This window comes from Cygnus olor, chromosome Z, assembly GCF_009769625.2.
Source record: "Cygnus olor isolate bCygOlo1 chromosome Z, bCygOlo1.pri.v2, whole genome shotgun sequence".
Classification (NCBI taxonomy): domain Eukaryota; kingdom Metazoa; phylum Chordata; class Aves; order Anseriformes; family Anatidae; genus Cygnus; species Cygnus olor.
Window position 1 is genome coordinate 73685285 of NC_049198.1, and position 283214 is coordinate 73968498.

The 283214-nt window shown below is 39.5% G+C and overlaps 3 protein-coding genes across 8 annotated transcripts; 1 reads left to right on the top strand and 2 right to left on the bottom strand.

The window, feature by feature from the left end:
- The first annotated feature begins 1704 nt into the window (after positions 1 to 1704).
- On the top strand, positions 1705 to 9253 carry ZCCHC9 (zinc finger CCHC-type containing 9). Of its 2 annotated transcripts, XM_040542036.1 has the most exons (6): positions 1705 to 2360; positions 3023 to 3173; positions 3450 to 3542; positions 4870 to 4938; positions 5065 to 5150; positions 7240 to 9253. In XM_040542036.1, the coding sequence occupies exons 1-6, from the start codon at positions 2040 to 2042 to the stop codon at positions 7273 to 7275; spliced, it is 756 nt and encodes a 251-aa protein (XP_040397970.1). In that variant the 5' UTR covers positions 1705 to 2039; the 3' UTR covers positions 7276 to 9253. The 2 variants fall into 2 exon arrangements, with proteins under 2 accessions (XP_040397970.1, XP_040397971.1); XM_040542037.1 differs by lacking the exon at positions 5065 to 5150 and having other exon boundaries at positions 1839 to 2360.
- Positions 9254 to 9398: 145 nt separating this feature from the next.
- On the bottom strand, positions 9399 to 45058 carry ACOT12 (acyl-CoA thioesterase 12). 3 transcript variants are annotated; one of them, XM_040542032.1, is made up of 15 exons: positions 44747 to 45055; positions 42133 to 42202; positions 37797 to 37857; positions 36709 to 36810; positions 34159 to 34291; positions 32110 to 32260; positions 27447 to 27566; positions 25865 to 26015; positions 24029 to 24084; positions 23551 to 23611; positions 22007 to 22090; positions 16731 to 16864; positions 14699 to 14827; positions 13344 to 13470; positions 9399 to 12419 (listed from the first exon to the last, which is right to left on the bottom strand). In XM_040542032.1, exons 1-15 carry the CDS (start codon positions 44880 to 44882, stop codon positions 12285 to 12287), a joined length of 1650 nt encoding a protein of 549 aa, XP_040397966.1. In that variant the 5' UTR covers positions 44883 to 45055; the 3' UTR covers positions 9399 to 12284. The 3 variants fall into 3 exon arrangements, with proteins under 3 accessions (XP_040397966.1, XP_040397969.1, XP_040397968.1); XM_040542035.1 differs by lacking the exon at positions 44747 to 45055 and adding an exon at positions 39949 to 40012 and having other exon boundaries at positions 42133 to 42191; XM_040542034.1 differs by lacking the exon at positions 36709 to 36810 and having other exon boundaries at positions 44747 to 45058.
- A 16886-nt stretch (positions 45059 to 61944) lies between these two features.
- SSBP2 (single stranded DNA binding protein 2) lies at positions 61945 to 242318 on the bottom strand. Of its 3 annotated transcripts, XM_040542038.1 has the most exons (17): positions 242076 to 242316; positions 201489 to 201561; positions 196342 to 196403; positions 194572 to 194656; positions 117749 to 117838; positions 99450 to 99509; positions 96264 to 96330; positions 96007 to 96077; positions 92027 to 92094; positions 85531 to 85579; positions 83506 to 83541; positions 78719 to 78773; positions 75471 to 75541; positions 74171 to 74249; positions 71108 to 71136; positions 65380 to 65478; positions 61945 to 62542 (listed from the first exon to the last, which is right to left on the bottom strand). In XM_040542038.1, exons 1-17 carry the CDS (start codon positions 242132 to 242134, stop codon positions 62513 to 62515), a joined length of 1083 nt encoding a protein of 360 aa, XP_040397972.1. In that variant the 5' UTR covers positions 242135 to 242316; the 3' UTR covers positions 61945 to 62512. The 3 variants fall into 3 exon arrangements, with proteins under 3 accessions (XP_040397972.1, XP_040397973.1, XP_040397974.1); XM_040542039.1 differs by lacking the exon at positions 117749 to 117838 and having other exon boundaries at positions 242076 to 242317; XM_040542040.1 differs by lacking the exons at positions 74171 to 74249; positions 75471 to 75541 and having other exon boundaries at positions 242076 to 242318.
- Positions 242319 to 283214: the final 40896 nt, after the last annotated feature.

Sequence of the window (283214 nt, forward strand, 5' to 3'; positions counted from 1 at the left end):
CTGCCTGTTTCTACTAGTAGCCTTTCATGCCTGTAGGAATTACCTTTGGCCATTTCTAATCTACAGGGTTATCAGCAGCTGGAAAAAACAGGACCTCATTTTGTGGTTGAATGGTAACTTCATTGGAAATTTGATATTTTTAGTTGTAAAATGAAATCCCAAGTCTCTCATATTTTATTTCCCATCTTATTAAAAGTGGCTTGTAAATGGCATTATTTGATTACTTTTACCTGCAGAAAATGCACTGTAGTTATTCCTAAATCTGTGCTGGTTCTTACCAGCAGCAACACAGTTTCAAAGCAAAGACCAGCAAAATCACTGCACTCCTTGTGCACATCTCCCTCTAGTGGAAGCAAAATACATCAAGCCCATTTCTGTAGGGAGACACAGATATCAAAGGTAACTAATAAAGAGGGAACGATGCCCAGCTGTTCTGTCCACTCTCCATCAGCTCTATCCACTCAAGAACAGTAATGGTGATCTAGGGAAATGCTAGAATAGTTTTTGTATTTTAAATGTTTCTTTGATTGCTCTGCAGGGACTTATAACAATACAGTCTTGGAGGTTTAGTTTGTGAATTTTAATGGTGCCATTAAGAGAGTCAGAAAGGTGTCATATATTATGTCTCAAAAAGCTATGCCCTCAGAGAAAGACCAATGGAAATTTTTCAGGTGCAGGTTTTGAATCAGTTCCACTGCTACACGATGGAAGTAAGGACCACGTTAGCATCCCAGGCATCACTGTTGATGAAAGATGAAGTCAACATGAAGTCAACATGAACTGGACTGGTTTTACTGAAGGCTGAGAGATTTTACAGTGGCATAACTGCACCAGCACAGCTCTCCATCTGCAGAGTCTGGTATAAAACTGTGAAGACTGCTAGCATCAGAAAGGTGGGGTAGTGCTAAGTCCAGTGCAGACTCGCTGGAGGAATCTGCAAAGGCCACAGCCCCGGGACTGGGACTGTCTGGCGCACGCTTGGCCCAGCAGTGGCTGTGTCCAGGTCTCTGTGATGTCCACTTTCCCAACAGCCCTGCGGCACCCTGGTGGTGCTGCCCTGAGCTGTGGCTGGGGCATGGACTGCTGCTGCTTGTGGGGGAGCGCTCCGCGCCATGCTGCAGTACGTGAATTTGTCTGGCACGAGCTGCTGTGCCCAACTGGCCACTCTACCTGGTGAAGCTGATGGGCTGTTAGTAGTGGGAAGTAAGAAGTATTTGCACACAGACAGCTGCTTCCCCCAGTCCTCATGGTCCTCTTTTTGCCTCTGGCTGCTCTCCAGGAGGCAACAGAGCCTGCAATGGAATATACCCCTTGGTCATGCTACGCAGAAATTTCATTTCTCTATAACAAGACAGCAGGGCAGGGGCATAAGGAGCACCTTCGCCAGCCACAGGTGTGCAGTACACACAGCAGCACGTTGTCTCTGTGAAGATGCGCAGAAAACTGCAGATGACACCAAGCTGAGCGGTGCCGTTGATACCAAAGAAGGAGGGATGCCATCCAAAAGGACATAGACAGGCTGGAGAAGCGAGCCCACGTGAACTGAATGAGGTTCAACAAGTCCTAGTGCAAGGTGCTGTACCTGGGTTGGGGCAATTGCAGACCTGAGCACAGACTGGGAGAAGAACTCATTGAGGGCAGTACTGTGGAGAAGGATTTGGGGGTTCTGGTGGATGAAAAGCTCGACGTGAGCCAGCAGTGCGTGCTTGCAGCCCACAAGGCCGGCTGCATCAACAGAGGGGTGGCCAGCAGGGCGAGGGAGGCGACTGTGCCCCTCTGTGCCCCATACGCCCCTTAGTTACAATCACGGAACTGCCCCTGTCGATCACCGCGTGTTTGCCCCCCTCTCCCCCCCCAACATGGCGGCGAGCCCTCAGCATCTCGCGCTGCCGGCGGGCGGACGTGACATTACGCCCCGCCCCGCCGGGACGGCACACCACTTCCGTCCGGCCGCGTGGAGGGAGGGGGTTGTGCACCAACGGCTGTAACGGCTGTAACGTCCCAACCGTAACGGTAACAGCCCCCGCGCGCCGCCTGCCATGACGCGCTGGGCCCGCAAGGCCGTCGCCGCCGAGGGGGGCAAGGCGCTGCCGGCCACCCCCTGGGAGGAGATGGCGGCGGCGCCCCGCGGCGCAGTGGTGGCGGTGCCGGCGAGGAAGAGGAGGAGGAAGGAGTACGCGGACCGCGACGTCAACGGGTTCGCTGCCCACCTCAGGAAGGCGGCGGGCGGCGGGGCGGCGGAGGGTGAGGAGCAGCAGCAGCAGCAGGAGGACGAGGAGGAGGCGGCCGCGGCTGTGAGGAAGGCTCTGCGGCGGGAGGGCCGGCGGCTGAGGCGGCAGGAGGCGAGGAGGAACGCCATGGTGAGGCTGGGGGGGGACGGAGCTCTGCTGTGGCTGTCTGTGTGCGGTGGTGCCCCGTAAAGCATCACTCATTAGGGAGCTCGGTGGTCAGTGAGTGAATACACGTGGCCCAGAATTTCCCTGTGCGTTTCTGGTGAAGGAAAAAATAATAATTGATAATAATCACCAATAAATAATAATACATTAATAAATAAATAAAAATAATAATAATAAACAATCACCAATAGAATAATAATCAACAATCACCAATAAAAATAATAATCAATAATAATAACCAATACTAATACTGCTTAGTGACAGGCATCTGCTAGTTATTTTGTGACATGCTGCAGCATTTCTCACATCTTAACAATGTTTCTGCAGTGAGATGATCTGTTGATACACTTGCCTTCTAAAAAGCCTAGAAGCCTCATTAGGCTGGGATTCTCTGAGCCCTCTGACAAACTTCTTCATATTAGAGTAACCTCAAATGTCAGCACTGGAGAATTGCATTCAATAGTACTAAGAAAGTTTCAGCCAAGAGAAATTGTGGCCTAGAGAAAATCTGGTGGATATAAGCGATAATCAGATATTAACACCAAGTGGTCTCTTTCACAAAGCTACTTATAAGTGCTGTTTTGCTCTGTGACATGTTTACAGAAATGCAATTTTTATTTTCAAAGGTATGTTTCCACTGTAGGGAACCTGGCCACGGTGTTGCTGATTGCCCAGCGGTGCTTGAAAGTCAAGATATGGGTACAGGGATCTGTTACCGGTGTGGATCCACAGAACATGACATCAGCAAATGCAAGGCAAAGATAGATCCAGCTGCTGGTATGGTTCAGAAATTTATGTTTCTCAGAGTACTTTGGTGTGAGTTTTCTGACCACTGTAATACAAGGTTTCTGTTTTAGCAACTTAACTGTTCTGAAGACATAGGTTAATATGTTTAAAGGAATACAACATTAAAATAATGCTACTTAACAGTGTAGTGTTTATACTGTAGTATAATATTATGTTACGGTATAATATTGTAATTGTGATGTTTTCAGAGTTGACTGTGACTCTACAAAGTTTTTAACTTGTATCATAAACTTTGGAATTTTGCAGGGGCATTTCCGTATGCAAAATGTTTCATCTGTGGTGAGATGGGACATCTGTCAAGGTCATGTCCAGATAATCCTAAAGGATTGTATGCTGAAGGTGAGTGCAGAAATTTACTGCAAACAAAATGCATTTTTCCTTCTTACCTGACACAGAGTAAAGTAACGTTCAAATTAATGAGGATATTACTGAAAGGAATTTCCAAATGTCTTTTACTCTTGGTGAGAGCAGATCAATTCTGGGGAATTCAGTGTTAATATTCATTATCTAGGGATTTCTATTTTGGTCGAAAGCTCCTTGTTAAACAAGGAGGTGAAGTGCAAAGTATGAGAACTTGCTTGTGGTTGCAGTTTCAAGAGAAACAAAGAAACCGTAGTATCCTGTGTGTATGTAGTCAATGAGTATTTAAATGAAAATACACTTAAGTATGTAGTAAAAACATGCTGTTGGTCTGAAAAGGGACTTTATAACCTTTACAGCTTAACGCTGTAAAAACAGGTGTTCACACAAAGCAAGATCTGTTGTAGTTACACCTGGGAGTCATTTGTTTCATGTATGTAGAAGGTGACATGGTAAAAGATTAAAGAAAAATTAAGAGTTTAAAAAGGGGTCATGGCTTCAAGATAGTCTTAGAAATGTATGTCGTGTGTATGCTGCTTGACCACCCAGCAGCCTGGTGTCCTAACAGCTGAGGCTTGTTCATAGCAAAGGGCTCTCACATCATCATTTTACGTGTCTTTAATGAGAAACATCATCTAGGTTTGAAGATTCATTTAGATTCTGCTCTGCCTGTTGTTTTTTTTGTTGGCACTAGCAAATAACACTCTGTTTGCTGGAATCTCCCAGTACAGATTTGAAGTCTTGCAGACTCTTAAGGGTGATTTTACAATACAGTTGGATTGGAAGAAAAGCATCTTTGAAGGCATTACACTTCTCATAATACAGGCGTTAAAAGTAACTTACATATTTTATAGCTCAGTATCTGCAGTTGGGTTAGGTACTGCTCTGGAGCTCCTGTTACTTTCAGAAGTTCCTTGGAATAATTGAATTTCAGCAGCATTATGTTGTTCTGTCTAAAAAAGAGCTAAAAAGGTAATCAGAAGTATTCCAAGCGTGGTGCGTGGAATTGGTAGTATCTGGTGATTCACAGAGCAGTGCTATTACAGATGGATGTGTCTCTCTGTCAGAGACCGACAGTCTGAGGAAGCTGTGCGAGCAGGCTCCTAAAGCTGTTTGCTCATCAGCTCCACAGTGCCACGTTATTGTGTGTAGGAGTGCTGACCTGTCTGTAGGGATGTATCTTTGTCTTATTTATAGGTTGTCACTATGGAAAAGCAAAGCAAGATTTTTCAATAGACATGTAAGAGTGGGTTTTTTAATTATATTTTTTTCCAGATGGGTAACAACTTTCTCTCTCTTGTAACAGGTGGCTGCTGCAAACTCTGTGGTTCTGTGGAGCACTTTAGAAAAGACTGTCCAGAGAACAAGAACTTAGGTGAGATGCAGGGGGCTGTATAGAATTGTACACGACAGGGTAGTCAGACGAGACTGGAGGTCTGTCCTGCTGGATTCACTAGCTGATTAGCGGCTTCTTTACATGTTCTTTGATTTACCTATGTGGGTGGAAAAATGCTTCATAAATCTGCCTGGCTGATGAGCTCAGCTCTTTTAATAAAATATATGGTTTTATCTGAGCCCTCCCTTCAGGTAAGGCCATTAATAGAAGTACTGTGAGTGAACCACTTCCCTTTTTCACTGATAATTATTTTTTTTACCTCCTGGCAAATCAGCTTGCACTGAGTTCATCAATACCTGTTTCATAACGTAATACTTTTATTAATGATTATATTAAAAGGGAAGTACAATTTGCTGATCAGGTTATGGACTAATAGCATATCTTTTTCCTAAATTGTCAGAGGTAGGAAGAGTCTGCTCGCATACTGCCATACATATGTATACTTACTTTAGGTATCTGTTATTCCAAAAAAAAACTGTGCTAAGGAAGGCAAAACCGACAAACAAGGATTTGAAGAATGACGCTGTTGTTGGAGTGATGAAACATTTTTTTTCTGCTTTGTTTGAACGGCTTACAGAATTTTTGGTTTAATAATGTATCATGAACTTTTGTGTATTTTGTGAGAAGTATTTATGGAGATGACAGATACCTTCAGGATCAGATACAAAAGACCAGCTAAAGTATATGTGGTAGTGTAGGTGTTGTATGAGAGAGCGTATGTTGCATTATAGATGCGTGCTGGTATAATAGTTCAGAAGAAGTGAGATTGAGTCTTAACTGGTCACAGAAGTTTCTGATACAAAAATTAAATTTTTCACCAAACTTACCAGCCATAGCAGATTGTTTGTTTTTTTAATTCCCATTCAGACAAATGCTGAAAGACTATAATGTCACCCTTGCTGGGGTTCTGCACACAGCAAACTATTTTTGTGTTCATAGTACTTTCCGTAAACTGAAAACCTGTACGGGTGCAGTAGGAGGAAAAGAAACATTTGTGGGAAGTGGCACTGCACAAAGCTGAGCCAGCTGTTAGCACTGCATGGCAGCCTTGCGCTGGCAGCGCTGATCAGCTGAAAGGGCACAGAGCTGGTACGCAGGGAGGCAGGAAAACAACCTGCAGGAGCTTCTCTTCACTTGGGAGGTGTGGTCACTAAACCTGCTTGGTCCAACCCCTCCACTGCAAAAGATGTAACAGGCCTGTCAGGTGAGGTTAGCGTGTCGAGGCCTGAATGTATATGTGAGACAGTTAATGGGAACTAGCAAGTGCTAATTTGTAAAGCCACTGTCTTTTTCCAGACAAGGTAAAAAAAAAAAAAAAAAAAGCTGCAATTCTTTTTGCTCTCTGGCACTGGAGTTACATGTGAAAGAGAACTGTTGGTGGTTTTTTTTTTTTTTTGGAGAAGCTTTATGTCCGTAATGAAGACCAACAGATGCTGTTTAATTTCCATGGGGACCTATTAGGCTTTCCACTGATGTTTCTAAACTGGTATTGCTGGTTTAAAATGGTTGAATTAATTTGAACTGGCACATCATGGGTAAGAATTGTAGTATTCTTTAATAGCAGTTTGTGCCATGCAGAGTACTTTCAGATAAATTACAGAAAGGTAACCAATAGCTGGCAAAGAAGCTGAGGCACCAAAGTGTATTGTTTATTCAAGTGGAATTATTTGAGCTACTCTAATATACAGAAGTTAATCCAAGTAAACATTGATTTAACCACGTGATATTCTTGGTGTGATTTGGTTTGTAGCTCTCAGGTAGTCATGCAGAAAAGAAACGGGTTGGTTACCAGCGCTTTCTCTAGGACAGGGAACTTAACTGCTCAAAATACCATTTAAATGGCAAAAGGATGGTGTTTATTATGTGCAGGGATGTAAGACGAGTAAATTCTCTTCTATTGTGCCTCTTCAAGCATGGTTTCTTCAAGATCTTTCCTTTTTATCCAGGGGTGCCTGACATATCCTGAAATCTTTGTTGCATGAGTAATTAGGACTTAGAGGAGAGTTAATGTATCTTCTGCATACTCTCTGAATGTTTCTTTGGACAGTCAAATAGTAAAAAATGCTTTCTGATGATTTCTGAATGTGGAAAATTGGTGCAGGTGAAGAAATGGAGTTTACAAAACACAAATTTAAAACAAGAAGAGTTGTGTAAAGGAGTTAGCTTCATACCCAGAAGTAAACTGACAGGCCCTTGTGGGCCAAATCTTCCTCAAATGTGAAATTTTGATCTGATGATATTGTTTAGCCTTTCTGTAACCTCTTGTCTCTTACTTTACAGATCAGATTACGGTTGGGCGATGGGCCACTGGAATGAGTGCTGATTATGAAGAAGTTACAGAAACACCAAAGCTGCAAAAACCCAAAGTGAAACTACCTAAGGTTGTTAATTTCTAAAGGCCTGTGTTGGATGCTAAGCCACAGATCCAGCGCACTGCTGCACTTCAGAGTAGCGACTGTGTAGAGTGGACTGAACTGCAAGTTCCAGAAAATCGAGCGGACTGTTGTTGCTACAGTTGTGTCCCTGATTTTTTCAGTTTGCCTCCCAGACTCATCTAGCTTACTGAAAAGCTGGGGACATCAGAAATGCAGCAAGCGGGTATTTCATTTTTATATATTTTTGCAGAAATACAGCTTTCTGTCTGATTCACATTCCCTCCCATGGCTAGCTCTCCGAAGAGGGAAATCTGAGGAGAGAAATTGGTTTCCTCTCATAGCATAAATCTGGTGTAATAACCGCACAGGGTATGTGGACTGTATCACGCAGGTTTATGACCAGTGGATCCACCTGGTCAGTAGGGTTAACTCAAGAGTGTTGCTGTTGTTGGGTATGAGTACAGTTCTGCTGATCTTGAGAGTTTCTGCACCAGCATGCGAAAGAACTTCTTCACGGTGAGGGTGACGGAGCACTGGAACAGGCTGTCCAGGGAGGTTGTGGAGTCTCCTTCTCTGGAGATATTCAAGGCCCGTCTGGACGCCTACCTGGGCAGCCTGCTCTAGGGAACCTGCTTTGGCAGGGGGGTTGGACCCGATGATCTCCCGAGGTCCCTTCCAACCCCTTCAATTCTGTGATTCTGGGATTTTTCTGAAAGCGATTGTGGGTATTTTCTAAACACTCTTGTTGGTTTCTAGCTTGGTTTGCCTTCTAGAAAGAGTGATTTTGTGCTCTGAATGTATACACCTGACCTGTCTTACAGCAGAGTTATCGGGAAAGCCCTACAGAGCTGTGTGAGTCCTGCCTTCTGACTGGAGAGCTTAGGGGTGCAATTCCTTTTGTGCGTGGTAGATCAGCTCAGGGTGTATGTGCATGAATCTGATGGTTCATGCATGTTTAATTATTTGAGCACTTCTGCACTAACAAGCTGAATTATGCCCTTCCTCTGATACCCATCATGAAATACACCTGAAAATAGTTGGAGAGCAAATGAGCAGCTTCCTTAGTTTGTGTACTTTTTTAGAGAAAGTGCTCAGAAATCTTGTTCTTCAGTATTTCTGTCCCTTTGGGTTTTATTCTTTGTTTTATTTAAACATGCCTGCTTAATGGCAGACTTATTTATTTTTAAATGGAGGCTGCAGCCTGCACTTGGAAAACTGGTATGTGTTACAAAAGTCACTCAAGCCAATTGAGAATGGAGTGCCTGCAGCAGCTCTCAAAATACTCTCCAGATTCATCCTGTGCAGTCAAGAGTGATAGACTTTTACTTGTGTCAAATTATCTCATCTAAGATGAGAAATTAACCCCAAGCTCATCTCACCATGCTGCTTTTCATTGTGAAGCAGTGTCCTGTCGCAGCATTGGCAGGTGCCGTTTGGGATCTCTGTGCAGTGCTCCTTCCCTGTGTAGGTGTGGGCTCAAGCGCCTGCACCATTGGGCTTCCTCATGCTGCACTTCTGCAGTGCTGCCCCAGGACAAATGCGGCACTTCGGTGCTCCACAAGTCTTACAAGTGCCTTCTAACAACTTCAGCTTGCATTATATCGTGATCAGCAACAGTCTTTGAGGGAAAGCTAGATGATGATAAAGCTGTTGCTTCTAAAGAATTAATTTAACCTTTAAATAAATGTCCTAACAGCCCATACACTGCCCTGTCGAGAATGTGAAGGTAACAACAAACCTGAGTTCAGATTTGGGTTTCGAGATGCTTAGCACCAGGCACTGAAGCTATGGATTTGGAATTTACGTTTATTAAAGCAAAAACAAATAACAACAACAACAACAAAATAAAACAGGAATTTAATTGTCTCAATACATGTTTTGTATACGCACTGTTTTTTTTAAATAAAATGCTGGTAAAGGATACCATAGGTAGAGGTCATATTCTAGGTTTCCCAGTTCTGCTTTGGATTGAATGGCAGATAACAGTGTAAGCATACTCAATTTATAATAATCAGCACCCACTTAAATGGACAAGAGGGGTGGACTTTGATGAAATGAAGGATTAATTACCGAGTTTTAATTAACTTTGATTGAAGCTCAAAGCTGCAACAGACATTCCAGCTTAAAAGGTGTTTTCCTTTCTAGTATATGAATACATAAATATTTTTTAAAACCTCACCATTTTAGATTATTTTCTGTGTTTCAAATCTCCTTAATGTTGTAGCATGACTTGATGATCCTGAAGGTCTTTTCCAACCTGGATGATTCGGATTGTGTGTTCTTCCACCACCACACACTTGAAGCCATGCACTTTGACAGTCCTACTGCTGTAGACAATGCCTGTGGTGTGTGAGTTGGGGTTTCAGAGTGCAGCCTTTCCTCCCGAGGCAGTGGCTGCTCCAGGTCTGTGGTTCCAAGTAAGACGTGGTCACCTGGCTGCTCTACTGCAGGCTGAGGCAGAAGCGTCCCTTTGAGGGGCTGCAAGGTTGTATCAGGTACTGCATGGATCCTGGGCGAGGAAAAGAGAATTCCCACAACTGATCAGTGACTTCTGCTTGGCTAGAGGGACTGCTAACACCAGGAAGGCAAAAGGGACAGTTGTGGCATAGAATACCATGCACGAAGTTGTGGATTAACCTTTGAATTCTTGAATTCGTAGATGGAGCACAAAATGAGGTGCTGAAATTCTTGTGCTCTGCTGTAAAACTGCTGCACAGGTTAGCAATCTTCAGTAACTGCTGGACAACACAAGTTGTTAAACACACCTACAAATCTCTTCATTTCATTTCACAAAAGCTTGTGTAGCTAGACGGCAGCTAGCTATGTGAGCAGTTACTTTTAAAGCACTTGTGTATAAAGATGTATTGTTCTACTAAATTTTAAAGTTAGGCAAACAGTTTAAGGAAAACTTGTTCTGCTAGAAACCTGGATCTCATCTCAGTTGCACAGAAGCTGGTACATAATCCTTCGGCTATGTGACCAGACACTAGCCCCACACACACCTAAAGAAAGATGTGTGGCTGCATCCAGAAAGAAGCCTGAGTTTGCAGTGCTCAGCACTACAGTGGCTAAGGTCTCAGTGTCAGATGAGCAGGCATGAGGCTGGAATGATCTCAGCAAAACACTTACTTCCAAAATGCCAAATAATGTTCTCCAGACAGCCCTTGTGGTGGCCCAACAGCTGAGTTCAGTGTGTAGTCGTCTCTAAAGGCAGGTTATGAGCTGCTGCACAGGTCACTCAGTGCTGGGCATGGGCTGAGGTTGGGCTCTCCCCAGAAGCTTTATTCAGGGAATATATTCCCTGCACATACGCAGAGCTGAACGTTAGGTGTCTCTGTTTGCTAAAAATTGGAACCACAAAGACTTACCTGCCCGCTCGAGGGCTTCTGTCTGCTGCTGTCTGCACACAGCAAACATCTGAGAGAGCACAGAGCTGCGCAGCTTGCACAGGTGACGACCCTCCCCTTACCAGCCACCCCAGGAGGAGGAAGGAAGCCTGCCCTGCTCAGGCCTCGACACGGTTCGTGCTGTGGAAGGGGCTGCCCTGAGCCTGCAGTCCTCACTTGCTAGATGCATCTTACCCATGTGGTAAAAATCATGATCCAAAATAAGGATCTGTATCCAAAGGGTCATCTTCAGAGCCAAAGATCATGCCCCAGTTTGATTTTTCTATTACTAGTGCAAACATTTCTCTGTGTTGTAGGGTGTATAGTGGCTGGCATCACAAGATACAGAAGACGTCCTAATTTCGCTCGATCATTGTTTCAGTGCAACGCCGTACCCATGTGAAATGCCCCAATGAGAGGCCAGCTGACTGCTAATACACATAAGGGCTTCCAGGGCAAGAGCAGGTGCCTCCTGTGGTGCATGTGGTCGATGTCATGCACAATTTGCAGGTATATTGTAACCCACAGATCACCAAAAAAAGCTTTGATTTGGTTATAGGTTAAACTGAAGATGTAATTTACTTAAGTGGGACCTGGATGAGATGCTTAGAGCTCTCATTCTACCAATTACGAGACTTCAGAGAGAGGAATGGCACAGCTACAGTTCACACGCTTTGATCCTCTTAACCCACGTCTCCATTCATGTTACAATTTAACTGCAGGTGATCTTATATGCTTTTTGAACAAGGGCCTTTTGAGAGGGAAAAAAAACAACAGAAAACAACAGACACACCACAATAAAACCTCTGAAACTTCTCCCTTTTTATGTATGAGGGAATGTATTCAAGACTCTTCCTGCTCTACATGAATTTGCTGCCAGCAGAACAGTCTGGTGTAGAACTGGGGGTCACAGCACTTGCGTAGAAGACCAACAGCCCCCCATCATCACCACAAACCAGTCTGTCTGGAATCAGGTCTGAAGCCCTTCCAGAGATAGTGTAATAAAAATTATGATGATCGACGTGTAACCTGAAAAGCAATAATTTACTGAAAATCACAGATAAGCTACAAGCATTGACACATAAACATTAGCAAACACTAACTTCATTTAGGGTATAATAGATTTACATACAATGCATGTGCAAGAACCTAGACAAAGAGGCCAGAGCACTGGATAAGGTACTTAGTAGTACCAGTTCTCTGCAAATTAGACAGATTAGAGTTTACTGATTTAAAACTGACTGAGTGCCACTAGGTTCAATACAACAGTATAATAATGAAAATGAAATGGTCTAAGTTCTGTTGGGTCAATCAAAATTCATTAATGCATTCAAGTGCAGACTCTGTGCCTTAATCTCTTTTAGATTAAAAGAGAATTTAGAGCATAAGGCCTAATCTTAATTTCATACAAAATCCTCATGCTAGATATCCTCTGGTTCAAGCCCAGTATCAGCTGCATGACCCAAAGTAATTAAGATGTAGAAGGATGATCAACACACATGCAAGAATTTTAACCGGTATTGCTTGATAATCTTTAGCACTGTCCGGAAATTTGCTTTTAACTTCAGCACTTGCTGCCTTTCTGCTTCAAGAACTTTATACACTCCAAAGCAGTGTCTTCAATGGAGTTTGATGAACCAGTAAGATTCGCAGCTAAGTAGGGCATAACACCTGATGTCATTTGATTGAAGTAACACACCTGTTTAAATAAAAAATTAAATAAAAAAATAAAAACCCTATGGACTGCAATAGTTAGTCATTTTTTTTGAGACCCTAGATGAGTATCCAAGTTTTTATGGAAGAGAACAGAAGTGCATAGTGCTTTTAGGCAGTAGAAACTGAAGGCACAAATTAGCAAAAACAACATGTCTTTTTTATAATCCTTTGAGGATCTTAATGTCTGTCCTCACTACTGGCAGGGCCTCAAGCATATAGGTGAATGTACACAGCAATGCAGCAAGAAACATTGCCTAACTTGTAAACTGCATCACAAAATTGTAGAATCATCCAATGTTCCAAGTTGGAAGGGCCCCACAAGTATCACTGGGTCCGACTCCTATAGATGTGCTTTATGAACAAAACTCTTGTCTGAAAAAAAGAATCCCCGCCACTGACAGATGCTGTTTTCAGACACCCATTTTCTTAAATTAAAACGTTGTATCTTTCCCATGGAAAAGTATAGAAGAGAGGGACACTGCCATTCGTCCAGGAACGGGGTTCAGATTGCATAATTTCTGATATATAAAACCAAGCATTTAATCTGAACTAGTTCCTTGGGATTCCTCTGAAGGCAGACAGGCACCAACAGACACCATGCCTTCTAGAAGCTTATTTTAGGACTGATTGAACTACCCTCCAAAAGTCCCAGTCCTTCTTCAGTGCTGAGTTTAACTTCATTCCTAATTTTCAGATTGGCCAAAGGTGAGCAAAACAAATTCCACTTTGTGGAATAAAGAACATCTTTGATAACCAAACTGAAGTCTGGGGAAACCAACTCATTTCTTTTGTTGTGTTTCTGCTGTTCTAGACTGCCAGCGCAAATGAGATTATATGCACATGTAGGAGATTATATGCACATATCCACAGGAAGGAAGGCACGGCCAAGGTCTGAAGAGCTACTCACCGTACAGGAGCTGTCACTGTCACTGTAGATCTGGAATCCTGCACAAAGGATTTCACTTCTGCAGTATTCTGGAGAAGGCGGCTTAGACGTGAGGGTAACTGACTTTACAGCTACTACATAGGGTTCACTGCAGTGCAAGGGGAGGAATCAAACTTTTTTTTCAACAAGATAATAAAAAATGCATGTAAAGGGCTAAAAATATAGAGTATGAATTTTTTCTTTGAGAAGCATAAATAGCTATACCAAAGATGTCATTTTTATACAAAGGCAAACAAGCTCCTGTATTTTAAAGGCTTATTAAAAGGCTCAGTTCTCTTGTGTCTCATTAAGGCTTTGTCACAGACTCCAATCAAGAAGACTTCTGTGGAAAGCCACAGAACCACCACCCACATACACCACCCCCTTTCTTTTTCTTTTTCTTTTTCTTTTTCTTTTTCTTTTTCTTTTTCTTTTTCTTTTTCTTTTTCTTTTTCTTTTGCTTTTTCTTTTGCTTTTCGTTTTTTTCTTTTTTTTTCTTCATTTATTCTGCTCTCCAGGAACCAAGTTCACAGGAACAGGGCCTAGGAGCAATCCTTACTAAGGGCATGTGGAGTATGGCCCCAGCAAAGGTAAACACGATCCAACTCCCAGATGTAGGGGGGGAAAAAAGCACAGTACAGAACACTATTTACAAGCAATGTTCTGTTAACATAAAGAATTACTAAATATAAGAAAATAAAGTGGGAATAAAGAATGATAAGCACAAAATAGACCAAATGCTCCCATTTATCCATGTTTCATTATGCAAGAACAAAAGGAAATCTAATGAAAAAGAAAAATCAATGTACGTTAAACCAATCACCTGAATTTTTAAACCATGTTCAGCAGCAATGTTTACTGATAAAATAAATGCATCACACTGAGGTTTCAAGAAAGGCCAAACATTTCATTGAGAAAAAATTCTCCAGGATTACATTAAATAGGAACAAAGTCTCTTAAAGAAACTCCTAATCATGGGCTTTAGCACATTGACAGAGCCTCCAGGATATGTTTTTTTCCAAATTGCCTGATTGGAATTCTGACCTGTTTTCTCTCAGGATGGACCGTTCCTGAAGAGTCACTATCAAAGAAGCAACACTGGACTACGCTCTAAGTCTATGATGCTCTCCATTCACTTCATTGCTTCTTCCCTTTGCAAAATAAATCTGGTTGTGCAGACTAGGGCATCAATAGATATTTTAAATCAGCTACTAATCCAATGTCTTAAAAAAATAAATGACATTTTTGTCACCAAACAACAGGCATGATAGAGGTCAGCAGTAATCAAAACCGTGGCTCCAAAGCACTCACAGTTCAGCTTGAAATTGTATGCTCACCTGGGCTTACAAGGTTGCCTTTGAGACACAAGAATCACGAAGTCCCGGGGTTTATGGCCAGTCATGGGTGGAGACGTAACATAATATATCTTCTCATCTTCGTTCACAGCCTGTAGGACCTCACAAGTTCTGCAAGTACATTTAATACACACACATGCTGGACCTTTCATATGCAAGAGCATCTCTTATAAAAAGCACAGTACCAACATATATTCCTGCCTGAAATTCAGGATATGGTCTTCCTGCAGAGGCAGTGTCCTGGTTGTGTCAGCAGACATACAGTTAATTTTCTTTCAGGACTTTTCAGCTCCTCAGACTGCACTGCCAACAAGGAGTCTGGGGGTGCCCAAGGAGCTGGGAGGGGATGCAGCCAGGACAGCTGGCCCCAACTAGCCAAAGGGATGTCCCATATCATGTGCCATCATGTGGGACAATAACACTGGGGAAGAGTTGGCCAGGGGTGGTGGGAGGACACTGCCCAGGCTCTGGCTGGGCATTGTTCAGTGAGTAGTGAGCAAATGCACTGTGCATCACTTTCTTTGTATGTTCTTTTATCGTTATTATTATTTTCCCTTCCTTCTCTGTCCTATTAAACTGTCTTTATCTCAACCCACGAGTTTTACCTTTGTTCTTTTTTCCAGTTCTCTCCCCCATCCCACTGTGGAGGGAGGGGAGGGGAGCGAGCAAACGGCTGTGTGGTGCAGAGCTGCCTGCCCAGTTAAACCGCAACAGGCAGCAAACTTAAGAGAGGAATAAGGAGTGAAAACCTGAGTTTTTCTGCAATGCCTCATCTGACACCACATCTATATCCCACAAAATTGTTCAGAAGTGCTGCAGGGTGTTGGAACAAAGTCTAAAAAGCTTCTCATCTACTACCCATTTCTACTTGGAATGACATTAGCTTGCATGACATAATACCCGCTGTTTGACCAAACATTGTCCATCTGACATACCAAAGGTGCAATAGTCAGAAAATATTAGCAAAATTTTATTCAAGGTTGTGTTTTGCTGTGTTCAGAAGATGCCACCCGGTAGGACACACTCTTTCACTCTCTTGGAAGTACTGATCACTCTCTCTTAGTTTTCAATACTGAAAAAAACCTCAGTGTTATCCTTTGCACTGGCAGTAACTAATTTCACTTCAGCTTCTACTGCCTTAGTAATAAACACTGCTGAATTTGTATTCCATTTTGACTAGTAAATTGGGCTTCATGGTAGTCATAAGAAATCTGAGGTTTTGGCTTTAGATATGGAAAAGCAACATAACATTTCTTCAGATTTCATTTTTTTAAGCCATAAATGCAGAAGATGATGTTGATTCTTAAATATTCTTAGGTCTCCACTTACTTTCTAATAAAAATCTTTCAAGACAGAATAACTAGTTGAAAAAGCTTCTACGTCAGGAAAATATTCACCTAATCAAACTGGTATCATATCAATGCCCTTGTCTCTAGTCATTATTCTACACCATGTAAGGTAGATTAAAAACGCCTTTTACAGCTAGTCTGAAACCCATTCCAATTTAGACACACTTTATAAGATGTAAATTTTCTTAAAAAGTGAATTTTGAAGATCCCCATTTCTTGATTTCTCACTTTGACTGTATGGTGAAGCTGAGCATCAGCATCCTAAACAGCATAAACATGAATAGGTCCACAGCTTTGCCTTACTTCTTACAGACAGTGTTCACCATTTTTCCACCTCAAGTTATACACAACCTACTCAAGTTAACCCTTTTAAGAAACATAGGTTTAGGCATGGAATTTTGTTTGTTTTAGTAAAGGGTAACCCCTGTCCCACCTCTTTTGACAGTCCAGGGCAACCCTATTGAGAAATTATTTTATTTTATTTTATTTTATTTTTGAGGGAAAAAAACAATCTATACTCTGACTAATGAACCTTTAATGTCAGCTCCATACAGCAATTTCTTCTTAATTAGGTGGAAAAGTGTCAACATCTCAAAAAATATTTGTCTCGGAAAAGGTTAGTTGTCAGTGGATTAGAATAGTCTTAAATAAAGGTAAGTTCTTACAAGAAATGTTTGTCCCATTGTTGACGGCGTGTGAAGTCAGACAAAAGGGAGAAAGCTACATGTGATGGTATCTTCACTTGCATTTCTACTTTGAGTGACAAGACATCACCCTCCTCATGAGTCCATATTTTTATCTGGAAAAGTGAACAACATATTAAAAACAAAGGGTGACTGCTATAAATATTTTAGCACTTTTAAATGTTACACATTTAGGACTTAAGCAGATTTTCTCAACTACATATGAAACTGTATCTGACAGATGTAAGGCAGATAAGTATTCAAGATTAGTTTTACATTAAAATACAGCACAACACAAAATCAAATATACTGGTAGCATAGTGAGATCACACAGTTTTAATTGCATCAGGTTAGGGCTAACTGAATTACCTTCTAAGTGGGAATGACTGATCAAAAGGCCATATCTAAACCCCTTTTTCACACTTTTTGGATATAGTCTATAAATATCTTAAGTACTGCAGGTGCCTTAGAAAAAATAGAGTTATTTCAGTGCATTTTTCTTTTGTCAGGACCATGTAAGATGGCATCGCTTTCATACACAACAGCAGATACACTTAGGAATGAAGGAAAAAGCTTCTTCTTGGCCTTGCTGTATATAGAAAGTCTCCTCACAGAGGTGAATTTTGGACTCCTTACAGACCAAAAGCTAAGGGGACAACCTTGGGACCTCATGCAACACTTCTGTGAATTTGGCATCATGACCCATAACGGGTGATTAGACTTTTTAAACGTAGGCAAGTACTGGTCCAGAATTCTACCATTTTCTAGCTTGTCCCTTGAGTCAGGCTGAGTTACAAAAATAAGGCATAAATACAGGACAGTAAGAGAAGGTAACATACAATTTTTAGGAAGGAATGGAAGAAACTTCTTTTAGGTAGGTTGTTCTGGTGGAGTGGTGATGGTTACTTAAAGCTTTTCAGAAATTGTAAACTTCAGAATAGAATTCACTGGATGGGGCACTGGTGAGCAGCAGCAAGCTGGAGTGGTTTTTTGACATGGTTCCATACGACATCCTAATCTCTAATTTGGAGAAATATGGATTTGAAGGGTGGACCATCCAGTGGATAAGGAATTGGCTCAACAGCTGCACCCAGAGAGTGGTGGTCGATGGTTCTATGTCCAAGTGGAGGCCAGTGATGAGCAGTGTCTCTCAGGGGTCTGTCTTGGGACTGGTGCTTTTCAGTATCTTCATCAATTACATAGACTATGGAATTCAGTGCACACTCAGCAAGTCTGTGGATGACACCAAGCTGAGCGGTGCCGTTGATACCAAAGAAGGAGGGATGCCATCCAAAAGGACATAGACAGGCTGGAGAAGTGGGCCCATGTAAATCGAATGAGGTTCAACAAGTCCTAGTGCAAGGTGCTGTACCTGGGTCAGGGCAATCCCAGACATGAGCACAGACTGGGAGAAGAACTCATTGAGAGCAGCCCTGCAGAGAAGGACGAAGAAGGAAGGGTTCTGGTGGATGAAAAGCTCGACATGAGCCAGCAGTGAGCACTTGCAGCCCAGAAGGCCAACTGTGTCCTGGGCTGCATCAACAGAGGAGTGTGGACCTCTTAGACTGAGTCCAAAAGAGGGCTACAAAGATGATCAGAGGGCTGAAGCACCTCTCCTGTGCAGGAAGTCTGAGAGATCTGGGGATGTTCGGCTTGGAGAAGAGAAGGCTCTGGCAGACCTCATTGCAGCCTTTCAGTACTTAAAGGGGTCTTATAACAAGGATGGAGAAGGACTCTTTACCCAGGTAGATAATGACAGGACAAGGGGGAATTGTCTTTAACTAAAAGAGGATAGATTTAGATTAGACATTAGGAAATTCTTCACTGTAAGGGTAGTGAAGCACTGGAGCAGGTTGCCCAGAGAAGCTGTGGATGCCCCATCCCTGGAGGTGTTCAAGGCCAGGCTGGATGGGGCCTTGACCAACCTGATCTAGTGGGTGGCATCCCTGCCTATGGCAGGGGGTTGTAGTTAGATATATTTCAGGTCACTTCCAGCCCAAGCCATTCTATGATTCTGTGCTTCCCAAAGTTGAACCTGATGTGTTAATTTTCTTCTCAAATACTAGAAAGTTTTAACAGATTTTCATTTCTAAGTAATAAAAAATTCATAAGCTTCTTTATCTCTGCTGCTCTTTTTTTGTTATACCAAAAAAAAAAAAAAACAGTCTTTTGGTTTACCGAACATTTATAAAACAACACAGATTTTGTATGTTTATGTATTTTCATGTTTTGGGACAGGGAAAAAAAAAACAACATAATATAATCCAGCAACCATCTTCCTGAATTAAAGTTTTGGTGGAAAAGAAAAGGCCAAGCTCTCCAGAAACCAGCTACAGGAAACATAGATCAATAATCCTATAAGGCATAGAAGAGAAATCATGCTCTCTTCGGAGTCTTCTGGACTTCAAAATCACAAAATAAAGTAGGAGGTGCAGCTCTTAAAACACCTTTCCATACAGTGAACACTGGCAAAGCTAGGTTTTTATACAGGCCTAGAAGTCTTGTAGCTATGTGTCAAAGGGCTCACAGTACCTCCTCCTACTTTCAAAACCTTTCAATCAACTTGGGATCACTCCAGGGAAAACGGCACAAATCCTCATCCTACAGAGAAGCACATGCTGCTTTGCACAATCTACCTACTAGAATACTTCAACCCAAAATATAGTTCAGTCTTTGACAATCCTGTTTTGGATAGTATGACTGTCTTCATGTAGAGCACTGATCAGCAATACTACTGATTTTTACTGTTTGTTTTTTATCCTCTTCCCCAGAGAATATTTTGTGGACACCGAAGACTTTGTCTGACTGGAGACACTGCTATGCTTTTTTATCAGAGAAACCTAAAAAATTGTTCTATGCCTATGCCACTGAATACCCTAAGCAAAAGGATCAAGACACATGACCTAGTTTGCAATGCATCAGCAGTGCAGAGAACAGAAGACAGGTATGACTGATGTGCCTGAGGAGGCCTGCAGTGCTTAAAGAAACATGACGAAATGTTCTAAGCAAGATTTGGTTTCTTAAGAGATATTTGCTAGTGTTACGGGTTACAAAAGTGACAGAATTGAGCATGGAACTGTGACAAGTGACCAAGCCAACATTTGATAAGACAATAAATTTCATTACCTGAAGCTGCAAGAAGCCATTCTTGGAGCTGCCTCTCTATCACTATTTAGTGACTCGAACACACATCTAAACTTGACTGGAGGAGCTGTGAAGTCCCAGATTGGTTTCGCTCACATTTCCTTCTCCAAAGGAGAAATCTCATCCACCTAGTGGGTTAACTTGAAGGTAATCACAAATACATATGGGGACAAGAATAACCTCTGCCTGCTGCTGACATCCACACTGTGTCAGCAGGTTACATTTCGCCTGCAAGTAGATGCTAAGTAAGAGGAAAGATAAGGCTTATTATGGAATCAGTGGTATGCCACAAAGTGGCCTACATCCAGAATTAGGATTTGCTATCACCGGTCACTGCATACATCCTTACAGAAAAAGAAATGGTACTGTGCTACCCTGGATGCTTGCCACTTCTCTAAGGCCTATGTAATTATTGGCAATATCAGGTTATGCAGAAAGGTCCAGCAGAATGGGAATGGATGGCTGCTCTCTGTCCACTAACAGCATCAGTGCGAGTTGCATCTCACATCCTGCCTAAGCCAAGATTTTGTTGGCTTTAAGGTACCTACTTCAATTAGATTAACAAACAGCTAGAAAAAGCTGCTCAAGATCTTCCATCAGAAAAGAGCTGACTTAGAGAAATATCTTACCATCAGGACTATTTCAAGGTATCGATAATGGAGAAGGTTGCAAATTGAAACAGTATTACTAATACTGGAAGTTACCTGATGGCTTGCTGAGAGAGAGAAATCGCATCATCACACCATGCTCTTTCAAATGTCATCCAAAATGTGCATGGGTGTGGTTTTTCGTATGAAGCAATTTTGTCACAACATTTCTTGTCATTCCTATTACACGTTTCAAGCATTTAGAATTAAGAAAGATATCAAGATTTAGGCAGTTCCAGTGGAGGCAGAAAGAAAGTTTCACATGCATAACAATAATGCTTTGCCAGAGGTTTGAAAATAATGTTAAATGTTTCAATCTGACTGTTTAAGCTTGCTTACTCAACCATGAGTGCTGTCTGTCATTTATTTGGCACAGCTACTGAAAGTTTTTAACCACTGGAACAACCTACACATGGAACTAGCAGATTTGCCATAGCTGAAATTCATTTCTTCCATATATATATGCTCTTACATAAGTTGTCTATTGACCAGATGCAAGAAGCAGTAGGTGAAGATTCATAGCCTGCGATGTGCAGGGGGTCAGACTAAAAGATCCTAACAGTCTCTTCTTGTAGTCTTGAGCTGAGAAAATAAGGAAACATTAAAGAAAACAGGGTGACTGGTAGCTTTGAGCTAGCAGAAGCAAGGAAGATAAGGGATGAAAGGTAAAAGGTAAAAAACAAGGAGAAAAACAGCTGTGGGCAGATTACAGACAGACTTTGCTCATTAATGGTCATTAACATACTAAAAAGACACCCATCAAAATGCTAATGTATGCGAACGTGAGATTTGGTGCCCCTTCCTCTCTGGTCCTCTGTAATGCACAAACTCAGTAGAGGTAAGTTATATCACCTGTCAACTGGCAGTAGCCACTTAGAACAATCTCAAGATACTGCCTGCTGCTTAGAAATACCTCCCATGATGTAAAGCTGATAAAGGCAGTATATTACAGACTGCTACACACATTTTGCTGATCATATTGCTTATGAGAAGCCCAACAGATCCTCAATAACATTGCCTAAGCAGAGATATCCAAGCTTGGTGTTTCACTAGAATCAAAGAATTTGGCAAAACCACAAAGGCAGTTCAATTGTGTCAAAAAAAATGCTTCACAAAAGTAAGATGTAGTTTTGTTTTTGTTTTTACATTCTACTTTATGGTTGCTCAACAAGCCCAATGAGTTGCTGTCAAACCTGCCCTTTTGGGATCTCAAGTCTAAGGTTTACCAGCCATGCAGACTGTCTCAGGAGAGAAGCTTCCAGGTTGAACACTGCTCTGGACAAACAGCTTTGCAACCTGTTGGGGTAACTACAGGAGTTTTGTTTTTATATACTAGCCACAGTAAAACCAAACACTGCCAAGCCAACGTATTTATTTACAAATGCAAAACGTTGCTTTTCTCCACCCACCTCTTATGCTATAATATAACTAAGTGGCTGTGCAGCTGTTCCACAGCTACGTACTTACATGCTCTAGCATACTGGTTATTTCCCATCCTCGTTTTGCTGCCAGGTGTGTCAGTGTGGCTACATTGCTGTAACTCACATATGCCTGAAATGTAAGATACATTTCTGAAAATCAAGGGATAAAGGTAGATTTCACTAAATGCTCCAGGAATGAGACGCTTTTTTTCTATCATTACCCCTGAATCGCAAACAAATGTGTATTTTCCCATAAGTGTTTTCCTTCCAGAAAACATGGTCCAGTAGTTTCTGAATTAAATACTTTCAATAGCTAGATTATGTGCTCACATGGCTGATGGCAAAACAACCCTAATTAAACAACAAAATACCACTTCAGGCTTCTCCAATTATATAGCATCACAGAAAAACTGTGACCACTGGAGAGATAATACAGGTAACCCCTGAGACCACTAAATTAATGGTTTTGTCCATTTTCCTCCTAAGTAATTAAAATCTACTGGAAATTTAACCTCTTCATTGCTATCAACCTGTGGTCTATCATGGCAGCTGCTTTACAAATCAGGCTCAGGGCAGAGAAAGTGCAAACATATCTATTATATATGCTTGACTACACTGGATGGAGTTCTCTTTTAAGCACTGTACAAAGAGAACAGAGCTTTAGAGTCTTTAATGACAAGTTTTAATGTAATACCAAATAAATCTAAGTAACCCATTTTTAACATTGCGTGCATAGTTATATTTATTGTCTTGCAGAAAAGAAATGCTGCATTTGCAGGATTCAAACTCCATTCATGGAGATGCCACTGATAACAACAAATCCCTCCCTGTAATATAATTCTCAATTATTTATTTAGTTTCATATAAAGACCTGGTAAAATTTCTGGGAGCCACTGGGAACTTGTATACAAAGAAAATTTAACCACAGAAACTCCATGCTGGTTTCTGCAACATTTAGGGTGTGTACAAATCCACCTAAGTTCAGATTCATCACTGTTTACTTTATGGCACAAGCACATTCTATGCCTTATCATGTCCAAGACAGAAATGTACCACATATTTTCACTTCTGTTTCCCGCAAGAATGAAGTTTACATTATTTCACTGTTTATATGTCTCTTGGTATTGCCTTGTCTCTTTCCCCGCTTTTAGCATTCATTACTAGTGATAATAAAACCCCACAAGTTTTGAGAAATTCAGTGGGAAAAAGCAAACATGTTCCTCTACAGTAGTATTAAACTTTCTAAAAGCTGGGCACACTGGAATATAAATCTTCAGGAGACCTGTCTTCATTATAGCTCTGCTGCTTAAGGGACAACTTGTTAAAAGATTCTATCTTAGAGACACATTTTATGTTCCGAATGAAACTCACTCTTAAATCAGCAGTTAGGCATCGACACTTTTTTCAGAAGGACAAAATATGTTCATCTTATCACACGCTGCTCCATTCTTCCATGACTACCATGACACTTAAGTACAGCAAGTCCAGTTTGGAAACTGACACAATCTGTACAACTGTTTTACATACCCCAAAAGTTTACAATTACACCATTTTATGCAGGTAGACAACAGGACACAATTTAAAGATTACCTGGTTGCTTGTCTCCCAGGGGTCAGATGGTTTGTCTTCTTTAGCAGAGAGCATACACTTTCTAAAACAAAGTTCAAAAGCAAAATAATAGAATGGTTATTTACACTTTCTTCTGTGTGTGCTAAAATCAAACGCTTCTACAGGTTTAAATGTCTTCTAAATGCTTTACAAATATTTTATCAATTTTCACTTGCAATGCGGAATTGTGAATTGCAACATGAATTTTTCCCTTGCAATAACTCCTTTTTCTTCACAAGAGCGACTGGGAAACAAAAAAGCATAAAGAACAAACTGTTTATGGGATGAGTTGCCCCTAATAATTTCAATGCAACTCAAGCAAAGTGGTCTAGAAAAATAAGTAACGTAACAGTTATGTTTGAGCAGACACTGACTTCTTAACAAATGATCACTTTTTCTGGACATATTAAAAAAAAATGTAAGTTTTCAAAATCAAGTTTTCTTTGTAGCCCAACTGTACCTGGCTAGTCGAATTCTCCTTCGGGCAATGGCTCCATGGTACCGCCTCACACTGTCCTTTATCAAAAGTAAGCCAGAGACAGTGACACATCTGATTATTTTAGGGCACACACAAAAACAAACTGACTAAAAATATTACAGATGGACAAATGCCAGGGATACATTACAAATAAATAAGGAACTGTACTCTGTATTTTGGACTTTCCCCATCTTAACCTGACTCAGTGTTTTACTTTTGACTTGACAATATACCCTTAAATTTGCAAAAACAAACCAATAAAAAAAACGTTGCATCACAGTAGCATACTCCTAGCACTTCGGTCCTGAAGCAAGGGCAGCCAGACAGGGCATCACAACATATTCCACTCCTTCTTGTGTGTGCCACCTAACAAATCCAATTCACTCTTATCTAGTGTTCAAAGCATGCGAGAGGTATGGAAGAATTCTGATTTAAATGCACACTCATCTTGTGCACAAAGCAAGCGCGTTGCAAACAGATGTGGCCTGCCCTTCAAGGTAGCAGGTCTTTCCCTTCCCTTACTCTGACAGAGTTGATTTTTTCTGAAGTATGGAAATGACCAAGAGCATGCACTGCATCAAACTGTATCAAAGGTGAATAAGACTTCTTATTCTGAATGATATAGGACTTTGGAAAGTACTTTTTCTTTGCTTTTAGGAGCTGACACACAGATTCTCCTGCAATAATCTGTACAGATACTAATATGTATGTCCAGATTAATATATTTTAACCTTCTTTAAAACACAGACTATCTAATACTTTCAGATGCCACTTTCAGTCAAACGACCACCGTTTAAACTATCTTCAGCCAAGTTCAAACCAACAAATTTAACCCATTTGGAGCATATACTCTTGTTTCTCCCAGACTGGCCTACTTGACTGTGGAGGAATTGGAATGTTCCTATTCTGACAGTTTGTGGATGCCCCTTTAGTCAGGTCTTGAAGGGAAGCACTGCTTTTCTGGCACAAGTTAAGCTGTTGTGGTTTCTTGTGTGGTTGTTTTTTTTTTTCCCTCTATTTTAAAAGAGGAAGAGTCAGTCTATCCTCTGGAAACAGTCTATAATAGGCAGTGATGAACCTTACAGCTTCACCTGGTACATAGGATATCTTGATTTATTTGCCCACCTGGCATCCTACAAAATGTAAAGACAATGATGTTGAATAATTATTTCATTTCTGCCTTTGCTGGCTTTCTAAAAATCTACTTCATTGGAGCATTAAGTTAATGACAGGTGATATCACAGCAAATAATTCAGCAAGAGTATTCACACTGTTCTGATTGCTTAGTGAACTTCTTTCAGGTTCACTTGCTTCTATCTCCATGCCAAAGGAACTGGAAAGCCTGCCTATGTCATGGGATTTGTTTCACATGGACTTCTCACTAACTCTATCCCTCATCTTCCTTAAGGGTTTCTAAAAATAACTGTTCATTTAACACTTCAGAATTTTGTCAGTTTCTTGCTGCCTGGGCATCTTCTAGAGTCAGTGGAGACTATACAAGACAGATGGAGAATCTGCAACTGGTAGATTCTTCCTCCCTCTCCATCCACTAACTACAGAAGTTCAAATGATGACTACCCTCCACACTCCTCAGTTGTGGACATCTCAAGTTAATAATCATGAATTTCTCACTCAAAGACAAATATTTCATTTACAGGCTTTCTCTTCTGCAAGAAGATGCATTTCAGTGAACAGCCTCAGTTAGCCTTTGCTTTTCCAGCAAGGCTATAGTAGCCAGCTGTGGGACAGGCAGTGTGCTGGGTTGGACCACACTGTTGCATGTATGCATTCATCCTCATCCTGAGGATAAAAGCTGACCTTTGTAGTAGGTTTAACTCCAGGGAAGATGAGCAGTTCTCCTTTGTCATTCACAGCATTAAAAATGAGAAACGCACTGTTAATATGCCGTGCTTGGTCCTTGATCCATTCTTCACAGTTATAAGCCTCAACGCGGACACCAACCTCTACACTGAAATATGAGTTGAGATTAATTACTGAACTACCACAAGTGATGCAGAAGCAGCCCTGAGACAAACTAAAAAGGACTGTTATGTAGCTTCCTGTGTGCAGGAAGCCTTACTCAAATACTTTCTGCAGCATACAAAATAAATTACTCGGTCTGGACAGACACATTTTAGAAATAAAACAAATGACAAATGGCATGAGTAAAAACAGAAGAAAGTGAGCTAAGTAGCAAAATATGGACACTAGTGTGCACAATGTGTGAGCACATAGCGAAAGTGAACAATACAGCATTGATGTGACGTTCAGCAGAAGCACACCATGAAGGGGCTATCCTGGCTATACATACAGACTAGGGGATGAGAGGCTGAAGAGCAGCCCCATAGAAAGGGATCTGGGGGTTCTGGTCAACAGCAAGTTGAATGTGAGCCAGTGGTGTGCCCTGGCAGCCAAGAGGGCCAACCTTACCCTGAGGGGCATCAGGCACAGCATTGCTAGCTGGTTGAAGGGAGGGTCCTGCTCTCTTCTGTGCTGGTACAGCCTCACTTCCAGTACTGTGTGCAGTCTTGGACACCACAATATGAGGACATAAAACTATTAAGGCTGTCTAAAGGAAGGCAACTGAGATGGAGAAGGTCTGGAAAGCAAGATGTATGAGGAGCAGCTGAGGTCCTTTGGTTTGTTCAGCCCAGAGCAGAGCAGGCTGAGGGGAGGCCTCGAGGCGGCCTGCAGCCCCCTCACGAGGGGAGCGGAGGGGCAGGCGCTGGGCTGTGCTCTCTGGAGACAGCGACAGGACCCAAGGGAATGGCATGGAGCTGGGACAGGGGAGGGTCAGGCTGGGGGTTAGGGAAAGGTTCTGCACCCAGAGGGTGGTCGGGCACTGGGACAGGCTTCCCAGGGCAGTGGTCACAGCACTGAGCTGCTGGAGTTCAAGAAGCATTTGGACAGTGCTGTCAGATGTAGGGTCTGTTTTTTGGGTGGTCCTGTGTGGAGGCAGGAGGTGGACTTGACGATCTTCATGGGTCCTTTGAAACTTCTTATATTCTATGATTCTATAATCCCCTGCAAATCACTGTATTTCAGAGTGAATTTTACAGTCAGAGTTGGCAGGATTGCAATTTGGCTATGAATGATCTTTAAATTATGAAAATCAGAGAATAAATTAAACAAAAAAATAAACCAAGAGAAGCTAAAAAACAAAAACAAAACAAACAAAAAAAAAAAAAAACAAGGACAAACAGACAGATTGACAGATCAATTGATATACATACACATATATAGAGATATATCCTCCAAAGCCCAGCTGCAAAATAATTCATTTAGTAAGACATATCCTACTAATAGCTAAAAAATGCAGTTAGGCTGGTGCTGGAGAAGTCAAGGAAGACAAGTATATGTGGAGCTTTACCTAGAAAGATAAGCATACAAGGAGTTTTACCTATTCTGAAATGTGTTGTTCACAATTGCATTGAAGACAAGGCGGTCACCCACGACGGACGGTCCCCAGAATTTAAACATATTGACTGATTTCAAGATGGGATATGAACGACAAAGGCGGCTGAAAAAGAAACCTCATGAGACAGAGAGCAAAACATACAGTCACGTGAAAGAACCTCCTTTGTTAGGTTTGAAAGGGGTAATGATTAGAGCAACAAGGTTTCCACAACCTAGAAGATCACTCACTATATTACACTAATTTATTCCATAACCCACTGAAATATAGTTAACATGTTCAGCTCCAAGAGCATATAATTCAAGCTTCTAACATAATAACACCATTTATGTCATGCTGCTTCATTTTCAACACACTTTACAAACACTGACTAATTGATTCTCACTGCTTGTTATTGCCTTCTTTTGGTGCCAGACCATGAATCCCTTACCAACAGAGTAACCACCTGCTTCACGAAGACTTTCATTAACTTCTATATTATTGTACAGGGAGTAGGATATTGCTCAGTATGTAAAAATGCCTGATCATAAACCCTTTACACAATTAAAGAAACCTGAGCAGAAAGGTTCAGCACCAGAAACAGTGTTCAAGCAAAGCAATGAGAATCTCTTCTTTTGAATATTGATACTTTTTTGCTTTTTTTGTCAGTGTTTTCTACTACTGTTAATATGAAGTAAGAATAAAAAAAACTACTCATAAAATTATCAAATGCATATATATGTATTTAATTAGGTCTGAGCTTGGAAACTTATTTTTGCACATACAATGGGAGAGCAAGATTTTGAATTGACCCCTTATCAATTCAGAAAACCTGTTTGCTACATTTCAAAAGATGAGGGTAGTGCAGTATATAAACACATATTTACTAATTACTAATAACTTACTAATGTTTTCTTTGTCCAATTGCATAGAATATCCACTTACATTTCTTTTCTTATTTCAGACCTGATCCAATAATGTATTCAATTACATGCAGTCAGGTTTAGCTGAGTTGTCCTACTGGGTCTCTTCAAAGTGCTTGTGAAATAGGCTGTAGCTACTCTGATAAAACTTTACTGGTGTAGTGCCAGGAGACTACCCCTTCCATAAGTATATGAGCAAAGCTGTTCTTTGGACTACTGCAGTGGAGAAATAGAGTAGAAAGAATATTTCTGCAATATTGTGTCATCTATGGAAGGGAACTGCAACAACCTACTGCTTCTCTGACCTTCGCAGGCATGCCAGAAAAAAAAGCCTGCAGCACAGATACTGCAGGGCGCAACTGGAATACTGTGTCCAGTTCTGGTTCCCGTGATTCAAAAAAGAGGCAGACAGACAGGAAAGGGTTCAAAAGAGCACCATGAAGATGATCAAAGGGCTGGAGAACCTGCCCTTTGAGGAAAGGCTGGAGGAGCTGGTTTTTTTCACCCTGGAGAAGAGAAGGCTCAGGGAGGATTTAATGAGAGTATTCCACTATTTAAAGTCCAACTATAAAGAAGACAGAGGTTCTCTCTTCACAACGAGCCACATGGAGAAAACAAAGGAAATGGGTACAAGTTGCACTCAGAGAGGTTTTGTCTTGATAAATTAAACATTTTTTTTACAGTGAGAACAACCAATCACTGGAACAACATCCCCAAGGATGTGGTGGAATCCCCATCACTGGAGGCTTTGAAGGTGTAGTTGGACAGAATCACAGAATCATCTAGGTTGGAAGAGTCCTCCAAGATCACCCAGTCCAACCTCTGACCTAACACTAACAAGTCCTCCACTAAACCATGTCACTAAGCTCTACATCTAAACGTCTCTTAAAGACCTCCAGGGATGGTGACTCAACCACTTCCCTGGCCAGTCCATTCCAATGCCTAACAACCCTTTCAGTAAAGAAGTTCTTCCTAATATCCAACCTAAACCTCCCCTGGCGCAACTTTAGCCCATTCCCCTTCATCCTACCACCAGGCACGTGGGAGAATAGATCTCCACCTTGCTACAGCCTCCTTTAAGGTACCTGTAGAGAGCAATAAGGTCGCCCCTGAGCCTCCTCTTCTCCAGGCTGAACAATCCCAGCTCCCCCAGCCGCTCCTCGTAAGACTTGTTCTCCAGACCCCTCACCAGCTTTGTTGCCCTTCTCTGGACACGCTGCAGCACCTCCATGTCCTTCTTGTAGCGAGGGGCCCAAAGCCAAACACAGTACTCAAGGTGCGGCCTCACCAGAGCCATGTACAGGGGAACAATCACTTCCCTAGCCCTGCTGGCCACACTGTTTCTTATACAAGCCAGGATGCTGTTGGCCTTCTTGGCCACCTGAGCACACTGCTGGCTCATATTCAGCCGACTGTCAACCAATACTCCCAGGTCTTCTCTGCCAGGCAGCTTTCCAACCACTCATCTCCTAGCCCGTAGCGCTGCTTGGGGTTGTTGTGCCCCAGGTGCAGGACCCAGCACTAGACAATCTCATCTAGACTCCCTTTTCCCAGAAAAGGTTGGATCTGATGACCTTTGAGGTCCCTTCCAACCTGGGCTGCTCTGTGATTCAATACAACTTCAGGATTTGTGGAAGTGGGGGGGTATAGTTTGCAATGTCTCTAGAGTGGGCAAAATTTTGGTTTCTTCAGCAGTTCTAAGTGTAATAAAGGTCCCACAGACATCTTTGTGCACCACATGAATAGAGAAAAATATGTAATCATGTCATTCATTTTTAAACTTGGAGAAAACATGCTCTATCCTCATGCACGTTTGTGTAACTCCTCAGTAAGAATTACATATGCACATCTGAGAATAGATTTTCACTGTGCAGTTTTTATACTTGAAAATACAGTTATGTAGCATTCTTGGCTTTTAGCTCAATTGCACTCTGCAAACTAATGTACCAGTATTGTTAAATGCACACAATTATCTGTTGCTAATTAATTGACTGGTACATCTTTTTAATAGACTCAGACATTCAAATGACGTTGTAGTTTCATTAAGAATAATTTGCTCTTCTGATTTAAAACACTAAATGGTTATCTCATTTACAAAGTTCACAATAAAGATGCAAATACAGTATTACTGAAAATAAAGAGAAGAACTGCACAGAAATTTGCCCTAATTACTCTGTTCTTCCTGGAAAACTGTGTTCTGAATACTTTTACTGGAAGTTTAAGACATAAGAAACAACCAATCCAGTTCAAACTAATATTCAGATAGCTTTACTACTATCTGTAAGATTTTCATCTATTTTCCAGACAAAAAGGTGGGGGGAAAGAGGGTGAGTAACCTTTAAAATGACCTTACAAATTTACTTTTCAAGGGTTGGCCCTTCTCCTCCATTTCTGTCAGAATCTGTGGCCATAGCAACTCTTAACTGGCATCTCCAAAGGTCAGATCTAATTATGAGTGGCCTCACAAAAGGTTTGAAGTGAGACTAGCTGTTTCACAAACAAACTACAGAATCTCTGTTTTCAACATTCTTCTGTCATCAACTGTTATTCTTGATTTTTTTTACACAACAAATCATGTTAGACATTCATTATTCCAAAGAAAATATTTTCCCTACTTGCTTTGCTGGTGATTCCCTTCACTTTTTAAACATAAATGTGACTCTGTAAGTCACATTTATTAAATGAAAACAGGCAAATATTTTGGGTCAGATTATGGCACAAATTTGAAACAACCCCTTTGAAGCCAATGAAATTACACAATGGGGTAATGTCAGTGCATTCTTACATTAATAAAGCAAGTTTTTTATCCAAACACTAAAGAAAATCTGTTGCTACCAGTTCAGCTACTGCCTACAAGTCAAAACTACATGAATAATGAGTGGGAAAGTCATTTAATTATTAAAGTTAAAAAAACGAAAACTAATCTAACATTCCTGCAGTGAAATAGGTTACTTGGTATGCAAGGAGAATTCAAACTGAAATTCAAGTGTTGCTTACAAAGAAGCTTTGTGTACCGTCCAAGAATAAGGAGGGAGCAAAACAACTGTTCAATTTCAGAGGAAGAGAAATTAAATGACAATAAGCCCAGGCCTTACTTAGAAGCAATACTAGGCAGTTTCACAAAAATATTTTGTACTTATTACCTGAAGATGTCAGAGCACATTGAACTACTAACAGTATTAGAATTCACAGGATGTGGGACACAGGGGGTCTGAAAGGCTAAGTGACTTGCAGAAGGTTAAGTATACCTTCAGCGTAAGCACCAATAAAACAGAACTTGTTTCTTCTGATTCTTACTCTGGCATGAGGATCTGAACAATAACATTTAGAAGGCTCCCTGTTTCGATTGATCAATTAATACAGGGCTTGTGTCACTTTTATCCTGACGTAATGACTGCCTTTGTTTTTAAAACACCACACCAACCACAAGGAGGCTGAGTTTCTATTCCTATTTCTAATGCTGACTTTCTGCAGGGAGTTTCAGACAAATAATATGGACTCTTTTGCCTTAGGCTCTGCATATATAACAGAGAAAACAAAACATGACTCCCACAGTGGTGTGGCATGCTGTGTGAAATGTACCACATAAATCGTTTAAAGGCCTCCTGCAATCGTAAGAAGGAAAGTCAAAAGGATTTGGGTCTGCTTTTTTCATACAATAAATCCCATTGACACCTTTAGTATTAAAATGGAAGTATACACATCTGTTTAGAAACACATACAAAGACTTTGATGTATAAAAGTACCTTGCTGAAATACTTGCCACTGTCTCCATCCAAGCCATGATCTGGCCACCAAAAGTGTTTCCATGATGGTTTGCATGAGGAGGCTGGACAAGCTCAATACTCTGCACGTGAGTAAGGTCAGTTGAAACTGCATCTTCCTCTTTGAAAGTATCTGAAATATGGAAGCAATATATAATGAATTATTTCAGCTGGTAACTCTGATAACCAAGAAGAAAATACTCCCAGTTACCAAAGTGTGCCATATGCTTTAGACACACTGAAAAGAAAAAAATGGAAAAAAAGGAAGATACAGGAAGGTCTCTGATCTTTTCAAGGGCAGCAAGATGATGATGATTTCCTCTGTTCTTCCACAAGACCTGAGAGGTGGGTGGTGGTGCACCCCTCAGTGCTATGACAGCACAGAGATACTTCCTTTAAAGGATCCTTCAAAAATGCTGCATCAGAAGCAGTAACTGTGAAACTCAGCTGAGAAAACAGGCAGCCAACTTCCTCAGCTTGTGCTTCTGGTTATCCATGGTTGCTATGCATGACCTCTAACAGATGTTGTTACAACAGTTTATCATTTATTCAAATGCCTCTCATAGACTTTGACCATAAGGTATGATGGGCACCTGTGCAAATCTGTCTAATTAAGGTTATAGTATGACGTGATCATTTCATAGCCTTTTACTTAAAAATTTTGTGATTACTAGAAAGAGTGTAGAATGCATACGCTAAGGAGAGACCATTGATCTGAAATAGTAACCACTTTCTGTTATTTGAGTGTTTCCAATTCCACTTCCAAATGCTTAGCCAAACATCTTTACTGTAATCTTTGCTTTTTCAGTTATATTTTCCAAGACTCCCTTTAGGCATGAGATGGTGTCAGTTATTTACAAAGAGCACATTCATGCTACATGCTACTTGACCTGAATTGTACTTTAGATTTTTGCCCTAATTAACTGCCTTTATGATTATGTAAATGTGTGGACACATCTGACTAACTTGCACTTTGGACCTACTTAAGTTGTTGCATAAGATCTACTCAGAAGACAAACTTCACTTTCTGAACATGCTACCTAGCAGCCTCTAATGCAATATTTTCTCCTCTCTTTCCCCTGTTTTGCTTGCTCTATCCCCTAAAACTGGTGAATCTCTGTTTACAGTGATCAGATCCCTCTAGGAAGTTTCCAGGCAAGGCAGTGGAAACCAAATTCATCAACCTTTGATTTGTCTTTCATGGTATTAAACCACTTCCTATAAGGCAGTTACCATGAGGACAAATAAGCTAAACAAGCTGTTTGCTTGCAATAGCCTCTACACAATCTTATTAAATTGTTAAGACTAATTTATATTTACAAGAGGTTTCATCCTTCCTCACTGAAGACATGTAATAATGACTGTTGTTCAGATACAGTTACAGCTCAGATTTTCCAGGTATCAGCAGATTTCTTAACTGTTTGTTAATAGCTTCTTATGCAGTGGAATACAGCAACTTTGGAGCACAGTGGTCTTTACGAACAGAGATTTCTACCAGAAATTAAGATGAACCAGTGCCTTGGATCAGCTTTTCTAATTTGGACCCGAGGAGTTTATTTTTTTTCTTTACTTGTTTTAACCACCATCTAATGAAGTTTCACCTGCTTGTTGGGAATGTTCTCACATCATGAACATAGTTCTTAGTGCTTTCTTGCAAAGACAGCCATAATCCCGAATGAATTTCATCCTTCTGTCTACATTATAACTGATGTTATAGGACTTCATTACTGTATTGCAAAGATCTGCATTAACTGTTAAATCTCAGATGTATAAGCAACAAGAAGATCTGCATTTCACATCTATTTAACATGTGCTTAGCATTCAATCCTGCATTTTAGATTTAGAATTTGTCAAAGACAAATAAATGCTACTCTATTAGTACAACTGTCCTACGCAGACTCACAAAATCTGGTACACCCTTTTCTACCTGACACCACCACCTCATGGAACTACACTCAGCTGTTTGTACTGTTTTTTTTCTCCCTTCCTTATGTTATTTGTTCCATCTTCTGTAATGACCACAGTAATCACCTTCCTTATTACTCTCCTGCATTAGGTTCTGAAAGACCTGTTCATAGCCCAGTCGTATTCTTCTTCTCTCAGTAGCCAGGGTGTGCTCCAGATGGTCTTCTGTAGACAGAAGCTGTACAGATTCTAATTCAATCTATGAAAATGGCAAGAAAAAAAAAAAAAGTTCTTAATTCCACAGTCATACCATGCACTTTGAACTTAAAACGGCATCAGCATTTTCTATAATCTTTTGCTATCAACTGTCCAAGAAGACAAGCGTCATTAATACAAACAAGCGCAGAGTTCAAGAGATTCTGCATTATCCTTTCAGAGTCATTCGTTAAAACTCATAGACAACAGGCTTTTAGCTTTTTAATACAAAGATTCATGAGAGCACATACAGTTTAAGACAGTCCTCATTTAAAAAACAACAGCAACAACAAAGAAAACAACAACAAAAAATGTATACTCAAACAAGAACATTTGAGTACAGAATTTTCTTTTTAGAAAAACAATCCAGTTGCACTGAGCAGTGGTGCAATACTTTTTTTTCTTATATTACTTTTTTTCTTAATACATGAAAGTGTACCCCAGAGCCCATTCTCATTCACTAATTCTCCTTCAAATAGCCTGCACTCTTACAATTCACTCCTACTCACATGGCCTATTCTATCTATCCCCAACTATCTGAAGACCTCTTTTCAAAGGACTACTGGTTTTCTGAGGTGGAGGAGAAATGCATGAACACATAGCACTTGTTGCTTCAGCCTATATACATTTCGTAGAATCACAGAACCATAGGATGGTTTGGGTTGGAAGGGACCTTAAAGATCGTCTAGTCAACCCCCCTGCCATGGGCAGGGACACCTCCCACCAGCCCAGGTTGCCCAAAACCCCATCCAGCTTGGCCCTGAACACCTCCAGGGATGGGGCATCCACAGCTTCTCTGGGCAACCTGCTCCAGTGCCTCACCACACTCAGAGTTAAGAATTTCTTTTATTATTAAATAGTTTATGCCCTAAATGCTACTTGTGCTTAAATGCAAATTCTCATGTACGTCAGCTCAGGGAAAAAAATGAATCCAGTCCCATACTGGCTTCTGAAAAGTCTTACATTTAGATAAATACTGAGAGGTGCCACTGAACAGTCACTTGTGTGATTTACTTACAAGATCTAATTTCAGAAACCTTAAAATAATGCACAAGCACTGTAACACAGAAAAAATCAACATTTTACATCCTGCTGCTATTATTTCTCAGTCTTTGAGTCTTCACTGAACACTCTTCCGGTTTACTGGCCTTATCTCTAACCCTACTCAAGAACTTCCCAGCTTTTTCCAAATGGCTTAGCTAGAAGATTAAGATGGTGAATTTACACTGTTGGTCTCTGCACAGCGTTAGCAACAATTGTTCCAAAAACTGGGTTTGAAAAAATGTTCTTAACTTCTCCAAAACTCTAATTTCCAATGGAATTAGAACTGAAACCTTAAACTCCCTCTGGGCAGTCCTGTCTTAAGCTTAGTTAATCATCACAAATTTAATCGGTAAACAATCTCCCTGGAAATTTGGGCATAAGGTGCCATGGATATGATATCAAATCAGTAATAAACAATCCTTACTTTTTATTTTAGTGCTCTCAGGCTAACCAATTTAGCCATTAACCCTTCAGAGATGAGCTGAACTTTAGTTTTGGTAAAACTGACTAATTTGTTTCTGCAGCAAACTGCAATCTATCATTGCAGAAAAGGAAAGAAATGGCTGGATATATTAAATTGCTCATGTGATGACAACTCTCTGCCCATCTGCAGTGGATATTAATAAGGCAGATGCACTTTTATAATATGTTAAAAGAAACTGGAAAGTCAGATATGATTATCATACTAATAACTTGTGTTAGAAAGTAGACTGGACACAAAGGGAGTTTATTAAGAATATCTGAGGAATATATGGCCTTTCCCACACAACAATTTAGAAGAACTGTGCCTGCACTGTGAAGGCCAAACAGCGCTGTGACTGGTTTCTAAACACCTCCAAGGAGCCAAACACTGGGGAGAAGAGACAACAGAGGCATGCAAACTATTTAACATAAATGCTGAAGAATTAATTCAGGTTGGAAGCTAGCTTAAAAATGTTTTCTACCTGAGTAGTGATAACTTTGGACCACCTCCTCAAAAGGGGGAGTGAAGGATGAAAAAAAAAAAGGGACCCCATCCTCCCCCAAACCCTTGTATGTATATAGATCAGCTTCTGAAAAGGAGAGAGGTGGTGCAAACTCACAGGAATCTCTCTTCCAGTGCTTGCCTACTGCAATACTGCAGCCCTTATAACAGCACCAGTTCTACTACTAGTAAATATGCAAGACAAAATGGAAACAATAAAAAAGACTAAAAAATTCCTATCAGTTGTGGACAAAAATATCTCCTTATTTTCTGGAGTTCATGCTATTTTTCTGTCATTGATCAGAATAAACAGGTATCATCATTTTCCTGTGTTTCACAATCAGAAGAGTTGTGCTATTTCACAGAAACAAAGTCCCAGTAACTTCAAGCATAGAACAAAATAGAAAGAATACCTTTTTAGCACCAACTGGTTTGGCTACATATGTTGCATACGCCACACTCACAATTTTTTCAACATTTGTCAAAACATCCTGTACTGTAACCTTGATGCCAACCTACAACGAAGGAGGTAGTGGGAGAAGGGGACAAAAAAGTAATTACATCATTGTCCACTGAGTTCAGATAAAGCAGTGCCCTGCTTATCAAATTAATCATGTCCTGTCTCTTAAACCTAAGGTAAAAGGTAAAAAGCCTAAAAAAGGTAAAAAGCCTGATCTGCTATCACTGATAGAGCTCTGAACATATAAGAACATCACAATATTCTTTGGCCTCTGAAAAGCCAATCATCTGTAAGGGTAAAATAAAAAACAGGAAAGACACTTAGATTTACTTTTATGGGTATCCATTTCCATTTACTTATGTGTGATTTGGAGTCTATGCCTGAATTTAAGATCTGTATGAACAGTGAAGTCTTTATAAACACACAGAATACAATGAAACACTTGAAGGTGAAGCACTTCATTTGACCCTCTGATGTGCACCAAATGTTTTGATTTTTGTGAACTTTAGAGCCTTCTGGAATACATTCTCTAGGATATGCACCTTTTCCATTAATACTAATATAAATACCCATAAGGTTCCATTCTTATTTCAAGTAATTGAACAATACATTATTACAATATGAAGAGTAATAACATGTGCACAACTAGCTGAGAGAAATATTTTTTTTTATCAAAAGTTTCAAAAATACTTAGAAGTCCACCTATTCAGTAGACCCTGGCTCTGATCTGAAGATTACTTAGAGGTTAACGGCTTTGGACTGGACCAACACCAACTACGCCAACCTGTCCTGTATACCTGCCAAGTATTTTAAGTCTTCAGGGTCCAGTTGCTATTTTGACACAGATTATTTAACAGGCAATATGCAATTAAAATAGTCATTATGAAACCAGAGTTTCATTAGGCAGCGCTGTTGTTTAGATTTCTGCACTACCTCCTTCTGAAACTAGTAAGACTGGATCCTTGTTTCATTTCTCTTCTCCTCCCATCTCTCTCCTCTGTTCATTAAGCATCATTAGAAATAACAGTGATGATCTCTTACCTCCATGCTGGTTTTGAATGCTCTGTTCACCTTTGCTTTGATGGTAATAACTTGTCCAACCCTGTTAAGAAGAGTAAAATCTTCTTATGGTACGTAATCATGCAGCTTAATAAGTGTTTGGATCACCCTCTCTAGGTATTCATAATAGCAGTGAAGAAAATCTCTGGAAGAAACTCTCATTAAGCTGTGATCAGTCTGTATCTTCCACAGTGTACCGAAAATGCACTGAAAAAGGTTTAGCACAGTCAGACTACACTCATGCTCAATAATGATTTTAGTCTCTCAGAAAACTATGTAAGCTTAATTCTAGGCATTCCTTTTCCTTGCTATCTCTATGACATCAAGTATACTCCAGGATCCTAGTCCTCCAAGAAATTATGGCCTAGATTCTGCTTTTGCTCAAACGCACATCATGTGCATTCTCTAGTATACACATACATACACATTAAGGAATACTCCCAGTTTCTGCTCTATTCACCAGTGTTCTCTGAAGTTTTTGTAGGATGGGAAAAGAGTTTACTTCCCACATTCTGGCCAAGAGCAGGGATGTAACATGCCCCTTCTGTCCGAGCAGCATACTGCTGAACAGCTACTACTCTTTCCCATTTACTTACACAGAATACCTAAACAGAATATTATATTAATTTATATATAAATAATACATGTATTATATTTATATGTATTTATATATTTATTTACTTATATTTATTTATATACATAAAATTAACTGACTGTGAAAATACTTTCCTTATAGAATTTCAAAAACGCTTCTTAAATGCTGATAACAAGTATATTTTTTTATCAGGCAATGCTAAAATAGTGGAAAGAAGGCAGTTTCCTCCAGAGTTGTCTTATTGAGCAAAACAGCAAAAGGACATGAGGCAAAGATATGGTAAGTGAGAACCATAGCCAGAGTAACTGGGCATGAGACTACTGACTTCAGGGAAATTAGGCTGACTTAAAACTGCTAAGGATCAGTCCCAGAGCAGGCAAAGTACAGTAAGCTACATCCATGACTATCAGACATAACTTGGACTACTTGACTATCTATGAAACAGACATCTACAGCTAAGCATTGGGCACAGCATGACCCCCGTTTATTAAGAAAAAAAAATCTTTATCATTTCTTCCTAATTTAATGGATAGGGTTTTTATGTACAGAGGTAAGGCTTTTGTTAAACTGCTCCTCTCACTGCCAGATTTTCAAATGAGTTGTTATCAAGCAATATAATGTAAAATAGGAAAACTGTTTCTTTACAATACCAGACAAGAAGAACGAATTGCAAAGAGTTTTTTCTTTCTTATTCACATTCAAGAACGCAAGCAGAAACCTTAATATGGGGAAAAAAATGGTTCGAGGAATGAACCATTCCTTCTTCTGCAGGTCCTTCTGCAGAGACACACCTTTTGAAGATACTCATAAATTTTTCTATTACTCACTGCAAACATGCAAACATAGTAACATAATAGTTCCAAACTGCACAGCAAAGGGAACCACCAGTGCATTTAAAAAATGAGAGGGTATTCAGAACAATAGCATAGTATTTGTGTTCAGGCTTGGCAAAGAAGTTATAGATACAGTCTTGTAAAAAGCCTTTAGAAAGCTTAGAAAGAGAACTCACTCAAGTATCCTGAAAAACCTCTGAAGATTCTGAATCTGCCACAAAACTCCCAAGAGGATTACAGTAACACAGCAATAGAAGAAATGAGAAGTACAAGGTGAAAAAAGGGAAGTTTATGGCACACACTGACAGTGAGCATGAGGCTTTCCTATAACGAGGGAGAGTTCAGAGTCTGTGGATGCTTGCTGAAGATGTCACAGTTGCTGTGAAGGACATCACGATGGCAGATTGTCCATGAGGTTCCCTGCACAGCAGGGAATGCAGCAGTCTCTACCCCATTCTTCCACACAAGATTGTTTATTTGACCTTTGCCAGCAATAGGTCCCTGGCGACCTCTCTTCCTCTTTGTGAGAACATTGCATAAAAGAGGTTGAGAGAGGTAAGGTTGCATCTGTTAATGCTTCAGTGAACTGCAGAGTTTGAGGGAACAGCAGGACAAAGCTGATGTGATCTCACTCAACCTGAGGAGCCAGTCCTGCAATAAGATGGGTTTGGATTTCAAGAGACATTGAACTCCCTGACTGACTTACATCTCCTTTGGTGTTCCAGTCTACATAGCTGAATTCACATTTCATTGCAGAAAAGTGTAGTCCTCTGGGGTCCATGACCATAACAGAAAATAAAGATGTCAGAACTGAGATTATAAGACAGTACGATAGGAAAATGTCTTTATTTCATATACTTTCCAGAGCTGTTTCAAAATGAAATGTTTTACGTTGTATCATGTATTCTGTCTTTGGACAAACAGATTTATTTAAGCCAAGACAGCTGATCAGCTTGGGCATTTAAATAGGTATTTAAGGGCAGAAGTCACAGAACATCACACTTTCACTTGTAACTGGCAGAAGGATTCTGAAATACATTAGAATGGTTAACATACGGAGCATTAACAAAATTTAAATGTAATTTAAAGTTAGATGTTCTTACTACTACTGATCTGCTGCATATTAAAAGATGAGGAAGATGAGGAAGATGAACATATTTCTTATGGCATAAAACTGAGTGTTGCAATATATAGATATATTATGAAAAAATGTATTTCCATGTCAATTGAAGAGAAATAAGCACAGAAGAGTTAATCCTTACAGAGCATACTAAGCTGAGTTACGTAAACGAAGCCTTACAGCAGGTAACTTACAAAACATTTTTTTTTTACCTTTTAAGAGATAGAAGAGTTCTTATTAATGCCAGACATTTGTATAATTTGGCAAAGTTTAGGAAATGACACAGTGAACTATGAACAGGATGTTAGGGATGACTGAAGCTGAAGAATAATTACTGAAACCACTTCACAGGTACTAGACTTATACCTCAAATTCTTAATAATAATGAAACATTCACCCTACAAATGGAAGTAGAGCTAGAGACATATTTAGAAACAAATTTGAAAGGATAGTGTTTTTATTCTATTTTAGAAGCTCAGGTCTGCTCTCAGAAACAAGTGAGGAAAATGCTCTGAGGCTACTGAAGTCCGAAATACTATGCCTGAAACAAAAACTCGGACTTCATTTGTAGATCTGTGATCTACAGATGTGTAGATCTGTGACCTGTTCATCTGTGATCTCTGTTTTTGCAGAGAGGATTATTTCCTAAGGAAAAATTTAAAAACACAGAACAATTACAGGCAAGACAAATATTTTAAATCACATTTTGTAGAACAGGCCAAGACCTTGTGATTTCTAGACTCAGCATAACCATATTCACTTGCTTTGCTGTTGGTTCTAGTTCTCATCTTAGTAGCCACTGGTCTAAAAACTTGCTGACCAGAAGTGCAAGCAAGTATTTATTTACATCAGCTGCACATCTGACAACCAACATTGATTGGCTTACAGTTATGATCACTGCATGTGCATTGGTCTGTAACCAGGTCCACCTCACCTGTGCCATCATTTATGCACTCATTAATTTCTAGTTTGCAAGATGCAAAAACACACAAAAAGTTTGTAGGATATTTTGCTTCTTTTGTTTGCATCTTGCTGCTTCAGCAGCTCAGGTTCTGTAACATGACGAACTTCCACACACAGTTTTGCTTATTTATTTAAATGTAAGCAAACCATGGCTTTTACATAAGCACTTAAACACAGCATTAACTACAAAGTAATGACTTCACGTTTTCAGCAAGATATCATTTAGAAAAAAAATGTGCGATTTCCTCCTACAGTGTTTTTTATCCCTTACAAAATCATGGAGAATGGTTAAAACAAAAATTTTTGGCTTTTAAGCTTTGTATTACCTTGTACACTTACTAAATACTCAATAATCACAAATGTAAAACATTTGTTTCGTTACATGAAGATACTCTTTTAAAAGAGCTGAAAGAAAGAGACAGTAAGAAATAAACTGAAACAGCACCTACAACAAAAATTGTACAGCAACCTTTATGAGTTTTATAAGTGTATTCCTTATTTAGCACAGATAAGTAATGGCCTGTGGCATTCACTTCAACTAGAGCCAAAGATCACTGGGACATCGGTTTCTCACCTGGCATCTACGTTGCCAGGTCAAAGTAACTACAGTTTATTTTAGATCTGTGAAATTTATCTCTGTTTTCTACGTGGATCAGACTATCGCCGACAGGAAAGAGCAATTTGGAGACTTAACCCCATGGCTCTGGGGAGTTTGCTGGCCCAGTATTTTATAATGCCTCAGTTTATCTCTGCCAAATAAGAATCTCTAAAATGAAAACATTTCATCATTGCTAGCTGGTTTTGTACCTGGCAGCCTCTTCGAACTGTATGTCATCCATAGACGCTGTCACACAAGACACACCAGCGTGTTTCTCAGCTTCAAAAGAGACACAAGGATAGACAATTACTACATTGCACTTGCAGCAAGCCATTCACCTATATACTTGCAAGTCTGAAGTGGAGCCTTTAGAATAAAGGAAGCTAAAATAAGATTAATACTTACCATGAAATAAAGGGAATATCAGGAAATGAGACTAGATGATTATAATGGTTCTCCTGAGTTTGAAAAGCTCTAACTATTTAAGGTCTTCCTCTAAAAAAGAGTATTCTGAATGAGAGCTATCAAGCATGTTCCAGGGGAAAAGAGTATTAACAGGTCTACAGAAATCCCAGTAACCAACCTCAAAATGAGAATGCTGTGAATGTCAGCTATGTTAAACCTGTCTAGAAGGTTATGTCACTTGAGAATTCTCAGACACAGGAGAAAGACTTACTGGCTTGGTAGTATGGTCACAGCTGTGGAAAGCAGGTTAAGTACATGCCCCCGCTATTATATTAACAACCCAGGAATATAAAAAATACAATCAAGATTTACACATTGGAAAAGAGTATTTACTTTTTGTAACAATTTGAAAATATCGTTATCAAAATTTGTAGTGTTCTTCATCTCCCTAGATTATGAAAAATAATATATCCTATTTTTATTAATTGGGAAAAATAATCTTGAAAAGGTAAATATCTCTGCTGTTAATATTTGGTAGTCCAATAGTCATCTTTTTATTCCAAGTTATTGTGATTTACTGTTTATTTGACCATAGCGCCTAGAGTTTCACATCACAGGCTAAATTCCTCATCCCCTAGGGTCTGTGGAACAGGCTCCCCAGGGACGTAGTCACGGCAGTGTCTATCAGAGTTTAAGAAGCATTTGGACTGTGTACCTAGTCATATGGCTTGAATTTTTGGGTAGACCTTTATGGTGCCAGGAGTTGGTCTCGATGACCCTTATGGGTCCCTCCCAACTCAGAATATTCTGATTCTGTGACTCTATGATTCCATGTAAGCACAGGGAACCCCAGCTCCAGAAAGTTTCCTGGGTGACATAGGCAAAAAAAAGAGGAGTCCTAGGAAACCTGGACAACGGTACTCTGTCCAACAGACAGAGTTCTTACTCCCATGGAGCCCAACAATATTTTTGTGACCATTTGAAGAAAAGGCTTGGAGGAACTGGAGAGAGGATGGTGCATAAATTGTATAATTACCTGAGGAATTCCTTTTTAAAATATGAGGGTAAAACACATGAAGGCACTTATCAGAAACACAACAAACTGTGCTGAAGGGAAGAGGTCACTAAAGACTAAGAGGCTAGAGCTCCCACAGCGTAATGCAAGATGATGAGTAAGACTGTGATTGATAAAAAACAGCCTCAAAGTGAAGCAAGGAGACAGGTGGATCAACCCTGAAGCTGCAGGACATGGAACAAAGGAGGTGCAAAATCCAGGCACTTGCAACTGCAGCAGCTGGCACCAGCACAGGGGAAAGGTGCTAAAGCCAAACAAATCCTGCCTGGCATGCTGAGTTTGCTGGGACACAAGAGCCAAGCTAGCGAAAGCATTAAAAAACTTCTATGTGCAACGGTACTAGCTGTGTGGCACAAGGCAAATCAAGTAAAAGCAATTACTAAAGGTGGACTAGAAAGCAAGCTCCCCTGTCAGGTTTGCAGCTGATGAGGATCAGATTCGCTGAAGTGCAGGGAGCAGGCACCAACCATTGCAGCAGCAGGGGCTCTGCCACATCAGGGCAGGGACTCGAGTTACGGGCTTTCTACCATCAGTTAGCAGCCTCTCCATGAAGAGCGCTTTTAAGAGAGAAATCGCCAAAGGGCTGAAGCCAAGCAGTTCTCTAGTGCCACCATAAACCTCTAACAAACGTGCGGTCACCCTGGGAAGGTGAAGCCTGCCAGGCGGTTGCTGCATAGGACAGGTCCTCCAGCATCCCACAATTTGTGGGAAAAGTGGGTTATGTACTGCTGCAAGCCACCAAGCCTGACACATGCCTACATAGCCAGCACACCACGCTGCGTGGCAAAACCATCCATCTGGGCAGGAGCTCCCCCATAACAGCCGCTATTCCCTACAAGTCTTCCTATGGACCGCAAGCCTATGTGATACACTTGGGAGCTCGCCGGCAGCAGAGCCTGGGGTTTTCCAAGAGGCAGCGTTCACTTCTAGAAGCTAGCTGAGGGGTGTTAGGAGTTTTTTAAGCTGGTGTTTCTTGCGTTTTTTCTCTGAATATGCTTAAATTAGGGCTTTTCTTTCCTTTTCTCGAGCACCTGTCATTGCTCCATCCCCGATCTCCCTGTTAGCTCTCGCCGCTCCCTCTCACCCCACAGCCCCTTTGTAGCCCGCTCCTCACCCCAATCGTGTGCCCACGACCCCTCGGGGGCACAAAGCCGCGCCCTTCCCCTCCTGCCACCAGCAAAAGCCGGGAGGGAGCCGCCGATTTCGGGGCGAGGAGAGGAGGCAGCGCCCGCACGGGCGGCCCGAGGAACTTGGGGGCTCCGGGCGGCAAATGGCGGCAGGGGCGCCTCAACCCGCCGCCCCCTGAGGCGTCGTCGCCCCCCGGGGCGCCGCCGCCCGTCTACCTGCCAGGCAGGCGGTGGCGTCCATCCACTTGAGGAGCTGCCCGGCGCTCAGCTCCCCGCGGTGGTTGGCGTGAGCCGGGAAGACGGTCTGGCACATGCGGACATCGCCGCCCGCCGCCGCCCCGCACCGCTCCATGGCACGGCGGGTGAAAAGGGCAGCGGCGGCCGAGGCTGCCCCGGCCACCGGGAGGCAGCGCCGGGACGAGCCGGGCCGGGCCGCCCTTCCCGCTCCCTGCCGGGACGGTCCCGCCCCACGACGGCCGTGGCCGAGGTGGACTCGCCCCCCTCTGGACGGGGCCGGGCTGCGGTGGGGCGGGAGGGTGCCTGCGGGCCGGGGCGAGGCCGGCGTCGACGTGCCCGGCCTCGAGCCGGCAGCCAGGGGCTCCCGGAGGCTGCCTGCCTGACCTGGTCTCGGAGGGGAGAACACGACGCCTAGATTTGACGGGGAGCTTTTTTTTTTTTTTTTTTTTTATCCCTGGATATTCGATCAGCCTCTCCTTTCTGTCATCTAGCAGTGGTTCTTTACCCGCTGTTCCAACTGCAGGCTTCCCGTGTTTATTGAAAACATACTGAAATAATTTTGTGCCATGAATGTTCATCTAAACATTGTTAAAGATCCAGCTTTAACCCATAAGAGCAGGGAAAATTTGAATGTTAACCAACCTGCCATGCCAAGATAAGAGTTTCTCAGTACAGTAGGGATTTTCTTCCAACATGGTCTGTTACTATCCTTACACCATAGCAAGATCTCCGTTTCTTTGTCACATACGCTTTTTAGCAAGCAACAGGATGGCTGTACCACCACACTAGATTCGTTCCAAAGGATACTGGCGCTGAAAGTCAGCACGCAGTGCCATTCCCTGAATTTATCTCTGTTCTCTTGCTTGAGAGCAGTTTGTTGTGAAATCTCTTTTCCCTCTTTGACTGGGTTCTGTGGAGGACAGAAACGTGGCAGTGTCATAGCTCAGCCTTACGATCAGAATGGGGCTTGGGAACGGTGTGCAGCCAGTATTTTCTCGTTCCTCATCTGCTCAGTCCAGATGAGAAAAATTCAGGCTTCAGTATCAGCTTCTCACACCACAGATGCTGGATCTCAGAAGGTAAGTAAGTAACTAAGTATTTTGCTATTAAAAAAAAAAAATAATAAAAAATTGTCCTCTGCCTGCATAGGCCAATAATATGTACATTTGTTTTCAAGAATATCTTGTCATGCCCATTGACTGGGCTTTCCTGAAGATAATCCTTATTTGTTGTTCTCTTCCAGGTAGCTTTCACATCTGTTTAACATGTAACTCTGATCAGGCAATTGGCCCATAATATTTATCTGTCATCTGCTATGAGATTAGGAGCTACAAAGCTGTTGCTATCACAGACAGGTAAAGAGAAATATAAAACTGCACATCTAAAATTTTCTGAAGCATGTGGAGGAATGCATGCTTGGGTGAGTGGTCAGCAAACCTCTCCTTTTAGAGAAACAGAAAACCTAACTTCTCTCATTTCTGTTGGGGTGAGGGAAGCTGGTATTTGGTACTTCTCACACTGTATGTACCTCATGACTTATAAAGAAAGTGTGTCACACAACATAAGGAGAAGGGAGCTGCCCTTCAAGAACACGAATGGCCACCCAGGATTCAAATGAGGTCTCCACATGGCTGCCATGGGTTTGAACACTTGGCAGACATGGAGAGTGAGGTGAAAGACCTCACAGCCTAAAATGTAATTTTCCCCAAATAGCCTCTACTTCCATAAGCCACCTTTCTTTTCTGCTTCCAGTCCCTCTCCTCTGACTGTCTGCTGAAGTAACTGAGTCAAATGTCTCTCATACAGCTGGCTTCAGCATCTCCTTTCTCTGCAACCCCTTGTATTCCTTTAGCTTCTTACATGGTCTCCATTGGAGTAACTGAGTGTTTTGCAGTTTTCAGTGTATTTGTCCTCATAAAACATCTGAAAGGTCAGTATTGTTCTCTTTTCACAGCTGAAAAATTAGAGAAATGAAGTTACTGGCCCAAGTTCACAGAGGAGATCAGTGTAGCATATAAAGTTTCCCAGTAGAAAAGTGCCTTATGCGGCACAACTGCCTGTACCAGTCTGGTGGTCACTGCTGGAAAAAGTTGGCCAGACCAACACTACCTTAAGGCAGACTCTGGGAAGCATCTTTGTAAACTGTCAGATTTCTCTTTACTGATGCCCATTGTGGTGAGAGGAACAAGTGGTTAAAGACAGATAGAAGAAGCCTTACATCCAAACCCATACATCACTGAGTTAGACCCTTTGGAGAAACTGCTCTTTTCTTTTTAAATGAGAACTGGTGGTGACTTAGAGTGAGCTCAACTTTAAAGGTTTGGTTAACTGACTAAAAAATTGGCTTTCCTTCAGAAGTTGCTTGCTAATGTAGTTTTTTAGTTTTTGTCAATAAATGATTCTCACTTAATGGCTTGAGACTTCTTATGCTAAACTGAAATAGTAAAAACAAAACCAACAGAAACAGGTGCAGTACTGTTTTAAATACTTTTACAAAGGAAAAAAGATTATCCTCTCCTATTAACATATACTTGTAATTGAAGCAACATAATTTTGAAGGCTTTGTGCAGCACAATAGCACATCTCACGAGTGGTGTGATGAACAAGACACAGAACAGTACCTGTAGAGAAATTGTGCCAGAAGAGGTAAGGCACTTTATTACTAAAAGATGAGTTCAGTATTAGATGTGGATAAATCTTCTGGAAAATATAGCCATTTTATGTAGCAAGTACTAAATCATATGGTATATAGGCAGCTAGCAGCCAGTTCAACTGATTTAACTGTACCAGACTTGACCTTCAGCCAAGCTAGACCTTTGTCCTGGTTTCAGCTAGGACAGAGTTAAGTTTCCTCCTGGTAGCTGGTATGGTGCTGTGTTTTGGGTTTAGGATGAGAATAATGCTGATAACACACCGATGTTTAGTTGTTGCCGAGCAGTGCTTACACAAAGCCAAAAACATTTCAGCTTCTCACACTGCCCTGCCAGCCAGGAGGCTGAGGGTGCGCAAGGAGCTGGGAGGGGAGAGAACCGGGGCAGCTGACCCCAACTGGCCAAAGGGATGTCCCGTACCATGTGGAGTCATGCTGAGCAATTAATATGGGGTAGCTGGCCAGGGTAGGGGGATCACTCACTGCCTGGGGACGGGCTGGGCATCAGTCAGTGGATGGTGAGCAATTGCATTGTGCGTCACTTCCTTTCTACGTTCTATTACTATTAATTATTACTGTTATTATTACTGTTGTTATTACTGTTATTACTGTTATTATTTTCGTTGTTATTGTCATCATAATTATTATTTCTCTTCTTTTTGTGTCCTATTAAACTGTCTTTATCTCAACCCATGGGATTTAACTTTTTTTCCTCCCGATTCTCTCCCCCATTCCACTGGGAGGTGGAGGTGAGCAAGCGGCTGTGTGGTGCCTGCTGGTTAAACCACAACATCCTTATTCTAAGAAATGTTACAGAACAAGGGGGTAGTAAGGGAGTTCTGATTTAGAACCAAAATTTCACAGAAGCCCATAATCTAGAATTGTTTATTAGTTGTCTACCAAAATTCTGTCAATGTTTAAACAGATGCGTGCAAGACCAGAGAGTTTCAGGGTCCTTTGAGAAACTACAGACTAATGTGATAATCGTGACATCACGTTCAAAATCTTTTCTTACCAGTTTTCTTATCTTACCAGTTTTCTTATCTTTTCTTTCAGCAGGCGTGGGACGTGCCTCCAGAGTGGCTTTTTTGGGTAACGTTTTAAATACAGATGTCAGTTACTTCAGTAAATTGACCAGAATATGTAGCTATGCATCTTTATAGACTATATGTTTCTATTTTCTTGCAACGAATATATCACTCCCTGAAGTTATAAATGTTTTGGAGAGTCATATGTTCCTTTCATAACCCTAGTTATTCCTGCAGAAAAGTTTTGTGGTTTTTTTTTGACACAGCTTTTGAAAATACAACTACTTCTTGTAAAATGAAACTTTATTCTAAAATGTATCCAAAATTGCAAGACACAAGCACCATTAAACAGATAAATAGACATATATTTATGTACAGAGAGCATCAAAACACAAAACAATTGTTAATATAATTCTTATACCATTTTAATGAGTATCCATCAATAAAACTTTACAATTTAAAGAAGACTTTTCAGTTGCAAAACAGTTGTAAAATCATATGTATAAATTATGTTTACTACAATTCCAATAACAGAGGCAAAGTAAAATACAAAAATAATAATCAATACTGCAAATTCAAATACAAAACCCAAAGTAATGCTGCACAGGTACATACGTACACTGGATGAATTCATGCAGCTAGGCAGTGCAACAAATTAACTGCTTAGTTTAACTTATCACAAAATGGAACAACCATGTCGGCAAACAGAAGAAAATATATTTTTGTAATAAATCATAGTGCATTTTGAAGTTAGACTTTATAAAATGATTGTTGAGTGATATACTTCTAAAATCCCCCATGTGATCTGAGATTCCCCAGCTCCTCTCCTGCAAAATAAAATACAAATGACAAAAGCTAAAAAACCCACTGTAGTACAGAGTCTGATGTACTGGTACCATCTTGAATTTTTATTCTTGGTATCAGACTAGTTTGCAAGTGTCCATGTCCATAAGGACATACATTACTCCTTGCTATGAAAAGTAAATCTTATATGTTCAAATGTTATCCCCATAAATTGAATCTCACATGATGCGTAGACTGTGCTGGTTTAGAGAGGCACAGCTGAGCCTTGAGAAAATAACTCTTAAATCCCTACGAATTACAGAGAGAGAGTAAAACGGAGGATAGAGAGACCTCTTTATTCGTGAAGCTCCCATCCCTAATTGCTTTGATTACACAAACACAGAATAACATAAAAGGCTTTTATGGCTTGGATGAAATTTTCTGCTAATTTGCTGGGCAAGCGCAAAGCCCATGTTTCTCCACAGAGCTTGCCTTTCACAGTGTAGAAGGCTACGGACTGTTTTGGTTGGTGAAAGGAAGCCTCAGGTAACTGTATGGAAAAATACTTCTGCGGTGAAAATGCTTTAGAGATAAGGAAACAAAATCAGAACAGAACCTCATGAAAACTGTGATTTCTTGTGTAGCTGTGATACTAAAACATGGCTGTTCACCTTTCAGTTCTGCATTGGTTGGTACATCATGATCAAACGTAGTTAAAAGTGAGGCTCATACCTCATCAAATGTTACTGGTTAGGTGTCGAAGTTAGATGAGATACAATTACACAGTCTGACGCTTTTTCCTAAAATCTTAAGTGATAAGCACGCTCAGTGTTTTCACTAGGAAGTCACTGCTAATGCTACATTTCTTTGCTGAGAAGACATTAATGTACAGCAGCCTGTAAACTACCGAAGAGTTGCTCCCTGCATCCTTTGTGCATCCACAACTCCCTTTCAAGCCAATGATAACTTTCGAGTTAATGGGAGTTTCAAGCAAACAAGGGATGCAGAAAAACACCTGTATTGGATAAACAAGGTAGCAATTTATACAGCAGCATTTCTAAATTTTCAACATGCAAGCACATGTAGAGAGAAGCTAAGAGACGGCATGCATTGCAGTGATATGTCATTGTGCTTATGTCTGGTGGAGAACACTATGGCGTTTTCACCTGGGAAAACATAAACATTAGACCCAGAAGACTCAAATAGCCAGTATTAATGAAGCCATCAGCTACTATGTAGTAAAGAATACCCCAAAGGTTTGTCCGCTCATAGCTTATAGATACTGAAGCTGAAGAGAATTACAAAGGCACAATACAAGCCTATATTTCTTGTAAATTATATATATTCATATATTTTTGCTCAAACCACCTCAAGATACTGAATGATAAAATATAACTGAAAATATAAACGTTACTTGAAAGTTAAGCACTAAAAATAAATGCTTGCTGGAGAAGATAGCTCATTACTTGCTACATTTCTACACTTTCTGGGTGCTAAGCTTGTCCACATCTCCTCCATGGCTGACAAAACCCATCAAGATGTTCAAGAATATGGCGATCCATGAGAAAATTGGAAGATTATCAGGCGACAGACAGAATGGTATGCATCTGAAAAGTTGTCTGTAAGTGGCTACCACAGTAACCTTTCCCGCTGCCACTGCTTTACTCTTGGTCCAGAATTCACTGAAGACCCAGAAGCAGTAACAGGAAATTCATATCCATTTTCATGCAGGGATGAGGGTAGGGTAATTCTTGAAAATAATATTTTGGTTTAGTTCAGCACTTAAAATATTGAACAGCAGAGCAGGGATTGTACTAGCATATCATAAAAAGCATTTCTCAATTTTTCTACTCATAGCTACACAAGATGCATATCATTTTCAACACTGAATGACACACAACTCAGAAAATATAGCAAACATACTAATACCGCTGCTGTTAGACTCATTAAAATATAAAAAATAAATTACACCTACTTTTGTGTGATGAATTTATACGGCAGCTTTGGAGGGAGCCACTCTTTGGAGGCCCAGCGGAGAGAATGTGGACACTTTATGAAGGTGAAAAGGTGCAAGTTCAACATTTGTATTTTTAAACCTCAGCTCTTCCTCAGCTTGCAACAAGAATTGGTACAATTGTTATGATTTGGTATGCATGGTTAATGAAGAAAGATACTGAGTTGGGTGAGAATAAAGTAGGTGTATGGTACAAGCCTGAGGTGGAACCTAGATGGGCTTTGCTAACCCAGACAGTAATGCTGTCTTCAAAGACCTGGCCTATCTGAAACTGGGTACTTTCCTTATCTCCAAACCAGCATGTGAAATTATATACATTTACAGAAAGCTTACAAAAAATCCCCATAAACTGCCATTACTACCTGAATTTTCACAATCCTAAATTAGGAGCTTCTAGATTCATTCCTGAAAGCTCTTAGGAAAGGAACCTAGTCATTCCTAGAAAGTATATACATTAATATCTTAGTTACAACCTCACAGCTGAATTTAAAAGCAGCATATGCTATTGCTGGTGTTGATTCATCTATGCAATGGTTTCTTCATATGTTGCTTTAAATGAATGAATCAGTGCAGACAAAGAATGAGAGAGCCCATTTAACAAATAAAGGCGAGAATCTCTAGGCAGGGGTAAAACTTCCAGAAATGTTCAAACAACTTAATTCAAGTTACAACTGTTTATATTAAAAAAAAAAAAAAAAAAAAAGAAGTACAGAAGGAGAGAATACCAAACTGTAGGGCAAAAATCTCATGTTTGAGACTGAAGGATTTAGAAACTCATCTGGAAGCCACATGGATTCAGATTCTCAGGAGCTTGTTTTTCCTGCTCATTGGAGCCTTGTCCAAGGATGGGAAGCTAAGTATAAAAACCCTGAAATCATTCCACCTAATGGTATGCTCTTAAAAGCATGCAGGATATATTAATGGAGAAGGTGATGGATGCCATCATACAATCTTCTGAAGGCATTTCTGCTTCTGCCCCTCCTGTAACTTTGAGAGAAAACCCAATTTGCTGAGCCTGATAATTTTTAGGCAGCTGGTCAGGATAGGATGAATCAGGCCACAGCGTGGAACAGAAACAAGTATGGTATAGAGGTATAAATTTACCCTTACCAAACAGTCTGCAATAGCATTGTCTGAGGCTCCAACCCAGATAATACTTTGTGGTCAGAGACCCATACAATCCATTTCTTTGCAGCTCCCCAGTCTTGCCAGGAACTTTTTAAAGATAAAACAAAGAAGCTTGATTTTATCACCTCGTTTCCGTGTTTGGTCCTTAGACATGGAGGCTTCTCCAGACACCAGAGATTCCGGGCGCTAGACTGGCTGTCAGCGGCACCTCCTGGGGGGAGGCTTTCTGCATACACAAGGGCACACAGAGTTTTTTCTTGGTACAACAGAACTAATCCCACCAAACCTCTCAGCAGCTTAACAGCTGTGGAAAACAGCTGGACATTTCAAAAACGATTTTTTAAAGAAGGGAGGCCTTCGGGTGCAGGTCTGTTTTCTGACACAAAAAGGCTTCAGGTTAAGATGTATGTGTGGTACAACTGCTCCTAAGGGCTGCAACTGGAATTGTTATGATCCCTCAAAGCAAGACCCTATACCCTTTGGAAAGGGACCATTGTCAGGCAGCTTTTTGGACCTCTCTCAGCACAGCCTGCTGCTCTTCTGAAACAATCCAAGAAGCTGCTTTTAAAAGTCATGAGAAGGGTCTAAAGAAGTTTGTGGCTGGGGTGATTACTTGCCCTAACGTAACACACACATCTGCATATTTATAATACTGTGGGAATTTTGTGTTGCCATGCTTTTGAACTGTTCTGGTATGGCATGGATTAGCTCTTTGCACTGTCAATAAGGGAGATGAAGCACTCGCTAAGGAGGAATACAGATATGCTGAAATATACAGAATTTGTGAGACCCCAAATACTATCAGTATTAATGCTTTAGGTCAGAGGCAGCATCCTGTTTCATATTTATTTTCTACATCAGTATTTAGATTGGCAAATTTAATTCCTGTTTATTTGGAAAATTTCTGAGGTTCCCTTTACTCCTAAAGACTGGAGTTTGAATATTAGTTTCACTTATGATATGGCAAGTCCACCTCTGTCTAAAACATACCTGCCTAGTTGTTTGTACGTGACCAGAAAATACTTCTCTTTAATTGGGATTATGTCCTGTTCTCTGTTTATTGACCTTAAGCATTTATTTTTGGCATTAGATATATTCAGACTTTATATACAGATTGGCCTGGAGGTGTTAGCAACACTTATTTCAAGTACTGAGTTTTACGTGAATGGGTTAAGGTGCAAAGTCGCTAACAAAGACTGCCTTTATTCAAAAGGTTAGACTAGTTATTTAAACTATCGATAAAAACAAATAAGACACAGAGTTTAAAATGATCCAAAAATCCCCTTCAACTTTCTCAGATTGTGTTGCCAGTTTTTCATTCTTTTTCCCATCATCTCAAAGCCTTTCAGTCTAGACAGGATTTGAATTTCCGATGTCAGGAACCAGCAAAGAACACATACATATTTTCAGGTCTTTGATGTGCATCATAAAATACCAATAGAAAACAATTCAGAGTTGGGTTATTTTTCTTTCTCAGTAAGCAGACAAAGAATTAAATTTTCCTTAAAACACTGCCTCACATAAAGCCTGTGGCAACTGGGGACAGGGACACAGTGCAGAGAGCGTATTCCTTATCGCTGCACGTGCCAGGGCTGGGTTTCTGTCCCGGCACCAAAGCAGAAGCTTTAAAAAGAGACACTGGATGAAAAGCTAGGCTGTCCCTGCCTGCTGGGTCTGACTTTCCCATCCGCAGCTTGCAAGCACAGCCCACGGCCTGCTTGGCCTCACGAGACGTGCCCAGCTGCAGCCGCCTGTGGCCTGTTCACGTCTGACAGGCTACGGACTGGGCCCAGTTCTCTCATCGCGCATTAGATTTAATAATCCTGCTAACAGCTTGTGTATATGCTGTTTGAATTATGTTCTGAAACCACTAAGCGTGCTTAACAGAGCTTTAACTGGATGTGAACAGCAAGTTTTGATGACAGAACAGGTGCTGTTTGTTGTGGTATACAATACACACGGCAGCACAACCCACCACCTCTTGTTTCAGAACACGAATTTATAGTATTAAGCAATGGTGACGAGGTTTCCTACACAGAACATACAGTGACATGGGTCACTGAGGTTCTAATGTCAGCAGTGGCCCACAGAGATGTACGTGTGTAATGTGAACAAAGTTGACAGCAGTTTACCAATGCTTTAAGTAATTCACATAAACATGTTAACACATCAGCTATCCAATTTTCCTCCTCTCTTCACCAGAAATAAGTGTTTTGCAATTGCATGTAATGCAACCCATAAATAACTGTTCTGTTTTTATGGTTTTAGGCAAACATGCACAAAATAGATGCAGTTCAACATTTCTGCAAGGGGATACTTGCCACAAAAAATGCCCTCACAATTTATCTTTAAGCATACAGGGCATGTTGGTATACACTTCTCAAACAACCACTGCAAGACTAAAAGGATTTCTTGTATGGATTCTTTTTGTCCTGAAAAAAAAAATATTTAAAGTTACTTGACTCTTAACTAGCAGAAAGCTCCAGCTTACACTGTGCTGATGCCACCCTTCCATCTCTGGTATTTCAGGGCTCATTTAGGAATTTGTATTCTCTTCCTTAACTCTTAATGTGAATGTAAATGAAAACAAAACTGGAAGTTAATTAGCAACATGAGAATAGATCTGGGAACAGCTTATACCCGCTTCTGAATATCTTGTTTCCAGACGGCAATGCGGCGAACACCTCTCATCTTTCCTGCTAAGCTGTTGGACATTCTCTGTTTGGATGGTCTTTGCCACCCACTGGTGGGCACTGTGCCCACCCATAACATGGGTCCCTTGCCTGCAGCCTGTTCAGACCAAGCATCCACCCTGTGGAGCAGCCATGAGAACAACTACGGCCTCCTTGCCACCCGTTTTGTTGCTGTTTGCTGCTGGCAAGCTTATTGCCAGTTAACACACTTTTCAAATCCTCCTAGTAAATTATAGCCTTAGTAATCTCCTACTTCAATTACATAGGCTCTATTTGGATTTTATTTTCCTCTACTCTGCATGGCAAACATCAACTTCTGTTTCAAGCTATTTTATGTCATTGCTGGAAATCATCTTGTCTAATGCATAATAAGCCTGTGAGATGCTAACTTTCCTAATGTCTAGTGCTAAGAGCTCTCAGGATCTTGCGCAGCCACAATGTCTATAATGAAATAAATGCTCTGTAGTAGGACTCTTGTTACAGATGCAACTTCCTGTATGTTTATTGGGCAAATTGTTCTTGTTTTTGTGCAAACATCTGGCATGGTACATTTAATGGAAAAATCCAAATGAGAGGGGAGAAGACATGAAGATTAAACAACAGAAATAAAGCTTGCAAATATCCCACTCATCCAGCGGATGATTTAGCCCCTCGTGGCTTGGAGCAGGGTTCTGTGGTAACAGTTCTTTGCATTAAAAGGGACTACCGATGGTCTCACTCTACAGGGACAAATGTGGGTTTGGCCATGTAGTAATTTCCTCCTACTCTGATGAGCTGTGCATACCTCTGTAACAAACTAGACTTCCAAATCCTATTGTCTGGTTCCTAGCATGCCCAGGCTACTGAGGAAATGTGCCATCTAGCAAACAAAACCAGTTCTGCACTGATTCCTTCCAAAAACTGGTGCTAAGCGTCCAGAATTCTCTCTTAGGAAAACCAAGACTCTTGTTCCAGCACTAAAATCCTAAGGGAGCCCCCAGGCCTAACTGCCAGACAATCTGCAGCAAGTTGCATACAAACACCATGTGCTGTCCACACCCTGCACAAGCTTGCTTGTCTGCTTGCTCGGTTGCTCTTCTGCAAAATGCCAACCCCGAGCATCCCGACCGGTCAACGGGCCCACCAGGCCAACCCACGGGATGCTGAGCATGGAAGATAAGAGCGGGGCAACTATTTGGGAATCAGGCTGTTACTAAACTGTACATACCAAATGTTAGGCAATCCACTTTTGGGGACATGGAAGGAGCTTTCAACACGAAGGCCAGCTGTATTATTCATAGCAGCTAGGTGGTAAATCTTGTTTTTATCTGATTTCCCCAAAATCATGCCTTTCAGCTATTACTTATGATGAATTCAAATTGATTAAGAAAAAAGAAGGGGCAATTTGTTTTCTCAATTTATTTTGCACATAGATATTAAATAGTAGCTAGAAAGTGACCATTTCAAATTATAACTGAAAAACATTTTTTTTATTAAATGTGAAATCATGTACCCAAGAAAACCCTTTTTATTTTTATGGCAAGTTTTCCCATTACATAAGAGGTTTTCTTACATATTTTAAGCTTAGATGAAGAACAGTGACCAAACGGAAGTTTGGACTAAAATTGCAAAGCTGTTAGCTATATATTGAGGGATATTATGGCTGCACAACTGAAAACAAAATGAAAGGACAAGTTCACAAAAATATTTAATATTTAGTAGTGAACAATGCTGTAATAAAATAAGAAACAGAAGAAAGCCAAATCTGTTCCACATATCAGTACTATCAGTACATAAACATGTTCCTGCACTGGTGAAATCCATAAAATAAGATAAAATGTTTGCTCAGGGAAGACTTAATTTGAGCTTCTAGACTGTCCACACTCAAGCATAGTTTTAGCGTATTAGCAGTCCCACTCTTCTGAAGGATATTACTCGTATTGTTAAATCTGCTTAAAATTAAGCATGTGTAGGCTTTATTTCAAACAAATGTGAATGCGTTTGCAGGATCAGAATTTTAACTGCTGAGTAGATAGTCTGTTTATCTTCTCTGAATTGTTACTGTAATTTGTTTTCAGGATGACAGCTCTGGCAGACAACTTCTATGCAGGCACTCACATAGCTAATTTAGATACGGACTTTTTCCTCTGTGCTTTGTGTTGAAACAACATTTTGGTAATTTCAGCAGATCCTTTTTATTTTTCTATATAGTTTATAGATCTGCAAAATAATGTCACATCTCAGACAAATTGTACATTTCACACCGACTATGGTGAAATCCTACAAGAAAAATGACATTATGTGAGTGGTTTCATCAAAGTTTCAGTAGAACAACTGGCATGAACAGCAGTTTGTAGCACGAAGCCAATAATGTCTGGAAAGTAAAGGAAGCTGCACAAACTAAAATTTAAATTTAACACATTTATATTTGAGCGTACTGAATTTTTATTCTTGTTGCGTATCATTACATCCTGTATTAGATCCTTAGTGTGATCAGTTTGAATAGAAATGAGCTGTCACTGTTGAAAGAGGTTTGGGGGTTTTTATTTAACATATATGCTTTGCCAGGGTTCCCATCCTGAGGGCCCAACCAAACCCAAGCACATTTGGGACAGAAGCTGTGTTATATCATCACTAAAATTGAATTAAAGAAAAATAAATTTACCTGTCCTTTTACTGTTCTTTTAAATATACGTATATATGTATTGTTAAACCCTATTTTACACTGTCCAAATGCAAATGTATACAGTCAAGTCCTGAAGAATTCAGTCCATATTTAGCAACAACAGAAACAAAGGATCAGAGCTGACTAGAACAGGAGATAACACTCAATAATATTTAGCTGATCTGAGAAGTAGAAATCAGTGCAACATTTATCAGCTGAAAATTCATTTTAACTAGGAAAGTAAAACGTTCAACACTGAATATTGTAACAGCTGGTCCCTCATTAAATTACCCATCTAATTCCAAATCCTCTTTATATGTAGTATTTCATTTGCTAACCACAGAACAGGGGAAAATTCAAATGATTTTTGGCCAGTTCATGAAGCAGCCCTTATGCAGTGATTCTGAATTGCTCTCCATAAAGAAGCAAGGCTCTATTCACTTCTTCCTAAGTAGAATTATTTAAAATAAATGATTAGCCTACATCTCTCTCCTTGCATTTTAAAAGGAGAGCGAAGGCCAGATGTTTCCAGAGGACTGGTGGTGGGACACGGGACATTTAACCTCATGCTTGTGAATTCAGGAGCGGAGCAGGCTGGTAAGTCTGGAGGTTGGTATTCTCCCTGACAAGGTGACATGCAGGTCTGGCTTCTGGGGACTCCCATGGGGACTTGGCTGTCACTTGTTGATGCCAGTCACCCCAAGGCAAGCTGGGGCATATTTGGGCAACCTACAGCACACCAAAGACGTGGCTCACTGTTGTTGCCATGTCTTTTCCATGCACCAACTCACCGAGCATTGAGTGTAGCTGCACTTCTTCCTCGTGCTCAGACAAATAAGAAAATAATGCAATCCATACATTCAAATACCAGGTATTTCTTTAATGCATGCCAGGCCACATGCTTTAGCAGTGATTCATACAGCTTCTTGCTTATCCTAAACCCTATTCTTGTCTGCACAAGACTTAGACATGGAGGCAAAAACTGTGTATGAATGCACCTTTCTCATGGGTGAGAGATACCAGCTAAAATACCAGCTTCACTGTGAAATGCACAAGTGAATCCCAACTTCATCTGCCAAGGCCAGAATTTTTGCCAGAGTTCTGATGGTAAGAGAAACCCATTATTCCCCTATTTCTGCAATTCTAAGATTTCATCACTTGTTTTTAAAAAAGCCTTACTTTAACTTTGCCTGAAAGACACGTGCAAAATCATGATCTATTTATTTCTATATGAAAGTGAGAAATCTCTATTAAAAAATGGTGTAGGAAAACTAGCTGGTACCACTTACAGTAATATTCCTCCCAGAGCTGGACAGGTTCTGCCATTATCAATAATGCTGTTGCATAATGACAGGTATAAACAGCAGTTATATTACACATTGACATCTAGTGCATTAGAAACATAAGTGGAAATATAAAGTCAGTGCCTGGAAATAATCTTTCTTTCCATATTAATACTCCTGTATATGATGAAAATCCTGGAAGGATTTATAAGCAAAAGAAAGAAAACAAATGAACAAGCAAAAAGCTCTATGAAAATTTAAAAAAGAATGGGATATTTGTAATTTATAAGTTGAGCATTTAGAATGTACAATTGTTTTCTAATGGTTCAGTTGCAGAACCTATGTATGGTTATAATTACCTGATCTTATCAATTTGCATGTAAATAACTTTCCCCATGTATGCAAGCGCAGGAACGCAAGTGTTCCCTACAAAAAGCAAGATGATTAGGTTTCCTTGTATCTGATTAAAATTCTAAAAATAAGATGTGCAGTGAATATTAAATCAGATCTCCCAAATCTGAAATTTTGCAAGCTTGCACATCTGTTATCCCACCAATCTGTGGGGCTCTGTAGGTATGAAAAGTGCTGGACATACCTTGTAACTTGCAATATCAGGGCATGGAGTTATAGGCTACAAGAAGCAGGGACCAATCCTGTTCCTTCTGACACCAGCAATGTATGTGCTGATATTAATGCTGCAGGATCAATGCAACAAGGTTTAATTTAATATAAATGTTTGGGAAAGAAATGACAAGGGTAAACAATGATATGCTGGCAAAAAGAAAAATTGCATAGAATTCAAAAGAACTGCATAAGAAAAAACATGTGCCTGAAAGGATATATATCTTATATATAAGATTAGGATAAATTGGGATAACATATGTTGATAATAATATTCAATGTGCTGGCAGTTCCCTTTAAAGGGTACTGCTTTATGCATAGGTTTAATTTAATGGTCAGACTTATTCTCAACAGATGCCCATACACTAAACTATTGAAGCTAATGCCAAATTTAGGAAAAATAAATAAATAAATAAATAGAATGTTTGATTAAGCCCTAGTTCTTTTTAATTTTGCCACATCAAGAAGCTCCAGTCTTGCAATGTCGGTGATGCTGCCCAGGTCAGCTCTCAGTGGCCACTGGACACACTGCTCTCCTGCAGAAGCCCCAGGGGCTCCCCTCGAGGCACCCAGCAGGGCCCAGATGTACCCAGCAGGTCACGAGCTCACTCGAGGGCACACTTACCTTGTGCACGACTGGCTTTGGCACTGGATGTCCAGACATATCCATCTACCTTAGTCCAGGAGCAGTGACATCGTGTGACTGAAACTGGGCAGAAAAGCGTCCTAGAATACTCCTTAGAGACTACCAACAAGGACAATACAGATGTCAAATGAAGGCTACAAAGATGCCTGGACTTTGCTCTATTTATGGGACATGCTGGGCTGCATGGGGCACATAACCACGGAAATCAGTGATATTAGTGACAACCATGAAGGATCTCAGGAAACTAGATCTCATTTTATGTTTTTATAATTCAAATTAACGTTAGGGGCTCCTGGCATCTTTTGAGACAGCAACAAAATGTTTTCCAAAGATAAGCAAATGAATTCAATCTCCATAATCACTGGGAATAAAGTCTACAAAACCATATAATGACTCTCTAGCTCATGATATTATTACTAAATAGTAATGCTACCAAAATTTTTGATATTTTAACGTAATTTTAAGCCTCCAAGAGTTTCACCTTTGAACAGCACTAACAAGAGAATAAAAACTGTTAAATGATTTTATTTTCATATATATATAAATTACATATATAAAAATAAAAATGAGTTCAGAGATTCTGGTACTACTTATGCATCCAGTTATGTGCATCTACCATCACAATGAGCTCTCTACATACACTTGTTCTGCACAAATTCATGAAAAATATCCCCTTAAAAGTCTGCATGGACATACTCTGTTCAGAACTGCTCTTCCTATATAAGTGTCTCTTCTATAGGCAAAGTCCAAGGTGGGGACTTTGCTTTCGTCTATGGCATCAATTGTAGAGCAGCCCTTGTTTCTGATCAGCATTTTGACCAGTACACAACTGAAAGCTTTCATTCTCGTGGGGGAACTGGAAGTCACTAGGAACTAAATTTACTGTAATCTTGGTTTTAGAGCTTTGTCTGGAGACATGGGACCATTTCCAGAAGCTCTTCCTTAAAGACCATTTGCCTTTTCTCCATTCTGTCCCCAGCTTTCATGTCTAATATGCTGATCTTATAAAATGGCCTAGACCTTTTTGCCTCTTCTGTTCATGGTGAAAGGTAATACCCTCACAAGGCATAGTAGTCATAAAAAAGTTTACTCCCTCATTTTGGTGCACAAAAATGACTGCTTACTGAAAGGTTTGGGGGGTAAATTCGTGTACCAGTGTGATCTGATGTTCTGAATAGGCTTGGGAGATACTGTTTGTCATCAGGACCACGGATTGTTAGGATTTAGTTGAGAATTACTGAAAAGGGGAAACGTAAACATAAATTGTTAGAATAGGTTTTGGTAATAAGGACTCTACTGTATTTCCTCTAGCTACCACCCCTACGGAAGATCATGCTAAATAGAAAATTCATTTCCAAGGGCAGAAGAAGCCCTGACACTTTATTGCTAGATTCTATAGCAATTGGAGCTCGCATACAGTAACCTTATAGTACTCTATATAAACTGAGAAGCTTGTATCAAATTCAGGCTTCCATTTAAAATAGATATTGCAGATATTAGGCTTCAATTAAAGAAGAAATATAACCTTCAGTGCTTCTTTTTTTTAAAGGCAAAGTATAAAAAAAAAATCACCAAACTAGGTGAAAATTATTAAACTTCTCCAAAAAAATTAAGATGAGCTTTCTTCTATTTCTTGAGACAGTACAGTTTATGATTCACAGGGTAACTGGTATCAAACACAAGTTAATGAAAGCTCTTATAAGCAGTTTTATTCCTATCCATAATGGCAGACATTTACAAAATCAGAAGAATTTATCATTTGAGTTCACTTTAAAAAATAACTTATAAAGCAGTGATATATGCAACATAAAACAATTCAGGAGGGGAGAGGGAAAGCAAAGTTTAAAAATTAGAATGTAAACGTGAAAAAAAAAAGATGGAATAGAAGTCCCTACTTCTCATTTCTACTTAAGATGACGTGATAATGTTTTAAAATGTCCTGCAGGTCTATATATGTATGTGTGTATTTCTGTGTCACACACACATACATACATTAACCCACACATGTACATACACAGATAATTGCAGTTCCATCTTGGGCAGATCTGTTATGCCACTCTTTATGGTTATCTCAATCATGTTTGGGACCCACTTTCTTGACAAAACAGGGGAGATGGTAGAAAAAAAAATGTGGGTCTGATTGTGTTTGAGATCCTTTTGTTAAACTGTACACTGGGACGAATAATTTTCTTCTGCAGTAACTCTCTGAAGAGGGCCAACTCACTGTGGTCTTCATGACGAGACTTGTTAACGGATCACACACTCATTGTCATGCTAGGGGAGTACTGAAAAAAGAGGAATCCACATTTTAACAATCTTTTTTTTTTTCTTTTTTTTTCTTTTTTCCCCAGATAACTAAAACCACTACTGGACCAGAGCAATGAGTTCAAATGCCAACCTTCTCTTTGAATTTTCTCCTAAATTTGTACTATAACCTGTGCTAAGGCTGTAGTCCAATTTGTGGTATCACAAATTCTGTTAACATTCTCTCATTACATAAAAATACAGCTCTTGCTGATCAAGTCAACTCACCCAAAGACTGTTTCAGTGTTACCTCGGTGGTGTGATGAGCCAGTATTTCACTGATGCTTTCCAGACCTTCTCCTGATCAATGTTGGCTACTGGGGGGATTTACCTAGGCAGATAGCTAGCCTCGAGTAGACCAGCTGCATTTGTGGTGAGCTGAATTAGATGAATGTTTTGGAGAGTTTTTTATTGCTGGGTGGGAAGAAGAGTGTGCAGATACGTCTGACTGGAATTCAGCTATTCTTTTGGTATCTATTATTCAGTATTATCGATTTCAGGAGGGAAGCTGAACCAGTGATCATTCTCCTTCAAGAAAACCAAAAACTCAGTCACCACTTCACCTTATTATTGTGAAACAAATTGAACTGCAGCCTTTACACAAGCTATAGTTGCCCTCAAGTTAGCAGTACTTCATTACAAATAATCAACAGGACAGCATGAGGACTACAAGAAGTGCATATGCTGAATTTTTGTTTAAAGTGAAAACTTGCAGAAACACTTAATTGGCCTAAAATCTTCTAAGTTGATGAAAATGTTCAAATGCAAGAAGTATTAGTGTAATGAAAACTGATACAAGAAATTGAGAGATTAATTTGCCTTCGCAAAAACAGCTACATAATAAAAAAAACTGCCCTAGCTAGAGCTTTGAGCTGGCCATTTCCAGCTGTCCAAGAATACTCAAAAAACCATTTTGTGTGGGTCTTCTCTGTCATGAAAACTGGATAGAATGGACTGCTTGGGTACAACCTATTTTGTCCCATGTCATGTCTCTGATGTTTTTTTCTGCTTTAGGGCTTACTCCCACCCTGTGCTGAGCACTCTCATGGTAGGTCAGCAAAGATAGTGAGAACATGCTTATCTTTAGCCAATGAATAAGACCAACTCAAATGCTTTATGTAAAGCCTGTATTCAAATGATTTCCTGTATCACAGTGTACCTGGGTAATCACTTTGGACAAGGAATCTGAAGACAAAGCAGTGTTTATTTGTCATATTTAGCTTATTATTAGTCAAGATTTTTTCCCCCTTCCCAAGCAAAACTCCTGATGAACAGCAAATTTGCCTGAGAAAGGAATTTATAATATACACCTACTCTAAATAGCCAAGTAACCAAATATGAGTAAGAAAGCAAGACAGTTCCCAAGGACTAAAATGTGACATCTTACAGAAGATGTGATACCTAGAAGTACACAGAAAACATAGGAAAACCTTGAATAAACTAGGTCACAGATTCATTCGGGTAGGAAAATGACACCTAGGCGCACCTAGAATCCAATAAGTATCTGAGAAAACTGATTTTCTTTTGGGTACAACTAAAGTCCTTCTTTCCGGCCTTTCGTTTGCTTAACTGGCCTGCCTGCTGAATTAGACTGTCTGCCCTCAGTACAAGCAAAGCATGCCAAATTGAGTGTCAAGGATTACCATGACCAAGGATCACATTTAATGGATGTTTTGTGGTTAGTGCCTTTTTGGCAGATTTTGAAACGTCAATCTCTTTAGGTGGTACAAACCAATTTTCTCCAATACTCCAAACAATTTGACCATGTGCCTTTACAAAAACAGCTAACATGCAGAAACTGCTTCCTCTTCCTTTTCATTAGTTAAAGAAGTAAACCAAAACCAAACAAACAAACAAAAAGCAGACAAACAAACAAATAATAATAAAAAAATCTGATTCCCATTTAACTTGCCATGCAATTCGGCTTTTTGTGATCTAACAGGAACTGTTTACTCATGGTTTCTAAGCTAAAATTCACCACTGGCATAGTTAATGAAGTTGCACTCACTTCTGGCAGCAGTGATTTCCAAAAAGAATAGAAGTGTTGAAGTCACTCAGCACTTCTGAAAAATCAGGCCACTTCTATTTAGGAACCTAAATGTGGATTTAGAAACCCAGCTTCAGGCACATGAGTATGAAAATACTGGTCTTGCTTTGTAATTTATTGCACACCATGTTTTGCTGCCTCAAGCATACTCCATTTTAAAGAACATCATTTGTCCCAGAATGAACACTAGAGGGCACCTTTGCCTTTTCTGTCTCTAATAGCTCCAATAATTCTGTCTCTACCTCTCCACAACATGAGATCTGGTGCTCTAATTATACACTTCAGTGTGAATCCTGTCCTAAAACACATTCCTGCAGTGCAATACACATTGTTTAGGAGTCAAAGGTTGGGCAACCACAAATTGAAACACTCAGATGTAAAGATCTGTCAACTCTGTGTATTTTGGCTGCTCAGATATCGCCTGACAAATGCCCAACTGTGCATTACTGAATACATAGGGCATAATTATTACTGCTTGACAGATCTAACTTTCATTGACAATGCACCTCTTTATCTAGAAAAAGAGTTTCTGCAGTAGATCTACACCTCCCACATTTACCCGTTTCAGCTCAACTTCCAGTAGCGTTTTGCAAAAATTTTTGGTAAATTAATAATCTAATTTTAGAAGCTATTAAAAAAAAACACCTAAGGCATAGACATTGCAAGTACACTGCAAAACTGTTTGTTCTTGCCAGATTTTTTTCTTCTTTAAAACAAAATAGCAGGGACAAAGGTTCCCAAAGTAAAACAACTCTATAAAGAAATACTTACACTCTCACTCTGAAAAGGGTTTAGGAAGTTTCCACCCATCTCACCATCATCTCTGGGAGTGCCAGGCTGATTACTCATGCTCATATTACTGGGAGAGTTCTGTTAAATAAGATTTTAAAACACAGATTAAGTGTTGAAGACACCAGCTCATTTCTACAATGTAGAGCAACAGTAGAATGTACTGTGCAACGCACTGGGATTTACAAAGACAAAAGATAAGCCTCTGCTGAGTTCTGTGTGCTTCAGTCACTAATTTTAGTAACAACTGTTATCTGTAATGCTTGTTTTCAAAGTTACAGCCAGCATCTTCTGTTGAAGTCAAGGAAAACTATAAATGACTTCAGCAGGTCTAAGAGTAAACTCTGTCACTACATTAAATCACACAGTCAAGTTCAGTGAAGTCTATGAGCACGTCTTGACATAATGGGACTTCTGTCTTTGCTCACAGTGTCTAGTCGGTGGAAATACAATTTCACAAGCAGTTCACAAGTGGGGTTCAAACTTTGAGGTGCTAAGCCACTTCACTGAAAGCAGTTAATGCAGAGTTTACAGGCACAGCAGAGTTAAGATTAAATGCTCCTGAGTAACAGCTAGCCCCTGGACTGGGCTTGCAAACACTTTTCAAGAGCAGTTGTACTCTTGCCATTTGCTTGCAGAGCTTATGCAATAAACTCTAAATCTACCTTCTTAGTGCCTAGGTGTAACTGAAATGCTAATAAGTAATAACAATACAAAGGCTTCTGAAGAAAAATGTCTTTCCTTTTTTTCTTTATAGAAATACTACACAATCACTTCTACAATGTTCAGAAAATGCTTTCAAGGTTCAGTTACTTACACAAAGGGTGAATCTAGATAATTGTCACAGAAATTATTCCAAGTCAACAGCTAATACATGATTACAGTAGACACTACAATTCGTTAGGTATTTTTACAAAGTTGATTTGTGGCACCCTGCCATGCCTGGAGCATGGATGCTTCTCCTTCCATCACTGTGAAGACTTCTATTAACAGAGGCACTGCTAAGACTCCTATTAACAGAGGTTTTGTGATGAAAAAGGAATAGCCAGGGAAATGGGGGAGAGAAGCCAAGAACTTCATTATGAAATGTTTATGACGTCTATCACAGTTCTTCCCTTGATCTTTTTGATCCAGAAAGACTGAATGCTATATTGTTGTTGAATTTTACATATACAAATGCAAGTCTGGTGTATCATAAAAACTTAGCACAAACCCAGTGCAGTCAATGGGCAAGATAACAACATGTAACTGCAAATAGAGATTTTAATCAAAGTGATCAAACAACAATGGCTGTAAGAATCTTGAGTGGAATTGTCCCTTTCTTCGTATTTCTAACAATCCTAACATAGTATGTCTGTTAGCAGAGATTTATGAGGCTTCTTTAAAAAAAAAGAAATGTATTGCACTTTGAAACACCTGCAGACAGTCTTCATTTAGTATAACTGAGTCTGCAGTAGGACAAATTTTGAATGAAAAATAGGAGAGATGAAATTAAAGGGAAGTTCACTTAATTCCTTGGTACTTTCCTCACAACTATGTAGACTGTATACAACCTGCACTTGCACTTCAGAGATCACAAGAATCACAGAATGGCCAAGGTAGGAAGGGACCTCTGGAGGCCATCTGGTCCCAGCAGTGCCACCCAGAGCAGGGTGCCCAGGCCCGTGTCCAGGAGGGTTTTGGAGATCCCCAGGGAGGAGCCCCCCTAGCCTCTCTGGGCTGCCTGTGCCAGTGCTCAGCCACCTGCACAGCACAAAAGTGTCGCATGGTGCTCAGGGGGAATCTCCTGTGCCCCAGTTTGTGCCCAGTGCCTCTGGTCCTGGCACTGGGCACCACTGAGAAGAGCCTGGCTCCATTCAGTGGCGCCCAGTCACAGGATGTACGTACTCTGGAGAGTTCATTGAACAGAAAATGTGACAGCTATGACTTCTTGCCCTTCATACCCTATTTCTGCATGATCCTACTGGCAATCAAAAAGCTCCATTTTGACCACTTCCCATAGTTTAAATATTGTAACACATTCCAGAGTTTGACAGGATTTACTTCTACCTCCAAGGAGGAAAAAAAAAAAGCATTTTATATCCAGCTTCTCCAAATACCAAGGCTTAAATCAGTTACTTTTTTGCTACCACATAAGCAGACTGATAGAGCTGATTGTAATACACACCATCTGCTTTGAGATGTATTTTGCGTGGCTAGTGAAGAGATGACACTAATTTTTTACCATCCTCCTGAGGGAAGATCAACATTTTCAGTCTGAATGGGCAAATATGTTTATGAGTTCAGCTTTGTGCATTTATTTTCAACTATAGATTAAATACGAAATTAATTATACAGCCCACATGCAGGCATAACTGTTTTTAACATCTGAAATGCTAATTAAAAAAACATTTACAAAAGTCAAGACTCTGGCCTTTATTTTTCCTTCACCAGCTAGTTCACTGTAGTTCTAACAGATCCCCAGGAATCAATAAACAACAGGTCCATCAAAGACAACTGAAAACTCAACTAGTTAATTAACATCAGACAATTGAGTGTGCTTTTCAGTGGAGTTATTGTAGCAAGTATTTAGGGATCTACAACTTGAAAAAGGTTGAAAACTATTGCCTCAGTTCAACAACCACAGCTGTTGTACCTGAAGCAGGAATTAATTCATGGAAATTCCTGTTGCCTATGTTATGTAGGAGGTCATACTACACAATCATATGAGTCCCTTCTGACCTTAAAATCTATGAATATAAAGTTTAAAATCCACTAAGGTCTTGTCACATTTATTTTATATGATGCTCCCGTACTTTTGTTCATTCCTTGGGGATTTACCCCTATTTTATCTTGCTCTGCATAGTACAAAGCTTTGAAATTCTGCAATCGCTACAGTATGCTGGCCCCAAAGGTTCAAATTCCTGACATAAATACTTTTATAGCAACTCCCCTGGGCTGCTTTTATGGCCAGTATGGGGTTTCACATTGTAGCACTAGCTCAGTTTTTCCAAAGCTATTCTTTCTTTGATGATTGCACAAACTCCATGGGCACTGCAAGAAACACTGATTATTAATGTTTATTTAATATGCATAATTTCAGTTCATTTACTTCCCCCATCTCAATCTACTTCGTAAAAACTTCATGTTTTGCCACTCAGCCAATTAAAGTAAAATGTTCTATGGAAAATGTAGCTCTGAATTCCGTGAGTTGTACTGATACTACCAAGACTGGATTAATTTCCTGCATCTCATGGGAAAAGACAATCAGCTCCTCTAACGTGCATTTTATTTTACTCCACTGAAGTCCTGTGCCTGTAACTGAGCATCCAATAACATCACGTCCAAATTCTGTTAACTCCAGTGGACAATTCCTGTCACATTAATCAGAAATCTGGAAATCTACTTGTGAAAAAGCCAACTGCAAGACTACCTGGTGAGGTATAAAGGGAGACTATTACCTTAACTAGAACAATCCTGGTTATTGGTACAAAACTGCAAGGCAGCCATATAATTATTTTCCATGCATCAACCCTGACATTGTCTATTCCTTGCAGACAGAATTTTTCCAATCAAAAGTATTACATACTGTTACCTGCATGAAATTATAAATGCAATACACAAGGCTCTGCCCACACATTTTTATTAGTAGTAATAAAGGCTGCATATTGGACAGTACTACCCAGAAAAAGGTATTTAAAAGCCATTATATGGAATAGTGTAACAGTATAACCCTGCTATTTCCAAAACTCCTTTTTTTCAGTTATTTGAACAAGACATGCATCAAATGTGACTTGCATGATGCATTTATTAAGGTTAACAAATTACAAGACTTCCAGGTAAATGTCTGGATCCGGGTTTTTAGAATACCTGATACTTCTATTAACACACATGCTGATGCTTAATACCTTTGGTTCGAATATGGTCCCTTAAAAATAATCCTGTGGCAAGCTAACATTTTTTTCTGTTTTGTTTTTCATTTTTTCTTTAAAATGCTGCAGTTTGCAAAACAAAATATAATGAAAAAATAGGGTCATTAATTTTTAAAGTGCTGTACGCTTGTTATCATTGAATGCATCACTGCACGTATTAGCACAGCTAAGGCAACATGGTCATTTAGATGCCTTGTTTTACTCTTTGCGGGGTCTGAACACATTACAGACCTTGAAGACTTACAAACATGTAGCACTGCTATAGATGCTACTCCCTCACAGGAGCAGCAATGGCCTTGGAGACATACTGCTGAGATCCTGCTCTCCACCAAAGGCCAGGGAGGGCTGACGTAAAGCCATAACCACCTGTGGAACTTTGAAAGGATGGTGTTTGCCCGTGGTGAATTTCTTCCGATGCAAGGTTACGTCTGCTATATTGGCAGTGACTGCAAAGCCATTATAGACAGCACAGAACGCTAAGATACACACCTAAGTACACTTTACAAGCTACACGTCTCCCATAGCCTCATCTGAAGACCAAAACTTGGGGAACTGTTCAGAGTCCTCGTCCTCCACTTGGGATATACGAATAGGTACCACCAGCTGAAGAATGACTCCAGTCTTTTGAACATAGAGAGTGTATTCTCAGCCAATTCACACCACAAACTTCTATCTCAACCCACGTGAATTTAGGCAAACATTTTGTTCCTTTTTGGCATATATGTTTGCGTCTCATCATAGCTCAGGGCCATCCCGAGGGTGCACCTAAACTGACACCCTCAGCATGCCCAGAGCATGTGCAGATAGGTGCAAAGTGGCAAAGTCTGCACTGGGAGGGATCTTGCAACAGCGCTGTGGTACTTAGTCCTCAGACAAAATGCACAGGCAGTTCATATACTCACTGCAAACTCATGTTCATTTTTGGGAAGATTGTTAAGAATTTTGCAACAAAAGAAGGAGTTACAGAATTTTATCTGAAACAATCTATTCATCCTTTTCTGTATTTGTAGATCAAAAGCGCAAGAGTGCAGGGAGACTGTTTCAGTGATATATTTATTAGTTTGAGTCAGTTACGCCTGAAAATGCTGAGTACAAAACGTAGTATGTTGCAGGGACGGATTTATGCCACTTTATCAATACCAAATATGCTCATTAATTCCTTATTTGAATAAGTTCCTAAATTAATAATGATCACATAGGTAGTAGTTTTATTTTTATGGAAGAAGTGGCACATTAAAGCACAATATTATTTTTGTAAATGCAAAACCCCTGCAGGTTAAACTCACATTCATTTTGAGCATACTATTTAATGGCTGTGAAATCAAAACAGTGCTGCTTCTGAAACTACTTTTTAATTTAGCTTTTAGGGACTTAGAATAATGATTAAGATATTAACCATGCCTTACAGAGGTAACGAAAGCAAGCATGCAGTGCTTAAAAGTAACATCCTAAAGACATTTTCCCAAACTTACACTTAACTAGAATTGATTATCAGAACCATATTCATTTGTCTTAACAGTATGGAAGATAATAACACGATCAATCAGATTATGAACTGGATATGTATTAATCACACAAATTAATACACATTATTATGCAGTAGGAAATAATTCTACTTATACTCCCTATTGATCATAAACATTGCGTTTAAATTTTCAGCTAATACTGTCTGCATAGCTTCCAAAGAGTTGACAAGCAGAAAATGTAGACACATAATAAAAAGATTCATAACAAAAACAAAGAAAATATGTTTAGAATGAAATATTCCAAAAATTCCAAATACTTCATTAGGTACTCACTTTGGAAATACTGTCCATGTCTCCTGAGCCTTAAATTAAAATAGATAATTATTCAATTAGTTTTGAGCTGAAATTAATTTAAGAGCTTTTTTTCCACACTAAATATATAATGTGACAGCAATTAAAACATAACAGTGCATTATCGCCTTCCCTTCCCAATGTCTCTCTTTGTAAAAGTTTACAGTCCGTACAGAATAATGTTAGTCCTGTGTACAAACCTCATGTAAAAAGGAAGAAAAGAATGAAGGACATATTTCTGCTTTGTGTTGGTTATTTGAGTGGCATCCTACTAGGGTGAGACAGCCTGGCACAACTCAAAAAAGAGCACGTTGAACCTCCCTGTCCTCTTAGCCAGGGCAGGGTACAAATAGTGAAATTAATTTGGGGTACATACTCCTATAGGAAATGTTGCTGCAGACTAAGGGAAAAAATATGGATGACTAGCAGAAGTTAATGTTCCTGAAAAAAAAGACCATTATTTTACTTAACTTCAGCTATTCAAAACTCCCTTCTAGGCAGTGCTCTAGTGGAATATCTTCTAGCGTTAGCTGGGAGGATTTCATGAATGTCTTTGTTCCCAGAGCAGAAATCTACTGGTTTCTGAAACTGGATGAAATGACACTAACTTCTAATTATAAATACTGATGACACTATCTTTTAGAAGCAGATGATCTTGAGGGCTGGAATAACAGAAATCAAATAAATTTAAATACAATGAATGCAAGAGTATTGAAAAGATTTTTTTTTTCCACATGCTGTAACTCCCACTTGGGTAAACCCAAGAATAAGGGAAATATTTTACGAGAGATGTATCACTACAGGCATTTTTAGCAGCAATAGACAGTAAACAATTCTGGCCACCTATTTGCAAGAAAGACATTCAAACTAGAAGAGCAAGAAAGACATTCAAACTAGAAGAGCATCAGAGAAAAACAATGGGAAGAGACTGGAACGGCTTACTACATGTAGACACAAAAAATAAGGGTTGATAAGGATTATGTTGTCTCGCTATAAACACATCATATTCATAAACGTTCGGAAGAGGAAGAGCTATTTGTCAAAGCCAAAAGAAAATATTTTGGTGGAAATCAGCAAAAGTTTGCTTTCTAACAATGAGAGCTATGTACAGACATCCAGTAGAACAGTTGTGGTGAAAGAAATTGAAGTTCGAGATGAAGCTCATCCAATGTATACCTCTGAGCATGAGACAAAGCTGCCTACTGCTGCACAGAAACAAAAGCAGAAGATCTTTCTCAGCCCTCCTCTCTGAAAAGAACTGTTTCATTTCAGATACAAAATTAACCTTGGGAAGAAGTCATAGTTAATTTGACTAAATACGTCATCATTTTCACTGGAGAAAGTAACTAAGTGAATGCTAGGTACACACAAAATCCTTCCATAACTGTTTCAATTTTAATTTTTCTTTTAGCTAAGAAATAATTCTCAGGCTATGGAAAGTGACAGAAAAAGATGTGGTTACCTTTTACACAGATTCTCATTTATTTGAACATAATGCGCATCATTATTAATTAAAGCAACAATCCGTTTTAGGATTGTAATATGTAAAGAAAGGTTGTAAAATCACAAGGTGTCCTTATGCAAAGTAATCTAGGAATTTCAGGGACCTGCCTTCCCACCAAAAGAAAAAAAGAAAGACAGCTCTGTTAGGAGTTAGATGTGTACTGCTGAATTTCAATCATTCAGAATATGTCTGCTAAATGAGTTTCGATAATAGTTTTTCTTATCTTGTTGTACACTTTTTGAATTTCTTCCTTCGCTTTACTTGTTTATATTTCTGTCTCAAAATCTCCAGCTTTGGGGCTATGAACAACAGATCTTCATCCGCCATGGTAGTATGGAATTAAATGTTATTAACTGCAGTATGGAGCTGAGGTTGGTCTGTGTCCATGCTGGGAAGATGATAGAGCTTTTCTTCAGGGACAGAAGCAAACGGAACAGTAGCAGCTTGGCTTCTGCCCACCTAGCGTATTTAGCTTGGTGGGGTTCTTCCCCATAAAGGAAAATGCTGTTCAGCAGAAAGTTGCTGGTGCCCTGTGTGGGCATCAGGACAGGTCCCAGGTGTAAAAGAGAGCCTTGCTGGTAGGTAACAGGTATAGAAGAGGAAAGAGATCCAAAGTCCTCCCTCTGCTGTTGCCTGTATCACTGACACTGCTTGGTGCAGTCAGAAGTGAAGAATAAGACACACAAATGCATTCAGCTACTGCCCTAGTGTTACAGTATAAGCAGAAATAAATACCTTGTCTTTATTTATCTTGTGGGTATGGAGGAGTAAGGCAGAAATGCAATTTATTTACCTTTGCCCTCTTTCTTAAATCCCTTTCAAGAGCTGATCATCCTTCCAGCAAAGAGCAAAGGCAGAAGACTTTGCTAGGACAGTCAACAGATAAAGCAATGGAAATTTTGTAGAGTTGTGCAAGGCTTCTCCCTTAGATATGAGTCCTTCAAAAATCATAGTCTCAAAAGTCAAACAGTAACCTGCTTCTCCTGCCTCTGCATGCTCTTTGCACCCTTCTGAAGCTGCTTGTGGGGATGGAATAATAATACTAATATTTAACAGACAGAAGGCTAATTATAGACAAACGAGGATATCCAAATGTTGGGATAAAAACACCTTAACGAATACATCAATATATGTAATAACTTACTTCCAGGTAATTGATAAGAACTTGCACCAGCATGTCACAGTAACACCTTCTCAAGTTTTTGAAAGAGGAGGAGAGATAAGTAAAAATGGGTCTTAAGCCATCATCAGAGTGTCTTTAATAACTGGATTAAAACTATATCTGTTATATAAATAAAATACATTATTTTTCCTCCAGAGGTGCATTATGTATGCCAATTCAAATGCATTAAAACTATCTTAATACTTCTTACTGATATATACACATTTTTTGTTTTTAAAAGTTTTTGTTGTTGGTGGTGGTTTTGTTTGTTTGTTTGTTTGTTTGTTTTTTACGTACAGTCTTCCACATCACTCAGAGAACATAGAAAATGGCACTGGTCATTGAAAATTCACAATGCTTGTAATATTACTATTATTACCTAATGATCCATTCATATGATGTGAATCCATTCCACCCAGTCCACTCATAGGTCCATCTGACCCTGGCCCCATTGGAAACTATAAAAGGATCAGACGTTAAAAACTGGTATTACTGTACAAATTTTTGTAGGTAATCTAATAAAAAGAAAAGATTCCCCAGGAAAAAAAATAGTAAAGGAAAAGTGCACAGTTCCAGCTCTGAATGTGAAAGTCAAGTGAAAGTCATATGTGAAGATGACAAAAGCATCATTGCTTTTGTTCACTTTTTCTGATTGCTGCCTTCCTGATTTTTTGAGAATTTCACCTCTGTAGGCTGGCATAAAATTTACAGACAATTTATAATTTATTTCAGTGCTTTGTGTATGATTTTCAAACCTGCTAGTGCTGATCTAGCTCTGTTCACACTGAAGTTACAGTGAAGTTTACTATTTTCTTCAACAAGTAGGTGATTAATTAACAGCTTTCAAATCCCACCCTATCTACACTGACAGTCAGACTACTCTGTTTTCTTTGCAATATGAGCCATTTCTGTGCAATCTCAGGTATTAACCTTAAATTTAGTTTTTCAAAAACTAAAAGGCATTAACATTATAAATATTTTTTAAAAATCAGTGAATAGTTATCTAGAAATATATATGTATCTGTTTTTTGAAGTTTTAGTGGCCTTTGCTTTTCAAAAGGCCCATAATATAAACTGTAATTAAGTGAAATATGGTTGTCATCAGAAAATACAATAAAACTGAAGTCATAGACAGAGATCAGAAAAGAAACAAGTTCTACCTAAGAAAACAGATTTTTGTCAGTACTAGAACTGCTAAAGTTTGGCCTAAAACAGAAATTTATTTCTTCTTAAAGATACTAATTTTATCCTTTTTTACAGAATAGCACAGTAGCATAATGTTGAGTCACTTTAAACATTTCTGTTAGGGGTGGAGACTTTTTTTATTATGAAAGTTTTAATCCTGAAGAAACTAATGCTTAGTGGCAGCTCCAAGGATGATGACATATCACAAATAATTCTATTGCACAGCAATGTGACAAACTAAGTCATCCCAAAGATCCACATGCACAAGTTTTTAAGATCTTTTCTGTATAGAAAAAGTGTCCCCACTCATTATTTTGTATGCATTTGCATGATTGATTTGAGAAACATTAAAAAGGACATGGTGGGAGGAAACAGCTAAAATGTCATCCATAAAAATGGAAAACTTAGTATTAAACATAGGTGATGGAAATGTAGTGGTTTGGATAAAACAAGGCTATATAATTCAAAAAGTATGTAACTCGATTCATATTTACATTAGGTCTGTTGGGTCCAGGTGGTACTGCATTCATTAAAGTGTACATGTTGTCTCCAGAGTTGGTTGAATCTGTAATAAGAGATTATTTTAAGTGCTAATATATATCTTTCAATAAAGCTACTCACCTAAGACAGTTCTTGCCATTCTATTCATATTATTTCTGTGCCTGAATCACTGATACACAGTGGCAATATAAAGGAAGACTTCATTCTTTTTCTATCTATTTCTACCACACAACACAGCTATGAAAAGAAATAATTGCAGTGGTCCCTGAGTGACTATTTCTAGACTGTAGTTCTACGTATGAATGTTAAAAGGTTTATAAATCACGAAGTATATGTAACTATTTAATTTCATAAACCCTTTTTCCTTGAGTTCCAAATTATTTCACTTGTCTTCAATATTCTCTGTAAGATAAAACAGGAGTTTCTTACTTATCAATACTTTCTGTAATTTGTTTTCTATCTGTAATAAATGATAAATAGCTTCTCATTATACAGACTTCAAGTTAGTATAGCAAATAGAATTTTTTATTTTCATCCATGTCAGTCTGTTAGATTTTGGACATATCTAGAGCATTGTGCACACTGAGTATATATCTAGGCATACTCAGTAAAGCATTATGCAAAGATCCTCACTAAGAACAGCTTTAACTGATGTAACTTCATGGTACAGTGTGGTGCAATGCTTCAAAATAAACCTGAGTCCAAAAATAAAACCATGCTGGCACAGTGTAGCGCCTAAGCTATTAATTCTGCCAAGAGTTCCACTGGGCACTGCTGTTGACACAGCTATATTGCCTCTCAGTCCTTGCCTTCCAGTCAGTGTACATGAGCTTTCAGGAGCAGCACCTCCAGAGTGAAAAGCAAGATGTAGTGAACAAGACATACAGAAGTTGTCTGGCTGAAATTAAGAAACCAGTAACTGAGAACTACTAGTAGATACAAATTATTTATTCTCATCTCCAACTTATCTGCTAACACATACAATCCTGAAACCCTTCATCAATATTTCTAAAAAAGAGAAGGGAAAAACACAGCAGATAGCAGACAAATTAGCAAAAACCTTTCTGGAGTGAACTTGACAAGAGATGGGCCATGTAATGAAAAAGCTTACTGAGAGGAGAATGACCTAAGAAAAGTTTAAATACATCCCTAAGCGGACAGCATAACTTAAAAATATATTGGTAATTCTGGAAAATCAGTACATCCACCGTATGTGCAAAAAGATTGAAGAATAACTAAGTACTCTGTACCTAGTTCCTCCAAAAGACCATTCCATCTCTTTGAACCAGAGTTTTGAACTCAAGCACACACAAAAGTCAATGCTGAGCTGTAAATCTTTTTCCAAGACAAGGCGATGGTGGGCTTTTGAGTCTGAAGTAGTGGAAGTGAGAAAGCCTGTATCTGACTGAAATGTGTTGGAACTGGGAACGTGGCCTGACCTCATGCAAGAATATGTTTGTACATGTGCAGTTAAAATCAAGTCTTTGTCTATTCTTTAACCTTTCTGATGCAGCTTTTTAGGTATTAATCAACCTTTGTGAGTAAGTAATTCCATTAGATACAGCCCACTATGTATGACTACGACATTAAATATACTGTTTGAAAAAGAGGGGAAACTCAAGCTTTTAACCTAAAATTATCAAAGTACCATTAGCACATAACAAATTATTTTAATGTTCGATGAGGTAGACAAGTTCTTCAACCACCAGGTCCTTCTGAAACATACACTCCTGCCTCTCCCCATGTTGTGCTGCCTCATGTACAAATACATACAGGGTGGCTGGGCCACAGGAACACTTGGAACTGTTTTTTCTCAGAGGCAAGTCAGTACCTTTTCAAAATTCTCAGGTAGCCAGTTCCCAAGTGTTTCCATATTTTGGAAAATAGAGTCTTAAAACATCTTGGAGTTTCCTTAATTGAAAACAGGGACAATTCCTCAACAGAAGCTTTATGTGAAATGAACTTGGACAGCCTAACAGGTGCTATAACTGCAGGGCTGACTATATTCAAATGCGCGGGCTGTCTTTAAGTTTTATGTTAAAGGAAATTCTAACCTTTAAATACCAGTTTGCAATAACTATCTTTTTCACTAATTATATGAACAAGGAAGCCCTATTCTTTATCTCAGGTTGCATTTTAAAGCCCTGGGATTGTAGTTAATGAAAGTATTATACTGGTGCAAGAAGTTTCCATAGCAAGTAAGAAAATTCCCTATCCTCTTGTGCTGCAGAGGACAGCAAGAACATGTCAGACATAAGGCCTGAGGATGCTATAACATCACTGAGGTGAATAGGTCCCTCTTGAAAGTGAGTTGCAAAGACAGATTTTGGCTAAAAGGAGTCTGAGTAGCTCCTGAATACTGTGTTACACAAGACATATTTGTTTCATCTTGGCAGGCTTCTGATATCGTCCATGGGGGAGGACAGCATCTTCCACATCTTGCAGTTCTTCCTTCATATCAGAATCTTTGCAGAACATCAGTGTAGTGAAATACATACATCTAGCTAACCATCTTTAAGCCTTGAGAAGCTAGCTGGCTGTCCTGAGTCTTCCCATCCTCTTTGGTTCTTCAAACCTTAGTCATAACGTGGACAATCTTTTGTGACCAGGTAGTCAAAATTGCAAGATACAAACCATTTACCTTGGGGAAACAATGGGACGGTGAAGTTCTGGGAACAGATCACTGCTAGGACACAACAGTGGCTCCTCTGGGACCTTACTCCTTCACTGTAGGACAGAGGAGGGCAATCTGTCCAGCGTGACCCTGCTGTCAGTCAGCTGAAATAGCCATGGGATGTAGCCATGCCTTTGAGTCACACATCGCCCAAGAACCACATTTGGTCAGGTCTATCCCACAGGATACTGTGGGGGTTTTTCACCAGATTCAGAAATCTGCTGATTTCCAACCTGGCAGGATCATTCCAAAGAACATCAGCAAAAACTAACAAAGATTGTGTTTTTTGTCTTTTTTTTTCCTTGCTACTGCTGAAATCATACAATAAAAGATCACTCAAAAGTCAGAGAAATTAATTGTTTTGAACTGCATGGATACAATGATTTGTGTCTGCAACAGCAGGGATAGAAAAACAGTGAAAGAGCAGGAAACAAGCTGATACAGAAAGTACAAAGCTAATAATTTCTCATTAACTGATTCATTATGAAAATCAAAGTCTGAAAAAATAATGTACTTCCTAAAATCTCTTCTAATTTTCCTTTATTATTTCTGAGAATATTTCAATACCTGCTGGACTAGGCATGATAGGTGTTCCTGGTGGCCCTCCACCACCTGGGGGACCCTAGAGAGTATAGAAAATGTCAGTTAGCAAGAGAGGAAAAAACACCACAGAAAATATGAACACGGTAGAAATGAAAACAAAGTGTCATGAATGTCCTGAGTCACTCTGATAAAACATACACATTTTCTGATAAATTAGCAAAACAACTCATAACAGATTAAGACAATGTAATTGCTCAGCAAGCTCTGACATAGACTTATGTATACTGACCCAAGAATATTCATTAGTCAGTAAGTATGCATCATGCTGTAAGTCAGGCAAAAGAAATATTTGGACTAGGGCTTGAGACTACTATACTTAATAACCTCAACTGATTTTTGTTACCACTGTTTTTTAACCAGCATTTATGTTTTGTTGTACTTGGCACAACAGTAGCCGGTGTTTGCTAAGCACAAAGTGAGGTGGTGTCTTATGGGAAGAGAAGAGGCTAGTCACCGTAAGAAAGGTTTTGCTTTGAGGCATACTTGGTATCTCCATGTCCCAGACAATTTAATTCAGTTTGTATAATATTCTGCATTTTTAAAAATAACATCCATATACGCAATTCCTTCTCAAACTAATGACAAATGGATTAAAAAAAAAAAAGTCAATTTAATGCTGGCTGTATAAATTTGGGTACAGTCATGTGACTTGTCAAGACTGCTAAATCACACATTAAAAACAAAACAAAACAAAACAAACAAACAAACAAAAAACACAAAGGAGTATTATTTTCCTAGTTTCAGGCATTTCTGCGTTACAAATCTGTTTATGCATAAACACTGTACACAGATGGCTCTGGTTGTTAAACAAGCTTATTAAGGTTCTTTAAAAATGTCTCCAGTATTTTTACTCTGAACGTCAGAGCAAACTATTAGTTTAGTAAGAATAGAATCATAACTTCTTGCTTTCTATGTTTGCAGATCCACTAATACTTTTAAGTAACATGAAAAACTACCAAATCAGTTTGATAAAAATGTCTAGGCCAAAAACCATCAGTAAGCCAATAAATACAAACTCCCCCTCCTTTCCATATTAAAAAATACACAGATTGGTAACAACGGGTAATTATTTCCATTGCTACACAGGTGATTATTCCCATTGCTACATGATTGTTATTATATTTTATCCCTTTTGTTGTATTTTAAAATAGCAGGCATACTGCTCTAAACAGTACCAGTTTTTTTTTCAGTGGTACTGAAAATAAAGGTTTGGTTATTCCTGTCTGCTTACAAGGACTTTACTGGTATTTGTTATAATTCACTAAGATATTTTGGAAGAAGACAGACAAGTTGTGGATTTAAAACAAAAGATACTGTTTACTGTAAATAGTGATTTACTAAAAATAACATTTCTTACAAAACATGCAGCAATAATACTCTAGCATACACTATTTTCAGAAAATCAAAGTCTGTAATGTAGCAGCCTTCTGACTGATACCACTCCTCCCCAGATTCGTTCAAGCAAAATACTTAACACTTCAAAGGTAAGCATCTCTGTTCGCCAGTAAGCGATTAACTCACAGTTAATTGTAAATGAAACAGAAGTATTTCACCCAGAAGCAGCAGCATTCTTGCAGTCAGTCAACATATGTACACCTCTCTGCCCTTACATGTAACACCACCTACTAGTTCTTTATCTTGTGCTCTCCCATTTTTTGTGAACTAAGAAAGATCACTGAGAATTTTTCATAAAGTGTGCTAGAAAAATGGCTTGCTCCACCATAAAATACACAGATCAGCTTACAAAAATCAAGGCATAATCACAACTTAACTTCATACTTCCAGTAGCTACAAAGCTTTTTCCCTCCAAATTACAATTGAATCAGTAACAGCAGTGTTAGAACTGGGCATGCCAAAAGCGTCTGAAAGGTTTATTCAGCCACCAGCAAAAAAAATCCCCCGTTTCTTTTGTAGAGCTACAGATTCGAACAGCTACAGAATTCAAAGGAACCTTTGGATCAATTATGTGACTATCTGGCTAGCACAGTCTGTGACTCTTCATCCATGTACTTGTGCACTAAGCTCCCTAACATGATATTTTTAGGTTTATATATATTTTTCAGCATGATATAAAGAAACCACTAACTGGTCACTTATTAGAAAAGTTACTTATCTTCACTATTACTACTAGCATCTAATTTAAAATTTGTGTTTACTCTCATTGTTTGTATATCTTCCCATCTTAGAAAGCCTACTTGTACCAAGTATTTCCTCCCTGAGAATGTATTTGTATATAATGAAATTATTTCTCAAAAAGCTGTCTGATAAAATAATCAGAATAAATGTCCAAAAGCACGTCACTCCAGAACACGAGCCCCTTTGCTAAAAAGATGCTTTGAGAGCTCTCCAGCCCATACCAGCACCTAGATGCTTGCTCCTGGGTCTTGCTCTTGAAAGCTCCTTCCCCTTGGTCTTGCTTATTTGGTTGTCTGTTTGGCTGGCCCTCATGTGTTCCATTTTCTAAAGCTCAGAGAGCCTCTCTGAAGCAAGGCCACTTCTCTCAGTGTAAGGCAAGACATGCACAGTCCAAGCGCTCATGCTGGCAAAGGACTTGGCCCACCTCAACTGCTCCAACACTGCCCTCTGTGACAGGCAGCCTCAGCTCTGCATGGAGCTCCACAGGTGAGTGAGTGTCCCTTAATCTGTTTTGGGCCAACCACACCGATTTAGCAAAGACCTGTTTTTTTTTTTTTAAATGCTTACATCAACTTGCATTGTTTTGAATGAAGAGGGTCACTCATCCAAGGAACTTCAGTGGCAGATCTGAAGGAGTAGCAAACTACAGAAGAGTGGGGACAAAGAATCAGGCAGCAACCTTTCCCATTGGAACCGCTGGAGTTCACAGAGCACATCTGCTCAGAAGCTCAGGATTTTTTCCAGTACTTCAGACTTTTCTGTGTCTCTTCCTTGCATCTTTGCATATATTTTAATTTTCCTTCAGTGTTGCATATCAGATGTTTCAATGAATTCTATGTTGCACATTCCAGCTTTGGTCTCATCATTGTCAGTGAATGAAGCAAAATCAACTTGTTACTCTTATTCCTTCCCTTCTCTCTATGCATTGAAATGTGGTGATGTCCTTTTGTGTCAAAGTAATTTATCCCAGCTAACCTTTGGCTTGACGTGAGTACACCAACAGAGTCCTATAGTACATCATGCATTTTACTTAGTTTTGCTTCTTTAAAATTAATTTCTATAGTAAGTCCTTTTCTAATTTTTCAGGACTTCATACCTTTCCAAAACTAGAATACGAAGTCCAATGTTCCATATTAAAAATCTGCAACAGTAACTGATCACTAATACCTAGGGCAAAACTAGCAAAAACACTCTTCCCAACAGAAAGAACTTTCTGAAGATCTTCATTAGAAGAACCTGTTTGGAGATCAGCAGATTTAGATTGTTCCCACTACAGATGTGGCAAATGAACCCTAGAATTATGGACACTTAACAGGAACATAACCTTTTTAGCAGCTAATTGTTTAAATAAAAGACAAAAGAAATATCTTTTATCTAAACTAAACAAGCTCATCCTTGAACTCGTCCTTCAGCATTTGCTATGCAGGATCATCTTTCTCATGAAGAAATTAAGAGAAACCTATAACTAGCACAAACAGATTAAAAAAAAAATACACTTCTATATTGTCCTCATGGTGAAAGACTTGCTATTTCCATCTTACAAAATAGCTTCACATTTTATGTTGACTTAAGCCAATATGCAGCAGTTGTCTAACCTTCAGATGATAAAACATGAAAAATCAAAAGAGAAGTCTACGGAAGCCTTACTGGCCAACAAAGATTGGAATCCAACGGACTTGCAAACAAGAACGACGTACGACAAATGGCTTCAGAAGGGAGATAACATTCTCTGCCCCTTATACTCTGACTTCAGTACTGAACGTGACAAAAATATATGAAGCACTATGACTTACAAAAGTACACTAGAACTACAAATATTCCAAGTCCAACAATAACAATAACAATAAAAAGCCTAAACAAAAAGCATAAACAAAGCTAATCTCTCAAGAAATGGACAGAAAACAGCAGTACATACTCCAACAAAGACTTTCGTTGTTAGGTAAAATGTTTTTGTGGAATTCCAGAGAGACAATTGGCATTTTTTGGTCTTTTGAATGACTGTCTGATGCTGGACACTTACAAAGTTTTAACTATTTCATTCTAAAGTATAGACTAGGAAAAAGCCAAAAGACCGACTAATCCGTGATAAATTAAGACAATGTCTGTGAAATAAAGACATAACAGACCATGGAGAAAAAAGATTTTTCAAGTCTCCAGAAGGTAATTATAAGAGTAAAAATTTACCTAAAATGTTAGCTATTAGGACTCATTTATATATCCTCGGGGAGACAAAAGCTTGTTCTAATTCTTCAAATTAATTTTTTCCCAGAGAAGTACAGAAACGCATACACAATACTGTGTTTCCAAGAAAGCTGTTGGTTTTTTTTGTTTGTTTGTTCATTACTTATTATTCAAGACAATATATTGTATTGGTTATTATAAACATATGTTGAAATAAAACAGCACTCAGGGCAATTTTGACCAGACTGATAATGATTCTAGCAATAAACATCAACATATGCACCATAGATGGTAGACAAAATACTAAGTGCAGATCAGCTGTTCAGTTCTCAACCAATACACAAGGGTTCTTCTTAACATCTGGACTACCATTTCTTTGCCTAAATAAAATGTAGCATCTATTCTAATAAGCAAACACATACAAGTGTACTTACTACATAGTTCCCAGGAGATGCTGAAGAATAAGGTATCTGAAACATCAACAGAAACAAAACTGTAATTTCTTTTGCAGTGAAATGGAGTCCAAATCTACATTTATGGACAGTTGTAGCTTAATGTGCATTTGTTTAATTTATTTCAAATATATTGTTAAAGATGATGGAAACATACTATTGTCGTCAAATACAAACCCCTTTTCTTTTCAACAACTTGTCATTATAAGTATGCTCAAGTCTAAAATTTGCAATTTAGACATAAACTGAATTTAACACCAAATACTTAAAAATATTTATATTTAAGAATACTGTGCTCTGGTAGCCACTCTAATGAAGTCAATATGAATAACATAATTCATACATTAAAATGTATGCAGGCTGAGGTCTGGTATCTGTTCCTATTCTTTTGTAATTAGTAAGACATGCATTTTGAACAACAAACATCACTCTTAAGATACCAAATCACAAATTCCAGTACCAATTTCATTCCTTGTGTCTATTACAAAATGTTATTATTATTGTGGGAGGCAGAATAAGCTCTGTAAAGATCTGCAAGCTAGAGTGAATGGCTAAGCTGTAAGATTATTAATGTAATATGCTTTATAAGGTGGAAACTTAAGGAGCACATACGTGTATGTAAGTCAATGGGACTGTAGTATCATCCTGTACGTGGACTGAATTTGTATGTTCTCACGTACACTTAATCTTGATTAGTATCTGGACCATAAAAGGAAAGCAAACCTTGTTTCTTTCACCCTAGATGATACTGATTTTATTTCTTTGCATTACTCTTTCTTTTTTTTTTTCTTTCCTTCTTTTATTTTTTATTTTTTTTTATTTAAAGAACAGTGTTCTAATTTCATGTCAAATTCAATTATTGTATTTGTTACAAAGGACATTGGGAGAAATTGAATTGCCTATGAATAACCCAGTTTTATTCTTTATGCAACAGTCTTTTCAATGATTCTCTCCAAAGAAACACAGAGCACAGCTATTATAGAAGGATGGGGTAAGAAGTAACTGAATTGACCAAATGCAAAATTATTTTGTAGAATAAGCATCTTACATATTTGTAGATAACTTATCAGCCAATTCATTTTCACATGTATCTATTACTAGACTTCTCAATAATTTTGTAGAGAATATTTCAACTGTCAGTTAAAAAATATCCTAACAACCATCTTATTTCAGTACACACAAAAGAAAACTGAGAAAGATTTTCAGCTCTTTTTTTTCCTAATTGTCATTCAGTATAATTAAAAATTCAAAATTGAGAACAGAAAGAACCAGTCCAGTCTGTTAAATCAGACCTACCTTATCCTGCTGCAAAGTGCTAAAAAGGGAGACGTTTTTACACTAATGATATATGACCAATGAATGAAAATTGAAACTTTACCTTTGTATTTTCTGAAGAAATACCAGGTACCGTTTTTCACATGGGATACCTTACCGACCATCTCTTCCTTCAAGCTGCTATTAGACTACCTCATTTTTCATTTGTTCCAACAAAATTCAATAAAGTGCACTGCTTGTTACAAAAAGCGTATTAAAATGGTTATGTCTACAATTCCACCTTCCCTAGTTAACAGGAGCAAATGTGCTTTTATTATATGAAATATGTGAGCACACATTAAGCTGATCGTCCCACGTTGTCATTTCTGTAGAGCTTGCAAGACAGACAGTTTTGTCCTAACTCTTCCTACTTGCACTGAAGGAAGCTAGAAGGTATAGAAGGTATTTTAAATATCCCCCAGGGTAGCCTTTGTGTTAGCGAAGGTCTGTAACTTATGTGGAGATGCAGTGTGGCTGCATGATTATGAATAGAGCTGGATATTTGCAGGTCAGTGAGTTCTCTGTTAAGACATGCTCCTCACTGTTCCTACTCTGCATTAGGATTAGTGGAGGTCAAAAACAAAAACCATGCAGTATTTTTATTTGTTGAATTTATTTTTTTTTCCTGGTATGTTGATGAGAAATAATTCTCTGAATATATGATGATTTTAGTATGTTTAAATATTTACTTACAGAATTGGCATTGGTTGGGTTTGGCCAAGGTCTACCACCCCCAGGGCCCCTGTAAGAGAAGACGAAAGATGAGATACAGAACAATCCCCGGGCTTCTGACCTGTTCTAAGGAAGCAAATGTTTCAAAGCAGTCTGTTTCCAGAGCAAGATAAGAGATGGCTTTTTTCAAATGACATTAAAGAGTGATTATCAACGATAACTTCACCAAGCTACAGTGCTACAGAAAAGTTCCCATTGTTGCACTACTTTCTTTGCTTAATCAGTATATGAGCTGATGAAAGGTGATTTATTTATGACTACAGCCCTGCCATTTACCTTGCAGACATCTCGTGTCCTAACTCATTCTGTGTGCGTGTGTGCTTTTCAGGACACCACCGCCAGAACAAGCCCTTTGCCAGCAAATACCCTGCCAGTGGCCAGCCTGGAAGCGGCCAAGCTCTGCATTGGTTCCAGGCACCAACAAATTTAGGAAGCATCAGACATCCCCCTTTCATATCCTCAATGGAATGATTGGAAAAACATTGCAAATTTGTGTCTCTTGAAATGTTTTCCTAGTGTTTGGGGAGAGTTTAACTCTGTTTACAACATTTTAGTGTGCTAAAAAAGTCTTGAAAAGAGTGAAATACATGTTCCAAAATTCTTTGAGTTCTCAGGAAGAGTGTTTTTCTTTCAACTTTATTAACATTTTTATAATATTTGGAGGAAGTATCACATGTTCCACAAAAAATCTCATTATAGTACAGACCAAAGCAGAAATTTACAAAAATATAGGTTTAATTTCAGTCATGAAACTGTATTCTTGCTTAAGTAATGAAGTACCTTCCTGAAGAATTGTGGATGCATGCATGTATTGAGTATGGGTCTAGAATACTGCAAGTATAGCAAGGTTTCATTTGTGGAAAGAGCGCTTTCCTTACAAACATTTTGGTAACAATTATTCTTTAGAATAACAAGCCACAAAAAATATGTTGCTCTAATATGTGTCTGAGAAGCACAGCAATAGGGTGTATATATATATTTAATATATTTATTTATAAAAAATTGAAAGCATGACACTTTAAGCCTACATTTTAAACACATCTAGATAGGTATATAAAAATAGATTCCTACTTGATGAAGGATATGTTATCTCCAGAGAAGTCCCAGAAACATGAAATTTATCATAAACCAGGCAAAATGGAAATTTCAGACTTCTCAGACATTCTTGTTATGCTTGGCTCAAAGAGTGTATTTATGATTAAGTAGCAGTTTCCTAGCAGGAGGGACAAGAGTGCAACAGGCCAAAGAAGTCTTTGATAAAGCTTGCTCAGACTAAACATCAGACGAATGCTAACAGCAGAATAGAATGGGGAACGGAAAAAGGAAAAACTCTCCAGACAGAGCACCTATTTTTTTCTCACAGCTCTGGCTGTTCTTTTGAGTTTCTCTTTCTTAGCTGAGATCAGAAATATGGTTTGGCGGTTAGATGTTGTCTTGATGGTACTAGGCAGTCTTGAGGGAACTAAACTATATATGGGAAGAAAAATCTCCATGTTTTATAGTCGTAACATGTGAATAACCATAATTATTCCTGGTAGCATTACAAACTCCTAGTTATGTATAAATAAGACAAATTCATGTTTTGAGAGCCCTGTCAACTGAAAGGCTGAGCAGATGACAAAGCCTTTGCATTTAAAATGGCATTTTGGCCTCATTAGCTTTAGAAAAGGGACATTAGCCACAATAGCTTAGCAGACTTGGAAGAGTGATTTAAATACAGAGATAAAAGTAGATTTTATTAATGAGTTCAGGAAGTATTCTATTTTAAAGTTTTGCAAAAGTAAAACAATACGTATTGTTGCCTGAGGGATATAATATTGAATCTCTCTTATTTTTTTATTGCATTGTTGGCGAAACTATTACAAAGAAATTATCTCGAACAATGAACTGAAATAAATCAAGTGAATCATTCCATTTTATGATGCTCACATTTATGGGAGGTTGGAAAACAGAAATGTAGGAGGGGGTCTTTTTGCTGAAACACTTCCCCACTAGACGAGGAAGATATTTTTGAGTGCATTTTTCTCAGCTTCAGTGGTCCTTCCATGAAGGTTAAAAATCCATCGCCCTAGCAGCTCTCCACAGGTTACTTCACGCAGCATGTTTGCCGGAAGATACCTCCATGAAGGCTTTTAGCAATGGCCAGTGGCTGCCTTACTCTAGCCAGGAAAGGGACTCATGGCATCATGCAAGCAGTGCCTGGCACAAGTGGATTTTGCAGATGCAATACTCAGCAATTTCTCCTCTGCTAATAACATGGGAAATATTAGGTGATCTTTTTTTTTCTTTTCTGTCACATGCCGTATGTGGTTTGTTGGATCCTCTTTTTCTGAGAAACCAGCAGTGTTTCTAACAATACTCAAGTTGGTTTTCACCACAAAACCCAGCAACTGTTTGTGTGACATTAAATGACACAAAGATATCTACTGAAAAACATCATATGGAAAATGGCCATGACTACACTGCAGATTACTGTGAAGCATGGATAAATTAAAAAGCTGACTCAGATACATGACTGGGTTAACCACAGCAACATGGAAATTTAGGTGGGTTTTATGAGAAGACTGGGAAACAAATTCCTCTCAATCACGGTACCTCTGGCGAGCATGCAAGTTTTTTTAGAGCTAAGCTCACAGAATCACAGAATCACAGAATCGTCTAGGTTGGAAGAGACCTCCAAGATCATCTAGTCCAACCTCTCTCCTAACACTAACAAGACCTCCACTAAACCATGTCACTAAGGACTACATCTAAACGTCTTTTAAAGACCTCCAGGGATGGCGACTCAACCACTTCCCTGGGCAGCCCATTCCAACGCCTAACAACCCTTTCAGTAAAGAAGTTCTTCCTAATATCCAACCTAAACTACATAAAGCCTGCGTTATCCTGCAGGCTGCACTGCTGCTGTTTCCAGTGAGGAAACTCACCTTTCATCTAAAAAGCTGTCGGAATTTGCAAATTTACTGGAAGTCATGGACAGCTCTAAGTATAGACTCAGAAAACTCTAGCAGATTGCTTGAAAGCCATATGGTTTATATAGAGCATAATGTTGTTAGCTTATAAAACACATGAAAAAGCTACCTGCAATTTTTTTCTAATTCAATGCACGCTATTTTTTTTTTTAATAAAAATATTTATTTTGGAAGTATGAATAGTCATAAAAGATTATTATGATTGCTCTGCTTCTAAAATATGAGTAATTTACAAAATATCTACCACTACGACTAATTGCAAATGCAATCTGTCCTTAAGGTTAGTCCTGTACCCTTGACTACAGTACTTGGAAAAAAAAAGTCCAGCATTTCAGTTTCCTAATGGACAAATATATTCCATCAGAAATTAAACCTCTAGATACAAGTTTGTGAACTGCAGTTAAAAAAATAAAATCACATCTTTTTCCTTTCAGGCATGACTGAGATATTCTTAGTGCTTGATACAGCACCACTGCAGGCCATTAAAAAGTGCCTGAGAAATGCAACAATGCTCCCTGAAATTTGCTGTTTTGTTCCTAAAGAGGCCAGCTTACCATGAAGAAATAATATCTTACTAAAAATGGCTACACCAAGTTTCAGCTTAAAATCTTATAGGTAAAATAAAGTTATTTTTTAAAAGATATAGCATATGTATCTGCTGTTTAAAGCAGTAATCTGATCTGCATTACCTGGGATGGAGCAAGGAATTATTTATCAATACTACATTTGTGGAGTATATGTTCATGAACTGAAATACAGTCTATGAACTCTCAGGCTAGTTGCTACAATTTTTAACAATAAAGAACAGTTTCTCATCCAGAAAAATGTAAAATTGTATTTGGCTGATATTCTGCTCTTAGCCAGAACAGCTTCCTTTGAAGCTTTCCCAGGAGAAAAAGCTGGATGTAAAATGGCATCTGCTTTTTGTAGAGTCCATGCTTTTATATTTTAACATTGCCAGAAAGCCAAAAACATTGAATACAACAGTGCAAAATCTTAATGTATGATATATGGCTATGTGAAGACAAACATAAGTTAACATAAGGCAATAATTTTATGTATAGTTATCTTCTTTTCCTAGAAATGTAAGTACACTAAATGATGTACAGCTTTCTCAGAGCTGTGCATTTGGTGAGTTGTAAGGGGTAATACAGAGAATGAGCTGAATGAACATGGGTGCATCTGTTGCTACTGCCCACAGGTCATTTGCAGATGCGCTCTGCCCTGATTCTGTATGCAGAACAGGCCAGAAGACGAGTCTTTACTATGGCTGCAGGGTAACAACAAGCCTGACAGCAGAAACTTTACAAGGAATGAATGTGATGTCCAGAAATAAAATTAAAGGAAGCCTGGTCCACATCAACGCCTTTGTTCTTCTTTGGATCTGTGTATGTCCCTCCATTTGACAGAAGAAAAATAAATGTTTGGTTTCATTAAAAAAAAAAATCATGTAAGCAAGGCATGCAATAATCTAACTCCAAAGGTCTGTGTTTCAGCATGTAGCATGGGTCAGCATATGCTATAGCATAATATTGCAGGATGAGCACTTTGGACTCCCTTATGCCTCCAGCATGCACTGTAATATGCCAAGGGGCAGCAGGAAGTCTTTTCAAAACCAAGCAACTGTACTCCAGCTGAGCTGGAGGAAAGATGAGGTTTGTAAAAAATGTACACAAGGGCAGCACATGCCTGATGAAACAAGGAGACTGCTACGGTTACCTGCTTCCTAACTGCTGTTCTACCTGGTGTTCTTCTCGGAAGACCAAACACTCTATCAAAGCTCATGAATTCCCTAAGCAAAGGTCTCCAGTTCATAGCATCCCCTTTAACATACAAGTTCAAAGGAAAATGTGCTTTTCCGTCACTGATTTAAAAGAACACCATCCATGGATGCTTACTGACTCAACATAAGATGAAACCTGCTTATTAAATGCTGCAATAGGGAAAATGTTAGTATTTCAACCCATAACCATCTTCTTTCTTTATGGCAAACAAGGAGTTCTTTTTGTCAGAAAACATGTTTGTTTGTTCTTTTTATGTGAAGAATAAACACGTTCTTCCTATCTCTCATTTATGTGGATAAGTATCCTCAAAATACCTTATCTATCCTCAGTTTTAATTCCAGAACATTTTATTTTAGGAAGCTACATTTTCTTTTCTTAAAACTAAATCTCCTCTTGGGGACAATCTGTGTAGTGCTTATATTATACTCACACTGAATTTCAATATCTTAATATTTTTTCTACATCAGTTTTATTTAAAAGAAGAAATGCCTACCCTTGGGAAGGTTCCTAAAATTGTCTGGAGTCCAATATATGATGCATATGATAGAGTTATGCCAAACTTTAGATTTTATTTGCTTCAAAAAATCAAAGTCTGTCCAGAAATCAGAAGAAATGAAGGACATGCTGGATTAGACTTTTTTTAATGGTGTTATCTATCTCAATACTTCATTTTCAGGTAATAACCTCTGGTCTGTGTTACACTAACAGTAATTATAGCAGCCCCTTAAAATTTCAGATTCTCTTATGAGAGAAATCTATATAATACAAGGATCTTTCTTTTTTTTTTTTTTTTTTTTAATAATTATAAAAAAAACTCCAGGCAAGCAAAGATTTATGGCAAGTGCAGAAGATTGCTCATCTTGAGCCAGTTGCTACGCTAAAATCCATAATTTAAATCTGGACTAGTAGTCCAGTAGATTAGTAGATTAGTCTAATTAGTAATTAGTAGATTAGTCTAGATACAGTAATTTTATATCTAAACTTTTTCTACATGCCTAAAAAGGGGGGTTGTCTACCTGTGTAAATGGAATAATATGATCCAATAACTAAATGCATGTCTGGAATATATCAATATAGCTTAACTGAACTCAGTTGATATCACTTGTTACCAGATGGTAATCCAGCCCCAGAAAAACTGGAAAACTTACACTCCTATCTGGAGTACCGTTCTATATGTTTAGAGTGGAAATAAACATAATCATGGAAATAAAGGCAGTAACAAAGAGAGAATCATCCACACTTTTTCATTCAAATATGCTTGTTTTTTTTTACAAAGAGCTCTAGACAATAGTTTTATTTTGCTAAAATTGTTTCTTCATTTTGCAGAAAAGAACCATACCTGTACCATTCTTTACAAAAAAGTAAAGTAAAACTGTAAATGATTATAATGTCACTTGTAAAAAAATGCATACATGGAAATATCAGTAACTGTACTGACAAAATATTCCCAGAATTTTAACTTTGACCTGTGAAAAAACTCAGTGATTGTACAGACTTGGAGGAACAGCAAAGGAGCCTGGAACAGATGCATGCAGAAGAAGGATGCTGCTGCAGGTTCACTTTTTTTCAGTTGCAGTTATTAGTCATCACAGCACATTACTTACCAAAACATGTTCTCCCTTGACTTATGTAACCCAAATGTTACTTCCACAATGAAATAATGATTTTCTAAATATTATAAGATTTTATTATTGTGCTTACATGTTCATTCCAGGCATCCCCGGGCCACCTAAAGCATTCAGTGGGGGTCTCATTGCACCTCCATAGTTCTGCAATGATAACCAAGGGTCAGACTACCACAAAACAAAAAAACAAAACCAAAGAGGAGGGGGAAAGAAAGGACAGCAGGTTAATGATATCCCTATACAACTGCTGACTGGATAGGCCAATGTAATTCATTCTTTCAGGAGTTTCCATTGTTGACTTTAAAAAATAATACTGTTAACCCCAAGGAGAAAGAATTACATTTACTACTCAAACAATAGGAATACACTAAGAATACTTAAAATGTAAATCCTTGCAGGAGGAATTATTTACATGTATAGAGATCAAGTCAATGGCCAGAGGGACAGCTTTTATAACGTATTCAACTTTTATAACAAGGAAGCTCATTCAAAATCAGAAACCTGGACTTGGGTTCTGAGATTTCTACATAATGGAATTTAAATAGAATCATTTTATTAGATTTTGTTAGGGTATCAATAAATGCTTATTTGAAATTCCACCATATGATATCACTTTTATAACATACAGCATAACCATTACATTTCTCTTCTAATCGGTCAATTCTAATGTCCAATGTGACTAATACAAAAATTACTTAATATGATAATGAATGTCATAGCATTGCCAACAAATGGATTGCCCATTGCCTATGAAATCAGAGTTTACGGTCTGATAACATTATGACAAAAGTTTAACTGTACTGTTTACATGAAAAACTGTAACTATTTTAATTCAGATGAATACAAGCAGAACAGCCTATCTCAGCTCACAATCTTAATGAACTCTGTATTCTGCATTTATTTTTCTTACTTTTTTTCTATGTTTTTCTGATATCCCAAAGAAATGATTAATAGTATATTTTCTAAAATGAACTTTGTTGACTTAAACATGTTAGCTGTGCATTTTGGAAAGCAAGGGGACAAGCCAATGATTTACTTAAAATATTTATGTCATTGTTTCCAATAATAAAAATGAATACACTCTAATTGTTATCCTTTACGACTATACTATAAAATACAAAATCTATATGACTTAGGCTTATGGGTATTCTCTACAATGGTCCCATTCACAAAGCCATGTAAACATGGCATTATGAATACATAGAAGAAATCCTACAGAGGTATTCAAATTATTGATCTGGTGCCGTTTGTAAGTAGAGTGATTACAGATAAACTAGTTATCTAGAACTGAAATGGAACTAGGAGATTGCTAACAACAGAAACCCAAAATATAAAATTTTCTTCATTGTTAAACAGTCCTGAAAGTGTACCATACAGAATTGGTTTGCAAGAACACATCCAGAGGTTGTAAATAGAGGTCCTCTTCCACAGCCAGAATTCTCTGATTCTATGATCCAACAGTGCCATCTGAAGCTAGTATTATCCATAGCTGCTGGACATAAATCACTACTCATTCATGAACTTTTGTGAGCAGCAGGCAGATTGATTGGTGTGCATGCTCAAGCAAAAGTCAGCTAGATTAAATCAAATCTCCTGTTTAACCTAAGTTATCCTAGAGAATTTTGCCTGAGCAACTCCTCTCTGTTGGAGGAGTAGGGCAGTAACTGGCACTCTCTGTAGGGCAATAACTGGTGGGTAGTCAAAGCATTTGGGTGCAGTAACATCTTCAGTTGGCAGTACTGGATCTGGAAGAGAACACAGGCCAACTATAACAAAACAGTAGTTCCAGATCTATTTTATTTAATTTTCCCATCTTGATTTGGAGTACTGAGCCATTCTCCCTATTTGGCCTGTCAGGTATCTCCCCTCCTTATTTTAGTTTAGGAATGATTAGTGTAGACCAGGGTTAAAGATCTTTATGGAATCCTGCACAACTGGAAGACTCCTAATCAAATGTACTTCCAACTCTAATTACTGCTAATTCTAATCAAATGTACTCTTTCATCCTAAAATAAGAGCACTTTCATTAAGGCTACTGATACACATGTTCTTTTAGCTGCAGCTATGCTCTCTGCCCTAATTTGTTCCTTGCAGATTTTACTTAAAGTCCCCACGACCGCTGTTTTTCTGGTAGTTTACTTGTTCATAAAAGGGCTCCCTAACATCAGATGGTCAAAACGAGACAGATTAGCCAAGACTTTATTTTTAAATATTTAAGATAACCCAATTATTTTTGACTTGAATGCATTAGGAAGCACATGAGAAGCTCACCAGCAAGTATGAGGGACTGGGTGTAAGTAGCCCATCACAACGTGCAGGGTGTACCTTGTTCAGGTGGTGTACCTGTGGCTTGAAAAAACCTGAACCTAATTCTTTGGAGCTTTTCACACATTCAAGCATTTACAACAGTACTCAGCTTTCAGCTTCATGTTTTTTAGTTTGGAAAGGTGTGGAATCATAAAACACAAAATGCTGAGACAAGCATTTCTGTATCACTACATTAAGTGCTTCCCAAGTTTACTGCCTGTGCAGCCAGGTAGCAGAGCCTCACATTCTGGGCACACCTAGGTCAACTTTACAGCACTGTAGCAAGAGGACCTTAAAGTAGGTGTGAAAGATCCATCAAATTTGTTTTTAGAACTGCATTCTGAGAACATCCTAAAAGCAACACATAAAGATAGATGATAATCCATTTATAGAAAAGTTTGAGTTGCAAGCTGAAATTTGTGTAGCTAAGTTACATTTTCCCCATTTTAAGAGGATATTTTGTAAAGAAAGAAAGATGAACTTTACAAAAATAGTGGATTTTAAGAGATAGTAAAAATGAAAAAAATCATCCTTATAAGAACTGGCATGAGATTTGCCTGCTGTGTGACTAATGGTGCTGCATAAAGTATCAGCTCAATCTCATATGGCAGCACTGCAAAGCTTCTCTTTCTACCTCCAAAACGTAAGTTGTAAATAAACTTCAATGCTACAGAAAAAACAACAAATGTTTAATAACAGTTTGTTGGTCACACAGCAGACGTTGTGTTAAACTGAACAACTGGTTTCTACCAAGAAGGCACAAAAGTGTAAAGGCAGTTATGAACAGATTTGAAAGGCAATGCTATTTAATCATTTAAAATTCACTTTCTATTCCAAGGAACAAAGAATCCACTAGAGAGATTATCTAAAATGGAAAGCAAAAATGCAAAGTGTGGGCACAACAAGCACACTATAAACAAAATACTGGCAACACTGCTATAAAACACCACTACCTAAATTTTCTCTCACTGAGAGAGCTGACAAAATATAAAATAATATTTTGGTTCATGTTTCAGGTATACATCGGAATAAATTTATATTCTACCTCAGTTTATTATTAAAATGCAACACTGACAAATATCCCCTAATATTGTTGCACTTTTGCGGAGAGTGCCAATATACAATTACAAACATGTCAGCACCATGGAGAAGGCAGGTTCTTGCAATCCCTGATTGCCTCACTCCTTGAAATTAAAGCTGGAGGAATGTTTGTGATTGATACAGGGCAAAAATAGCAGCATGAACTTCTAATTTTACATTAAAATCTCTCTGGCACTCACCAAAACTCTAGCTCAAGAGTAGATGAAGAAAAAACTTTACAATTTTTTGTTGTTGTTACAGTTTGCCTAAGCTGGTAGTATTGTGAGATGAACTCTCCTCTCCTTAACAGCATAATCAAACAGGATGGGAGGAAGAGGAAACACCTGCTCAATACTTGGGCTTCTTTGCAAACCCTAGCCTTTCATTACAAGATACACTAGCTGTAGGAAAAAACATAACTTTCCTGAAATAAGCAAGCTAAGGGACTCCTTCTAATTTCATATCTGAATTAAAATTACTAATTCTTGAAATTTAGACTTTGTAAAGCTGCTATTAGAAATTAATTTTTAACAGAGATAAAATTTATTTTTAAATAGATTTAGAAGAACAAGTTCTGGCACATTCTATCTTCAAGCTATGCAAAACCAGAGTAATACAGTATAACTATAGATCTCTCAATAAAAATTGATATTTATTTGTGAAAGGTACCTGTGGTCCTAGAGGAACCATTCCTCTTGGAGGAGTCATTCTCTGCATTGGCCCACCCATGTTTGGATGCCCTGCAAATAAAATTATGTAATTTTAAAAACCGTGCAAAATACAAGCATCTTCTAAACCTACTCTGATGAATCATTCTTTCCTAATTTACAAAAAGCTTAAAAAGCTGCAGTACGCTTTGAAACACAGGAAAAAAGACACAGGTTTAAGAAGATAGCACTTCTGTATGCTCCAAATATTTCATTTACCTTGCTGCCGTGTTGGGTCCATCCCGCTAGGCAATAATGGCTGACTTCCTGGGACACCTCCGAGTGCCTGCAGGCATAGAAACTGTATTACAAGGACATAATACAGTAAAAATTGCATTAAATAGAAAATACAGATGTTTTGGTTTTAATTCCCAGATGTTTCTTTGCGGTCAAGAGTCATGCATAAGAGTTAACATTCCTAAACGTCCTAATTAGATGTCCTAAATGTCCAACAACCCCAGCTACGGATTGCATAAACAAACTCTTGGACTTCCTTGAAATTATGTATAAATAATCTTCAAAATATAATCCCACTAATTTTGCCCTTTTTCTCCAATTATTTCTTTGCTTTAGCTTACCTATCATTTAACCTCAAATTATTGCCTGTTTCTTGGCTACAGGGCAATTTATCCTAAGTTTATATTCCTACAGTTTTCCTTTTTAACCATTATTTTAACATCTTCCCTTAAGAGGCCAGAATGTGGGCACCATGATGTCCTCTGAGAGCCAGACTTATCAGTGTGTCAGCCACACAGAGCACTCAAAGGGGTAAGGCGAAGCAGCACTGTGATGTGCAGAACATTTTATCATCCACTCTCCGCCTCCTTTGAAGGGTATCAGTGCTAAGATAAGATTTTAATTCATCTACAGGAGAAAACAACAATCACAGCACTTGCTCCTATAGCTTGCCTTCAAGCATGAAGTTACACTGAGTTGTTATTTCACCTCTGGTCCAAATCAAATGCATTTTTATGTCCCCACATTTTTACCTGCCCTCTGGGTTTTTAGCAACTGATTTTGGTTTAAGGCTAATTTCTACAGCCTCTTACAGTCTAGTCAACCAGAATAATGTTTTTATGAATGATCTTTGCAGCTGACCCACAAAGTACTATTTAAAATTTCAAAACAATAATATGTTCTCAGTAAAAATGTGTCTGGAATGAGTAAATCTTGTATTATGAAAGTAATCTACTCGTGTAGCACAGGTAATTGCTTACTGAGGGAATGGATAAGTTACTGGTGACCTGGAAACACCATAGTATTTATGGATACATACAAAGGGGAACTTATCTGCAAATACCCTACGGTTTACTTCCACAAGAGTTGGGGACTTCAAAATTAAGATGTGCATTATTACATCACTTTAACACCAAGTCAAAAGGTATTCTACTGTAAGATTATGGAATAAACACAGTCTGAGACAACATCATTTAAATCTGAGTTTTACATTTACTTCAGTGGCTCGGAGTCAGGATGATGCGTAAGAACAACACATAAAATACACAGAGATGTGGCTACTCACACATACTCAATACTATTGCAGGACTCGATCTTGCAGGGCACGATGGAGCCCTGGAGGCAGCCCTGGGACACTCGGTGTGGCACTCAATATTTAGTAATGCTCCTTGCTGTGGAGCCCAGGTCCAGCTTAGATACCCCTACACAGCACTGGATGAGCTGGGTATGCCCTGCATCACACCTGCTTGCCCAAAATACAATCCCTACGGCTATGTGTTGAGGGATGGAGTTATAGTTAGGGTGGGAGTTTGATGTTTACTTGCTTCCTTGTAACCAAAACGTCAGTGTTAAAGCTGCATTACAGTAGTTCATTATTTCCACACGCTGTTCATCCATGCTATAACTCAAATAAGGGTAGTGTTGCTCAGAGCAGTAACTCACAAATGCAGCAGGATGCAAATGAATTGCAAGAGCTGCAATCCACAAACATTATGTTACATCTCTACACTGAAAATGTCAGAATGTGCAGACAAAAATGCTTCTGAAACTAAAGCTGGAGGCTGGCAGCAGTTTTACAGCATTTGCCACATCCAGCTTCTACCCGTCAGTATTTGCACAGCTCAGAAACACAGAAACAGAAACAAAAGAATAAGCAACACCCAAACTCTAGTGTACCTTTGGCTAAGATGAAAATGGCTTACTGAAAGGTGCAAAAATCAGGAAGATGCCTTGGACTGAATTACAGTACACTGTAACAAACATTTAACTAGGCACTCTGGATGGATGACATTGCACTTGTATTGTCCCCTGATGACTATTTCCACAATGTTAATTTTAAGTCACCCATTTCTCTCCTGACAAAGAAGCTATGCTACAGTTAACTTAACCTCCTCTCAAACATCACTAAGTGGAACATCTGAAGAAGTGTTGCAACCTGAAATGTCCATCTCACTGAAATCTGAAGTTCAACTTCCTGGCAATATTGTGCCAGTGCTCAAGCCAAGCACTCATTGTGACACACAGATATAAAAAACAGACAGAAACTAGAGGGGAATAGAATGGCCTCCTCATCGATATGTCAAAGGCAGTCCTGGAAGTCTAGGTTTCACAAAAAAGATATTACAGCCTTCCTATCAACCTTTCCCAAACTTGCAAATGACCCAGTTTTTCTTTCAGAGTTCCACTGATATTTTTCTGTCTGCTTATCACTAACATTTCAACTGCTGACATCCATTTTCTCCTCTTCTGTCTGCACTACGAAGAACTTAAAATACAAATGCTATCTGTTTCCAGAACCATCTTTTCACAGATGGGCCAATAAAGGTCTCTGCCGACAAACAGCAGCTCATTACTCATTCTTGTTACACTAGCATGCATACCCTTTGGTGGAGACGAGAGAAAAGTGGGAATTTGATGCTTTTATAAAGTCCTCAGAGTGCCTGTAAGAGGCATAACGCACTTGGTAACTGATTCTTGCTGATCATCCCCATGTTTACTGTGAAGTAAATATACTTTACGCATCCCACAAAGAATAGGAGGGAGTGATGTATTTTATGTAGGATTAAGTAAAGCAATTCTCAGAGGTAAATGCATAATGTTGGTAGGAAAGTTTAGAGAACGTAACAGCTATGGAGATGCTTTGCCTTCACCTCAGCAGGCAGCAAAGCCTGGCTGAGGTTAATGCAGCTCTCTGCAAGGCAACTACACTCTCCCTCTGCAGACAGGCTGAAGGCATGATAAATTTTGAGGTGTGTGCACTCATTCAGCACAGAAAAGTGAGCTTGCAGTGGCACAGTGTGTCTACTAATGGTCAGACAAAATGGAGTGGAGAGGGACATTGAGACATGTGCCAGGGACATTGGTGGCCAATGGGACAATGCTCCTTGCTCCCAGCACTGCACCATGACTGGGGCCACAAGTGTGCATCAGTGATAAATTCTTTCTTACCTGATTGGGTATTCTTAAAGGTGGTCTTGGACCTCCAGGGTACCGAGGGGACATGAAAGGCTACATAAAAAAAAAAAAAAAAAAAAAAAAAAAAAAAGATAAATAATTCAACATAGCTGGTAAATACTACATTGAGTCATTAGGTATGTGGCCTGTGCCATGCTCAAACCTCAAACATCCAGCTTAAATACTTCCACAGAGCCTGCAGTAGATTATTCCATCTTTAGCACAGCTTAATAAATTTAGAGATTCTTACTGAATGCATGTAGCAAGACACATTACTTAAAGTTCTGTTGCAGCTACTGTGAATGCAGAATATAAACAATTTAATGCATTAACTGTAAAGAATAATAAACCATTTAGCTCATGTTATCACACATCTAATCCTCTCATTACAGAAGGGGGAGAGGTAAGAACCCTGGAATACAAAAGCAAAATGTTCTTGAAAGACTCAAGAGCTAAGCACCAGCATAATAATTCACAAATAATTTCCCTTCACTTTTTCATAATAATACAGTAAAGTATCATACAAGACTCAACCTGTGAGGGCACAGATTTCAAGTTTATGTCACTAATATCTAGAACTTCAGCGGTTTATATGAACCACATTGACTCAATTTATCCACTCCTCCCATCCCTCCATACACAACTCCACACTCAGTACAACTTTTCCTCTACCAAAACCACATATGCACTAATTCTGTCCTCTAAGCTTCTACTGGTTCTTGGCTTCTACTATACTACCTTGTAGCCCAGAAACAAGGGCAGTCTCTTAAACTAAGACCATAAATAAATGATATACAAATGGCACTACAGGCAAATACATTTAACATCTACTTATTCCATCTCAAAGTGTGACAGTAATCTAGAAATCTAAAAAGCAGGGAGATTAGCAGGAAGAAAGCACAAACATCTGACTAAACAGATGATGAAGAGGATCATTTTGGCAAGCAAACATACCTATAACTTCAGAAGAAAATAAAGAGCTAGAAGTATGCTTTGACTGTGAAAATAGGGACAAAAAAGACTGGTTCCTTCAAGAGCTGGAGAAAAAAAAAACAAAACTTTTACTAATATGTTATCTTATTGTCTTCTATGCCTAAATTGTTAGGCACTGGGAAAGCAAAAATGATGTGCCACTGCTTATCATGAAACAAGAGCTTGTTCCTGTTCGTAACACTGCCTAGCAGTCATCAGAGAAAGGAGGGATGTGAAAGAAATGCATGGCACATTCCAGGAGAAATGTCTTATGACAAATAACCTACTGCACAATCCCACTCTTAGCCTCTTGGAAAAGAAACAAATGCATGTAGACAGGAATCATGTAGCCAGTTGTAGTTAAGGTCCATGAGCGGGTCACCAAAGTCTGTGCTTAGTATCACCATTTCATGAATGACTGGCGTATTTGAGCTGTGTCAGCTGCACTGTGCTATAAAATACAATGCTAGTGATCATCAGTATAAGTAATGCATGTAATAATAATAGACATAACCAGCAGCATAATTATAATTGTTACTAATAATTAGCAACAGTATTTTCCAATGATCTGCGGAAGAAAAATCAACTGAAGCTTTCACATGTCAGAATAAGATGAAAGTTGTAATAATCTTCTATATAAACATGTTTGAAATAGATAGTAGGAAGCAATTTAAAATGCAGATGGTTTACAAATTGGAGAAGAAAAGTTAAATGACAATTGGGAAAAGATTACATTAATAAAAAGGGCATTTGAAACGTGCTATAGAAGAGGGAGGTTTCTTCATGCCCTCTATTTGATGGTGAGATTCTATGATGAGAAAGAAACAAAAAAAACATTTGTGCATGTGGTGAAGGCTGTAAACATAAGGATCTTTGTAAAGCAGTAGAAGTGTGAGGCAATTAGAATTTCAACAATTTCTTTAAAGGTCAACCAATTGCATTCTATGGAGTGCAGCAGCTCTAGTGAGTGCATTTGGCTCATTATATTCATCGAATGATACCTTATTTACAGTTTATTTACAGTTGTACACCTTGTAAAAGGGAAATCAGTAATGTCTTGCAAATCAACCATACTTCAATGTAGAATAGCACTACCAATATTAGTGCATAATGAGCGCATTATTCGCAGAACATCTTCTCTTTCACCTTTCAGATTTCCAGTCAAGTAGGATGGAAGCCTACTTGTCCCTTCATTTCCCAACAGGTTACCTTCATATTCATTTTGTACAAATATCTAAAAAATATTCTCTGTATAGGAAGCTAAATTTTATTAAAAGTGCTGAAACAGCAGTCATACGAAGTCACAATTTTATTTTCACATTGTGACTCACATTGTCTTCAATGTGTGACAATTTGGGACCGGCACTGTTTAACATAACATCTTTGTCAGTGACATGGGCAGTGGGACCGAGTGCGTCCTCAGCACGTTTGCCAATGACACCGAGCTGTGTGCTGCGGTCGACACACCAGAGGGAAGGGATGCCATCCAGAGGGACCTGGGCAGGCCTGAGAGGACTTTCGTCAGGGAGTGCAGTCCCTGTTGTCCTATGAACAAGGAATAATGTTTTAAAACTAAAAAAGGGTAGATTTAGATTAGATATAAGGAAGAAATTATTCACTCAGAGGGTGGTGAGGCACTGGACCAGGTGATTTAGAGAAGCTGTGGATGCCCGATCCCTGGAGGTGTTCAAGGCCAGGCTGGATGGGGCCTTGGGCAACCTGGTCTGGTGGGAGGTGTCCCAGGGGGGTTGGAACTAGATGGTCTGTAAGGTCCCTTCCAACCCAAACCATTCTATGATTCTATGAATCATAATCCTTTTTTTTTCTCAGTTTGCTGCATTCCTGAGGTCAGTAGCTACTTCAGATAATTGAGTAGATTTGCATTTGTAGATTTGCATTGAGTAGATTTGTAAGGTCTCAAGTCTATGTAATAACTATTTAATACAAACCTAACAGATTAAATACAAGATTCTTCTCTGAAATAATATAGTAAGTCACCTTTTTTCTCGATGCACGGTTATGCAGGCATCAAATCAAACGTTTACTTGAGAGCCAGTGCATCTGTTCTTAAATGATTTGTTAGTTCATTGCATAATAATGACTAACTATAGGAGCCTCTTCAATATAACTCTATCTTAAAAGAAATTTTACTTACTGTAAATATATCTATACATTTCTCTTAAGTATATTTGTGGAAATGTTTAAACCTTCTCCCATTCTTTAAGCAACTGAACCCAAGTAGAAGAGCAATGAATGACTTAATTTCAGAGAGCTCTTGTAGTTCTTGATTATCCTTGGATATAAATACTGTACTTGAAGATGGTACTCTATGGGCAGGAAAATATATAAACAACTAACAAGCCCACAACAAGTAATATTTCGGTGAGTATGTGTCAATAACGTGTTATGTAGCATTGCAGAAAGTGGTGAGATACTCATGTTCAAAGACAATTCTAAAAAATTTTACTCTGTTTTGGATCAGCATTTAATACCTAAGGTTACCACAAAAAATTCTACTACCAAAAGAAAAAAATAAATACTTTAATTTTTGTGTTATTAACTTTCTCCCTCTCCATCATTATTATCATGTTTGCCCATAAAAAGCTCTACCAAGACACAACAGAAATTCTGTCAAATATTTTAATGAAAATATGTTAAATATGAACAACTTTTCATTACATTAGGAAAAATTTATTTTTTTCAAGTATGACACACACGAGGCATTAAGGCATTCTAAAAGACTAGAATTGAAGCAGCTGGCTTTTTTTTTTTTTGTCATATGTGATGTTTCACTACATCCTTTGTAATTAGGAATCAGTCTCTTAACTGGTTCTACTTCATTGTTGAGTGTTGCTTGAAATGACAGCAGGTTATGGAGGAATGATGCTAGACTTTATTTCTGACAGTTAGTAGCATTCCTTCCTTGACTTCCCGCAACTCTTTCATCCCCTTCTCTTAGAGATATTGCAGCATATATATCCATATATATAAATAATGGGTTCAAAGTACATGCACTAAGTTAAAAAGAGTGACCATCAATTTTAAATTGGTGCATGTGGTGCTTGATTTGTGAACACAAAAAATAAATTCTTTGTGCGCTGAAGACAGGCAGGCATTTCTGCCTGCTAACCCAGACTTGTGTCAACTCACAATTCAGCATCTTGATAGTCTAAAACCTTTTGTGGTCCTCTGTGCTAAATTCACTGCAAGACAGACTCCTGATTTGTCACAAGAGTTCAGCAAAAGAGATTGGTTAGGAATCACATCAATGAATCAAACTCTTCCTTGCTTATCCCAGCTCACAAGGAGTAAGACGGCTGTCAACAATACACAGATTACAAGAGGATTTCCTCCGTCTCTCTGGTAAAAAAGGATTATAGACACATGACTATTAAAAAATAAGAAAGGCAAAAATATAAATAATTAAATCCAAAGAGTTATGATTTAATAATGCTATACCAACTTTTGCTGTCAGGTAGGAAGAAGACAGAGGGCCAAAAGACATACCTCCTAGAACCCTCTCTGTGCAGAAGGGTGCAGTAACATATATGTCATCTCATAGCCAGATCTTGCTTAGTATATGGGCAAGCTTGAGCAGTGTATCTGAATATATATAAGCTCTCAAGAACCTGATCTGCCGAAGGAAAAATAATTTTACTGGAGTGGCTCCTTTCAACAATAATTTCCAGATTCAGGAATGGCTCTCAAGGGTTTACAGTAACTAATGCAACCTTCAAGTTGCTGGAATTCACAACAGGGACATTAGACTGAGTATGAGAAGATATAAACAATGCCTTCACACACTACCCTTAGCTACAATTAACTTCTCAAATGGGGTTCAGGAACTGGTACATAACTTCAGTGATGTATTAAGAAAAGGAACAAAAAGCCCAAAATAAACCAAAGCAAAATGAAAGAACGTGAAGAAAACAAAACAAACAAACAAACAAAAAAAAAAAAAACACAAAAAATAAGGCAAGAGTGTCTTACCTAAGCCACAACTGAGAAGACAGCCCTAGGTGGAGGTGTCACCAGCATTTGGAAATGGGTCACACAAGTTACGGAAATACCCAAAGAGTATGGCAAACATGTTTGGAAATCAGCTTACTGAACACATCTGTGAACTCCAGTATATTGTATTTACTGCTTTCAGTTATAAAATTCAATAATTTGGTATGAAAAATTGCATGCTGAAGACTGTTGTCAAGCAGCTGAGACCAAAGGCATATAAGCAGAAACTTTCTAAACTGAGTGAAAAAGAAGTGTGGTATAGAAAAAACCTCCTGTGCAGTCACAACAGAACATATGTATGTATCAACTCAATGTAAATGGAATGCTGAAGAAGGAGGGATACTACACAAAATAAAATCAAGATTTGAAATGTTAAATTTAGAAAATTCTTTGCTCTTACTCATGTCAAATTATTTAAAACATTTAAAAAGAAGTTTGAGAATTTTAATGATGGTGGCACAAATTCTAGTATTTTATCTTTCTGCTAAACAAAAAAATCCATTGGTGTACAGCAAGAGTAAAGGATAGCTTATAAACTGCATATTTAATAACATTTTGCTAGTTGTGTGTGCATGTGTATATGTGTGTGAGTGTGAGTATACAACATAAAAATTTTGTAAAATACTATTTTTCTTAATCTCTGGGAAATCAAGGGGACAAGCAGATAATAAGTTTCTAGTAGGGAAGTCAAATGATGTTGAAGCATCAGACACCAGTCTCACAGCCCACATTCTGGTTCTGATATTCAGGAAAAATGATTTCAGAAAAAAATATCCACAGGGAAGTTGATGACATAAATGCATAGAAGCAAGCATGTTTCCATGCCAATTGTATAATACTTACTTGTGTCTTCCTTTCGTTGTTTATGTGACTCTACAATATGATGCATTTTAGTTTTCACGTACTTAAAACTAGTGGAATACATGATCTTAAAAGATGGTACCACAGGTTTCAAGAAATCTGCTTGTTTAAATTTACTTCCCTTCCAAAAATTGGGAATATAATTTGCTTCCAAATATAGCTAAGCTGTGGTGTTGTTTTTTTTTTTGCATTGACATTTGTTATCCTTTTTACTCAGTTATATTTATCGACCACATATTGTTCCACATAAATTGCAAATTTTTCAATAATCCACATTCAAATAACTAATCCTCAATATTGCTCACATTTCAATTCTTATTCCTAGCTTAATGAGGTTGAATTTACCATAAATATCTGTATCTGTTCCAATATATGCATATTATATGATATCCTATGCTTTGTTATACTGCATAGTACAATTTCACATAACAAACAAACACACATCAGGAAAACAAGTAAACGTAGTTCAAAAGGAATTACTGCAGTTACTGGGCATGAGTGATGGTGGGGTTGCACACATCTGCTAACAGTAAAAATACCAAGAGACAAAATGACAGCAAACAAAGCAAGGGCTGTTTCTCTGAGGGGCATAAAATGGAATGAATAATGCTTGAACAGGAGAACCTTGTCTACATGGCATGAAAAAAAATAAAAATCTTTTTCAGTTAGGGTGGCTTAAAATAACAACACTCCTCTAGAGTCACATTAACATCTTCCCAGCTCAGTGTATTAAAAGGTTTGTTCCAACCTGAGAGAATATGCAGATCTCTGGTCAAAGCAGGATGAAAGGTATATTTTTAAAGCACATCACCATTCTGTTTTAAATAAATGCATTTAAGCCAACTGGAGAAAGAGAAGCAGTAGTTTAATCTGTCTCAGCTGGCCCAAATACCCCCTCTGGGGCTGACTGGTTTGTGGTGGGGCTACTTGCTGAGTGTGACACATGCCAACCTCAGCAACGGGATGCGCTGGAGGCACCTGGTTGAGGCCTTCCCTCCCAGTGTCATCACCATGTCTCCACGGGTGAGCGCTCGTACAAGAGGGCTCTTGTGTGTTTACACAAACACAGCTGTGTTTACTCCTCTTGGGTGCCTCAGCATGGCGCCAGCCAAGCCTGACCAGCCACCAGTGCATGGTGTCCACGTGGACACCAGGCTGGGCCTGCCAGGGGAGTTGGGCGCAAGGCCCTTCCTCTTCCACCATCAGGTTGCTGGTGGACAGTGGAGAGGGAGAGGACATGTCTCTAGCCACAACTCCATCCAGATCTGGAAGAGGATGCCAGTGCCGTGCTCCTACTGCAGTTGATAAGATGTAGGAAAGCAGAGGAACATGTGCTTGCACCAGGACCTGCACACAGAGCTCTGCTGGGCTTCCCAAAGCCACCTCTACATGCACGCTTCCAAAAGAAAACCAGAACAGCAACAACAAAAACCACACACGCCAAAAACAAACAAGCAAACAAACAAAAAAAACTGGAATCTTCTTGTTAGAACACTATTTCTTTACCTGCACCATCACATTTAGAAAAATCTCCTTAGATTGTGTGTCTCAGCACAATGATTGGCTGATAGTATTTATTCCTAACTGGAGAAGTCCTCTTAAAAAGATAAAAAGAGCCCATCACAAATTAAAAAATACAAGGTGAAAAACACAGTTTTAAGCACTTGGTATAGAAAAGGACTGAAATGGTTCTAATTGGTTTGCATTATTCAGTCACCATAATCAGCACAAACTTGAAATTCTACTCATCACTAGAAACTACAAATGGAATCACAACTGTTATTTGTGCCTATGCTATGATAAACTATTTTAATTTAATTGTGCTGTTACTTGATGAGCAGATATAATAAAAGGGTCCATGTTACTAGCATCACAATCAGAAACCAGATGTAAATTCTCTTAGAGGTCAAATCCCTTAATATATTAATTAAAAGTTCAAATGCATGGCATACAGTTTCGGTAAAATGGAAAAAGTGAAACAAAACAAAAATCTTTGTTCTCCCCTCCTGTTAAAAAAATAATTCAATTGCCAAGTTTTGTATTATGTCTCTGAAACTATGATTCATATTCACTTTTTTGGTTTTCAAATTCTATTCTTGGTTAAAACAACTAACATTATTTAACTATTTATAGTATGAAAATAAGACTACTTGATGATTTTATTTAATTTCCTTATTATGGTATCAGTATTGAAAAAATATTAGGAAGTAATGTTTTAATATATCTCCTTAAGACTCCTGCATTTTATAGAATGATTTAGAGGTAATTTACAACTACCACTGGTGTGAGTGTTTCCATTATAAAATATATGGTTTTGTCCTCTTAAAAAGGACAGTAATGAACCATAAAATATGTGTGAAGAATTTATCCAAGTTAGTTTACAATTCATATATTTCATTTATTTAGTTTTCTCTGCATTTTTTGTGGACATCTTCATTGGCAATGACAGTCACCACAGTGTTTAAGATGTTCCTGATTAACACATTTTAATTCCAACCAGGACCATACTAAATTAGCTCTCAAAATGACACACTTGTGCTGGCACAGTCTGCTGATAAGCATAAACATGTAACTTATCCTCTATGAAGCTCAGACAGGCTATCATCAATTCTTAACAGAAATTATTTTCCTATTCAATTGCATTTTACTGTTAATTATACAAAACCTCTTGTCCTCTTTTGCTCTGCAAAAGGCTGATACAGTGTTAGAGGTCTTTGTTTTGTATTTTGCTAAAGTATTCTGGAGCTGAAACTGGGGTTACACACTGCATATCTTGTAATCTACAAGTATAAATCAAAAGAATTGTTTTCATCTACACTGTTTCAGATAAAATCATGTAAGCTTCTCAGCATAAAGACAGGATGTCTCCTTATGCTAGTCTTTTTTGATGACCATATCCATTTTCATGAGCAGGTTCTTCTCTGTACTTCAGATGAAGATCCCCCATAAAAATGGTTTCTGCGTTTTTTATTTTGTAAGAGCAGCCTAACATGGTCTGGCAACGTATAAATTGCAATATTAACAGCTTTGATTTAATTCAGAGTATAGACTAATATTGAAAAAATAATAATAAAAATAAAAAATAAAAATTAAAAGCCTTCCATGGACCTCTGTTTTTCCACATATAAGGTTCCAAAAGTTATAACCAGAACAATACTAGCATTGCAAACAAAAAGAATGCCTTATCCCTAGCCAATAAATACAGGACTCGTTCTACTATATAAAAGAATACCACAAAACTTTGAATATATAACTTGCACACTCTGCACAGAAAAATGAGAGAAAAAAAAATCCTCTTAAAAATATGTTCCTTTTGTCCCCAGCTAAACACCTCTCTGTGATCTGAGCAGCAGGATCTGCCTCCTGGCCAAGCTACTTCTCCAGAAATTTAAGAAAGTAAATAACACTGATTCTGATGATGGATGATCTTTAGGAATGGTACTGTCATTACATCTATCTGACTTTGTGGGAAGCACCATTATCTTGTGCTCACAAAGACTTAGCAAGCGGAAGAGAAAGGCTAAATTATGCACATGGTATATAATGGCAGTTTTGAAAGAAACACATTTTAAAATAGGCTACTAACTATACATTTTAAATCAGGTTAATAGTTTTGACTTCAGTTCTTATTAAATTACAAAAAATAAAATATTTCAAACATGATTTAAGCTAAAACTGAAAGATCAAGTATCACCCTTCTAAAACAGATAAGCAAACCATGCTTTTTTAATTCAGACATGCACACAGCTCACTGAGCTGGAGCCTTCCCTTAGATTCAGTGAACCTTCTAGTCACCCCTGACTACGATACACAACTGATTTTTTGGAACTTTGAAAATGACAAGCTGGAGTTTGTTATTCCTGCTGTTATTTTTAATAAACATAGTATTTTGAAGCTAAATGCATTATCTTCTTCCAAGGGTTTAAAACAGAGGCACTTGTGGCTCATGTAAAGACTACACCAACCAGACTACGACAGGAGCTGAATTAACCTCAGCAGAAGGAAGCACTGCATACAAGTAACAATCCCTCCCCTACCTTTAAGTACACTTCAGCAGCAACTAGATGACCAGTTTGGGTGGATGGTCAGCCCCCTTAAATTCGTGACATTTACCCCATGAACAGAGAACTGGCATTAAGGGCAAGATGCTAAAAGTTCAGAGCAGACCCCCAAGGTAAATAACTTACGCCTAATTCCCTCCCTTCCCTCCCTACTCCACAGCTAGCTGTGGGTCTGCGGCTACTTGAAATTGTGCATGTGGACGGGGAGGTGGGGAAGTGTGGACTCAAAGCTTATTTAGCTACTCAAGCTGAGCAGTTTTAATTTGTTCTAGCAGTTACGAGCAGCAAAACCATTAGCACAACTGCAGGATGGCATTATCAAAGCCAGCAGATGTCAGACACCTCTATCTTTTTAGAAGTTGACTTTCTTTCTGGCATTTAGAGAAAACGAACGAACAAGAAGGAAAAAACACAAACTACATGGAGATCGTTTTAGATGTTATACCACACCCACATAGTCTAAGAAATCAAATTAATTTTTTAAATATTTTAAGATGCAATGTGATACTGAGAAGGGCAAAAAGGCACATATCTGAATTCTGCAAAGAGGTAGAGACATATGCATAATTTCATGCACTGGGGTGGGTGGATACATTTACAAGCATCAGAGATTGCAAAGATACAAGAACTTTTTTTTTTTTTTACTAACATCAATTGTATAGACCCATATGAAAAAAAAATCCCCTTTAAAATGCACTTTCATATTTTCAAAGCTTTGCAAGGCCTAGCAGAGCTGCTAGCTTCACTCACAACCTATATTTGCAGCCCTGATGATGAGTCATTTGCTTACAGTAACGTATTGCAGTCTGTGACATTTTCCATGCTTCTTCACTCTATCTGCTCTACTCGGGGTCCAATGCTTCAACTTTTCACTTTTTCACCTGCAATTATCTCACTTGTTTCACTGGAGTTTAGGATGGGTGTGAACATGTAGCAAAACTAGCTAATTTTAGTCATGCTCCAGTTCGTTGTTAATGATTTGTATGTTTTAGTTTAAAAAAAAAAAAAGAAAAAGAAAAGGTACAGCACATTTTGATTTTGCAAGAGAAACTTGAGGCTTTCTTTGTGCAATCCTAGTAATAAATAGCTACTTGCTTTCCCAAGTAAAAATAAAGGCCTGCATGTGTCACTTACAGTTTCATTTGTGCCATGGATTTACCAGGAGCTTGAGAATCCATGGTTCAAAATTGAAAAATACGAAACAGCTGGTTTGTTCAATCTTTCACCACAAGCCAAGAGAGGGCAGGCTGTAGATTTTGCATCAAGGAGAACATGGATTTCCCAACTACCACCCATAGGTTGTTTCATGTGAACAAGTTTATAGTTGTTCTCAGGAAGGGCAAGCAGACAGGCAGTGCCATGAAAGTGAGGAAAACACAAACACCAGCAATTAAAGACAACTATGTTAACTATGTGTGGCTGGCTGTTTGAAGGAAAATTCAGAGGGGCAATAAAACATGGTAATGCCCTGGAAAACCAGGAGACTACATGAGGACTGTGGTAGGACGATAGTTGAAACAGTTCAGTGGGATTTGAAGAGAAACAAGACATTTTTTAATCTGTGTAGAAACACATAATGGTCCTGCAAAGATCAGTCTGAGCAGTGTCTGTGTCTTTTAGTTCTAGTCACGTAATTTAGCAGCTGGAATTGGGAATCTTCATTCCTTGCACAAACAACGACCCCTTGGTGGACAATTCACAGCAACAACAGAGCCACTCCAATGCCACTCTGAAGGCATGCCGGAGGATTTCTCCCTCCTCATATTCTTGCTGCTGGATGCTTGCTCAAACGAGCAGTTTGGGAGGATGCTCTGTGCGTGTGGAAGGGCTGACATGGAGGACTGGGTACCCAGCAGACCCCAGGCCCACAGTGCTGTTTGCAGGAGACTGGTACCACCCGGGCAGGGTGCCTGCAAGGGCTGTAGGTGGGCTCGCTGGGCGTCCACATGCCTTCCAGTCCGAGGGATGTAAAGGTGCCATCAGCATTTATTTGGAGAACTCACTGGACACTGACCTCTGAAAAGCTACAGACGTTTCATAGCCTTACTCAGAGGCTTTAAAAAGTACAATTTATTTTTACACAAATTATTTCCTACTCACATTCTGAAAAGCAAAGGGCTGTGCGTTACTCATTTTTAATTCACCAGCTTACTTTGGTTATTTTTACTACTTAAATATTATTTAAAATCATTTTTTAATGGCAAATAGTAATGCTAGGCAGGAAGAGAAATGAGTTACTTTGCTCATGTACCTTACTGTAATAAAGCTCTCCTAAAGCATTAGGTCAGCTCTACTAAAGCACAACAAGGCTAAAAATAATATTTTAGAATAATATTTATTAAGCTCAGATGAGAATGAACAACTGCCACTAGATGGCACAACAGCCTTACATTATTTGGTGGGTTGGGTTTGTGGTTTTTTTTTTTTTTTTCCTTTATATAAGAGCAATATGTAACATTTGTTTTTCAAACATGGTGTCACATTTTTCCTATGCCTATCCAAGTATATCTGCTTATCACAAATTGGTGAATGAGCAAACTACATGACAATTCCTTTAGAATATATGCACAGTGGAAATAAGGTTTAATGGTAAGCTCAACTAGAACAAATATTTACTAGTTGGATGCAAAAAAAGTAATGTTTTTTAATATATATGTACATATGAAAAAGTTACAGTCAGTGGTAGATTATTTTTTTAATTTACCAAATTAAAAAAGTGAACTTTGAATTATCAAACAACCTGTTTCCTCCACATCTCAGTTAGCACTTGATGAGTTAACTATTCAGCCGTGTCTCTCAGGCGGGTGAAGTACAAAGTCAATATTGTTTTCTGGCTGAGTGCCGTTAAAACAAAAGAAAGATTCTTTACACAGATGCAGACATAGCAAACTTTTGATCAACCATGTAATAAAAGAGGTGAAGATAACTGGTATTTAATTAAATATGCATTTAACCGTTTTTCATAATTGTACTGCAAGAGTAAGTAACCTGGTTCAGATCTTCAGCAGTGCTAGTTGACACTAACTTGGAGAAATACAGTGAATTTGACTGGATTAGAACCTAGAACTCTATATTTAGCTGTGTTAAAACCTGGAAAAGTAACTAAAAGGTGAATAAAATCCTACACAATCAATACTTTTCGTGCTGTTTAAAAATTGAAACACCATGCTTAGCACAATCTCAAAAACTTTCCTCTGGCTTCTGTTTATCTGGTTAGTAAAACTGATTACTAACAACAAAGATCAAATAAGTATTTTGTGAAAACACAAATGTAATATATCTCAAATATTTTAGCTGATTTAACGATCAATGAAGAGAGAGATGGAAATGGGCCAGCACTTTACTGCATGAGGAGTACTGGTATGCACTTGAATGCAGCTCTCACACTTCAAATGGGTACACAGGCATGTGGCATAGAAGGGAAGTGTACCTGGACTTCAAAATTTCCACAACACTTCTAAATGTTCATGCCGTTATTTTTTAATGCATACCATACCATGAAACGGAAGTATAAACATGCATTTTTTCTTATCTCTTTGTCCTCAGGATGAGTGGAGCAAGGCTAGCACTGAATACTTTAAAGGTTGTGCTAAGCCTGTATCCAACACAACTTCCAAAAACAACACTTCTGTGCTGCACGGAACTTTAGTGGGAAATGTGGTCCTCAGACCAGGCACTGGAAATGTGATTGCATGTTAAAATCTCTGAATGCTATGACCTAATCCTTTTTGATCACAAGTGGATTAATTTCCTCACCTTACACGATAACCCACGTAAAACTTTGCTGACATTATGTGAATTCTCCAGTATCTGTATCTGAAGATAAATAATTACTATATTATTATTTCAGTCCTCCATAAATCCTAGTGTTTCAGTATCAGGCAGGACTACGAAAACAAGGATGAAGACAAGACTAGGTTGCATTGATATCTGTGGATAGCCACAAGAAGAAACTCAAAGATGACTAAATTTGGTGCTTAAAAATGGCACGGAAAATGTCCTGAATGATTTGATTTTATTTTATTAACATAGTAGCTAACTGCTTTCTTCACACCTTGGCTCCCCGCAGGTGGTGGTGTAGAAAGGAACACTGGCAAATTTATTATATATTTCCGAGACTTGGATTGGAGTTTGATGAGAATTTCAGACACATATACAGTCATCTTATCCTTCTGGAACCTAAGACAGCTTTATGACTTCTATTGCCCAAGCAATTCATAATCTTTTAAAAGGATTTTCCCTTATGATATTCCTTTTTATAGGTGGAGACACATGAAAAAAAATAATTGAAATGACATATCCTAGGTTACCCAGTGAAAATGTGGGTACCCGAGAAATGAATTGCACACTTAGTTTAACATAACATCCAGTCCAGCACTCTAACTCCCAACCCTCAACCTTCTCTGAAGCTCCATATTTAAGAAAGCGACTTATCAGAAGTGCTGACCCTTCAGACATCCCACTCACAGAACTGCACTTGACCCTAAGTCCCATTATTTCAGCCTGATACAAAGTCAGCTCTAAAACTTCCTTAGATTCTCCTATTTGGGATTTAAGAATCTTGTATGACATCACTATTTTCCTTGTTCCTTCTGTAGTCCCACATATTCAGTTTTGCTGCTCATGAAGCAGGAAGAAATTCAGTTACTGTATAACCCCAATTTATTTCCAGAGTATTAGCTACTCTAAGTACTGAAGGAAGATGAGGCCCTGCAGACAAAAAAAAAAACACATACCCATGACATTAAAAATTATATTTAAATGCATGCACACCAGTAGGTTAAATTGAAACACATCCTAAATCACATAAACCTGTTTACTTCACAGATTTATTTTTGACATTTTAAACCACTTTATTAAAAAAAAAAAAAAAAGGAAGTACAGCTGATGGTAACAGCTGTACACAACTCTACCACTCTCCTTCCGCTGTATCACCTCAAGGTATTCAGCACTGTAGTGCTCATCTCTAATCCTAACCTGAATAGAAATATAAAAATGCAAGCGTAAGGTACAATGCAGATTCAGCTGCTGTCTTCAGAACTCCGCCTCATATGACCAGGCATAAAATTACAGAGACTGCTGAGTAATGTTAGCAGTAGTGGCCTACATGCACTCAAAAACTTCACTTTACAAAGAGCAGAGTAGTGATGTTAGCTTTCTCCTTGAGAATCGCACTGCTCCCATATTGATCTGCCAGCATGTGCCATGCCATTGTACTGGATTATTATTACAGGCACTGGCCGTCAACAGCTTTAGCTTAGGCCAAACCAAACCAAACATTTCCACAAAAGCAACGAAAGGCAGCTTTATCATCCCAGGACGGTCTTCCAGATAAATTTTAGGTTGCAGAAAAGTTGTTATAATGTTTTTGTAGTGCAAAGTTTTAGTGAACTAAATACTGATGTTAAGTACCATTCTCCCACTATTTCTATAATCTTCCAGCTCTCATAACAAAAACAAAATTGTTCACTTTCATGGTCTAGAAGCGAGTTGCAGGTCTGGGTGCAAATTCAGTCCCTCCTTTACAAAAGACCGTAGAAAAGAGAAGTTCATAGAAAAGAGGCTGCAGTTTGCCAGTATTCAAAGACAGATTTAACATTAACATGTATTCTGTAATTTGGTTTATTCTTGTGATCTGCCATGATCAGTGAAATTGCAGAAGACCATACAGAAACTGATTTTCTGGTTAAAGACGTACTAGGATGCAAGCATCTATGAAGGAAGTAAGTTTGGACGAGCAGTTAGTTTCTCTTTCTTGCTTGTCTTTTCACCTGCTTTTTACAGCAACAGATGATGGTGCTCTTCAATTTTTTCAAGGTTCACATACACGGCTGTGTCTGCCAATATATTTTCTTGTCCTCATATAAGTTGACATTGGTAAGATTCAGCTCTGAAGGTATTACAACCAGATACTAGCTGCTTCTCGACAACACACCCTCCAACCCCACAACACCTTGTCATGGACTGTCTGTACATATTTGCTTTATACACACCTCAGCGTTTCCGCACACTCTTATGTAACTGACTTCATTTTGGCTTAGCTCCCTTTGTTGGGATTGCTCCCAACCGCATCAATGTATCTGCCATTAAACTTATAGTTGTTTTTGTTACTGACATGCAATTTCATTATATACATTCATAAGCAGATGACTACAGTGAAAACTAATAAACTCTTGAAAAATGCTTGTTTTGTTAACTAAGACATCCAGCCAAGGAAAGTACATCTCTAACCTTTAAGGGACTTGTTTCAAGTGTTGCATATTACAGAGACACACAATGGCACAGAGTCAACAAGAGGTGTAATGGTGAAGCCTGGAGGAGCCTAAACTGGACTGTGCATATCAGCTCTCGGAACCTGCCTTGCAGAAGGTTCTCCAGATGTCCTGCTGAGTTATTACAGCTCTGATTAATGTCACAAACTATTACATTGAAAATGGATTTTCCTCAGTTTATTTTCAAACCCAGGCCTTGGAAAAAGACAAGGCTGTCAGTGGGGCCTCAAATAAGTTGAAAAAGACCCATCTAAGTTGAAAAAGACCAAAATAGGTTGGAAAAGACCTTCAAATCATCAAGTCCCACCATTGACGTGACCTACCGAGTCCCATCTCTAAAACATGTCCTTTAGTGCCATGTCCAACCAAATTCAGATACTGACAGAGAAGAAAAGTTTACTCATGTTAACCTTAACTTTCTATCACCATGTCTCTCTTACATCTTTAAAGACCTAGAATGGATAGAAGTTTTTTCATGAGTTTATAGGTTGAAACAAACAAACAAAAACCCACACCCTTCTCCTGCAAAACCTTTAAAATTATTATTCTCTCCTCTCTTCTTCATATAATTGTCCTATCTGTGCCCCTTTCCCTTCCTAATTGTCCTAAAAGACAACAACAACAAAAAAATAGCATTAAGATTTAATTATTTTTACATTGTGGCTGGAATGGGTGGCTGAAATAAGAAAAAGAGAAATATTTGCACAATAAGAAAATAAATAAATAAATAAAAGTTTAAAAAACTCTACCTAACCACCTGCTCAAAACAGGAAAAGCAGAAATAAAACAATTAATCACTTCTGCCAACTCCTGAGGATTTTGTCACTGGCAACAGTAAGATATTTTATACTTCACTTACAAACATCATTCATGCACTAAAAATCACACCTCATTTTTTGCGCTGATCAAGGGAATAACATGCTCATGCCAGATTTAGGATCTCTTTAGGTGGGTATCAATATCGCATAAAGCGTTTTTTTTCCCCTGTGACTATGGAAAAGGAACACCATACAAATAGTGTTGCCACTCATGAACAGGTCAAAAACACAAAGTAAAGACTGCTGATACCCTACTAATTTTGTATAGTCACCATTTGGTTAAAAGAATATAGAGCTGTGAAGTAAAACTAGAGCTGTGAAGTAAAACATTTCTCTCCTTTTTTTTTTTTTTTTTTTTTTCCCCTAGATGAAATATGCTTTTGACTATGAGACACTTAACTCTACCTGGATCTCAACACCTACTTTTTATGGAACAGAAGATTCCTATCATGATTTTCTTGCCACACCACAATCCTGGAAATTTGAATAGTTTCCTCCTCATTGTGAGATCAAGTCAGGAAGGTGCAAAACTCTGCTCTTTAGTTATTTAAGAGTGGGAGACTTGTTTGCTGCTACTACTGCACAGCCACAGTCTGACAGAGAGAAGCAACAGAGCTTTGGTGAGGTGGAGGTGCGAGCTCACTCACAGGAGTGGTCCAGCCTCAGACTACAGTTTTTAGGTTGGCCTTCCAGCAAGCTGCCACTTTGTCCATCATCAGATTCCACACTGTTAGTGTCCAAAGTGCTAACTGGTTATTTCAATTCACTTATGACAAAACTTACTAGAAACAACGCACAGTCTAAATCCTTGGCTTGTTTTATAGGGATTAGTGTTGAGATCTTCAATGCAGAAGGATGCTCAGTGCAATATTCTTAACTGTCTGGGTATAATTCCCATTGAAACTTGAACATCTTCAAAATTTGGCTTGTGGCTTTACCACAGAGCTAGACATGACCAATAATGTTCTTAAGTTCCACTGAAATTGTAATACTTTATCATAAGAAATTGTCATAAAATAATATTCAAGCATTTTCAGTCTCCACTCATATGTTGCTACCATCTCTTATCCTGGAAATTCTGAAATCAGCTGTGCTGTAGTATTTCAGAAATGGAACAATTGTCAGTCAAAGAAAGCCCTTCCTTTCTACCTACTTACTTTTGTTAAAAAATAACTCTCAAGTAATGCACCATATAGTGAGACATATTTTAGAAACAGGACCTTTTCTACAGACTTTTAAACAGTATTACTGAGGATTTTCTATCCTAAAAATCCTGTAATCATAATTGTTCTGAATACCTGAAAAAAACCCGGTGGTACAGGACCTACTGGCATGCCATCTCCTGGGGGAATGTTTCCTAGCACTGGACTGGGAGCTGCTGCAGCACTCTGAAAAGAACAAAGGGAAAATAAACCTTTGTCATTGCATGGTAGGCATTAAACCAAAAAAAACAAAACAAAAAAAAAAAAAAAAAAGAAAGAAAGAAAGAAAGAAAGAAAGAAAGAAAGAAAGAAAGAAAGAAAGAAAGAAAAAAAGCCCCAAAACCTGCTGTAACCAAAATGCAGAAAGTATGTCTCTGGATATGCCATAATGTCATTGTTTCATCTGAAGGTAAATTAAAATTGTTTAGTGTCTAGTCTTCTTTTATACAAGCATAGTAATTTGTTAATATGGCAGGTCTATGTTGAGGGGAGGAATGCTAGAGTTTGCACAGACATATACATATATGTATTGATGAGATAGGTCTTGACTAGATTTTAAGAAATATTTCATCTGAATTTATCCGCATGTATATGAATGTAAATGTAACTTGCACACTTTTTCTTGTATTATGTGTATTAACGTCTTCATGCATGCACAAAGACATATGTGTAGCACAAAGAAACTATTCTATACATTTTATAAGCAATTTCCAAGCACTTTAAAGATAATTTCAGCAGACTGTAATACTCTTTTAGAATTATATCAAGCTTCAAAACAGGATTCTGTTCAGTACAAGAAGGAAGGAATGTTCACAATTCTGCTGGAAATGTTCATGATTTTACCAACCCCCAAAATAACCACCATGACAAATTAGAAGAATTCCGGTTACATTTTTGGAAGGGAAAAGAAAAAACGCGTTCTAAGAAGTGAAGCAGAGGATGAAATTAGTTACCTTTTCAAATCCTTCAGTTGGAATAAGTAAGTAAAGAATGTTGCCTCTGGCAATTTACAAGCAGGAGATCGTCACAAAAAGGGAAGCCAAACTGTTATTGTTGTCATGTATTGGAACTTCAATTACTTTTAATTTCTAGCAGTCTCCTTCCTGCAATACGTTTCTGTTATGGCATAAGTCTGAATCACCTATAAAGGCTTACAATCTTTTGGGAAAGTATTCATGCGCGCACAGTGCAATGAGAGCCACTCTCAGTTTACTAATGGCCTGCCAATATCTGCCCTACAGAACATGAATGACTTATGTTTATTAACTTATCACTCCACTGTACACTCATGCTTGATATCCAAAAGATGCGATCTGGAAATTGATTTCATTTCCAGGTGTTTGGCACACTGTCTAGGAAATTAAAGAATAATGCTGGAAAGATCTGAAAATTGGCACAAAGGCGGGCTGACCTTTTTAAACCAAGCAGAAAGGAAATATTCAGTTAATTACCACAGATATTTCAGTGGTTTAAACTGTGCTTTAGAATCAATGTTTTAACAACTACCAATAACATACCTAGCATCTAAGCTGCATGTTCTTTTCAAACAAAAGTCTAGGACTCATCAGTAAAATGTTTACATTTTAAAAAACTTTGGAGATGACTGAAAGCCTAGTTTGATTGACCAGAAAACCCTGTGATAGAGGTTTTTATCTTGTCTGCAGGACCCGTGCTGAAATATTGTGTAAGCATGATTGACAGAGAAAGTTGGCCGGGTGAGCTGGCAGTAGCAAAGACATTTGGAGCATAACACCTTTTTGTGAGAGGCTGTCATAAACCAACCAAACCAGCTGATAAAGCTGCAGCAAATGAAGAAGGCTATCTTCTAACAATTGCCCTCCTTTGGCCACCATCTGACGTTTGTAGGACTGAAGCAAGGTGTTGCTTATGTGCACGGAAAATCACACTACTCCCTGCAACATCTCCTCTACTTCTCTTGTGTCTGTTGCACTCTCTGGCACCCCAGCCAGGGGAAGGTAAGCAGGTGGCCTGAATAACTCCCAAAAACAGAAGAGAAAGCTCTGTTTGCGTTTGCTGTTTTGGTTTGTTCTGTTTCCTAAGCGAAAATTGACTTGTTTGACCTATGCAGCAGAAAACAATGTCAAGTAAAATCTTGAATAGGTGCAGAAACAGTTTGAGTGAAGTATGGTAGAACTTACTTCCACATTTCTAGATGAGGAATGACAACAGTAGCATCACTGATGGAGAAAATCAATGATGTTAAAAGCCTGAGCATCTTAAAATGTCCAAAATAGCCTGCACTGCAGTCTTTGACTAAGAAGTAGTAGTAGCCCATTGAAAGGACACAAATAATGATGAACTTTATTATAATATCATTCCTCGTTGCATTCCTTAACAGTTAAAAAAGAAAAAGAAAATGAAATAAGGATTTTCCAAAACCAGGGGGAGAAAACAATTAACATTGTAATTGTTAGGGTTTTGTATGCCATTAAACCTTCGAACAAGGCTTTACCTAAAATATGCCTGAAGATAACATCTTGCAGGTTGTCTCAGTAGTTATTTTTTAATATAATTTGAATTCTACTTTTTTAATGTGACTTAGCAATGAGACCAGAGGAATCCAGACTCATTCCTCAGTGAACATGGGGGGACAGCGCACAGCTCTCCAGCCCTGGTACAACAGGCACGGAGCAACTCCTCATCCGCTGAGCTACAGACATAGCAATGAATGCACCTAAACGTTTCTTATATGTTTACAGATGTAAAGGAAGATACTACGTTCCGAGATGCTGCTGATTCCTGTGGAGTAGTTCCAAAGTAACCACTTTTTTAGGAGGAGTGATTTTTGTACAACTTTGCTAATGAAGAGAAGTAGAAAGGAGCCTGATGAAGCACAGTCTGAGTCTGTGTCACAGGAATTCCTGTGTCACAGGAACGAGTCTGGAGATCTTCTGCAGCCTCCAAAGTCCCATTCCAGAGAGCTGCTCACAGGGTGGCCAGAAGATCTGAACAGTGCTACCACGCGATAATGTAACAGAGGCTGGCAAAAGGCAATTATTTGTGATGATGGAGGGGCAAGAAAAACAAGGTCGTGTGGAGGCAGTAACGAAAGCGATCCAGAGTGATTTACTTAATTAATCTCAGTTCTAATGGTTTCTGGAGAAAAAGGTCTAAACCAGAAGAGAGCCAGCTCTTTCTTTCATGCTAGTTACTAAAGATTAATTTAATTTACTAATGTTGGACATTTTTTGGTTGTGGACCGTGATGTTTCAGGGAGGTACTCAAAGCATTGGTCTTAATTGGCGTGAACTGTTTGAGACTTGATTATACTGTGTAGTTTACAGCCATCTGTGTAAAACCATCTCTCCAGTATATTTCTTAGTAGGAAGGAGTACAGAATGAGGCAATGTTTGAGTGGTCATAACACTAGGGCAGTTTTACTGACATTTACAGTACTGTTGATTATTTGTAAGATTTTTACAGTTATAAGCATGCCATACTAGTCCAGTCTTCAGTGTTAGAAAAATTACAATTTCTATTTTTCATTACATAATCCTGAGGTTTGTTTTTGTTTTCATGTTTGTCTTTTTGGGATTTTTTTCCCTGGTGCACAATTAAGTCCCAAAACCAGAAATAAGGCATGTTCAGTGCTTTAGCTATATTACATTTTCTAGCTTACACTATGTGATGAACATTTTAGGACCTTATGCCAGGTAGATCAATAAACAAACCTGCAACAGCTGCACTGAGATATTCTTATTTATTCTATCCTAATGAATTATTCAGTTTTTCTTCCACAGTCCCACAGCAAACCGTGGCTTCCTTTTGCATGCATTACAAGTTGCTCATCATTTATACTTCCATTAGTTTGACATTGTAAATATTTGCAGTTTGCTTTCTCCACGTTTCATAAAAAGATGAAATAGGAAAATATAAATGGTCTAATATTTTTCTATGATAGTTCACCTCCTTAAAAATAGAAAAGTTTATTTGCTTTTGTATCTAATATACTGAATTTATGTTATCTCTTTAGAAATATTAATTAAAATAGTATACTTGAATGAAAATTATTGTGGACATTCACTGCTTTATTCCTACAACCCTGGACAACGTAATAATAGATTATTACATTTAAAAAGTTAAAACTAGTGTCTGATAAGTAGCTTGTAATGGTTTAGGATTGTGTTTACCAACAAATAAATCACAAAATAAATAAAAAATAAAAAGATGTCAGTTATTACATATAAAAATTCAGAGAGCAATTTGTAATGCAGAGGTCATTTTCTGAGGCTACCAGAAGTGGTTTGTGGCAGAAGCTCACAGAAGAATTCTAGTTTTGATCAAAGTATTTGACAAAGAAAAGGCTTTATCCACTAAAATCCTGATCTGGCTCATTCACTAATCTGGGCATTTGATTTCAGGTATTTTGCTTAGAGAAAGACCTCCTTATTTTTAAAAAGTAAGAAGTTTAACATGCATGACAAAATTTTTCCACAAAAAGGCAATTTAAAATTTGTTATACGTCGATATGAAGCAGATCTGTGGCTGCTGTTAGCTGCTCAGTTCCCTCATCATCCAAGCCTCCTTCATACACCTCCTCCACACCAGCCCTAAATCTGCCCAGTTAGCCCCAAACCGTGCTGAATTACTGGAGGTAGTTGGTGCCCACTTCTTCAGGTGGGTCAAGCATCAAGCAAGTCTCTATGGTGACCACATTATTCAGAGGCAGTGCTCTGGTCTTCTGTGGCAAAGCATGAGTACGTTACACCTGAGTTGTGCGGTGTAGGCCATGCAGGTAGGAGCCCCTGGTGGAACAGCATCCCTGCAAGTGCCAAGGCCAGGCTGGATGGGGCTTCGGGCAACCTGGCCTGGTGGGAGGTGTCCTTGCCTGTGACGGGGGGATGGAACTAGATGGTCTTTAAGGTCCATTCCAACCCATACCATTCTGTGCTTCTATGACTCCAGTCAGGCCCCAGCCAGTGCCTACAGGATTACTACAAAATACTGCCAGCACCAGTGTCCTGCAATGCAAGCAAGTTTGAACCACAGACTTAGCATTCAGTGATGAACTGGCATCAAAGAGCAAGGGGGAGCAGCAGTTTGTGGAAAAGAGAGCAATACTGCAAGGGTGATGAAGGAGCATCAATAACTCTGGTTTGGATGGAGGCATGGAGCTGGACCTAGTAACACACAGATGATTGGCATTGTTGTCATGTGAGTTAGATTTAGTCTCTCCTCCAAAAAAGAATATGAATTCTCTCTACAGAAGAAGCCTGAAAATTTAATGAGGCAATTTTCACTTTTAAAGACATTTTGTCAAACCATTTGTGCACCCAGGCACAATGGTGCTCCACCATACCTCCTGTCACACAGCACACATGAATGAAATGTGACTGAGGATGCCCTGCTGTCCCCCTGGGGTTGTGATTCCTCTGCATATTGCTGGCAACAACCACTTGCTGACACCTCCCTCCATGTGCAGTCTTACCCCTAGTTTTAGGGTAAAAGTAGGTGTTCTCTGGAGGGGCACTACAGTGCCTACCTAGAGCACAGGATTTTGCTGTACAGCTTCATGCACGGTAGTTGTGACGCTCCATGAATGTAGAAGTGAAGGCAGGGTGGGTTACACACATTAAAGTGAATTAGCAGCATCGGTATGAATACATAAAACCTGGTAAAATACTGATGAATCTCAGTACATCTCAGAACTCTGAAGTCTAAGCAGCATTTGCTGAAAATAAAGCATGGGAACTGCTGCTTTTCAAATTCATTTGCTGAAACTCTAATCACTTTAATGATAAACCTGAAAGCTTTCCTTTGATTATTTCAAAATTTCATATCTGATTTTGAATGAGAGTCAGAAAAGACTGCTGATGTACCATGAACTATTGCAAGTAATGCCAGACGTATTATAGCTTTATTTCCTCTCTCTGGATCCTGCTTCAGAGAGAAGTTAGGACATGGGAATTTTGGCAAGATCTTCAGAAATAACAACACTTATATCAGTTTCTCTGGAATTCAGAGTTTGCATCAAGAGTGATATTTTCATAAGAAATCTATTGCAGACAAATCCAGAGAACTAGCTGCATTATATATGCAGTATCATTTTACATTTCATGTAAACCTTAACGTGAGAAAGACGTAATTCGCTCCTCAAGATAAGTACTCAAATGTAGATAGAAGTGATGCTTAACCTGATGCTAAGGACCATTTTGATACTGTAACAAATAAAATGATTACTGTTTTATTTTAAAATGACTCAACTTTCTAACCAAAATGAATTTAGATAAATTATAAGGATATTAATCTTATTTTCTCATACCTGCATATATGCAACCAAAATACGCAGTAACCAGACACAAATATTCTGTCGTGGAGAATATTAATACAACTGGTTCCATCAAAATAGCAGCAGAAGCATTCAGCATTTCAGGTTAGTTTTGTTCCACCCGTGTGATGTTAACACAGAGGTATCTTACACAAACCAACAGTGAACAACAACTCCTTTTAAGACTAGTGCTGCAGCTTCGAAACGTGACCTGCCATCTATTTTACATGTTGCTGCTGTGACCGTAAAGACCAGTGCAAACCCCAGAGGCAGACCGGGACTCCCCAGCTGCTGCGGTGATGATTCTCAGTGAGGGCACCCCGGCGAGCACAGGGCAGCAGCTCTGCACCCCCAGCAGCTTCACAGCTTGACCTCAGGCCGCACACAAACACCGCCAGACCGTGCAAGGGCTGATGTGAAGGACAACACAGGGAAACAACAACTGCTGCTGGTATGAGGTTTCAGGCATAATATTGGCAGAGAAAGCAAAAAATGTTTCATTTTCGGCAGAAATCTCCTTGAAGCCTATGCTGAAAACCCACATTGCTACTAAGCGTAAATAAGACTCTGCGAGTCAGTTGATAGCTCTGAGATGAGCATACAAGCAAGTGCATATGAAAGTCAAATGTCTTCCCAAATCAGTATGGCTTAATTCATCATATCCAGTGATGCCAATTAAGAGAACTGTAAATAAACACAGGAACAGAAGACATTGGGGCCATCATGTTTAGCTGTGACCAGCCCCTGACGCATCAAAAGAGCAATATGAGTAGCAAAATAATCCAAAAGCCAACTTTCTATTTTTGTCACTCTCTGATATCCTCCTTTTCCCAACATTTTTTGCAAGCAGGGCATTCTGGCTGCTGTCTCAGGAAAGCTTGGATATGAATAATACACCAAAAATCTAACTACTTATTACCTACTTACAAGTTACAATCTTAAAGAATACCTTCTAATTCACAGAATTTCACACATTCTCCAGCTTGATGTAAACAACAACAACAAAAAAAACCTGAACAGAAGCAGACAAGCAGAAAGTACGTATGATGTTTTATTACATTTTGCTAAGTATTTTTGATGCAAATATGTTATCTTCTTTAGGAGAACACTTAGAAAATGTTTTATTTTGTTTTATCCTGAGGACAAAGGATAAGTATTTAATACTACTTATTCAAGTTCATGAATTTAGGGAATGGTAAGAACCACTTTCCTCCCCCCCCCCCCCCTCCCGGAAAGACAAATGATTGATAGAAGCAACTTATTTGAAAGATCTGAATCACAAGATCGAATTAATTCTTCATGTAGTTTCACTGATACATTTTTCTCTAAAATGCTTAATTCCTGTTCTCTGATAGGAAGGTATTCACATGACAGTAGTAGTCTAAAAAGTGTAACCGTAAGGGTCATAATGCCACTCCTCATAACTTCTCTCTTTTCTTTTGGAATTGCAGCTCCTTACAGTTTGATTCAGACTCTGGAACTGTATTTCTGTTCATTCCACTTTACTCAGTTATGGTGATAAAGAACAGATAATGTACTATAGTGATAATTCTATTAATAGCCAAGTTACATAACTGTTGTCAAAATTTTAAAAAATCACATATATCACGTATGATCTTTTTTGGGGAAAAAAAGTATTGTGTTTGTCTCAGTTTACTTCAGCAGACCTATTCAGATGGGGGCACACCCGTCTGTCTAAAAGATAATTTTTCTCTCCCCACAGGGTAACCCTACCTGCCCTAATCACCTCAATGTGAGCAAGGCTTCCCTATATCTTAAGTACGATTATAGTTTGTTTTACTATATACCAGTGTCAAATCTGGTGTTTCCACTCTACTTAGCTACGATACTGAAATTCTATTACAGAACTAAAAACTGTTTATTCATTTGGAACTAGAACTATACTGTTAACAGAAATGATTTTGAATGAAATCTTTGCTATCAATGAATAAAAGGGTTTCAAACTCTTGTCCAAAGACAACATGCCAATTCTGCCTCTTAGCTACATCTTCTTGGGTTATATATAACACAATTTCCAGGCACCAATTTTTCTAAATTATGGTTATGAAGAAAAGATATTTTAAAATAATAAAATAACAACATTATTTACTGGAAGTTACTAAAATCCATATTACATGTAGGTCTCTACAGAATGTTTATTTTTTTTAATAATAATGTGTATTTTAAATATTGAAATAGACTAAGGACTATCATGCTTTTGTCTACCTTTTTTCAAAAATTAACAGAACTAAAGTTAAAAGTTGGATACTTGCCTCTTCCTACGTATTTATGAAGATACAAAACAATTAGAGTAATATTTCAAGTACCATTTTCAGACAATTTTCCACTCAAGTAAGGGCGTGTATCTCAGCTTAATCCCAAGCACTGCATTATTTAGTGATGCCTACCCAGGCACAAAACCAAAAACCAGTACACTGGGTAGGTGTGGATAACCAGGCGACACTGGATAATACACAGCGTGACTACTGCAGCTATCAGAGGCAGACGCGTTACAAATGGGCTGAAGGCATGCAAGGAAGTGATGCTCTGCTGCTGCAGCTTGGAGCCGGGATGCAGCGGCCTTTCAGCAAAAGGGCTCCTTTCCAGAGGTGATGCTTGCAGCCCTCCCACAGGCTCCCTGCAGACCAAGCCTGCTACCATCTGCTGGCTTAGCCACCAACCTCTGGACACACCACTGCTCTGCTCCATGCTGCACAGGCTCCACTGAATCCATCCGCTGTACACAATCGGAGCGTTACCCTCCCATTTAAAGTTGCTGAAATACAAAACTGCATCTATTGTCTTTTCTCAGTATTTTCTTAGTGAGTTTTGGGGTCGTGATGATACGACCTGAGAGGAGAGAAACATTGCTGCATGTCTTCAGAATACACAATTCAACCTGGTTAGCTCCCAATGCCATTATTACAAATAATTTTACATGGTGACCAGTCATATGGCATCCTCTCCAACATCAACAATGGGTACCAAAAGCTAACTTTCAGAAATACCAAGCTTAGTCCTTCTATCAGTTTGAGTAATACCCAAACTAACTATCCCTGTGCTTGAGCCATAACATACTACACAAAAGCTGGCTTAGCGCCGCTAATTTTTTTACTTCCTGCTTCAAACTTGCTCCATTGTATTCTCTGTTGATGCTCTACAGAAAATTCACAGTTGGAACAATTGTGCGAACAATTGTGCTAGTTAAGCTAGTGTGGCAGGCCTGTCTTACACCCTTCCTTTCTCTAGTAATTAAGCTATTTGGCACTGTGCCTTTAAATCGCTTAATTAATCCAATTCTTAAACCCATTTTGTTTTGCAATGATTTTAGGGTTGCTGTACTTTTGTATTCCTGTCCTTGTGCCACTGCCCACCACCCAAGTGCTTTCCCATTTTAAGAATATAATCATTAATAATGATTAAAGTTTCTCTGCCTGTCTCTTTTTCACAAGTAATGAAACACGAACAAACATGCTATGAGTTATTATGTGTTAAAGTACGTTGAAGGACTGACTTTTGAATATGCATTGCAAAGTAGACAGGTTTGGGGTTATCTTTAGGTCACCTGCAAGTGATTCAGCAACCCTGGCAGTAAGTGCCAACTTCAGCAGAAAAGCAACAAATTCAGTAACTCCCTGTCTATCCAAACTGGACTTTTGCCCAGGCGCAAAGGAAAGCATGAAGACTGAAAACAAGCTGCTACTTCAGAAGAAGATGAACTGCAGAGTTTACATCATAAACAAACTACTCTTTATATCATTTCTCGAGCACTGCTTTGCTCTAGAAATAGTATATTCAGGTGTTCTTGTCTAGGCCTTCATGTCATGAAACTACTCTTCAACAACCATTACTAAAGTACTACCCACAGATAGTCTTTTTCAACAGCCCACTGTCTTTTTCAAGACCATGTTGTAAATGTTATTACTCTGTCCTAAAATATGAAAGTGCATGACTTTACAGATATTTTGACAGAAAAATTTCACAGACTGAACATATTAAAGATCACAGACTGAACATACTAAAGAAGCCACTTGGGTTTTTTTTGAACATCAGCTCCACTGTTGATAGAGTTAGTGGTATGTAACACAGAACATACTTTTCTTCAGTCTCTAGCCTGAATTTTGTGACTTTGTGAATCACTGGTATTTCTTGGATGCTGAAAAATAAATGCTTTAATTCCATGACAAGCACAGTAATTTTAAGACACTGAGAGTCTGGAATTAAAAAAACAAACAAAAAACATGCAATATGATTTCTCTTTTACAGAGATTTTGCTGTTTTTCTTGGGTAAGACAGTTCCCTAAACTTCCTGAAGTTAATTTCAAAAGCAGAAATGTCCGCACAAGGCCAGCATTTTCAGGACAATAAAAGGGATCTGAAAATTAAAGATATATGCTGGAATATCTCAATTTACATGTAACACTGATTAAGGATTTTACAAGTATTTCCCTGCCATGCAAGGCTAACTAGCCCAGCGAGGCTCCCTCTGCAACCAGCACAACAAGAAAGCTGCTCTAAGTCATCCTCTGGAGGAGTGGATTTTTTACCAGCAACTAACGAGGATGTGCAGGGACTGCAGCCCTACTGAGACTGAAGTACACCTTTCTGAAAATGCTCTATGTATTCAAGCATTTTTGTGTAACTGAAGCATTGGCATGCAATGTACAGTGTGCAACATTTAAAAGAGTCCACTAGGTAAGATTTTTGAGACACCTGTCTGTAACTTGGGTTTTCAAGCATAGTTAGAATGGTTAATTTTCAGTTTTCAAGTCTGAAAAAAGCCTTGTGAATTTGAAGAAAAATATGAAAAAGTTACAACTTATTCAAAGCTAGCCTATAAAATATCTGATTTCTATCATGTTATGTGAAAGTCTATCTTTGGATAAATGTAACTTTTTGAGCACTGAGTTTTAACACCTCTGAATGTTAAAGCAGAATTAAGTACTATGCCTATGAAGATTTAACATTTTTATGCTGAAAGTTGCTTGCTTAAATAATTACCCTGAATAGTTTAACAGTCAGAGGAGTCCAACATGCTACCTACCCCATGGAGTACCAGAATTCGAGAAAGAAGTACCAGACCTGTGCTCAAAGGACAACAGAGGGAGAGGGCTCAGTCCTCAGTGGACCTGGCTCTGCGAGGCTTTAGATGTTCTTCTGAATGCTTTAGTATCTCAAATATTTGGTCTGCAACTCAAACACTTTCCATCTGGAACAAGTCTGATGCATGTCTGAGACATTTTTACATTTAGGATATTAAAAACAAACAAATGAACAAACAAACAAACAAAAGACTGAAAAAATCCCTTCTGAAATTGAAACCCAGTAAGTAGCATTTGGAACTCAAATTAGCAAAGAAAAATAACATTGTCAATCCATTTTTATCTACTATCCTCCAAAAAGCCTCATCCTACTACATGCAAAATGTAAAAATGGCTCAGCATCACAAGCAACTTGTATTCTCAGCAGGTTCATCCCCTCAGTGGGTTTGCATCCCGGTCGTTCTTCCACTGCCCTACCAAAAAAGCCAGGAAAAATTACACTGTCCTTAAAGTTAAACACAAATGGGTTGCTAAAGATAAACGGGACTGAAACCTCTCCTGTCTTTGGGAAATGAGTATGGTGCTAACATGAGAAAATGAGCTGTCAGTGCCCAGCAAATCCGAGCCAGGAATAAGGGGCTGCAGCCCTGACTTCAGCCACGTGTGAGCACGCCAGGTGCCCTTGCAACACTGCAGAGCCTCTGAAGCCCAAGTGGTTCAACCAGGTTACTTCTTGTCAGGGAACCAATTATTTTACACCCTATGGTGACTGAAAATCCATAGCTGGGACAACAAGCACTGGAGTCTTTTAACTAGCTACTAAAGCTCTGAAATGTACTTTTAAAAAACCTTAATTTTTATGCAGATTTTTAGATCATCTTTAATGATTAATCTAAGATTAATCTTTATGTAGACTCTTAGAATCATAGAATCATTCAGGCTGCAATCATTTAGATTGGAAAAGACCCATAAGATCATCAAGTCCAACCATCACCTAACATCAGAATTCCACCACTAATCCTTGTCCCTAAGTGCCACCTCCACATGTCTCTTAAAGACCTCCAGGATGGTGTCTCCACCCTCTTTCATGGGGTGGAAGTGGTGTTTGGTTTGTTATTGCTTGGTTTATTAATATTTTTAAGTGACATCCACACAAGCATTGGTGTGGCCCTTTCTCCACACCACCACAATGATCCAAAACAAAAATGAGAGAATTCCTCCTGAGCTCCCTAAGGAAGTGTGTGAATACAAACCTAACTGTCAGCTTCGGTTCAGGACAGCATCTCAGCTAATCTGAAAGACTAGTGATAAATGTGATTACTGGTTAGAATAATCTGTCTTTCACTCCGTATGAGAAGCTGGCTTCCTCCTCTCACCCAACAGAGAGAAGTCTGAAGGAAGGATTGTACGGACAGGTCCAGTTCTCTGCTCCTTGAAAAAAATTGGTCTAAAGCGGAGGAGAGCAGCTGGTCACCCACGTGTCGCCTTGACCTCCCATTCCACAACACTGTTAAAAGCTGGTTTGAGCCCAGGTGAAACCACAGCAGCCTCAGAGCCACGCAGTGTCCACAGTGACAACAGCGACAGCGTCCATCATGCACTGCCCACCTGAACGTGCGGCTGCGGGCCTTCCTCCCCAGCTGAGAAAGCTCACCGCTGCAGGATCAGGCCTCTTCTGGGGCAGCCACGTACCTCACCCTAAAACGCAGGCACCCTGCCTGCCCCTCTCCTCAACAACAACAACAAAAACACCACACAAAACTGAAGCCTGCTCCCCATCCTAAACCACCCGAACAACGACGCTCAGAGGCATTATTTTCCCTCCCATCCTCCTGACTACAGCATTTCCTCCTATACCATTTTTCCTCATTCTGATATAGCAAACCTAACAATTTACCAGCCGTGTTGGTTAATTGTAGAGAGCTGGCTGATCCCAAAGTGCTGTGCTACAGGGACATAATACAAGCTGCAAATTGCTAAAGCAAACCAGCACTCTCGCTGTGCCCCCTACTATCAGGTAAATAGCCTGTATTATGCTGGGGAAGCTGGCAGTGGTGATACAGGCTTTTGATGGGAAATTATACAGCTCTCGCTATCTGCTGATAAGATTCGCATCAATAAAGTACTGGAGAGCTGACATTCTTCTTTGAATCTTAAACTGGGGAAGCTCAACAAAATAAGACCCACTTGTAGAAGACGGCAGCTGAGCGGCTAGATATCAGGTTTACATCGGAGCAGTATTTTGTTAACAGAATGAGGGAAATGCAACATTTATTGGGATTTCCTCTGAGCCACAGCCAAGAACACAGAACTTTAAAGCTCATTTATCCTATCACTTCTTCTTTGCTCCCAGCCCTAAACCTTCAAATCCCTGGAGACAGCTCCAGGCTTCCTGCTGCCCAGGGAGATGGGCTCTTTGCTCACAAACCTCTGTGGGCAGGGGTCTCCCCCGGCACCACTCGGCTCCCATGGGGGGATATTCATGTTTGGTAACAAGGCTGACGAAACAGAGCTGTGTCAGGTAACAGGGGATAATAAAGTCCCACAGAAGAACTTAATTTAACTGTTTAATACACCCATATTTATGCAGCAAGAGGGGACGGAAGGTAAAAGACAAAGATATCTGGGATTTCTTTTCGTCAGTTCTTTCATAAATTATTTTAGAAAAGATAAATCTGCCACCCTGCATGCCAGAAGTCCTTCATTCTCCTTAGCTCATGAAAAATGAAAAGCTACTGTGCCTAGTTGTCCTCGTGAAGAGCTCTCCCCGGTGACACAAGGCACCAATGTATGATTCTTCCATGAAGTTAGTTCGGGAACTCATGCTGCGAGCAGTTGGGTCTGCAGTAAGACTCTAGTGACTTTTCAGAGTCTGTTTTCTCATGCTCTGTGATTACTGTTCTTATTCATATTTTGCTAACCAAAATTACATGCAATAAAGGCTGTTTTCCTTAATTCCTAACTACACAATTCACTACTTTCTTTTTTTAAAAAAAGGACAACAAGAACAACACCTTCACTATCAAAACTGCCCATATTCTATAGAACAGGAGGAAAATGCAGCACAGTTTGTAAGCACAAATATTGTCTTATTGCTAGCATTCTTCTTATTTCCATTGTGCTATTGGCAGTTTCATATCAGCACTCAACTATGAATAAGGATGACATCATAAATATGAAGGGGCAACAAAAACTGTCAGAACAGTTGAGCTGGACAACGAAAAGAATCGATAATCAAGCAATTTTAAGATACTAGAGAGTAAAGTTTCAAGTGTCAGGAATATGTAATTCCTACTCCAGTATATTGGTTCTGCCACCTAATTAAAATCTCACTGTCACCAACCTTGAAATTCAAGAGCAAAAGTGCCAGGTTTGCATAGCAGAAGGACAACCAGAAGTTTCATTCTTTCTCTCTGTGGCCCCAGCTTGGTGTTAGTCATGTACTGACCTGTGCTTGTGGCACACTGAACACTAGTGCCTAATTCACTTAACATTGCAAAATTCACATTTAACACAACAATTTCAAGTCAGTGAATGCCTAGCTATAGACAGACAACAAAACAACAAAACTTGAAATTTCCAGAGTGAAAAGAAGCTCAAATATAGTAGTAATTGTGTGAAGAGGTGACAAAAATCTGGGTTTAAATATATACAAGATGAGCCTTGGACAAAATGGTTCACTTCTTAGGCTGAGGTAACATTGCCACAATTTTTATCAGCCACAGCAATGAACTGATACAGCCTTCCAATTATTTTTTAAAATCCTCCTTTTCGCACAGAACAGAGCGCAATTTTAGCATGACAATGATATACATTCACTTGATAAGGCACCATAAAAAAAACAGTTTGCATTTTATTACTTGACTCAGTGTACCCATTTTTAAAAACCTCTCATCCTCAGCCATCCTCAACACTACCGCTGCCTGTTTCCTGTAATATTTGTCACACACTCCAGGTTATTTTCAGGAAAAGAAGGGCTTTATAATCTGAAAAAGAAAGTGTTTTTGCCATGACATAGTGCCGAGACAAAATTACAAGCCACATGGGGTAGGCTGCTCCACATTTCCAGAATCACCTTGTGCCTCAGCACACCCTGAAGAGGATGTGTGCTGGCTGGGAGCCTGTCTGAAACTCTCACCCTGAGTGAGGTCCTGCCCGTTGCCCGCGGCCTAGTCGCCCGTGGCCGCAGTGGATGGACTCAGAAAGGGGCACGAGGCAGTGCCAGCAGTGCCCCTCTGCCTGCTGGAGCTGAGGTGCTGCAGCCAGAGGCTGGAGGCTGGATGGAGGCTCGTGCGTGATGGCTGCCTTCGGAGGCCAGCCCAGGGCAGTGGAAGGTGTCGAAGCCTTCTCGGACGGTATTGGAGAGGAAGGGAAAGGCAAACGGACTGCTCAGTACAGTTCCGATTCACCCCCAGTCCTCCTAATTAAAGGGGGAAAAAAATTGCGATGAGGGGCATAAAGTTCAAAATTCCCTTTGAGTATTGTGCTAAAAGGACACAGTAAAACTGCTTGTTTGTCTCAAAATTTTCCTGTAACCAACATCTTGCTTCAGACAGGAAAATGCTTTGCACAGGCAACCCTTCCCCCCTACTTTTACATTGTTGGTTTTGGCTGAGGCCACTGTTACAACAGGAAATAAAAATTATATTGCTCAGGAAGGAAGCTAATGAGTTTCCCCTCCCCCAAATGCCATTAGACACTTCCTGAATAAAGGAGAAGCACACTAATATAAAGAACGACGATATGCAAGTAACCAGGAGCACAGCCTGCTGTACTATTAAAACTACGTACAGCTTCTGGATGGAGAAGGAATACCGGGTCAGCTACTCTAATGCAACACCATTACACTGCCTCATAATGTGCTCCTGAGCGCGTTGTCCGCTCTGCTCATGAGTGACTCCAAAGCAATGATGCTCACATCACTTCCTCTGGGAGAATATTCCTAGCTATGAACCAGCTCCTTGTAAGGCGTGTTTTCCATGCGATTGCTTACGAGTTACCCTACCCACTTGTTTTATTACTTTGACTTTAGGCCTGCTTAATAGAAATGCGTATCTGAGCTTTTATTGTTTGGTTTATTTTGTACATGTCAGATGTTCTTTAAGCTGAGGGATTTCTCAGTTGGGGAAATACCGGAAGTCTGACAAATAAAATACCTAAAGTGCCAAATTTATGGAGGTCCAGTGATCATCCCTGTTGTGTCCTTAACATTCATCATTATTCAGCTTTAAAAAATGCAGCTAACTTTTCTTTGAGCAGAATGTAAATATTTGTTTAGGTTAAAGAGATTATATTAACGCTTACCTCAAAATTATCAAGTATTCCATATAGTTGAACCATGCAACATATTTTGGACTGCAGTTACTTTAACTCATTCTTACTGTATTTGTATTTAAGTTTTTAAAATCAAATTAAGTAATTTAAGGTGTGTGTCTGCAAAATTGTAAGCAAATTCCTTCTGAGATGAATAAAATGCAATACAGTCTCCCATGTGTTTAAATTCTTACAGGATCAGTCCTCAAACCTCTGTAGAGGAATAGACTTTCCTTTACAGTTTGACCACAGACACACAAAATATGTCAGCATCTAGCTATTCACAGGTGGTTTTTTTGACTGCTTCAGGACAACCACTCGTGAAGGTGACGTGCTTCCAGGATAAGGGCCCCATGCCATATTGCATGTCATGTCATGTAAAATGATCTCTTGGGTAGGATCAATAGCACAACTACACCTGTTCCTTTCCTTGTTTTCCCCTTCAAGATTTTCAAGACACCACTTGCAAAATCTACTTTTTCTGCTTTTGCTTATTCAGTTTTTTCCTTTTCTTTTCTCTTCAGTAAATTCGATGTTTCGCTGCATTGTTCACGTTCTTCTCTATTTCTTGACCCACTACACCCTTTTACATCTTCTGATTTAGTTTAGTTTCTGAGATTTAATATGATACTAAAAAAAAAAATCAAATTTTTTTAAATTTAACTCTTACTGGAAAAAAGAATGGAGAAGAAAATTGTCTCTAGTGGTACACTGTCTGGGACATACATACAGCAGCACTCAGTCCTCAAGAAGAAAAAAAGAAAATTAATAAAGAGACGTCAACTTCTTGATATAGCTTCTCCTAGTATTTTATGACTTCTTCTGTATCTAAACACTGATTCAGAATTACTTTACATGTCATTTAGTTTAATTTCAAACAGCACCTACAATCTAGAAAACAAAATAATTAAGAGCTTAGCTTACATCATTTTAATTTTCCACATCCTTTTCATGGTGTTATAATACATGTATTCTTTTATTGTACTTATATTATAAAATAGGGCCATTTCATAATCACACTAAGACATTTTAGAGTGTGTCTCATGCTGGGATCTTAACATTTCACCAGTAGCTGAGACACTTGGCTTTTAGTCTTCCAAGGAAATTAAGACACGGCAATATGCCAACATGACACAGTGCCTGTTGAATCTAAAGATTTAATTACAGGATCTTATTTTTTAAAGAGAAATCACATGAGTCCCCACACCATGTTTAAAACAACAAAAACCTGTCATTTAATCTGTATTGATTAAATTTCTTTGCTACACATTCCAGAGAAACATTGTGTTAGTGATGCTAATGTAAAATACTCAAAAGGCAAGATAAATAAAATCTTCATTTCCAATTTGTTTACCTTCCCAAAAAGTACAGCTGTTATTCTGAGCCAAAACTAGCAGCCTTTGGCTACAACAATTCTGACATACCTCAACAGTGCCTTGAACAACAAAACAAGTTTACATTACTGAGGAGAATCCCTCCACTAAGTAGAAAGCGAAGACGGACAGAGGCCAACACCACCAGTCAGTTTTGAGCAGATTTTGCTCTTGATGGCCCTACCTAAACTGGAGCCTTTCAGACTAGATCACCTTCAGACAACTGCAGTGTGAACACAAAAGATCAATAAATCACTCCCAGCAAAATAAAAGCATACACGTGTCTAGAACCTCTCATGTCTTTTACTCTCCACGAATTAAATGTAATTGAACTGTTACATTTCAGCACCTGTTAATTACACACACACACACAAAACAGCTTACCTCCTCAAGTAATTAATGCTAAATTAACCTTAAGAGTATAAACATTTTTTTTTCCTAAACTGCTTAGTATTTGTGTTCGCAGCACTCAAAATATTATATGCTCTAACTTTGTGCATAAGTGTATCTACTCAAGCATGTTTTTTCACACTCTTCAGAAAGCTTGTCATTAATCACTTGCCATACACCTATCTAACAGTTTAGAAGTTCTTATAAAGCAGTCTCTACATCTGTGGTTTATGATACCAGCGTATCGTCTTTACATTAGTGTAAACTGTAAATACAGATAATATTTTGCCATAATTTTTCTTTATCACTCATACGTAAAGAAAACAATATCTAAACTTCACACAAACCACCCCATTGCTACCCCACTATCTAACTACTGATTTTTTCTTCACTCAATAGTCAATAGATATCCCATTAAAACATGAAGGTACAGAAACAATTTCTGCGTGGTTTTGCTAATAATATGTTGTAAAGTCAGCAAAAAGGACTAGAGGTCATCCCAAGTTAAGAAAGGTAATTAGTTAGCACTGGCATTTTTAAACTACATCTTCTCCAGAGGACACATCGCCACCTTTCTGAGTCTGCTAACTCCAGCTCATGCCAGAGGAGTGGTGCAGGAGCTCCAAAATGGTATGCATTTTCCAAGAGTTTAAACAGTTGCTATCAAAGAAAAGGTAGCCAAGTGGAGCTGCACAGAGACCAAGAGGTGCATCACAGTGGAGATGAAGAGGACCAGAAAGCCCACCGCTGGTACCCCTGCAAAGGGCAGCAGGACTGCCATGACCAGGGATGGTGATCCATGGAAATACAGGTCTAAAGGAAACTGAGAGAGAACTACATGAAATTGTCAGGCTGGTTTACTTGTTTACCCATTTATTTATTTGGGGTTTTTCTCACAGGATAATGAATTAAAAATCAGAACTGGGAAAGCTATGTGAACTTTCCCTACAGAGATAACGTGAGGAAGACTGAAGGATACTTCATCAGCAAATGGTGGCAGCAGACATCTGGAAATGGGTTAGATTGAGATGATACTTTACATAGTGAAGTACATAGCTCTTCCAAAATATTGTATACTTACTTCTCTGCTAGAGCTCTCAAAGTCAGCTCGAACATAAGGTCCAGGCTCTAGATGCAAAGAAACTGTATTTTAAAGATGACAACCAAAGATGGTGAGAAACTTGCAATGGGAGAAGAGGAGGCTGAGGGGAGACCTCATCGCAGTCTACAACTTCCTCACGAGGGGGAGTGGAGGGGCAGGTGACCTATTCTCTGTAAACACCAGTGATAGGACCCGCGGGAACGGTATTAAGCTGAGGCAGGGGAAGTTTAGGCTGGACATCAGGAAGAGGTTCTTCACCGAGAGGGTGGTCACACACTGGAACAGGCTCCCCAGTGAAGTAGTCACTGCACCAAGCCCGTCTGAATTTAAGAAGCGATTGGACTGTGCACTTAGTCACATGACCTAAACTTTTGGGCAGACCTGTGCGGTGCCAGGAGTTGGACTTGATGATCCTTATGGGTCCCTTCCAACTCGGGATATTCTATGATTCTATGAAAATTTTATTCTGTAAACTTTTTTTTCTTTTCCCCTGTGAAGAAAGAACTTCATAATAATGAAGTAATGAAGCAGTAATTATTCTCACACCCTTATACTATCACTCACTTCACATGCCCTGTCATGGTTTTTATTGAGAAAATTGTTCCAATAAGCTGAAAAAAATCAGAACAACTTCAAAATCCTTTTGAATTCAGTAATATCTTTTCTTTTTTGGCCTATTTTACTGACAGTATCACTTAATATCCATATGAAGAGCAACTTTCTTTTCACCTACAGATCTCAAAAGTGCTGGGCATAGAAATCTGTTTATCTTTAAGGTATTCAACATCTTTGAAATTAAGATGCAAATATTCAAAGAATGCCTCCCACATCAAGCCTAAAGATAGTAATGTTTCATTCCCATTGTATATTTTGAACTCCGGAGCTGGCAGTTTTGGATTTCTGAATTTCTGAGTGCAATGTTGTACTTCAGAAGATAGAAAAGACTGCACAATGATTTCATCAAAGCTCAGAAAATATTTTTAACCCTTATTTAAAATGATTTTCAGGTTACCCTCATACATCTTGATCCATCTCAAGGGCAGAACCCACATCGTCTATAGCACTTTAATGTTTTAAAAGCATAAACAGAGTATTTATGTACCACTAAATAACTGCTTCAGATTCATATGATTCAGCAAAAACCTTCTGAACTAAATTTCTAAACCTAAGAGACCTAACAGTCCTAAAAAATGGAGTCAAATTGAGCTTAACTACTGCAGTCAAGACTTGCAATAACACTACTGAAACAGAAAATCCTAACATTTAAATCTAATACAGTCTATTTTTACAGGCTTTCAAAGCTAAATACATTACAGTGCTATCAGGCAGTGGCACATAGTAGTAACGACTATTATAGCTTTATAACAATGGCTATCCAAGATTTTTTAAAACAAAACAAAACAAAACAAAACAAAACACTATCATCAAAGTGAATTTCAAGCCTTTCTTGACACATATTTTCAAAAAAAGCAAACCAAGCTTCCCTGAGAAATCACCCTGTAGTTATGTGTTTCTAACAACTACAACCTTACACACCTATTATGTATTCAAATAAATAACGGTTTCTTTGGCGTAGTAATAACAATGAGAAGTATCTTAATATAAATCAGGAGTCTGTGCTTGCAAAAAAGCCAGACCAAGCAGGATATGACTTCTCTAGGGACTAAGGAGGCCTTGTGTGTAAACTGTCAACTCCTTCCTCTTCCCCTAGCAGCAGGAAAGGAAGCATTCAGGGTGGGACATTACTTAAACGTCCTACAAAAAATGTTAAGGATCATAGATATGACAAAACACAATGTATACCACAGACAGAAATAAATTTATTTTATTCACCAGAGAGAAAAATAAAGCCCTTGTAATTATTGTATTGCTAACTGACAGAGTCAGATAGAGGTAAAGTAAATGCATACACTGTACAAACCTAAATACTTAAGGATGGACTTGTACTGCTTACTAACTAAGAAAAGGAAAAACAAAACCAACCAACCAACCAAACAAAATCAAACAAACAAAAAACAGCCTTCAGACAAAGTTCTTCCTAAGAAACGTAGCAACTTGAAAAGTCAAAACCCTCCCAGCATGAGCAAACAGGATGCATTTATGGACACCCATAGGACTAGCCAGCCAAATTTTACCTAACATGATTTAAGTCAATTTCATTAAAAATTAAGTTATATTGGAAAAAGAACTTCCTAAATTATTTAATTTATGACTTACGAGTCACTTAGTTTCTGGGGTCCCAGGTTCTGTGCAGACAAAACTGACAACAGAGAACAACCGATCCTTGGTCAGCCTAAGTTATTTTATTTTCACTGGTCAGTCTATGAAACTAGAGTCTATGAGGTACTTTTAGAAAGGTTCAAAGAGTGATTCAGTGTTGTCTTAGAGAAACATTTTCTGTTCAGCAAGTTTGTATCTTGGTTTGACTTTTCTTCTACTTCTAACAACTGTTAATCTATGACTGACCTTCACAGTCCTCTAAACAGCAGTCCTTGCCCGTGTGGTTTGACAACAAGTTCAGAGAGATTTTCTCTAACAACAGGTTCCCAAGTTTCAAGAAAGCTTTAAAGATCATATTTTTTTCAAAGACATTTACTTAACGTCTTTGTTCATGGGTAGGATAAAATCACTGAGCAATATATCTTTACACCATAAAATGTACCTTCAGTTGGACATCTATGGCCATTCCTTGCCTTAAGATCCACCAACTCTTAAAGGTTCTCTCTGAAGGATCAATGAGAACGTAAAGGTCTCCATGAGTACTAAAAGACACTGCACATCCCACAGAGGTCTCTCCAGATTTTTGACCAAGAAGCCTGAAGTTGAGAGGATTAAGGGATAAACTTCAAGGATCATGGAGAAAAGACAGAAAGATGACTGACTGGTTGGTCACCACAACAGGTGGACTTTCTCATCTTCTCGCAGAATCAGTCAGCCAACATGCAATTCAACTCAGACTCACAGAAGAATAAACAAAAATGTGTTACTCAGACTACTGGAAGCAGACAGCTCTTAAGACATGCTTAATTTTTACTGGTTTCCATAAAAGTAAGGATGAAAAAAGCATAAAAGCAGATAATTTGCAAGGCAAGGAAATTCAAGGCAGTTGTTGCTGCCTCAAAAAGAAGGCAGAAAAAACTATCAGAGACCAGAATATGGTCAGCGCATTGAGTACAATAATCCAGTGAACCTCTACAACACTCTTAAAACGCGGGTTTTCTTCTTAATTCTAATCCAACCCCCTTCATAATGGCAGAACTGACCACAGCAGGACTGCATCCAAACAGATTCTCAGTATTTCTAAGAATGAAGGCTCCACAGTCTCTCTGGGGAACCTGTCCCAGTGTTTCACAACAGTCTGAGTAATTTTTTTTTTCCTAACGTTTAAATGGAACCTCCTTTACTTCACTTTGTGCCCATGTATATTAACTCACCTCAACTAGGACAATACGGTATTAGTTTGTGCTCAGGATTCAAGTTAAAATAAATGTGCTTCAAAATGAAGTAAGCACTGTGCAATGACTCCTGCTCATATCAAAAGGTATATCAAGTCCACTATGTGGCATCTCTTAAAAAAATAAGTCAGGCTGCTATATTCTACATGAATGGCTGTCTTCTTACACAAAGTACTATAGTGTTTTCAATGCCAGTGAAAGAAACAGGGTACTTGTGAGTATACTTGGCTAATAGGTACAGTTCAAGTAGATCTTGGAAAATAGATCATTTTTCACCAGACTTTGAACAGAAATACATAAAACAGACCAATGAATAGAATGTATGCTTGTTGGCCTCAGAAAATAATTGAGAACTGAGGCTGTTTGGTAAGGCTATTTTTATGTTACTTCCTAAAACGTCTGTTACTTTTGTATTTCTTTTTCAAAGGAATTCACTGAAACTCCACTGATTTCTAAGTTTGGAGACTACCAAGGTGAACAGGCCTCAGAATGTAAAAAGCTGCATATTTCACTGATTATGAAGGATCTTTCATCAGATAAAGACATTATTTTTTCCTGTACACTTTTGTTTAAGGCAAAGAAAGAAGACAGTATGGAACGTGTTTTAAGTAGCCTCTCATTTTAGAAGTCATGCATATCTGAACACTATGGCCGTAAAGCCACAACACCTACATTATTACATGGCAGAAGGGTAAAGGGTTGAGTAAATCTCTAGAAAATACGCATACTATACAAGCTCATAGTCCAAATTTTTTCAATGTCTGCAGATATTCTGCACTAAATTATCTCAGTGACAGCAATCCTTATCAGATTGATATAGCTATGAAGTGACCAGGGCTAGTTATATAAAACCAACCTGTTTTAGGTCTGCCTGTCAATTCTAACACCATAACTAGGACAGTACTGAATGTAACCCAGAAACTTCACATCCACTGCCAGGATATGCCTACTGCTAAACCAGCAGGTTACTAGCTAATGATCACTGTGTTCATATTACTTCCAAAAAAAAGAAAAAGTAGAAAAACATCCACTGAAGGAAGAACAAGGGCTCAAGTTGAAAAAACAAAAAAGCAAATAAATAATATAACATCAATTTATAATAAGAATCATAAGTGGAGTCCCATTTCAGCAACATTATGAAATGTTGTGAGGACCTAAACACAAAATAAAGAAACCGGCTGGTGAAAAAAAAAAAAAAAAAAAGAAAAACCAACATTTTCTGGAGAAGTACTGTGAAGGTATAGAGTTTATGTAAGCTTGAAGGTAAGATGAAAGGGAAAATTCTTTACCAATTTCAAAGAAAGGAAGGTAGAAAAAAGTCCCTAGAGGTATAAATCACAAACTACAAAGCAAAGTATAAGCCTGCCCAAGATTATTACATCATCAATAGTATCTTTTCTTCAGAACTAAGCGTTATTTAGTAGTTTAACTTGAATATGTGTTTAAGTCCTTAACTGAGCAGGGATGCATATAAAGAAATGCATAAGAAGTACTAAAATAGAATTTAAAAAGATCATTTTTTGAGTATTTAAAAAGTGGGCTTTCTAGTATTACCTATTACCTTGATTCCTCAAAGCCTACACAGAAGGATGCAGAAGCATATGACTCCCAGATAAACAACTAAAATGAAGGTCTTATCTGATTCTAAAACATTAGCTATAACAAACATTGCATAGCTCAGGTGCTGTGCTAATGGCTGTATGGGAACAAGTACAAAAATCAATGATAGAATCTATTAAATCTGAAAGGTACCTTTTTCACTTGAACAAGCATATTTAAAACCATGTCTACAATTCACATCTTCCATGATCGAATAAAAAAAAAAAAAAAAAAAAAAAAAAGAGGAAGAAACTAAAATCTTACAACCACTGACAACATCTGAAGAGCCCTCATAATGCTAAAGAGTACACAAGAAAAGATTGCTTTTTACATGAAGGAATCTTGTACAATGACACTCTGCAGAGTCACTCTTCTAGATGCAGTGTGTAGTTTCTGCAGCTGCAGGAATTATGGATCTGCAACAAAACTGAAGTAGATGGAAGTCTTTCTCTGATACATGGCAAAGCAGCTCTCCACCTCTTAACTGATATATAAAATTGCCATCTTGTACCCATTACGTAAGGTCATTTGCACCATTATATTGAATGCATTTTACAGACATATATGAAAATACTTAATTTTCTTATCTTTCTTCCTATATATGTATGGAAAACCCATTAACAACAATGTGAATTTCACATTCCTAGGGAAAAATGTATCAATCAAGTAGCAAGGATTTGGGACAATTTCCTGTGTTAGCTATTTTTTGCAGTATCTGTGTATGCTCCCTGTGAAAGGATGTGGAAACAATTCACAGGTCTCAGCAGATGAACAAACATTAAAAAGAAATATGGATCATTAAGATTTTTGAAATTAAAAGCCCAGGCTCACACTGCTTTAAGGCAGCTGGAGCACCTGAAGCTGCTTGACCTTCACTATTGTTTCAAAAAGATGGATTAAAGGAGCATGGAACTGGACAGAGAAAGATCATCAGTTTGTTTCCAAGCTAAATGGTAACCAGTGCAAAAGATGTGCCAATAATTAATCAATTCCCTATAGGACCAGGCCCTCCTTTACTGCAACCAGCCAAAATGGAAGCTACAAGAAAAACTGTTAGTTTTCTGTTTTTCATGTAAAATTCCATGTTTTTTTGCTTTGGTTTGACTTGTTTTTTGAGGAGATGGGTAACAAGTTATTCTTAAATTTTCTTCATTAGTGGAAGTTTAAGAATTGCCTTCCTTGTTTCACAACTCATTTACTGTTTTAACTAAATGACAGGAAACTAGTCCCAGCCCTTTTAAACAGGCATTTCCATACAATGAAGAAGAGACCTACCAGAAGAGTAGGTAAATAAAATCTTACTTACCAGAAGAGTAGGTAAATGAAAAGATGCACAGAAAACAAGCTTAAAGAACTAAATTAATGTTTTCATCCTTAGCCTACTTCCCTCTCTACCCTGCAACTAAAACACATCTTGAGCTGCATTTGCAAAGTAGTTTGGTCCTTCAACATTATTTTTCTTCTCAGCAGAGGGTCACTGGATTTTAGAAAGGGTCTCTCCTAAAAGAAACAGTCTCCCATAGCCAGCCAGCTCCTGCTTTTCAATTTTCAACCTCAGAGATAATGCAGAGATTTAACCTTTAGATGCGAGATAAGCATTTCCCTTAGATTGGCTGTAGTACTGGCTAAAAACAAAGACTATTATGGTGATGATTCTCATCATCAGATTTTCTCACAGAAGACACTACATTTCTAATCAAGCAACATCCTCCAGGGTAACTTACAAGACTAAAACCTGTGGTTTTCCAGCACAGATAGCATTCCTAGAAGAGCTTGAAAGAAAGGCTGGGCACAGAAGCAGGTCCACGTGGATATTTTGTAAACTGAACATTTTCCAGAGTGTGCTTATTTCATCAAAATATAACACAATTTTAAAATATTTTGAGCATTCTAGTGTCTATAATGTATGAGCATGACTTTTTATAAAATTCAAATAATACTGCTTTTTAAAAAGCTCTTCATTCCATTTCCTAAGAAATCAAAATATTTCTGCTTCTACTCAGGTATTAACAGTAATGCAGTAGATGTAAGGCTGCTAGGTGCATTCAGACAGAAAGGGTTAACATTTATTTTGCCATTCACACGTGCTTGCATTCTTTTTTTCCTTCACCAAAACCAAAGACTGACCTAATCACTGCTGAATAAAACAGCTTCTGCCCATCATTTCTAGCCTCAAAAATACAAAAGAAAATGTTGTCATGGAAACCAGTCTATCCCAATGGTATACTGCATTTTGCTAGATCCAAATTATACTAGTATCCATGTTTCCCTTAATAGTAGAGACAACGTAAATTCTTTGCCACATGTCACACATCATATTGAGTGCAGCTGCCATTCAACACACCTAAGAACAACTTAATGTTTTAAAACAAATTACTAAGTAATGTTAAGGAATCTTATATTTAAGCTACAAGCTTTGCTAATGTGCTAAATTGTAAAATCTTGAAACAAATATGAAGATGAATGGCAAATAGTGGAAGAAGACAGAGAACATTTTAAAAAGAATCTGAGTTTTTGTGCTAGCCTGTGGCTTATTTTCCTGTGCTTTCAAACAGTTACGTTGTTCTGATCTGTTTCTGGACCCAAAATGACGTAGATTTACCATAGAGCATTATGCATTTGCTGCACTAAGAAGTTCAAAATGATTAGGTATTAAAAAAAAAGCTGAAGAGCTTTAATGGTGATTGTATTTCTACAGAGGAAGTTCTCTATGAGGAGATGTTTGCTTTAATGCCATGTTAGGGCACATGATGCTTACTAGATATATTTTATTAAGACCTTATTGAACTGGCATGAAAACAGATACCATGTCTTTGTGCTGGGGGCGTAAAGAGAGTGACAAAGAAGAGCAGGACATGAAGCGAAGAGAAACAGCAGTCGCACCAACTCTGCTTTGCCATCAACAGCCCCACCATCAGCCACAGGCCTGCGAGATGCTTTTGGGCCTGCTGTGGACGTCGGGTGCTACCCGCGCCCTTGCACAGTCTCCATAGCCGATATGAGCAGAGGCGGCCGTGGTGCTGGCACAGCTCCATCCCACAGCCCCGGGGACCGGCAGCCACCCTTCCTGTGGCAGCAGCCAGCGGCACGCAGGCACGTCTGGTGTCTGCTCAAAGGGACACTGGGGACAGCGGGGCCTGTGGCCCCTCCCGTCTGAGTGTTTACGCGTGTCCACGCACTTGCGCAGGGCAACACCCTGGATTAAAATAACGTCCAGTTGCATGGGAACATCATGATGACTGAGATGTTTTAGACGCTGAAGGTTTCTCACACGTGAAGATGGGATTTGTTTCGACTGCACCTGTGGCCTAAGTGAGGCATGAGGGAGTAAGCGGCTTTTCCCAAAATGAGTGAGGAGCTGAACCTAGGAATGTAGCGCAGAAGCACACGAGTTTGTCTGTCTGATCATGTGACAAAGATCCCTCTGGACCCTACAATCACAAAAATAATTAGGCCGTCTAATTCTATTTCCGTAAAGCTTGAGATGAACTGTCTTTCTGTTCACCACAGGATCTGCAGTGGAAATAATTCAGTACTCTTACAGTGTCCTTAGGTTCCTTCAAACACCACTGAAGATGAATGAATTCAAAACTGCATCGAGCTGCTTCAATCTTGCAATTTTAAGTCAAAAAGAAAGTTTTCAATGTGCTTCTTTAAGAAGGACTATGCAAAAGAGTAATGCTTGTAGTGCAGGCTGTGATTGCATAAACCCAGAGCAATATAATCAACTATCTACAAGTGCAGTCTCAGCAGGAGGCTACTACTACCTGCCAACTAAAATGAAACAGCTATGCCAAAATTCTAATTTTTAATAATTTTCTGCATTATATGAAAAAGTGCCTCATGGGCAGCACACGACACCCTACTTCAGATTTATCCTGGCTCAGGTATCTGACTCCAAATGCACCGTTGCAGCACAGAAAGAAAAGTCAGAAAGCAGTCTGAATTCAGGTGAAATATGGTGAAGGAGGAATACAGGCTCATGGGAAGTAATTCAGACCTGACTATTGAATAGATAAAAAGAAGCTTCTCAAAGATTTTAATTACAGACTGTCTCAAGAATTTCATGCACCAATGCATTTGTTAAGAACTTGGTGAAAATGTAAATATAATGCCTGCTTATTTGACTTCCAACTCAAGTAGACACAACCTCAAAAAATATTTCTCCAGAGGACCAGTACTTTCAGCCTCCACAAAGGAGGACAAGAGCTATAAAAACTGCTGCTAAACAACTAAGAAGGCAAAATAGGAACAGAGGCATAAAACTCTGAGGTGCAATAAAAGAAAATCAGCATAGAACATCAAGCAAAGAATATTTGCTGTTCTGTGAAAAAGAAATGAACATATATTGCTCTGAACTACACCAGCTCTGGTCTGAAATATGCAGACGAAGGAAACAGACCCACAGTCTCAGTTCTTTCTGACTTGCCAATGACCATGTTAGCTAATGACACAAGAAGGGGCAAAAAATACACCTGGATTTAGCAAAACTTTGCATAGCATGACCCAGTGTAAACACCTTGCAAAAGACCAGCCAAAATCCAAGAGAAAGTTAGAACTTTTGGTGGCAATGAAGGGCTGGTGGGGGGACAGGACAGCAGCTTTGTTAGGCTGCCTTGCATGTCTGTGAACTGCTAGGTGGTGAGTAATGTTTTCTTACATACTATTTTAGATGGCCAATGAGAACATGAACAGAAATGTAATATTCACTACATTTGATGATGAAAACTTGACGCAGTTCATTTTCAATAGCTTTTGTCAGACTAATAAAAATTTTAAACTCTAGGATGTATCATATCCAAATAACCTACATATTCTATGTAATAGTCTTGTCTACGATGCTTAAAAGTTCACAAAATTAAAATCTGATCATATGGTGTACAATTTCACAAGCTATCTTTGAAGAACTCAGAACTTAAGAAAATATTACTCAAAATTACTGCCAAGGTCTCCGAAGTCTGTAAAGATTCACTAATGAGAACTTCCATTCCAAGAGTTGAGATATGCTCACTGATACTAAAACTAAGTATTAGACATAGCTAATAGACCAAACTGAGTGTTCTTTAAGAAATATTTAACAAATGACATCTTTTTTCTTTTTTTTTTTTTTTTTGCCACAGTTCTTCATCTATTTCTATTTAATGACTATGAAAAAAAAATAATTAGATAATCCACACTTTAAAGTTCTTAGTATTATGGAAATCACTACTCTAACCCCGGATTTCCCAGTAGTTATAAATTACTATCACCCTTTTTTTTTAAAGGAAGAGATAGATAACCTTGTTTATTTTTTTCTGAATTTAGGTAGCTACAATCTGAGAAATGTAAAGTCATTAATCACGTATGAAAAATCTATTCCTTTTTTAAAAACAGGGCTTGAACACAGTCAGTGCACAGAACTAAAGATATGGATTAGAATCTACAGCTTGCTGATACTGAATCTCCTATGTACATAGTACAGGCCTAGCTGTCCTATGGTCTTGGGGAGTAAAATATTCTAGAAGTTATATATTACTGCCAAGAATCACAGAATCCCAGAACAGCCAAGGCTGGTAGGGACCTCTGAGGATCATCTAGTCCAACACCCCTGCCGAGCAGGATCACCTAGAGCATGTTGTGCAGGATGGCATCCAGGCGGGTGTTGAGTATCTCCAGAGAAGGAGACTCCACAACCTCTCTGGGCAACCTGTCCCAGTGCTCTGTCACCCTCACAGTAAAGAAGTGCCCCCTCATATTCAGCTGGAACCTCCTGGGCTTCAGTTTGTGACCGATGCCTCTCATTCTGTTGCTGGGCACCACTGAAGAGACCAGCTCTATCCTCGTGACACCCTCCCCTCAGATATTTATATACATCAGTGAGGTCTCTCCTCAGTCTTCTCTTTTCCAGGGTAAACAGGCCCAGTTCTCTCAGCCTGGCCTCATACAACAGGTGCTCCAGTCCTCTGTTTGCTTAGCTTTATCATCCTTCACAACTATATATGAAGCACTGCAAAGTAACTAACACCTGTACAAAGAGTTAACGCTGATTAACAGTAACTAAAAAATTGTGCCACTTCCCCAAAAATTCAGTGAAAGAAGTGTATAAAAGAGAATTAGAGTGAGAAAAGCAACAAATTATCTGGAGCAAAGGGAGTACTGATAGTAATTAGATGCATAAAGCTTCCTCTGACACCATTCTTAGTTTTATTTAAATGCTTGACACTTTTGTCTCGCATTTATTTTACCGTCTTCTGCTTTTGACTCCATCTTCTTTCTCAGGGTTCTTCCTAGCTTGTTTGTGTCGCACTATTTTTTCCCAAGCTAAACTGTGTTTCCATACAACCCCATGGCTAGCAAACTGGAATAATACAGAAAGTCCCTTCACCACTTTGCAGAAGTGGAACAGGAAATGTTCAAGTGTCACTGATAAATACTACCTGATTGCACAGAATACCAAGTCATATTTCTTTAAACTACTGAAAGAACTTCAAAATTGACAGTACTATTTAGACAGACAAATGCATGGGCAATTCACTGCCATCTAAACTAAGGCAGAATTACAGTTACTCAGAATTTTCCAGAATTTAGTTTGGAAGGGACATCTGGAAATAACCCAGTTCAACCCTAGGACTCATAGTAGAGTCAACCAGAGAAGGCTGCTCAGGTCTATGTCCAGTTGGGTTTGGGATATCTTCAGGGATGGACTCTACATCCTCTCTGGGAAACCTTTTCCACTGCATTACCCTTATAGTTAGGTTTTTATAGATTTAAATGGAGTCACCTGTGCTTCTGTTTGTGCCCTTTGCCTCTTGTCCTGTCACAGGGCACCACTGAGAAGTCTGGCCCTGTCACCTTTACTCAGGTCAGATATTTGTTTATACACATGAGCCTTCTCTCCTCCAGGCTGGACAGTCCCAGAGTTCCCAGCCATTCCCCCTATGCCAGAGATGCTCCTTAACCATCTTTGTTGCCCATTGCTAAGCTTACTGCAGTAAATACTCTTCTTGTACTGGGGAACCCAAAACTGTACCCTAGATTTTTCTCACCAGCTGGTGGGAGAGAATGGATCACCTGATCCCTCAGCCTTCTGGCTGCACTAGAATCACAGAATCATCGAATCATAGAATATCCCAAGTTGGAAGGGACCCATAAGGATCATCAAGTCCAACTCCTGGCACCGCACAGGTCTGCCCAAAAGTTTAGGCCATGTGACTAAGTGCACAGTCCAATCGCTTCTTAAATTCAGACAGGCTTCATGCAGTGACTACTTCACTGGGGAGCCTGTTCCAGTGTGTGACCACCCTCTCGGCGAAGAACCTCTTCCTGATGTCCAGCCTAAACTTCCCCTGCCTCAGCTTAATACCGTTCCCGCGGGTCCTGTCACTGGTGATAACGGAGAATAGGTCACCTGCCTTTCCACTCCCCCTCGCGAGGAAGTTGTAGACTGCGATGAGGTCCCCCCTCAGCCTCCTCTTCTCCAGGCTGAACAGGCCCAGTGACCTCAGCCACACTATACCTAATGTAGCCCAGGCTACTGTTGGTTCCCTCTGCTGCCAGGGTTACATTGCTGGCTCATGGTCAGCGTGGTGTCCACCAGGACCCCAGGTCCCTTTCTGCCAAGCTGCCTCCCAGCTGGTTGATCCCCAGCCAGTAGTGGTGCCTGATGTCCTGATCTCCAGGCAACAGGACTTTGCATTTCTCTTGGCTGATCTTCATATGGTTCCCCCTCAGCCCACTTCTGCAGACTGTCAAAGTTCCTCTGAATGGCAACACAACCTTCTGTTGTATCAATCACTCCTACCACTTTTGTATAACGTACATATTTGCTGTAGGTGTACACCATCCCATCACCCAGGTGATTAACAAAGGTGTATACACAACTGTCTCCAGCTGGATTTTGTGCCACTGAACACAACACTTCCATCTTGGTAGTTCAGCCAGTTTTCAGTCCACCTCACTGTCCATTTATCCAGTATGTACTTCATCAATTTGTCAATAACGACATCATGTGAGCTCGTCTGTGCAAGAACCTTGCTAAAGTCAACATAAACAACTTTCACAGGTATCTCCTCACCCACCAAGTCAGTCACTTCATTATAGAGGTCTACCAGTTCAGTGAAGAATTATTTCCCCCACATAAATCCACACCTTTCCAGACATACTGTACTTCCAGAATGTCTGGAAATGGTCTCCAGTAATATTTGTTCCACCAGCTTCCCAGAAATGGAGGTGAGGCTGAGTGGCCTGCAGTTCCTTGGATCCTCCTTACTGCTCTCAAAGATAGGAGAAGCGTTTTCTTTTTTTTTCTAGGAACCTGCCCTGATCACCGTGACCTTTCAAAGATAATCAAGAGTGGCTTGCAGTGAGACTGGCTTTGTACTTGTGGGTGCATGCCCTCAGGTCACACAAACGTGCAGATACCTAGTTTCTCTCAATGTTCACTAACCTGATCCTCCTCCATCAAGGACAAGTGAAATTTTGTTACTCCAGACTGCCCCATTGGTGTCAGGGGCCTGAGGCTCCTGAAGGCAAGCTGCAGCAGTGAGGGCCAAGGTGAAGAAGGTATTGAGTACCATGGCTATTTCCATCAACTTTGTCACCAGAGTCCCTGTTCAGTTCAGCAGTGGGGCCACATTTTCTCGTCTTACTTTTGTTGCTCTTGAAGCCTTAGCTGTTTCTCTTCATTCCTCAGTTTTCGTTTCAGCTCCCCAAAATGAAGTATTTAATTTAGAAGCATCTACATGAAATTTGCTCCATCACAGTTTGGAAGTAACTAAGAAGCAACTGTTTTCCCCTGAACACAGTAGGCATTCATGGTGACAAAGAAAGTCATCAGAAGACTCCAAGGGGAAACACTTTTATCAGTGTAGTACAAACTTACATATTTATCAGCTTGAGGTTTTATCCAAGCTGAATCAGAACTCGAATTCTCCAAATGTTAAAAGCAGCTTACTGTCAAAATGTCTAAGAGACAACCAAACTAAACAGGAGACTGAAATATGGGTGGGAGACCTAAAATAACAGCAGTTGTCTGGTGTTAATGATTCTTATAGCATTAATCACCTTCCCAGCATATTGCTATTGTCAATATTCAAAAAAAGGTTAGTTCAGAAGAATCTGAGAGGGTGTATGTTGGCGTTACAGACCTGTATTGTAAGCTACTTGGGTCTGTAAGAAAAGCAAAGATTTTGGACAAGTAGAGAACTGGGCTGTGCAGAACAGCCATGAAAGCACACAAGTTACAACTGGAGGGGTTGGGTGAGAATGGATAAGAAGTATAAGTATGATAAAATGGAAGAAGGGAAACAGCTGAGAGACCAACAGCTGGGCCTAAAGATGTGTTTCCTAATAGTAATTTGCAAAACATTTTCTTTTTGATTGGTCTCATTGAAGTGAGAATTTAAAAGCTAACCTAGCAGAGACAGTATCCAAAGCCAGAAAAATCTAGGGAAGAAATTAAGTTATATTAATTTATACTGCTCCTAGACAACTTCTTTTCTTTGACTCTGATAGTGGCTAAATACATTCAAAACCACTTTATATCATGAAGTTAAAATCTCATTATTTTACACAAATTTTGAAATTAAGCCTTGTGCCTTCATCCAGCAAATAAAAGAACAAGTTTAACAACAAAACCCAGCATCTAAACCTCTTCTTGCCAGGAGCTCTGTGTTGTTAGGTTTTTTTTGGGTTTTTTTTTTTGTGTTTTTTTTTGTCCCCATGCAGGCAGAACAACAGATATTGCTGAACAGTTTTAAACACAGGAGGATTTCTTTCAGGACTGATGGACAACATGGACAAAATTTAAAGTGACAACAAATTAAAGCTTGCTATTAAAATAATAATGGTTGTATAATATGTTTCAGTGGCATTTAAGAGTCTATGTTTCCTGGAGTAGAAATTAATTACACCTGTGCTGCCTATAGCCAGTTTTATTTGAAAGTTACAATGCCTGATGAAACTCAAAAAAAATTTGCAAGTTTCATCTCATCTGTAAACTTCATATTTTTAAAAGAATGACATATTTAGAAAGAAAATAGGATGAAAGCAAAAGATTACAAAAAATAATAAAACATGGAATTGCAAGTGACTTTTCCCCAGCACATAATATTACAGCAATTATCTTTACAACTGCTGTTCTCAATGGATTAGGTTTATTTCTGTAATAAATGATTACTTGGAAGATATATAATTACGTTCCAAAACAAATAGGGTAGGAATAGTTTCCTTCAAGCAGAACTATAGGACCACATCAGCAAGCCAGCCCCTGCTGATATTCGTAACCACTTAGGGCTTGATGTTCTGAAATCCACAATGACTTCGTATCGGGCTCAGCAACTCAGCTCAACACAATGGTGTGCTGTATCTGGCATTCTTTTCATTCTGCTTCAAAATCATATTAGCCAGGATTATAAGGAAACTGGACACTCACAGAAAATACCCTCTTCTGATGTGACCTCAGAGTGAACCTTGCCGGTCTTCGATTCCACTAGCGGAATAGGGGAATCAAGCAGCATCTAAGGCAATCTTAATTATGATTTCTCATTCTGACATGAAACATTACGTTATGAATTGTGTGTACATATTTTCATTTAATCTGTCTCTAATTTATGATGTATTTCTATATGCTTATACAGACCAAGCTAATTCATTTTATAATTTAGACCTAAGAACAATCAAATGTATATGTAACACTTGCACATATAAATAATATGACTTTACACTTTATTTCTATTAACACATACTATATTGAAAACTGGTAATAACTGGCTGTGAAGTCTTCAGACCTAAGATTTTCCTTTTGTAGTTGTTTTTCATGTATAAAATAAACTGCAAAAAATCAAAAATGAAGGAGTGGTTCCAAGCAAATGGAGTCGCCATCCCTGGATGTATTTAGGAGACATGGATGCAGCACTTAGGGACATCTCTTAGTGGTGGACTTGATAGTGTTAAGTTGGACTTGATTATCTAAATGGTCTTTTCCAAAACTAAATGATTCTATGATTTTAAATTTCAAACATAAAGACAGGAGAAAGCTGAGATACTTGTTCCCTAAACTTCTTCTTTACTAAGTTCTTCAAAAGCAAGAAGAATTACAAATCCGTGTGGAAGCAAAGAATGATGCCCTGCAGCAATACCATTTATTATTCCTTTGCTAAATCACTTCCCTGCGTAGGCAATCCCAAAGCTGGGGCCAGGGGTCCACTTTGGGATCTACTGCTCCAAACTCTTGCATTGCCCAACAGCTCTTGGGGTTTTTCTGGCAAACTCATTATGTGAAATCCTGCAGAATCAGACAGGTTAGCACAGATCACTTTCATCAGCTGCATAAACCAAGCCGGTGATCTCTTCTGCCAGGCGGGCTGTGGGGCCGTCACCTCCAGAGCCCTGCTGTCATGCTTCCAGCAGCTCTGGGAACAGCTCTGAGACAGCAGGAAAGGAGTGGGACACAGGAGCTGGTGCAAGGACCTCCAGGGTTCTCTCAGTGTAATTCCTCCTCAAAGGATCTGGGTCATGGATCTTCACATATTGCACAGAAATACTGATTAATGAGAACAGAGCCATGAATCTGATATACTGGTTCCCTTCCTTAAGTGTGCTTTTCTTTATACTACATGTAGCAACAAAGGTAGCATTTAATTTGACTTAAGTATTATCAAAATTGCAGAAAAACATCCTTACACTTTATCTGTGTTGTATCTATCCAGAAATATATTGACATAATTACTCACACTTGCTTTATAAGCAGGCCACCTTTGTTTTCTTGTAGACGAAACACAGTAAAATAAATAATTGCAATACCCAGTTGTATCTTCTCCTATGCTAAACTGTTACTGAGTCCCATGTATATAATGTGGATTTCCCACTTTTAAGTTTTTAATGGGCAATATGCATATCATAACAGCTTCCTTTTGCTTGTATGGCTTGAATCCAAATCACCAGTTTCTTTCAATTAGTTTTCTTCTCACCTTGAAAATTTGTACAATTTTGATTCCAAGAAATGCTTGCTATGCTACTAGTGTTATTGGGAGCGAGATGAAATATCCCCAGTTTAAGATCATTAGAGGATCAAGGAATAATTTAGTTTGAAAGAGATCTTTGGGGGTCCTCTGGTTCAACCTTCTGCTCAAAGCCATTTTTAGCAGATTAGGGACTTGTCCAGAGAAGCCCCGAATATCTCAAAAAATGAAAATCCACAACTTCTCTGGGTGACCTGTTCCGTGTTATTTTCCATCTGTTTATTTAATATCATTCAGTATTTCAGAAAAAGCAGCTCATCTCCACTGCTAGACTAAAGAAGCTATGACAGAAAGTATAGTCTTTATTTTTATTTTTATTTTTTTATTTGCTGCCTATTATTTGCACTGCCCACCTCTGTGAGATTTCCAACACTGTAACTAAAACATCTGAAAACCTGACATGAAAACAAGACCTGAAAAAGGAAAGTTTACCAGCGCTGCTACACACCGAATTAAAATCAAAGTGAGAGAGGCACTGGAACCACCCTGGTGCCTTCAGCAGGAGCAGAAGATGCTGGAGGACGGTGACCTGACACGCTGCCGCTGCTCCTGAGTAGGCAGGAGACACCACAGCCCAGACGGACAACCTGTGCTTTGGAGGGATGTGTCCTCTGCAAGTGTGACGTGTGACATGCTCCGTGAATCTGACTCCCACATTCACCACAGAAGACGCAGCAGAATTACATGGAAGGTCATTTTGATATTTTTTTTTTTGATTCCCTAACTTCCATTTGAATAAAATTTATTATCGGAGAAAGTACTGTAGGAGAGGGACAGTTTCAGACTGCAAAATATAAAAAACCTGTTCATACATTTCAAGTTTTTCATGAAGCTAAATAGAAGGCTTCAACTGTAATGATTATTTTGAGGGGTGGGATGTTAAATTTAAAATCCTGTTCAACTGGGAAAAAAATAGCATGATAAAAACGTCTATTTAGATTTATAGCTCCAAATTAAGTAATTAAGAAATAAGACTTGTTAAGGAAATTTACTGTTGAACTAAGGTATCTTATGCTCTTTTACAAAACTTCAAGAAAATTACTGACGATTACACGCAGAGGAAAAACATTCAAACTACATAAAAGTTATGAAAGTTAAAAAGGAACGAAAGAAAACTCCAAACAGCAAGCACACAGAAAAACCTCCAATGGTTACGCTCCTGAGAAGCTGTAATCCCCTGTAATGACTCCTCTCATCATACCATATGTCGGTTTTGGCAGCCGTTCCAGACAGCCATTGTCACTGCAGCTGATCTGACATGGGGGCTCGCTAGCCTTTACACCCCCCGCAGTCTGCAACCATTAAGAGGAATTTTCTTTTTATCATCTTCAAAGACATGTTTATGGGTTTTTAGTTTTTACATGGCTATATGAAAGGAAGTGATTAAATGGCTCCAATGTGAAAATTTATCATAAAGGAACATCTTCAAAACCGCATTTTACGAGATGTAAGGACTTTATTACATACGAACAGGACAGTAAGAATTCAGCACAAAATCCTTGCAAATTCTGTCCTCACAGAATTAAGTGGAAGTTTTGATGTCAGCCTGGCCAAGATTTCATCTCTTGACTTTGCGCTAAAATCTACCATGAGGGAAAATCCTGTAGATGGGCATTACACACCAAATCACAGACAAGTTCAATACAAACATCTGGTCTGATGGACAGAAATACACGTCAGAATCTGCAAATGTTGCAATCTTAGAAGACTAAGAAATTAATGAACTTCATATGACACTTTTATTTTGTTCTTATATTTAAATATTATGCCAAACTGGATTAAAAAATAATATCACAAGTAATAACTTTTTTTTTCCAGCAACAAATCTAAATACATAGATTATGTATTTGTGTGTATGATGTCACACTGTTCAGATTCCCCTAATATATACAATGAATTATTTTATGAATAAAATTAATGACTCATTCTGAAGTGTATCTATTGAGAAAATAAGAAGTAAGCCAGTATTGCAGTTAAGACTTTTAAAGGAGGTGTGAGCAATTTTAGAGAAAGAAAATTTATATTCTAACAGGAGTTTCACTGCAATAACCCATCAAAGATCTTTCACCACGTTTTTGTCTTTGTCACACAGGAGAGTGATTCCCCTTTCCCCAAAGCAAAAAAGAGTCGTACGTCACCATGAAAAATCTCTACTGATTCAGTGAACCTCTACAGACAAAGCTCTACGCTGCCTTAGTCAGAATTATATTCTCCTATTATACCCCCTATATCTTTCAGCTTTAGAAAACACTAAATATTTTACCTACCCACAAAAATTAGTTATAACCCAAAGAGTGTTTTTCCAAGAAACTAAAAAAATAAGTTAAATGCAATTGTCACAACTCTCTCTGTCCAAGCCTCTCTGTGAACTAAGGAGACTGAACCCATGTTAGCTCTGAGAAGAGGACCTGTGCAAACCCTTTATTGAACACTTGAAAATACGGGGATGTTGGAAGTCTGAAGTGGCAGCACAGAAGTAGGAAGTATGTGTGTACGATGTATATGTATGTATGACATGTATGTATATATGTACCATTTCCCAGTATGAAAAGCAGTGTCTGCATATGAAGAAATAAAAACAAGAAAATCAGAAGAACTTTTGCATTGTGGCTTACAGTGGTCTAAAGCTCATCTCTGTGAACACAGACTTATACTGTGTTTATGGAAATCTTGTTGTAGTAGAACTGTACCAATAAAGCTTGGCAATGACATGAAGATGAAAGGTCTCAGTAGTGAGGATCAGAATGTCATTGGTAAGGAAACAGATGAAAAGGATGACCTCCAAAGGTACTAAATTTAAGAAGAGTAAGCTACATGGTGAATAGCACACTTACAATAGGATCTATTTGTAAAAAAAATCAAAGTTATTCATCCACAAAATAAATATATAATAATAAAGAATGATCATGAGATCTTGAAAGCCAATGTAAATCTAAAATTTTACAAAATTTCAGTAAGAATAGGAAAATACTAATGACAAGAAAAAACGCACTGGCTAGATCTCACTTGAGCACTGTGAAAACTCCTATCATTCAGTCTAAAAACATTAATCTGAGCTGGAACAGAATTAGAGAAACACTAGTTTGACAGCAGCAACAGTGGGAAGAGGTCTGACCATGAAGCAGTGGTAGAGATCTAATTAGGCTTATATGGCCATTTAGTAACCAAGACTCTTTCCCTGATGTGAATTAGGAATACTACAGGAACTGATTTTAAGATAGAGTATTTTCAGATGGAATGTATTCTTTTTTCATTAACATCTTTTACATTTACATTGAAGTTACATAACAAAACATCTGCATAAAATTAAAACAAGAATTAATATGACTGTCTTTCACATGCAGCCTCTTTTTTGTTTTTGACAGTATGCTCACCAACAAATTAAAAAATCAGCAATTTAAATGAAATATAATAAAATATAATTTATAATAATTTATAAATTATAATTTAAATATACTAACAGAAGTATTTGTTCCAGCTCCTAGCGAAGTGTAAAATGATACATTCCATCTCCTTCAGATCTGCCATGTACCTGAAATGCTGGAAAAAATGTTCAAGATGCTCATGCTTGTGTTCTCAAACTACACTATTTCATAACAGTCTTGTGCAACACAGTCATAGACTTTTATGACCAAAATAACTTCAAATAAATTCCTAGCAAACAGAACTGTAAATATTGTTGTATTTCTTTTGACTTTGATCAAGCCACACTGAGCTATCACAGCTGAAAAGCTGCCCCAAAACATCAGCGTCAAAACCTGGTTCCAGTAGTGCACAATGGGCAAAAGGAAACAAAAGTCTAAGACAACTAAGATAAAGTGTTTTTTGGAATATTAAACCCAATCACTTTTTCTTTCAAGGCAGTACTGAAATGAGATTGTTTCCTTTATGTATACCCTTTAATGCTAAACATCAGTAAAAAATACCAAGTACCTTTAGAGGTGCTAATTTTCACACAATTTACAGGATCACAAAAAAAAAACAAAAAAACAAAACAAAAAAAAAAAAACAGAGCATATTTGGGAAGTAAAGTTCACATCGCAAAACAACAGCAACACAAAGAGCAGACATAGAATTAAAGAACTGCCAACCCAACAGCCAGCCCTTTCTACCACATCAGCTCTTTCTGAAACCATACGTTGAGTGCACAATGCAAGTATTATTTAATCTTCAGAACTGCAAGATGCCAGTCGCCTGGCTTTATTGTTTAACCAAGCATTGCTGCAGCTTTGTACTTGTGTAACACACGTAAATCTGTTCCTGCCTAATTCTGAACACCTGCAGTGTTATGCACAGTAGTTTTCAAATCCATGCCACGCACCTGAAGGTGATGAGGCCGGGTCACAAGACCACTGTGTGAAAGCGCTGTACGGAGGTGTGGGCCATGCAACATGCCTCCTGCTTTGACACAAGCCACTGAAAACAAATGTGCAAAAGCTGGCCGAAACCGCCTTAAGGAGCATATAGCTGAATATAAAAAGACACTTGAGTGACCAAACTCACTTGAAGCTTAACTAGACCAAAGCTACTTGCTTGTTGTCATGGCCAAATACAACTGCAGGAGAGATGCAAGTAGGAGAAAAAGTCCCTGAAAAGCTCTGCTCGGTTCCAAGGACCCACAAGAGCAAATTGGACCTAAATGGTTGACCCCCGTGGTTGACCTGAGGGTAGTTGGGGAGCGCTTGAGTGGGCTCAACGCACACAAATCCATGGGTCCCGATGGGATGCATCCACGTGTGCTAAGGGAGTTGGCAGAGGTGATCACCGAACCACTCTCTATCATCTTTGAAAGGTCCTGGAGAACAGGAGAGGTGCCTGAAGATTGGAGGATAGCCAGTGTCACTCCGGTCTTCAAGAAGGCCAAGAAGGAGGATCCGGGAAACTACAGGCCAGTCAGTCTCACCTCTGTCCCTGGAAAGGTGTTGGAACAGCTCGTTCTGGATGTCATCTCCAAGCAATTGGAAGAGAAGAATGTTAGGAGGAGTAGTCAGCATGGATTCACCAAGAGGAAGTCGTGCTCTACCAACCTCGTTACCTTCTATGATGACATCACCAGCTGGGTAGATGGGGGCAGATCAGTGGATGTCATCTACCTTGACTTTAGCAAGGCTTTTGATACTGTCTCCCACGACATCCTCCTAACAAAGCTGAGAAAGTGTGGGATAGCGGAGTGGACAGTTAGGTGGGTTGAGAACTGGCTGACTGGCCGAGCTCAGAGGGTGGTGATCGGCGGCGCATAGTCTGGCTGGAGACCTGTGACTAGCGGCGTTTCCCAGGGCTTGGTGCTGGGTCCAGTTTTGTTCAACATCTTCATCGACGACCTTGATGAGGGAATAGTGTCTGTCCTCAGCAAGTACGCTGATGACACGAAGCTGGGAGGAGTGGCTGACACGCCAGCAGGTTGTGCCGCCATTCAGCGAGACCTGGACTGGCTGGAGAGATGGGCAGGAATAAACCAAATGAGGTTTAATAAGAGCAAGTGTAGAGTACTACACCTGGGAAGGAACAACCGGACGTATCAGTACAGGCTGGGGGACGACCTGCTGGAGAGGAGCTCTGAGGAGAAAGACCTGGGGGTCCTGGTGGATGACAGGTTGACCATGAGCCAGCAGTGTGCCCTCGTGGCCAAGAGGGCCAGTGGGATCCTGGCATGCATTAAAAGGAGCGTGGCCAGCAGGTCAAGGGAGGTGATCCTCCCCCTCTACTCTGCCCTAGTCAGGCCTCACCTGGAGTACTGTGCCCAGTTCTGGGATCCCCAGTACAAAAAAGACAGGGAACTCCTGGAAAGAGTCCAGCGGAGGGCCACAAAGATGATACAGGGCCTGGAGCATCTTCCCTATGGGGAAAGGCTGAGAGACCTGGGTCTGTTCAGCCTGGAGAAGAGAAAACTGAGAGGGGATCTTATCAATCTTATCAATGTGTATAAATACCTGAGGTGTGGGAGACAGAGGGATTTGGCCAACCTCTTCTCAGTGGTTTGTGGGGACAGGACAAGGGGTAATGGCCACAAGATGGAGCACAGGAAGTTCCGCACCAACATGCGAAAGAACTTCTTCACGGTGAGGGTGACAGAGCACTGGAATAGGCTGCCTAGGGAGGTCATGGAGTCTCCCTCTCTGGAGATATTCAAGGCCCGTCTGGACACCTACCTCGGCAGCCTGCTCTAAGGAGCCTGCTTTGGCAGGGGGGTTGGACCCGATGATCTTTTGAGGTCCCTTCCAACCCCTTCGATTCTGTGATTCTGTAAATGAAACTGGAAAAAAGTAAAAAGCTTTCATGTTCAACAGCAGAGAAGCATCAACTTTGACGTCACATTTCATCTACGATGCTGTCAGATGAAATCTCATCATTTTAGGACAACTTGTGCAGGCCAGTGGAAGGTCTTACAGAACAAAAAGTTTTCTAGGCATGTATTAACTTCACGTATAGAAGACGAAAAATAAATTTCAGAGAAACGGAATAGCTTGAAAAGAGTCGAGTTCCATAATCCTGAGGCTGTCCTTGTAATTTCAGTATAACTCTACAATATTTTCTGAAGTAATTATGGCAAAAATTACGCCTATGCTTGAAAACCCAATAAAACATTAATTCTGCTTCAAAAATGAGTATTTTACTATATGATGGGTAAGTAATTAGGAGCAACAGCAAAAGTCCTTGCCATAAAATCATGGTGAACTAATGTACTTGAACTTGTACTAGAGTAAAATTCTTATAAATGATCCAAACTACCATAATCGAGTATGTTTTCGTTCTCTCCTTCACTCACGTTGCCCCACTTCACTCCTTTTCTGGAAAACATTTACTCTTGAAGACACTGTCAACAGTAATGGTAAACACTACCTTATAACTATGCAAAGGGCCTGTGGATGAAATGCCTTAAAGGAAAATAAAATAAATTCTTTCACTGACTAGAAATTTCACTATTTCTTTTCCATAAAAGCAAGCTGCAAGTATCAAACGTAAAATAGTAAAGTATCTTAAAAAAAAAAAAAAAAAGAACACCGTCATATAAAAAACAAAATGATCAGACACTTCTTTGGGCAGTTATGAAAAATCTGGTGCACTCCTGCTTAGAAGTATACCAAGGAATGATTTTGATTAGAAAATACTATCATATTCTATCTTTACAAAAGATAAATTAGAAGAGATACTAAATGTCATGTACAACTCATCAGTGAAGGGGTTAAATGAAAAATTGTGTCACAGTAAAACTAGGAAGTTTATTTTTCTGCAGTGGGCATTAAAAATGAATCTTATACTAAAATTAGATGACCGTACTCTGGTAGCAGAAGCTGGCCACATCTCCTCTTAGGTTAGGTTCTCCATGGAAGAACATCCAGCAGTGTGTACACCAGCAGACTTGAGCTCTGAGCATTCTCAGGCCCTCTAACTGTTAATAATTTAATAAGCTAAGCCACCACCACCATCAAGCACTGCTAGTACAGTTTCTGGAAAATTAACCTCTTCCTTCACCACTCAAAATCCAGGCAGTTACTCCCCAGCCTATAAACATCAAAATTACTCTCATTTTTCAGAAACTCCCTTATTAACGTCTAATACAGTGAAATCCATCTCACTGTATTTTTTCATATAGGTGCATATGAACTACACTCCCAGAAAGTATACTTTCTAGGGAAAAAAAAAATCCAAGTCAAATTTGGTTTTGTATTAAACACGAATGATCCAAAATACACTTGATGTTCTCAATAAGGGTATGCATAAGAAAGCTGGAAGGAAGAAAATTTTTAATAGCTGTATCAGAGATCTTGGTTTTGAAACAACAGGAAACGTGCTTCCAGTGTTACATACAATATTAAATAGGGCTAGGTCTCAGTCTAACATTTCCATTTGTACTTTTTCTGGAACTCAGTATACCAGGTACTGGGTTTCTCTTCATTTGAAGAAGAAAGCAAATGAAAACTGCAGAGAGCACACTGCTGCCACTGACAAGGACTTCGTGAAAATCTTTTGTTCCACAGGAAAAAAAAAAAAGAAATGGCAATGTGTATCTTAAAATTGAAAAAGGCATATTCTTCCATCACAGTGTTTTTTGGAATTAAGTATTTTTCCATTTTTAAAAACAATTTCCATAGTAAAACTAATCTAAATTGACAGCAATATTCGGGAACAGTATCATGTAATTGAACAATGTTTTCCTTTAAAATTTGCTTCAATAAAACTGTACCAATAATTATTATAAACACAAAGTGTATTTTACTATTAAATAATAGGCCTCACATGTCTGGATTAAGATGCTAATAACAGAAATATTCTCAAACAACCCTAATACATTATTTGAATCTGATGTTAAAATCCATATTTACTACTTGATACAATTTTTTCTGTTAAATTATTTTGCTGGTTTTTAATGAAAAAAAATGTAGTTTTAGTGTGATCTCACTTTATTATCAAAATCCTGTGGTAATTCAAACTTATAATAACTAAAGTTTGTAAACAGTAGTTTTCCACAAATACAAATAAACTGCAATAAGAACCCAACAAACTTAACTGTTATAACACTAGTGGAGTTATATTACATCTTGAAGTGGTATAAGTAGAGTCCTTTATGCCTCCACAGTACACAAGCTAATGTACAACCACATTTAGATAATATTAACAGAATTCCTGTTGACTTGATTCAACTCTTTGGAAATTTTTAAGTTTAATACTGGATCTACAAACCACGTGTGCTCCCCAGTGCATCTGTTAATTTTTTTAAGCGCTTTTAAAACAAAAAAGAACTCTACTACTCAAAAATTAATCAAACAGCAAAGTACTTATGACATTGTCTTAGGCCATGTGGTAGAAAAACTTTAGACAAAGATCCTGTGGGGTATCAGGTGCCTGGTACACATCTGATACCTCTCCTGGAGGAGGGTAGAGGGAGAAGGGAAGGGAGAGGGAGAGGGAGAGGCTATTTCTATAGAAGTACAGTAAGAAAAACTTGGAGACAGAAGAGCTGAAAGCAGAGGTGCAGTAATTTGATCATGGCATTGTACCTCATCCTGTTTTTCTAGTGCCCTATGTTTACTTTATCTCTGAAATACCCAATTTAAAGATACTTTCTAATAGTTTGGTACCAATAATTCTGGATGTTGCCATTGCTCACAGAAATGTTGAATTTCTTTTGACATCTGAGTAGCTCTTTTGCCTAAAAATATACAGTGAGACTTTTTTGCCTTTAATCAGTTCTGTCTTTACCATTTTTAATTTTATTTGCTACCTCTTTTTGTGTGAACAGCCTTGAAAAATCATCTATTTTACTCACTGAACACTGTTTCTCGCATTGCTCCTCTCCTATAAAACAGCAGCTTCTCTTGTCCAAATCCACTGATCACAATTTATGACCAACTTCAGGCTTGTGCCACCTCTGCTCACATAAATTTATACCCTTTGAACTCAAATACCTGATTCTCTTTTCTACCATTCACTACCGAATAGGTGAAAACACTGGTAACCAAAAAATAAATCTTCATTTTATACACTTTCATTTTATACACTTTCACTTTACTTTTTCAAAAAAGTTTAATCAGTATGTAAAATAATAAAAAAAAAAAGTATAATTCTAGTTACAAAACAAAGATCAGTGTTTTATACAGTTATTACTGCTCTTGTTTCTCTAAACCAAAACACAGGAATAGGACAGTTTTGGAGAAAGCACAGGAATTACACTGTTCGTGGAATTTACCTCTATCTTCAGTACCATTTATTTAAAGTTTGTGTGTCCTTTACCACTCTCACCATCCTTCTTGCTTGTCATGCAGTAGTAACCTTTTTTCAAAGCTGAGGTGAGCATTATCGCACACAGAAGCCGGATGACACCATAACACTCATTTTTCATAATGAGGTTACTAAATATTCCATGCTGTTTTCCACCCTGTTTATTATGCACATCTTACACAAGCTTATCTTCCTGTGCTATCATATATAATTTCAAACTAAGTATTTTTTCAAAGCTAAGGAATAAACTTCCTTCAATCACAGATTCACAAATACTGAAAACCAAATAAGCTGAAACTAAAATAAGCCATCAAAAGCTGGCACTGCAAACAGGAGACAGTTAAATACAAAGCGCTTGTGTCAGAAAAGCTGGTTAGTTTGAGCTCTGGATTTACACATCATGTGAACATCTAAATTGTGTTTCTCGTAGATGGCGTGTTCTGTCAAGGAAAACTATTTTTTCTAATTTGTGTATATATTAACTTTTGCATTAGTTATATTACTACAGATTTGTTTATATATTAAGAAGGATTACAACTTTTAGCAATAAATTTGCAAACTGTACTGTGACATGCTCACAATTAGAGCACTGCATTCAGTTCTGGAAATACTGGAATTTCCCAAGGATCATTATAAAAAGTAACTGAGCCACTGAACTACACGGGTTATGAATCAAGTGTTGATGATACTAAACATCCACCTGATGACACAGAATGTTTAAAATGACTCCGCCTGTGGATACAGGCACAGGGAGATCTTTGATCACATAGGACTTATAGTCTTACTGACAAATGCATAACAAGATCCAGTTGCTGGAGGTTAAAATTATATCATTAGCATTAAAAGGTATTCAACACTAAATGCTGCTTTCTAGCCAGTTTGTGTGCACTGGAGCTTGACTTCCTCTGCTTCCTTCACTTGGCCCTCGGGAAGTCTGGATTGCTTGCACTGCCCTCAACATGCTTTTAACACTTGCAACCCTGCATTATAGCACCAATCATAATAAATTATCACCCCTAATGGCTTTTCTTGGTCCCCTTTCAGAGCCCAGGAGCAATTAGGAACAAATTTTGGCTTATGCATTTGTGCCTTCCTTTTCTACTGAAGCAGGCGAGGCTGGCACGTGATGTGGTCCTGAGGATGAGTGCTCCAAGTCACGCATGGATGCCTCTTCAGAAGCTTGCTAGGGCAGCTTCTTTATGAGTTCAAGTCACACAACTGTACGTTAAGGGCTGGAAAGGAATTTTTCAGGACAGATGGCACAGACCAAGGGTATTTCTCATTATCTTCTGGAACTCACAACAGGATTTGTCTGCTGAAGTACTGTGAGAATGTCTTACCTAGCCAATGCCCTTCAGCACTGGAAGTACCTTGGTCTCCTCTGTGCCCCATATTTTTACGTAACAGACAAGTCATGTAGTCTAGCTGATTTTTTTTTTTAGCTTGACAGAAATCTTAGGTTAAACTTCATGGTCTGAGATAGCCAGGAAGCCACATTAATCCTTTAATCTTCATTTCTGCTTTTAATTCTATCTCGACCAGTTTTCTGGATCACAGTTATGCATTAACATATCACACAGAAGTCTCCACTGACCTACCAAACCATAACCACTTTTCCACTGTTATAGGTTGCTATGTGACAGTTAAGAATTTTCTGGATTAGTCCTAATATATAAACAATGAAATATTTCATGGTTCAGGTTTCCTAACCCTCCTAATTCTATTGCAGTGTTCCGGTTTTTAATAAAGAATTGATTTAGTTTTCTACTTTTGCCCACATAATCTTGAAAAAACACTTTCACTCATCCAATTTCCCCTTGAACCTAGCTTGCTGAAATTTATGTTTCTTTATGTCTTACTCTTCAACAAAATTTTCCAAATTTTCACAGATTTTTGTCTGAAGACCCTTTTACACTACACTGGTTAACCACCCTGGCTTACCTTTCCTTTCTGTTCAATGGCACACTGACTTCTAGGGAACTGTTAGTGTTCTCTTAAGTAACACCCAGACCACGTTTCCAGTTTTCCCTTCCCTTCCCTTCCCTTCCCTTCCCTTCCCTTCCCTTCCCTTCCCTTCCCTTCCCTTCCCTTCCCTTCCCTTCCCTTCCCTTCCCTTCCCTTCCCTTCCCTTCCCTTCCCTTCCCTTCCCTTCCCTTCCCTTCCCTTCCCTTCCCTTCCCTTCCCCTCCCTCTTCCCTTTTTGCTTCCCTAGCTTTTAACCTCAGGACCTCTCTGACTAACCAACTCATTTTATTGAAATCACTTCCTCTAAAGTTTAGTCTCCTTCTTTGCTGCTTCTTGGTTCTGTATCTCCCCCAAGGATACTGAATTTAATTATATTGCAATTATTATTAACTTGGCAGCTCAGCTATATTGTCTTAAATTAACTTTAGTTTGCTATTTAATATCAAATTGAGAATGCGGGCTCTCCAACTACCTGAGAACTGAAAAAAGTTCTTTAATGTGCTAAAAAACATACCTCAAGTTTTGTGCTATCCAACCACTGTAGTTCTTACTAGCTGAAGTCCCTTGTTACTATAGTTTAGACTGATTTTACAGACTCTTCAGCTCTTGTTGTAAACTCAGTATCCTTTTCTTGACTGATGTTTGATTATGCAGTGTACTTAACCTCTTGCAGTAAGGGAAGAAAACCTGAAAACTGGCTTTAAATCCACCAGCTAACAATACCTGTGTAAAGGAATCAGTGAAGCTTAAATAAAATAAGCACTGCTAGAGGTTTTCTAGTGACTGCCACACCTCACTTTTCTCTTCTACACGCCATATCATAAAAAATGGCTAAAAACCTGCATACTCTAGCAATCTGCCTCTGGGGACTGATAAATTTCAGCCTTAAGGCTTTTTTAATTCGCAATGAGATCCTATGCCTATTATTACTTATCATATGCACTTCAACAAAAAAGACTTGGCCAACTTGACTATGGCAGACATTATAAACAAAAAGCAAGAGATAATTCTTACCAGAAATAGTTTACAGTTTAAATAGGGGTAAGGGATCTAAGAAAAGGACAATTATGTCCAGTTTACAGATGAGGAACTGAGGCAGAGAAATTAAGTGATCCTCACATAGGAAGACTGCCTCAAAGCTGGGCATTTTTCTCAGTCCTCCTCAGTTTATACCGATGTAGGTGTTCATATATTTAACTACAAAATTATCCTTTATTTCTGGATTTGATGGGAGGCGATAAAAGGAAATTGCTGAAAGCCATCCTTCGATCTCAGTCCTTTGTGCACTGAGTGGCTTAATGTTCTATGATAATCTCATATTAAACTGGAGTCAAACTGGATTTCCTACATGTGCAAAGTTAGACATGTTTACAGGCTTTGTTAAACAACTGATAATGGTCTGTGGTGGTTTTACAATGTTTTGCTAATATGCTGGGCCTATTATGTAGAATAAATGAATCATAGAATCACAGAATCATTCATGTCAGAAAAGACCTCTGAGATCATCTGGTCCAACCCTTAACCTAGTACTGCCAAGTCCACCATTCAACCATGTCACTAAGCACCACATCTACATGTTTCTTGAAGACCTCCAGGGATGGTGACTCAGCCATTTCCCTGGGCAGCCCATTCCAATGCCACACAACCCTTTCAGTAAAGAAATTTCTCCTAATATCCAACCTAGACCTCCCCTCATGCAATTTGAAGCCACTTCCCCTTGTTTTATCACTTGGTCCTTGGGAGAAGAGCCTGATCCTCATCTCACTACAGCCTCCTTTCAGGTAGTTGCAGAGAGCAATAAGGTCTCCCCTGAGCCTCCTCTTCTCCAGACTAAACAACCCCAGTGCCCTCAGCTGCTCCTCACAGGACTTGTGTTACAGGCCCTTCACCAGCTTCGTAGCCCTTCTCTGGACACGCTCCAGGGCCTCGATGTCTTTCTTATTCTGAGGGGCTCAAAACTGAACACAGCACTCAAGGTGCAGCCTCACCAGAGCTGAGTACAAGGGGATGATCACCCCCCTGGTCCTGCTGGCTGCACTATCCCTGACACAAGCCAGGATGCTGTTGGCCTTCTTGGCCACCTGAGCACACTGCTGGCTCATGTTCAGCTGACTATCAACCAACATCAGCCAACGAAATGCCAGAAAAACAATATAGAGTCATCAAGCAGAATGCAGGTATGCACGTGATACCTTAATGCAGGTGGTCAGTTTGTCATTCACCAGCAGTTCACAGTGAAAAGGAAAGGAGTTCATTAGCTTACATCAGAATTTAAAACAACACACAGTAACAGTTCGGTACCTTCCTTTATGGCTTTCAACATTAACGGTTTTGCCACAAGAAGAACTTAATGAAATTCTGATGCTCTGACTGCTTAAAAAGACCAGTGGCAATTTTCATTTTCTTTATTTTCTGCCTGGATTTATTTCCCCTGTCCTTTGACTAAATATATCTTAAGTGTGCAATAACACTTGGTGGGTTTTATTTTGTATGCTGCCTGACAAATACACATTTCTTAAAATATTAAATACCCTGTTTTTGATACTTAAAAGCCTAATCATTTATTACAACATGGAATATCAGTCACACACATGAACATATCAAAGGCACTGATTTTGAAAACTGAAAATTACTGTATGGCTGTCTGTGCCAGCAATACTTTCACAGAGGGCTTCATTATAAATTTCTGTGCAGCCCAGGTATCCCAGAAGGGATGTGAATCAGCAGTTATGCAACACAAGTGTACATCCACAGGAAGAAGCTATTGTAAAATAAACAGCAATATGACTTCACTTGTATTTTCAGATTTTAGAGTTCTGCTTCACGCTTGTAAATCTGGTACTATCAAACTATGCAATGCATTTAATTTACACCTGTATATTTATAACTAATCTATTTGATATCTTCATCTCTTTGCTGTAAAAACATTCATAAATATCAGCTTTTACAGGCATATAAATACCAACGTAGAGAGATTTTAATTTGCATCCTACAGTCAGGTTAACTGTTTCTTCATTTAATGGCTGAAAAGTGTACTTCAGCCACACCAACATAACTGAAATGTTGTTTTGCCACTGCTTTTTTCTGCTGTGCAGCAATAATTAGAGGAGTAACTAGAAGTTTATTTCTCTCTTCTGTGTAGTGAAAAGTTAAGAGTTTTGTTATTATTCATTTAGGTCTTGCCTTGGCAAAGAGGAAAGAGACTAAAAAAGGCCATACTGATGGAGGTTCATAAGGGACCAAAGAAAAATCCTACTCATTGTTTACATCCCCCTTAACAATGTGCCAACTTCTAAAGCTGAATGGAAAGCACAAAATCTGTTGTCTATCTTCGCTGTATTTATTAGAAAAAGAACTTATTTCTCTACTTCTTCACAGCCTTAGAAAAAACAAACAAACAAAACCCCAAAGCTCAATTTGCATGTAATACTTTGTTCATATCTTTCCAACTGAGTATTTAGAAACTGCACACAGCAGTTCTGCTTGGGATTCTCCTGCTGGCCTCAACATGTCAGGCTTGGCACTACTTAAAACAGCATCACTTTCTAAATATTGAGGTTCCTTTGACCTCCAGGATACAGAACTGATGGCAACTGCAAACAACGAATAATAAGAAAAAATACAAGAATACAAAAACACGTTCAAGTCTCTGTTCTTGAATATTGTTTTGCTCAGCCTCTTACGGTTTTGTAAAATCACTATTAAATAAGATAAAGAAACTGTTGCTTCAATTTAGTTATTCTTTAGGCACAGCTAACTTCTAGTTGAATCTCTGGGTGAGAATTTACCTTCAGATTGCACTCATGATTAACTGAAGAGGTTAAAGCTACATTCAAACACTTTTTTTTTTTGATGACATAAAAGTTTGGATTTGTCTGTTATTACTGTGTTCCTGTTCTACTCAGACGAAATCTTCTAAATCTGCATAGAGATGTATGAAAGATTTTTTTAATGCTGCCGAGTGGAAAATATTTTCTCGTTTGTTTATTCTTTTTTTCCTGTACTGTACACGAGGATGAATATCCAGGGTATTAAAATAACTCAATCATTGTTTTAAAAAACAAACATGTACACCCTAGGGGAATAATCCTTCCTGAATTTCTTCCTTAGATCTATCTAGATCCAATTCTGAGAACTTTTTTTCTCCTACAGATGAGGGAGGAAGAGATGTACACGCTCCTGCTTCTTTATGTTTAGAGTTTTCTTTTTTATTATTCCTTGATCTTTGGACTTGCTCGAGGGGAAGTTTCAAATATAAATTAAAAAAAAAATACTCTTATCAATATCCTTGCTAGAAGATAAGGACAAATCACACTAATGTTGTGCTGTCTGTCACCTCCTCTTACTGTGACACAGTGAAATTTTGGACACTGAATTTTCATTTGAAGGGAGACAATACAGTCTGATTGGGTGGTTTTTGGTATTCTCAGGAGGTAAGGGATCACCATGCTTCCTCTGCAGCACTGGTATCTATTCAAAAGGGGAAGAGTCAGAAGAGAAGGAGAAAAAAGGCAGTGCCTTCCGCAGGAGTGCCTTCCGCTGGAGTAATACTGGCTGTGCTGCTTTCTGATAAGGACATTGGATACTGAGAAGAATAAACTGAAAGAGTGTCAACATGGCTAAGCACTGGGTCCTGCACTTGGGGCACAACAACTCCATGCAACACTGCAGGGACCTGGGGGAAGACTGGCTGGAAAGATGCCTGGTGGAAAAGGACGTGGGGGTATAAGTCAATAGTTGGCTGAACATGTGTGCTCAGGGGGCAAGGTTGCTCATGTGGGCAGGTTGGCAAGAAGGCCAACAGCATCCTGGCCAGCAGGACTTGGGAAGTGATCGTCCCTCTGTACTTGGCTCTGGTGAGGCCACACCTCGAGTACTGCATTCAGTTTTGGGCCTCTCACTACAAGAAGGACATCAAGGCCCTGGAACACATCCAGAGAAGGGCTACGAAGCTAGTGAAGGGCCTGGAGCACAAGTCCTGTGAGGAGCAGCTGAGGGAACTTGGGTTGTTTAGTCTGGGGAAGAGGAGGCTCAGGGCAGGACTCACTGCTCTTTACAACTACCTGAGAGGAAGGTGTGGGGAGCTCGGGGTCAGCCTCTTCTCGCGGATAACCAGCAATAGGACTAGTGGGAATGGCCTCAAGTTGCACCAGGGGATGTTTAGGTTGGATATGAGGAGAAATGGCTTCACGGAAAGGGTTGTGTGGCATTGGAATGGGCTGCCATGAGAAGTGGTTGAATCACCATCCCTGGAGGTCTTCAAGAAACATATAGATGTGGTGCTTAGTGACATGGTTGAATGGTGGACTTGGCAGTACTAGGTTAAAGGTTGGACCAGATGATCTTAGATGTTTTTTCCAACCTAAATGATTCTGTGATTTAAAAGCAATAAATTTCAGAAAGACAGCAAGTATATTTAATAGTAATCTTTTCTATTCTACAATAGCACTGTTTATGACAACTATCAAGGTTTTCTTTGACAGGTAAGAAATATCTGACATTTTATTAGCAAAGGAGACATAAAGTTGTTAAGCCATCAACAGAAATTAATCTACAATTCCAAAATAATTTTGCTACCATATCTAAACCACATACCAAACAGCAGTAAATTGTTAAGCACTATCTCATCATAAACAGCAAACAGAGTAACAGCTAAAACTCAAGGGTGTTAAGAACAGCAATACTCAAAATGATCTTTATTTGGGTTTGTAACATTCTTTTCCCATATCTGTATCAAGTCTATCCCTACAATTTATACTTGTTTGATTTGTACCTCATTTTTAAAAATATTATTCACACATTTTAAGACACTACTGATCACACTTCTACATCTGAAGCTTTGTTTCTGAAGCTTTGTTATTTGAGAATCCACAGTTTTTCAGATAATATACTAATATAACTATTGACTACAATGATTTGTTTTAAACCAGTTTACTGGTTCAGAGAACTGTGCTTTCATCTCCCATTTACCATCTTTATTCATCAGGCCTTTCTCATTCTCCAGTCTAAGGAACTACAATATTAAATCATAAAAATCTCCCTCAGGATTACCAGCTACTTTTTTTTTCCCCCATCTACTACCTTTAACATTCTCATGTACAAGCCCTGAATATGTGTAAGTAGCATTGTTGTGTATATCTGGAAAAATACCTATTTTCCTTCCTAAGTGGAAAACAACATGTACTGTTCTGGTTTAAATATGAAGACTGATTTTATTACCTATAATTACAACCAAAAGTTTTGGCCTTGCTATTACTGTCTGACCATACCCAAACAATCATCATTCTTTCCTTAATCAGTTTTTCTCAGTTGTTCATACATCTCTCCAAACCACATCCGACATATTTTAATATTTAGGGAAGGAATTTGGGGGCAGAGAATAGCTCAGATGTGAAAAATGAATAATTAAAACAGAATTTTGCCTACCCATTTTTACAAAATGGTCTTGAGGCTGCTATAACAGTTCTGGCAAATAAGTCTGACCTTGCTAGCCCTGTAATCAGTAGATACCAAGATATCATAGATATGTTCACAAGTCATCGTGTATCTAATAAATGCTGGAATTGATTCTGGTATCAAATTTCTCAAATGAAATTCAATTTTTTTCAGCTTGTGAAGAAAAGAGGAAAATTACATTTAATAAATTAAACCAGATATACTTTTAAAATATTTTTTTCTTTGCCAATTTATAAGCATGAAGAAAAGAGAGCAAAAGTAACATTTTTGTAGATTTTTCTATTATGCCTAGCCCCGTCACTGTGAACGGTGAAACAAGCAACATTTTCCTATTTACTCTGCTTTGGGACATCATGTATCCTAAGACTCCTTGTCTTTCAAGCCCTGACCCTCTCCACAGCATTTTAAAGTGTCTGACAGCAGGGAACATCAAGGTATCTCTGTAAGGCACATCCTAGGGGCCAGCACAGCAGCAGCCCAAAAGCATATGCAGAACAGAGCCTACTTATACTAGAAATTACCGAAGAAGAGTTTGTTAAGCATTTCATGTTAGTCCTCCTCTATAATGTGCAAGTTACGACTAGCATTTTTTCTTGCAATGGCAAATATAAAAAGAACTATAGAGCCTTCTGTTTGAACATGTTCTTCCTATATAACCAAGCATTACTGTCTCTGAAGAAGGCCAAAATTAGTCTTCCCAATGTAAGGCAAAGATAATTACAAGGTCAGATAAATAATATCAATATTAGTTTTCCAGTTATTGTAACAGCTAGGACTACAGACAGACATAGAGAACCAGGAGAACTTGAGTTAAAAATGAGACAACACTGATCACCACCTATGCAGTAGAAACACCAGCAGTATATTTGCCTGATATATATATATATATATATAAAATACTTCTCATTAAAGTAAAGTTTTATTGATGAATCTGAAGGATAGTATCAAGGTATGTCTGAGCATATTCAGACATATTCTCTTCAATGCATTGGAAATGCACTAGAGTACTTGATGGAAAATCTATACAGGAATGGCAAAAAACAGTATTATGGCAAGTGATGAACTCTTGATAAATCAGAGGTAAACAACAGAAATGGAAAGGAATATAGAACAGAAAAGAAAGTGATCAGTAAGTTAGAAAAAGTATCTTTACGGAAGTGTTCTGGATGAACGCTGGTACAGGAAAACCAAATTTGTCATGGCCAGAAAAAAAGCACAATTCAGCAATCAAGATACTGGTTAAGCAGAGAGACAATAGTTTTAGTTGTATAAAAAATAATAATGAGCATATATACAGTACCTGGAAAATATTTGCAGTTCTTAGAACAAACCTGTCTAAGGTTAGATGAGTTTTGAACAAAATAGGCTTGAAAAGGTACAAGAGAAAAGCTAGGATTTTGATTTGGGTTTTAAAAAGACTTTTAGAAGTAAACAAATAGCTAGAATTGTACTCACAAACAGTATAGCTGAGTTTGTGTTTGGAAATGAAGTAACAAGTGAATAAACAGAGAGGAACAAGGGCAGCAAGATGGTGGAAAGGAAAATGAGGCAGCCAAAAGATGAGAAAAAACACCATAAAAAACATGGAAATAATATCTCGAGTGACAGGAGGTAAATTATGTGAGTATTTCGCTAAGGGAATTAATGGCACTGAAGGTGAGACAGGTTGAACTGAATCAAGAGTGGGTCAAGAGTTCTACTTCATTTTAATGTCATTTTAATGTGACAGGCCAAGTCTGGATCAGGGAAGGTCTCTCGTACCTTTGGAGGAGAGGTGGTACCTCACATGCAAAGAGTGTGGTCAGCCAGTCAAGAGATGAAAAGCTGGTGAGAGGCAGCACGTGACTCAAGCAAAATGGAATCAAAAGGGGTTTTGTGTTTTTAAAGATGAGAGAGACTGAAAAAAAATAAGTTAGACATCAAATGGGAATGACAATTAAGAACAAGAGAAAGGGAAATTATGCAAAGGATGCAAGAGAAGAAGACTGAAACACTGGAGCAAGTGGAAGAATTAGAGAAGGAGAGCTAGAACTCCTTCCTGAACATGAGATAGAAGGAGACGACTGAGCAAGAAAAAGAGGGAAAGAAAGGCAAACCAAAGAAGGGTAATTACACTATGCGTGATTCTATTGTTTTCTTCTTTTTAAGAAGTCAGTGTAATCACACATGGAGAAGGATGTGAAGGAGCAGTCAACTTCAGCAGGGATTCCAAGCAAGCAGAGAAGAGCCAACTGAGATGGCAAGCATGGGAGACTTGATCATGTCTGAGCATAAAGTTGTTCAGTTACAAAGGTGGCAGAGCTGAAAAAAAGGAGATAAATCTGTAGCAAAAGGAAGTCGGGCTGGTCACAGGATTTCCGCTGGAGATACCGTGCTACATGAGAGCAAGACTGGAGGAAGCGGATGCTGGGAGACCGCCAGGGCCAGCAATTGGTAGGGAAAAAAGAGGCCAGAGTAGTTTGCCTAAAAGCTCTGTTCAAACATATGGTTAAAGCAGGACAAGCTCAGAAGTCAGAACAAACAGAGGTCAGGACCTGCAAGTGTTTGCTCCGGTGGAACAGAATTTGCAGAGGCTGCACAAAAGCCTCAGAGGTTACTTGACAGGTTTGGTCCTGCACTCAGGCTGAAGAAAATGGAAATGATTGGTGAGCACACAGAAAACTGAAATGTTAATTACCTTAAAATATTAATTATCTCCAGGAAATCTCCCTTTGATTTGGGGAATCCCAGCTTCCCAATGGCATACAGCATGTATGTGCAGAACTGGAGGTTTCTGAGGTATTACCGCATGTCTAAGTTAGTGGTCCCTTGGTCTAGAAGTGGTTTTGTTCCAGTACGCAATATAACAAGTTCTCAGAGCAACCAGTGATTTCTCAGTCTGTTTTACATACCAGCATGTCAACGTTCCAGTGGTTCCTGCTCACATAAACCACAGTTGCAGGCTTAAATATATGCCTCCTTTTCACTGACAGGAGCAGTAGTGCAATACAAACTCTGCAACATGCAATTGTTTTTAACACAAATACCAGTGCTGAAAGATATATGTATGACATTACTTCACCAATTAAGTACTGAAATTAGAGATGGCTCCATTTTGAAACATGGATTATAAAGCTTCCATCCATCTGATATATTTACATGCAATTATGCATCTTACAAATCTACTACCAATTGCACCATAGTGCAATGCAGCAGTTAATCTTAAATATAATAATAATTTTTAAAAAGTACTAGAGAACTACCTACAAAAATTACTTTTTCAGTAATCATCTTGAAAATTCAACTTTGGATGTAGCAATCCCAATGCTTTTGAAAAAGGCTATACAATATTGCTACTCATCCCGTGGAAAAGATTACTAAAGATTTTCATTAATTGTACTAGGAGTCTAAACTGCAGTCTTTCCTGAAACCTCCCAATCCTCAACCAATGTTGCAGTAGAACTCTCAGTACCACTGTCATGGGAGTTTGAAGTTAGCAAATACAAAATTTAATCAAATCCTGACAACTTGGTCTGTATTTACTCCCTAATCCTCCTAAAATTCCCAGGAATTTTACCCACATACAGGAAATCAGATTTTACTGGAGAGAATTGATTTAAAAATTTTTACACATTAGATTTCATGTTAGGAGCCATTTCATTACTATGTACATATGCAGCACAACTTAACAAGCAAAAAGCAGTTTTATACTAAACAGCAGATGAAAAGTTGGATCTATAACTCAGTACTAAAGCAATGCAGCATCTGAATTATTGAACACAAATCATTTTTCTACTGTGTATCTAAACCAAACATATTGTAGAGTTGCTGACTGCGTATCTTCAGAAATAAAAGAAAAAAAGACACTGGAAGGACAACATACAAATATAGAAAAAAACATCAGCTACTTTAAGTAGGAGATGCAGCTTTCTGGATTTAATGGTGAATTGCGAAATTTTTGGCTTTTTGTTCAATTAAAAAGCTACCATAATGTCCACAGATAAAGACAAGCTATAAACAATATGGTTTTACCTAATCTATACCTAACATAGAAATGAGAAGAAAAATGTTTTCCATAGTCCATAGATGAGTCCCGTACTACGTATGGGACTCATCTCTAAATTTCTTCCATTGCATAACAAGGTTTAACTTAGGCAGCTGCTGCAATACAAAAGCCCCTCGACAACATTAAACTGCAAACTGCTGAGCAACTGGAACAAAGAATATTGACAACACTGTCTAGGTCCCAAAAGAGTACATTTAGAAACCAAGTAACTGGAAAAAAGACTTGCACCAATTCTATGGTTCATCAAACATATGCAATAATATGTTGATTCTAGGGCAGTTACAGGCAGCGAATCTGAATGCCTGTCAGGTCAGAATTAAAAATTAAAGCAGAGGTCTTGGCGTGTGAGGAACTGATGATTTTTGAAACAGTCAGTAATGCTAAAAGAGGTTCAGAGGGAAGGCGTAATGCCTCACAAAGTTTCTCATGAAGAAATATGCAGAGTCGCATCTTTGTCTATAGCAGTTGTGAACCAAAAGGGAATGTAAGAGAACTTCCAATTAAAAAAAAAAAAGAAGAAAAAAAAAGGGGAGGGGGGGGGGTATCCGCATAATCACTTAGCAGTGGGGTTTGCCAGAACAATGGCGACAGAGGGTTTAGAAAAGGAGAAGAGACTAAAAAGAAAATTTGCATCTTTCATCAAGGCTGATAGCCAGTTTTGAGAAAGACATTTGAGAATGCTTAAGAGAGCGGTATTTCAGTCTTGTTTCTACCATTACCTGTACAGAAAGTGAAAATATAATGTTAAAAACAGAATCCAAGAGTTCAAGGGACTCACTCTGTTGTGCACGGCCTCGAGAACATAGATGTGATTTTGGTAATGCTAGTTGTGCTGGCCAGCTTGTTATCATCTGGCTGATACTAACTACTACATAACTACTGGTTACATCACACTACAGCATGATGAGACATCTGTCCGCACAAGGAAAAGCTGATATGATGTATTAATTGACTTACCTTTCAATATGTTTCAGAGGTCAAAAGTGACCTCAAGATTACCTTGAGTAAAGGTTAAGTAAATGCAGAGATCTCACACTACTAAATATGCAATGAAAATATCATTAAAGGAAGATTCTGTGCCTTGGATGACTTGTTATGTACATACATACAAAGAAGAATATTCGGAGTGGTCACTCAGTCTGCAAAAACATTTCTTAAAATTAGTTTTTAACTGGACTAATACACAGAGAAAATCATTATGTTTCGGTATTTCACTACACTCTGATGGGGGGAAAAAAAAGTCCTCATACAAGTTGTGCTTGTCAGTGAAATTAGAACAACTAGCTTAATTCCTGAGATGTACTGAACACTTTTCCTGTATAAACTTTAGCTGTAGGGCTAGTAACATTAGTTACAATAACAGTAATATTAAGCAAGTGTAACTTTGGGTGTCATCACTTTCTAAGTACTTTTAAAATTGATAAAATATAAAAGGAAAGCATACTGGTTTTGTGTGATTATGGAGCCTTTTGTCTTCCTTCACAATTCATTTGAAAAGACATGTGAGTGAAAATGAATCTTTTAAAAGAAGATGGACCTGAAGCGGGACTGCTAAAGCAAATGTTTTGAACTACTTGTGTATTAACACACTTGAAAATTTTTGCTCAGTACATCATTCCTCAACTTCTTTTAATAAGATGATGCATTTGCAGGCTTACATTTATGTAATTTCTCATACAACTGCTTTTTTCCTAAAGACAGAGTGATGCAGTAAAAAGCTAAAACAAGCTGAAGTTGGTAGTTGATGGGAAAACTGTGCTAATGGATGGGCACTTCCAAATTTTTCCTCTGCGCATCTGGAGGTCAGAAGTTGGCAAGTGCTAGGTTATTGAAAATGGTGTATTTTATAAACCTAAAAAGGGATCCATGAAGTCTACCACCTCTTGCTACATGGTCCAAAACCAAGCACAAAAATAACTGCTCTAGAGACAGGCATGTGAACAATTTCCCCTGAAGCAGCCATATGCCAGGGTGCCAGCAGCTGGCAAGAGGAGACCAGGAACCCCCCTCTGTCACAGCATGCAGCTCCAGCAGCCGAAGCATTGCCCTGGCAGGGAGAGGCTCAGGTACCAAGTAACCAGGCCATGTTCTCGCTAATTCACATTAGATAATGAAACACCTCTAGGTCTACATTGACAGGTAATACCCGAAGAACAAATTCAGTATGAAATGTTTAAACTGCATTCTGCAGAGGCTTTCTTCTTGAGCTTTTTTATCAGAATGATGACGTGGGCATTTAAGAAAGCTACGAGTAGAAAAAGACTGACAGAGAACATTAAGATGGGATGAATTGCTGTGGCCACCCCAAGCCCTCATCCTCTCTACCCAGACCTCCTGGTGCTGATCAGAGGCTCAGCACCTTCTCCAAGGATGTCTTCGGTGCTCCATCTGAGCATGGAGCTGGTCACTCCTGGGAGATTCTGGCAAAGTCGTCCTTAAATACTGTCAATATATAGAATACTTAAAAATTGGAACACCAAGTTTAGATACTCAATGGCTACGTGTTGCTCCATTTTACTCTGGCAATTCATGAGATACCTGTTAAGTAGCATGGAAATACATTTTTACGGAGTGACAAATGCTTCCCAGAGCTGTTGTGAAGCACAGGGCTAAAAGTACAAGGTTTAGAACTTCCTACTCTTTCATACTCAGGAAATACTTCCAAATATCAGAAGCACTGAAAACTGCAGACGAAATTATGGGCAAAACTTGAGGAGGCTTTAGAACAAATCTGCTGTGACAGGAGAAAAATCTTTTAAGAAAATCTAGCATTTTTTCTTCTCTGGAAATAAATACATTTGGCAGATTTTCAAGTCAATCATTTATTTAGTGCATGTTGTTGACTTTGAAACAAGATAAATCATAAATGATCATAAATGGCACTTTTAAAACATAGCCTTGTAACTATTTTTCCTTTGACCCTCACTCTATTTCACCACAGTTTAATGACCAGGTCTGTTAACCATATTAATTTTACAAGGAGTCTAGAATATTAAGAATTTCAGCACAACTCCTAATCATTTGAGCAACTGTCCAGGGCATGGAACATATCTTCTGAACCAGCACAAGTAAAGGTTTGCCAAGCTTTTTAAAGTCACACTTGGGGAAACAACAAAGACAAAATGGTATTTTGTCTCTTTGGGGACAAGAATTTCCACTGAAGGCAAACAGAGAGATTAAATGTCACCGCTAGGGTCTCAAAAAACTAAGCAGACAATAACATCAGGCATAGGAATCTAAGTGTGAAAGGGACTGAAACTGAATGATTCAAGAAACTTGACAAAGAAGAACCAGAGGTAAGCTTCTGTAGCAAAGCCATGCAGGCTGAGAATGGGAACAAATTGAGAAGTCCCGTGTGTGTCCCCAAATCCCTGAAGACATGAACTGTAAAACAGAAAAAAGGCTTCTGACAATGAAAACAAAGTTTTAGCATAAGAGCAAAAGGAACCTGGATGATCAGGACTTACATCTGTGAAGGAGTTGATAGTATCAGGTAACAACCTCTTTGGACAAGGAAGGAGTTAGAGCTCATCCTACAGAAAGGATCAACAGATTCAGTGGCACTGGAAATAAAACTAAAAAATGGTTTGAAGAATTACACCATGGTTGTGTAACTGCACAATGTTTTAAAAAGTTCAAATAAGATGTTTTATCCACAATACAAAAAGGAATGCATCTTGCAGTTTTGCAGCTTCGATAAATAGCTGCATGGTTTGCTTGTTCAGCGAAAACATAATACAGAAATGACTATAAAAAAGCAGTTTCCACTGACATAATTCTTCATCCAGGAGAACACATAATGTGCACGTTTAGGTAATGATTGTGTATGATTGCTTACAATACATGCAGAAATAATAATTCAATTTCTGCTATTATCAAGGCAGTATCTCAACAACTGCAACATTTGTCAGGCTCCATTTAATAAAGTTAGAACACATTTTCTGACATGGATTCCAGTCAGCAGTAAATAGGAAATCCAATATGCAAATGCTTTACGATCTTTTTCTTGAAATGTTTCCTTCGATCTTACCCCAAAATTCTGAAAATTGTGAATGATCTGAAAACAGAATGGAACAGGTAGTCAAATACTATGTTTTACTACTTTGTTGCTTTTTTCTTAAACCAGAAGTTCCTGACAGAACCAGGGTATACAAAGTCTTTTGTGGGAACAGCTTATGGAATCACTTCCATTCGTCCAGTGTTACTCCTGCATCAAAAAATGCTTATTTTTTAAAAACAAAGATATTACTACATGTATGAACTGAGCGATAGTTTGAAACAGTAAATAATCCCACAATTTACATGGATAAATATCCTAGCGCCTGCACGTGCACCCAGCCTCTTAAATAGGTATCCAGATTTATGACACCTCTGAATTCACCAGCACCTCTGGAATTCATCTGACTTCAATAAAACCTACTGCATACTCATGACACTTTGAAGTGAAAAAACAACCAAATAACAACAACAACAACAAAAAAAAAAGTCTACATATATTAACAAGACCTTTGTAGCCAACCTTTAGGGGCCCACAGCTGAAATTAATTCACAGTTTCAAAAACATCAGAGCACAGATTACCAGTTCTTTCATCTCCTGCTATCTTTAAATGTATTTTTAAAGCACATAACAAAAGCAAAATTTTTAACTATCTTTCAAATCTAGGCTTAATGGTAATAATCTTAACGTTAACTGGGCCATTTTCAGTTAACATTATTAACAAATCTTCTTCTGCTCTTTCTGCCAGCCTTGTTTTTGAACCAGCGGGGGACTGAGTTACACTAAATCCTATTCTCCAAGTGCTGGAGAACAGGAATCTCATTAATAACGATTCCCTGCTGGTTCACAAGAACAGCTAGGACAGCTGAACTACACTGCAATGCACATAGTATCATTCAACTTTTTTTTAAAGATTTATTTTACATTTTAGGCAGCTGACAAAATAAGAATGAAGAGCAAAATAAACATATCAAGACTATCATTTTTTCCTCTTCCATTTATTTTGAAGTTTTTAATTTATAGGCCTGTCAACAACAACTACACCACTTGTTAGGGTTCTCTAATCCCAGGAAACATGGACGAGCCCAAATTGTCATTGAAGAACAGTATAAAGGCTTCTGTAGAGTCTAAGAGGGTCTTGTGGCAAGATTTGAAGTTTCTCTCCAAAAGAATTTGCATGTCTGGCATGGGATTGGAATGGGACAAAGTGATTTAATAAAAAATACCATCTATAAAAAGCCAGCTCTGCTACCATATAGCTTTGGAGATCTCCAGCTGTTATTACAGCCCCTTTTTATAAGACCAAGTTCCTAGTTAATTAACTTTCCTTCTTCTTTCCAAGAGCATTGTTTTTTAGAGAATATGCAGTTAAGAAGTGCTTAAACTGCACTTTCTACCACTACAGCTCCCAAAATCAGACATTCACAGCACAGCTCCACTGGACAAACATTTGTACTCCAGATTGAGCTCCATGGAAAGTGCAGTGGTTACCATCACCTTGTCCAACTACTGATGATGATGTTGCATCCCTGCTCTCCCCAACACCTTTTAAAAGGAACAAAATCGAGTCATTTTGCAGGATGACACCCACTGAAGAACCAAAGCATGCACACTCGCTAACTCACAAACCTGGGGCTATCAAGTTCACATCACCCACTTTAAAGACAATTTGCCCTGACTTCTGCAACTTTAATTCTAGCCCCTTGCCTGTAAGCATGGAGAAATACTCTCTCACTACATGGTCAGGCTTTTTTTTTTTTTTTTTTTTGTCTGTGGGACCCTTGCTTCACATGACAGAAGATTCCACAGGCCCTCAAGGGATGTCCATCACACAGCAAGAGAAGGAACAGTTGGTAGGAGGCTGTTTAATTTTGTTTATCTTTCAAGGGAGGAGGGCAGTTACTGGAAATACAGAACGTAAACTGCTCTAAATGAGCCAAGACAGCAGCTGTATCTGACTTAGGAGTGGTAGGAGCTATAATCTTGTCATTCATCAGCCCCCAATCCACCAAATGTTCTCCGTGTAACAATGGGGAAGAAGCCACTGGAGCAGGAAAAAGAAAGCAATTGGCAATACGAGTCAGAAAAAGCAATGCTGGTGTACACAAAGTAGAATAATGTTAAAACCATAGAATTAATAGGAAAATAAACACAATATTATAATTGAACTGTTAGGACTGAATAAAAAGCTTTCTGCAGTGACACATGAGAAGCTGTTCAGAGGAGCCCTCTTTAACAATTTTGCCCTTATAAACAGAAATTTATAAATGTTTTTCCCCAACAGATAGAATCAGAAGAAGGTGTTTCCACAAAAACATTTGGGGGAAAAAAAAAAAGACTAAATAAATGAAAAGCTGGCTTCTATATTAAGAAATAACTAAAACCGGAGAGCAAACTAGAATGGGTCATTCTGTTTCTCCTGTTTCCTATGATCCTAATAATGCAAACATATATATGAGTTTAATGAGACTATTCACACACACACAGTGCTACTCGACCATGAAATTGTTTGCCAGATTAGGGCCAGAGTTCCTGATCCTGCCATCAGATCTGTACAGGCAGATCACAACATCCCTGTAGATCTGTGATAAAGTCAATGAAGTCATGCTCCAGAGGGATTCAAGTGTCTATCTTTACGTATCTCTCCGCAAATCTTATTCCTGTGGAACTGATTTACGAAGTATAACATCATACTCCACTATAGGCACATTCACTATCTGTATACTTCCCTCCCTCTCCCTTAGAGCAGGGAAGATACTAAAACTCACTTCATGGAATGTATCCAACTATTATACAGTTATGAACCTTGTAGATCTCATAAGCTAAAATTTCAGCTTTGCAATACATTTATGGAAATCAGATTTGAAAGCAGACCTGGAAAGTGTTTTCAAGATTCTCAATGGCTCAGAACATAGTGTATATATCATATATCTTATAATGAGCTTTGTCTTCCTCTTCCTATGTCAGAGTAAATTAGACAGGTCATGCACCTCTTTTGGTGTGAATTATGCAGAATACTACCTTCTCGGCAGGGCATATTAGCCTCTGATGGGTTACAGGCTGCTGCATCTGAGTTTTGTTATAGGTCTCCTTGCTAACTGGCATAAATCTGGTTCATGCACATTAGTGCGACAGCACTATAGAGATGCCCATTTAAGTTAAGGAGGGGCCATATTTAAACAGCCTACAATGAGAAAGTGGAAAGCAGAACTTCACTTTAAGACAAGTTTAATTTTGATTTTCCTTGACTACTCCAGTCACCATTTTTCTTGAAGTACACAGGTATGCGTGTTGTGTTTTTTTTCCTGCAATACTATACATGTGAAATGAAAGGCTCTATTTGTACACATTGAAGTTTTACATATTTGCAGTGAATAAATTAACAAAGTTTGCATTGTTTGAAATGTTGTTAACATGAGGATTAAAACCCCCCAAGATTTCAAAACCTCATTTGTTAAACAGATACTCCAATATGGAGATCCGCCACATTTCTGCTAAAATGAAACATTCTGTGGAAGCTCAAGAACCCATGTTACCACAATTGCTTGTAATAGTAAGGCATTAATTTGGCAGAATATTCAAGAAGGCTATTATCTGTTCACTGTGACTTCTGTTATATAACGTGCATTTCATATTTAGTATAAGGTTTGGATGTGACAGTTCTAGTCAGCCATGGATATTCACGTTCCCTCAAGAGGCTTGCCTGCCTTTCCTCCTCATTACTTCGTTTTTCACCACCTCTCACAAGGCATTTGTTGTTCAGCTGTTCTTATTAAGAGCTGCATGTCTCCCACAATTTGTGATCTTCAGGATTCATCTTTCATCATATTAGAGAGCAGATGGAAGTTATAAGTCTTTGGTTTTTCCAGGCATGTGTTAAGCAAGTCTGAAATGAGTCACTTAGAGGTATTAACAGATCAGTCGAGCTTATTACAAAATCTATGTTTGGCATATTGTGCAGAAATAAGACTCTCACTTTCACTTTTACATTTTATGAGTCTAAAGAAGGCAAAGTGCCTCAAATCTAGCCAAATAATTCTATCAGAAAAATAAAAACGCTTTACATCAGTGTAGTACTGGCTTTTACCTTATTATTTGGTAGATAGGAACGTCTCACTACGTACAGATGCACACATGGACATACACACAAGCAGAGTTCTCAGAACACCCTCTTGTAATTACCTCCAAGAGAAATTTTACCAGCTAAATTGGAACCTCTAAATGCAAACACTTATTAGAAGGCTACCCTAAATCTGTACTCTCATTTAGCATAATAAACATCAAATCAAATGCTGATATAGAAAACAAAGCATCGGAAGAAAGAATACTGAGAGGGGACAAGGAGTGGAAGAGGAAGAGCACACACAGGAAGCAGGTTACTGCAAGGCTGTAATCCTGTGTTTGCTCTCTATTGATCAAATGATCAATACTTTATTGATGTAGAGCATTATGTACAATCAGTGTTAAATATTAATGTCAAGAGATCTTTAACTCTAAATTCAGAGCATTTGTTAGTCAATTTAATATTCCCAGTGTTACTAAGCTACAACTTAACCCCCTAGAGTGCTGTAAAAACATATGGCTTACACTGTGCAACAAATTAGAATGATTTGTACGTCAACAGAGGTGAAGATATTTTTAAAATACAACTAATAGAAATAACAAAAGTTTAGAAACAGGATGTTTTTCAATGCATGCTATGTAAACTCACGGTTGCATGTATATTGTCATTCTTAAAAGCAAAATACATTAAAAACCTTGGTTAAAAAGATTTTGAGTTCACTCCAAATTAAGTTTAAAACCTAAACTGTAAAACAGCTTTTGCTTTAGTAGCATAAAAAATTCATTATAGCATACCAAAAATTAAAATTTTAATTTGAGCAAATGGAGTTCTAAACCAAATACATGAGGGGTATTGCATGAAATTTTGCAGTGATATCATCACTCTAAGAAACGGTTAAAGTTAACAACTCTTCATCAGGACTACCAAGCAATGAACAAACTGTAATGTCCTGGGACTTCCATCAAACAGGTCAAAAACCACAAGTGGATCCTTCTTCCTGGCACTAATATATGCCATAACTTCAAAAATACCTTGGATTTATGTTACTTATAAAGTAAATGCCAGTCTTCAGAAGATGGAAAAATAAGCCCATGCAGAAATCTGTAATGGAATAAAGCATCTAATAATGTAAGTGTTTATATCAACTTTTTTAAGCAGATCACCTTTCAAACAAATTTTACCTGTATATCACAGACACACAGAATCGAAGGGGTTGGAAGGGACCTCGAAAGATCATCGGGTCCAACCCCCCTGCCAAAGCAGGCTCCTTAGAGCAGGCTGCCCAGGTAGGCGTCCAGACGGGCCTTGAATATCTCCAGAGAGGGAGACTCCACAACTTCCCTGGACAGCCTGTTCCAGTGCTCCGTCACCCTCACTGTGAAGAAGTTCTTTCGCATGTTGGTGTGGAACTTCCTGTGCTCCATCTTGTGGCCATTACCCCTTGTCCTGTCCCCACAAACCACTGAGAAGAGGTTGGCCAAATCCCTCTGTCTCCCACACCTCAGGTATTTATACACATTGATGAGATCCCCTCTCAGTCTTCTCTTCTCCAGGCTGAACAGACCCAGGTCTCTCAGCCTTTCCCCATAGGGAAGATGCTCCAGGCCCTGTATCATCTTTGTGGCCCTCCGCTGGACTCTTTCCAGGAGATCCCTGTCTTTTTTGTACCGGGGATCCCAGAACTGGACACAGTTATATTGTAGCAATTAAGTTACTCTGGAAGGCTGCAAGGCAGCCTGAGCATTCCAGCCACTACCTTTCATCATTTGTCCTCTACTTTATCCTGTACACTCCACGATATCTAGTAGACCACTCACTTCTCTCTTAACCTGTTAATTCATATTTCTTCTTACCTCCAAGCAAAAGAAAACAACAAGTTTTGCTCTATTTCATAAATTTGGCATGGTTTTAAATATAGTGTATATAAGTCTTTTTAGTGTTCCATTATGACTAAATCCTATTTTTTCCCACAGATCATTCCCTGAAAGTCTCCCCTCATTAGAAAGGCTGTTATCTTCTATTGTTCTCAATGAAAATGAAGCGTAAAACATTCTTAGAAAAGAGGCACTCTTTCAACATGTCCACTGCCTCCCTCTGGGAACAATGAAAAAGGAGCTAAACTGCCTTCAGGGGAGATGGTGGTTCCTTATACTGTCAGAGGCTTCCACTTAACTCAAACTAATTAACCATTTTACTTCTAAACTCTGAGAAAATTAAATCTCCACTCAAAGGATAAGTGTTGGAATTTTGGGAAGGATATACTGTTTTTTCTATCTGAAACAAATAGTTCAGTACTCACATTAAACATGAAACACAGCACAAATTTACCTATGAAAATAACCTTTACTAAGAAAAAAAAATAAGTGGACTGTAAAAAAAAAATTCATTTCTGTATGAGAGCTTACGGTTAACATTTATGATTTGGAGTAGTTCAAATCTGAGTAACTACATTACCCAATACTGTATGCAAAGGAATGATGAAGGAGGAGGGCAGGGGCAGAATGGGAACATTATTTGCCTTCATAGAAATGTGAGAAAGTAAATTCTTTTGGGGGTTTTCTTAGCATGAAACAAAATGGGGAAAAAAAAAATCCTTATTTTCCCACAAAAGGGGTCTGTGTAATCCAATGAAACCAACTTCTCAGCTTGGCAAATTTCTGAGCAGCAAAGAAGTCTTGGAGGTAACAGTGAAATATTATTTTGCGGTACTTGAGATACATCCGAAAGTACGTGGATCAAATCCTGACACAAGTAAATGCTGTTTTCCTGAAGAAAGTGATGCCTACTTTGATGGCAGGCTGAAACATTCTTTTAACCATTCCTTTCTGAAAAATTGCATTAAAGAACATCTACTAAGCAATAAAACTGAGAAGCTGAAGAAAGTGGAAAAGTTAAGCTTGACTGTGCGTAATTCTGCCAATACCATTGTACAAGATCAGTCTCAGATCCTGAGTACCAACTGCACTCCCCAAACCTTCCAGTAAATACTATCCTTCCAAAAAGACATCCACCTTATTTTATAATAGTGTCCCTTTACAATTGATAACTGGAAGGAAGGTAAGAATTTTTCACTTTTTCCAGATCTTTTAGATTTACAGACTTTTGGTTGCACATATGAGGAAGTCAAGGATTTACGCCCTTGTAAGACATCTTAACAAAAGTATTTTGTACTGAATATGATTTCTTAATTGTTCATTTGATTTTTCTAACAGACCAGAGTAATCTTCAACCATACAGATTTATACAATGGATTTGGAGAGGAAATTTCTGTGTAATCACCTGACTTCCTTAGTCTTCTTCTAGCTTTCATATCCAAAAGTATTTTACTATAACCATACCTAAACACCAGGAAACAAGATGTATCTCTGTGGAATGAAAGAGCAGTAGGGAAATGCATTTCATTCATACATAAAAATGAACACCATTTACATAAAATGTAAAGCGTATTGTTCTAACAACAACTGTATGGAAAGAGATGCTTTTCACTTCCATATTGGTTATGAAAAGAATGTTATGACCACTTAAAAAAAAATCTAGTTTTAAAAAAGAATCTAATCTCCAGGTACACAGGGGTAGCTATCTACAAGGTATTAAGAAGTGTATGTCTGAAGAAGGTATTCTAAAGGTGAAATTACAGGTACAGTGATGAACAGCAAACATATAATGGGCCTTCCTGCACAAACTTGCAGAACTCCTGCAAGGAATTATCAAGCAACTCAGACCAGAAGCATTGCTTTAATAGAACAGTCCTTAACCATTACTGGGCAAACCAGGCCAAACACAGACTACACAGGGTATCCCACACACCCCTCAGTCAAGGGAAATCACACTTAACCATAGACCTGTGCTTGGGAATCTCTGCTTTTAATCTCTGCCCATGGAAACATGAAGAACCTCAGAAACAAAAAATATACTGGAGAGTTCACAGGAAGGCCATCGATTGCTTAGAGATCTGAAATACATTCTTTTCCACTCATTCATGAATCTGTATTTCATGATTGTATGGCAATATAATATGGCGTTTGTCCCAAGAATAACACAGAATTCAGCATTTTGTAAATTACCTCTGATCCTCCCTCCTTCACTCTCTGCCTGTACTTACCATCTCTTGCTCTCCACAGCTGGGAAGGATAGAAAGGGGTTTTTGTTTTTTCTTTTAAGCAGGAGTTACCATGCATTCTCCATGCCCTGCTCCATGCAAACAGACAGCTGGAAGCCAGATCTAGAATCCTATTTTCAGCAAGAAGCCAGGGAGGACGGAGGACCCAAAAGCACAAGCTGCCTAGCTAGGCTGCCTGCAGAAGATCACAATAGCAAGAGCTGGGGAAGGCAAGAAAATCAACAGCTAAAACAAATTCCTCCATCCCTGATACACATGAGAGGCAGAGGAGGAGTTCCTTGATAGACTGGGAAGAGATTGCGACTGCTGTTAAGCATGAACTGAGACCTCCTGGAAAACACGACAAGCAAATCCATTTTCAAAAATTATCCTGAAAGAGAAAAGGCTTCCATGTGTTTTGGTCAACAAAAAAACTTCACCTAGAAGATAGTTTTATGTGGGTTTCAGAAGTGTGTTTTTTTTTTGTCGTTGTTGCTGTTGTTGTTTTTTAAGTAGTTTCATGAAAATAGAAACTATTCTGCCACTGTGCTGTGGGAAAAAAAGGCTTGAGATTCATGGTCACTTCCAACAAACTTCCAGTGATGCCTTCATACAATGTTTCATCATAAACCTCTCATGGTAACCTTCAGTCCTCAAATTCTGAGTACTACTAAGGATACATTAGGGTTTAGAAGACATTTAAGGTCAAGCAAGTTCTCCTGAAGAAAGATGGGCACAGAGAAGAGGGAAGAAAGAGGTAACTGTTTCCCCCTAAAACAGATCAATAAATGCAGAGACCTAACTTATTCCTATGTAAGACTAACAAAGAGATTGATCAGCTATCTTGTGTCCAAACACTATTCCCATTAATCCCTAGAAAAAAAAAAAATTGATTTATATCACTATGATCTTTAAAAGGAATCATCTGTACAGAACTCATTATAGCAGAGTCTTTAATATATCCTACAACTTTCAAGTAAAGCTAAGCTCCCTGTCAAACAGTTTACTATAAAAACATGCTAACAAATCAGATGGAATATGATACTAGCTTATGAGACTGTACAGTCTCTGAGGCAATGAACATGTCTTTTTCTTATCCTGTAAACTACTTAGCCGTCTTTTGGGAGCCACAAAAACAAACAAGAGACCCTTACTTACACCAAAAGTGATCTTTCAAACAGCCATGGAGAAGACACTAATAGAAACTCACCTGGAAAATAATCGAGATTTTACTACAGCTGCTTGTGAGAATTAATAGATCCCTCCTAGCATCAATACCACATGGAAAGACTTCCAGTACAATATGCAAAGGAGGCATAAAAACTTCTGGACTGTAATAAGATTTTAAGCACTAGGTAAGGAAATCATCTGTCAAGAAAGAACTTTACAGATATCACCCCTCCAAACCCAGAGTCCAGAGATGTGAATGAATGGCCGTGCCAGTAGAATTGGAGAATGACCAATTTTAAAAGTCAGATTCACTCCTACCAAGGAGCTTCTAAAAGTCTGTTTTTCTTTTTCTTTTTTTTTTTTTTTCCTCAGGAATCACAGGATTTCCATTTTATTTTCCCTTTTGACCCAGTAAGTTTTCAGCTTATAAAGAGATGGAAAGAAGGCAGGAACAACATGCACATGGGAATCTGCTTCTCACAACAGAATATCTCAGTTCCAACCCAGAGAAACGAGATCTGTTAAGAGACTTGAAGAGATCTCCTTAGGACACTGTGAAGAAAAAAACATTCTACAGTGAAGACCAAATTTTGGCTAAAAGTAACCATGTAAGTGATTTTTCACAGGACTTCGAAGCACATAGAAGTTTTCTTCCAGCAAAAGTGATAGTTGAATGGAAAATTAATCTGTTTGGGTTTTTGTTGTTGTTGTTGTTGTTTTTTCTTCTTGAAATGCTCTGTTCCTACTGGAATGACTGTAATAATAATAATAGCCTAGGCAAGCACCATTTTTCCTTCCTGAATTACCTGAAATATAAACAAAGTATTTCTAAGAAATTTTCATTAAATTTCAAGGCAAGCACGCACCTGCCTGAACCAGCACATGCACTTTCATGACATAGATCTCTCTTCTCAAACCCAAAATGTGAACTTAATGAGTTCAGAGCCTTATTCACTTAGACAAAAAATACATAAATAAAAATCCAACTGCAAATTTCAATAGAAAATAAAAATAGAATCCCTTGTAGACCATATGGATGAGTTGTAAGTGTTTAACCTCAGGGTGAGGAGACAAAAACTTCTTTTTAAAGCCAGAATAGCCCTTCACCTTTCTATTTATTGTGTTTTTACTAAGATGAGCATTGTTAGTACTGCAAGCAGTTATAGCCTCCACTCTGAGTCACTTCATGTTCTTGCTGTCAGACATGAAAGATCCTTCTCTTCTGACTAGCTTGATAAAAATCCAAGGTGTATTAGTACAATCTGAATACACGGAAATAGTACTTCCATACCTCATCTCTGCAGAACAGGGATGATACTGTACAGAGAAACATGTATGCACATATACGTGTAACAGAAAATTTAAATAACAGTTGTGTAAAAGAGTATGTTTTTCCTGTTATTTTACACAAATGGTCAAGAAGAGATTCTGTGGCACAGACTGATAGGCACACACAGGCTGAGACTGCTTGCTTGATTAAAGAGCATTGATAGCAGAGGAAAGTTCACATGCACTTTTCTTCAACACAGTGCTCCAGATGGGTTCTAATGAGGGTAATGCTAGTGTTTTTCCCCAAGTATACTGCAGATGTACAAAGCCCAGCTGCAGATATTCAGTTGTATTAAATGACAAGCAAAGCAGAGGCTGAAATGTTACAGCAAACTAAATAATGAAATAAAACTTATCATTCAAAAAACTTTTGTAGAAGAATTAAGGGTGCGGGGGAATCAAGCAGCATCATCTTTTGCAACTGCAGTTGAGATACTGTGGAACTTGAAAAGTAATCAAATCTTCCTGTATATATTCATTTTATGAGTCAAGCTCTGTGTGCTGCAGACTGACTAGCAACTGTGTTGTTTGAGGCAGCAGTATTTCACAAATCATTAAATCATCCTCAGACACCTTCCACCTCCATCAAACGTTCTTAAATCTTTCTTCCTTCACAAAAAGCAAAGACAGAAAAGATACTGGGTCAGCTCATTCAGCCTAATTAGTGTTAAACATGACATGTGTGGTGTAACCAGACCACTCACACCTTCGGCAAGAATGCTCTCCTTAGGTCAAGTAGAACACACACCTAATAAAAAATTCTGAATCGCTAGTATGAATTAATAAGCAAGCCTTCTGTGCTTTTTGTACTTGGCAATTACAGTTTTGAGATATGACAGTGCAACTACAAATGCTCTGCTCCTTGACCTGCAGTCTCACAGTAGGACTGAGTTATCAGTGCCTCAGCCCAGTGCCTGGCTCTCTGATGGTCTGCGCTGGTCGTAGAATTTCGACCCCTCTGGAGTCGGTGGCAACACTCCACATGGGTCAGCATTTCACAAAGCATTTAATAAATGTTTACCTTCAACAGCTGTGAAATATGCTTGGCTGTATTTTATAACAATTTGTTACGTGCATTAATATAAATGTACAATAGACTCATGAAATATTAAATATATGCAAGATTTCAACAGTGTGCACTTATCATGATGCAGACTGCCTTCCTAAACAAAAAGCACGTGACACTGAGGAACAGCATGAGTCCTGCTAGATATTAGACAAGTTTATCTCAACTGTGAGGAAAAATAATGCAATGGATAGGTTTTCTTGTCACTTTAAATGATTACGGTTTTAGAAATGCCTGGAGAATTAACTGATAAAATAAGCCAATGTATTTCTGATATAAATATTCATCTGTCTTTATGCAGATTTATATGCATATAGAAGAATATCATGGTTTTATTTTTCCTTTATCAAACACCACTTTATAGAGTACCTTAAACACCACACAGTTGTACATCACAAACAGAACTCATTTGACTATTTTCTCAGGTTTTTAAATTACCGTTAACACACACCATAATGCAGACGGAAGTGAGCAATAAGATCGAGTAATATCCTAAAACCTGTGGAAGTTAGAAACACTAAAAAGGAAATGCTAAGACAAAAAAAAGTTTGATAATTTTGATTCAGCTACTCAAATTCTTAGATTAGAATTATATAGATTAAAACAGTGAACTTACTGATCAATGAAACTCTCATGAGCTTACAGAACTGTGGACTCTGTTCCTTTTCAGACTTCCTAGTACTTTTTTATTTAAGTTTTCCTCTAACTGGTGATTTCATTTGAAAATTATTTCTTAACAGCTTTTACAGGTTGCAGATTTTTGGCTTTTGTCATATACCTTACACTGCGAGTGCACAGTGCCCCCACTGAAGTCAACGGTCATACCTTGGATTCTGACCTCCACAAATTTGATTCACTACTGTCACTCCCTGCAGCCAGAAACTATTTCTGTAAAGCTATCTCTCCTTCAGTGTGGAATTAAACCTCGCTCTCATAACAAGGATTGAAAACAACAACAAAGCTGTTGAAATGTTTTATTATTCCAACAACTGTGTATTCAAAACAGAACCCGTAAAGGAGCGCAGAAACTGTGCTTCCACCAGTGACATTGTTCTTAATTTTAGGAATGTGCTTTACAAAGTTGGTTGACTTTAACACTTTTCTGTGTGGAAAATTTCCTCAGAATTTTGTTCCTTTCTCCAACGCTGCTTTTTTCTCATTGATTATGAAGAGCGATCACCGTAGCATGGACATGATAGTGCAAAATTATCCAAGCTCCTTTACCAGTCAGCCTCAGAATCTAACCACTAAGGAGAAGGTATTAAAGGATTATTGGTCTGTAAGTAAAATACGCCGAACAGTTCTAACTGTGTTGATGGTGCATTTGTAACATAGTCCAAAAAAGGCAAGATCATCAGTCATTCACACACTATGGGAACCTGAGCTGTTATCAGATGATGACAATAGATAACAGAAAATAGTCTCTTTGAAGGTTCATTTAAGTTCTTCCAGGTTTGTGTTTGTAAGAGATTGGGCTATTGAAGTCTAATTTTAATTTTATACACAAAAATATTTTTTTGCAGCAACTACAAAATATTTTTAAGACAGACCTGGAATACAGCGAAGGAAAGAGGTTTCAGAACAGTATCATAAGGGAGATTTACTCCCTTTTTACACCGTACGAATGGCCCAAAGGAATGAGAGTGTGACTTTAGCTCAGTCAGCCTGCAGAGGGTTTCCTTAGTTAAAATGAAATCACCGAGTGGAGAAGAACTGGCACAGGGGATAGAACCCAAATTCCAACCAGAGTTTGGAACGCATTTCCAGATTTCTAGAGTACTCCATTTATGCGATGAGAACAGAGAAAAAGGAATGAAACTGTTTCAATGTTATGGACCCAAAAAATTTAATTTTTATTTTTTTGGTCCTCTCAGGTGAAATTGCACTGAACTCCCTGATGTGTTCCAAACTGGGTCTCAAATGTATTGAAACTGGCATAATACTTTTTACTGTTATTCCTCCTGTTCTCCTGAACTGTCTGACTTTACATTTATCTTGTTCTGTGATACTTAAGTACAGTAGTCATGCTTGAAGTCTGTATGGTCCCGACAGAAGCCAGGGGGTGGAAGTGACAATTACATCTGTTGAGCAGCCTCCTCTGTAGCACAGACAGAGTATGGATATGTGGACAGGACATATCTGTGCTTCGATTTGGCCCACGTGCTAGTGACCAGCCCGATGTCTCCACAGGGGAAAGACAGAGGGACATTCATTGTTCTGAGTTAATGCACAGGACAGCGTTTTGATCTCTAAGATGAGTAACAGTTTTCCGTATGGCAATAGGTAATCACAGAATTAGGAAGTCCTAATTCTGAGGCATCCCCAAAAAACACATTAGAGTTACTTATGTGTGACAGACACCTGCATTTAAGATACTGTCATGCAGAGATACTTCTCTATCACATTCCATACAGTACTGAAAGCACAGTAGATATACACAAAACTTACATAGTCATGAAAGGCTTTTGCTTCGCTTGAATGTTCACAGGTTTCTCGTCTTTCTGGAGCTGCACAGTAGAGATCCCAAAATACACTGCAAATTAAGAAGTTAGAGATACGGTGAGAAAATCATTGTAATACTCACATAGATTTTATGGTGCACACCGCACATGCATGTTTATATATAGAAACAGACGCATCACTTCCTTGCCAAGAGCTGAAAGCACTTACCTCTATGAAAGAGTTTAGCTTTGTAAAACATCTAGGAGGAATCGAGTCCTGTTATCTGATTCTCTGAGGCGAGCAGTGCCGTACTCGTTTAAAACCACTGTAGTATAAACCAAGAAACTAATCTAATATACAAGGTTTAAGGGTATAAAGCTCTACACCTAACCTCATACCTCTGGCAACTGCTGCTATTTATGTCCACAAAACCCTGGAAGGGACAGATACATACAGTAATAACATGAAAAGGCATGGTACGGAAGAGAAAACTGAGGAGTTCTTCCAAGGTCCAATACTGTGCTTTAAACAAAAGTTCCTAGAGAAACAGGTGTATGAGTAAGAGTAGGAAATAGATGGATATCTTCTTTTATAGCTCTTGGGTTATACGGAGCGAAAGGAAATTACAATACTCTGTCTTTCCACTCTCGCCCCTGTTCAAACGGAGTTATACATGAATGAGTCCTAACACAAAATTTCTAGAAATAAATTATGTGTACACTAGAACAATCCCGAGAATAAAGTTTGTTTAATATTGTTTCTTTATTGTTTAGTCCAGCATCGCAATACAGAATTGTGGAAAATGTGAACGCTCTGCTGCAGAAAATCAAAATTAAGGTTAATGCAGACATCACAGGAACAAGAAACATGTTCTCTTTTTCAGGCTTCCATCAAGTAGCTAAAAGCATAAAGGTGAATGAAGAATATGCCACCTTCCACACAGCTGCACAAATCACTTGGGATTTTGTGTTCAAATGGAACCACTTTTAAATTTGTAAATTCTTGTACTCCTGACAGCTGGACATATTCTCCATAATGTTTTATTCTTGCAAACACAGACATACCAGATACATTCAAGGCATGTGACAGTTAATAAATACCATGGCTAAACAGCAGTGACTATGAGCACTCTTTTCTCCTTGGGAATTTTACACAAACAAATGTGTCTCTGCATACCGGTATATTTAAGCAAGTGGCATCATGCATGAAACACTATAAGTAAATTTTGTGTCTACACATATTCCGAGCTGAGAAAAACTGTGCAAATGCAGACTTTACAACACCAAGCCCGTGCTAACACACGCTGCTTCTCAAAAAGGCTGGTGACTTGGGTTCGGCTAATTATTTTCATATGCTATTTCCGTGAATAGAAATGTGGGCTGAAGACTATGCATGTGGATGTGAGCTTCCTCAGTCACTGTATGTACATATTTCATGTAATATATAAATATTTTTTTCCTGAATGTAATTATTTAGGATATGTATAATGCTTTTAAATGCACAGCTTAGTAGAAGATAGTGAACAAAGAAACTCTGGCCAATTTTCTTTCAAGGATGCTGTCTTATCAGTCTACTATGCAATATTTGTTTTCTTGTATCTAATATCTGTGTCTTTTCCTATATCTAATTTTCTGTTCTTTCATTTCTTTATAAGAAAATGGTTCTTTTTCCTCATCTTCACATTCTTTTTACAATGATCACTTGAATTTCTTGCCTGCAGCTGCTGGAATTTGCAATCACCATATTCTAACAATTGGAAAGAAAATGGACACTTACCACCACCAGGAGTGCAAGAATCCTGGGGGCTCCCCCAGTGTGATGTTTTTTTCCCATCTTATCTGAAATAAAACCATAAAAACACAGGTATTCACTTTTGTGATTATTGTGACTAAAAAAAACATTACATAATATCAAGAAAAGGAAGAATAAAATGTTTTGTAGCTATGAAAGGCTTTATTATCATCAATCTGAATGGCTATATTATGTACTTTATTATAAATACTACTTTAGCTCACGCCTCTTACTTTAGGAAAGCGTATTTTAGAATTTATTTTGTAGAGATTCTGAATATAGCTTTATTAAGGATGTATCTTGTATCACTCCACCACTGAGATGTGCATTTTCTAAGCTCAAAAATGCATGAAGAACAACAACAAGGAAAAGTTAAAAAATGCCCCTAAAACTATCTAAAAGATCTTCCAGTTTGTAGAAGGAAAAAGAGAAGATCCAGAACTAGTGTTACCAGTTCAGCAGGTGGCAGTCTTCCCTCCATATCCAAAGCTAGCCAATGCTTCAGGATCATCAAGGACTGCTTTACTGCTAGAGGTAGCATGACAAATACCAGTAACAACCAAGCTACAACCTGTTCTCCCACCATCCAGTGAAAGCGTAAAGCTAGCTTGGCTTGGTTTGTCTGCACTAGCAAATGCTCTTGAATAGAAAAATACTCTCTGTGAGCTCTTTCCCACCTAAGAAATCTGGCTTACTTGGAACATTTTTTTTTTCAAAAGAAATGCAATTTAGTAATTTTTACACCCCTAACTTCACACTTTTATTGCTACCTGCTAACTCGTCAAACAACACAACACACCGTGAGAGCACTGTTCTCTACCTTAGCTATTATCACACAATCATTTTATTAGTGCCATAGTGATTGGTTTGTCCTTAGCTACAAAACTAAATAGTTTGGACTATAAAAAAAGCCAGTTTAATTGCTTAAGGAGCTCTGTTGCAAATAACTGAAGATTTCTGTAGAAGTTCACATGACACTTTATGGGAGGGAGGCAGTCTCATGCTTAAACTGGGTGGAAACCAGGGCGTTACATATACTCCAAATTCCTCCAGTTACAACTACACATAGCACTATTTCCTGTCCAATTCTGTAGAAAGATCATTGTTTAAACACAAGCCATATTCTGCTCTACAGACAGAAGTAATGGCTGACAAAAGAAGGATTATTCTAATGAAATGGGTAAACGTCTTTAACATGCAAAGTATTTAAAGACGTATATGAAGGTAAATTAAAAGCGTACTGGAAAAGGTAGATACAATGTGTTCATACTGCAAGAGGCAGTAGCGAAGCTGGGATTTTTCAACACAGAATAAAACTATTTCTCAACTCCAACTTGACTGCCACCCCCAACTGTTAAAAAATTTAAACAAGTATGTTTTGTCAATAGCTGGCAGGAGTAGAATACATAGTTCATACAACTAAAATGTTATTTGCACTCATATGAAGCAAGGTAATGTGAATTTGATAAATTATATAAATACTTAAAACTATCAAAAAATAATTTGCCTATTTAAAATTACCTTAGAAAGGTAAGCTCCAGGCATTATCACTTCTTTTGGTAAAGCTGGCAGAATGAACCAGCCGCATGGCACTTTACCCCCACCCACCCACCCACCATCACCACTTAATAGCACTTAATCTATAAAAAGCACTTTTCAAACTGTGAAACTCTTGCCTAAACTACACCAGGTAAAAATGTTAATAAAAATGAAAAATATATACAAAAGAGAAAACCACTAGAAGTTTTTTAAATGATTCAAATGCACTCCTCAGTGGCATGACTGCTCTTCACACGCGTTTGGCATGGCTTAGAACGACTTGTGTTAATGACCAGGAATGTACTGTACTTCTGAGAAGTTTTGAAAGCAACATAATGGAGAGATGCAACATGTAGTCAAAGCTAATTTTTTTTAGTGGAGTTGAAAAATCATTCAGTTAAGAGTAAAAATGTTATCTGTGCAGAAAGACCTCACTATGTCCAAGCAACATTCATGTTTTTTGACACAGGGCTTGAGGAAATTGCCTGACTCACAAGTCTTATACTGGTCCATTTTAGTAAGACAGTTCATCTTCACAAATTTATTCAAAGAAGGAACCTGAATGATAGGTGGAAGTTTTTGATTTGTTTTGCTTTCAAAAAATACACTCCTCTGTCTGACATTGAAAGTGCTTGTCAGATGACACAGACAGAAAAAGAACTATAATTTAAAAAAAAAAAACAAAAACAAAAACAAAAACTTGTTGTCAGCTGTATCAATAACTAGCTCATAACTAGTGATCAATCAGCTGCAAAATGCCTACTTTCCTGGTCTAGCTAAGCTAGCAGAATTACTCCTACAAGGCCAGAACCTAGCTTCGAGGACAGAAAATACAGGGGTAAGGATCAGCTCTCCAAGAAAATTCAGCAGCTGCAACACCAAAGGAAAGATTCTGGAGCAGAACAGTTTATACTGTTTTTTAAAAAATTGTGTATCCCATCTGAACAGTTCTATTCAACCCTCATAAGAAAATGACACTGTTTAGCTAGTAGTGGTAGTCCCTTGCCATTTTGCTAATTGTACAATGACTACATGTTTCAGGATGAAACAGCTATTAAATTATTTCCATCCAGTACTTCATGTCACGTCTCCTCAAAGGAAGTTCATTTGCAGACTAAGAGATGAGCGTGGTAGCTAACAAACTGAAGACGTCTCTTTTACCCATACACCCAGGAAAAGGCTAGCTGATCTGGAGGTCCTACATTTTAGAGATGAAGGCAACAAGGTTTTGAAGGCTGTACTCAGCAGGGACCACAAAGACATGGAAAGCACTCTTCACGTTGTAAACAAGAAGGATAAGCAGAGCACTTCTAGATTATACTGACTCACGAATCAGTTCTACACAAAACATTACAAAAATGAAGACATGCTTAAGACAACCTTCTCTTAGTTATATAATATCAGTGATTTCATGATATCCAATTTAAATTTTACTTCTCTCAATTTCATTCCATTACTCTTAGCCGCATTCCCTGGTAAACCTTTACATTAAGGGATGTTAATCTTTGCCATTTATACTCTTTAGTTACCACAGACAGCTGTACAGCTCTGATAATCTATATACGTTTATTTCTTTTACACCCCAATATGCTGGCTTAGAGCTACTTTGAACTAAGTGAACTTTAAAGAAATTCACCCAAATTACTCAGGCGGGTGCAGACTGCCAGAGTAGAGAAGACATTGAGCCCCAACAGCCTTGCTTTCTAAGAAGTGGCCAAGCCGATACAAATTTCCTCCTACGCCACCTGGGTATCTCCTCCACCTAGCTCAACCACAGCAGGGCAGTTGCTTCCCGAAAGCCATGAGTCAGAAAAACACAAAGACACATGGAAGATTTGCTAAAAGACTTCTTTGCACTTCCCAACTGCTGCTTTGTCATTTTCATCCTGTGTGCCAACAATCCATCTCTAACAACAGCTGACTGGGGCACTGAGCTACTATATTGTGGTTTACAGCCCAGGATTGAGTGGGCGTTACAACGTAAGGGCCTGTCTGCTCCACAATCAACTATCATCTCTTTCTTGCTGCTTTTACCACTTGCCATTTAAAATTATTTTCTCCAAGCCGGATTAGTGTACAGTTTTCTCCGTCTGACCCTCATTGTATTGCTTTCATCCCAAGTACCATCTTTTCCAGGCTTCCCGTAACAGCGATAATTGCATTTGGTTCCAACATACAACCATTTACAAATACTGTTAGCACAGTCTTTACCTTTCTGCACTGCTAACAAACAAGGTAAATAAACTCACAGCTTTGTGTGAAATTTAACAGACAACTCATATCAATTCAATACACTATTATTCGTCTCTGCCCCATCTTTTGGCTGATTTTCAGCATCAGTCTGAATTTGAAAGATTTGATACATTCTCATATTACATTTGTTCAGATCTGAGAGTTTCTCTATAATCCAAGATCGAATTACTTTTAAAAGCTAAATTTCAAGACACTGTATTGAATGTTTTCCTGAAATCCAAATGTCACACCAGTTATACTCCTGCCAACTGCTCATTTTGCACATATATCATAAAACAAAATGAGCAAAATGAATCTTGCACAATGTATTATTTACAAATGACAGCTGTTTTGGGAAAGCCAAGATGATAGTCTCCATTATTTTCTCTCATTGCTTTACTAAGGAGAAAAAACAATTGTCAAAACCATGTTTTAATATAAACATAACCTGAACCTACCACAATTCTATCGCTTTTGCTTCTCTCTGTTATGTGAATTTTCTATAACCACCACAAACAGCCCTCGTCTCTTCCATCTCCGAAATGTCATCACTAGCATGTTAATTCTATTAGCTTTCAGAAGAGCACCAGTTGAAGCAGCAGATTTTCCTGCTACAACATGTTGCCTGTTTTTCTCACTTCTGCTCACTATCCAACTATCATTATCTTAATGTTCTCATCAAAGAAAGATTAAAAACAATAAACCCCAAAGACCTCAATGTGTTTGGCATACAGGTATTCTTGTATCCCAGAGTAAACGTAAAATACTAAGGAGATACAATTTACTTCAATCTTCTACAGATATATATATGTCTTTAAAGGTCTGTGAAAAAGACTAGCTATTGTCTAATGATAAAAAATGCATTAGCATTCGAGAGCATTTAAGAAAGAGCACCTGAACAGTTATAGTCGTAATTAGTTCACCAGATGAAAAGAAGCAAAATAATTAGAAGCATGGTAGGAATACATAGTGAGATCAGTATAAAATACCCGACTGCTGTATGTTTAGAAGGGGTACATCATTCACAATTGGAGATATCAACAGTAAGTTAGAAGATCATCAAGAAGGAACACGATCGATGCACATTCTAACATGCACATTTATTATAGAAAATAGACATATCTTTCTTCCGTGTAGGACCGAATCAGACAACAGGGCTAACAAACAACAGAAAAAATAATTATGCAAAGGCATGCAGAATGACATGGCAAACTGGCTTTTGCAAAATCAGAAGTCTATGCTGATCAATGTAAACAGATATGCAAGATTGTCACCACTGTTTTTTCTAAACCAACACAGATTTATTTCACTTGCACACATCGTAACATTGTGCAAGGAAAAAAAAGACAGGGCAAACATACCTCTGATAAAAACGTCTGCGCTGATTTCTGTGCTCCTACATGGAGCAGATACTCATATACGTACAGCGCTAATCTGAAAAACAAACAAAAAAAGACAGTATTTAGTATAATGCATTTGTTTGCCCCCCATTTTTGGAACACGTGATTTCAGAGGTTTGACTTGCACACTATTTCCTTTCAGAAACCACTATGTACTGAACATGACAAATCTATTATCTATACCAGAACTTTTAAACTAGACATGTAGGTCAATCTGAGCAGAGTTGTTTAAATAGCAGTTAATTAAATATTATTAAAACCCCAAATTACTTAATGTCAACATTTTTAATGATATTTGGACATGTGCCCAGTTAGCTAACAATTGACCTACTGCTGCCTGTATTTGCCCACAATACACCATGCTCGTTGTAAATACAATATATTCATACAGCAATACTGACTACTTTTCCAGGTCAACACTTTTACACGTGGAACGTGTCAGGCTGTTAAGCACATTTGAACAACAGCCCGTGTTTACATAAAGAACGTGCAAACTTCGGGTTGCATCAGAAAAAGCCATCTCAGAAGCTGCATCTCCATTGTAGTACAACCACACCTCCCAAGTAAACAAATTTTTTGGTTTATTCCAGCTTGAGCATCTGATGAGGTCTGACGACAACAGAGCTACAAATTAGTGTCACAGTTGCAGAAGGAGCTTCAGAAAAAGTGAATTTCAGCAGCCAGGTGCATCTCTAGCGAAGTCAAACCAATCTGCCTAAGGATCTCATTGCAGAAGGAGGGCTCATGCCTGCTAGACCTTGGGCTGAGAAGGCCTCTTTGAAAACCCAAGGACAGGTGAGCAGTAACAACAAACATTTCCTGTTAAAATAGGCTAGATTTGAATTAGAAAGTAAAGAAGTAACACTTCCTAATTCTTCAGCTGACTCTCTAGAGAGGCTCCTGTCTGCCTGTATGTTTAAAATCTTTCAAAATGAAATCTCGTTTGAAAGTATGATTTAATAACGATGCGTAGAAATTGTCTATAAAACATTTCAGTCCAAGAGAAGAAGTATTCAGACTGCACTTCTTTTAAAATTGCTAGCTGAACTGTTTTCAAGAAGTAAAATACATTTGTGTGTACTTCATTATAACATTGCCATTCTTATTTGGAATATTTTAATATTTGTACCCAGAAACAGGTAGTTTAACTAAACAAAGCAGAGAGGCAGAGAACATCTGCTTTCTTGATACTGCTCAAAACGTCATGCAATATTAGACAACTGCCATCATGGCACTAACAGAGTAGTAATTATTGCTCTAAGCTATAAAGTGTGAAATTTTAAAATCTATGGGTGGCATTCCTTAAAAGTTGCTTTCATTAGGTGTTTGTATTTTGTACAAGCAAAACTGTACTTTTTTCCTATAACAAATAAAAAGTGCAGTTTTGAATATTCAAGTGTGCGATTGTTGGTAGTTTGAACCTTGAGAGTTGCTGTATACACTCTTTAATTCCAGTATTTTACAAAACATCCATTTATTGCTTTGTCATATGCTATGTGAACAGCTGTGCGTCTCAGAGTGCTACGCAGGCCAGGCTGTTCCAGCAGACTGGCCCAGGGAGGACGCGGCCATCTGCCCCTCGTGGGCACTGCACTGAGACCTTCACCCACGCTCTAGCCTCCTGCCCCAAAAGCACAGCTGCATCTCTCTCAAACCAACAAACAAAAAAGCCACTTTTTGTGGAGTTAGTTCTTTACAGTTCAACTACTGTTCAAGTTTTACGCACCAAATGGTTGTAGGCAAGCGCTCTTTCTGCAACAGCCAAGGCAACCTACTAACACTTTAAAGCACCTCATTCGTCTTCCGAGATTCCCTTTTTCATTCTTATCAAAACACAAAGTCTGTTGACCAGATAAAAGGATTTGTGTGATCACGTCCTTTCAACCCCGCAAAGCAAGGCCAGAAAGCATAAAGCCCAGGAGTTCACTGCAGACGCACCACCTTCCTAAGACCACCATTTGCCGAAAGCATTAGCAAACATGGCGCACGGCAGCTGAAGGGACAGTGTGGTGCTCCGGCACCAGGCCTCACATCGCCTGCCACAGGCCTCTGAGCGGGCTGAGGAAGTCCAAGATGTGTTAACGCAAGGAAAAAGGCAACCCTACATCTTTGAGATGAAAATACAGAATGTGCTAATGAAGCATGATTAAAACTATAACGACATCTCCAGTTCTGTGACATGGCATCACTCCATCTTGGTCTAAATACACCTCTGCTTCATGAAATGGCACAACTAGCTGGATCACCCAGCAGTCAGGGGGACACATCAGATTTCGAGAAACAAGTGTGTACACCCAGCCATCGGCTAACCCCCCACAGCAAGCAGAGGGCAGCCCCGGCCTGGCACGGTGAGCACGGAGCCAGGACCACGGCCTGCACAGCGACCAGAGGGGTGCCCGCTGGAGCTAAACCACTTGTTCACCCCCAGGTACTACGCTGTCAGGAAGTCTCTACAGAAGTTAACAGCATTACAGCTCCCTTCAGAAGTAAGCACCTTTACCACAGAGATCAAAAGAAAGACACTAGTGTTTTACAGCGTTAGTTGCAGCAAGAGGATCAGTGACAACTGATGCTCTCAGGAAAGACAACAAAGAAATCAAAAGGGTGCAACAGCATAATGAGAGAATTAGTGGGTATAGTGACTTTAACTACCACGTAAGAAATACAAGAAGATAAAAATGGCTATAGTCCAAGTGTGTAAAATTTATGAACAAGTGTTTCACGTCTCAGCAGAAGACTAAGAAAGTAACACCAAGGTGGTCTTCACCACCAAAGGACTTGGGCTTGAAGTGGCATTTTAAAAGACAACTTTTACTTGGTAAACTGGTGTGAGAAACCATGTAAAAGCAGCAAGCAGGCATATGTTAAAATTTCACATTTGCATACTTGTTGACATTCTATGAGTAATGTGAGGAAAAAATATTTCTAATTAGTTCATGACAATGCTGAAGTAATTTTTGTTGAAGACACGTCACATGCCAGAGTTCCGCCCTCCCTGCCAAGACAACTAGATAACACACTCATCTGTGGCCTGATCATACATTCACTACATTTAAAATAAATTAATTAAAAGTTCTTTCTGGTTCTTGTTGCTACAGTGATGCACTTTGGTAAGCTGGTGTGTTTTCTCTGAAGTCTCTGCTCTAATTTGACAAGTCATTCATATATTTTACAAGAGAAATATCAACCGCATTCCAAAGCGAAGAACCATTTAAGGGGTCCTAGTCAATCAGCTTTCATCAGAATATTACCAAGAAATAAACAATAATCGCTCTAAGTGTGCTCCGGAAATCACTTGTTATATGTCAAGGTGGAAATACGCAATTAACTTAAGGAGAAGTTGCAACGAAAGCATTACAGCAGTATGTTCATTGATTAAAATCAACCGGTAAACTCCCCCCCGATTTCAAGTCAAAAGATTACGGCAACACCTAGCTTTCCATAAAAGGCAGCAAAAGCTTGAAAGCACAATGAAGATATTCACCTTGTCTATCTTTGGCATCAGATCTCGATGCTCTGAGTCACACTCTTTCCACCGCCCCAGCAAGCTTCACTGACGGTTTATAGGATACTAATCTAGCTGTTCAGATGAACACATGCTGGTTGCCTACAGAAAATACTGTGAGTAGTAAGCATGGTCTACCTGCACGCCCACATTTCTGTCTGGTAAACACCTGAACAATACACAAAAAAAAAGAGAAAGCTGAACCTTTGGTGAGATTGCAATGACAACATCTAGTAAGATCCACCAGCATGGAGGCTGTACCACAGGGCTCGAGTTATTATCAAGAAGTTTTGCAGGGAATAATATATTTATAAAAAGTAAAACAGTAATATTTTGGTCTAGTTCCAAAAGAAGATGCATATCAAAAAAGTTTCTGTCTCTCAGTCTAGGACTGAACTTCAATCTCCAAGTTTGGCTTGCAGTTATTTCTAAGGAGACGACAAAGGGCGGAGGGCCACATTTTTCGATGAAGTTCAAAAGCTGAGCTTAGAAGAATAAGGAACTGCAATAAATTAACTTCTACTTTCTCTTGTAAGCTGCCCAATAAACCTGCCAGAAACAGGCAACTATTGCACATAGCTTCACGAAGTTGAGAAAAAGCGTTGTTACTTTCATTGTTTTATTAGCCACATGTCATAACTAAAATACATGTTTTTTAACTGAGGGTACAGTTGTGTATAATCATTATCCAGAAAGTTATAAACTCAATGTGGTAGAGCAAAAGGCTCCAGTTCCCCCAAATTTGGCAGTATGTCAAAGCACGGTTCAAGGTGCCTTCTGCAGCAGCTATGGTAGGCTTACTACACTGTGCTAAGCAACCGGTGCCCCTTTTTCATAAAATCTATGATGGTGAAGTAGCGCACATCACAGAAATGTCCAGATATTAGCACCTTATCTGCCAGCAACAGCCATTACGCTGTCACTGTCTAGTTCTGGATGTAAAAAATAAAAAGTATCTGCAGTTGGAATGTTCCAGATCTGAGCATCGCAAAAAGAAATCTAGCATTTCTGGATTCCTAACAGATTTAATTCTTTTAAACTAATTACATATGGAGAGTCCACCATATGACATACCATCCATAAAGTTTTTATTTTTTAACCAGTAATTAAAAACACAATGAAAACCAGTAAATCTATATCCATACATAATTTCTAGTTTGCATGAAGAAGGATGAAGCAGCTGGGCAACATTTAAAACTAGTTCCATAGAAGAGATCTTAAAAGCTCCCCTCTGTGTTTCAGGAGACTTGCAATACTCCAAAATCACTACTCTGACCTACAGAGGGAAGCAGCTTTTTTTTTTTTTTTTTTTTTTTCCCTTCCGTTTCATAAAGGTATATAGGCTCCATTTCAAATCCAGAGTCTGCTGGGAATTTCACTGATGTAATACTCACAGTATAAAACTCAGTCTCTGAAATAAGAGACAGTAACAATAAATCTATCTTTTAAATATAATAACTAAAAACATCACAAATTTGTGGTTTCTTGAACAAATTTTCTTTAATCCACCACTTCAGTAGTTTTAAAACTGCTCTGCAGCTCTTGGTGGACAGCCCTTTTTGGTCAGTTTCAGCTGACAATGGCAAAGTTTTGTTAAGAAGTTTCATATTTTTAAGATATGCCTGCCATGGTCAAAACTACCATTCTCCCCTGTTTGATCATACTGACAATCATTTTCACACATACACACTTACTGTATATATTTAAATATATATAGGTGTGTGTATATCATCGTATGATCTATATTTTTTTAATATACTTTCCTGCAGCATCAAACCTGAGACATGCCCAAGAACATACTCATGCTTTTCCATTTGCTTAAGCAGGTATAGTAACAACAGCCATGGCGTTACAGTGATGTACCTGTACGCACACCTGAGTGCATTACCTCTCCTGGGCATGCTGCTTCACCTACGCATGATTTACGTTTCTGTTTGCTTAGCTTGAGGCTCACAGACTGCTCTTTTCAGGAGCCTCCAATCACACCAGTGTGCGGTTTCTCTCCAGCTCAGAACACAAGCTACGTCAATGCCAGCGCTCTCTGTCCTATTGACAATGTGATCAGTTTTCTTACAAACACCTGGGTATTAGAACACAAACACTGGTCTGAGGAAACAGCATGTCCCAAAGGTGGCAATCAAATGTTTGAGTACGTGCACTCCCCTTTTCAGGGAGCTCCTATCACAACCCTGCAAACACAGGCAGCGTAGAAGTGCTTGTACTCAACATTATTATAGCCACTTATTTCTTCCTTTCTCTGTAGACAGCAGCAGATGTTTTCCCTGCACACGTCTGTTTGGGGCTTATGCCCAGTGCTACAACAAACAGTGGCCTCATGCCTTCCACTAGGCTGACAGCACTTACGGAATAAGCTGATGCTCCTCTTCATTTATTGCAGCTTTACAAAGAGGGAAAGCCTTCTCCTACAGTTGCTCTGGAAAAGTACCCTTACTTTTAGTCACTCTTCTACTCACTGATTGAAGATACCCTGAAAATATGTCTCATTAACTCCGGGCACACCCTCCTTAATTGTATATGCTGCTTCAAGTGTTAAAAACAGTTATAACAGTAAGTGCCCTTTTACTCAAGGAGTATCAGAATTAATGTTCTGCGGTGTTGTGTTTTTTTTTTCCAGTTTACCTATATGCTTAAAATGCACAAATTTTGTGGGATAAATTCACATGCTTTTTTACCTAATCTCACGTAGATTTCAAGTGCTAGCATGACCGTGCCAGCATAATGTGCTTCCAGCAACACATTACCTTGTACAGCAGCATACAACTAAATATTGAATAGATAACTGGTATTCATCGATCTTTTGAAAATAAACTGAGATAATATGCTGTGGTGATGTCTGCAGTCTCTCCTACAAGCATTTAATTGCATGGGTTTACACATTCTCATCTGCTAAGGATCTCTTGGTTTGTGCCAAGACATCACATTGCACACTGCTCCACGTGTGACTCTCATTTGGCTCTAGTTGAGTTTGGAACTCGTTTTGTCTCAGGTCTCAGCTTGTAGAAATTACTACAGATCCAAAATATTGCAGCAGTGTAAGTCTTCTGCAGACTTCATCCCGAATAAGATAATTTTCATTGATTCTCAAATTCCAAATGCTTCATAAAAAGGTAGATTTCCTTGATGACCTCCCAGGTTTCAAATAAAAAACTTTGTTGTTTTTGCACCTGTTTTTTGTACACATACTCCTCAAGAAGCTTTCCTGTAGAATTCCAGTTTTCCTGGTCTATGGTTAAGAGAGAAGCATGGCTCATACACCTGAAAATTTGTCTACTTTTTTTCAGCTATATTTGCTAGTGTAACAAAGTAATATGCCTTCCTTAAAACCAAGTTTTCTTGGTCCATTAGAGCTACAGCTATTCCCACAGTATAGCTACACAAATATTGTTAAACACCTCAAATGCATCAACAGCTGCAATCATCAGAAATAAGATGACCTTTGCTTTCATTTGCAAATGGAAAATGCAAATGAAGAGTGAAACATGCTGAAACTAATTGACTTTGTATTTTCAGAGTTTCTAATGAAGCTTTACAGTGTTCTGTTTCTTCAGTTTGCTCAGTTGCCTCTACCAGACTACTAAGGCAGAATCACAGAATATCCTGAGTTGAAAGGGACCCACAAGGATCATCAAGCCCAACTCCTGGATTTGATTATATGTTTCTGCAGTCTCCTGTCCCACCTTCCTGCCTCCCTGACCCAATGTCACCAGCCTAGAAAGCTACACTGTTCAGATGCTCACACCTGAGCCACATCAGGCGTGAAGGGGGCTGGAACACAAGTCCTGTGAGGAGCGGCTGAGGGAACAGTGGGTGTTTATTAGTCTGGAGAAGAGAAGGCTCAGGGGAGACCTCATTGCACTCTGCAACTACCTGAAAGGAAGTGGTGGGGAGCTGGGGGTTGGCCTCTTCTCACAGGTAACTAGCGATAAGACTAGAGGGAATGGCCTCAAGTTGCACCAGAGGAGGTTTATGTTGGAAATGAGGAGACATTTCTTCTCAGAAAGAGTGGTCAGGCATTGGGATGGGTTGCCCAGGGAGGTGGTGGAGTCACCATCCTTGGGGGCATTTAAGTAAAGCTTGGATGTGATGCTTAGGGACATGGTTTAGTGGGTGGCATTGGTAGGAGGGAGATGGTTGGACCAGATGATCTTGGAGGTCTTTTTGATGGTCTTTTCCAACTCTAATGATTCTATGATCACAAAGTGTCCTTCACTCTCAGTAGAGGTTGAAGCACAGGCCCAAAGGACCAGGCAGCTGGGGCTTGCTCTGGATTAGCCAGACCATGATGGTTGGAGACATTCTGTCATCAGGGATAAGTCTGCAACAGCACAGGAAGCCATAAAAGCTCCTCAGCGCTTTGCTGACTTGCAGAGAAAATACACAACCAAATGCCTTTACCATCTATTTCTGAAGCCTGCCCAGCTCTAAGCAAGTCTCATGCAGAGGCTCATGCAGCCTCTGGCCTTGATACTTCTCCCCCTCAAGGGCATGCTGTTTGCATGGAAGAAGGCCTGTTCCTTCCCACAGGGTCCCTTGAGCTCACCCAGCCACCTCCTGACACTGAGGAAGCAGCCTCCTCCTCTCACTGCTGCCTGGTTTCTCCTCCCCTCCCCAGCTAAGGGTTTGAAATTTAACCCAGCAAAAAAAAACAAGGAGGTTTCTGCTTGACTAGCGAGCAGGGTCAACCTCCAAGGGCACAACAAACGCCGGCGCAGCCACAAAGGCAGAGCAAGAAGCAGGAGGGCCCATTTCGGCAGGGTGGGAGCTACTGGCAGAGCTCTGCCCACACCTCCAGTTCCTCCTTGTGGCCAGAATCTCAGACTCACCATTTGATGAGAACGCGTGTGTTTTTACAGAAACATCTACAGAGAGTTCCTTGGGCAATCATTCTTCCCGTATCCACATTCCTGTTAAACTATACAAACTATTCAGCCTAACTATAAAATCTGGTAAATGACAGCTGAAAAAATGTTAAATGACAGAAGATGTTAAAATGTAACAAGAGAATTCAACACCTTCCTAAGTACATGAGGTTCCACCTCTTCCTGATAATAAAGGTGCTAACCTTGGTCTTCCCTGCTGCTTTCAAATGCGGTAGTAACAGGTTTTTACAAGTTTTTTTTTTTTCCCCTGGTAAGTAATTTACTATAGTTAAAGAGTTTAGTTTAATGCAACCCATCCTGTCCTAGCAGTAAGCAGAGCTAAAAGCATGGAAATATCCTAAGGAGAGTCACTGACAGAGAGTTAAACACAAACACAGTCCTTAGAAATTTGGACTTTAAAGCTATACATTTACCACAGGATTACCAGTAGGTGGTACCCAGCCAAGCAGCTAGCACACGACATTTCTTTGTAGACTTAAACCACTTGTTACATATGACAAAAGGTCGCTTTAAAATCCTGTAGGAGCAGCAGCAGCAGCAGCCGCCGAGGCTGACACTGACCCATGGCAGTGCAAACAACACTGGGTTTCACTGCTCACTGCTTGACACTTGTCACACACTATACTGAAAGGAAAAATTAATTTGCAAAGTGTGTCCGTGCCTTACATGTTTTAACATCGTGTATGAAGAAAAGATAAATTTGTGTTTATACACCAGCAGAAAAGCAGTGACTGGCTCCTCAGTAATCCCTCGTGGTGTGCACAGGCTGTTGAGAACACCACTGCTAGAGCACTGCTTGCTGAAGGCACATACAAACAACATCCTCCCAACCTGAAAGGCTTGAGAGGCTGCTGCTTCAACACCTTGTTGCACTCGGTGGGAGCCAAGCTGAGTGCACTGCCAGGCAGGTTCTCCTGTCCGGCTGCAGCACAAGGTCCAGCAGGGTACCTCAATCTGCTCCTGCAGCAAGTGAAGCCAAGGCAGCTTGTGCTGCACAGGCACCAGAGAGGGGTCACTGTGGCCTGGTGGAGGCATAGCTTCAAGCAGGGGAGTAATCAAATATTACAGCCGCTCCTAAAGCAACTGCCCACCCAGGAGCAGAGAGAACGACTGTACTGGGACAAGGCAGAGAGAAAGTAGTAAGCATGAATACAAGCAGCCAGTTTCCCACGAATGAATTAGGTTCATCTCAAACCGCAGCCAAATGGAAACGAGAAGTGAACCAGCCCCACTTCCTTCACAAAGCAAGCGGCACACAACTCGATTTTCACTCATACAAAGAAAACAGTATTTCTGCACATCTGGCTCCTAGAAGGACGTAAGTTTTTGCATGCTGTTTTCCTAGCTCTTCTCTGGAAATAAGGGTTTAATATCTGCAATGATATGGTCGGTGGGTGCACAACAGTGAAGATCCCCTCCTCAAAGCTGGAGGTGAGGCAGCATGAGGCTAATATCTCAGGGGGAATAAATAAGGGAAGACAAAAACTTGGGCTGGTATCACAGGCAAGGCTGTAGGACTCAGTGCCTATCTCCATTTTAAGGGTCATAGCCAACCTTGGGCAAATAATTGTGGTTTTTTTCCCCATCTCTTTGAGCATTTCAAAGAGATCATTGGCTGAACCCCTAAGCAGCACAGTTCTCAAACAGTGTGTGAAGTCACAGATAATTAGTCTAATAAAGGCGGTATTGTTCTTTCCCATTCACTGTATACTCCAGTTATGTTTTTAAGTCTGTCTAAAACAAATTCCTTACGTGGTGGTTGACAAGAGGCTCTAATGTGATCCCTTTCAAGTTTCACAAACCGGAATATCAGAATAGGAGCATGTCAGTGTATGTGTCTGATCGGTGCAAATCAAGTCAGCTCCTTAGAAAGCCCCTGAGCTGATCCTGCCTGACCTTCTGGCACATGTGTATGGCAGCCAATAAGTAAGAGATGAAGAATTGAGGAATATCTTCCGAATTTCATCATTGAGTTTCCTTCTGGAACCAAACAGCCAAAGACCGACTACTAATACTCCTGGCTGGCAGATTATCTCAGTGGCAAGCTGAAGTAACAGACATGCCCACAGGAGAATAAAACAGTAGACTTCCAGGAGCCACAGACAATCATGAAATGAAGAATTAGTCTCAAAAGGGAAGGGGTGAAAAAAAAATTAAGAAGCAAGCAAGGAGTCACCTCATGAATCTTAGGGGAATCAGATGGGATGAGAAAATTGAGGATGAATTTCCCTGAATATCTATCTACAAAGTAATGGTGGAGAGTAATTTGTAAGAATGATTATGAAATGACAGCATTCTGCTTCTAGGGGAAAAAGTCTGAAAGCATCAGAGTGCAGCTAACAGACCTTAGAAGTCAAGCAAATTCAGGGAACTGGTGGAAAGAGTTTTACAAAAATATATAACCTGAAGAAAAAAAAGTGCAAGATAAATATTAGGTGATTCAGGCTATATTAAAAAAAATCAATGGCAAATATCATCAGAAGAAAGGTAGGAAATAGTACAAGGTTACTATGGCTGCATCAAAATTTCCTCAGTGATCCAAGAAAAAGATGCAGCAAAAAAAAATTCAAATACAGGCAGGTGCCTACTGATATTAAGGAACACAAGCACATAGTGACCAAAGCAGAAAGACAGAAGTGCAAAACAAGTTTCAGTTACCAAAGATGTTATTATGGCAGCAAGAACAAACCTCACATTGAAGAACTGGAGTTCTACTATTAAATGTGAGAAAAAGTGCAAAGAAAAGAGGATGTAGGGAAGTCTGTACTCTCAGTGACTGCTTTTTTCTACCTCTACAAAGTAACAAAAGAAAATAAAACAACGCTACTTAAATACAACAACAGAAATACACTCAGTAAGACGAAACAACAGGCTAAAGAACACCTTAGGCAAGACAGGGGAGAGGACTGAATGATGCTCCCTCGACAGTGCTAAGAAAGGAACCAAAACATTTTCTGAACTTGGAAGAGCTGAAGGAAGTCCCTACCCAAAGAAAGCATGCCCTCAGCATGCCATCACAGCCTCCACAAAGAGGGGCATCCCATGGCTGTTCTGACTGCCTTAACAACCCGGTGCCCAGGGTGTAGCAGCTGCGAGGCGTCCTCTTGGTGCTACACCTCCTTCGGTGGCTGGGCATTGGGGCAGGCTGCAACCCATCCGCTGGTACCAGGAGGCGTCAATTTGGGCACCAGCAGGGAGCCAGCAGAGCTACAGCTCTGCAAAAGCTGGAGCCTGTGTCTCTGAGCACCGACGGATGTATGCTGTTAGTTTCACCTCTCTAAACTTTGGGGCCCAGTAAGATGCCAACTGGACATCAACCATAAAGCTCCCCTTCCAAAACGAACAGCTGCCATGCTGATCCCTGGGAAGAGCAATCACCCCTTGGCTTTGAGTCTGCTGTTCAAGTGGAGCAAGAAGTCCTGAACTGGAGACAGAGGTGGAAGAACTTCTCTAAAAGAGAAAAACAAAACAACAGCTAAGCAGAAGTGCACGTACAGAAACTCTCAGCAGAGAAACATCGATCCTGCAAAACCTCACATGCAGCACCACTCCTTGAGTCGCTGCCATCCCCAACTGCGGGTCAATTACACACAGTTTGGTACTGCCAGCCCTGTCACACCTGTCTGCTCAATTCTCACACATCTGGCTAACCTGCTAGAAGGCTTTCACCACTTGCCTGCAATTCCTCCTCTGGACTGATAGAGACGTGCTGAGTAGACAGCTGGAGGTACTCTCTTGCTGCTCCCCAAACTGGACGGTGGCCGTGAAGGATTAACTAAGACCTCCCAGCTTACCCAACATCTCCACGTGGCTACCATTCCAGATAAGCTCAAGCACCCAGCTGCAGGCTACAGCTCATGCGTGACAGGTTTCCTGAGCTTCAAGTCCTCTCTCAAACTGCTGGGGGAAAAGTACTACCCAAACGTGTATTTTAAAGCTGTACAGATAATCTGCTTGGACTCCAAAGTGGAACTTACCAGAAATACTCTCTTTTGAAATGCAAGTCATTAAAAAAGTACAAGTTTCAATATCCTCCCAGAAGTTTTTACAGGGAGAACACTTCTCAGACAGAAAGACTTTCATCAACAGAAGGAAGATGTTTGAAAATTTGGCTTACAGACAGTTGCTGCACAGAAAACCAAAACAACAAAAAAAAGAAACCAACAACTAAAACAAAAAACAGCAATAATAAAATCCTACAGTTGTGAAGTTATACTAACAAAGTCTGACTAGCAATCTAGACAATTTTAATGCCAACTCTTCAAATTGCCGCTACTTGCTAGTCTTCAGAGGAAGAAACCAGATGCTGGACAACAGGGGTGAAAGTATTTGATTCCAAGCTCATGGCTGATGTTTGGGGGGAAGAAAAGATACAGAACTGTATTTTTTCATAAAACAAGAGAAAATAAGCAAACTACTTCTCAGACAATCTCTGGCTGACCACTTCTTGTTTCTAAATTAAAATGTAAAGGTCACTGGCAAAAAGACTGAAGTTCTGCATGCATGGGATAAAATTCTGACTATTTTGCTCTCACCAACTGTATTTCTGTACAATATATAGTCAATTCAGAAAAAAAGTGTCTTATATTTGACTTTTTTGCATGCCCAAGACCACAAATTATATTTTCTCCATTATTAGGGATTACCAGAACTACTGGAATCACAGTTGCCTTTTGATGGCATAAACCAATCCAGCCTTCATTGACATTTTATCAGTAGGAAAGTCAGGAAAGATGAAATGTAGCTGATGTCATATTGCCAAGATGCAATGCCGCAGCATGTACCCAAAGCAGGAGAGTAGTGAACAGTCAATGAGACTTCAACAGGCCATGGACAGAGTTGGCACCAGTTCCAGAAAAGGAAAAAGAAAAGAGGGAAAAATAATAAAGGGAGGGAAAAACAATGAAAACATATGGGTTCTTGGCAGTAAAATAATTTAAGTTTCCAGAAGTAAGCATTAAGGCCCATGCTTCGATTGGCTGATGCACCCCAATGCTGCACTGCTGTATTAATACTGCTGTATGAGCCCACACCTGACCCCAGGTGTGGGAGCACATCTGAAGTCACGAATGCTCTTGGGGAGTACCATCAGTGGAATCTGAAGCAAGACAGAGGAGAGTATTAAGACAGTTATCTTGTGACCAAAAGGAATAAAGAGTGGAAGAGTGAAGATGCCTTAGTGGACTCAAAGGCTTACAATTAAGATACGCTGGTGAGCTCTTTGCAAGAACTTTGGGCATGCAGGTAGTTTTGCTAAGACAAGTTTGAGAACCCATTTACCAAAATACGATCAGTGATATGGCATTTTACCTAAACATCCTCTGTAAAAACATGGCAAAAGAACTTTAACATTCAAAATGCACTCAAAAATGTTTTATTACATATAAATCCCACCTTGCCTATTGCTCAAGTTCATACAACTGTCTGAGGAGTATATCTAATTTCTTCTCGGTGACATTTTAAAGAATTTTGATCAAACTACTTGTGAACACAGTAAAGTTGATTTAAAAGAATTATGCAACTTCCACGTTTTTAATTTCTCAGTTGAATATGGATATTAATAATCAGCAAATATTTGTGTTTAAGAGGCTGTTTACACACTATTTGAAATAGACTCAAGTTATTTATATGGTGTTAAATAGATCTGATCTCAAGCCACAGAGCTACACATATACACATTGCAATGGTTATGCTGCTATTCCATGCTTCATTTAATATCATCACCATCCTTTCTTCATTTTCTCTGTTGTTACCAGGAAAAAAGAAATTAATCTTGATTTACTCTGGAAGTTCTTAAGAGCAGATTCCAAAGTAAGCAGTAGTCTGTTCAACATATGATAGCTATGGATAGAGTATAAGAATTCTGCCTTACTCAATTTTGTCCTAAATAAGACCCGTATCTGCAAAGGCAGAGGAAAAGAGAGACATTTTTATGACTGTGTCTTCTCCAGTCTTCATTTTCTCTATGAAGTTTTGATGAAATGCTAGTCCTATCAGAAACAAACAGAAAGGGGAGAGGGTGTGTGCACATGCACGCAAAGGTATTAAGATTCCTCCAGAGATATCATGCAAGCTGCTTCAAGTACCAGCTGGTGAAAAAAAAAAAGTCTTACTCTTTCTATGAAACTACATATTCCTCTTTACTAGTTTAAATAAGTCAGGCAATGCTTCCCTGTTTCATATATGGAATTATCCAGAAAGGCTGAATTCAGATTTTTTCAGACACAACCCCTTTAATTTAACAATGCATCATGATGAAATTATTACAAAATTGTATTTTGTTATATAAAAATTTTAAATGATAAATTCAGGTTATGCATCAAACTATAAACTCCTTCACAACGTATATGCTTTTCCTAAATTAAAGTTAATTCATGTTTCTAAATGACTGCAAGAACTATGTGAAAAAAATGATATTAAACTTGTAATCAATAACATTAAAATAACACTTGTGATTCACTAGTAAACTCTCCTGTTTCTAAACTAAATGGTCTTTCAAAACTAATTGGGAGTCAAAAAGTGTTTGTCCTCACTAAAAACAGTTTACCCCAGCGGACTTGAAAATCACCATATTTTTGTGGTAGAATGACAGTCACATCATGGCTTCAAAACAGGCCGTTTATAAAATTTTTTATTGGTAAGATGAGATGTTACTCCAAGTCACATCAGAGGGAAGGAATCAGCTTCTGCACAAAGTGAACTTTTACCTGACATAGAAAAGTCCATCTTATTCTCAGTTGGTTATCCTGAGTCATATAAAAAAAGATCACAAATAATAGAGTTTGAACACAGTTGACTGACACAGATATTTACCTCTGAAAATTTATGCCAAGTTTATCTCTGGAGTGAGCACATTGTATGCCATTGATTTCCTTCCAGTAGTACAAAACACACTTGGGCAAAACAGGGCTGGGGTGGGGAGGAAGGTGCTGCACTGTGAAGGGAACCTGTAGCAGCTGAAGAACCTCCATCACTGAAGGTTTTCTTTTCAAGAATCAGCTAGACAAAGCCACAGCTGACCTCATCTGCTGCTCATGATGGACCCACTTCATGAAAACCTTTTGGACCAGACGGCCTCCAGAGTCCCCCTCTAACCAACTTTGTTATACTTCACTTACTAACAGTTTCCGAAGAACACATTTGTACCATCTTCCCTCTTCAGCTTCAGTGCATACAGCTTATTCAGCATCCTGCTCCTCCCACACCCAAAGCCAATCACATTCAGACTTGAGTGCTGCACTTCACATATCCCTTCCATTGGGCATGAAGTACTGAAGTACATCCTAAAAGTAAAGGTCTCTTTGTGGTCAGAGATTTCCTTGTGCAAGAGGATACCATAGTCCATCTGTCACAACTCCCAGTGTGACAGTTGCCTGCTTCTGGTTGTGGCATCAGAACTTCATTTTCACATAACTGCCAAACAATAAAATTATTACTAACAGGAGAGAAAAAGTAAGTGCGTAAAGTTTCTCTATAGACCTATTCCAACAACAAGAGAAGGGAGGTCAACTTAACAGAGAAGACGACAGTGGGATTCCATCAGAAAAGAGTCTCAAATCTTTTCACTCAACAGCTGGCACTTCCTCAAAACACACCAGAAATGGGTTTCTGAAAAAGCTAAGTGCCGAAAATCCTTCAGATCTTTCTCAGGGTTAGATGAGACAGACCAGACAAAAACAGAGAAGATGGACTCTGCCTGAAATGAATGAAAGCAGTTGCCATCAAAGAAAAAAAGATGGGGCGGCCTCACAAAGAGCCACCTCTCCCATGACCAGCACAAAAAGATTCACGATCTGTCATATTCATTTAGTGTGATGTGAAACGCATCTCCAAAAGTTCCTCTCCTCAAAGGGGAAAAATTAAAAACAGATCTCACAAAACAGAGCACACATATACACAAATTTGTTGCATTAAAACCAAGAATAAACAAAACAACTGCCTGTTTAAACATAAAAATTAATTTCTGTTAGGAATACCTTTTTTTTTTTAACTCTAAATCAGATTTTAGTAAATCCTGAACTCAATTTATAATATACTTTTATTATCTAAATCACTGATGCTCAAAACTTGATCCTATGTGTATCTAGAAAACGTAACAATTAGTTCTTAAAAATTTCCTTTTATTAACATGTTACAAAAAGACAGCTTGTCAGCACAGCACCACGCCTTCATAGCCCTGTATTTCACTGGCACCTTGAAAACTGTATGCTGCTTCATGCCCTTCTCGTTAGGCTTTCAGTGGAGGGCTGCATCCAAGGCATGGGATGATATTAAACATTAAATGTAAAGTATTTATATACCTGGGTTATGTACTACAAGGGTCATTTCTTATGGACTTCAGTGTAGCAGTTAGACAAAACGCTGTCTCCCAACACCTTCTACTGGAGTGCTTACTGCCATATACACTACACTTGATTCATGCCTGTAACCTATTTAATAACGTAGATTAATTATTTGCCCTCTATAAACAATTTATAAATGTACCCTTACTATTAAGTGTGACTGGTATGGCTTTACTGGGACCTTTCGTTCCACAACAAAACATTCTGCAGTATTTTAACTGTTGCATTAAGAAGTAAACCCTACTTAGAATGAACTTAAATAGAAATGCACATTTTGAGATATAAAAGCCCAACAAAATAGCATAGCTTTTTATTTACCTCAAAATTCAGTAATATGCAATAGATTTTCCAAAAGTGTTTGTGAGATGCTTAAGTTTTCACTGTAGCTGAACCAGACTCCCAGTGAGGTACAATAAAATGTTACTCCTCTGTCAGACAACTGTTAGATAAACGCAGTTTTTCACTTTGGAGATTTAACTACCCAATTTTGCAAGCAAACAAGGTGCCACCGAGGCATGCTGCCACCACTGATGGGCTGAGGGTGGATTTTGATACAGAGTTCCCAGCAGTGGCTAGTCCACATGCCGAGTCCCTCACAAACTCCCAGCCGCACATGCCGTTCCAGGCACGCTGTGAATGTGTCAGGTCATGGCCCTGTATGTTATTGATGAAGCTCACGCACATCTTCATCACCTCCACATTGAGCTGTGAGCAGCTCCTGAGGCCCTCGCCACCCCTCAGGGCAAGCGGTTGCCATGGTAGCCAGGCAGCCACCATTTTCTGTGCCGAAGGAACCCACGCATTCCTCCTCATGTGAGGGCCGTGGTCTCAAAGTACGCCAGTGAATGCAGCCATCCCGACCAAGCCCACCCAACGTCTCCTTCTTGATCAAGAAGGCATGAAAATTTTAGAAAAATACGTGTATTTCATTAATCCCTCATTTTGAGGAGAAAAAATGTAGACGTTGGAAATGGTAGTATATGTTAACCGAGCGCCAACAATCACTTTTTTGGAGTAGTTGACACTCTATATATTCCCAGCATCAAAATCAGTTACTTGTTTACAATGTGCAAGGCACTCTGCCCTAACTCCTGGCACAGCACTGGCCTGCCTTCACTATAAATGTTTTTCTTCTCAGGTAGGAACTGCATGGAATTAAAGGAAATACTTACAATGTAGCAAAAATGTAAAGAAAAGTTCCTTAATGGCAAGACACAAGAAACAACACTTCTGAAAGTTTTCCAATCTGTTGTCCACACTCCTCCTTCCCTGGGATGTTTCTCCAGCTCAGTGAGTGAGTAATCAACCACAGCTTTGCAACAGTGCCTAAACTTGAGGCTTTTTTTTTTTTTTTGATTAAACTCAGAATCTTCTTTTAAAAAAATCCTTTTAGAGTCCTACTAGGACATTCAATGCGATGTAACCTACTGGTAAGTGAGCCAGTGAACATTGAACTGGGGTATCACTGGTGTTGCACCTATCACTGGTGGGAATGCTTGCAGTGGAAAGCCAAATCAGAGCAGCCTCTCGTATCTCTGCAGCCTTAAAGAAATGCAGAATGCTGGAACCATGATTGCCTAACTCCGAAAGAACGACCCATCAATAACAAACAGTGAACAAGACCAAATGCCAAAAAAAAGAAAAAGAAAAAATGCCACCCAGCTATCAGAAAGAGCACAGCATGGCCTCTTAACTCCTTCTTCCCAGCAGTCTGGATTCATTCATGAAAAAGACATGGCACCAGGGGAAAAAAAAAAAAAAAGGCCCACAGCATAAAATTAATTCATGGAGCTCAAAATTACTCATCTATTTTAAGTCAATTAGATACTATAAATCACAGCCAAGTCTGCTTTTTGTGCATGTGAAAAATGCCTGTCTTAAATACTAAAATGTCCTTTTCAAATCTAAATTATGCCTTCTGCGCCATCTCACTTAACACAAAAGCAGGAATAGTGGGGAAAAAAAAAGAGTTCTTCTGCATATGAAGTTCACAAGTTGACAAAGGAACAACTACGTAATCTGAATAAAGAAAAGAACTCTGAATTTCATAAACAAAGAGAGACCACCAGACTTAAGCTTTTTAAAAAAGCACTGCTTTGTAAGCTATCTGAGGAAAAACAAAAAGAATATAACTATAACAGGCAATACACATGCACATTCAGGTAAAAGAAAACAAAATGTAGAAGGTGGAATACAGACACTGAGAAATAACCAGAGTGCACACAACATTACATGGTATTTCAGGTCTTTAGGCCAAGACAGAGAGACTGAGATTGATATGGATGGAGGTACTAGATGAGAGTTCACAGACTGCAGCAGCAGAGAAGAATATGACACAAATGTTGTGAGTGCTGGGGTGCAAATCACAACTCAAGCCAAAAGCAGAAGGCTGCAGAATTTTAGGAGCTTGGTTTGGCTTTGCAGTTCTCCAGCCATTTCCACTGACCACACACAGTTCATCACGTTGCAGAGCAGATTTGGTGCATGTGAACTAGATTCTGCTTGGAGGAAACTAAACTGGAAGCTCTACTCTCAGCAATGTAAAATGCATTTCCACCCTGAGTGGAACATCGGGGTTTGAACTGCACATAGCTTAAACCCTACACATGGTGAAGAAGGTCTAGTTCAAAGGACCAGACAAAAACCTTGCCCAAAGTAAAAATTCCAAACCTCATGCAACATGAACACGAGATCTTCAACATCCACTTCTGACATCTTCTGGTGTGCTTCTACCAAGGCAAACGGTAAGCTAGTTCAGTAGACATGCTATGCAGAGCACACAGGTATACTCACAGCTTATCTTATCTGTATGTGTGGTGTTATCTTTCTGTTGCTTGGTCAACAAGACAATTCTTTGTGGAATCTGGAGTTGCTAGAAAGGCCTGCCAGTGCCCTTCAAGGGTGATGAATACAATTTTCCAGCACTAGTTTATGCAATTATCCAGTCCTTTGAAGATCGTTCCCTGGGGATACACAACATTGAGTAGTTCTGAAGATGTCCTTAAAGTGAAAAATGACAATCACACGTGGGGAAAAGGATGCATGTATTGGAATAACTGAACAAGCAAACTTGAGATAAAGATCTGCCAAGTCCAGCATGAAACTCAGGGAACCCAAGCAGGATCAGTGTGGTTAAAGGCTGCTCACTGTTTTATAATACATTCTCTTTGCAGTGCCTCTGACCTAAATAAGAATGTCCTTGCTTTTTAGAAGATGGTTACTCAATGTTTCCTTTCTGCACTCTGTCTCAAAGAGAACTTGAGCCTTGCTGTGATAATCACAGTAAAATGTAAAGGGGATGTAACCTAAATCCCAGGAACTCAGCTGTCTTCCAACCCAAAGAAAATGCCGGAAGCCCAAGACCAAAAATGAAATGCCCTTGAAATAAGCGCAAGGCACAACAAAAGGTATCTAAGCCTATAATTGCATCAATCAAGAATTTGCAACAGATGGAGAGATGCAGTTGGAAACACATTAATCTCTGCTGTGCTGTCTATTAGGCTATGCAATCTCTCTTCATCACTAGAAATGTAGAGGAGAAAAAAAAGAGTTGTTGGAGATGTGTAAGCCTTGCTAAGATGAAAGTAAAAGAAGTCTGTGTCCCCATGAAGCCTATCTTTATAAAACATTTCTAATTAGAATCCTACGATTTCCCTAACTTTCCCTGCAGATGCAACAGCCACAGAACAGAAAGATAATCCTTAATAGGAGATATTTTTCCCAAAGCAGCTTGTTATCAGCATCAGCCATTAGAACTGGATTTAAGCCCCATGGGAGTACTGGGACTTGATGGTGAGCAAAGTCTGATCAGGCCCTTCACTTTCTACTTCTGAGCATTTACCTTCTGCAAGGCCTTTTACCAACACCTCCTTAGAACCACACTGTTTTAAGCAACCAGCTGTTACGGCCAACAAAAACTCTTCACAAAGCCTGTACCACACAACCCCCATCTCCAGGTAGAGATAGTGAAGACCCTGCTAGAGCACGAGATGATTCTAGCTCACACAGTTCTTGTACTGTGTGCTGAAGGACGGGCATAATTTGCCCCTCAAAGGGAACAAGAGGAACTCACAGGCCGGCTCCCATCACATCCCAGTTCTGTGCCCACCACCAAACACAGGGGCAAGCTTCCCACCATCACCACGTTCAGGCATGCTTACAAAACAGGGCTGCCTAAGGCCAGTCCCTGTTTTTGCAGAAAGGGGAATTCTGTGGCATGCACTCACAGGTGGCACTCTCAAGACTTGCCGGTATCTTTGCTGTATTGCCTCTCTCCTTTTCACTATTTACGCAGTCCCATGCTGAGTCCTACAAAAGCCACAGGACCTGCCCATAGACCTTTCTCCTGCTAGTGCTGTGGTGTTTGTACTCCTGCTGGCAGCCCCAGGGCTTACCCTTAAGCCTCTTGTTTGCTTGTGCCACGTTATAGCTTTTAGACAAGCTGGGAGTTTTCTTACGACTATTTGAGAACGCTGTTGTGGTCAGCATTCATGCCGCATGCATCTTCAGCAAACCAAAGTGTATATTTCATTCACTGGATTTTCAGTGTAACACTTAAAAATTGTATGCAAAAAACACCATCACTTGCAGCTCTTTGTTTCATTAGGAGCACCAATTACTAAAATAGAGACAAGTACTGAGAAATCAATTTTCTGTTTTAGTAATCTTACCTATTGACTTAAAAAAGACATTGCTTGATCATAAAAACCTCGTATCAAACCTGAGAGTCAGGTAACATTTGCTTCTCTTTTGTGAGTTTGACCATGCCTGTACACTGACAGTTTCAATAATCCACTGAAATATTAGAGCATTTTCAAATTTTCTGGAATCAAAATACAAGAGGTTACAGTGATTTGCTTTCATAGTACTCCTCAGACAACATTACTGAAATAGCTGTAAGGAAAGCAAAGGTAAAGGTTGTCTAGAGGCTGAAATTTCTCATGATTTATCTCAGGTTAGCATGACCTTTCCCACTGTTTTGAAACTTGTCTTTTTTTTTTTTTTAAAAACACAGTGAAGCAATAGAAGAATATGTTACCACTTCTAATTTCAAGATATGCAAGTCAAACCCCCAAAAATGTGGAGAGTATTTACATAATTACTGTTTCAGAAAGTTACCAATCTCCCTCTAAGATTTGATACATCAGCATTGTTCAAGTTTCATGGCTTTGTTTAGTACATGATGCATCAAATGCCTAGATGACCTATAACTTTTGTGTGGATTTGAACACAATATGAATGACACCATGCTGAAATGGCAACAACATCCTCAAATGAAGCTAATACAAAAAGACTCCCTGCCCTTGAACTCTGTAATTAGTTTTCATGATTTCAATCTCGAATTCAGGCATTCAGTACACCACCCTACACTGAGTAACAGGTTCCCTTAATGTTCCTATTCCAAGTATTTGTGTTATTTCTAAAAACAACTTTTCAAAGCCAACTGGCAGCTCTTTAGGCTATTGCTTTTCTCTTTCACAAGCATTCTCTCACATTTGCAGATAAGAAAGGAAGATTATCCCTCCTAAAGTGCTTTTTACATTTCATTCAAGGTGAACAATGCAAAGAAACTCTCCTGTGTGTAGGTGCTAACTTTACAACAGCAGGACTGAATTTCAAGCCCTGTAAACTGAAACTGGGGATTAAGAGGAGACACTTGGTAACAATGCTCACCCCCCACTCTAATTCTCCAGAGCTCAGTTCAGTTCTACCTGCCTGATTCCTGAATGGACGCTTATCTCCCATTTATTCAACATGGGCTAATAGGTTACAATAATGTTTGTATGTTTCTGTGCATTTCATATGAACACACAAAGATATGTGCGTGCACACACGCACAAAAAATCTCTGCTGCTTTTCCTAGTGGCCAAGTTGCTATAGTGCTCTGCTGTGCAGGAAAGCACAGCTTCATTCCTGCTCTAGTTATTTCACTCCCCAGGGCTTCCATGAATACAACAAATGAAATCACACGGACCATGATCTTGTCAGATCTCATAAGCAAAGCAAGATTTGGCCTGATCATTACTGGAATAGCAGATTTCAAATATACGCTCGAAGCAAGTACATGCAACTTACATCCTTTCTGTACACTGAGTTGAAGTTGCTCATTGCAGCCTCTCTCTAAGATCTTCCTTTGCTCCAAATACCTTACTGAATCGCTTCTCTCGTTGAAGAAGGCCCAATAGAAAGAACATTTGTACAAATGGCAAAAATAAGGAGCCAGCAACTCAGTTTATTTAGGGTCACTGCAACTCACAAGGCAATTGAAAACAAATCACACAGGAAGCTCAGTCAGCAAAACAATTAAAACAATTTATTAGGATTGGATATGCAAAGAAAAAATTCAAGGAACTGTCAACCAAGATGCCAACAGTGTAATCTTATTAACCTGTTGCAAAACAATTAAAAGTAACGAAAAGTAACAATTGATTGTTCTCACTGTAAGCGTTAAGAAGCTCAATATCGGTATTTAGTTAATCTGGCAGTCCAAGTGAGAAGTCCCAGCACAGAACAGACAACATACTTAAAAGATTGCAGTGTGCTTACTCTACAGCTTCTGAGCAGTATCAGTCACCTCAGTGCACACAGACTGGCAATACAAAACAACAACAGCTTACCTAAAATTACTTTTTGAAAGCAGAATAGAGACTCTCTCAACAAAAAGGCAAAAAAGCAGTTGATATCTACCAGTAAAACGTGGAAACACTGTCTTTAAAAGGCCTCATGGCTTACAGCAGTAGAATGGCAAGTTTCCAAGAAGGTTACAATTATCAACAGAAATTCTCCCTGGTGCTTACGAAGTACACACACAAACATTTTTTCTAAGTGCTTTGAGAAAACTGGGGCACATGTATTAAAACTGGATCCTCGAAGCTAAATGAACACTTATGTCTATGTAGGGACGAGTGACTACCCAACCTCAGGAAAGAGCTGGGAAGTTAGGATTAAACAAATTAGAAAAAAAAAAAAAGAAAAAGAACAAAACAAAGTCAAAAACAAAACAGAATAAAAACACACTACTACTATAGATTTCAAATTCAGGAATTCAGATTTGCAAATGACTACTGGAAGGTTCAAGCTCCCTAAAGGAGTAAGTTGGGTGATGAAGAGCTGCTGTAACGGGTTGTGTGGAGCTGCTGTAGACTTGCCAATACATACTTGTATCCAGCTGGTCCCAATTAATAGGATATATCCTGGTGGTTGTTGGCAGCCTCCAGGCAGCTCTAACTTATGCCACAGTGCAGACTGGCAACCAGAGGACTGAAGACAAAGATTCTGCATAGATGGCACAAAGTCACCTCCTCACTCTGCAGAACTGCATCAGACAGCGACGTGGATGCAAGCAGAGCAATATAAAATCTCTAAGTTGTTTTATTTATATATGGTAGTATAATGGGAGAAGGTAGAATGGACAATTTATATCCAAAAGCAAACACTGCTTAATCCTCTTTTTAAACTGAGCATAATTTCTGCCACCTGCCCCTCCAACCCCCTGCAGTCTTACAGAGACACCTCATGAACACTTACTGGAATCGCTACATTTCACTGCGACAAATATACACTTAACCAGTAAGTTTAATAATATATTCTCAAAGAAACCTGGAGGACTCAATTGCCGAAAGACATTTGTCCAGTGATCTAAACAGAATTACTATTCAAATACATTGTTCTTTATGATGCACAAAACCAGCCCTACCAAAGCAACAAGATAGCTTTTCATCTCTAACCTGAAACTTTGTTATGACAAGAGAAAAGTCTTGATGATGGTAACATTGGTAATGTTACAGTAAACAGACTAAAGCACTTATTAAATGCATAAGGTCAGTATTAAGTATTTTTAGTATTTTCTTTCAAAGTAATGTTCATACAAATTTCATGGAAGGGTAAGTTTATTCAGAAACTTAGAAATGCTGCACATACAAGATGTGCCAGCAGGTTCAATATTTGGAATATTAAAGAAGTAGATCAGACTGTAAGCCAGGCAATCAATAAAACTGTAAGATGAGTAGTAAGACAGAGGATTCTGCTGCTCAAAAGAGCCTTAGAAAAAAACAGGAACAAAGAGAACATTAAAGAATTTATATTTCATAACGTGGGTTCCCATTCTATGATTCTCTGCTCTTTTTAGTTTATTTACTTCTGGGTGTTTTTAAGCTGAATGATTATATACATTTTTAATACTAAACATAACCTCTTAAAACAAAGAGTAACAATCATTGAGAGCATAGCTACAGCAACATCAGTCTCAGAATGGAGTAACGAGGCTAATTCAAATAGTTTAGACTGGGACTCAAACTTCCCCCAAAATTTTGAAGTGTTCAGATTCCTGAGAGTAAATACAGTCAATTTGGCAGCATGCTCATGAATATATTAACCAACACGAGCCATTTTCTCCCCCCCAGTTAATATATATCAGGGAGAAAACATGTAAAGAAGCTCAACTAGCTAAATATCCCAGGCTAAAAATATCAAGAACTCTCTCAGCTGGAAGTTGTTAGCTGATAAAAATAAGGAACCAGGACAGCAGAAATTCTTTCCCTTCCCTGCAGAAAATGAGCTACGTTTGGGAGGAAAGTATTCAAAACATAATAAAAGAGGTGACTCACCCCTATCAACGTGCCATGCACACTGGTGTGCGGGGTGGGGCGGGGGAACGGGGATGCAAACCCAACCAACCCAACCAGGGCATCCTGATGGGAGGAGAAAGACAGCTGCCTGCTGCCCACACCACCCGAACGCACGGCTCCTGCCCATGGCATAGACCTGCAGCGGTTTCTACAACAGCTTTGCAATACCTCCTGCATGGTGTGATGCTCCTGCCCTGCGGTATGTGGAAGGTGAATGGCAAAGCTGCGCAATTCACAGCTCCTGGAGCCAGCTGCCAGGAGAACCTTTCTGCTCTGGTGGATGCTCCTCGAGCACGTGGTGAGCTGGGGGCATTTCCTTCCACCGGTCCTAATCCAAAATCAACCTCCTACCCAACATGATTTCCAGGCCTGGATTAAGTCCTTTACTTCTTACCTGTTTACTAAACTTAAGGTGATGTTCTCAAATGAGCAAATCCACAATTAGATCAGCAGGTACACAGCAGGCATCGTTTTCAGTTTGCTTCATTTTCTGTGAGCAAGCAGGGTATTGAAAAACAAGGAATCCACCTATATTTAACAGCTTTCTACACTCAGAAGAATAAGGAAGGCCAGCAGAGTGGACTCACATCAACCACAAGATAAACACAGCAGCCATGATGGTTTAGGACAATTAAACCAGAACACCATCTAAGATTCAAGGTTATTGCATTACTTCATTCTGGATGGAAAATCCTTAAAAAAATGGAGAAAATGCATAAAGAGAAACTACCTGCATAAAGCATACCACAGACTGTCTTAACATTTTGCTATCATAATAGAAACTTGTGTATCATATTTGGGTCATGCCACATTAGAGAAACTGGAATGGATTTGTTTTTTTTGGGACTATCTCACGCATCTTCTTCATGCAGCATCCCACAGAAGTGCACGACACTTCTGTACACTTACATCTTCACACATCTGAAACACTGGACAGTTCGGAAAAGAAACCAAACACCAGTATAAGCCTTCTCACCGGTAGCAGATACTGCAGCTGAACATTACTTACGCAAACGCCCAAAAAATAGCTGAAACTTACTTAATTTTACAAGCTGTGCAATGTTAAAAAAGAGAGAGAAAGATAGTTATGCCACTAGAAAATACTCATATTCCAACCACTTCAGGCAGTGACATTCCTGGACTTTAAATAACAAATACAGAATATTAAGAGGTAGATCATCTGTGGGTTGGAAAATTACAGTTTATGGAACCTGAACCTTTGACGTTAAAGATAAAAAAACAACAGACTACTATGCAACGACACTTCAACATCTATATGAACAGTATGCCACAGCGTAACTTAAGGGCTGACTCACATCACCAAATGTTCCTATCTTTTCTACCACTCTATAGACCCAATTTCCGTCTCCTACATACTGGATAGAAAAGCAAGCAGGACAAGTGCTCAAAAGTTCCCCAAGCTGAAGAGCAGATGGAATGAAGAAGAAATGGGCAGCCTGGCCCTGGGAGCACCCAAGGAGCCAAGCAGATCACACACCTCAGGGCAGACCCCACTACACTTCCATCTTACAGCTGCAGGACTACAGAGCACAGATACTTCAGGTGGTTTTTATATTACCCCAAAACATGGAACATCTGGCCTGTCCTCTTCAAATGCTCCTGATTAACCCAAGTAGCTGCCGCTTCCTTAAGAGCAGAGGTTTCATCTTGTTCTCATAACCCAATTCTCTGCATTAACCTCCCCTCTCCCAAAGCCTGAGCTCTCTACTTACATGACAAAGCTACTGTGCACATTATACTTTATAAAAGCCTTACACAAACAACTGTTTGAGGCTTGATGTTTTAAGGATGCTGCAAGGCCAAGCAGGTAAGTAGCACCATTCTCCAGACCAAGTCCACAGAGCTGGGAAAAAAAAAATAAAGAAGAAGAAAAAAAAAAAAAAAAGAGAAATCTTTGGGGCACAAAAGCTTCTTCAGGTCACTTGGACTGCCAAAAGGGAAAAAAAAAATCTACCTTTTTTGGATAAGCTCGTGTCAATTGCCAGCAGCTATCCAGCGTAACACACTAAGAGAGGCTTTTTGGAGGAATCAGAAGAAGCTTGTTTTACCCGATAAACATCAGGGGACCTGTATGTTCCTAGGCAGAAAAAATTGCATACACAAACATCTTTTGTTATTTTCAGTCACTTTCTTTCAAATTGCTTTAGCTCTGAACATACGCTTTAACAAGTTTGGTTGTTGGCTACTCCAGTCATTGCTCCTAGAGAGAACTAAATCACAGGAGATGAATATAAAGGCAGCCTTGGTGAGGTAATTGCAGGTTTTACACGGCAGACCGTAGCCAGGCCGTAGGTAGGAATAGTAGATTTCATGGTTCCATACCAAGAGACATGACAAGAGAACAAGGGTGCAACTGAATGAGCTAGGACGTGGCTCAAGAGTGCAGTTTGCAGAGCCTATGAGCTCTGCCAATGTCTCTTGTAATTCCATTCTGTATTTGAATCAGAACACGTTTGCTTTTATTTTTTAATTACATCAACCTGTTTCTGTGATTGCATGCATGCACATTACGTGCAGTTGCCTGTTCTGAGGACAAAGAAGGTATGAACCTTGTCCTCCAAGTCTGAGCATATCCACACACTTACATGTATGCACGCACACGCCCACTGAAATGGAAAATTAGTACACCCAACTTCCAACTGTGGGAATGCAACAGTAATCCTTCTCCATTTACGTTAATTCTTTAAATACACTGTTGTACTGGAAAAAGGGAAATTCCAGGACTGTCACGGCCATGCTAAGAAGGAACGGTCACAGAACTCATTACAAGTTCAGCTGAAGCCAATTAAGGAACCACAAAGGCAAAATAAATATGACAACATTTCCATTTTGATGCTATAGAATACATGGGAACTACTTTGCCAAATTCTATCATTGGTGTCTCCAATTTAGCTTCTTGATGACATTTCCAGCACTTTTGGAAAACGTCAAAATAAGGTGTTAGAAAACGTGAAACGCACATGACACTGTTACAGGTTAGGTTTGCCTTCAATTTCCTTGTTCTTCCACTTGTATCCTGAATCAGTGAGAATTTCAATTGCTTCCGCTGAACAGATGGGTTCACCTAAATATGTAACAAAACTCTTTTCAGAATCAAAATTCTTCTCCACAACAATGAGCTATACCAGAGAGCCCCCCCCTTTAATTACACATTATGTATTGAATCCATACAGTGTGTAAAAGAGAAATTAAACAGAAACTAATACCAAAACGCTTTCATACGTTTTCAGTGTTTCCTCTCAGCTGCATGTTTCATCCCCACTCTTGCATTCAGAGAAAGTTCATTTTGCCCTACGTTCTCTTTTGCTTTGCCCACACGACCTTCTATTCACGACGGGAACGTGTCCAGGCCACAATGGTGCATCCATCACAGTCAAAAAGTAACACAACAGAACTCACACTGCGAGATGAGAACATGAGTGCAATTTCCATGCGTTCATAAAGAATCCCAGTTTCCTTCAGGACCTGTGGCTATACCAGAGGACACCCGGTTACTGGAACTGAGTATCTAAAGTGCTTTGGAAGTGAAAATGAAGGCTCCTAGAGGTGTGCTTCCTTCATTGTTGAGTAACTGTGAACCAGAACTACATATGCAGCAGCTCCATGTTCCAACAAGGTATGAAAAACAGATTTTTAGTTTTGGATAATGTGTATTTTAACTGACCAGGTTACTAGGGATCAAGATGGTACGACAGAGGGAGAAACGTGTCTAACCATTGCATAAAGCGATAGTCACAGAATCACCTAGGCTGGAAAAGACCTTCAAGATCACCAAGTCCAGCCACCAACCCAACCTACCGAGTCCCATCACTGAACCATGTCCCCCAGTGCCGCATCCACCCATCTCTTGAATGCCTTCGGGGACGGGGACTCCACCACCCTCTGCATGAAGAACTTCTTCCCAATGTCCAATCTAAACCTCCCATCATGCAACCTCTGTCACTGACACAGTCTGCAGTTTTCAGCAAGTGCTTGTGTAAGAGGCTAGAACAGGGAATAGCTATGCTGAAAATCTGTTGCGTGCACTGTTGTAGGTTTTCAAATGCATTTGTTTCGCTAGCAGCCTAAATAGCAAAACCGTAGAGTCCTTTTCCAACTTTCTAAAGTATTTTACAGGACCTCTACTAGGTAGTAATGAATGCAATACTATTCAGTCCAGATCTGTATTTTTGTAAGGGAAAAATTATTATGGCTTTATGAAAACAAAACCTTTTCCCATCTTTTATGATTTTTTTTACAAATGAGTAATCGCACACAGAATTGGAGACTGACACCAGGCAGCTCAAAACTCTTATTTCTCCTGATTTTGAATAGTTAACTACAGACTTAGAGGACTGCTTGGGGAATATTGGAAAAGAATAATAGTAAGAAAAAAACCCACACCCTTCTGAATGACTAGCATAGGAACATATACACATTCAATATTCCAGTCTGATTTTTATTATCTATGTAAGATGTCCAAAGAAAACAGGATCTGTTTCTTTCATTCATGTTTTATAGGTCCCCCAACTATAGTTAGGCAAATTATTTAACTCACGCATCTTCATAGCCTTACAGAGTTTCTTTCTGGTTTTGCTGCATTATATTGTCACCTTATTTCTAAAAAGAATTCAAAGTATGTATAACTAGGTTTGCAGTTACACATTTGTACAGGTATTAGTTTCATCAGAATAAACATCTCTTCTATAAAGAATTAGATGTACAGATAGTAAAATTAAAAGTGACAGGGAACCTGAGTAGCTGCAACAGAAGTCAAAAATATGAATGTGCTGTACCTTTCAGATCTGCTTGTCAAGCACATTACTGTTACTAGAGGCATATTTTCATATTTCTCAAACCGTTTTTCATCTTCCAATCTGAAGCCTTCCTTTATCTCTCCGAGTTCTGTGTTTTCTCACATACTGTCCTGTGCACAAGCAGTAACTGTTTATTTGTTAATCACATACTTTTCCTGCTCCAATTCAGAAAACCAACTTCCATTTTACACTATTTTACAAGCATACGACACGCAGCAAAAACAAACTTAATTCCTCAGGACAGGAAATACGCCTTTAAGTTTGTACAACATCCTCTCCATGCACAGTGCTCTATAAATATTTGATCACCGCAGAAGTTTCTGATCCGCAGGACGGAGCAGAGCAGAACGGAGCAGTCCCCTGCGAGGCCACGGCTGCAGTAGGCACCAGCAGCTGAGCGGCAGGTTACTGAGCTGTAGGAAGTGCTTACAGAAGGTGCAATAAATTCAGACAACTTCTCACTATATTACTCAGAGGCCTTGACTTATAATTCACATTTCAAGGCAGATTAAACAATATACACTGATTCAGGAGGGTTTTAATAAAAAGCAAGTAAAGGAGACGAAGAGTTCAAGAGGCTGTCAATGAGAGCCATAACCTTCACTTCTCACACAGTTTCAGAGTCAGCGGGGAGCTTCGTTATTCCTGATACACCTGACGAAATTTCATTAACTCATCCACACTCCCTACCTTACAAATGGCTTTTGCCAACTCCCCACCACCACCTCAGTTCAAAGTTTCGCCTAAGCAGGAGCAGTCAGGGCCATCTAGGACTAGCCCTGTGCTCTTTGGCAGCTGGGGGAGAGGAGCTGTAAATAAACCACTTAGCGTGAAGAAGGCAAAGGGCTATTCATTTTATCAAATCTCACTGTTGTAATTACAAGTTTTTGATAAAGCACCGCAACTTTTGTAGCATGAGCATCGGATGGAATCCTTACTTTCAGCCTCATAAATCTCTGAATATTTATGACACAATCATACAGCCTGTCAGCCACATGATCCATTTTGTCCTGAGACTGTCAAGAACAACATATTTATTAAGGAATTATAGTTCCATTTCTGCACTTGAATATTTTCTTCAGCAAGCACAGAACTTCCCAATGACAGGCCACGGTATGCCAACACCACATCACAGGCTAGATCAGGTTGCCACTGATTTTACTGTAACTTCTTTTAACCAATAAAAACTACCTCCAAGACTAACATTGCCACTTGTAGGAACATTAAGTTGATTATCATAAAAAACAAACAGTACAGAAGATACTTATCTTCTTCTAACCACCAACAGAAAAACTTAATCCCAACAATGGAAAATTATTTATTTTCCAGTCTCATTAGATGAATGTAAAAGTGCATCTGCTAATAACAAGACATTTTCAGTATCAATATGAAAAAAATACTACATGCACAGCTGTGGGATTTACATATACTGGCAAGAACTACCTCTATGCTTACAAAACACTGGCTTCTTTCAAGAAAACTTACAGGAATGCTTTTTTTTTTTTTCTGTTAAGGTGAATTCACCTCCAAAAGTCAGAGACATTGTGAATAAAATGGAAATGAATATAAAACATGGGACACTGTCATCAGCACTTCCTTCCCATTACATTAATTTCTTGAAATTCTCTCTCCTCCTGACTGAAATTCTTTGTTTTTCAACGACAGTCATTTCTTTAGCTATGAGAGGTTGTAAAGAAACAGAATAACAAAGCCCAAGCAGCAAACCACCACTCTCACTTGAACTTTTGGCTTGATCAGTCCAACCAAGAGTTTGGGTTTAACATGCAGGGTTGGTTTCAACCAGACCCATACAAGTTTAGCAAGAAGTACTTGACTGCAGCACAGCCAGCTTCAAGTTAAATGCCTGCGTGGACAATTGAGCCTTGCACTGAAGTGCACATCCAAAAGCAGTAAACCCTAACAGTGATGGGATCAAAAATCCTCTGAGGTCTACACTAGGAGGCACTGAAGTGCAGCACAACCCTCACAGACCACAACCACAACCGAAAAATCCTACCTTGCCATGAGAAGTTTGATTTCCAACATCTAGATTTCTACAAATTGGTATTTTACTAATTGATATTTGTACAGGAAACAAGGTGGGGAAAACGGCACATTCATGGTGCCCTTAAAAGAAGGAAATCCACCTAGTCACTGCTCTTTCATAGGTGTGTCCAACTTACAAAACAAGAAACTGCAGTACAACTGCCATAAGAAACGCTGTAAATTCTTTGAAATAGATATATAGAGAGAGAGATCTATATTGAGATTGATAACAAATGGGCAAGAAAAGTTCTATTCATTTGCATTTTTGTCTCTTTGCCGCCAACAAAGCTGGTTTTCCTACAAACGAGATGTGGATGTCAAAGCAACATGCAGTTTCGGATCTGGAGGTACCTGAATAGGCTCTGTCCCTTCTGGGTACCGGGATGAGGCGCAGCACTATGTTAGGAGAGCGCTGTCACCACCTGAGCTACGTGTGCCTACAAGATTAGCCGAACAGCACGCATCAAGCTCTTCTTCCTTTCCCGTGAGATGGCACCCGTTGTTCTGTGTTTTCCAGAGCTTGCACCATTTTCCTGCCTGAACTGGGGAACCCAGAGTTTGAGAAAAACATGCCCCAAGCGGCCTCACCTAGCACGTGTGTCCCAAGCGCTGACAAAATGCATCCATGGGAACAGGGCTCCAAAGGCACATGTCTCAAAATGCCCCTGCTGGAGTGGCAACAAGACCCTTGTCACACTTGTTACACAATTGTCTAGATGCTAGAGCACTTCCTGAGAAAAATAAAACAAACAAAAGAGGATCTGAACTCAAGATTAAGAGAGCTTTTGAGATTACACTCAAACTCACACCTCTGATATTCCAGAAACCCACTTTAAACTGCCACAGTGTAGGATGAAGCTCTGCCACCATACAAACAAGAAAGCAAGATGCAGGTGCACAGAAACGAGTGGCCCAAGCTCTCTGTCCCACTGTCAGAGCACTCCCATGATGGTCACAAGGCAGGATTTTGGCCGGTTTGTACATTCTATATTAGTCTGGCATTTGGGGTGAAAGAAGAGGAAAAAACACCCACGAAACAGAAAAATTGCAAAACGCCATAATGTATAAAAAATAGAAAAAAAAGAGGAAAATGAAGGCAGACATCAGTCTTTCTATTAAAAAATTTACAGAAGTCAATTCCTGAAGCAAATTTATAAACATCTTTCAAATATGATGACAAGAAAGAGACAACATCATCTGTCCATGGAAAGAACCTGCAGGCTCAACTGGGGTTATTTGAAAGAGTGACTGCAGAGCAGGTAAGAACGGACAAGTGGATAGCTCATTAAAAGTTAAGATATAAGAGTTTTGATCCTCATGTCTTATCGTGACATTTACAAAAGCAAAGGAAACAGCCTTCATGAAATGAAAAAATGGCCTACAGCTGCTTGAAATAAATAATAATAATAATAAAGAGTCATTATCAGTATGCTTCTAAAATGAGAGGATATTTCAAGAAAACTCTTGTTGTCCTAAACCAATTCCATTAAGAGACTTTCATTAACGATTTGTATGTAGAAACACAAAAGTGTAGATGGTAAGTTGGGAAAGATCAGTAGCCCTTATGGGGACACAACAGGGTAAGGAAAGTTAATAAGAAAGAATTTAATACAGACAAATGTAAAGTACTATGCACAGGAATAAGAAATCAAATGCACAAATATGAAATAGGGAATAATTGGCTGGGTAGCAGTATTGTAAAAAGAACCTGGAGGGTATGTGGGCTGCAAAATGGATTATTTATAAAAGAAAAAAAAAACAGGCAAGCATTCTAGGGAGTACTAGCAACAATGTTTTATATATAAAAGGCAAGCAGTATGTATTGTATTAAAGGAGAGGTAATTATTTCCTTCTACTCAGTTTTGTGCTCAGATATAGACACTATACTAGTAAGATGGAGAAAAGCCAAAAAGATTCCACTGGCAGGAATAACAGAAGGTTTGGAGAAGAAAAAAAATGACCCACCACAAAAATTCTCACTTTATTTTCCCTCAAAAACAAATAATTTGACAGAAGTGGGAAAGAAAAAAAATAGGATGTTATGGTCTTAATCACTGTGTCCTTTTAACTTCCTACAAAGGCACATTTTGTGTTCTCATCACCTGTTACCTTCCTGGGACTGGGAGGGAGAAACATCTTAAAGCCTAGAGAAGTGTGGAGGTCATCAAGACTCCTGAATTAAAATGTCCGCTGTTATCTGAGGAAGATCCTCTCTTAGTAGTTGAAAGAGCAGCTACTCCCTGACCATTACATACCCGTACACAACTTGAACGTAGAGGTCCATGCCTCAGCCAAGCTGGGGCCAGAACAGGAGCTTCAGCTCTGACCCAGCCTGGGCAGCGCTTCTGTCCGGCCCTTTTACACACCAGCAGAGCAGGAGCCAACTGGCCTTAACTGCGAGCACCATCACTGAGATACCCTCAAGCTGCAACTACGAGATGTTCATGGAGAAGACCTACAACCTAGCTGTACGCCTCACAGGGCTCTGCCCTTTTCTGCACCTGGCAGGTTCATGGAAGGACCACCTTTAAGTGCTCTACCCAACTGCAATGCCATTCTGAATCATATGATCGCTTATTTTTAGACTCACATCTTTAGTCTCAAGCAGATGGCAGGCTCTAGGATGTGCTACAATCTCAGGTTGCTTCAGGAGGACCAGTCTCCTTTGCTGGAGGATCTTGCTTCAGGAGACTGGAAGTGACATTACACTCCATGTCTGACATATATCCCGTCCATGGGTGGGCCACAGGATGGCTGGATATCGCAGGACAAGCATTTAAAATTAACTTTGCACAAGACCGTGAATTGTCTTCTGTTCCTCATTTTCTGGATACCCAGAGGCTATGTGACATGAGGCTACATGTCACAAATTGGGCACCCAATAATCATTGAGTATCTTTGCTTTTCACCTTTCTCCATCTTACTGCCATTGCTAATACCAGCTCAACACATACCTTCACAGGTTTGTGGAACTCAAGATGCCTTGGTGCTGTGCACCAAAGCAGCAACAGATTCCTCCTCCAGGAACAGCAGCATGTTGAAACGGCAAGCGAAACCATAAGGCAGATACTGAATGACAACAAAACAGCAAATGATCAAATAGCTACTCATTATGAAAACAATGCTCTATTTTGCACAACAAAAAGCAGAGTTCTTCCAGAGGAAAATCAGTAAATCAGCAAGCATGCAAACGAGGACAAAGTAAGAACTATGGTTAATATACAACCATATTTTCCATATTTCCATTTCCCCCCACCCCGAGGGCCCCCGTTTCCCCCCATACCTCTCCTCCGCCCACCTCCATCTCCCCCAGGCACGCTCCACGCTGCCACCAAGTTCTCCCCAGCATAGTGACTCCAGCCCTCCACATGAATGCCATTTTCCACCGTTCTGGCCAGCATCCCTTGTCCCCTTCCTAGCCTTGGGCAGCTGGGCACAGGTCTTCCCCTGAGGACAGGAGAAGCCAGGTCCCACCGCAGAGCCCTGCGGACCGCAGGTGCCATCTCTGGGTGGGACAGGACCTACCCGACGCCCAGGCGCCACACGTTCGTTCGGGGCTGGCTTCACCGCTGCCCTGAAGACAAAATGTTCACCGATTAATGGTAGCAAGCCCCAAGCATATGCAAGTCGATCTTTTTGAAAGGCTTGCATCCTGGCTACATTCAGGTGCTTTGTCATGCAAACGGCAAAAGACACATCCCTGGAAGGAAATCACTCATCCTTTCTCAACCAAATCTCAAGTGTTCCAGAGGAGAGGGGTACCTATTGCTTTTCCACAGCAAAAGTTGTGAGAACTTTTAAAACATAGGAAAATGTATTCTTTCTTTGTCTAATATTCAAAATCTGCCAAGACATTTCATGTGAAATTTTACACACACACAAAAATGAAACAAACGAAGCAAGGCTTATATAAGCCATGATAAATTTTCCACCCAAACAGTCAAAGTTTGGCAAAGTTATAAAAATCTTGTTTGGCTACTTTAATACTTGTGATGCTATCATATGCCTATAATTTCAGCAAAATGAATTATTAATAAATACTGGTTTCTGTTAATTACTGTCTCCTCCAGCAAGATTTAATTATCTCTGAGCCGAGCCCGAACCGTGCTCGCTGCAGCCCAGGGTGCATTTGCTGCACCCAGTGGGTCTGAGCGGCTTCCAGGAGCCCTCGCTCTTTATCAGCAGAAGTTTGCATGGCGTTATGGAGCCTCAGGAAGGTGGAATTAGGCATCTCACAAAAAGCTGGGAAAAAGCAATGGGGAAAAAAAAATTATGAGCAGACCAATTGAGTAGAGGAAGCAATGTAGAAACTGAATCTTTTTCCCCTTGGTTCTAGTCCAATCAGGTACTTTTACATGCCAAACTAGATGCCACCAAATATCCCTGCTTAAAAGTTGGGTAGGTATTTCAGCAGGCCGCTACACCAAAGTACATTTCTGCGGTCCGTCACAGCTATCTTTCCATCTGCCAGTACCTGTTAAGTCTACAGTGCAAAACCAATTATCCTGAGAGGGCCTGAAGTGCAGCATATACATCACTTGGAACGCCTTCATATGCTGTCCACGATACTGATGCAGTATAAAAGAGCACCTGAAGCACCGTGATCAACAATAAATACTCAGAAATAGTTACTGTTTCCAGAACCTTCTCTTCCATGCTCTTCCTGATTAAAAAATACATTCTTCCAAAGCAGACTGCCAGAACAGTATGCCTGCAACTTCTGTATTGTCAAAGGCAGCAGTGATATATTTCATCAGATAAACCTGGTGGATTAAATCAGTAAACAAACATCAAATCTAAAATTTGTATGAGAAGAGGGATTAAACCACCCATTTTGTTTTCCAGGGGAAAAAAAAAGGAAAGAAAGATAACTGCATCTCTCACCACCTGAAACTTGAAAAACTAGCTCAACATTTCCCAGAGACAGGCGGAAAATTTATCATGGATGCCAATTAATTGTAATCTGTATCTTACCTTTTATGTAGTTTACAAACATTACAGTGGAGAGAGATAACCTTACTCATGTAAATTCATGCAACGCCACCTTTCCATGTTGCTTTTTCTTTCAAAAATCATGCCCCAAAATCCACATATCCTCCAAAACCCTACAAAATCTCAGAGTTTTTCCAAGCAGTGGCAGGATGAAATGAGGAAAACATTAGTCAGTTTTCCTCTACTTATGGAGAACCGCATTGACACCAACAAAAGAGTGACACAAGCTGAGTAACTTTGACCCTGCTCTCCTGCTCGGGAAGAGATACACAACCACACCACCCTTATTAAGGATCAGATCAGACACACAGTTGGCCAACCAAAATGGACTGGAGGAGAAACAACGAAGGGGACGCCTCCTTTTCCCTTCAGAACAGCAGCAAGATAGGTGGAAAAGAGGAAAATTACGATCTTCCCTCGTGCAACCAGCTGCGATCAGACTCGCACGACATTTGCAAGCGGGGTCACGCACAACAGCGGAGCAAGGATGCCACGACAGCAGCAACCAAGTTCTCTCTTCCCCAAGGTTCTCTCCCGTGCCAAGCTGAAAAACAATCAGCGACTGACCCTAACGCTTGCTTCCATGTTGTTATCGTGCATCCTTTTATTTTAAAGGAAATCATCTAGCCTCCTGGTAATTTTTAAACAGAACTTGCATGCCTGCTGAGCCCCAACAAGATAAGGTTGTTTTTTTAGGGAAAAAAAATAAGTTTAGAGGACCACTGAAATATGAAGATGACAAAGAAGAGGTAATCCCTTCAGAATTTCATTTTCCTAATGCCATACACCTTTTTTTTAAGATATTTTTCTACAGGTATTTTCTAACTTTAAACGCTACTTATAGACAGATGGCCCTACTTACAAATGCCTATAAAAGGACTGCTTCTTGAAAGGGTGCATAACTGGACATGCAAATTCATGTGGTCTGATCCCTCTTTCCCCAAGACTGAAAGTTTAGTGTTCATCCATTCGATCTCAGTGGGACCAACCTCCTAATCTGAATTAATCCGATTCTCAGGAATACTAAAAATAAGGAAGCGATAACCAAAGAGGTTGATAAGAAAAACGTTAGTCTTCTTCCTCTCGCAGCGTAGGAGGCCCTGCATGGAGGAGTTGCTGTCTAAACACAGCCTTCCTCTCTGCCGGGCGGCATGGGGGGCCAAGACACGAGTTATGTTGCGGCGGCTCCAGAAGGGGAGGACGGGGCGTAACAGCACTTCTGATTCTTCTCTCTCCATCTTCTTGGCATTCGCAGGTACGGTGCGTTCATCCTCAGTGCTTTACCTGGCTGCACTGTACAAAAATCTGGTGTTGGTTTTCCTGGAACCCGTCCATCCACACTTCACATTTGTTGTTAAGCTACGTAACACAGGTAATTTACCCCAAAGGTCAGGCAGGAGGGGCAGAGACGCAGACCATAAAATGAATGCCATCTTTGGAACCGATCATTTGCCAAGGGCTACTATAAATGACTTGCAAAACTTGTTTGCTTTATTTAATAGAAATTACATAACCTCAAAAGACATAAATATTAAAGGCAGCTTACAGTGAGATGCCACATTACAAACACATTTGGCATCAAATCAGTCCGTAAAACATATCACAGCCTGGATTACAAACAGAACAGAACGCAAATACGCATGTCTTGCACACCTGAAAAACACTCCTCAGTAGGCTTATCGCACACTACTCCTGCCACTGTCACACATCCTCGTGAGGAACAAACATGTCCCATAGAACGAGGCCATACAAACCCAAGGCAGTATTTATTTTTCTACATTACATTTACTCTATTATTTCAAGTGTGTTTAGGAGATCTGTTAGTGGCAACATGTTTTAAGTACTTAAAACCTTGAAGAGATACGACAAAGTTAAATTATACATTTGTTTCTAAAAACTTTCAAAATTCAAATTAAACAATTACAATCCTGTTCTTCCTGATTAAAGAGCTACTTAATATAGGAGTCGAACATACACGTTTTGTCTGTGATTTTCAAATTAATAATCTCACGCGGAAGTCAGAGCTGTATTTTTACAGATGGCAACTTTAATTCGATGGCAACTTTCCGAGCAGAGCAAGAACTCGCGCATCACCTTGGAAGAAGCATTGCACGACTACAGAACGATGCAGTACGAAGGAAAAAAAAAAATGTAATCGAAAAAAAGTGTACAAACATTGCCATGACGGAATCCGAATCTCCTAAGAAGAGACTTGAAAAGATGGCACACGAGAACAATCTGCAGCGCGTACCATGTAGCAGCATTCCTCAGCCACACGCCAAGTCTTCAGGCTTATCTTTTTTACCCTCAAAGGAAAGGAAGGCTGGGGGCGGCGGGGACGGGAGAGGAAAAGGGTGTTCCTAAACCCCCAATCGCCTCTACCAGCAGGCAGATGCTTCCAGGAAGTTACGATCTGTCAGTACACCCGCGACTTAGAGACACCCCATTTCGCTGCGCTGCGGAGGATAACCTACACGGCAGCGATCCGCGTTTCCAGCTGCTGGCTGCCGCGAGCGGGAGAACTGAGATCGAACAGCACCATCTAGCCGGCCCCCCACAACTTTACTTATAGCAGGGCAGGCGCTGCTCGGCGACGGGTCGGCTGGGCAGGCTTCGCCTGGAAAAAAAACTATCGGGCGGCCTCGCACCGCACGGGAAGGCGGCGGGGGAGACGGACCGGGAGCGGGTGCGAGCAGCGGGGACGGCTGGGGGGGGAGGTGGGAGGCTGTAAGATTCTGGGGGAAGGTTTTAAGGGAAGGTTGTGGGGTTCTCGGGGAAGGTGGGGAGGCTTCCAGGGAAGGTTATAAGGAGAGGTTGTGAGGGGAGGGTTTCGGGGGAGGGTTTCAGGGGAGGCTGCAAAGTTTCTGCCTCAGCACCGGAGCGCCGGGCAGCCGGACGGACCCCGCCGGAGCGGGGTGCTGTGGGGCAGGTGGGCGCCGCGTCGCCGTGCCCCCGGCCGTACCGTGCCGTGCCCCATCACGGCGGACACCAGTTGCTCGGGCAGCCCCCGGCCGGCCCCACCGCACCCCCACGCCGCAAACTTTTGTGGAAAACCCGCCCGGCGCCGGCGGCTAAAACCCATCGGGGGGCCGCCGCCAGCTCGCCGCTCCCCTCCTCATCCTCCAGGCGGTGAAAAGTTGCGGGACCCCCTCCTCCCCACACACACACATCGCCCTGGGGCTCTTTGTCGTGGGGCCCCCCCCCCCCCCCCCCCCAGCGCCGCGGCGGAGCCGCTGCCCCGCTCCCCTCAGGCGTTCCCCGCCGCTCCCCTCTTCCCGCCGCGCCGTTCCCGCCGCGCGGTTCCCGCCGCGCACTCACTTCTCCCGGGCCTGCCCGTCGGACGGGACGCTGCTGTTGCTCTTGCCTTTGCCGTACATGCTGCCTGCGGAGAGCGCCGACTGTCACGCACCTGTCAACCCATCACGGCCTCCCCGGGAACGGCCCCGTCGCCATGGCGACGCCGCCACACACACAGCCCATTGGACGAGGCGCCGCGGGGGCACGCCCACCAGCACCCCCCACGCCCCAATGGGCAGGCGGGGAGCCGGACGGGGCTGCTCCCTCCTCCCTCCCCCCCCCCCCCCCCGCAGCTCGGCCCCTCCTTCTCCTCCTCCTCCTCCTCCTCCTCCTCTTCCCCCCCCCCCTCCCGCTCGCGCTCTCCCTTCCCCGGCGCAAGGGGGAATTAGAAACGGTTGGAGCAGGATTTTAAACAACCGGCTGTTCCGGGCGCGCGCCGCCCGCCCGCCGCCGCTGCCGCCCGAGCGCGGTGGGCGAGACGCAAAATGCGGGGCGGATTCAGCCGGCGGGCGGATGGGGCGCTCGCCCTTCTCCCTCACAGCCTCCACGCAGGGCAGGGCCGCCTGGCCCCCACACGGACACACGGGCGGGCACGCGGCGTCCTGCCGGCACCCCCACACACAGCCCGGGGGGGATGGGGATGGGGGCAAAGGGGCGGGCAGACCCTCTCATGACAGGGCTGGACGGTGGGGGGCGGCTGCCGGCGACCCCCGGGGTGGGGATGGGGTCTGTGAGGGAAAGGTTCCTCCAAAGTGCCACAGAGAGCTGGGGGGGCAACAGGACAAAACCGATAAAAAGAAAAAACACCAAAACCCCCCAAAACACACACAAAAAAAACACACACTCAAAAACGCACGCACAAAATCTCACACACAAAAAGAAAACCACACACACACAAAAAATCACACACAAAAAAAACCAGCCATCTAAATAAAATTAAAGGAAAAGCTTTCTGTTGTTGTGTTTTTTCTTTATTTTTTATTTTTTAAAGGTGCGTTGCAAACACTCGCGTGCTCCCAGCACTCGACGGGGTCACGCAGCACTCGCAGTTCTCCTCACAGACCATACTGCTGGTTGCTGAGCTGCAATCCCAAACCCTGCGGATCTGGCTGCCCGCTGACCCTGATAAATACAGGGCTCGTTCATGTCTCATAAACCTGCCCACGTGTGCAGCCCACGGGGGCTTTCAGGGCTTCGCCCCCGGTGCCCCTTGGTCGGAGCATGCTGTGGATGTGTGCCCACCTCCGCCTTGGGTTTGCAGGCAAAAGGCCGCCCGAAATTTTACGAGGGAAGTTGTGTACGGCAAAGACCACCAGCATCTGTTTATCATTGTTAGAGCTGCAAGGGAAAAAAAAAAAAAAAAAAAAAAAAAGAGTCCTCTGGATTTTGAGCTGCGAGAGTGAAGGAAACAGGCGGTGAGGTGAAACTGTTGTGGGGGGGGCGATTAAGAGAGTATTAATGAGTGACTGGAACAAATTAGTGACAGAGCAGAGGAGACGACAGGAAGGAGTGAGCAGCCGAAGAGTCCTACACGCTCGTGGCTGCACATGCACAATTCCCTATCATCGACTCCGGTTGGGTGGGATTTGCGCTTTTGCAACTCACTGCAGTAATTCACCAGATTAAAGCGAGCCGCAACAAAGACCATTATATACCTAAGTTGTTTGACCGGCCTAGCCTTTTGCCCCACGGTGTATATTGTACTAACAGGCCAGTGGGACAGAGTAGCTGAAGTGGGTCTCATGAAAGAAGTAAATTGGGTTTCCTCTGCCCCCAGCTGCCAGCAGCCGCCCCAGGCCTCCACACTGCTGCCTACTTCCATGTCACGACACCTACAACAGCGGAAGAAAGAGAGAGATCTGCCAACAACGGGCAGAAAAGTGGGAGTAGGAAGTGGGCAACAACAGGAGAAAATGAGCAAGAAGGGAGCGGGAAGGGAGGATAAGAGGCTAACAGGAAAAGAAGGAGGTGTAAATGACCATGGGGGAAACCAGAAAAAGGAAACAAAGCACAAGAACAGTGCGTAGTGAATTTGGGTGATAAAAGAGGGAAAGGAGCGTGGAGGGGGAATCTGGGAAGGGCATGTAAATGAAGAGTGAACTAAGGGGATGCAGTTTGCCCTCATTCGTACCAAATAATACTTATATATCTTGTGCCATGGAGTTCACATGAAGGCTAGCCATATGACTGATTGTATTCAGTGTGAATACGGGTAGTGGAAAATGGCACAAAGAAAGAAAGGCAGAGAAAGAATCAGGACAGAGAACAAAGAAGGACCTGGGTTGTGGGTGAAATACAAAAAATAAGAGGAGTTGAAGGGGAAGAAAATCAGGAACATGGATGCTCCCGGGCAAACACACGTAGGATAGGTGACACTTTGCTTTGGGATGATCATAATCCGGAGTACAATTTTCATCTAAATATTTGCTTGCCCTTGTGGAACGGCTGCTATCATCCCGTCAGATACTTTGACTATCTCCTGCTTGAGACTTTATGTTGCCACCCATCAGCCATAGTATCAGCACAGATTTCACATGAAACTGGTAAAAACAGTGAAGTCGTTCTTGGACAAGGGAGTCTTCTCCATGTCGTCTTCTTTTTTCTTTTTATGTGTTTTCTACAAAATCTCTTTTCTGGTTTGCCTCAATAGTTTTGATTGATTTGTTTGTGGTTTGAAGGGCAGGGGGTTATTTTGAGGAGGTGGCTGTGTCAGTGTCGTGTCACTCTTGTATGGGGAAAATTTTTTTTTGTGGAAAAGAACTGTGTTGGGGTGTTTCCTAAAAATGGGATGAGGTGAGATTGCTACAGTGTCCCCTGGATATGCATTCCATGACAAGACTTTGACAGCTGAAAATCTTTGTTCCCATTTTCATGTGATTTATTTGCATTCTTATGATTTATTTGGTTCTGAAGAACTGCAAATGCCTTGGGTAGATCAAGTTATGATCTGGGGGACTAATCCAGGCAGAGCAGAGTGAACTTTGAGAGGGCAGCCGTGGACGCTCAGAAAAGAGCAGGCTGAGTCTGTTCCCCCTAACAGTGTTAGAGCTCCTTCTCTTTTCAGGTATGGTTCCCAGACTACCATTAACATTCAGGTGATGACTTTGTAATTTTGCTTAGAGATCCTTCAGTGGAAGATACAGAAATAGTACTGATACTTATTTATTATGAATATCAGAAACAGAGCACAAAAAGGAATAAGGTATTCAGAGGACTCTGCTGTAGATCTGCCAGGCTAATGTTACAACTGCCTTTGCGGGAATGCTATCATGGTGTATTATCTATCAGAACCACCCAAACAAAACGTTATCCTGTGGGGACAAGAGTTCGCTCAGTGAACAGGTACATTAAGATGAAAACATCCAAAATAGTCCTATGAAGTTCCATGTGCCATCAGTCCCTTTTTAAAGTATTTATGCACATGCAGTATCTCTGTATCTGTGCCCATGCTGAAATCGTTTTGAGCACAAACACTGCTCTTAGCAGCAGCAGTTGTATCTCATGAGGCCAATATTGTAATTAACAAGACTTGAGGCACATATACTGAGACAAATTGAAGTTTCTAATATCAAAAATGAAGAGCCAGTGTTTGCTTAAAAGGGGGATGAAGGGGTGGCTGTACTTTAAAGCTTCTCAGTCCGACACTGGAAAGGAATTCGCAATGTATTTTTAGAGTGTTATAAAAATCTCTTACATAATGCTGATTAATTCTTAGGTTTTAGGGAAGAGCACTGGGCTTTGTGTATAAGAGTGTTGACCAGCTAAGCCACTGAAAAGGGCTGGTTTGGTCTGGATTTTTTTTGGACTCCTTAGGTACAGAAAGCAGCAATTATTCAATTATTACAAGATTTTGCTTTTGTTTGGGCGTGTATGAATATTTTTCTGGAAGCTGCATCTTATTCTTGGAAGTCTTTATCATTTTAAAACATATGCTATGTTATATCACCCTGTCTGAGATATAGGATAGCTACAAACTGTTGGTGTATTTTTTTTCCTCCCTTTTACTGCAGCTAGTTACATTATGGATTAACATTAAGAATGTCTGCAGTGAAACATTACTCCTGTGGCTGTGTAAGACTTACTTAAACAATGTAACTTGTATTACAGAATCACGATTTTCCTCATATACTCGCAGTAATGTATGCAATTAATACATGCAATTAATGTACAGTTCTGCACATTCTGTTGATTTGCAAAATCATCAATTAATCTAACTGGCAGCTTTCAGACAGCTCTTAACAAAGGCCTATTCAGGAAATTAAGCCAGTAAATGCAATTCCCTTCTTTTAATTCTAGTTATATGTAGTTATTGCTGTGTAGCTGGAAAGATTTTTTGGACAAGATATCATGGGAAAGAGAAGCTTTTGTTTGGTCTTTTTCAACAGATATGTGACCAAGGCAGCTTTGAAGCCATTCCCAAGAATCCTTCCTCCTTCTATGGGATGATTATCTTTCTGTGGAGTTTCTGACTATGAACTTCGTTCTGCAGTCTGTCATTCTTGTGCCATTCAGTTGAGTAAGAATTGCTCAGGTGAGTGAGGTGAGCCCCAGACCTTTATTAGAGAATGAAGATGGCAGGAATGCATGGTGCAGAAGTGTTAAACAAAAGCTTTATTTGTCCCTGTCTTCCAATTGGGAGGGAATAAAAGGAAATAAAAGTAATTACAGCTCAGTGGCAGGGAGAACATTATAAAGAGAAGTCTCGCAAGGGCTCATTAATAACCTGTTTGTCACCCAGGTCTCCTACTGGCAAGGGCTCTCTTTTTTACGCCATGATACCTTTTATAGGTGTTTCTGCAGTTCCTCCAGAAGGGTTCTCCACAACCAGAGAGAGTTAATCCTGCTCTGCAGTGCTGGGTTGCCTGAATTCTTTTATGTTAAAGGACACTTGTCCTGAGAGACGCTGAGCAGCTCACTGAAGGGAGCTGGGGGCATCTTGCAGCACAGAGTTACAGGACAGGGAGAGGCACTGCTGTATGCTGAAAACAGCTGGAAGAATTCGCAGCCTGCTACAATTACTCCTCTAACACAGTCTGTCCTTGTCTGCTCATTCTCATTCTCCCATGAAACCTAAGTTAACAGCCCTGCCTCCTCCTTGCTGTTTTTTTTTTGTTTTTTTTTTTTTTTTTTTTCCAGACAGAACCACAATTTGCTTATGCTTTTGTAGGAGAAGCAACGATTCCTTGCAGCTTTCTGCTACATGGTTCACCCAAGGAAGGGCCAGGTAGAATCTGAATGCATTCAGTTTAGAAATAAAACTTGGCAAGAATGAAACTGTCATTGGTTTATTGCTCTCAGTGATGACTATATGGTTGCTCACAGGTGTAAATAAGTACATTAGCTTCCAGTTTGTGTGCAAGTGCAATTTGGAGTATCAGAAATTACCTGTAAAGGGCCTTGTGACGTACAGTCTGCATCTTAGTTCACACAGCAGAAGAAAACACATCTGTGAGTACTGTGCTCCTCCATATTAGCTCTTATAACTGGGTTCTCTGATGTGGTTTCAGATCTAGCCCTGATGTTTTTTCCACAGGAGGGGCTTTTTGCAGCATCTCTCGCTTGCTCTCTCACACACAGACTCTCAGATGTATGCATTCTCTGGTGCTGGCGAAGGCTTAACTTGCACTGCCTGTCTTGTAGAGAAGCTCAGAGACGGTTTCCCTCCCCAGCCACATATTTTCACTAAAGTAATTGAGCTGCTACTTTTTTGGCTGCTGAATTTGGTTGATATTTGGTTAGTGGGTTAAAATCATGAATGACATATGCATAAACATACATAACATGTGGGATCACCCTCTTTTCTGTTGTTGGCACGGCTGAAACTGGTTGTTCTAAGCTATCTAACTGAAACCGCATGTTACCAGACAACCCAGTCTGTGAAAAAAATGGTGGGTAGCCTCAATTACTAACTTTGAAGAACTGCTGAAAGTCACCTTCGGTGGTTCAGTGATATATCACATCAGGAATGTGAGCTCATGCACTGCCTGTGCCAAAAACTAGAAGAAAACATCTCAAAAACTGGGGGATACAGGTCCTTCATCAGATAGATGTGAGGCTAACTTGGACCCCAGTCCTACACAGAGCGATGTATGGGCAGATCTATCTCTGCATGATGCGGGTGCAAGGATCTGTGGGTAAGGGCTTTACTGCTACAGTGCCTCAGCTCCCACTTTTAGTATTTAGTGCTATGCTGAAAAAGTAAAATTAAATAAAAATTGCTTTTATTTTCAGGGTCACAAAACTCAGCAGTATGTTACAGGAAAAGGATGAGCCCAGTGTGGAGTTGCTGATAATTACTGAGTTGGTTTGACATATGCAGACTGCTGTTGACTTCAATGGTCTTATTTAACACATTTGTTTCTTTGCATTTTAGGAGTAGTCAAAATGCAATTTTGTGAGCCTTAATCGATGAGGCTGTGTATCATGGACTTCAAGCCTGGAGTTGCGCAGGTGTATCAGCAGAAAAAAAAAAGTTTGGCCTTAGCCAGCAATTAATCATGACTAGGACAAATAACTTCTTCAGAACACTCAGGATTTTTACTTTTATTAATCTCTGTTCATAAAAAAATATTCCAAAGCAAGCAGTAGCACTCACAGTAGAGATCTGGGGAAATAAATGGCCAAAGCTATCACACTGTGACAGCTTTGGCAAACCTTTACACAGTTTTATAAAACAAATACATGTGATGTTCTATTCTCTGGGTAGCTCTTTACATTAGATGCTCATACTTGAATAAAATGGTTTTCTCTCCACGTATTTACTGGGCACATAATGGTGAATTCAATATCATCCCAGTGGTGTCCCATATTAGCCATGCCCATCAGCGCATTCAAGCATATGGCAGTTTTGAGGAATATTTCTGCTTTTTTTGGTGTGTGTGACCCAGTGAAGATGAAAATTATTTCAGACTGTATTATGGGCTTAGTATTCAAAGAAGCTGATTCCTCTGGATCCCAAAAATCTTAGGAGATAATGTTGTTGTCCGCAGTCTTTTTAAGAAGCACAAAACATGCAAGTGGACTCTGGTAGCTGAGTATTATTAATTCATTTGCTTTCCACACCAACATTTGAGCACTTGCTTCTTTTACTTTTTATGAACTATTCAAGATTTTCATATTGAGTTAGGGGTAGATATGCTGAAAACTGCTAAAATTTCACCCTGTTTTGGACCTGGGGCCCAGGGAGAGGGTGGTGGTGAAGACTGGAAACATTGGCACATACCAAATCAAAGCTATACCAGATATGACTGATAGTTTAACAGCTCGCCAATAGCGGTGTTTAAAGTAAGAAATAAAACTAGAGTGTTATTCATTCATTTGTACTTGTGTATGTTTTGTTTCTCTTCACCTTTCAAGAGGTAGCAGATTCATAAATGAATATTATGGGAATACGGTCCATAAAACCTACTCAAAAGTCCATCAAAATAACATGGAAAATTGAGTTAAAGTGCTCGATAGTATATGAATCCAGAAAGATAATGTTTATTTTTCACACAGTCTTTCATTGAACCAAAAGTAAGTGAAACTTTTTTTCATTTCTGAGTTTCAGGTAATATGCACTTCAGAATTTACTTTGTTGATAGTTTGGGCTTTTCGTGGGTAATTGGGAGATTTGCAGAACAACAGCAAATTCAGTCCCTGTTACAACTGTGTGTTACAGGCACAATTACACCAGAGGAACCAAATTATAAGCAATTCATTCTGGTCTCTCTATAGGCACGGAAGGGTAAGGCAGAGTTATAACTGGGTATAGGCAATGTCACAGCACTGAGGATGGTCTGGCTCAGGAGGGGAACCCTTGGACTCTAAATACCTTCTGTGATAACAGTACAAAGGGATTGTGAAGATAATGCGCTCCTTTGGTTCGTCTTTGACTGAATATTTCTCACTTCCTAGCTTGAATAGGTAAACAGGTAAAAGGCAACTGTGCTCTGTAATGTCAACACATGAAAATCATTTTAAAGGTTTGTTTTGGTTTTGTGCAGCAGATTGTTTTGCGAGACAGAGCCTTTTATAGAAACCAGACTATTACTTGTATTCGTTGGCATTTGCATTTATAAAAGCTACTCATGTTTACACACACACACACACACACAGAGGTGATATTGTTCGTATATAATGTTCATCTGGCAAGGAAGAAATAAAAAAAGAAATTGATACCAGTCTGCATGTGTGTTCAAAAGCTTAGTGAATTCTTCAAGCTCTGCTGTGGATCAGATTTCATGAAACTGCAATAAAAAAATCTTTTTTTACCTTGTCTTTGTGTGTTCTGAGGTGGGTTTGTAAGGTTTGAATTACTAGGTAATCACCAAGAAGTCTCCTTTCATGAGCCTGCAGCTGGGAAATGGACAGTTTAATATTAATGGAAAGAACAAACTCTCCATCTCCTTTCTCTTCCCTTTCCTCTCTGCACTTCTTCTACATCATTTTCTTCTCTAAAGTCCCTATCCTAAAATTGCCTTTGTGGAAATCCAGGACAAACTACAAAGTAGGAGTTGACATTTTGTCAGAATCCTGTTATTGACTTCAGTGAGGACGGAAACACATGAATATTCAAGACAGGAACATCCCATTCACTGGTGTATCTGCACTTATTTATTCATCTAAGAAACTAGTGTTAAATGAATCTGCAGGCTTTCTTCACAGAATGTTGTACCATCACTATGCCAGGGGGAGTTATGTAAATAATCACTTTGTCTTCTCAGAGAGGAAAAATATTAAGCACTTATTGAAAACAATTAGGCACAAATGATTGAGCTTTAATAGAAATAAATAGTAGCACAGTTTCAAAAACGTGGTGTATATCTACACCTATGCTGTCTGTATGGCATGGGTGTCTTTAAAGATGCCATTAACTTCCATCATTTAATGACATATCTAGGAAGATGTCTGGATAATATACCTTCCACTGCCATTCACCTCTCGATCCATTCTGTGTTCAATTTCAAACAAGTTGAGCTATATGAAGCTAGGCGCCAAAGTTCAACGTCACATTTTTGTAGATTAAAGGACGCTTATCCATATACTTTGTCATTTAAGCCATCTGCTAGAAATCCAGTGTGATGGATGAGAGAGGACAGTCCCAAAGCAGCGTCTCCAAGGACTCCTAGGTCTGAGGCAGACACAAAGTCAAGTCTTGTTGGTCTCTTCGCACGCAAAGGGATGTGAGAGCCTGTGGGGACCCTGCAGAAGTCATGGGACTGGGCTGAACTGAGAGCTCCAAAAGGTTTCCTGTTTCTCCCTTTCTGGATATAAATAGCACATTTGAATAAAAACCTTTGCTGTTTACTTTTCTGCTGTTCTCTTGAATTACGCATTGCACGTCTGGTGGTGGTATTTAGGGAGCTGGACTGAGTGAGCTCTCCTGACCTCTTGTTTTGGCCCCAGCGAGATTTGCTCATGTGGGCAGACGAGTTCTCATGCTTGAATCCACTTGCTTTCCCCTGGGGTGGTCTTTCTGTCCAATGAAGGACAGCACTGTGGGTCTGTGAGGAGAATAAAGTCCTGGCCTGAGCAGCTGGAACGGGGAAGGTTACAAAAGGAAATCCTGGGCACGGGAACAGAGATGCCTTAGGGGTGCGTGAGGAGCAGTGACTCCTCCCATCTGTTTCATCTCTTTCTCCTCCTGTTGAGTTCTCCACATATTTATTGCTGATGGTCTGGCTAGCATCTCAGTTTCCTGGGTTATATGGGTAAGAAGCCTGAAAGTTAAGGTGAAGTCTGTTATTTTATATATATATTTTAATACCCAATGTCAAAATTTACAGCTCAGCTTCATGATGCTTACCTGACCCCTGTGGTAGCCCTTTTCCCCTGGTGATTCAAAAGTTCAAAAGCACACTTGAGAAGCAGAAATGTTTTAATTTCTTTCATGTCCTTCCCCCAACTCCCCTTTTTTTAATTGTCTTGTGCACTTAAAAAAACGAAAAACAAACAAACAAAAAAAACCACCTGCTCTTCCAACTAAACAGAGATGGACACTTCTCCCTCCAGAGCTTACATTGCCCCAAACCTCAGACAGCATGAGCTATGCCTGCCTAGAGCATGCCATAGTATAGATTTTAATAATGAAGAAAGAGGCGCATTTTTTTTATATGACTGTGGGTTTTATAGAAGAGTGCGCGGTCAGAAAACAGCACTGGAGAAGCTCCTCCTGGGCCTGGAAGGGCGTCGTGTCTGACTAAGACAATTTACTTAATTCTAGACATTGGTGGATGAACAGAGATGTGGAGGGGTATGTATATGAAAGAGGAGAACTTTTTAATTTCACAAGCTGGCCTCAGGGGTTTTGGTTCAGAAGCAGACAGAAGTTATATAGAATTCCCAGAATACAGCTGGTGCACCCATAACTGCATTGGCTATAATAGGATTTTTTACTGTGCTAGGAATGAAATATTGGGCTCTCATTGTTATCTTTCCTTGTGCAGCTGTAAAGAATTTATTTGTGAGTTTTACAATATCCAGAGGTGGTTCCTTTGTACCCTTTTTCAATAAAGTTGAAATGCCAAAAGTTTTTCAATTTCTTATTACTCTCTTTGCCCAGTAGAAAACCCCTGTAGCAATCCTGAAGCTGGTATGTCTGTCCTCTCCTGAATCATTTTTGAAAGAGACCATTTTAATTTCCCTGCATAGCTCATTCTCCTAATGCCATTTTCAGTTAGCCCCAATATTGAGTCTTTTCCAGTGTGCTGAGTTCCACAAGCTCATACCAGACTAGCGAGACATTTATTGGTTGTTCTTAAATGCTACTTTATTTTATCTATTCTTGACAAGACTCCAGGTCATATCTCAGATTTTAGGAATTCTCTGCTCAATGTACTGAAATTTCTTGTAACCCTGAAGTGTCCCTACCTTAGAACAGAAAAAATGTTATACGTGAAAGTGGGAAGAAAAAGTTTCACTAGAAAAATATATCCAGTTGACCGGAATACTAAGGAATCAGGGAGGCATTTCATTCCCATGTGCTAGCTTTCTCATGGATCTTTTTAGTTTGGTTTGGTTTGGTTTGGGGGAGAGAGAGACTACAATACCTTACAGAGTTTGGCCCTGATTTCTCATTGCCTGAAGTGGAGGCAGGAGTAGGTACTTGATCAGACTTCCCAAATACTCCATTTTCCACCATCATTTGGTGTCTGCTTATGAGAATCATTCTAGATTTGATACTGCTGTTTGAATATATTCAATACTGACAAACATATTCCTTTTTTAAAAACCTGTCAGTATTTTGTCAGTAACTTTAATGTTAATGGAAATGAAAAATTAATCTAGCTATGAAGTACACAACCGTAGACTCCATTTTAGATTATATTTCTCCTTCTCCCTGCATACTGATTCTTTAAAATCAATTCTAAGAAATACATTTTTTTTTTCCACTGAGACTTTCTTTCACTGTTTTTTTTATGAATCCCCTTTCACCTCCATGGGTGCTTGTAATGCTAGGGAAACAATGCATTTTAAATTCAAGTGTAGGAGCTCTGATCATGCGGTCTATTCGTGCCTGAGTTTCTCACTGAAACCAGGAAGGACCATGGTGTAGGACAAGTATTACTGCTAAGAAGTAAGGAGATAAACCAAGTTTTGGAAGGACAAGAGGGAAACTATGAAGAGAATCTTTCCCTTACACCCTTCCATCGAACCTACCACACACATGTCTCTCCAACAGCTGTTACCCAACAATCTCCTTCTCATTCAAGAAGTACTTGGGCAGATGGAAGTCAAAACAGTAGGGGACTAATAAACTATTTCAAGGTTCCCAAATTAGGTCTGCTTAAAAATAAATAGTGGATTTATAAATGCTAGCATCCAATAGGAGCGTTGCCACTGATTTCCATGGTTCTGGCAGTATATCTGGCTCCTAACACAAACACAAATGTCGTAATTTGTTTTCCATCGTCTCTGATGTCAGTGTAAACAATCTTTTGGAAGAATTTGGATATTTCTCTGCAGGAGTACGAAGCCTAACTCAACAGCATTGTGTTAGTTTATGAGAAGCAGAAGGGGAATATGACAAGTTTAGTGACATTGTCCAAGCTATCTGAAACATAGAAGATTACTTAGATAATGAAAAGCATATTAAACTTAAAATATGCTCTATATTCACTGTTTAAGTGTACATTAGAAGCCAAATATGTGAAGACTTGAGGAGCTAAAAATGACCAGGCTAAAGCAAAACACATAGGAATAGTCAGCACATTTCACAGAATTCACTGTCTAAGTCTTCTGAAGCTATTTAAATATTTCTTGATGATACTTCTCCGTTAAGAGTTGTGCAAAAAGTAAGTTTGTGGAGGGTCATGTACAACACTCAAAAAAGGAAAGATTAATTCCAGTCTTTCCTGTTCTTTTAAGAATAATCTGGTGCATCTTTCCCTGAATATATATCTTTGCTCTCGTCTTGCAATTTGAATGTGGATTCGGACAACAGTATTTCCTAAGGGAGTCTTACATTCAGGCTCAAGTTAGTAAAAAACATTTGTTCAGTGCTTACTCATATCTTTTGAAGGATGTCTATTAAGCCCATTTTTTTTAAACTGTCTTTTATTTGAAATATGTAAGTAATGTTTTCAGAAGCAGTTAGCAAGCAGATAAACCTAAGTGGATATCGCATCTAACCTGTTTGGCCTTTCCAGGTGCTGGAAGTGGTGTGAGAATTCAGGGGTGAGTTTGCCTCATAATGAAGGACGCTCTAGCACACCGTGGGCACTGCAGTACTTCTGTTCTTGCCTGTAGGCCTGGCTCTTAATTCTGAAGTCCAGTCACTGTGTCCTCAGCTAACAACATTGTTTACCACAAAAGGTTCAGTAAAAACCTACTGCTAAAATTGCACGGTGGTCAGTCATGTTTCTTGAAATTAATTTTCAGACTGAGTAGCTGCCTGCTGTGAGGAGGTTTATGGTAGACTGTCTCTCCTGACTGCCAGAAGTTGCTCAGGACCTTTCCATACACAAGCAACACATTTTAAAATATGCACTTGCTTAGGCACATTATTATTCTAAATGTCTTGAAGTTATGTTCTCGCTCTTTGTCACCATAGAAATGATTATACAATTACTTCCCAGTTTTTCCAAAGAAGGACTGCCTGCATATCTGGGTACAGACACAATGGCTCTCCAAGGCATTGAAGAATTACTTGATCACATATAAGAGACCATCTCATCACCACCCAGGACTGAGTGGGGAAAGAGCCGCTGAGCACTGAAGCACGAGAGGAGTGGGCAGTGGGCAGGTCCTCTTCCTGCTGCAGCTTTCCCAGTGGAATCTGTGGATGGGCTGCCTGCTCTGCCATCCCCATCGGGCTGTGCTGGCGGGTGGGATGTGTCTTCATTGGCTGCATAGACCCAAAGTGGGTGCAGAGCGGGAGTCGGGGGCAAGCGGGAATGTGCCCCTCATGCCTGTGTCAGCCTTATGCCTTTGGACAGCCTGAGTGCTAAGTGGAGGTGCCAAGTGCTATGACTTAGCCAATATTTAAAGAAGGGAAGAAGAGATATGCAAAAAAACAGCCAGACTGGTTTTTCCTTTTCCTTTTTTTTTTTTTTGGATCAGTTAATGCAGAAGTACACTGGATTCATTTCCAAGGTAACTCCTATGTCACCCAGTAACATACAGCATATTCGCTCTCTTCGATCCTCTTTCTAGTTCAGTTTTCATTTCTTCCCCACTATTATATCCATCAGTATAGAATCCGTTTATAGAAATAATTTTGTCCCTCATCTGAGTTGTACGCACACTAAACACAAGGAGGAGAGCCCTTTCAAACCCAAGGAGATAAAAGCAAACAAATATCAAAACAAAGAATGCAAACAAAGATGGAAAGCAAGTGAAAGGGTAAGGTTTTTGACAGGGTAAAGCAATTGTCCAGGAAAATAAATATTATAAATCTTCAGAAAGGAAGATCTGAGGGTTTTTGTTTGCTTGTTTGTTTTCTGAAGTGGGGAGAATCACACCAAACACAATCTCAAAGTTCATGAGATGCTGTGCTTATTTAGGAGTCTTAAATAGCAGAGGCTGTCCATCTGCCATACAGTTGCATGTCTGTCAACTGCCTGCCAGGCTGGGGCTCTGGAACATCCCGGATGTGCCAGCGGATCCTCAGAATCCAAAATCCAACCCACACTGTCAATGATCTTTATTTGTTTTTATTTATTTCTGTTTGTTTGTTTCTGGCAAGTTCAGCTAGGGAAATGGAAACTACTAGGTAAGAGTAGAGTTGGACCTAAACTATTACCTAACAATATTCTTCATCTTCCAGAACCCTGTGTTACAATCTGAAACAGTTAAACTACTTTAAAAGAAACATATTTTCTGTGTTTTTCCCTATTTTTAAGCAGCAAAGTACTAAAAAGCAGTGCCAAAGCTTTTTCTTCCAGTATTTCCATCCCATTAGAAACCACAAAAGTAAGGCAAATGCTGAGAGCAAGCTTCTTCCTGCAAAACTTCCAGTTCAATCTGTTGAGCACAGAGGTTTGGATGAGTTTGATTAAGCTTGCAAAGGTTGACTCAGCCCTTCATCCTTCATTGGTAGGTAAATTGAATCATGAGGTTTATAAAGAATAAGCCTTGCCAGACAAACCTGATTGCATTTTTGATGGAATTAGAAAATTAGCTGATGATGGGAAAGCAGTAGATGTAATATATCCGAATTTCAGGAAAGCATTTGATACCGCCTCATGAAATCCGACTTGAAAAATTAATTCAGGTCGGCCATGAGTAGAGAACCACCACACGGGACGAGGAGCTCAAGCATAATGAAGGGGGACAGCAACGCAAGGCAGCCTGTGGCCCTGGCCTCAGTGCTCTGAGGACATCTTGCTTGGTCCTCCCACAGGCCGCGAGGCCTTCTGCGGCCTTCTGCCGGCCAAGGCTGCCCAGCTGAAGGGTGAGAGCCCCACAGAGGGTAGCTGAGAGCCAGCTGAAGCAAAGGAGACAGATCTTTAAAGGACCCAGACTGTCTCAAGGCTGATTTGTTCTGCTGTGCCAAGGGAAAGAGAGACTTAGGCTATTGTACAAAACATTCTGCTGTGATCTCGTGCTCAGTTCTGAAAGCATCACCCTGAGAAAAAACACTGACAAAGAGAGGTGGTTTTAGGCAAGAGCAAAGCACAATGTCCAGGTGCTGATGTGATAGAATTTATGTGTACATATGTATATATATATATATACATATGCTTATATATATACACGGCATAAATAGGCTGGCTAAAAGGTGGCCGTGGAGGTTTGGCGAGGTACCAGTGCCCAGAGGCCATAAGGACACAAATATAAATGGCAGTGCCTTAACCATTGAGCTTGGGGATACTGCTGCTAACTCCCTCCTGTAGGAGCTTCCTAAGGCAAGGATGGAGCCTTGGGATTTAATGCCGAACGTCTGACAGTAGGGAGAGTGGTGTCACTATACAGGCTGGGATGAAATCACTAAAAGAAATACGTAGTTGAAATGCAGTTGAACCCAAAACAGTGAAAGCACTGGGTCTACAAAGTTCTCAGAGGAAATGGTAAATAGCTCATCCATCAGGACTTTCACATCTAATTGGGATAAAAAAATTTTTTTTTCTTTTTTTTTTTTTTTCTCCATGTGGATTCCCCTGGCCTCTGCCAATTCCTTGAAAGCTCACAGGAGCCTCAGTGGGGCTTGGTCACACCTCAGCAGAAGACAAGCCCTTATCCACCCATTAGAAAAATATTTCCTCTGGCTATTGGCCATGCAGAAAACAGATCCTAGTGTTCACTGCAGTTTTTTCTTTCTGATTCTCTCACACTGTTCCTCCCATCCTATTTGTTCTGCACGCCTTTTCTCTCATTGCTCTGCAGGTGCAGAAGGGCTCGCTTCGTGCCTCGCTCCACAGAAACCTTTTCCACACCGGCCTCACATGCAGCAAATGTTTATTTCTGCATCAGGGCATCCTGCACATTTTGCCTGTGTAGAGGAGGTTGAGCCCATCACCGAGTTGGGGCAGATTTGGTCACACAAGCTGCCAATTTGTTTATCTCTGTTCAACTGTTTTTTAACTGCTGAGAGCCTGAATCTAACGATCCACCACTTTCCTAAGACCTTTTAAGTCAACTTTCAAAGACATTGTTTTACTGCTGGGTTACATACCCCTTTACAGAAGGAAAGCTTTAAGCCTGAATATTAAAATAAACTGTTTAAAGTTCCTTTTTGGATTGTGAATCTATTATTAAAGCAGGATGGAAACTAGTTTGCAGTCTGCCTTTTGCACAGAGCATCCATAGTGCCAGAGTCCAAAATGAAGTCACTTTTTTGGATTAGACGCAGACCACAGAAGGCTTGGAAATGCCACTTGTAATTAAAAACATTGGGTCTGGATCTTTCTGTCTTTATCGAGGTTAAATGGCCACTGGAAGCAATATGAGTTGAGATTGAAGAACAACAGCAAGCCTTGTGTCCTCTATTTTCTAATATATTCAACTGTTTATGGATGCTAGGAAAGCTTTGTACATTTTGTACATTTCAACAGTAAAGTGGATGCAATTTCCTCTAACTTTGATAGTGATTGTAATAACAGTTGGTGCTCTGTGAGGCCAAGCAGAGCCACCCTCTCTCATCCTCTTGTTCATGCCATATGACTCTCAGCCTTTCAGTGTGGACAAATCTTCTGGGCTCTTGTTGCAGCTTTCTTTTTGCTGTTGTTGTTTCCATCTTCATCTGTTGTATTTCTGCTAAAGCCTTGTCTGCTTTATGGATCAGAGCCTTTAATTGTCTGGAAGAGCTTAGCTCAATGAAGCCCTGATGCTGCCTGAGTTATCACAGTATCAATACTAATTGCACAGGACTGAAATTCTTCAAAATAATTTGATGCATCTGACATGGGCCAGATTCAGTAAAGGATGCCTGTGGGTACCCAATGAGGGACGTGGCTGGAGCTGAAGTGCTGAGCAGAACATGGAGGTCTCAAGCACCCTTCAGCTCATACCCTGATGCTCAACACCTTGTTGGGCATGATGTGGCTGGGTCTGACATCTCCTGCCTGAAGCTCCCCTGCATTCTGCAAGCCACGTGTCTCTCCATTTTGCTTCCCTCCAGTAAATACTCTCAGAATTTGTACTGCATAGGACCAGAAATGTAACTCCAGCCACTTTTCCTCCACACTCTTCAGGGACCAACAGGAGCCGGCCAGCTGGACGACAGACCCACCTCCCCAGCCCCTGAAGCTATTGGCATGAAGAAACCTCTGCCAGATTCCAGGAAAAGTATGTAGAAAAGGGGAGTATGGTCCTGCAGACTGGTGGTCAGGGCACCTATCTTAGAGACGAGTAGCCCAGGACACCCTCTCCAATGTGGTCTCATAGACAGCCAAGAGGACCGGAGGGAAGAGCAGTTCTGTGTGGATGGCTCAAAGCCCCCAAATTCCTGATTTTTCTGTCCCCCAACATCCAGCCACCTGGCCGCCTGCCAGGGGCCCCTCTCTCAACATCCCTGGGTTTAGAGCAGGTCCCAGACTCCCCTCTGGGGATGGAGCTGAAAAACCACAGGGACTTTTTTTTTCTTTTTTTTTTTCTTTTTTTTTTTTTTTTTTCCTGGCACAACTGGTCTCAGCGTAAGTGATTTCTTTGAAACGACATCTTTTCAGAGGGATGCCCATTTCACCATAAGCCTTCTGTGCCCAAGTTTAGATTCTTTCTGATAAGAACTCCCAAATGGGCTGAATTTGGCATGAAGTTATTTTGTGCACTTAGCAGACCACAAGGCAGAGGAGAAATGCCAACAGCTCATTAACCCTTGTATCCCTCTCCTTTTAACCATATTCATTATATCATTTACCAATGCAGTGGAAGTATTGCAGCCGACGCTCAGGAAAGACTTGAGGGTCAAGTGGAGCAGATAGGCACCCAGTCCTGGAGCTGCCCAAGTGAATAGTAATGGAGAAATCATCCACTGGGATGCACTTGGTCCTGCACCGGACTGATCCGTAATGCTTCTTTGTCAAACAGCAGCCTTTTACTTTAATTTTTTCCTTAAGTCCGTCCATAGTTCTTGATGTCATTTTCCTTTTCAAGGTACTTGAGTGCTGTGCTTTAAGCTAGGTTACAATATCCCAATATCCCAATCTGCATGGAGATGGCATGCATGTCTTCATCAAAAGCACCAGGCTTTTAGTATGTTTCAACCGAATGTGGAAAGTTTCTTTGCTTCCCTTGGGGAGCAGGAATGCAGGTGCATAGAAAATTAGAGCACTGAAAAGAGGTGGGTCATGGGAGCCCTGCTCTCTGCAGATCGGTAGGGCAAAAATCGCAGAGGGAATCTGCATGTTGTTAGATGGCTCAGTTAGCAAAACCTGAATGCATTTGACACATTTAAAGGTTTAAATATCTCTTAAAACATTTTACTGGCAGAATTTTAAGGCCATCGTTATTTCTGCATTGAGCCACAGGAAAATGAAGACGTCTCGTGAAGTTTTGCTCACAGAAAATGTCAAAAAGGGCAAAAAGGGCAACCTCAGGTACAGGAAACAATGAAAAAATCCTATGTATACTGATACTTCTTCATGCACACTTGCATTTTTAAACACACCCATATACTCTTTGTGCAAAGCTGTGCTGTGCTGGAGGAGCTGAGGATGAAACTAGGAGCAGAACAGACTCTGAATGCAGCAGCTATAAGAGGACACTAGGAGGAAAATGCTGAAAGATAAGGACACTGTTAGGAATGGAGCTGAGGTATGACATGCTGCAATAAATGCATGAAAGAAGGGTGATCATGTGCTCGGATGGGAGAGTGGCAAGGCCAAGGGGCTCCAAGACGCGTGTCCAACTTTGGTTGTGTATCTTACAAGCAAACAACCCACAAACACCACCGAAGGTGACACCAGCATCTGGCACATGTGGCAAAGGGCAAGAACTGTCAGATTTCTCTTCCCACAGCTATTAATATGCAACCAAATACTTCTGGAGGTGATTAAAGCAGTGTGTGTTGAATTGTCGGGGGACAAAAGGTGGCTTGTCACATGGTTCACCATAACCAGGCTGGGACTTCTATGAAACCATGAAATTTCTTCTGTGAAATACTTCCATGAAAATTCTCTGCACCACATGGGCAGAATGGGTTGAAGAACGAACTGAGACTCACTGACAAATCATGGCGCGTATCCTGCAACAAGCACTGCCTTAGCATTTGAAATGCATGATAGAAAACTGTCCTAAATGACCACTGACCTTCACAAGGAAGGGGGAAAAAAGCCAGACCTGACTTGATGATATCTTCTCTGAAGAAAAAAATAAATAAAATCCCGCCCTATATTTAACTCGATTCTCATGAATGATCACGTGTGCCACAAGAGGATAAATTTGGAGCATTCTCAGTTTCAGAGTGAATATTTTATATAAACACACTAAAGAGTATAGGAAAAATACAGTGCTCTACACACCAGTAATGCTCAGTGAGCTAAAAAAACAGGCTGGGCCAGACCTTAGTTATAATTCCCAGTGCAACTTATTCTTGACTATCAAGTCTCCCGAGAGATACCTTACATAACAGGAAATTGTGGATAATCACAGAAAAGACATCAAAGCCATTTCAGATATTTCCAACACAACAAAAATATATGAGATGTTAAGGGGGGCGGGGTGTGTGTGTGTGAATTAGCATTTCATTTTTCATTCTGCATGGGTTGGAGCAGCACTTGTGAACCTGCTGGGGTGCCGAGGTCCGACCAGCCTGCCGCGTGTTGCCTTCAGACCGTGTGATCTCAACAGGAGAGCGCCGAGCGGGAACAGACGTAGCGGATCAGAAGCAGTCAGGGAACATTAACTGCATACATGCATAATTATTACTACAGTGACCTGATGGAAATTGTGCAAGGGTTTCAAAACGCTGCTGTGTACCAGAAGTGTGAAGAATCAAACCTTCCTCAAGCCACTTTGTGTCTCCACGCATGTGTTAGCAAATAGAAATGACTAATAATATTATAAACAAATATTAATCTCCTAGCAGCCTCTCAAATTTCAGCGTGGATTTTCAAGAGAGAATGACTGGGGGCTTTCACAACGGTAAAAGACTGCGGCAGTACATAGGCTCAAGCTGAACGTTATGCCAGTGTATTCTGTGCAGGAAGAGCTACAAAAATAACAAAATGCAAGAGCGAGGGACTCTTACTGCCACAGCCTTCACAGTGTGTGTTGTGGATCCATCTGTCTGTCTCTTAATGTTTGTCTGTTGATCTCGCTGTGCTACAAAAGTAGCATGATGACTTAAAGGAGGAAAAAGATGAATTCAAATTCAATCACACTTTTGTGTGTGTGTGTGTGTGCATGCTTTTTTGTTGTTGCTGTTTGTTTTTTCCAACACTGTACAATGGTGCTGGGCATTGCACAACAACATAGTTACGTCAGAGTTGGGGGCTGTAGGTTGTGGAGTTTTAAAATATGCTGAAATTAATGAAACACAATCCACTGATCCATGGTTTTATACCAGCCTGTCTCAGTCTAAGGTCAAACTAAAAAAGTTTTCTGACAAGAGCTTCAGGACTGGCTCTCTTTCTGTTTTGCTGCTGAGTTAGCTGGTTAGCTAAGTAAGTATAGCATAACCAGTAAAATAATCCAAAAGAAAGAAAATAAATCTACAAATTTAGGTTAAAAACAAAAGTTATGGTAACATAACTGTCTTCAAGTTTTGCAATAATCCTCCAGTACTTTTGCATCCCAAAAGGCTCCAGATGTGACCAGCCACTGCAAAATGGCAAGTTGTTTATCAGCGCTCTGCATTGCAAACTGGCACCTGTAATTTCACTCTCACTTTGCATCAGCAGAATTAAGATATCCAGAAGAAAAAAGAAAAAAAAAAAAAAAAGAAAAAGCACGTAGACAGGTTTATGCACATTAATGTGTAAGTGCTCGGAGCCAAATGCCCCGTCTGCCACCCTCCTTGCGAGGCGTACAGCGTCGGACCCTTCCTCCTCAGCTGCCTGCATGGGGCACGCTCCCAGCGTTTCTCTCTGCTGGGTGCTGAGGGTGGCTGCGTCAAGCGGAAAAGAGGGAGCGCAAACAAGCTGGCTACCAACAGCACTGCTGTCAAGTACTGTGTTTGTTCTCACCTCTCCATGAGCTGCCTGGCTTGGTGGGGTATCGCGACCCACTGCCCCGCGATGCTGCCCACCAGACCTGGCTCCTGGCCACTGGCAGCTGTGGGCAGAGTTGGGTGGCCTTGATCAGCTTGTCTTCTTCTCTACTCACACCTTCTCCTTGTGCTGGGGAGGAAAGCTTCCCCTTGATTACTGCTTTCTAAAAATGAGTGCTACCTTCTTCATTTTTACAGGTGTTGAATCCCAGTCGGTGATAAAAGCGATGAAGTGAGCCGTGCTGCACTCAAGGGGCAGATATATTTTCAGAAAGTCACCTCCTCCTTATTTCTGAGAAGCACCTGCCAATTAGTAGGCTTAAAAATATCACTAGCGTTACATAAGATCTTTTAAAATTCGTCTGCTTCTTGACTCCGCAGCACTTCACCTATTACTAGAAGTAATCAACCTTCATTGTGCTTTAAAATAAACTTGAAACCAAGCAGCCCTGAAGAAATATAAGAAAGAAATTCCTAACTGCTTCTTTCTGTGCACAAGTGGACATGGCATGTCAGGACATGGATTAGTGGTGGACTTGGTGGTGTCCGGCTGATGGTTGGGCTTGATGATCGTATGGGTCTTTTCCAACCTGAATGATTCTATGATTCTGTGATCCTAAGTATTCAAAGACTCCCATGCCACATGCAGCCTGAGTTTGTGCTATTGATCTTGCTGGGGGTTGTGAATCTGCATCCCTGGCCAAGCACCTCCAAAACGTGGTGCTAGTGTGAGTGGGCACACCATCCTTCTCCACTAATGACACGTAATTTATGTGACACTGTTCAGAGCTTATTGGCATTACGATGGAAATGGCTGAATGAATTCCAGACATGCTCTTCTGAAATTTTTAAGGGAAGACTATATGGGAATAGCTTTTCTGGAGCAAACGCTGACAAATATCATCTCCTGGAATAGCTGCAGTTCTGAGGGTCAGAGGAGAACAATTTCAGGTAATGTAGGTCCCTACTAGGAGTTACACGTACATCCCAGGTACAAAGATCGTAAGGCTAGAGCAAGTGTGCTGCTTATTGTGCTGTAAAATGCATTTATACGCAATGAAGTTTGCCTAAAGTAAGTATTAAGTCCTCCATAGTTTCTGTTTATTATATGGTGCATTATAAGTAGCAGAGGTTTTCTGGCTTAAATTTGTAGAGGATACTGAAATCGATACCTGCTATTTTTCAGGAACTGATTCAGGCCACTGAAATTGATGAGAATTTTTCTTTTGCCTTCTGTGATTAGACTTTGAGGTTGGGGTTTCTACATTACCAGAAAACTAAGATGGCCCTTTCTCGTTCACTGCCATCCTAACTGGAGAGTTTTGGGACAGGACCTGCGCTGCAGGAGGACCGATCCATGGCCCTGCTACAGGTACGCCAGGAGGGCACCAACAGCTGGCAAGTGCCTGTTCCGTCTGGAGTCTTGCAACTGAAGCAAAGCCAAATATATTTAGGCTGATGACTTGATTCTCTCATCAGAAAGATATGTGAGTAAGAATTGTTCTATATCTTGTAAAAACAGCACTATGCTTGTACATGCATGTGTAGAACTGTTAGAGATTTTACAAGATACATGGAAATGTGTGCCTGCTTATCGGAGGAAAGAAGCGAACTCAACATTAAAAAAAATCCACCCTCTAGCTGAGACCTTGCCTGCCAAGTTTTAGCTGCGTATGCTCTGTTTGAAGCACGTACTCCCACGTCCCGCACTGAGAGGTGAATGCACTCTTTAATTTAGAGTGAAGATTTAGGACCAAATTCTGCTTTCATTTACATCATTAAAATCCTAATGAGGCTGTAAATCAGGATAAGAATATGGTTGAGGTCGATAGGGTTGGATGGATTTAAATGACTCTAGAATTTGTCCAGTTTAGGTGGAAATATAAACCAAAGGCTAGCCAAAGCAGAGCAATGAAACAAATACAAATGCTGATGGAAAAAGATTTCACATTAGTATTAAAATCTGAACTTCATAACAAGGATGTTATACTGGCCAAAAATAACTTACAAAGGTCTGATATTTAAATTCTTAGTTAAAATACTCTTGATAAGGTAACTAAAAATGTATTTTTATACTGAGGTTGACAATTTTCTTTCATTAAACTATTAATAAAACTTATTGCCTTTCCCAAAATATACCAGCATGATTACCTTTTCCACGATTTCCTTGTTGTTCACAGGCTTCAGTTATTTCAAATTTCAGATATTTCAAATACAACGTGGGATGACCTGGCAATATGTATGCCTTATATTCACTGAGAGCTTTGGTTATGCATATGCAGCAAATTTGTTTTTGAATTAGAATTTGGAGTACTTCTAATTTTGCCAATGTTAAGCAATCTTAATATTTGCCAATTAATAAGCAATCTAAACTTGCTGATTAATAATCTTCTAGGTAGTGCATTGCTAGGATGTTGTTGGTGCTGTGCACCAAAGCTGCTGCCATTTCATGAGCTGATGTTGACATGGCAGGTCACTGATGGGGTTGACTGTATTCCACCTCTTTTTTTCAGTCTTTCTCTTTTATTTCCTCTCTCTCTCTCTCTCTGTCTTCATGATTAGCAGATTTCCATTCTATTTTAAGTCTCAGTTAATGCTATTTTGTAGTGTTTCAGTACAGGGGAGCAGAGATTGGAAGCTGCAAACAGTACCCCATCCTGTATGTCCTGTTCAGGTCATGGATTTCAGTGGCAGCCTCCACTAAGCACAGCCCATGGAGCCCATGGAGCCTCCGAGCTGTGTTGTTGCCAACTTATTTTTGTATTCCTTAAAAAGACATGCAGTACTTGCCAGGAAATACAAGAAAATAAAATGAGTCACTAAAACAGTAGTTGTTTTTATTGGAAATTATTAAAACAAATAGTAATGTTATCATATGTAAACTTTATTATTAACATTTCTAGAGCAAAATGATTTCTGATAATGAGTAGGGATATAACATCAAGGGCCATTTTGTCTTACAAATAATATTAATATGAGCTGATGCAAGTAGTGAGATTGCCTAATATAATTTTGCTGACACAAGACATGTAATGAGAATCTATGGAATATGGCATATAAACCCATTGTCTTGTGAGCAAAGCTCACGTCTCCAAACTGCACAGCAGCAAATCTATGATTTAATTGTGAAGCTCTTTCCTTACAGGCAGCATTAATTCCATATGCCACTGATGTTAATTATGTTTATATTAGAGACACACACAAACATGATTATTCTTTATTTTCTGAAAGGTGAAGGGAGAGGTTCTAAAAAGCAAGACAAAATTATTTGTAAGATTTCAAACCCGTAACAGTATTTACAGACAAAGAATCACAGATAAACAGACCTGAAAATTGAAATTATTTGATTTTTTTTTTCTCTTTTGGGTATATCATGATCCCAGGTCAAGTTTCTCTGTTGTCTCTGAAAACTGCAGTATCTATTTTCTTGTATCTCTTGATCCAACTAGCAATATCACACCACATCCCAACACTTATAATACAGCCTTTAAGATTGGCTTATGCAAAGGGCAGTATCTAAGGGGATGAAAATGTCAATTTAAATTATACTGTTGAAACTACTTAGTACCTAGAATTCTTGAGCTTCAAGTAGGTGATTTCCAATGCCCTCTTGGTTGTTGCTATTTAACCCAGCAGTTCATAGTTCCTAAGTGTAAAACCATGTGTGCAGAGGCATATTTTATAATTTTACGATTACACAATAAAACATACATTACAGTAAAGCTTATAAGTAGATTTCTAGTGAAAATGTTTCCGTTTGTGACTAAAATACAGACTATGTATGAATTTTTTGAAATATTTGCTTAAAATGTGCTGTTTCCATAAACAATTCTGACAGCAAAACTATTAGTTAAAATATTCACAAAAAGAAAGCAAAAGGAGCATGAATACAGCCAAATCTAATTCAGCTTTCTGTCTTGGTAAACACTTGTGGAAACATTTCTAAAAGCATGTTTCTAGCTCTACCTCAGAATACCACTGTGATAGACATCAAATCTTTCTAAACCATCTATATATGTTCTTTATAAAATTACAAAACATGTAAACATACATTTGATCCCAAGAACAACAAAAGAACTTTTATGCAAATGAAATGATGTAAGGCAGCAAAGTCAAGCACTCAACAGGTAGGAATCACCAGTGTGATTCTTGCTCGTGAAATCTTGGTTACACACATGTTGATGCTATCTTGAAAGACATGTACTTACGCTACCTTTTTGAAAGAACAGTTGCAAATTTAGTTCACAGAATGGCTTTACAAGCTACCAAGTATTTATTCCGTCTCAATTTTCAATATGTGACTACAGCCTTACGTGTAGTGTGGAACACCTTGGAACCGTACTGTGAAAACAGATCTATTAACCTTTAGTTGGTTTTCCTACAATGTCATTGTAACATTTGGAGGCACAAAAGCTTTAATCAATTCATTTCCAGAACAAATATGAAAGCAAAGAAGATGAAAACTAAGGCAAAAGAAAATGAAAAATGAACATGTTCTGGAGTCTAGCTTGAGAATATCCATGTTCTTTCTTCTGACTAATTAACATTTTAATTATTCTGTTAGTTGTTCGTTGCCATTAGGAGCTTAAGCTCTACCGCTCTACCTAGGTGCCCTATTGGTAACTGAATCGAAACTGTTCATTTTCAATCCCAGCTCGCTTTCAGCTGCATTCTACCCTGGAGATGTCCTTACCACGGAGATTCATAAATTTTCCCTGCTAAGGTTATCTGAGCGATCTGCTTCTGGGCATACCTTGAAATGCATGTATCTTGTCAACACAGGCAATTTGGCTATCACAGCCCTGTCAAGATGTGCAGTCTAAATATTCCCACACTTAACCTCACTTACACATTTGGTACATTGGAAGGTGTCATGATTGGCCAAATGGGTGGTCAGAACCCCAGGAAGCTTTTCTGAATCACCAACGTACCATTTTTCTAAAACTATCTGGAAGACGCTAAAGAGATCGTAATAATGCAGGCTGGAATTTGACGTAAAATAAATTGCTAAAGCTTCTCAGGATCAGCGCCATTTGATGTTGAAAGACGGCAATATTCAAGGACTTTGATGTCTGAAGGATGACACCTCTAATAGCAGATTGCCTCCTAGTGCCATGCTAAGGTAATGACTGAGAAGGCAAAATACCCAGTCACTTCCATCAATTCAGGCATTTGCAAGTCCATCATTTAATTCATGAGTAAATTTCATATCATGAAATTTAATGTCCGCTTTTATGAGTGGATCATCATTTTCAAATAAGGAAGAAAAAATACGTTGGATATACTTAAAAAAATCAAAAAGATATTTCATCTTCCACCAAAAAAAAAAAGGTTGTTTCTGGTTTCTATCATGAGTTAAACAAATCTCTTGTTACACCAAGTTTGTACCAGGGGCATTCTGCATATTTTTTTCTATTTCAAACTTTAATTTAGATCATTCAAATACTTATCTTAGCGTGTAATAAACCTTTACTTTTTCTATATATGATATGGATGGTGGAAAAAAAAAAAAAAAAAAAAAAAAGATATTTGTCCTAGGTCCTTTCCTTTTTCTTTGAGCCTGAGGATGTCTTTTGGAAGCTCAACTCCTCCATCTTCTTTCCAGAAATGACATACATAATCTATACTTCTCTGTGCTTGCTTGGCAGAAGTAAAACAATTTTTTATCTCCCACCCTTCAGATCTTTCACTAAGAACAGTCAAGTGAATTTCACACCTCACACAATTGCAAAGAAATTACAGGCACATTGAGAACACTTGACTCAGTTTGCTTCCAGGATAATGTATTTTTGGTAAGAAGTAGAATTTACAGTATGTAAACCCTGTCTTTGCAAATGAAATGTAGCAGCATGAGGGAACATTATATATATTCAACTTCAAACATACATTTGACAAAACAGAAGAGAGTGTCCAATGGCATATCTGGCAGCCATAGACAACGGAGGCAGAACTACTTCCTACCATCCGACCACGCAGGGATCCCACGTGAAGACATGGATCAAAGGGGGGCACAATGAAATTGTGGTCTCCCTACCCCTCACCTGGGCTTACACAAGGATCCTGGTGTCATGGTGCAGACTCATGCATGTGACGAGGAGGCACCATGAGCTGTGAACATCACACAGAGGCTGAGCACCACGGGGCCTGGTCTGCTGGTGGCAACAAGCACATGGCTCTCCCGTGCAGGAGGGCAGGAGGCAGCCCCGAAGAAAGAGAAAGCAAGAATGTGATATATTACAACACTCACTGAACTGGCTGGCAGACATGGCTTGGGTGGCTCGTCTCATTCCAACCAGTCCACATATCTTTTGCTGTACCTTACTGCTGGTACAACGCTACTTCTCGCTGCGAAAAGGTCTTATAGGGTGAATGCCACAAATAAAGAGCCACTTTTTAACGTTAGCAAAATTTCTCTCTGATCAGATGCCGAACAGATTAGCTGCCTTAGCCTCAGAATCCCGGTACAGTGCAAAGAGCAACAGGAACCCTGAGTAGCCATGGGAATAAATGTTTATCTTCAGAAGGTCAAAACCTATCACAGTTTCAGTTTTCAGCTAAACATGGGTAAAGAGTTCCTACGGTTCATCTCTTTAAAAAAATCTGTAATAAAACTGTCTAGAGGAAAAAGGTTGACTTGCTCCCACATGATTCATTATTTCTCAAATAAATGTCATGTGGCATTTCTATATGTTTATATTGTGAATTCACCAGTTTTTGCTATGTATTTGAAATAAAATAATATTTAATAATAGTTCATGGCAGAGGTCTTTTTAAAAGGTACAATAGTTACAGCATTCAGACGTTATATACTTCATTTGAATGAGAAAAAATGTTAAAAATTATGATTCACTTGCATTACAGAAATTTTATTTTACTGCCATTATCAAAATTACATTATTTAAGCACTGCACAATTTTAATGCCAAATTATCTTTTCACTGAAAAAATTCTTCTTGGTCAATTACAGCGTATTAAGATCCCCAACACCATTTTTATATTACATTACAAACATCTTCTGTGCATGGCTTCTTCAACATAGCTTTTCTGTTTAATCAGATGGAATCTCAGAGTTGCGATTTACAAACTGGTCTGGATCAGGAAGTATATATACGAGATAATGACATTGGGATCTGTTATGCTAAACATACATGCTTATCATCTGTGTTCTATTATGTTTTTCTTTATATATATATCTATATATATATCTCTATATATATGCTTGCTAATTTTTCCATATAAGAATATTAACACGGTTTTTAGTGTACATGGATTAAGTTATTGTCTTAGGGCTAGAGTGGCTAAGTGGGTGAAACTGAGGAAATGCAGAAAGAAGCTGTTGTCTAGGGAGTTGAGAATTAGTTTCCAGCAGACATGTTGCTGCTTACACTGTCAAGGCTCAATGCAGCAAAAAGCACTGGGCCCAGAAGAGTGAATTGTTTCACTTGCTTGAATTCTTGGTTGGCTCTTATTGCTCTAGGTCAGTTATTAATGAGGAAAATAAGGTTATTGGAAATAAGAGATGCTGACAGTCCGACATATATATTTCTGTGAAACCCATATAATATCAGATAAAAATAGTACTCACATGGTGCTGATTAAAAAAAATCAGACACCTTTCAAACATGTCCAAATTTACCTGGACATTTTAAAATATATGACACTGAAGAGTGTATCTACAGTAAATAACAGATACACACACTATGGGTTAAAGTGACTAATTTTACTCATTATAATTAAATCCTAATCAAATCAAAGCTGACACCATATCCAACAAAGCTCACGTTGCCCTTCTCATATAGGATATCCAGGTTGGAGGGGTGAGTTTCATCCCCATTCTCTTGCCTGGAAGTTGTGTATACAAGCTAAGATGCTGTCTGGACTCCAGTGACGAGCATTTTCTCTTACCTGCCAACATTTTTTCTAATGTGTGCTACTGAAAAAGCTGTGCCATTAAGTCTGTGGTCAAGGAAGGACCATGCTGAATACCAAGAAACTGAGTGGGAAAAACATTCTACAGGACTGTTCTCTTTGAAATAGGCAGCCAAGGGTATGGCTGTGTCAGTCCAGAGCAGTGAAGGATCTACAGAGCAACTGGGCTGTTGCCAATGACCCAATGTCTACTCAATATTTTTTCTGGGGGGGTTCACTTAAGACTAACTCAAGTCTGGCCTCACAGACTGCATGCTCTATTGAAACAAGTTGTGTGAGCTCTTAGGGTACATCCTTTGATAATTCTAAGACCAGGGGTAATAGTTTTAAATGAAAAAAGGGGAGATTTATATTAGAGATTATGAGGAAATTCGTCACTCAGGGTGGTGAGGCACTGGCACAGGCTGCCCAGAGAAGCCGTGGATGCCCCATCCCTGGAGGTGCTCAAGGCCAGGCTGGATGGTGCTTTGGGCAACTTGGTCTGGTGGGAGGTGTCCCTGCCCATGGCAGGGGGGTTGGAAATAGATGTTCTTCATGGTCTCTTCCAACCCAAAACATTCTGTGGTTCTGTGATTCTATATCATTCTATGATCTTTGGTTTAGCTTAGTTCAAAAGGAGTCCAATTTTCATGCTTCAGGATGCAAACAAAAGAATGGTAAGTTAGGATAATTAGTAGACGCATTTCAAGAGCAAACTGGTTTGAACTTAAATAATGCAGATATGCCACTCTTCAAGCCATTCTTTAGCACACATTTTAAACCTTAGTTATCTGTGCTTCCTCATATCCGAAAAGGAGAGATGGGCTGGAATAAAGAAGTGAACTTCTTCCGCTGATGACTAAATGCCTCTCAAATTTCACTGCAACATTCCTGAAGAAATCCTTAACAGCACACGCAATGGAGTGTTTTCATTTGTCTTATCAAAGAAATAGCTCTGGATGGTCACCTGAGAGCTGTACCTCCATTTGCCATACACCAGCGTAACATTGGAGTGGTAGGGCAAGTAAGGACAATAGCGATGAACACAGAGCATGCAATAATGTTTCACATTTTTCATCTTGATATATGTGATCATTGGAGAGTTGCTGAAAAAAATGAATATAACTAATAGCAAAGGGAATATACATGTAAATCTACAATGATCAATTACTAGTATGTGACAGAAAAATTGCAAAATTTAGCATGTAGAGAAAAAGGGACTTGCCATGGCTGTTTGGGCATAATTTATACCTCTTAGTGGCAAAATCATGTCCTCACTAGGGAGTCCCACGTATCCATGCCAGAGGAATTCGTGCCTTTCCTCTAGAACAGAATAAGAAAGCGGGATGGGAACATGTCAGGAATGGGAACGCGTTTGTGATATCCCTTTTAATGTCCCTTTCTTCCTTTCTTTCATTAGTATTCATTATTTTATTTATCATCGAAGTTATCGTTACTGTTGTTGTGCTGCTGTAAAATCCCCATTGTTCAGTGCCCATTGCTGTCCAAGGGCAGACAGAAAGAGGGCTCTTGGTCCGAGAACTCAACAAACTAGCAATGGTACAACAACCCTGGGCAGCTGGTCTGGAGATCCGTGCTGCCCTGCGCTGATGTCCTCTAGTGTTGTAGCCCATTACCCACGGGTGCCATGTTAGCCACGTGGCCCTGGTGACATCCCATCTTGGTACGTCTTTTGACTAGCAATCAGACAGGAGGAAGGGCCTCTGTATACTTTTTCTTTGGAGCATCTGAGACCACGAGGAGAAACGGAGTTCAACTACCTGAGCTTAACCTTTCTGGATATATGAAAGAATTTATTTGCATGAAGAGCATTGGAGATATCTGATGTCTTAATTTTGAATAAAATCCAAGCCTTTAATACAAATTTATAGAAAACTATCATTTTTAATGTATATAAGAAGTATTTAACTTCTGGTAATTTAGGACATGGTCCAGTCCAACAATCCAGAAAGGCCAAATTATACATAATAAATGATCATTGAGAAAGAGGTATCATGTTATCCATCTTATCCACAGCAAATTATAAAGCTATTCTAAACCACAAATGTTGAGTTCTTAATCAAAGAAACTACTTACAATAATTTTACTACAGATTTTTATATAGCTGTGAGGATGTACATCTGATGGAAAGATGATAAAATGTTTTTATAAGATCAAATGATATTTAAAAATTCATATTGCTGTATGTCTTGAAATTATACTGGCAAATCTTTTCATTTTTCTCTCCTCTTCAGTATTAAGCCATAGCCTCAATACTGCAGTCTTTACAAGAAAAAATGCCACGCATGGATTGCCTATACGATGACATAATGGGGGGCATTACAGCAGCCTCCAGATAGTAAAGATCACAGTGAGCTCCTGCTTCCTTAATCGAAGTCAGTGGGAGTTTTGCCTGACTAAGGAGGTTAGGGTTGGGTCCCTGAGAAAAAAGAAGATAATGAGATATAACTAGGAGTAATGGGGTGATATGAAGACATGGAAAATGTAGGTTGAATATCATTAAAATCTTCCTGACAGTGAGCTCTATTATACCAGCAAATAATCTCATTGACTTCAATGGGAGAATTGCCAGAGTAAGATCTGAGTAAAGGCTGGAGAAGCCTTGGTCCCGATCCAAAGCCCACTGACATCACTGGTGATACTTGACCTGACTTCAGTGAGTTTTGGATCAGGCCCAAGGTGAATGGTTTCAGTATATTTGCCTGAATCCACATAATTCCCAACATTTTTTTTGTTATTGTTGTGAACAGTTCTTAGACACATTCAAATGTGGCTAGCAATTGATTTACTGGGTCATTTAAACACAGTTTAATGGTCAGCTTGAGGGCATCTTCCATGAGGTGTAAATGTAAAGAAGCTGATGATGTCCATTGTGCAGCCAGGTAATTTAAACAACAGAGGCCACTAGGAAGAACACGGGTACACAGTGAGGCTCTGCTGTACTGCCAACTGTGCTCAGAGCTCAGAGGCACATAGAGGTTGGGCATTAATTGAATTAGAAACCTCTTATGAATGCAGTGGGCAAAAAAGTAGGGAAGCTAAATGCAAGGAATCACTCTTAGGCACAGTGTCAGGAATACTTGCAAAGCAGTGCAGAGGAAAAGTCAAGAAATAGTCTTTTTTTTTTTTTTTTCCATTCGTCTTGTGTACAGCTCTTGGTAAATAAACTGGATTGTGTCAGAGTTGCCAGCTCCCGCATCCGTTTCTCTCCTCACAGACAAATCTTGCAGGATTACAAACTTTAGATATTACCTGATTCAAGAAAGGCAACAGACTAAATATTTGTGGCTTATGGCTCTCCGCATATAATTTAAGTCATATGTTGTTTTGTGGACACCAGTGATTACATGCATTTTAATACTGGCTCTCACTGTTCTTCAGTGAAGTCACAAATACTGAATATCACAAGTACTGAATATTAAAAGTTAAATTTCTTAACAGCGAACATCTTTGTCCCTTAGTGAATTGCCCCCACCTGGGTATATTTTTTCAGCACCTCACACTGCTCTCCAGCCTATCCACATGTTTCTATCCTCTGCAACAGACTGGCAATTACTTACTTGAAGGTTTCTGTTTCTCAGTAATGTTTCTATTAGCTCATTGGTTGAGTCATTGATGGGAGAGGGGAAAGGATGCAAGGAAGAAGGCCTAAAGCTCATCAATTTTTTACTCATTAATACATATACTGCAGTCAATGGGAAGGAGCTGTAGAGATCTGCAGTGCTCATATGAGACTAATATAACCAGATTAAATAAAACTGCTGCATTTGTTCAGGTAAATTTATTAAAACCTCAGAATCAGTATGGGGAAAAATGAGTATACAACTTCTTAAATTTTAACTTGCATCACTCATCATGGGCTGTAACAGATTTGGAAAGGGTTTGCAGTAGCTCCTGTATGTTGCTCTGGTTACTCTAATATTTTATGATTATATTAGTTTAACCCAAGGAAAAATGACCGGAAAAAAAAGCAAACACAAAAACAAACAAAAAAAACAACAACAAACCAAATCAAAAAGCAGCTGAAGACAAATTGAATTGACTAGCCCCACCTCTCCCATGACACTTTAAAGCTGTTCCGTCCAACAGGTCATAGGAAATATCTGGGCTATCTTCCTTCCAGGCAATTCCTCAGAGCAGATTCCATTCTAGGCACACCATTTGTGGTCTTTGTCCTAGAAAACTCCAGTTGTGAAGATTTGATCCTAGTCTACCTATTCCAGTATTCCTCTAGCCTCACTGTTAGAAAGATTATCTTAATATCTGATCTGTGGCTCCCTGACTGCAACTTAATCCACTGGCAAACATGGAAGGGAATGCATTGCTGTTCTTTCACAACTACTTTCTAAGTCTCCTATGTACTTCTCTCTGTCTTCTTCTATGTAGAAAACACAACCCCATTTCCTTCACTCTTCCCTCACAGATGATATCTTCCAGACCTCATTCCCCCTGCTCTTCTCTTTACTCCCTCTAGACAGTCATCATATTGTGGAGCACAATCCTGTGTAGGGTGTATCAGCAAAGGCCTTTTCGGCACCGGGTACAGCAGAAGGCGTACCCTGCAAGTCTTGCAGAAGATGCTCCCAAATGCACATCCCTTAATAATGCCTACCATTATCTGTAACATTCTGGTGGCTTTGAGTCTTGTTAAACTTTGCTTTACTGCAACTCTGGTATTTCCTTCTGCAGTACAACATCCGTCCTTACAGTGTGTAAATGATTGCTACAGCCTGTGAGTGAAATTTTGCAGTTAACTTGGTTTTTCACATTTTTTTTTCCTCATTTTTCAACAAGATTTTGAATTGTAACCCTGTCCTTGAATATGACTGCATCTGCCCTCCACTTGCTGATCTCTTCAGAGGCAAGAAACATTTTCTATTCTGTTATCTTAGTCATCACTGAGACTGTTATATAGCATTGGACCAGAAAAGACCCTTGTGAAACCCCGTAGGATATGTGTCTCTAATTTAATAATGAAACTCTGATACCTATACTCTCCAAGTACATTTTCTGTAAGCAGTTTACCACTTAACAGCAGTTTCACATAGCCTTGTTTCTTTACCTTGCCTACGAGAATTATATGACATAGTGACAAAAACCCACCGAAGTCAAAGATGTATGATGTCTACTGCTTCAATGCCTGTTACTCTGTCACAGAAGAAAATTAGATTGGTTTGACATGATTTGCTCTTGACAAATTCATGTTGGCTGCTACTTATCTCTTTGTTGTCTTTTAGAGGCCCATAGATAGTTTAATTAATTGGTCCAGGACTGAAGTTAAGATGACTGATCTTTTGAGAGTTTCTCCTCTCTCACTGGTTGGCCCCTTTTCAGTGGTCCAGAACCCCAACCACCCTTCATATACTCTCAGAAGTAACAAGTCATAATGCTGCTGCTGCCACAGCTGGATGTCCAAATAATATCCAGGCTGAGTTTCACACCATGCAGACCACTTGAATGCATCTAATGCTGTCGAGGTATCCATAATTTTCTCCTCCCTCTCCCAGTTGTAATCTCAGTTCTTACCTCTTTATCTTTAGTATTAATTACCTGTGTTGTTTAACCTTGTGCTTTGCTGTTATCATTAAGATGGAAATAAAAAAGCATTTGGCTTCTTGGTATCAATACCCTTTTCTCCCGTTTGAGAAGTGTACTAACTTTCTCCTTGATTTTCTTCTTGCTCCCTTCAACACCTTTTGAATACTCTTCTGCTACAGTTTATATTTGTCATTAGTTGCATTTAATTTCTTTGTCTTGGTGCTTTTAATTCATCCCAATGTTTTTATACCTTTTTTTTTTCTTTTTAAATCAGACAATTTCCAAGTTCTGATACTCTCTTCTTGTGTTTTAAATCATTGAAACACTCATGACTTAGCTACATTTGTTTCTTAATATGCTTCTACATTTAGGCTTCTGACTTTAGCATGTGTTTTAAAGGAACTGTCAGATCTATTAGATATCTCAGACTTGTTTCCCAGAAAATCTTTCAAATTCTGTGAATTTATTGAATAATGAGTTCTTAAAATCCATTGGTTTTGTTTTTCCTTCTTGGCTTATGAATTAGGAACTTTGACATTTAATGGTAAGGCTCACAAAACTTGCTCCACACCTTCGCATTCTCTGCCATAGTGTGACCATGCTGTTGTTTTTTTCTGTTACTTTCACCCACAAATTTCTAACCCATCTCTCTCTTCTTCTGGACCTTAGAACAAGTGTTGTATGACCTAGAAATGCAAGAAAAGACTACCTCTAATTGCCCTCTGTACCCTTTCTGAGCAAGTTATACCCTTCCACATTAACATTCCAGTCATGTAAGTTACTTGAACAAGTGCCTGCTATGCCAATTAACTTGCAGTTTTGATCACGTACCGAGCCTTTCATCTCTCCCTGTTAATCCCCACATATTTTGCTATATATAAGTGTAAGATATTGGGTAGATGGCTTCATCCTCCTTCTTGTGCATCCTATAAGCCTGTTATGAATATCCCTACCTATTTTGCTCCCAGGCCTTTGAGCTGAATTTCTGCTTTTTTTTTTTTTTTTTCTAACACATGGACTCGTAATAAATTCTCAGTATTTCTAATACAATATTCAAGGAACCAGGGTTGCAAGCCTATGCCATCACAATTAACAAAGACAAATCATAACTATTAATTTTAAAGACCGTTCCTTCTCTCCAGGTGGTTTGAAGCAAGAAAGGAAAGGGATGGCTAAAGGAGGAGATCAAATAACTTTGGCAGGCACCTTATAAAAGGAGCCTTCATATGGAGGCACTTACTTGTTCAAGGGAACCAGACTGAGACCTGGAAGAATGTCCAGGTTACAATCAGGAAGGACAAAAGTCCAGATAAGATAAAAAGGTATATAGATCACTTTTTTGGAGGCCCTTCTTCCCCAGGTGCTTTATTCCACTGACAAGTAAGTAGTTCTTGCCCAACTGCTGCATATTGCTATGGCAAGGGGGAAAACTTTAAGCACACATTTGGTTGAGGTACAGGTCCTCTGGCCATGACAGAAAGAAGGATAGCTGGGATTTCCCCCAGGACGGGCTGCAGTGCTGGGCCTGGAGTCTGGGGGTAGCACGGGCTGGTTACTGTCCTGCCCCCCATACTCATGCCTGACTTTGGGCTGACATTTGACAGCTGTGCAGCCCATGCCATGCATTGGTACTCACCGCAGTTGGATTTCAAGCTTGAGCCGTTTTGCGCCTACACCTGAGCTCCCCTGCACAGAGATCATCTGGCTTCCTTGAGCCTGAGGCACTGGGGCTTAAGAGTATCCTTAAGCACCAGGCTTACAAATTAATGGGAATGGACTTATCAAAGTTGTCTAAGCTGGGGACGGTCCTGGAGGAAGCACGACTGGACAATTAAGTCATCCCCCCCTCTTCTTTTTTGTCATTTTTGTCATATTTGCAAAAGGAGATAATCACAAAGACTAAAAGACTCCTTTAACAGAGTGCGATTTTACCAAAGGTCATTGACAACTCTACTGAAAAAAAAATTATACAATAGTAGGGCAATCTAGAGGCTAACTTGAGAGGTGTTTTTTGGAACGCTTGTTAAAATAAGGCCCATTTTCGAGGAAATAATAAAAAGTGTGAAATTTTCTTTTATTTTTTGGCATTAAAATTCCCTGGGTCACTGAAGCTCCACAGATACTTTGAGAAGTTATTATGAAAAATTCGGTGGGACTTAGGAGAGTCTTTCAGCATTTTGTGAAAGCACATTTTCTACCAGATGTTTGTAAAGAAAGAAAGAAAGGACAGAAAAAAAAGCATATTTTGATTCCATTGAATCATCAGCTGCACGGAAATCTTTGTCTTCTGAAAGCCCTTTAAGTGCTTTCTCTGGATCAAATATTAAGAAGAAACTTTATTAATTAATTTCTTTATTATTATTATTATTATTATTATCTTTAGGTGACAGAGACTGTGTTTGGAAGCTTCACAGGAAATTTTCTAACAATCTGGGAGAAAGGTTCCTATTTTCTGGAAGTTTTCCAGAACATTACCAGCTAGGGTACAGTGGTGTTATTAAGATCAGCAGAAGATAGTGCTTTCAATGCAGAACCGCCGCTGCTACAAAATTATGTGAAAAATATCAAAATAATATATTTAAATGCCACTGATAATTGCCGACACTTAGAAAAAGCAAAAGCAAATCATATTCATGTGGAAGAATTTGCTTTCTCTCCACTCAGGCTTTATTGAAGCACGATTTTCAAACTCTCTGTGATGATCACATGCATAATTGCTGCTGTTGCTGTTTTTCAGTGCTTCCAGTTTGTGTTACATTTCTAATGAAAACTGATACATACCAGTCGCCATGAATAAGCCAGCATTTGTCAACAGCTACCACACAACAGCATCTGAAATGCTACGGCTGTCTACCGAGTGCTCAAACCAACAGAGGGGTGGCTCAGACAAGCCCTCTTGCCTCCTGAGCACCTTGTGGGGATCTTGGGCCATGGTTGCACGTTCAGTGGCAAAGCTGCTGGAGCTGCCGTAAGCAGCTCTCCCACCCCTCCAGCTGCTTCTTCCCACCCTTGGGCCGCCCACAGCCAAACAAACAGCTGTGCCAGCACAATGCAGCGGGTGGGACGGGAACAAGGGCTGGGAACGAGGAGGGATGCTTAAATCGCTGAAGAAATGCATATGGTGGTGTCGTAAAGTGCTGAAGTTCCTTAAGGTGCTGTCTCCATGCAGCCAGGCAGCACAAGCACACCATGGTACTTCAGTACCAGTTTTCTCCATCTTTCTTGGGGACAGCCTGAGCAGAATGGAGGGATAAAGCACCATATGACTGCTGTGCCTTCTTTGCTGTACCAGGCAATGCTGAGGAAAATTTTCTGCCCAAATGCACTGACAGAACTTCAACCACTGGATCCAGCTTCAGAACCAAAGGCAGTAGGAGACAAATCTCCTACGGACAAGAGAGCAAGTTTTGATTTGCTGGAAATACACGGGAGCATTGGACATACAGCATTGGCTTAGTTGTATGACAGAAGGCAGGTAGGCCTCTCACCCTTCATAACCAGAGTAAAAATCTCATTAACAACCAGCTGGGCTTGGTAAGCAACAGACTCATGCCCTGTAACAGTGATCTTCACAGACTGTGTTGTAAAGAATTCTGAAATACATACTTCTGTTTTTTACATTGGGGTAGTATCAGCAGCCTGATGAGATGTACTGAAAAACAATGTGTTAAGATCAGGAGTTTCCAGTTCCCTGCTGTTTTTTACTTGGTGTAAACATTGTGAAGATACTCTTGGCTGCTCTGTGACGGCACTGCCACGTGTCTCACGTACACTGGAGTGAGGACCCAAGGCAAGCAGGAGGAGTTGGACCATCAGCCCACCACACAGCCACAGGACAAGGGAGGCAGCAGTCAGCACAGGCACAGAAACGTGCCCACTGCTGTCCAACCTGCAAACCGCAGGCTGTGGAGTACAGCCAGCGGGACGGGATGGCTGGAGGTTGAGCTGTGCTGTCATCTCCTGCAGAGGGTGGGCAGGAGTGTGGGTGCAGGCTTTGTTTGCCTGGTTCAGTGGGTTGAGGTCCCCACATAGCTGCTCTGCCCCTCAGCAGGAGGGGTGAAAGCAGGTCACTCGTAACCCATTCCCACCAGCAGCCTTAAGCAAAGTGTAGTGTCTGCATCTCAGACACTTCAGTGGAAAAAGCTTGTCCTGGCCAGGACCACAGGCGAACACAAAACTGTGGATTTAAAATACACTGCCTACTCCATGGTAACAGCTTGTGTGCGCACTTCTACTCGAGGATAAAAGTGAGGTAATTCAAGGTAGCCTAACCTTCACTTTATGCATGCACACAGGCATTTCCACCACAGGAGCTGGCTCTGTAAATTCACACCCCAACTTACCCTGCAGTGACTTGTCCATGTGTTTGTATCCTACGGCAATCAGGCCTCACAAAGTGTCACAGCAGAGCTGAGAATGCTGCTGTCCTGAAACAGAGATGAGGGACTCCCTAGCCATAAAAATAAAAGCTTTGTAAAATGAGAATGTGCTGTAAAAATAAACAAATAAATAAATGTTTGGGTGGATGTAAAGCAGGCTAATTCTGTTCCCACATTTTGAGAAACCCAAGTCACGTGTACCAACAAACGTAATTACATGAGCATGTCTCCATGGTAGATATCTTCCAACAGATGAAAGTGACCACACAGTTTGAAACAACTCATTCATTTGCAATTTCTTCTCAGTTCCAAACAAACATAGGTGTATTGTTTAAGGATTAGATCTCCTATTCTCTTCAAGTCTTTAATCTGTATCAGTGGTTGCTAGAATGAGATGTCTCAAATAAAAGTCCAAGGAATTCTCAGAAAAGATGCTTAGTAATCTGCCTAGTGTCCCTCTTTATCTCACTTGTTTATTCTCAGATTGAGTGATGATCTGGAACATGAGGTTTTGTATCTCCTTCTGTACATTTGTTTATTGTGCTTTTGAATATCCTTGCTGCTCATGAAAACCAATGTTTTTCTTTGTACCTTGGGAACTGCTTGACCCCAGTTATCAGTTGCGGCAATGTGTTCCCTCATCTAAAATAATCTGGTTTGATAAAATGTTTTCTTTCATTGCTAGTGAATGTGCAAACTTTCATTTCCAGTGGCTTTTCCACTGTCTTTATGTATCAAACAGGGGAACAGAAGCTCTCAGTCTTTTTTCTGCAACAAACCATGACCTTGACATTGGCATGGCAAGTAACGACAGAGCAATTGTTATGGAGACAAAACTGTTCAAAATACTGGCTCCTGCCAGTGCATCAACAAGAACCATGTACCTTCTGGAAATGTTATCATGAGATGACTTTTAGTACTGAATAGCTTTTAAGGCAGGAAAGAACAAAAATAAAGATCTGAGGAGGGTCCTATGCCCCGTCTCCCCACCCCATAACTCTCCAGTTACGCTCTGCAAGTTCCTAAAGGTGCAACAAGCAGAATTTCTTGGTTTCAGGCATTAGGACTGAAGGATCTACATGCAGTCCACCTCCTGCCCTCGTAAATATGCCCTTCTGACTCTGCAAATGGAGATGCCTGCTCACAGACTGCTCTGCAGGCTTCTGCAGGATGATGGGCTTCTTTCAGTATTGCCAACAAGCCACTGCAAGTAGCTCCTCCAAATGCAGCATTAACACTGTACAGGTCAAAGACTGTCTGTCCCCAGCCTGTGGCAGAAAATACTCTTTCTTTCCGGCTCCCATTTGACCTAGAAGCAAATTCCTAAATTCAGGTTTTTGATGTGCTAGAGCACCATGCTTGTGGCACTAAGCACATTGAAGTGGGTGATTTCTTCTCACAACCTTCTGGATCTTTGGAGATGAGAGTTTAGAGCCTCTTGGGGCTTATGGATCGAACTCTTCCTTGACTGAACTCCAGATACTGTTCCAAGTCCCATCTTATTCATGGTTGAGAAAAATTCGGACATACAGCAGTTAATGCTTAGAAGCTACTTGCATGAAAAAAGATGGCTGAAAACTCAAGGAGCTACTTCTCATGAACTGCAACTCGAGTGCTTGAAATAAGTCTCTAAAAAAGGAAAACCAAACGTTAATTCCTCTGAGGTTGAGGAAAAACTTGGAAAAAAAAAAAAAAAAAGAAAGGAAAGAAGAAAGAAATGTAATTCAGCTTTCCATAGGTTGCAATAGCAAAGATTTGGCTCAGAAAACCTTTGGCTAGTACAAACAAAATATGTGTAAGCTTTTCATCAGAATTGCAGAATTAAACGAGAGGGCTGAATTAGGGTAAATGATGTTACTGTTCAATGGGTGAATGTTAGAGGTACATAGATAGTTCTGGGTGCCACATGTGAAACCTTGATCTTACTGAAGGGAATGGGAATTTTTGACTGATATTCCAGCATCTGGATTTCATGCCACTTATTCTTCAAAAAGAGAAGAGTAAATGTTGGTGTATGTGTATGTGTGTGTGTGTGCATGCGTGTGTGTCTAATCAAAGTGTTATCTTTTTTAGATAGCAAGAAAATCAGGCATTAATTAGCAGCAAGCAGTGGAGTTGGGCAAAGAGCTGTGTGAAGAATACAGCTGAAAGAGCAAAGTGGACCAGTCTGGAAAAAGCAGCAGACAGAGCAGAGATCACAGAATGCTATAAAGCAGTAGACTGGAATAGTGAACCATCCTGGACA

Bases quoted from the DNA above. Each gene is read 5' to 3' on its own strand.
- ZCCHC9 (XM_040542036.1), top strand. From the start codon at position 2,040: ATGACGCGCTGGGCCCGCAAGGCCGTCGCCGCCGAGGGGGGCAAGGCG. The intron at 2,361-3,022 runs GTGAGGCTGGGG...TTATTTTCAAAG, and splicing joins AGGCGAGGAGGAACGCCATG to GTATGTTTCCACTGTAGGGA. The intron at 5,151-7,239 runs GTAAGGCCATTA...CTTACTTTACAG, and splicing joins TATCTGAGCCCTCCCTTCAG to ATCAGATTACGGTTGGGCGA.
- ACOT12 (XM_040542032.1), bottom strand. From the start codon at position 44,882: ATGGAGCGGTGCGGGGCGGCGGCGGGCGGCGATGTCCGCATGTGCCAG. The intron at 42,203-44,746 runs GTAGACGGGCGG...TCTCTTTTGAAG, and splicing joins CGCCACCGCCTGCCTGGCAG to CTGAGAAACACGCTGGTGTG. The intron at 36,811-37,796 runs GTAAGAGATCAT...CCTTCGTTGTAG, and splicing joins CATTCAAAACCAGCATGGAG to GTTGGCATCAAGGTTACAGT.
- SSBP2 (XM_040542038.1), bottom strand. From the start codon at position 242,134: ATGTACGGCAAAGGCAAGAGCAACAGCAGCGTCCCGTCCGACGGGCAG. The intron at 201,562-242,075 runs GTGAGTGCGCGG...TTTGTTTTTCAG, and splicing joins GACGGGCAGGCCCGGGAGAA to ATTAGCGCTGTACGTATATG. The intron at 96,331-99,449 runs GTAAGAAAGAAT...CTATGCCTGCAG, and splicing joins CTTTAAGAATACCCAATCAG to GCACTCGGAGGTGTCCCAGG.